The sequence below is a fragment of the Leuciscus leuciscus genome (assembly GCF_965113295.1).
Source record: "Leuciscus leuciscus genome assembly, chromosome: 20".
NCBI classification, from domain to species: domain Eukaryota; kingdom Metazoa; phylum Chordata; class Actinopteri; order Cypriniformes; family Leuciscidae; genus Leuciscus; species Leuciscus leuciscus.
The window spans coordinates 6,419,366-6,677,075 of NC_138744.1; the positions used below are offsets into that span (position 1 = coordinate 6,419,366).

At 37.7% G+C, this 257,710-nt stretch overlaps 15 protein-coding genes and 1 long non-coding RNA gene across 43 annotated transcripts; 11 read left to right on the forward strand and 5 right to left on the reverse strand.

Moving 5' to 3' along the window:
* Positions 1-3,010: 3,010 nt before the first annotated feature.
* On the forward strand, positions 3,011-29,100 carry kcnj21 (potassium inwardly rectifying channel subfamily J member 21). Its single transcript, XM_082148912.1, has 4 exons — positions 3,011-3,417; positions 17,660-17,793; positions 20,306-21,173; positions 27,736-29,100. The coding sequence occupies exons 2-4, from the start codon at positions 17,716-17,718 to the stop codon at positions 28,086-28,088; spliced, it is 1,299 nt and encodes a 432-aa protein (XP_082005038.1). The 5' UTR covers positions 3,011-3,417; positions 17,660-17,715; the 3' UTR covers positions 28,089-29,100.
* A 2,426-nt stretch (positions 29,101-31,526) lies between these two features.
* On the forward strand, positions 31,527-35,972 carry fbl (fibrillarin). Of its 3 annotated transcripts, none has more exons than XM_082148928.1 (10): positions 31,527-31,679; positions 32,570-32,635; positions 32,666-32,752; positions 33,509-33,643; positions 33,748-33,842; positions 33,928-34,098; positions 34,806-34,938; positions 35,023-35,135; positions 35,224-35,369; positions 35,565-35,972. In XM_082148928.1, the coding sequence occupies exons 1-10, from the start codon at positions 31,670-31,672 to the stop codon at positions 35,587-35,589; spliced, it is 981 nt and encodes a 326-aa protein (XP_082005054.1). In that variant the 5' UTR covers positions 31,527-31,669; the 3' UTR covers positions 35,590-35,972. The 3 variants fall into 3 exon arrangements, with proteins under 3 accessions (XP_082005054.1, XP_082005053.1, XP_082005055.1); XM_082148929.1 differs by having other exon boundaries at positions 31,528-31,679; positions 32,570-32,614; XM_082148927.1 differs by having other exon boundaries at positions 32,570-32,752.
* An 873-nt stretch (positions 35,973-36,845) lies between these two features.
* On the forward strand, positions 36,846-43,778 carry alkbh8 (alkB homolog 8, tRNA methyltransferase). Its single transcript, XM_082148890.1, has 11 exons — positions 36,846-37,005; positions 37,494-37,728; positions 37,811-37,942; positions 38,129-38,224; positions 38,807-38,911; positions 38,989-39,059; positions 39,384-39,490; positions 39,728-39,879; positions 40,884-41,140; positions 42,406-42,555; positions 42,669-43,778. The coding sequence occupies exons 1-11, from the start codon at positions 36,883-36,885 to the stop codon at positions 43,248-43,250; spliced, it is 2,010 nt and encodes a 669-aa protein (XP_082005016.1). The 5' UTR covers positions 36,846-36,882; the 3' UTR covers positions 43,251-43,778.
* A 1,975-nt stretch (positions 43,779-45,753) lies between these two features.
* On the forward strand, positions 45,754-88,232 carry dyrk1b (dual-specificity tyrosine-(Y)-phosphorylation regulated kinase 1B). Of its 3 annotated transcripts, none has more exons than XM_082148880.1 (11): positions 45,754-46,507; positions 76,526-76,671; positions 77,146-77,265; positions 77,387-77,575; positions 78,532-78,679; positions 79,012-79,298; positions 79,680-79,826; positions 80,796-80,957; positions 83,578-83,881; positions 84,802-84,905; positions 84,998-88,232. In XM_082148880.1, the coding sequence occupies exons 2-11, from the start codon at positions 76,609-76,611 to the stop codon at positions 85,748-85,750; spliced, it is 2,277 nt and encodes a 758-aa protein (XP_082005006.1). In that variant the 5' UTR covers positions 45,754-46,507; positions 76,526-76,608; the 3' UTR covers positions 85,751-88,232. The 3 variants fall into 3 exon arrangements, with proteins under 3 accessions (XP_082005006.1, XP_082005004.1, XP_082005005.1); XM_082148878.1 differs by lacking the exon at positions 45,754-46,507 and adding an exon at positions 65,794-67,946; XM_082148879.1 differs by lacking the exon at positions 45,754-46,507 and adding an exon at positions 65,797-67,946 and having other exon boundaries at positions 80,796-80,936.
* Positions 49,383-60,144, reverse strand: LOC309483251. Its single transcript, XR_014200525.1, has 2 exons — positions 56,263-60,144; positions 49,383-55,447 (listed from the first exon to the last, which is right to left on the reverse strand). It is a non-coding gene; the product is annotated as an uncharacterized lncRNA (long non-coding RNA).
* Positions 88,233-89,626: 1,394 nt separating the features above from the next.
* zp3d.1 (zona pellucida glycoprotein 3d tandem duplicate 1) lies at positions 89,627-94,456 on the forward strand. The gene is made up of 9 exons (XM_082150044.1): positions 89,627-90,284; positions 91,384-91,496; positions 91,573-91,676; positions 91,774-91,948; positions 92,044-92,155; positions 92,737-92,822; positions 92,900-92,970; positions 93,053-94,145; positions 94,245-94,456. The coding sequence occupies exons 1-8, from the start codon at positions 89,727-89,729 to the stop codon at positions 94,084-94,086; spliced, it is 2,253 nt and encodes a 750-aa protein (XP_082006170.1). The 5' UTR covers positions 89,627-89,726; the 3' UTR covers positions 94,087-94,145; positions 94,245-94,456.
* Positions 94,457-96,455: 1,999 nt separating this feature from the next.
* Positions 96,456-101,950, forward strand: zp3d.2 (zona pellucida glycoprotein 3d tandem duplicate 2). 2 transcript variants are annotated; one of them, XM_082150199.1, is made up of 8 exons: positions 96,456-96,505; positions 97,667-97,782; positions 97,938-98,041; positions 98,120-98,294; positions 99,108-99,219; positions 99,387-99,475; positions 99,550-99,623; positions 101,457-101,950. In XM_082150199.1, the coding sequence occupies exons 2-8, from the start codon at positions 97,745-97,747 to the stop codon at positions 101,705-101,707; spliced, it is 843 nt and encodes a 280-aa protein (XP_082006325.1). In that variant the 5' UTR covers positions 96,456-96,505; positions 97,667-97,744; the 3' UTR covers positions 101,708-101,950. The 2 variants fall into 2 exon arrangements, with proteins under 2 accessions (XP_082006325.1, XP_082006324.1); XM_082150198.1 differs by lacking the exon at positions 96,456-96,505 and adding an exon at positions 96,515-97,102.
* A 1,265-nt stretch (positions 101,951-103,215) lies between these two features.
* Positions 103,216-117,275, reverse strand: fli1rs (Fli-1 proto-oncogene, ETS transcription factor-related sequence). 3 transcript variants are annotated; one of them, XM_082149000.1, is made up of 10 exons: positions 117,096-117,275; positions 110,236-110,441; positions 109,573-109,742; positions 107,386-107,589; positions 107,151-107,228; positions 105,454-105,522; positions 105,287-105,349; positions 105,154-105,201; positions 104,302-104,385; positions 103,216-104,165 (listed from the first exon to the last, which is right to left on the reverse strand). In XM_082149000.1, exons 1-10 carry the CDS (start codon positions 117,111-117,113, stop codon positions 103,642-103,644), a joined length of 1,464 nt encoding a protein of 487 aa, XP_082005126.1. In that variant the 5' UTR covers positions 117,114-117,275; the 3' UTR covers positions 103,216-103,641. The 3 variants fall into 3 exon arrangements, with proteins under 3 accessions (XP_082005126.1, XP_082005128.1, XP_082005127.1); XM_082149002.1 differs by lacking the exon at positions 117,096-117,275 and adding an exon at positions 116,843-117,069; XM_082149001.1 differs by lacking the exon at positions 104,302-104,385 and having other exon boundaries at positions 117,096-117,274.
* A 2,586-nt stretch (positions 117,276-119,861) lies between these two features.
* etsrp (ETS1-related protein) lies at positions 119,862-123,176 on the forward strand. 2 transcript variants are annotated; one of them, XM_082148918.1, is made up of 8 exons: positions 119,862-120,015; positions 120,180-120,263; positions 120,936-121,046; positions 121,146-121,223; positions 121,310-121,507; positions 121,986-122,225; positions 122,337-122,455; positions 122,578-123,176. In XM_082148918.1, exons 2-8 carry the CDS (start codon positions 120,182-120,184, stop codon positions 122,848-122,850), a joined length of 1,101 nt encoding a protein of 366 aa, XP_082005044.1. In that variant the 5' UTR covers positions 119,862-120,015; positions 120,180-120,181; the 3' UTR covers positions 122,851-123,176. The 2 variants fall into 2 exon arrangements, with proteins under 2 accessions (XP_082005044.1, XP_082005045.1); XM_082148919.1 differs by having other exon boundaries at positions 120,969-121,046.
* A 1,528-nt stretch (positions 123,177-124,704) lies between these two features.
* On the forward strand, positions 124,705-200,672 carry caspa (caspase a). 3 transcript variants are annotated; one of them, XM_082148916.1, is made up of 8 exons: positions 124,705-125,058; positions 126,464-126,508; positions 127,478-127,629; positions 127,834-128,010; positions 128,181-128,421; positions 128,553-128,669; positions 128,957-129,066; positions 129,206-129,441. In XM_082148916.1, the coding sequence occupies exons 1-8, from the start codon at positions 124,788-124,790 to the stop codon at positions 129,311-129,313; spliced, it is 1,221 nt and encodes a 406-aa protein (XP_082005042.1). In that variant the 5' UTR covers positions 124,705-124,787; the 3' UTR covers positions 129,314-129,441. The 3 variants fall into 3 exon arrangements, with proteins under 3 accessions (XP_082005042.1, XP_082005041.1, XP_082005043.1); XM_082148915.1 differs by lacking the exons at positions 128,553-128,669; positions 128,957-129,066; positions 129,206-129,441 and adding exons at positions 199,647-199,763; positions 200,033-200,142; positions 200,281-200,672 and having other exon boundaries at positions 124,706-125,058; XM_082148917.1 differs by lacking the exons at positions 128,553-128,669; positions 128,957-129,066; positions 129,206-129,441 and adding exons at positions 199,647-199,763; positions 200,033-200,142; positions 200,281-200,672 and having other exon boundaries at positions 124,707-125,058; positions 126,467-126,508.
* On the forward strand, positions 134,998-136,670 carry pycard (PYD and CARD domain containing). 2 transcript variants are annotated; one of them, XM_082148954.1, is made up of 3 exons: positions 134,998-135,357; positions 135,924-135,965; positions 136,135-136,670. In XM_082148954.1, the coding sequence occupies exons 1-3, from the start codon at positions 135,090-135,092 to the stop codon at positions 136,401-136,403; spliced, it is 579 nt and encodes a 192-aa protein (XP_082005080.1). In that variant the 5' UTR covers positions 134,998-135,089; the 3' UTR covers positions 136,404-136,670. The 2 variants fall into 2 exon arrangements, with proteins under 2 accessions (XP_082005080.1, XP_082005079.1); XM_082148953.1 differs by having other exon boundaries at positions 134,999-135,357; positions 135,921-135,965.
* On the reverse strand, positions 150,149-183,896 carry LOC309483249 (uncharacterized protein). Its single transcript, XM_082148955.1, has 5 exons — positions 183,695-183,896; positions 183,187-183,290; positions 182,631-182,750; positions 181,691-181,784; positions 150,149-150,801 (listed from the first exon to the last, which is right to left on the reverse strand). The coding sequence occupies exons 1-4, from the start codon at positions 183,852-183,854 to the stop codon at positions 181,752-181,754; spliced, it is 417 nt and encodes a 138-aa protein (XP_082005081.1). The 5' UTR covers positions 183,855-183,896; the 3' UTR covers positions 150,149-150,801; positions 181,691-181,751.
* LOC309483242 (sodium channel regulatory subunit beta-1) lies at positions 197,178-206,485 on the reverse strand. 2 transcript variants are annotated; one of them, XM_082148940.1, is made up of 6 exons: positions 206,101-206,485; positions 205,491-205,657; positions 204,898-205,135; positions 204,653-204,812; positions 203,861-203,917; positions 197,178-197,196 (listed from the first exon to the last, which is right to left on the reverse strand). In XM_082148940.1, exons 1-5 carry the CDS (start codon positions 206,150-206,152, stop codon positions 203,872-203,874), a joined length of 663 nt encoding a protein of 220 aa, XP_082005066.1. In that variant the 5' UTR covers positions 206,153-206,485; the 3' UTR covers positions 197,178-197,196; positions 203,861-203,871. The 2 variants fall into 2 exon arrangements, with proteins under 2 accessions (XP_082005066.1, XP_082005065.1); XM_082148939.1 differs by lacking the exon at positions 197,178-197,196 and having other exon boundaries at positions 203,371-203,917.
* On the forward strand, positions 201,770-203,550 carry LOC309483244 (apoptosis-associated speck-like protein containing a CARD). 11 transcript variants are annotated; one of them, XR_014200520.1, is made up of 5 exons: positions 201,779-202,105; positions 202,510-202,554; positions 202,817-202,861; positions 203,019-203,344; positions 203,387-203,550. XR_014200520.1 is itself a non-coding variant. In XM_082148946.1 (4 exons), exons 1-4 carry the CDS (start codon positions 201,826-201,828, stop codon positions 203,285-203,287), a joined length of 633 nt encoding a protein of 210 aa, XP_082005072.1. In that variant the 5' UTR covers positions 201,776-201,825; the 3' UTR covers positions 203,288-203,550. The 11 variants fall into 11 exon arrangements, 7 of the variants coding, with proteins under 7 accessions (XP_082005072.1, XP_082005070.1, XP_082005074.1 ...); XR_014200517.1 differs by having other exon boundaries at positions 201,770-202,105; positions 202,510-202,577; positions 203,019-203,550; XR_014200518.1 differs by having other exon boundaries at positions 201,770-202,105; positions 202,510-202,577; positions 202,820-202,861; positions 203,019-203,550.
* A 2,859-nt stretch (positions 206,486-209,344) lies between the features above and the next one.
* Positions 209,345-241,351, forward strand: gramd1a (GRAM domain containing 1A). 5 transcript variants are annotated; one of them, XM_082148873.1, is made up of 21 exons: positions 209,345-209,593; positions 210,262-210,376; positions 214,010-215,031; positions 223,122-223,320; positions 223,896-223,916; positions 224,015-224,099; positions 224,235-224,338; positions 226,960-227,055; positions 227,191-227,271; positions 228,010-228,128; positions 228,697-228,958; positions 230,668-230,830; positions 230,965-231,108; positions 232,518-232,639; positions 234,314-234,456; positions 234,567-234,670; positions 234,748-234,978; positions 235,867-235,948; positions 237,919-238,026; positions 238,104-238,224; positions 239,409-241,351. In XM_082148873.1, the coding sequence occupies exons 3-21, from the start codon at positions 214,598-214,600 to the stop codon at positions 239,502-239,504; spliced, it is 2,715 nt and encodes a 904-aa protein (XP_082004999.1). In that variant the 5' UTR covers positions 209,345-209,593; positions 210,262-210,376; positions 214,010-214,597; the 3' UTR covers positions 239,505-241,351. The 5 variants fall into 5 exon arrangements, with proteins under 5 accessions (XP_082004999.1, XP_082005003.1, XP_082005000.1 ...); XM_082148877.1 differs by lacking the exon at positions 214,010-215,031 and having other exon boundaries at positions 209,350-209,593; XM_082148874.1 differs by lacking the exons at positions 209,345-209,593; positions 210,262-210,376 and adding an exon at positions 210,827-211,742.
* A 3,355-nt stretch (positions 241,352-244,706) lies between these two features.
* Positions 244,707-255,392, reverse strand: scn1ba (sodium channel, voltage-gated, type I, beta a). Of its 2 annotated transcripts, XM_082148937.1 has the most exons (6): positions 254,730-255,392; positions 250,287-250,453; positions 248,927-249,164; positions 246,263-246,404; positions 245,253-245,324; positions 244,707-245,165 (listed from the first exon to the last, which is right to left on the reverse strand). In XM_082148937.1, exons 1-5 carry the CDS (start codon positions 254,779-254,781, stop codon positions 245,258-245,260), a joined length of 666 nt encoding a protein of 221 aa, XP_082005063.1. In that variant the 5' UTR covers positions 254,782-255,392; the 3' UTR covers positions 244,707-245,165; positions 245,253-245,257. The 2 variants fall into 2 exon arrangements, with proteins under 2 accessions (XP_082005063.1, XP_082005064.1); XM_082148938.1 differs by lacking the exon at positions 245,253-245,324.
* Positions 255,393-257,710: the final 2,318 nt, after the last annotated feature.

Here is a 257,710-nt window from a genome sequence, read left to right on the forward strand (position 1 = left end):
GTAACCTTTTAAAACTTTTTTTGTAGTGGTTTTCACATAAGGAAAGGTTTAGCAGAATACAATGGGCTGGGTGTTAATTCACTGTCAAGCTCCAAAGAGGATTTTTAAAAAATACCCCGCTAAAATTTGTAAAACATGAAATATAGATCTTTATATTATAGTCCACATATTAGTACTTCAGACATTGTTCTCATGTTTAACACTTGCGGTAAGTAATAAAACTGGCCTGTGATGTCAGATATTGGAGGAATTACCTTACCCTTACCCACTTTTATAACGGTAATATGTGCACCATGGAGCAGGAAAAAAGTATATAGTGCAGTGTCAGCGATTGCTATTATTATCTGCAGATAATATGAAACAAAATGTATTTTGTGGACATAATAAATATACCTTAAGGCTTGAGCTGTAATGGAAAAGTGAAATACCCCATATAAAGCCCTGAGCTCAACACAATGGTGTGCATTCATCATAGTAAAAGTACCTGCAAGCGATGTCACGCGTTTTTTAGGCCAAAACATTTTTTGTCACATCCAGCAAACATCTCCTCACTATCCGCTAGCTGCCTGTCCCCTGAACACACTGTAAAAAAAACGCGATCTCTGTAGACAGCCCAGGCTCCACAAATGGCAAGAAAAACAAACTGGCCCAGCCTGGACCACGAAACATAACAAACAGTGTTTCAGCCAATCACCGACAAGAATGATTTGGGGGTGGGGGTTGGGAGGTTAGTGGGCGTGCACATGAAGGGGGGTGTGGGGAGTGGAGGAGAGAGAAGCATGAAGAGGGAAGATAGCTAGAGGAGAGATGTCCTAGACAACGACAACGACTAACGTTAAAATTGTATATTCTTGAGAATTTTGATATGGCCGACACAAGACCAAAGAGATGACGTTCCGATGAACAAATAACAAAGAATAGGGAAAAGGAGAAGGAACGCGCAAAGTCCCGAACTTACATCGGAAAAGCGTTCAAAAGGTGGCGAGAACTCCGCCGGCAGAAGGGCTCCCAATCCCAAAGACATTCAGGTGGCTCTGTCTTTGCTGGACAGGTGAGATGGTCCTCACTGCAGAACACGAAATCCAGGGGGCGGAGTTGGATCCAGATCCAACTCCTCCCACCTTACACATACCTAAACCTACCCATCTCCACCCCCTGATCCCTAAACCCACCCCTAAACCTACCAATCTCCACCCCTTAGATCTGGATCCAACTCCGCCCCCTGGATCTCGTGTTCTGCAGTGAGGTGCTACTGGGACAGGTGGGTAAATCCAGTTTGGTTTTTCTAAATGGTTCATGACATTTTCAGGAAGCACGGATGGGAGGGGGAGGGGACGGGATGGGGAGGAGGGAGGGTCGAGCTAGCCTCCGTTCTGATTGACAATACTTTGAACGTCAACAAGAAGTGATGCACCCAACATCGCTTAGAGCACCTTTAAGAAGGTTTGTTTTAGATTGAAGCTACACAATAACTGAAGGTCAATGAGTAAAAGAGAACATGAGAAATGACAGTGTATTTTTAATGATGTGTCATTTTTTGCCGTTTCTTGATATTTTTTCGTGACCATCATCCCCAGTCTCTCGGGTAACGAGAGATGAGTTAATAACAAAAGAAGCTATTTCCATAAACCGTCTCTTCTGCCATCCCTGCAGATGTGCTGGAAAGTCGAGATACTGCCACAGGTAATCATAGATCATTATAGCTTTGCACTTCAGTGACCTCTCTGTGCTTTAGAGCCTCATAGATGTCCCGCTCTGACCATCATCCCTATCTCATCAAAGTGCTGTCCTATCTGAGCCTCCTCTGCAGAGTTCGGCCCCATGGGTTCAATTGTGGTGTCTCCTCTCTTTACTTTTACAACAGTAATATGTGCACCATGGAGAAGGAAAAAGTATATAGTGCCAGTGTCAGCGATTGCTATTATCTGCAGATAATATGAAACAAAATGTATTGATACCTTTGATTGAACAGTTTGAGCTTTTTTGTTTACATAATAAATATAGTGAATTCAGGATAATTGGGGCATTTTTCCCCCCAGTGATCTTAATGGTAAAAAGTGTCCCAATTATCCTAAATTCATCTTGCAGAGTATGCAGTGACACACAATATTTAAAAAACAGTACCATTAGTGTTTGTTTGGACATATCTTTATTTTGGTTTTGAATGTATCATGGTAATACCATGGTATTCTTTGAATTACCTTGGAGTACCATATAAACATCTCACATTTCCAATAGAGAGTTATTTGTAGAAAGGAAGAGGTACTTTTTTATAGGGCTGTCAGTATATTAAAACAATTCAAGTTTTTGGCATTAACGTGATTTTAATGAAATTCGCCTCTAAATATTTATTTTTATTTTTATTTCCAAATGTATTGCATTCATTTTGCATCACAGGGCTTCTCATTATAGTGTTTCACTCACGGGTAACATGTCATACTTGTTGGACTTCGATGATGATTAATATTAATATTCTACCATATAACAACCTGCTGTTGGCTCATGAAAAATTATATTTTCGTATAAATAAATGTGTAAAGCAAGTACAGAACTTACTTGATGTGTTTTTCTCAAAGGGATAGTGCAGCTAAAATGAAAATTCATTTATTCACTCTAATCTTCAGCAGAACACATAAGGAAATATTCCAAAGAATGTTGGCATCCAAAAAAACATTGATTATCACTGTAAGAAAAGAACAATCAAAATATATTATTTTGTGCTCCACAATAATGAAGAGAATAATGAGAATTTGAATTAGCCTTTAACACTGATAAGAACTCAGTACATCATGATGCAAGTGCATTTTATTATTCTGTACTTTTTGCTTTTGTGCAGTTTGAATAATGTAAATATATAAATCACTAATGTTACACAGTTATGTGCCCCCTGCCATGAGACATAAGGTGTTGTCATTGATCCCACTGTGCAGTTGCATCACAGACGTCATTGTTGAATTATCCTGAAGTGAGAAATGCATCTGTGTGCTGCACGCGCTTGAAGAGAGACAGGACCTGTGGGAGGGGACATGTGTATCACGAGCTCGCTCATGCTCCTCTGTTTCGCCTACCAATTCCACATCATTATGCACAGTGTTCCTGCGAGTGAACGAGCTCACTGACACTACGATCCAACACACCTTCTTCATCTCATGTGGATCTGCCCGCGTTCTGAGAGAACCGGAGATCTGGCCAGAACCCTAGCTTTGCGCTTTGCGCGACTCATTCTTTTATTCGTCTGACTTCATGGGATGTGGTTTTAACCCGAAACGGGTTAAAGACCTTCAAGTCGTCGACATATTGTCTGTTATACGCTTGGAGACAATGTTTTAAAGCAAACATTGGCGCGCGCGCTTCTAAATGAGCTCAGGTTGGAGAGGCACTGGGAAGCAAAGCAAGGAACTAACTTGAACTACGAAAGTGAGTATTTCGATTCATTTTTATTGACTTTAATTGCTGCATGATTGTTTTGTTGATATTTCAAGATTTACATTTTATCGACGCGCTTTTGACAGCTCACCTGTTTTCAGTGTAATTCCGAGGAGTTTTAACATCTGTAGCCAGGTGTTGTTGTTTTTCTGCTATGTCTCATGCTTTTGTATAATATTCCCATATTCGTCTGCTTCAAATTAAAGTAGTTTAAAAACCAACTATTTGTCCCAAAACTGTTAATGTCAAGTACAAAGATGCTATACCTCACTACTGATAAAAACAGTCATTTGTTACTGTTTAGTTATTTTATTTATTGTAGTCATATGCCTACATTTCACTTGATTATTATGCCATTTCGCCACCCTCATTTTATTTTGAATTGAACTATTTCAATTCATATAATTAGAAGGAAACATTTTAATTCAGCCAGCATATACAGTTTGGAAACAAATATAGAACAAATTGATATAGTATGTTAGCAAGGTTAAATCATAACAGTGTGGAAAATGTATAGCCTACAATTTTTGTGTAACCTCTTTGGGTATTTGAGAAGTGTTTCAACCCTCCTCAGTCTGGTCAGCAGCTATACTTCTTTTTCTTTTTTTTTGGTTAGATGTTATTTAGCAAATTCAACACAATTCAGATGAGACGAGTTCTGTCATCTGATATTTAAATGTCTTGAAATTTTACTTAGACCCAAATCTAAGTGCTTGCTAAGTGCTGCTTTTGTTTGTCACTTTGACATTGTCACCTCAGGAGGGTGGTGTTCATGTACGATAGGGATTTCATCTCATTCAGCTCATTTCTGATTGGTTGAACTGGTGACTAACTGGCTTTAAGTGTTTCCATTTATTTCATTGGCACTTCCCTTCCTCAGCTGGTGAAGGACCCCCTTCTTTGCCCAAGGGTGCTCAGTTATACTTCCAGTTCTTTACATCATGACAACACTGGTTGTCTGATGACGATACAAGGAAATGCACAGTTAATCCTTTACTAATGACCCCTGAGCTATAACATAAGGCCTCAGTTGCATAAATAGCCATTATGTTAAGACTGTGTCTTAAGAACTAGTGCGAACAACTAGCAGTTAGTCAAGGGGAAATCAGACATACTTTTCGGTATCAAATTAGACCAATCTACGTTTTTATGTAACTGAAAAAAATTGATGACTAACTTGTAAGACTAGTCTAAGCATTAAGCCAGTATTTGGCCTTAGTTCAATTAGGACATTTATGTATCTTTAATAAACATGCCTTAGAAAAAAACATTACTGGTGTGCATTTTGAGACAAAACAATGGCACTGACATATTTTTAAGATATGTCAGTGCAAGTTGCTTTCAGTTCAAACAGCTCAAACATGCATGCAAGGTATAAGCCTTGTCTGTGAAACTGGGGGTAAATGCAGCAGACAGGGGGGAAAAAGTCAATTTTACAATTGTAAGAGCCTCCAAAAAGAATCAGGCACTTGTGAAATATATACTATAATATAATGAATTATTTGCAAATGTTTGAAAATTATGACATTTTAAATGTTTTACAATTCAAATGTCATTAGAATACTCAGATATTTTTGAATAACCATGACATGTTTATCGATTTTTCCACATGTGGTTCACAGCTGTCTTCTGAAAAATGGGACTTTCTCTATCAGAATTGCATGTATGCCTAAATAATTGACATGCATGAATGATTAATTCAAACATAAACCTGAGCATGGTTTTTATGGGAGTACAGGAGCCGACTGTTTGTCACTCACGCTTCTAGGATGCTATTGAATAAATCATCATTCTCGAACTGACAGGGAATGAGCCTTGGGAATGGTGAGCTCATCAAACCCGGTTTGTCATATTAATGTTTTTAAAAAGGCAAAGTCTCACCAGACCTACAGGCAAACTTAGTATTTTTTTTTTTCTTCCCTATAGCCAGTGGCATATGTTTGAATTGCTGGGTGAACATTGTTTCAAAGGCGAACAACATCCAGCCGCTGTGAGGTCTACCACTAAATCTTTTATGAGGTGTATTAGGATGCTGCTTAGATGGCATTTTGGGACATACAGGGGAATGCTTATATTTAAATTTCTTCAGTCTTGGATTTGATTTGGCATATTATCTTAGAACTTGACTGAAATTATGTCTACTAAAGACAAGTGCAGTTATTTACTGCTAATATAAGGGTAGTTTGAGAGAGATTTGAGCGTCTCAGATGCATCATCAAAAATTAAACGTTTGAGAAATGCATAAAGAGAGAGTGAGAGAGAGAGAGAGAGAGAGAGAGGGTATTGTTTTAAGGAATAGTTGAACCAAAACTCCTGTCTTAATTTATTGACCCTTGTGTTTTTCCAAACCTGTATGACTTCATTTCTTCTGTGGATCATGAAAGAATATATTTTGCATCTCTGTGTTTTTTGTCCATACTGTCAATGAGGTCCAATTGAATTGTTTTGGTTCCCACTGACTGTTATTGTATGGATATAAACAGTTAAAAAAAATCTTCTTTTGTGTTCTGATGAAGAAAAATAGTCAAGAAAGATGGTCTCAAATCAAATAGAAATTTTACTTTCTTAGACCCGAATTGGTTTAGAGCAACATAGTCAGTAAATGATGACAGAATTCTCATTTTGAACAATGTCTTTGAAGCAATCCCTTCATTTTGTGCCACTTATTACCAGAAATAAACTCCATACTTTCTGCATAAATAAACTCCATACTTTCTGCATAAATTAACTCATGTAAACCTCTCGACTTTGTTCACCCAGCGTTTTTTTCCTCGCAGGAACCAAATGTCTTTCCCACATGTTTTAATTTTTTAAGCACACTGATGCACAGCTCTATGATTACAGCACTTAAAGACAATCACATACTGTGACAAAGACTTGCATCGTACGTGAAACAGCAGAGACTAGGTCTGCAATACAATGAGGTCCATAAATGCATATTTGCTTTAAAGTAGGTTGTGTAACTAACCCAAAGTTGCATTAGTTTTCTCAAAAAAGGCAGTGTAATCGAAATGCTCAGGGAAAGCTGTGATACTTCGCCTGTTTCCCCACATATAGCCATCATGATATTTGACATCAGCAGTGGAGATAGACTCAAGCGGTGCAGCTTTTGTTTGGCTGGGCATCCCAGTTTTTTTGCTTGTGTCAAGGTCAATTCAGGGTGAGATGCGCTGCCCGAGTCTCACTTATGGAGATCACAGCTTACAGTCCATTACAATGTGGCACAAACCCCAAGGTGTCTGTGAACTTAAGTGAGACATGGTTACACTCTTAGTGTGAACTGTGGTCGAGAGAACAGACACCCAGAGACTGTTGGGTGATTTAAAAGGTGGAATATTTAAAATTCAAGTCTTTATGTTCTAGTGCTAGCTGTAGAATTCATGACAGAAATTTGCTTTATCTTTATTTAATGTGTTTAAAATTGCTCCCGTGCATGTGCAATAAATCGGTATATTGAAATTGTCAAAGACATAATGAGAAATATAAGTTTATCCCATCATAGTCTCAGTTAATTACTATTTGAATGGAGACAAGCGTCATTCTTTAAGGTAATCATTTTCGCCTCAGGCTAAAAGAGACCCATAGCACTTCATAAATGTAATGGATTACCTTCCGGCTCCATTGATTAATGAGGAAACGGTAAGGCCCTGTTCAGGTTCCTTTAAGCGCTCTTTTATTCATTTGAGACTAAATGGAGACATAGAATGTAACCCAAGGCTGTAATTAAACTCAAAATGAAACAGGACAAGCAGTTTTCCCAGAGGACACCCCTTACCCAAAGGAAATCCAAGGCTCAAACTTTTTCAGATGGGTCTCAGAAGAGTGCCAGATCTGTGAGGGGGGGAAAATACCCTAGTTAAAGAGATAGTTCACCTCAAACTTAAAATTTTGTAAAAATTTTCTTCACACATTAAAAATCAGTGGGGCCCAATGTTATTTGTGCCACAGAAGAAAGACTCTTGGCTGAACTATCCCTTTAAAGATTTTGATTTAGCTTTCTTCTCATTTATTGAAAGCTACATAAGATGATATGTATGCAATTATGTTGTCCGAACCCTTACCTACTCTACACGAGTGGAGTGGCATCAGTGAACCAAAAGCTTTGTAAATGCGGGTCTATTTTTGGGCCATGTCGGACGGCTCTCTCCTCTCCACTCGCTTGTGTGTATCTGTTGTTTTGCAGAGAATAGACAGCTGCCAGATACAAGCAAATTATTTTATCGCTTGAGATGAAGATGCCCTTCGTTGCTGATAAAAGGGCTTTGTAAATAGACAAGTGCATAATGAGAGACCATCTCCATTCTGACAGTGTATATGATGGAAAATTTTCCATTTTGAACTGATTGTATGTGGATGTTCTTTAGTTTTTCACTGTAGGCCTACTTAAATATTATATAGGATTTACACAGCCGTTCAAACGTCTGCGGTCAGTAAGTTTATTTGAAATAATTATTTTATTGTATTTCCATTCGGTGCTAAATAAGGTGTATACACCTATTAAATAAGGTGTATAAGATGCAGGTTGCGCTATTCTGAAATTCCGTGCACACTATTATCGCTTCATAAGTAAGTTAAACCATTTGAGTCTCCCTTCTGTGTGGTGCAGGGTTCAGTGGTTTGACATATCAAAGGTTATGAAATCCAATTTAATGTCCAGGCAAGCTTCCAGAGCATCAGACCTTTCCTTATGTCAGCATTAGCAAAGGTTGAAGAGTCATCTGTGGATGCATGTAGCATGTAGTGCAGTTTAATACTTGAATACGCACAGGACATCCATGATGCAATTCGACCACAGCTAAATGTTGAACTCAAGGTGAACTCTCCAGGCATCATTGGCAATGATGATCCAGTCTATCTCAGAAACAGAGGGATTATGTAAAAATTGTTGAAAAGGTAATTATGCAAATGGTGGGAGCAGTCAGTGAGTTAGTGTCACCGCTCTGCAGTTCCCCAGTGTTGGATGGGTCTGCAATAGAAAAGCCTGTTTTTGCCCTTGAGGTAGTCAGAGGCTTTTTCACCACTGATTGTAGATCATAAAGGAAGTGAAGTAAGACTTTTCACATTTAAACAACGGTGGATTGCGTGAAGGTCAGAGCCTGTGACGGAGATCAGTCTAAGCCATCTCAATGGATCTTTCCTCGTGCACTGTGCAACGGATTTCAGCATTATAGTCATTTTTATGTCTTCTCCGTCTGCCGTTTTTTAATGAAGGTCACGGTAAAACTGTCTTGGAAACTTTTTACCATGCCTATAATTTAATTATTATTTTTTTTTGCTATTTGAATGTTTTATGTATAGGTTTTATTGTTTTACTCTTGTCTCAGACCCAGACTTTGATATATATATATATATATATATATATATATATATATATATATATCAGTGGGGATTTCTTTAAGACTGCAAAGGAAGCTCGGCTTCCCCTATAATGTCAAAAAATTAATGGGCAAATATGTACAATTGTGTTAACATTTTATTGACTAAAAATGCGTTTGAACACGTTCATATCGAAGACGAGATCGTTCAGAATCTGCTACATATAGCAGGTCGGCTGACTCGACTTCCTTCTCATACATTCTCGTAGCGTCATTTCCCTGTTGAAGCCCAGTGTCCATTGACTTCAGTGGGGCTGCTTTGAACATGTTTTTTCAGTGCTTCGAAACTAGACGGTCATTGGATAAATGCTGCGATTATGTCCCGCCCGCGGACACTCAGCATCTCTGGGGGTGAATGAGGAGTGGGCTGGCCTGGACTCCGGGCTTCTGCGTGATGATTGGAGGGTCTGTCGAAAGACTGCATCTCCTTTTGATTGACAGAGATTTTGTACTATAAAAAGTCACTGACGCTGAAGCTGTTCGAGCTCAGTCCCATCGCGGATTTTTCAAATGTAGTTGAAAGACAAACTGCAGCAACCTATTTCTTGGTATTTGCTTGGCGAAATTGCTAGCCAATTTTCATCATACATTTCACACAATTATACACCACATTCCTTGTTTCAGTTTAACCTAATTCCCACATTTCCTCCGAGTTTAATCTTTTTTTTAGATCGTTTCTTCATTCATTCATTCATTCATTCATTCATTCATTCATACAGTAGGCTAGGCTGTCATCGTAGGGGTGAACACAACTTCAATTGTGAATTGAAAAAACAATTTTTATGATGTAGGCCGAAAATGAGCTACCCCTCTTTGAAAGACCAGCAGCCGCCACTGATATATATATACAGTGAGGAAAATAAGTATTTGAACACCCTGCTATTTTGCAAGTTCTCCCACTTAGAAATCATGGAGGGGTCTGAAATTGTCATCGTAGGTGCATGTCCACTATGAGAGACATGATCTAAAAAAAAAAATCCAGAAATCACAATGTATGATTTTTTAACTATTTATTTGTATGATACAGCTGCAAATATTTGAACACCTGAGAAAATCAATGTTAATATTTGGTACAGTAGCCTTTGTTTGCAATTACAGAGGTCAAACGTTTCCTGTAGTTTTTCACCAGGTTTGCACACACTGCAGGAGGGATTTTGGCCCACTCCTCCACACAGATCTTCTCTAGATCAGTCAGGTTTCTGGGCTGTCGCTGAGAAACACGGAGTTTGAGCTCCCTCCAAAGATTCTCTATTGGGTTTAGGTCTGGAGACTGGCTAGGCCACGCCAGAACCTTGATATGCTTCTTACAGAGCCACTCCTTGGTTATCCTGGCTGTGTGCTTCGGGTCATTGTCATGTTGGAAGACCCAGCCTCGACCCATCTTCAATGCTCTAACTGAGGGAAGGAGGTTGTTCCCCAAAATCTCGCAATACATGGCCCTGTATTAAGGTCATCCTCTCCTTAATACAGTGCAGTCGCCCTGTCCCATGTGCAGAAAAACACCCCCAAAGCATGATGCTACCACCCCCATGCTTCACAGTAGGGATGGTGTTCTTGGGATGGTACTCATCATTCTTCTTCCTCCAAACACGGTTAGTGGAATTATGACCAAAAAGTTCTATTTTGGTCTCATCTGACCACATGACTCTCTCCCATGACTCCTCTGGATCATCCAAATGGTCATTGGCAAACTTAAGACGGGCCTTGACATGTGCTGGTTTAAGCAGGGGAACCTTCTGTGCCATGCATGATTTCAAACCATGACGTCTTAGTGTATTACCAACAGTAACCTTGGAAACGGTGGGTCCCAGCTCTTTTCAGGTCATTGACCAGCTCCTCCCGTGTAGTTCTGGGCTGATTTCTCACCTTTCTTAGGATCATTGAGACCCCACAAGGTGAGATCTTGCATGGAGCCCCAGTCCGAGGGAGATTGACAGTCATGTTTTGCTTCTTCCATTTTCTAATGATTGCTCCAACAGTGGACCTTTTTTCACCAAGCTGCTTGGCAATTTCCCCGTAGCCCTTTCCAGCCTTGTGGAGGTGTACAATTTTGTCTCTAGTGTCTTTGGACAGCTCTTTGGTCTTGGCCATGTTAGTAGTTGGATTCTTACTGATTGTATGGGGTGGACAGGTGTCTTTATGCAGCTAACGATGCGGCTACTGTACCAAATATTAACATTGATTTTCTCAGGTGTTCAAATACTTATTTGCAGCTGTATCATACAAATAAATAGTTAAAAAAATCATACATTGTGATTTCTGGATATTTTTTTTTTAGATTATGTCTCTCACAGTGGACATGCACCTACGATGACAATTTCAGACCCCTCCATGATTTCCAAGTGGGAGAACTTGCAAAATAGCAGGGTGTTCAAATACTTATTTTCCTCACTGTATATATGTATGTATGTATATATATATGTGTGTGTGTGTGTCTGTATGTGTTCTTTAAAAAAAAAATCTGAATAAACATTTAAATAAAACATAAGTAAAACATTTAAATATTTATTGCGCTTAAATTATTTATATAATTTTTTAGACAACCAATGTATATACACAACCGTATTCTCGACAAACCTGCACTGAATGAATGGATCGCATTGGACCATTAGCTGTCTGCCACGTCATATAACGTGAGAGCCTCAGTGAACTGTATCATCATGACGGGTTTAGTTTACTCATGGAGACATTATTTGCGTTTAGCTCAAAAAGGCACTCAGCTCAAATGTACTCTCTGCACTCGGTTACTAAGCATTTACAGTCCTTGTTGGTTCTTTAACAATATCTGGTGGATGAACTCACGCCTCGATTTTACTTGATTATTTAACGCACTGCCAATTGTGATAACATTTCCAGTTGTTATAAACATTGCCATTTTTGATACTGTCGCTGAATGTGGTTGTGAGTCCTTAAAATGTGCAGGCTCATACTAAGAGGCGCTGCCATACTATCCACTAGCATCTGCTCTAGAGTTTTGCTTTGTGTGAATTGTGAAACACGATCGGGGATTAGGGATGAATATATACAGTGTGTAATTGACGTAATCGATAATGTCAACACATCGTTCCAGCCCAGTAGAGATTCAAGTCATAATGAAACCATGATCAAAAAGACGCAAAGTGCTTCAATCTCTCACGGCTTGTCATGGTTGTTCGCTCTGCTCCGTCTCAGTGAGAGGCACAGAGGAACAAGAGTGCTCTCCTGCTGCTCACTCCAGTTGGTGATATTTTACAATGACCCCTGGTGATATTCAGTGTTCCTGTTTGTGATGATGCACCAGTTTAGGCAGAGTGACAGTGGCACAGTTGTGGCCGAGCTGCAGGGTGGACTGCAAAATGTAGCTAGGGCAGAGAGGACAGTGAGTTGACGATGTTTGGCATTTTCTGCACTTTTAGTGGCATGAAAGCATAATGAAATTGGTCAAAATATTTAATCAGCGAACATGCAAGTGACAGGAGATGGATTGCTTTGTAAATGTCCGGTGTTCCAGTTCTGATGAAATCAGTTTGTGTTTGTGTTGACTTAAGGATAAGCTACAGACATGAAAAGCAGGAAGCATTGCTGCTGTCTCTGCAGTTTGGTCAACCCTAGCGTCTGTGTCTGCCCACAGCACTTATTCAATTATATGGCAAAGCCTCTTTAATGGTATTGGACTCATTGTTCCGGTATATGAAATTCCACACTAAAGTTCTGGTAAAGCCTGGGTTTGTGTGCTGTTTGGAATTAAATTAAGAATCCCAATTTCATTTCCTGGATTTCATTGGATTTTAAAATAAGGTATAAGACAGAGTTGCAAGTTTGCAACTCAAATTTGAAAGTAAGTGCAATTAAAATGAATAGAAATTCAACTGTAACTGTAATAGTTAGTCAATATACACTCACCTTAAGGATTATTAGGAACACCTGTTCAATTTCTCATTAATGCAATTATCTAATCAACCAATCACATGGCAGTTGCTTCAATGCATTTAGGGGTGTGGTCCTGGTCAAGACAATCTCCTGAACTCCAAACTGAATGTCAGAATGGGAAAGAAAGGTGATAAGCAATTTTGAGCGTAACATGGTTGTTGGTGCCAGACGGGCCGGTCTGAGTATTTCACAATCTGCTCAGTTACTGGGATTTTCACGCACAACCATTTCTAGGGTTTACAAAGAATGGTGTGAAAAGGGAAAAACATCCAGTATGCGGCAGTCCTGTGGGCGAAAATGCCTTGTTGATGCTAGAGGTCAGAGGAGAATGGGCCGACTGATTCAAGCTGATAGAAGAGCAACTTTGACTGAAAAAAACACTCGTTACAACCGAGGTATGCAGCAAAGCATTTGTGAAGCCACAACACGCACAACCTTGAGGCGGATGGGCTACAACAGCAGAAGACCCCACCGGGTACCACTCATCTCCACTACAAATAGGAAAAAGAGGCTACAATTTGCACGAGCTCAACAAAATTGCACAGTTGAAGACTGGAAAAATGTTGCCTGGTCTGATGAGTCTCGATTTCTGTTGAGACATTCAGATGGTAGAGTCGTAAACAGAATGAGAACATGGATCCATCATGCCTTGTTACCACTGTGCAGGCTGGTGGTGGTGGTGTAATGGTGTGGGGGATGTTTTCTTGGCACACTTTAGGCCCCTTAGTGCCAATTGGGCATCGTTTAAATGCCACGGCCTACCTGAGCATTGTTTCTGACCATGTCCATCCCTTTATGACCACCATGTACCCATCCTCTGATGGCTTCTTCCAGCAGGATAATGCACCATGTCACAAAGCTCGAATCATTTCAAATTGGTTTCTTGAACATGACAATGAGTTCACTGTACTAAAATGGCCCCCACAGTCACCAGATCTCAACCCAATAGAGCATCTTTGGGATGTGGTGGAACGGGAGCTTCATGCCCTGGATATGCATCCCACAAATCTCCATCAACTGCAAGATGCTATCCCATCAATATGGGCCACCATTTCTAAAGAATGCTTTCAGCACCTTGTTTAATCAATGCCACGTAGAATTAAGGCAGTTCTGAAGGCAAAAGGGGGTCAAACACAGTATTAGTATGGTGTTCCTAATAATCCTTTAGGTGAGTGTATAATAGGCTACACTACCACTGAAAAGTTTGGCATCAGTAAGAATTTTTTTTTTTTTTTTTTTGAAATTAATATTGTTATTAAGTGACACACAGTAAAGCCTTTTACATTGTTACAAAAAATGTATCACGGTTTTCAACACTGATAATAAGAAATGTTTCTTATTAACACCAAATCTGCATATTAGCTTTGCCATCACAGGATAAATAAATAACATTTATAAACATATTAAAATACAAAACATTTATTTTAAATTGTAATAATATTTTTAAATATTGCTGTTTTTTTTTTTTTTTATCAAATAAATGCAGCCTTGGTGAAAATTAGAGACTTCTTTACTGACCACAAACTTTAGAATGGCAAAATATTATTTGTATTTAGTTCATCATATTGAAACATAAATAGACTTTTAAACATTACAACATATTTAAAGGGTTTAACGCATATTTGTGTTCATTCAGGAACACAACAAATGTCTTTATCAGTGAGTCTTTGAATCATTCACTCAAATCATTCATTGAAAACCATTGCTTCAATCAGTAACACCTCTACTATTTGTTGCTTGGAGATGAAACGGGTAATTATTCTGTAGTTTGTTTATCATTAGAGGAGCAAAAATAGCAAGTAACCAGCAAAATAACTTTTTATCGCTTGAAGGACACATTGAAGAAAATATTCTGCAACATGTATTAAGTTTTTTTTAGCTTGTTTATGATCCTGCTATTGTAAATAGGGACTATTTGTCTTCTTGGCTCCTAAAGATATTTGTTATACACCTTTCTAATCTTGCACAGGAAATTTGTCATGCCACAATAATGGAAAAACAAACAAGTCAAGATATTAGCACTGTATAAATAATTCATTAGTTCACACAATAAATCATTTCACATTGCTTTAGTTTATCTGTGTTTAAGTTATGTCACTTTCTCTCCCTCTATCCTCTGTCTCTCTCTGGACCCGTGTATGCATGTCTGATACATATCTGATACGTGATACATACATATGTCGGATCTCCTAGTGTGTGCCGTCTGTCCCCATCTGTCACAGCCTGCCTTGCTCCATGTTCCCCATGGAGCCCACCATCATTAATATTGCTTTCACTTGTGTGCTATGAAGAAACCCACTGGTACTCGCCCGCACCTGCTGTCGGTGAGTCGCAGTGTCACTGGAGACCTGTGAGCTAATGGCTAACTTATGGTCACAGATGTGGAATTCTGCAGTCAGTGAACAAGATCAATAATGTGGAAATAAAGCATTATATGGATTTGTAAGAGAGATGAGGCTGATACAAAATCGTGTACAGGGTTTTGTAGCCTTTTCTTATAGGTCCCATTGCATGAAAATTTTACTTTATGAGGTTTTTTAACCTTATGAGTTCCCCTAGCCTGCCTATGGTCCCCCAGTGGCTAGACGTTTTGATGGGTGTAAACCAAGCCCTGGGTATTTTTGAGAAAATGAAAGCTCAGATGGGCGAATCTAGAAATATTCCCCTTATGTCGTCATAAGGGGAAAGGTTACCTCCCCTTTCTCTTCTTTGCCCGCAAAGAGAATTTGGCCCGCCCATGAGAATATGAGAATATACGCGAGCGCGATATTGGTTTTTCCTCGAGAGACATCGTGGCTTGCAAACTAGCGAAGCATGGCAGTTGCTCAGTGTTTGGATGTACAAATTAACACAAAAATTTTTTTTTAGTTCCTTCATCCGAGCCTCTGAAGAACCAGTGGGTTATGTGAATTTCTGATGTGTAATTGTTCAAGTTCAGACAGATAATCTTTCTCTCAAAATCGTTCAATACTGTTTATGCATCAGTAAATCAACTAAACGATCAACTTCACGTCCTTTTAGGATGAAAATAATCGTACTTAAACTGTGATTAATATATATACAGAAAGCGATCAAAGAACAATCCCTTTCCAATCGCCAAAGCTGTCAGTCACACAGCGCGAGTTTATCTGGACACTTGCCAAAACTCGTTATGAAATCAATGACGCTGTTACGCTGCACAACGAAGCTCTTACTGTACTTACCTCATGTTTGCATTGGTGAAATCATTTAGTGAGAGTGCAGAAACTGCGTTTCAAGGATAAGATCTTCATTCACGCGATCAACAGGCTGTCATCTGCTCAATGCTCATCACTGCAACCTTTTATGTGATGGGAATAGATCTAAATACTTAAAAAACTTCTCACGATTCGTTAATCCCGACAGCTCTAATAGTAAAAACGTATAATAGCTGTAATAGTAAAAGTTTTCGATAAAGTTCCACTTGTAATGCTAGTTATTTCATATGCAAACATGTCAGCCAATCACAGCAGTGGGCGTTTACACTGAAGTCTCACAGCAGACACGCCCCTTCAAACAGAGCGTTCAAATCAGAGGCTAAAATCCAGGGGGGCAGGGTTTCATATTATTTTGAAGTTTCCCCGGGCGCCGCCATTGGCTAGCGGACCATCACCTGCTGTTAGCATCCCATTGACTCCCATTCATTTTGGCGTCACTTTGACAGCGAATAACTTTACATCTGAGGCGTTTAAAGACTCCATTTGTCCATTATTTATTTCTAAAGAAACACGAAAATGTATAAACGGCTCCATTACCTTGTATCTTACGTTATGGCCCCGTAGAAGCAGTTTTTGTAAAAATAGGCTAACAATTGCGTCATAACACGCGACTCTCTGTCGCACAGTAGAGAGATTACCGTATGGACAGGAGGAGAAGCTCGCAGGCAATCGGGGGGACGTGGAGGCAAAATGACAAAATAATTAATCAGAATACCTAGCAAAAGTTTCTCCTGCTCCTAGCTCATGGACACCTCCTACTCACACTCTCCGTCTCTGCAAGTTTCGGAAGGGAATGATTCAGATTTCTCTTGGTACAGCTACTAGTAGATAGACGGGTTGCTCACGTCACATCTACGTCGTCAAGCTCAGTTTGAGTCTGCGCAGTACGCTCGACCATCAGGAAGTTAGTGCTTCTAATTGACTTCACTTGTCTCCGTTGAATCCAATGGGGTCGCTGTGTCCAGTTTATATACTGTCTATGCTAAAATCAGGCTAGGAAATATGCCTTTTATTTCTAAATTATAACAACTTTTTATCTAAAAAACATACTAACATTATAAGGGCACCCCAGGAAACATTCTAAAATAATAAAATAATCCATGCAATGGGACCTTTAAGATAAATGTTGACTGTCAAGTAATTGGACTTGGAATATGTGATGATTATTATTTTTGTATGCTAAATACTCATGGTAAAGCCCCTTCTGAATAGACTGTGCTGGTTTAGTCCTAGTCTGGGCTGGTGGACCAGCATAGCTGTTCTGTTCACCAACAAAATATTGACGTTAAGTTATAAAAAAAAGCTTATTTCTGAATGTTCAATGCATCCAGTTTTTTAAATGTTTTTCTATGTTTTTTTGTGTCTGGTTATGTGAACATCATGTGCTAACATTTTAAGAACATTATTAAAGACCAGATAACTGAACAAATGTTGTATTAACGTTACTGGAAGAATTTTTTTTCATAACTTTGAGAGAACCTTGGCTGAACATTAGCCAAAGTTCTGAGAACGTTCCGTGTTAGCTGGGATGGTCTTTGTGGTTAGCCGGTGTGGACACCAGTATCCCATGCTGTAAATAAAAATATTTACACTTAACACTGTAGAGAAACAAGCTTAAGGCACATTTGTCTCTCACCATTTGTGGTAAGTTTCTCCAATCTTTGCTCTCCATTACGTGTTTAACCGACTAGCTGTCATGTTTGCTTTTAATAGTTGGAGAGCTCCAGCTACTGCGTTGGATTGGTGACGACGTCTACGGCTTCCGGGCCATGAGTAGTTTTAAGGGCCAGGATGTGGAAAAACAGGGCATCAAGCTGCCAAAAAAATGGATTGATTCCAAAGACAAAGTAAGTTCAGTTATCACATTTACTGTTCTTTAATGTTGATTTACATGTGTGAATGTTGGGAAAGCTACTTTGGAACTGTTGCTTGCTAAGCTACAAGATACTCAATAGTTTAAAGTAGTTCAGTTACAGTCAATTTAATGAATTTAACTACATTGTAAAGATTGGGGTTGGTAATTTTTTTTATGCTTTTAAAAGAAGTATTTTATGCTGACCAAAGCTGCATTTATTTGATCAAATATCCAGACAGACAAACAGAAATATTGTGAAATATTATTACAATTTTAAAGAACTAATTTAAATATATTTTATTTTAAAATGTAATTTATTCCTGTAATGCAAAGCTGAATTTTCAGCATCATTACTCCAGTCTTCAGTGTCACATGATCCTTCAGAAATCATTCTAACCCTTTCACGCATAGTGGTCACTACAGTGGACAGCTATTAAAAATGCATTTTCTTGAATTTGCACGGGTTTTTATGGCAAAGTTGCACATCAGCCTCTTCATTGGACCCTGGTGCATCATCCTATAAATTGCAACCAAGTGGCAAGCCGTTGTGTTTCGATTTTTTTTTCCCCCTCCAAACCAAGATGGCCAAGGGTCAGTCAGACATGCCAAGTTGCTCTGGAATATCCACCCATTCCTTCTATCCTAGGAGACTCTTGTAGGTAAAAAAAATATTGCAGCATAAAGCAATATCTAATGAGTCATATCACAGTAACATTTTCCAAGTTTTGATTTTAGATTGAGAGAAAACTCTGATTAATCACATGTCCACTGTAGTGGACGTCATGCATCAACTGCTATATTTCAGCTACAATTCATAATTATAATGTGAATATTGTTTTTGAAACTTAAAACTTAAAAACTTAATCTGCAGTGACTTTTTTACTGTAAATAAATGTATTTGTATTATTAGAATGTAATTTTCATTGACATCGAAAAAAGTCATGTGATTACATAATGTATATCACTTGTAATGCATTACTTTATTTGTTAGATCAAAAAGTAATCTGATTTCGTAATGCACGTTATTGTAATGCGTTTTTTTACTCATAACATCAAAAAGTAATCTGATTACGTAATGCATGTTACTTGTAATGCGTTTCCTTACTCATAACATCAAAAAGTAATCTGATTATGTAATGTGTGTTATTGTAATGCGTTTCTTTACTCATAACATCACAAAGTAATCTGATTACGTAATGCATGTTACTTGTAATGCGTTTCTTTACTCGTTACATCAAAAAGTAATCTGATTAGGTAATGCACATTACTTGTAGTTAATTACTTGTTAGATCAAAAAGTAATCTGATTATGTAATGCATGTTACTTGTAACACATTACTTTACTTGTAACATCAAAAAAGTAATCTGAATGCGTTATGCATGTTACTTGTAATGCATTACCCCAACACTGATCATTTCAGATGAGATTGAAAAAACGTATCGCTAGGTTTTCTCAGAGGAGGGCTATGATAGAAATGTGCATGTCCATCATGAACATAATCAGAATTATCAGCTAATAAGGGTAAATCTCCATACTCTGGTGCACTGGAGGGAGCATCTGAGTGGTTTCCACAGTTGTACCTTGACAGGCTGTAGAAAATTCTGATGGAATCACGTCCTCATGTTCTGATATCAAAGATACGCGAAGTGCAACTTGTATGAAGTTGTATGAAGCCTTTGCAATATTTAGCATTTATATATTTTTTTATATATTTTATAGTTTTCACATGATTTGATATAATTGTATTGATTAGTTTGTTAAATTCACATACTTTATCTGTTTGATTATTGTCTTATTTAATACAGTATATCTTCAGTTTAAACCATAACCGCATGCTGTCCACTCAAGTGGACATCTGAAAATCTCTTTAAAAAATTTGTAAAAAAATTAAATAAAAATCAATTCTTGTTTTTCATGCCCTAAGAGCAATAAAAACACACAGGAAAAAAATCCTGACAGGTTATCATAATTCATGCATGAAAGGGCTAATATGCTGATTTGCTGCTCAAGAAACAGCTCTTTTTATTATGAATTTTGAAAACAGTTGTACCGATTGATATTTTTTTCAGGATTCTTTGATAAATAGAAAGTTCAAAAGAACAGTAATTATGTTAAATAATAATAATAATAAACGGAGCAATTCCAAGAGGATCCTCGCACTAATGGTGCTCAGGCCCTAATAAAAATCTTTTAACATTAGAAATGTCTTTTTTTGTCACTTTTGATCAATTTAATGCATCATTGCTGAAATACACTGCTACATGCTGTAAAAACTAGCTTGTTACTGAAAAAACGACTTGATTTTGAAAAAAAAAAAACATACTTAAACAGTAGCGTCACCAGTAACTCACCAACACTGATATTGACTGTCCTGCGTTTAAGTTTTGTTGGCCATATTTTGATGGATTCTGCTATAGTTTATTTTTTCTTTTAGCCTATCTTGAAATGTAATTTTTTTTTCTTCTTTTTCTATTCTTGCTGTATTCAATCGCACATGACTGTAGATCCCCACAGACCGTACAATGGTTGTCAGGGGAGGAGGAGATGCTTCCGGTCCTGCAAGAGGTCCGCTGAAGAAACGGCGCCAGCGCTACGTGGAAAAGGACGGCAAGTGCAATGTCCACCATGGAAACGTGCGCGAAACCTACCGTTACCTGACGGACATCTTCACCACGCTTGTGGACTTAAAGTGGCGCTTCAATCTGCTGGTCTTCACGCTGGTCTACACCACCACCTGGGTGTTTTTTGGCCTCATTTGGTGGCTCATCGCCTACATCCGTGGAGATCTGGACCATACTGATGACAACGAGTGGACGCCTTGTGTGAATAACATCAATGGCTTCGTCTCTGCGTTCCTTTTTTCCATCGAGACTGAGACCACCATCGGTTATGGGTACCGTGTCATAACGGACAAATGCCCCGAGGGCATCCTCCTGCTTCTGGTGCAGGCCATCTTGGGCTCCATCGTCAATGCCTTCATGGTGGGTTGCATGTTTGTAAAAATCTCACAGCCAAAGAAACGCGCCGAAACACTCATGTTTTCCAACACAGCTGTGGTATCCGTGCGGGACAGCAAGTTGTGTTTGATGTTCCGTGTCGGTGACTTGCGAAACTCGCACATAGTGGAGGCCTCCATTAGGGCCAAGCTCATCCGCTCTAAACAGACCAAGGAAGGAGAGTTCATCCCCCTAAACCAGACGGACATTAATGTGGGCTTTGACACGGGGGACGATCGACTGTTTCTGGTGTCACCGCTGATCATTTGCCATGAGATCAACAAGAACAGCCCCTTCTGGAACATCTCTCAGGGGCAACTGGCACGAGAAGAGTTTGAAATAGTGGTCATCCTGGAAGGAATGGTAGAGGCCACAGGTGAGTGTAGAAAACAGAGAATGAGAGAGCGAGGGTAACTAGAACGATGAGTTTTGTTCCCCTGCTGGCAAATATCATAACTACAACATTATGCAGGCAAAACAACATGTTTCTCCATTGACTGGCATTCAAAAGTAGTCATGTATTGAAGTTAAAAAGCAATATTTAAATTACAAATATTTGAATATTAAAGTAGATGTTTAACCAATTCTTAATTTAAAAATGTGAAAAAATATATTTATTTATTTATTTAAAATGTACATTTTTACATCATATAATACAATATTAAAATTCCAAAAATGAAAATTGTCATTTAAAACCTGTATGACCGTGTAAAGCAATTTTTTACGAATTTGTGTTTTCAAAATCAAAAATGACAACAAAGAACTACAAAATGATATCATAAAATTGTATATTGTGATTATATGAATCATGTACTATATTTCAAGTCTTCATAAGCTTAATTATACCTTTGTGTGATGAAAAGGCAGTTGAATCTTTTTTTTTGTTTAATCTTTTCAATGAATCTGTTGATTCAGTTCACAAAAAAACTAACGATTTATTAAATGAATAAGAATGATCTAGTTAAACTCCCTGATTTGATTGCAGTTGTTGAATGACATGAAAACATTCACAATGCTTTGGAATATAGCATGCAAGTCGTTTTTATGACAATCTTATGGTGCTTTTGGGTCCTTTAAGTAGCTTGACGCCTTCAGTCCTCATTTACTTTAATTGTATTAAAAGGAGTTCTGGATTTTCTTCAAAATAATTACCTTTTATTTTCTAGGGTAGAGAGATGGTCATAAGGTTTTTGATAAGCATGAGAGCATGATGCCAGAATTAAAATTTCAGATCAACTTTTCCTTTAACAATGTGAAAAAAAAGCTTTGTGAATGCCTCCCTCCAGGTATATCAGAGCTCCTGAGTCATGGGTATTTAAATGGGTGTTGCCTGAAAGTCAAATATGAAAAGTGAGCAGATTTACCACAGTTCCCCTGGTAACAGAATGCTGACAGCGGGGCGTGATGTGGTATTTTCATGGGATGCACCAATTATATTGACAGTGAATTCATGTGACAGCAGTTGCAATTACACTAGGGTAATTAGCTTTTTGCATTGTGCTTTATGTCAGTATAGACACATAATGCTGCCTTGCATGGAGCAGAAAGACGGAGGACTCTTGAGATGTTTCTCAGTAAGACAAGCTCATGGCCTGTCAATAGATCCGCCTCAGGGAAATTAGCGAGCAGAAGACAATTGAAAGAACTATAATGCAATTCACTCTCACGCATACATAAATACACACATGGCTCACTAACACACTCTCTCCTACATCTGAAATAATGAATCATTGCTCAGGAGTGGGATGCAGTGAGTAGCTTGATTCAGTCCACAATCATTGCACTTGTTCAGTGCAGTTATACTTTTTTTTTGTCTCACATCTGACATTCAAGAGCATCCCACTTTCAGTCGATGTAGGTTTAACCTATCTATTATTAGACAAAAAGCAGGATAACAGTAAAATAATCAGTTTCAGAAATGATACCAAACTATTCAGGTCAGGACTGTACCTCAAGGCTTAATGAAATTGGAAAATTATAAAGAATAATTATTGATTTCTTTTTCATGTCTCCCTTTTTATGTCTTACAGTGATTAGTAATGGAAGTAAGATTGGTAACTCATGGCCAATCAGGGTAATGACATCAGGGAGACACTGAACTTAGAGTCCAAGTCTAATAACAATTATAATTGTTCTCATAACAATTCTAGTTTAAGCCTCAACCTGAGCAACAACGCACTCTTAAAGAATAGTTCATCAAAAAAATGAAATTTTTATAATTTACTCACCCTCATGATGTTGACTTCCACTTCTGTGGAATGCAAAAGAAGATATTTTGAATAAGTTTTCAACTGTTCTTGTCCATATCATGAATGTCAATGGGGTCCAAAACAACAAGAATGGATTATATGATTCATTGTATGGTCAAAACATGGTTTTGAATTCCACAGAAGGAAGAATATCATACAGGTTTGGAACTGGACTTGGGTTCTTATTTTGATTTTCTGTTGTGTGTTGTTTAGTTCCTGTTTCTCTGCTCTGTACAGTTTTGGTTATTGATTATCTCCTTGTTTGTTTCTGTGGTTATGTAAGATTATCACTGGTAAGTTTTTTTTGTTTCGTCTTGTTTTAAAACTCCGTTTTGTTCACGTGATTTCCCCCCACCCACCCAGAATTTGTGTCTTCTGCTGAACACAAAAGAAGATATTTTGAAGAATATGGGTAACCAAGCAGTTGATTGGCCCCATTGACTTCCATAGGGGTCCATCAACTGTTTGGTTCATGGGTGTCGGAACCATTGTATATGGGTGGGACAAGACCCACCCACTTTTTAAGACCAATGATATTATAGGCTACCCACTCACTTTTACCGTCTCTAATTCAGCGCATTTGTCTGTTCGCTTTTCAGAGCGCCGTCAGTCAAATCCATTCCACTTGAGGAATTCCCTAATAAATTAAACTCCATTTCCGCTGAATCGCTACATTATATTTCTCATAACGAGCCGCAACTGACGAAAGTAACCGCCCGTTGAACCCTTCCAGTCAAATATTGCGTTGCAAACATCAATAACAGCTTTAAGTTGTCATTGCTGGCAAATGACCATGGAATTAGGGGGATAATCCACGGATAGCTGTGCATTTAATGCACGACGTGGAGGCAAAGAACCGCCCGACGTGAAGTGGAGTTTAGTTTAGTTTACTTGTTTAATTAAAAGGCACCAGAATAGGCTACATGGTATTTACTCCAGTAACATTTTTCTGGGGGAGGACCCACCCACTTTTTTTTTTCTTCCGACGCCCATGGTTTGGTTACTGACATTCTTCACAATTAAGGATTAGGCCTTATTCAGGACATTTAAGTTGCTTTTATAAACGCCTTAGAAAAGAAGCATTACTGGTGTGCATCTTGAGACAAAACAATGGCACTGACATATTTTAAGATATGTCAGTGCAAGTTGCTTTCAGTTCAAACAGCTCAAACATGCCTTTTAGTCTGGGACTATAGGCTTAAGCCTTGTCTGTGAAACCGGGGGCAGATGTACTAGACTGTGTGATAAAAGTGCTTACTAATCATATCTGTGCAAGTTATTTCCAATTTACTGTCATGAACAAATCGAAGGAACTACTTGCATAACCCGAGGTTCATCCACCTAGAACAATAGTGTCACCACTAAAAGGATGATTCAGACAAATTTACAGCTTCAATAGTCTTTCTGTATGAAAGAATTAATGCAAGTGCTTTAACAGAAAATTCAAGCTGCACATTTCAGCTTTTAAACCCTCTGCAATTAATTGCACCATAGATTTCAAACACATTTTTACAAACCGAGTGATGAAATTATTTTCTGTGGCAGTCGACGGCACAGATGCTGTCGAGAGAGCTTAACTTGTGTTGAACCTGGAACGTACCCTTAAATGAAGCCTTTTAAACTGCCCACGAGGTGCTGCTCTTAGCAGGATTTGAGATGTTTTTAAACCACTTTCCTTTTATAAATTGAGGCTTTATTACCAGCGAGGCTTTGGTTTTGGTTCTACTTCTACTTGGGTTCTAGTCTAATGTTTTGGAATTGCACTGTGGGTGGCTAACAAAGCATTTTATTCACAATGAAATGTTTTTAAATGAACAGACTTCATGTTTAAAATGTCCGAATGGAGGTGTTAAAGTCAATTGCGGAGCATTAGCACTGAAACTAAAGCTTCTCTTGTGGTTTTGCAGTAGTATGCATTGATTATAGACGCATACCCAGTGTGGTTATTGAACTGCTGTACACTGGGAATCTCATGAATTATGATGCGTTTGATGGATGTTATCTGCTGAGTTTTTCCAGGATATCATTTATATTCATTATGACAGCTGCTATATATCACTCTGTGTGTGTTTAAAAGTGGTTGTAAAAGTGATGCTTGTTGAAAGTGTTTTGTTGCTCTGTCATTGCGTGTCTCTGGAGTAATTGATGCGTACATTTAAGCTTCACTTAAGCAGATGATTAAAAAGCTTGTATTCTATTTTTAGGAGGTGTGCATATAAATATATAGTGAGCATATGTCTGTGCGTTTCACAGGAAATATGATATTTTCAATGAATTACGCTTACAGTACATTCCTGTTGACACATTGGCAGGATCATCACAAACCTTAAAAGGTCAAAAGCACAATTAGACGCACAGTGATCTTTAGGTATTTGAAGAAGATGAAATGGAACAGGTTCTTCAGCAAATGATACAGAAGTTGGCTTTATAGAGGGATTAATATGTTGCCAACACTGAACTGATCTCATCAGGATGAAAATTGGAATATTTTCTGCATTTCTGTTTTATCTCTACACTTTTCAAGCATTTTCAGCTCATACAACGGTCATATGTGTACTATAGTATATATTTACACTACACTAAAGTTGTATTTTGTGCATAAATAATAGTAAACATTTTTTTGCAAAAAAAAAGGTTTGTTAGGTTTTAAACTGAGTTTAAATGATTAAACAATTAGTATTGTTTTCAAAATGAAGAAATAATGATCAATTCTATTTTATATTTAACATATTACAAACATAATTGTATGAATGTCATAGCATTAGATATCAAAATATAAAAAAAAAATGCATCTAATAATGTATTTATTTTTTAACATTCCAAATGTTGCTCTTTGTCCTACTTTGGATTTAATTTAACAAGAGTCTTGATTCTTCAAGTCTCAAATTTTTCTCTAATGAACAAAGGCCATGCTCAATTCTGATTTATTGCTCAGATCTTATGTTTTTGTTTGATGTTAAAAAAAATTGTTTTAAATGTGGCCAATATTAGATTCAAGTGTGAACAGGTCACGATCCTGAACTTCCTCGCATGCACAAAAGAATGATAGCAAATACAGGACGCAGAAGTAAATATGGAGGTTACTTAAGTCAACATATACGCGTTCATTTATAAGGTGATGTGCTGCAGAAGCCAGCCAATTTGTGCGCAGACGAGGAATGTTTTTCCAATGTTTGTATAGCTGCCTGTCACCATAATTCTTATGAGTTTATAACGGTGCACCGTTCCTCCACTGACTAACTTCACTGCCGCCTTCCATATTCAAAGAACCAGCCCTGCGTCCCAATGTGCATAGTGCATACTATCCATCCTAAATAGTATGTAGATTAGAATAAGGCTGCGTCCGAAAGCTTAAAAATGCTGCCTTCGGAGGATGCGTTCAAAGGTATGAAGGCTTCAAGGCACGTCCTAATCCAATGTTAGCCTCACTTCCTGTCTCCTGAGATACCTTCATCTGATCAATTTTTGAAGGCAGCATAGATGTATCCTTCGCTGCCTTTGATATCCCACAATCCTGTGTGTTCCATTCTGTGACATTTGAGCTAGAAAATATGAAAGTTGTGGTTGCTGGTCAGTTTGTGAAAATGTATGTTTTTGACCAAAATTTCTAGTGAGAAATTACTAAATATTCGCTTAGTTATCACCAACGCTTGCACTGTTTTGTTGAAGATCATTAAATTGTTACGCTGCCTCTGAAGGTGAGGAACCTTCATGCACAAACGTTGCCTGCAAAGTCATGGCCTGATAAGGCAGCGAGGCAACAAGTCAGCTTCCTAAGCTTTCGGATGGAGCCTTAGTGTGTCCCAAAGCATATTATGTTAAAAAGAGTATGCCAAAAGGTAGATTTTCAGAGTGTGGATCCATGCACACACTAACAGCTAATATTGCCCACAAAATTGCGCTTTGGTGGAGGATTTGGTCCAGAACTACAAACATGAGTAAAAAGTGTTTAAAAACTACAAACATGGTGGATGTACACGACTGAGAGTTAAGTAGAGAGGTTTAGATAAAGGGCTTTGAGTGACTAATAATCAACATTTAACCTGATCAAAAAAAAATTTCATTTAATGTTATCCTTGTTATATTTCATCTGCTACTTCTTTTCTCTCCAATATGGTAGGAAATTAAACTAAATTAAATGTGGAGGATGTTAACTGTGACAAGATGATTGACAGGCCAGTGTATGGTTACATGATGCATGTAACTAGTGACAGAGCGTCCGTTGAAGACGCAATTTTATGACTTATGTCCCAAAGTATGCACTTTTTCTCCACAAAAAAGTATGTATACTTATACCATGCCCTAAAAGTAGGAGAATTGGGACGCAGCACAACGGTATGCAAAATATTTGGTGTGACTCCCATCAGCGCAGAATTGTGACGAATGACATAATAGTCCAACGAATTCCGATATGACTGTTTAGACTGAGGTCGCATTGCAAAACATCATATGACTTCACACATATGAAAGTGACCCAAATCAGAATTGATGTGATCAGATTCCATGTGGTGGCTTATGAGCAAAGAAAATCAGATTTGCGCCACTTTTACCTGAAGTCTGAACGTAGCCTAATATATGATTGTCCACACCATAGTAATTAGGAAACCGAGTCTCTTTCTGTTTTCATTGCTATTTTTGTTGTTGTTTTCTGTGCCGCTCACACCCGTTTCCTTCTGTCTTTTCCCACAGGAATGACATGTCAAGCCCGCAGCTCGTACCTGAACTCAGAGGTGCTTTGGGGAGAACGCTTCACCCCTGTGCTCTCGTTGGAGGAGGGATTCTACGAGGTGGATTATGACACCTTCCACCACACATATCCCTCTCCAACCCCTTCCTGCTCCGCACGGGAGCTAGCAGAACTGGCAAAGAAAGGGGAAGCTATCCCTTTGCCCCCTATTTCACCCCCAGCAACCCTGGGAGAGCCCCTAAGCCCAAAGGAGATGCCCGAGGAGGAGCACAAGGAAGAAGCAGCAGCAGCAGAAGCAGAAGACACTGTTAGCAATGGTGATGTGAACAGACTGGAATGCGAGCAAGAATTTTGATGCATTGCAATCTGCAATCTTTTGCTGCCCCTGTGTGGCAGATGGAAATAGACAGAGATAGAAAAACTCATTTCAGCCACATAAACGCAACAAAGTTACAAATATATAAGATAACATTTTGTCATTGACCCCACACTGGTACTGTTTATTAACTGTTTTCAAGGATAGAACAAAATTGCACATGGTTAAGTTTTTGCATTTTAGGCGCAAAAAATTAAAACCAATTTCAGCTTGGACTTACTATTTAAATAAGATGTAAATATTTGCAGCTTTGTGCTGTGCTTGTTTAACACACGCTACTGAGCTTGCATCATTGCTTTAGAGGTTTATAAGTAGGCTATTTCTAAATCCAGTTTATTTGTATAGATTGCGATTTATTGGCCCAGATGGTGCTTATAACTACACTACAGCATTTTCTGTGTAAAACTGCTGGTAAAAAACATTTCCTATTTTTTTTTCCCCCGTTTCATTAATGAAGGACATTCCATTCTCTATAAAGGGAATATTGAAGATGCTTATGCACATCATGTATGGAGTCATAAACATGCTCATGTATTGAAAATTAACAGATGTGTATCATAAACTCTACAAGTTGGATATTAACACTCAGCAAACAGAAAGCACAATGTTACTGTTGCTCATTCATTTTATTGAAAATCTATGAAACACATTGTAGCTACTGTTTTTAGTCATTTTCAAGATCTTATGTCTAACATTTATATTTCCGCTTCAGGAATACCCTCACTGTTATTTATGGCTCTTTTTTTTTTACACCAGATTTAATACATTTCTGTTTCTGTTTTATTTACAGGAAGTGAAAAAGGCGATTAAAAAATATTCTTCTTCTCAGACACTATGTGCTGTTTACACTATGTGCACTTCAACATACCTGTTAAAAGTTTAGACATTTTTTATGTTTTTGAAAGAAGTCTCTTATGCTCACCAAGGCTGCATTTATTTAATCAAAAATACAGTAAAAACAGTAATATTGTGAAATATTATTACAAATTAAAATTATTGTTTTAATCAATTAAAAAAAAATGTAATTTATTCCTGTGATGCAAAGCTTAACGGTTTGTTCACCCAAAAATGAAAATGACTCACCCTCGTGTTGTTCCAACCCCGTAAGACTTTCGTTCATCTTCAGAACACAAATTAAGAATTTTTTGATGAAATCTGAGAGTTCTCACTCCATCTGCTGCTAGGTTAATTGCATCTGCCGGCCCAGAAAAGTTAGTAAAGACATCGTTAAAATAGTCCAAGTGACTACAGTGGCTCAACCTTAAGTTTATCAAGCGACGAGAATACTTTTTGTGCGCAAAAACACACACACACACACACACACACACACACACACACAAAAATAACAACTTTATTCAACTATTAATTTTCTTCCGTGTGGGCCACGACGCATGCGCGAGAACTGAGACGATGATGGATGATGCTCACGATCATTTGATGGGAATGTGTGAAAGGTAAGCCATTCATATTGCGTCCATTGCGTCATTAGTAAGGCACTTCTCATATACTGTCTATGGCACTTCTACGTATTCTCGTTGGTTTCTCACATAGACAGTATATAAACGGTTTCTCACGATTCGCCATCTTCTCAGTTCTCGCACATGCGTCGTGGTGGACGCAAGGGAAACATTTTTATAAAATGTATTTAAATAGTTATTTTAATTTGTAATAATATTTAGCAATATTGTTGTTTTTTACTGTTCACCAGGTAACAATATTGTGTATTCTGCACTTACAGCTTAATTAATTTATTAAGTTCAAAGGAGCCTAGCATGTACAATGGTAGCCTCTAGTGTCTTGATGAGTAATCTAGGATCTAATCCTGTACAGTTACTGTTTTGGTGACATTGTGTGTGTATGTTTTCTTTAAGAAAATTAAAATAGAGATTAAAAAATATATTTGCAATATTACTATATTTGTGATTACATAAATGCAACCTTGGTGAGCATAAGAGACTTTTTTTCAAAAACATAAAAAAATTATTGCTTCCAAACTTTTGACAGGTACTGTATATCCAAGTTGAAGCAGCTTCTGGAACAGAAAAAATGAAGGGTGGGGCTTGATTTTGTCAATTGGGATTTGACGGTTGTGGTTTGCTATTGCCGTGATCTCATGTGAGTGACAGGTTGTCCCTCCATTGCACCAAAAAACACGTCATCAGAGCAAGAAAAAAGAAAACATTAATAATAATAAAAAAATCACATTTGGATTTCATGGTGACTTTAACACAAAGCTCTATAGAGCTATTGGTCTATTATAATGGACCAAAAGCTCTTTCTTGTTACTTTGCAAAGAGAATCTGCATCTGCATTAATACATAGACATTTTATACTAAATTAACCTGCAGAACTCAACATCCTTGTGTCATTGCTGGACAAAACTGTAAGCTTTCCTCATCACATGTCTGGTAAGTTATAGTTTGGAAAGTGCGTGCTAATGTTGAGTCAAATAAATCTTTAATCTACAATGTATTTCATCAACTGACAGACCCAGTAATATGATATGCAATGCCTATAAGAAACTAAAGCAATTCCTATTGAGTGCTATTGATGTCTGTAAACCAAGGTGCATGAAAGACTACAAACAATATTCTCTAATCATGCCTATTGTTGGTGGTAATTTCTCTATATAAAGAATGAGATTTACTGCTCTCTGTGGCTTCTACAGTAGAACTCAATACCACAGAATTATAGTGAATAATACAAAGCCTACATTAAATAGTTCCCTCCTCAAATAAAATTTCCCCAGTGACCTTGGAGCATAAAACAAGCGCTTTTATCCTGAATAATGATCCAATAACCAACTGCATGGGTTCAGCCAAAAATACTTTTTGCAACATTCAGTCAAGTTACAGTTTTCAGTTGTCAAACCATTGACGTTGTTGTTGTATTTTCCCCATCATCTCTTTTTATAAAGTTAATCCTTGTTAATTAAGTCCTTTTAAAGTCTATAGACATAGCTAACATGCTCCTTATTTTTTATAATTATGAAAACGTATTAGAGTGCCACTTGATTATACAATACAATATGATAAAACAAATGTATAGCTCTAGCTAGCACATTTAATTAGAAGCTGATCAAAGTGCTTTTCTAATGAAATACATAATGCCATAGTGCTGAATGATTACCATATTCATGAAACATGATATTTACATTGTATCCTACTGCAACTTACAAAAGGATACTGACATGGTATTATCTGCACTACCACATGTACCATAGTAATACTATGGTACATGTGGTAGTGCAGTGGCAATTTTCTTTAAGTGTGTAGTTTTTCATAAACGAATAACCATTTATAACTATTACACACTGTTGGCTCATTCCAATCACATGAATGACGCAGTGCATGATGGTACTTTGCCTCTAGATGGCGGAACAACGAGCAAGAGCGCAAGAGCCACGTTTTTAAGCAAGTGCATTATGGGTAAGACGTTCGACGCACATGTTGCCACCACCTGATCAGAACTGAACGAGTCTGGAGGAAGAGCTGCGGGATTGTATCATCGGCAGCTATTTGTAGAATTAAAACCGGATTAGCTACATATAGTAAGATAAAATGAGACCAGGTAAGCTGTTTCTAGTGTTTGATGCATTTATGTTTGTTTCCATGGTCGCGCTGTAAAACATAAGTGTTTATGTGTTGGTTTTGCTCGTGAACATGCCGGCCAAGTTAGCCACGCGCGTAAAGTGTTTGCGCACCAATCTCCCTTTTTTTTCTATTTACTTATGAAATGTAATGACATTGTTTGTTATTTTATTAGTATACCGCTAAATTTTGATTGTGGTCTTATAAAAAGTGGTTTCAATGTAAACAATTATATTTATTGCCGTATACAACTTTGCGCATGCGAGCAAACGAGCCATGCTGCGCACGCGGTGCTGAAGCCCCACATGGCTCTTACCTATATAAACTATTCCTTTGTTTTTAAGATTACTGGTCTAGTTTACTTAGTTGCGTTGTTTTAATTATTACATCAAAATCGTACTCTTTATCGATTTGATTTTGGCCGGACACCCTGGACATTGTGCACACGGCTGATTTAAATGGTGGAGTTTACACACTTTGTTGAGGAACTCTGTTAGACCATGTCGATAAACTAGTGAAAACGAGTAGTTTTGGTTTAGTGGACAACCTGTAGCAGAATCAAATAATATAAACAATCCAAAGTTACCATTAATGAAATGTAACTTTGTATGTAGTTACTAGTGGTTGATGTAAAAAAAAATATATAAAAAAACAAGGCCCATTTGCAACCCTTGTTTATAATGTAATTATCTTTAATATCTATCTTAACTTTATCATAAAGCAACTAAAGGTTTTCCTAATATAAAGGTTTTGTTGCAGCTGACTACAGTTTACTGAGTGACACATTGAATTACGCCGTCCCTTGTTTTGGCATCAACAAAGTTTTACCGTTATTGGTTCAATTAATTAACATTTGATTTCTCTTGACAGGATTCAGCCCGAGAGGAGGTGGAGGTCGAGGCTTCGGAGGTGGAGGTGGGGGCTTCGGAGGAGGAGGTGGAGGCTTTGGAGGAGGGAGTAGAGGAGGCTTCGGAGGTGGGAGTAGAGGAGGTTTTGGAGGCCGAGGAGGAGACAGGGGTGGAAGAGGAGGATTTCGAGGAGGTAGAGGTGGTGGTAAGCAAAATATTAAAATGATTTTTTTCATATTTAATTCTGGTATTGTTGGAAATGGAAATGTTAGTTGATGTTGACAAAAAATGCTTTTGGTTAAACATTTTTTTAAATTGAATTAAATATTTGGTATTTAACTATATATAGTACCAGTCAAAAGTTTGGAAACATACTATTTTTAATGTTTTTGCAAGATGTCTCTTATGCTCATCAAGCCTGCATTTATTTTAGTAAAAAATACAGGAAAACATTAATATTGTGAAATTACAATTTAAAATAATGGTTTTCTATTTTAATGTACTTTAAAATATAATTTATTTATGTGATGCAAAGCTGAATTTTCATCAGCCATTACTGGCTGTGGGACTACTTTCAGGATTATTTCAGAGTTTATTTAAAATAGAAATCTATTCTAATAATATACACTACAAATAATATACACAGCAAATATACACACTAGGATGATTGAAGACTGAAGTAATGGATGATGAAAATTCAGCTTTGCATCACATAAATAAATTATATTTTAAAGGTATATTCAAATAGAAAACCATTATTTTAAATTGTAATATTTCAAAATATTTAATTTTTTCAGAGACTTTCAAAAACTTTCCAAACTTATATACACACACTATATATATCACTGTTTCTGCACTTTTTATAAACCCTTTGTCTTCTAGTTTAGTATGTCAGAAAAATGTGCAGTGTATTTTTCATGTTTGTTTTTTGATACATTTCTGTGTCTCTTGTTTGATAAAGGATTCAGGTCCCCTGGAGATGATGGGGGCTTCCGTGGACGAGGGGGTTTCCGTGGCACTCCTAGAGGCCGTGGAGGTGGAAGAGGAGGGTTCAGAGGGGGCAAAAGGGTGACCGTAGAGCCCCATAGACATGAAGGTGAGTCATCAATGTCACAACTTTCTCAAATGCAGAAATCATCGGCTACATTTTGGAGTTGAAATTGCTGTTGCTGACATTGTTACATGCTAATGTTCTGACAGGGGTGTTTATCTGCCGTGGTAAGGAGGATGCCCTGGTCACAAAGAACATGGTGATTGGAGAGTCTGTGTACGGAGAGAAGAGAATAAATGTTGAGGTGAGCTTGTAGTAGCATGTCTCTGGTGTTCACTGGAGTAGTTCTAGATATTGTATTAATTGCATGTTATTTTTTCTGATTTAAGGAAGGGGAAACTAAAATTGAGTACAGAGCATGGAATCCTTTCCGGTCAAAGCTGGCTGCAGCCATTTTAGGAGGTGTTGACCAGATCCACATCAAGCCGGGAGCAAAGGTCATGTACTTAGGAGCCGCATCGGGGACTACTGTATCCCATGTTTCTGACATTGTTGGACCGGTATGTGGAATGAATTTTTTTATTTATATAATATATATTTATTAATTTCCACATCTTCATACATCATCAGCAAAAACGTTTAAAGTTCAAGTGTGTGTTTTCTGCATAATTCTGTGTATTATATTAGTTGCTATTATAAACCATTATAGTTGAATGTTTAGCTGGTATGTAATTAACAGAAAAAAATAACCTTTAAATATTTTAGCTTAAACAATAGTAACACTTTACAGTGATTTAGTTTTGATTTTGTGATTGTATTTATATACATTAAAGTGTTAGTTCATATTTTGAATTAGTTTGTTTATTTTAGTTTTAATTTTAGTTAAAGTTTGTCATTTTAGTTTTGGATATTTTTCTAATGCTTTATTTTTATTTATACTTTAATACTTCATTTCAGTCGTAGTTTCAGTAATTATATAAATATTTGAGCATTATTTCAATCACAGAACATTATTTTAAGTTTTACTTAACAATACCGATTAAAAGTTCAACTTAATGTTATATTTATTCATATGTAGTATGATTATGTTAATTTAAGTCATCTAAATGTTCGGATATTTCCAGCTCTGTAGTAGTTGTGTGTGTGTGTGTGAATGAGCAAAATTTTGCATTGTTGGTTTGGCTTGCAGACATCATGACACTGTTAGACAGTGTTTCTGGAAGTCCTGTTTGACATTGTCTAAATTGTATTAATTTGCTCTTCACAGGAGGGGTTGGTGTACGCCGTCGAATTCTCTCACAGATCAGGCAGAGACTTGCTGAATGTGGCCAAAAAGAGAACCAACATTATTCCCATCATTGAAGATGCACGACACCCGCACAAGTACCGCATGCTTGTTGGTAAGTTCCTGTAATGTGAACATTTGAAGAATAGGGAATGCTTATTGCAAGGTTGTTTATTAAAGCACTGCTGTTTTCTTTAAGGTATGGTAGACGTCATCTTTGCTGATGTTGCTCAGCCTGATCAAACAAGAATCGTCGCCCTCAATGCACACAATTTCCTGAAAAATGGAGGCCATTTTGTTATTTCCATCAAGGTAGTGTAATGCTGCTAATATGTTGACATTGATCATGTTTTTGCTGCTGTAAATCTTCAGTTGTTAACTTTTCCTTTCTTTTCCTCAGGCTAACTGCATTGATTCAACAGCCGCTCCAGAGGCAGTGTTTGCATCAGAGGTTAAGAAGATGAGCTCTGAGAACATGAAACCTCAAGAGCAGCTGACACTGGAGCCGTATGAGAGAGATCATGCAGTTGTTGTGGGAATTTACAGGTGAGTCTTGATGCATAAACCTAAAAGAAACATGTAGGAACTTTCAGACTTAAAAAAAAAAAAGTGTTTTGCACAATATTGTGCCTCCTGGTTTGAGCAGCTTCTTATTTAGGCCTGAATAGCAATTGTGTAACTTAAAGTTGTGGTCTGAAATGTTTTTTGTATAGCTAATTTTTATTGTTATTTTTTTTGCAGACCACCACCCAAGCAGAAGAAATGAGGTCTTGAAATATGTCATCACTATTCACATCCTGCTTTGCTCCTGAAATAACTGTTTCGGCCACTAGATGGACCTAAAGTTTGCAGATGACAAAAGACTGATATATCTGAACCATTTTCCTGTTTCCGCATGGATGGGAGTGTATCCCGCTGTACCCGAATGGCACAGGCAACATATTGTTTATGAAGAGTATCTCTGCTCCCGTTTTTCCTTTGTATGATCATCCTCTGTCATGTAATATACTGTACTGAGAGAGGAAGTTTGTGCTTTGCTTGTAAGAATTATTGGAAGCTAAATGTGTTAACTATATCAAGAGTTTTCCAAAGCATACATTTGTTTTTGTTTCTTTGAATATTTTTAGTAATAAAAATTTAACAATCGAATGTAATGGCTCTTATTTGTTGAACATTTACAGAAAACAACTTTTGTTTCTAGTTCAATTTCCTATTTTCTGTATTATGCTTGTAACCTCACAAATCTCTGAATCAATTCAAAACTTCTTTTTTTGCTGCCGTAGAAGGGCTAGATAAGGGTTTTTACCCATTTTGAGATCAGTTTGTGTAACTAATATTAAAGGTTATTATTGTTAAACCAGCCTTAGCTTAGTTAGTCGATCTGGTTTTCTCCCATCCTATCTGACAAGTGCCCTAGAAACTTCTCTGAAACCATCATATTAGTTTAGGTATAACTTATTTTCCTTCAACGTACTGTGTGAGCATGTCTAGTTAGTTGTGATTTAAAGAAATTGTTAGGAATCTGAATTAAAGGTCCAGATGTTTCCTTGTCCAGAAGTTTTGTGAACATAAACCGTGTAAATAAATTTTCAACGAAATCAAAGTTACCAGTTTGTTCAGTTCATTGCTCAAAAATTAAGTTTATAAATTATATAGGAGATTGACGATGTCAAGAGCATATACATTGACCGTTTATGACCAAATCCAAAATCGAGCTATTTCGGCACCTCACTTGGTCAAATGCCTTAAATAATTGTCCACGCCCTGATAAAGCTATACATTTATATACAAAACCTGTGAAGACGGCCTGATTTATATGGTTCGATGCGGCTTTCTATTCGCTCAGCAATTGGAAATGAAACGTTTCTATCTGAACTATCTAAAAGGAGATTAATTTTCACGTTTACTTTGTGTTCATAATGTCACTGCCAAAGAATGGAAACGATAAAACTAAAATCCAATAAATCATATAAAAGACCGGAACACACGCATCTAGGAACCAACTGTGTAGTTCGTGTGAACGGGGGAACAAATATGTGGTAGCACAACGGAGAGCAGCATGGACAGCTTAAAAAGTGTCAGAAGATCTAAAGAGGAGAAAAAACTGCTTCGAAGGCAAATTAAAACCAGTCACACATTACTGAAACACGAGGGTATAAACACAGTGTCACATCCCACAAAGGTACCTACGAAGTTTCTTTTGCCGAATTGTCAGAAAGATATGGATTCAGACAGTCAGGATCATAGTTTAAATGTACTTCCGCTAGATTCCTGTCATTATGTATGTAATATTTCTGAATTCTAATATTATAGTGTAGATGTTTGTTACTATTCTTTTAAACGAATGCAGTAAAATTATGATATGAATGAGATATAAATGAACTGTGGCTTCTACAGTCAAGTCACCAACAATGATAGTGAACCACATTGTATAAAGATCTAAGTTACGTGTCTTTGCATGTAACATGGATACAAATAACTTAAGCTTAACTTAAGAGGTCATAGCAAATTGAGTGGTCAATAATTTACAATTTTATGTTCACTCTTGATGAAGCTTCTCAGATGGTGAAATATGCAGTGCATTGCTTTGCATAAATTACCCACAAAATCAGTCAATAATATGTTCACGAATAAAGTTCTCAACAATGTTTACGAATGTCTGTTTTGTAGCATCTGGTGGTGTCTAATGGAGGTCTGGGGAATGGAGTGAGCAGAGAGTCGCTGCTGGACGTTCTTAAAGAGGGAGGAACTGTTGAGTCGCTCCTCACCCCTCCAGCGAAACCTTACGCATTTGTAACATATTCATCAACTGAAGCAAGCCAGAATGCATACACACATCTCAATGGACGAGCACTGCAGTGTCAGGAGCAAAGTGTGACACTTTATTTCAGCTATGTCGAGAAAGGTGCGTTACACAGTTCACGGGTCATGTCATCCTTTTCAGTGAACTGTGTTTCTAATGCTTCTCATCTTTGATTGTTTGTCAGTGGACGGTGACCGGAGTGTATCCCGTGCTTTACCTCCTGGTCTGTTGGTGTTGGAGGATTTTGTGTCTCCAGAGGAGGAGCTGCAACTGCTGCATGCTGTTGATTGGACACCGCATACTGATGATGTCACGGGTGAGAGATACTTGGGGTGCTTCTCAATACTCAAATTGATGCTTCCTCGTTCCTTCGCTCCTTAATCTTTGTCATATATTTATCTATAGCAGAGTTATTCCCTTAGGTAATATTTTGATGAAGGCAAACCTATTAGTATTAACATGATAGTAATAATAGCATTTTCACTTTATTTTCATATATCAGTGCAGAAAGCTTTGAAACACAGAAGAGTGAAGCATTATGGGTATGAATTTCGGTATGATAATAATAACGTGGACAAAGACAAGCCTTTACCAGGTGGTAAGTATAAAAATTCCACATTTTGATGATAATAAAGTAGTTGCAGATATTCAACAAATTTGGGATTGATACGATTTTGCAATTATATTTTAAAGAAGTCTCTTATGTTCACCAAGATTACGTTTATTTGATCAAAAATACAGTAAAAACAGTGATTTGTGAAATAGAATTACAATGTAAAACGACTGTTTTCTATTGTAATATATTTTAAAATGAAATTTAGTCTTGTGATGCAAAGCATCATTTTCACCATCATTACTCCAGTCCTCAGTGTCACATGATCCTTCAGAACTTATGCTAATATGCTGATTTGCTGGTCAAGAAATATTACTTATTATTATCAAGGTTTAAAGAAGTTGTGCTGCTTAATTTATTTGTGAAAACTGTGATGCATTTTTTGAGGATTCTTTAATAAAAAACTAAGTTCAAAAGAAAAACATTTAGAATCGTCTTTATTGTCTTTTGATATATTGAATACGTCCTCGCCGAATAAAAGTATTAATATTCAAAGTTTTGAGTGGTAGTATGTATATATTTACATATCTTTATAATCTAAAATTGATTAGACACCTGTCATTTCAGGCCTGCCGGCGGAATGTGATGCTTTACTACAAAGATGTTTGGCTGATGGCCACATAAGTGTCCTCCCAGACCAGCTCACTGTAAACCAATACCAAAGTGGACAAGGTAGTACATCATGTATTGACGCACCTGAGGCGAGATCTATGCCTGTTTATAGAAGTAAATGTTATTGTCTGTTACAGGAATTCCTCCTCATGTAGACACTCACTCTGCATTTGAAGACACCATTCTTTCCTTGAGTCTCGGTGCAAAGGTATGAATAAATTAAGCAATAAAATGTCAGTTATTATGGATTATGAGTATATGTTTACTTTTTAATTGTTTTCTTTTATTTGTTAACAAGACTTTTTTTCATGCATCAGTTTTATGGGTGTGATAAAGTGTGGGATTGTGTTCTGTTACACCAGACCTGTTTGTAGCCTTATTGATTGGTTATGGTACAGCAACTTTATTGATTATCTGATTTTCCTTTGTCAAAACAAAGATGGAGATGGAAAATGAACCTCATGATTTTACTTCCTGGATGGATATCTCTGTTTAACATCTATCCTCTGTCTTTCCTCCGATTTTCCTATAGACAGTAATGGACTTTAAACATCCTGACGGACGTTCTGTCGGCGTGGTGCTGCCGGAGCGAAGTCTGCTAGTGATGAAAGGAGAGAGCCGTTATCTGTGGACTCACGGGTGAGAAACTGGATTTTTTTTTTGCTTTTTTTTATCAACCCTCTGTATACACTAAATGCCCAAAAATATGCAAACGTCCAAACACTACAGCCATATGTTCTTTGATTTTTGTATGCTCTTTTATTTTATTATTATAATTAATTAATTATTATTATTTACAAAATATATAACATACTATAATTATAAATTCTTTGTTCTAAGTAGATATGAACATGTTTTGTGTGTGTTTCATGTCAGCATTACACCTCGGAAGTTTGATGTGGTACCAGTGTTGGAGGCTGGAGGGTCAGGGGTCATGACCTCTGACTTGAGTAATCTGACCCTGAGCCGCCGTGGTACCAGGATATCAATGACGTTCCGAAAAATCCGCCATACACCCTGCAACTGTGGTGAGCGTGTGAAGTATTTACTTGTGTGTGTATATATATATATATATTTTTTTTTTTTTTTTTTTAAATTACTTGATAGAATACTTGTATTCAGCAAGGTTGCAAAAAATAAGATTTTTACTTTTTTCTCTTTCTGAATGTTATGACTCTTGGGGACATTTATGGCACTTGCTATGTGAACACAAAAAAATGTGTGGAAATGATTCGAAAAGGTTAAATGGTCCTAAAAAATAGTCACACTTGTACTCCTTGTGGTCAAAAATGACTGCCTATTCAATTATTAAAAAATGAATAGGATATAATAATAATGAAAAAAGACAATACAGAGAATTTTTTGGATATAATCTACAAATCAGCCATGATGCAGAAAAAAAGCACACAGCAATCAATTATTAATTGAAAAATATTGTTTTAAAAAATCAAAAATGGTATGGATTTATTATTTGTATTGGATTGTTAAAATTGTGGAAACAAATGGGTCATAATTACTTAGTACAATAAAATACCCTCAAAATACAAAATATTAATCAAATAAAAAAACAGTTGTACAAAAATATGTTACATTGATGTTCCTGGAAAATAGTTGTATTTGAAGTGTTCGGCCAGTTTTGACTGGGAGCCGAGGAGTATGGTGTGACCCCTAAATGAGAAGCACCAGAGGGTTAAATTGATCGAAAGTGACAGTGAAGACATTTATGTGACAAGATTTTTTATTAAAATAAATGCTGTTCTTTTGAAGAACCCTGACAAAATAGCATATTAGACTGATTTCTGAAGGATCATGTGACATGTAATAATATTTCACAATATTCCTGTTTTCACTGTATTTTGATCAAATAAATGCAGCCTTGATGAGCATAAGAGACGTCTTTCAAAAATAATCATATACTGGCCCCAATTTTTTTCAATAGTGAATATACATCAAAATCATATGAATGTCTCTTTGCATTTGTATATTTTTGTAGACGTAAAAATGACAAGAATCTGTTTATTTCTTGTTGTAGCCTATCCATCTGCCTGCGATAGCCAGCGGCTGCCCTCTCCACCCACTGTGCCTGTTGCTGAAGGCGATGCGTGTCGTTTGGAGTCACAGTATGTCCATCAGGTCTATGAAGAGATTTCCTCCCACTTCAGCAGCACACGGCACTCACCGTGGCCTCAGGTGCGAGATTTCCTACTGTCCCTGCCACCTGGTAGTGTTCTGGCAGACATCGGATGTGGCAACGGAAAATACCTGGGGATCAACCCTGAAGTGATGTCGGTAAGTAATACAACACCGCAGACTTTACCGGGAAGTGACATAAACCTGGTCAGACATCTCATGGTCATCACTTACAATCAAAGGTGTAAAGTACAGGTTCAGAAAGTAAAAGTCCTCCTCAGTATTTTGTTCCGATCACCTGGATTTGCTAATTAGCACAGTTTTTCAGCCTTTTCATGGGTGGAATGAACATATGGCAGGACTTTTACTTTCTGACCCCTGGACTTTACACCTCTGCTTACAATTAAAGGTACAATATGTAAGAATTTTGTAATAAAATATCCAGAAATCACTTGCACAGTGTGATATATTTCCTGCAGTTGTGTACTTACAATATCCCAAAAGTTCCCAAAGATTTTTAATTTCAGAGAAATAATTGGCCATCCCGGAAAACCTGTTCACTTGTCGCCTGTCTCTGACGTAATATCCGCGTTATCCCTGGTTTCCGCTCAAGTACTGCCATAGTAACCATGACGACAGACGTGGACAACTGTGCATAATGAGTGTAGTGCGTAACCTCTGGCTGCACGCTGTTGTTGTTTCGTTCAAACATTATGGACCATGGCAAGCAGACATTGGGAAAAAAGGAGAACTAAAACGAGGATCAATATCAGCGACTAACTTGGACTTGACAGCGCTTCACGAGTCAGGACTTCACAGAGACGCAGCTCTTGTATGTACTTTATTAGACAGGTGAGCAAATGTACATAAAACTAATCAATGTTTTATAGCTCAACATGATGAAATGTTAGAATATGATCAGTGTGTTATTCTAATGTTGATCTAGCTCACTGCTAGTCTCATACAGACAAACTAACACATAGAATAACATTATAACTTTAACACACTCAAATGCAGTTTAGTGTGATAGTGTAGAGCAAGTGAAACAGCGCTGCGTTACCTCACAAGCTTCATTCGTCTAATACACTGACCTGTATGAGCACTAATACAGCACATGCGTTTGGTAGAATGAAATCTCCATTCCTTTATATCCGTGGGACTCGCGTGTGGCGCTGATATCATGATAAAAACATCAGTGTATTCACTCATCCATAAACATTATTAGATCCATCGGCTTGACGACAAGTTCCATAATTCCGCAGGAAATTTTGCGTCATCAACTTAGGCCTTTGTTATTGTAAGAGGTTAGCGACCCCTAGCGGTGAAAAAAATTACATATTGTACCTTTAAGATCATTTCTATTACTATAACCCCTTAAAAAATGGAGAACTGTGATGGAGCCTCTATCGTGTGTCCATCTGTAGGTGGGCTGCGACCGCAGTGCTAATCTGGTGCAGATATGCACTGAACGAGGTCATGAGGGATTCGTGTCAGATGCGCTGTCGGTCCCCCTGCGCAGTGGCAGCTGTGATGCCTGCATCTCCATTGCAGTCATTCATCATTTCTCCACACAGGTGAGCAACCTCGCTAATTCAGGGGGAAAACACTTTGAGGGATCGTGTTATATTTTGTGTATATTATATGTTTAAGTGAGACATGATGCTGAACAAACTGCTTGTGTTCTTAGGAGAGAAGACAGGCCGCTGTCAGAGAGCTGATCCGGTTATTAAAGGTGGGAGGAAGAGCTCTGATCTACGTTTGGGCTATGGAGCAGGAATACAACAACCAGAAATCAAAATATCTGAAAGAAAGAACAACTGGAACTAGCATGGAGAATGGCAAGGAGCTTAAAACTGAAGAAAATAAGTCCAACCAACCGGAGGAGCATGATAGGAAAATGAGTTCAGACATGAAACGCACAGGGGACGGTTTTGGGAACGTGACACAACCCAGAATCCATGTCCACACTAACCGCACAGCTTTCCTTTCCCAAGATCTCCTGGTGCCGTGGCACTTAAAAGGGAATGCGGACAAGAACAAGGGAGCAACGAGTAGTAGCACAGATGTCCCCGTGGACAACACAAGCCAGAGGCCCGTATTTCACCGCTATTATCATGTCTTCCAGCAGGGAGAGCTGGAGGAGATGTGCTTTGGTGTGGCAGGTGTTAAAGTGCTTAGGAGCTACCATGATCAGGGCAACTGGTGTGTGGAACTGGAGAAGACACATTATACCTCATCAAAGGATGATATTGCACAAGAAAAAGTTTAGTTCATTGAATAAATAACTAAAAATTATTTAAAAATGTACATTTTAATATCGAGTATATTTAATATTTGTTTGTTTCATGCATGCAGTGACGGTTAATAAGACAACTGAAGAATAGTGACTGACTGTTGAGTGTTTTTGTAAAGCAGCACAAAATGTTGCTTTATATACTTTCTTGTACAAAACCTGCCTAAAAGTGATGATACACGGGGCAAGTTTTTGAGCAATGTTGCCGTCAACAGGCAACCAGGTGAGACACGGCACACGATCGATCTAAAGTTTTCAGATAGAAATTTGTTGCCCATTCTCAATGTGAAAGTGCCCAAGCAACATCGATCTGCAACATTGCTCAAAAAAGTTCCCCCATGTATCATCACCTTCAGTTTATTACACTTTGGCAATGGATTAGACAACTCTGTTAACCATGTTAGTGTCAACCTGATCTGGACTGGTTTATGCATTAACAAATTCTACAGTAATACAATATAAGCATCATAACAAAGTATGAAAATACATTAATATGGCATCCTGTGCGTGTTATTATTGTCCAGTTTTAAAATGCTACATTACAGTTTTCTACAATATGTAGCCTATACAGGGCTTCTCATCTCTGTCACCACACTACTGTTCAAAAGTTTGGGTTGGGTAAGATTTTTTATGTTTTTAAAAGATGTCACTTATGCTCACCATGGCTTTTATCTGACCAAAAAACAGTGAAACTAATATTGTAAAATATTACTTTTTTTTTGTATTTTCAGCATCATTACTCCAGTCTTCAGTGTCACATGATTCCTCAGAAATCATTCTAATATGCTGATTTGGTCTGCAAAAAAAAAAAGAAAAAAAGTATCAATATTGAAAAGAGTTAGTTAAAATAAATTGTGATTGAAACCTTGATCATTTTTTCCAGGATTTTTTTGATGAAGAGAAAGTTAAAAAGAACAGCATTTATTTATATAATTCTTTATAACATTATAAATATGTTTACTATATCTTTTGAGCAATCCTTGCTTAATAAAATGATTAGTTTCTTTCACAAACGTTTACTGAGCACAAACTTTTGAACAGTAGTGTATACTTGGCCTGAAGAAGTTTGAATCTAGTCTTCAATGAACTGACTGCACTGTTTTTGTAGACCACTAGATGGCGTCGGATCGGAATGTAATGCAGAGGTAAAGGTAGCGCTATGAACTTTCACCTTGAATTTGATGACGAACTTCCTGCATGTTTAAATTTTCGTAACCTAGGTTGACCTGGCGGCCCATTTAATTTATATCCAATTTAAATCTATACCTTTGCGTTTTGTCATAAACTACGGCAGGTCTCACACATGAAGAAACAGCAGAGAGAGAGGGGGACATAAGGGTCATTTTCACTTTCCCACAAAAATCCTATGGACGTGTGAATATCATAGCTTACAGTGTGACTAAAAGGTTATGAACAATAAACACCTATAAATATGTTTGGGGTGAATGTCTTGCGTGGGGGGAGTTGGTCACATTTGTGACCTTGTCTTTTTGTCCCATTGGCACACGGCCGTTTTAAATGTTAACCCTCGGCCTGGAACAATGAGGAATTCATGTAATGGTGATAAAGGAGGATGTATATAAAGACCGGTTAACTTAATCAGTTTCACATCCACTCCACGACCTCCTCTATCATAATAATGCTTTCCTGAAGGAGCACCCCCCTATTCTGATGATGCGACTCTTTGAAACAGATATAGAACATAAATAACAAATATACACGTGTGTGAGAGAGATATGCTTTCTGTTTAGTGTCAATAATCGGTTAATGTGACTTGAATAATACAACGTATTATGTTTTTTGAAGCATGCTTAACATGACAAAAGTGGTGGTGTAATATGCTTGTGAAGCATATACGAACATACGAAGTCCATAACGAACTTTGCATCAAGTTGTTCGCCTGTAAGTCAAAAATATTGTGACAAAGGGATGCGCATTTTGCAGAAAATAACAGGTTCGTTGTTGTTAGCTGGTTTAAGCTGGTACTTTGAGGGAAACATGCGATCTGGACAGTGTTACCAGCAAACCATCTTAAGCTAGTTTAAACTGTTTTTAAAGTAACCTACGAAAATATATACGTGGAAACTTCCCAAATAACGTTAATTCATCACATCATTGTCTTGTCCCACAACGGTTGTGCTGAAATATAAATATTGAGCTAAATTAAGATAAAAAAAAAGTTTTCTTAGCCATAGCCATTTATGGTCGCAGATTAGCTCTTGTAAGTAAGCTGCTTCACATCTCCACTGCCTCGGCATTGTTCGTTTGCCTTGGCACCAATCAACCTATCAATTTCTAATAGCTTGAAACGGGCCAAAAAGGCACTCCAGTGTGCGTTTTCTAAATTATTGTTCCCGTAAAAGCATAGTCTTTCTCCCCTACATAGGCAAATGCCGAGGCAAATCACGCTAACAGCCGCTGGGTGCAGCCCGTTGTCGGGTTTGTTTAGGCGGCCATTTTGTGAACACTGCACACACACTGAAGCGAGCGCGCTTTGTAGCGGGGACGCGCTTTACCGTGCAGACCCTCTCTAAGCGACAAGCAGCCGCGGAGCCGATCCGAGATTAACGGGCAGTGAGGGGGGGTCCCTGGCGAATGCACATCGCTAATTGTAGCGGTGCGACGAAGAAACCCCGGTTTTTAGTTCATTCGTTTTTCTTTCTTTTTCCATTTTCATTTAATCACTCTTCTTCTCACCCCTCCACCCCCTCGCTGCTGCTGCAACACCACCGTGAGCGACCCGCTACTATACTGCCGCTGCTGGGCGATGTGATCGCGGTTAGCCTGAGCGCTAGCCGCCGAGACCCGCACACCACCACCGTTACTGCCGCGATTTTTTTCTTAACGAGCAGACGGGACACACCACGTCAAGGCGGAATATTGCGGCGGTTGTCACGGTTGCATGTTCTGCTGCTCATCGAACTGGCGGTTGGCCGCGCCGGGGGTTTGAAGACGCTCCTGTCGCGCTCATCTGTGCTTTTGGGGGACTGTGAAAAGAAAGACAAATGTGCTGAAGAGGGCTTGTAGAGCGACGACAAGACGATAGCCTGCGCGTTTCGTCTTTTTTTCGGGAGACGATCGCAGCAAGCCGTCCGAAGGGGTGGCGGTTCGGGGGGAGGGGGGTCGTTTTGCCGGTTTTTTCAGTCCGCCCCGGTACCTGTGTGGCGGAGGTTCGGACGGTAGAGGGGGAATACTGGTAATGGCTGCTTCAGGAAGCTGGACACGAAGCTGAGGTAAGACTACAGTTGGTTTCTTTACATGCATACACACTAGTATCGTCTTTTTAGGGCTCAGCCTGTTCCCTCCTTATTCCTCGCAAGACACCGTGTTCCCGAAGATGCCTGATGCACAGGCCGAGGCTTTGGGCAGGGGAATGGGGAGGGAGTGGGGACATATTCGGCTTGCTACTTCATGTAAACTGGGTCAGATGCAAAAGACCACGGGCAGGTATTTAAACGTTATCCTCCTGTGCCATCCAGAGAGCCGCGGCTCAACTCATGGCAGCTAGGTTGCTTGTCAGTGGATGTGATTTGCAATGATTAAAACCATGCAATATATCTTTTCTGATCTGGTTTGAACCATTTCGAGTATTAAACCGCTTATTCTGTGATATATGTATACAAAATAAGCATCAGTCAAATCCATTGCATGAACCGCGTTTGCAGCCATGCACCCATGAACATGTTCGATTATGAGACCTTCAATGCATCTCTTGGTTATCGTTTTTCATTACTCAGATTGATGAGTCAGGTTAGCCCATCACGTTTGTTTAGACACCCAGTCGTCAATTAATGGTTGTTTAAAAAAGAAAAAAATCCAAGAGCATCAGTTCGGCCACAATTACATTAATGCAAAACTGCGGTGTTGCATGGGATGCAAATCTTGTGCACAGAATGCTTGAATGCTATCGACATTTGACAGATAATCTAGTTGGTTTTCAACGCATTGGTTAATATATTTACCGTTTCACACAACATACGACCGTCCATAGGTCATATTTTGCGAATTAAACCGCGACTTTATTCCAAGGATCTCTGTATTGTAGGGTGACGTTACAATTTTCTTCATAATGTTCATACGTTCACAAGCATGTTGCTTTGGTGGGAGATTTATGGCCGATTCTTATTACCATCCACCTCTAGAATACATTTGGATGTGGCACATATATACCCAAGTGTGTAGCCCAGTGTGTGGGTAAATCTGGGTATGCCTACACCCTTCATCTCCATAGCGTTTTCTGCAAGGTTTCTGCTGTGGTGCTGAAGTAGCAATGCCGGTTCAAAATGGACACACTTCTGCTTCTGCTCTTCTTTTGCATGTTGCCATCTCGATCAGCCTTCTTACTGCATCATTATATACGTGTCAACTTTAGCAATGGTTTTAAACGTATACGTATTGTCACTGTGTTAGTTATAATTCATGCTTTGCTTATGGATCATGTAGATTTTTCCAAAAAAAAAAAAAAAAAGGGTGGAATCATTTGGATTTGAGGTGAATCTTGGGTTTAGGCTACTTGGAACTAATTTGTACTTTCACCTTTCTGTCTTGGAGGTTTTTGTAATAAAAAAAAGATACATAATGGGAGATTGTCTTTTGAGACATCCCTGGTGTATCTTTTATCTCTTTTCCCCAAATCATCTAAACTGTTTTCATGCATTTTTGTGCTCTTTTCCAAACATCTGGCTTGAGCATGCATTCATCTACCCTTACTTCATTGTACAAAATCTTGCAATGACTGTAAACGTACTGTGGAATTACTTTAAAGGGGTCTTTCTTTGCCAGGAAAAAAATGAAAACGAATCTATTCATTTAAATAGATGGGCAATGCTTTTATGTGTTTCATTAGGCATTTTGTAAAATGGCTTGTTCTCTATAGCTTTTTAACTTTAGAAGTTTTGCAATGACAAGACATCAAGCATGCAAGGCAAGTTTTACCATGTTGTCTCAAATGGACACAATATTGTGTAATGTGTATAACAGAAACAACTTCCAGGTATGAAGTTGCTTTGCGGGAAGTTCCTATTGGTTGTTTGACAGGCTTGTAGTTGCTGTTAATGTCACATTTCTCATTTCTTGTAGCTGACATAAACTAAACTGGGATGGACACAAGCTTGTTAGTCTTTTCAGAGACCACCTGAGGCAGTATTCCCTATTCATCTTGCAACATACTTGTAAATTTGATAGCGCTGGGAGGAGAGGACACACACACACACACACACACACACACACACACACACACACACACACACTTACAAGTGCAAAGTTTATATACCGTCTCACTGTTTATGTGTCTCTGACTTCTTTGATGATCAGCATAAGCTACATTTAGGCTCTTCCAAACATTGCAAAGTGCTCTTCTTGCTGTGTAAATTCATGATAAATGCTAGAGTAGGAAAGAGCTGTTTTAGCCCACCTCCCTTTCTGTGCGTCTGTCCCTGTGTGACTTTGCCCTTTCTCTATCAGGACAAATCCCTTCACTCATCAGATGGCATATAGCCTAACACATCGATTTGGATGTGGCTCTTAACAAGCTTTTCCTCTAAAGCATGGCTCTCATGCGGGGTCAACATGTGGACTGTGTGGAGGATTTACTGTGTGGAGGATAACAGTATGAAGTATGTTCTCCATTGAGATTGTCCAGGCTATTAAAGTGTATCGTAATTTATGTACATCTTGAAATTTTAAACTACAAACTTGTCCTATTGCTCATCTAAACTGCCAGATGAGAAGGCGACCACCTGAGTCAAGTTTTTATATTGCTTTGAATCCAAGACCAGAAGTAAGATCCACATCAACATAATCAATTTACATTTTAAATTGAGGAATTACAAGGAAATTGCATCGGGAAATGGAGCAGCGTTTACAGCCATCGTCCTAAACGTTAATTGCTTTGTCTTGTAAGGGATCGTAGTTAAAGCCATTAACCACCATTTCGGCAAACTCATTCAACCTCTGACTATCATCACTTTGGTGTCCTGCCCATTTGGTAGTAAATGACACTGAGGTGTGTTCATCATTGAACTTACAAATAAATGTAAACCAGTCCAACATAGGCTGCAAAACTAGAGTTTTTTTGGAGTTATATTGGCTAGTTTCTTTTTAATGTAATTCATGAGATGTCAATGAGTATAAGTTGAATGGGTCTCTCATGGTGTCATTTGCTAACCACATGAGTGATGGATTGATTTTTTTGTATTATTATTGATCACAGTCACATTGCAGGAAGTTAATTCAGGTCTTGTGACCCTGTATTACAGCTAAAGTAAACTTTGCCGCCAAAAAAAAAAGGGGCACAAAAGAGAAGACTTCTGGTCAAGAGCATCTTAACTGGCTTCATGGCTTGCTCCCAGCTTCCTTCCATAAGCTTGTTACTTCCTGTCCCTTTTTAATGGAGTTTTCTTCCTGCTTCCAGTGGCTCATAAATTGGTAATGAAAAGCACACAGTGGATAGATGTTGAACTGGCTTGGTGGATACCTAGGGTATGAGAGAGGCTATAGCTGTAATTTAGTCAGGTGTTGGTGACTTTTGATGGAGATAGGAAGAAATGGAAAGTTGGCTCTTAAAGAATTTTCTTACAGAAATCACATTGGGCAATCTCTTATATCCAGACCAACTTGTAATCTCTTTTGCAACAGTATGGATGACACTTTTTCTCGGTCTGTCTTCGGTATATGGTGCAGGTTTTGATGTGGACACTTTCCTGTTGGGGAAAAATTCAGTGTTTATGTCCTTTTACTGTGTTTCAACTCTTTCTTGACCACTGCATGCACACATCAGAGTAGCCTGCCTTGCTGAGGTGTACACCTTAGCAGCAGTAATGTATGTGAGTGAGTCATTCTGGTCTAGTCCCCACCTCTACATGATGCAGTCTTGGTCAGTGTTTGAAGTGGATAAGCCCAGAAACCCTGTAAGTTTCAGCAATGCTCTTCATTGACCGAATCTAGAAATTCAAGGTGCTGTAGAGTTAAGCCAGTCATTATAGAACATAATTACTCGAGCTTGCTAAAGCACAAACCCTTAACCCCCAGTATTAAAGTAACTCATCCTGTATCGTATGTGATATGGAAACATATTATACCTTAAATAATTTACTTTTCGAAGTGTTCTAACTTAAGGTTTTTATACTGACATTGATGTTCTTGAGCATTATCTAGCATGTCATGGGCCTTGTTCACAAAGGCAACACGTGTTTTATTTATATATTGAAGAAAATCTATCTGAAGAAAATCCTATTTTAAACAGATTTTCTGATTCTGTTTTGAAGGTACGACAACCATTGTGTGTGTGCTAGGAAAAGCAACAGCTGTATGAACAGAAAAAAATTAGATCTGGCCATATATATCATGGGAACTGTCGTAAAAATAATAATAATAAAAATATAGGCCTATATATTGCCTTTCCGACGCACTGAATGTAGAACTGAATAGAACAAAAATCACATACAAATCTGGCCAAATATAAAATGCAATTTGAGTTGTCGGTTTAAGAAAAATGAAATCAGATTTGACCGGCAGTGTGTGAACTTTTGGCTCAGGCCTGCAAGCCAGATGTACGCATAGATGGCACATTCGACCTCTCCGGACACGTCGGCGCGCCGGCCATCTTGCAACAGTCAGCGTGTCGCCACTCACAGTAAGAATCAATGATGTGTCACAACATTGCGCAGCTTCTGGTTGTTGTGGAACAGCCGAGATTTAAATTCCCGAAGAAATGTTATAACCTTTCATAGGTGAGAATGTGCTGGTTTGTGTTTTTATATGCATTAACTCAATATTACATGTTTTTACAATGATACTTTGAATGTTTTTACTTTTACTATGGTAACTTTTTAATGTCGTGTTAGCTGATGCCTTCATATTGTATTAAATCCTATGAAAATCATCTGTTGCTGAAGTCTATTGCAGATACAGATATTCATACGTATAACTTGCAGACGCACAGTCTACTTGTTCTCGAGTGTTCACGGACTGGCTTTAACCGTTCAAACATGGCGGACGGCTTACGTATAGCGGCCCATAGAAACAGCCAATAGTGAGGCATCTATGTCTATGCTGCTAGCATCCACCTAGCAATGCCATAACAACCACTAACAACTGCATAGCAACATGCTAAAAATGATTTTAATGCTTTAGCAACTCCCTAGCATCATGGCTGCAAGTATTGCACTCACATTTTGTGTTCACACACCTTCAGGTTATCTAGTTAGACATCCTCAACTTTTCTGACAACATAAGGGGATTTTGCACCGGAGGGACATTTTGATAGTTCCTATAAATTTAGCTAGGAGTACCTGCTTTTTGGCATGTTCACAGCGCAGGAACTGGGAACAATTTTAGTTATAGGAATGCCTTATTGGGGGGACTAAATGATCTCCTACTTCAGAGTAGGGTCTAACCCAGCACAATAGGAACTACAGAAGTGTAGATTGATTGACCAAACGCGTGCCATACGAAACAAAGGCACCCACCATTTTTAAAAGCCGTGAAAACACACAGTTTACATATACTTACTCCATGAACATGTAAAACAGTGATAGATGGACCAATGCAGAAGTCCAGGGAGATTTAGTCTCTTAGCCCTCTTTTTTGCTTCTTTCAAACACATAACTTATACGTCTACATCCGTTATCACGAAACCCACGGCACACAACAAAAACACAGCTCCGATCACGGCGTCCTCCATCCTCCAGTTGTTGACGTTGTTAAATGCTGCGCTTAAATGACGTTGCTGTCGCCCGGCTTACGTCACTTCAGAGTTCCTACCAGGAAAATGGCCCTAGGGGAAAATGTAGTTCTCGGGGGACCACCCTAGTGGCTAGTTCATATAACTGAGTTCCTATAACTATCCGTTGCGAAAGCCACTATATACCATTTTCCACAAGGAGTCGATGAATATCCTTGAGCAGTATTTGTGGAAGCAAACCTGAAGTAGCTGAACCTTTCTGCTGTAATTTAAGCATTCTGTTTGCATTGTGTGCAATTGAGTTATTGTGATGCATGTGTGTGTTTGATCAGTATGATGTCTCTCTGGATGCATGTCTGCTTTAGCATCCTCTGTGCATGTGTGTGATAAGAAGGAGCTGCTCATCTTCATGGTGATCTTTTTTCCCTCTCAGCATCCCTGCCTTGCTGACCTGCTTAACACAGCTCTGAGATGGAGAGAGAGTGAGGGTGAATGAGTTTAAACATATGGAGGAGTGAGTCTGGAAGATGGGAAAGGTAACAGGGAGGTAGAATAAACTGGGAGAGAAGAGATCCTGATAAATCAAGATAAATGGATCTCCTATTCAGTCGAAAGACAAAAAAGAAAGGTGTAAAGATGGATGTATGTGTATGTGTGTCAGAGAGAGAGAGAGAGCGAGAAAGTCATTGGTGGAGCTGGATGGGATAAAGATGTTATGAGCTGCTCCCAAAATAGACTTTTCTTCATCATTTTAGTAATCTTTATCCATCCCGTGCAAATCCCTGCACCATGAGAGAATAGTCATTTAAAGTCAAGTGCATGACATGACCACAACATGGAATTCATTTGGAAGTTCCCAAGGTGAAAAAGACATGATTTTATTGTGTTGTTTATTAAAACTGAATTTAGATTTGTGGCTTTTGCTATTTTATTTATAACAACTTAAAAGGTGATGGCGAGAAGAGGGAGAATTGGGACAGGGTGTGTGATTCAAACCTGCATCTCCTGCATGAGCACCATTACTTCACGTGTAACGTGTTATGATAGGCCTCAGCTCTGGCTTTTATACGTTTGCCTAATTGTAATACTTAATTTTTTACCTATGAAGTCAGGGATAGGTAAAAAATAAAGTTTGCATACATTTTCAATACAACATTTGCTGTCAACTTGTTTAGAAAAGAGACAACAGACTAGCTAAAAACTCATAATATGGGTAGACTGATGTATAATCCACTAGTTGGGTTATTTGACTAATATTTGAAATTATCGACTGATAACTGTGCCTCATTGGCCAATCAATATAGCCTAGTATCTGCTCTGAAATTGAACATCAATAGCCTTGTAAATAATGCACATTTTCTGAGTAAATATTGTCAAATAAATAACTGATTTTATTTTAAACTGATTCATTTGATGAATTTGAAATCATATCAGCCACTGGCGATTACATAACAATTGACCATTAATTCATAGGACAATTAACAGACACGTACACTACCATTCAGTCAAGAAATTAATATTTTATTCAGAAAGATGCATTAAATTGATTAAAAGTGATAGTAAAGAGATTTACACCTCTACAAAACATTTCAAATCAATGCTGTTCTTTTGAACTTTCTATTCATCAAAGAATTGATAATTGATAATAATACGAAATAGTTTTTTTGAGCAGCAAATCAGCATATTAGAATGATTTCTGGTAGATTTCTTGTATCTCTCAAGGCAGATACTAGTTGAATTGCAAAAAGCCTTAGATTAGGAGTTTGATGAACTGGGTAACTTGAGCTACGCTATTTGCAGCTATAGCTTAGTAATTGTATTTATTTTAGTGATGAGGTCTGTGTTTTATATTGCCACACCCTGTTGCTATGATTTAATTCACCATGGGATCGGGTTTAATAGTACTCCATTTACTGCAGACTTGTCCAGAAAGTTAGAAGTTAAGCCTTCTGGACCAAATCTATGGCGATCTAACATCTGTCACAATAGAGCATTGTCAAAATACCTGTTTTTAAATACAGACACTTTGTTTTAATTCATATTTGAGTATGATGAGGCTTTATCTCGCTATTAGTGCACTAATGAGAGAATATTGTGTTTGTTATGGCCAATTTTTGGAATGAATAAGTTGTAAATCTCACTTGCTCTTCCTCTCTCATACACAGACTTTAGGAATGGCATGGCAGCACTCAATAGGCGTGCATGTTGTTGAATATGGGATGTATTTACATGGCCCATGTCTCTATGGATACGGTGACGTGGGGGTAGTGCGGGGCAGAACAGTATAGGATCCTCATCAGGGACATTGCTGGGTCACTCTCTCTTCAAAGGGAGATGAAAGTGGGTCAGGGCTGGGGGAAGAGATGAGAGGAGAAGGAAGGAAATCAGGAGCAACTGAGAACATGCCACACAGCTTTATTTTAGTCTGTTGCACCAGTGTTGATTAGTCAAACTTATTTAGCGCTTATTCTGTAATTATGTCAGGACGTAGGTGTATCCCTTGATGGGGTGACCGTAGTCCTGGGTCCACGGTTAAAGGGTTAGTTCACCCCACTCCCACCCAAAAAATTTTATCAATTACTCGCCCTCATGTCGTTTCGAAACTGTAATTCTTTTGTTCTTCTTCGAAACACACATTTCTAGATAAAATCTGAGAGAAATCTTTCTGTCCCTCCATTGACAGTTCACGCAGCAACCACTCGACGCTTCAAAAAGTTCATAAAGAGATCATAAAACTAATCCATATGAATTGAGCGGTTTATTCCAGATTTTCTGAAGAGACCGTATCGCTTTATATGATTAACAGATTGAATTTAGGCTTTTATTAATGTATAAACATTGATCGGCCAACGTAAACAGAAGCTCGACCGAACCTGTTTGATGTTTAAGAACAGAGCTCTTGCTGAAGCTCAAACGTGCAGCGTAACACGAGAACGAACCGCGTAACACGAGAACGAACCTCATTGGTTCTCGCACATCAAGCAAACATGAATGAGCTTCCGTTTACCAACTTATTGTGTGAGTTGATGAATGTTTATATGTGAATGAAGGCCTAAATACAATCTGTCCATCATGTAAAGCGATCGTGTCTCTTCAGAAAGTTTGGACTAAACCGCTCAATTCACATGGATTAGTTTTACGATCTCTTCATGCACTTTTAAAAGCATCAAATTGTCAGTTGTGTGGACTGTGAATGGAGGGACAGAAATCTCTCAGATTTTATAAAAATATCTTCATTTGTGTTTCAAAGATGAGCGAAAGCCTCACGGGTTTGGAACGACAAGAGGGCGAGTAATTGATGACAGAATTTTATCACAATTTAAAGGGATAGTTCACCCAAAAAATGAAATGAAAATTCTGTCACACCCTCATGTTTATCCAAACCCATATTACTTTCTTCTGTGGAACACTTTGAAAGTCAATAGGGTCCAATGTTGTTCATCATGGTGAGTAAATCATAACAGGATTGTCTTTTTGTTGTGAACTAGGACTTTAAAGGGTTGGTTCGGGATTTTTGACATCGGACCTCATTTTTAAGTCAGCCTGGTTGTTATTCATCAGTGGAGACATTTTTTTTTCAAAATTATCCAGTCCTTATATTTGGATAGTTAGCCGATGCTAGGCTAGCGCGAGTCAATGGTATATGTTAGCCAGCCATTAAAAACCATTTTACCCACTCCACAGTGCACCAAACGCAAATCAATTATAACACTAGACTATCGATGCAAATGCAAACTTACCTTTCATCTCAATGATCCCAAAAGAACTAGTTTCTCAGCAGCTGCGGAATTTTACTTTGCTCCGGTTAGTAATGCGGCAAAAAGTAAACACAGAACAGAAGCGCACTACAGTCGTTACATCCAGCTAACGTTAGCTAGCATTCCTCAGCAATATCAAAGTCGCGGCAGGTAAATACACTTGCGTCATGTGTGTACCGGCTCACTCGGTTGCCTAGGTAATCAATATCACTCCGCTGCTGCTGTAGACAAGGCTTATGATTACAGGGAACAAATTATAACTAATGCAATGTGATGAAAAGGTAAGTTTGATTTCAAACATTATTCTCTCAACGGACATATACATCGATAGTCTAGTGTTATAATTGATTTGCGTTTGGTGCACTGTGGAGTGGGTAAAACGGTTTTTAATGGCTGGCTAACATATACCATTGACTCGCGCTAGCCTAGCATCGGCTAACTATCCAAATATAAGGACTGGATCATTTAAAAAAAAAAATGTCTCCACTGATGAATAACAACCAGGCTGACTTAAAAATTAGGTCCGATGTCAAAAATCCCGAACCACCCCTTTAATACTCTTTACAGCCCTACATACAGTCTACTACACAACTCTTGCATACAGTGACTGTGACGTTCGCCATCAGGTTGGCCACCATCTTATCCAGCTGTCTTTAGACCGCTTTGGCAAAGATAGAAATGTTAGATGTTGCAAACACATTGGTGATACAGCAATTCAGAAACTTTGCTTATTTTGTATTTCAGGAAAAGCTGTAGTTGGAAACCCTAAGGTGATGGACACAGGGTTGTGGTGATCCTAATCCCAAACGCTGGCCTACCTATAGACAACATCCACCCGAATTGGCCTATATTACCCATACTGCATTAAATGGGTTCCACAAATTGTCAAATTTGTCAGTCTGCTTCATCACTTGAATGCAAGATGCTGGCTGTTTGTGCACATGCATGCATTTCTAGATGTGCACATGTGCCCGTCCTTAAACATCTGTATGTGCGTCATGGTAGCCTATATATTTAAAACATGCCTGTTTTAAAGCCCATGGTTAGTGTAAACTGCATGTGTCCATGTAAAAGGCCCTGTTGTCACCGTGGGAGTGTGAGACTGCTTCATGCACTGACTGTGACAGCCAAAGTGCCTGTCTGTGTGCCTGCATGCCTGCACACACCCCTTGCCAGGCTCCATGACTGCTCTAAGCTGGCACAGCAAGAATTAAATAGCCAGAGCTTCTAGAGATTATGCCTGGCTTAACAGAAGCTTAATCACATCGTATGTGCAGTAAAGGAGGAATAGAACAGACAGTGGAAGAAGAAGAAGAAGAAGAAGAAGAAGAGGAGAGGTGGCAGAGGGGCGTTAGGTGTTCACCAAGGTCTAAGAATTGCGGTTTTGAAAGTTCCAATTTTAGGGGTATGTTTGATCCAAAAAGGAGCATTGTGGATGTTAGCTGTCAACCTTTATTATTCTTGCATGTTCAGAAGCACTGCTCTTGAAAACCACCTGTGCAAGAACTAAAGAAATCTTTGAACTTGATGCTTTAAGTCTGTTTCAGCTACCAATAACTATTGGATATTTTCTTAAAAAATACATGCATTAATGCATAGATGGATATTACCCAAAACAAGCTATCTAGACTGGAAACGTTTAACTTACCATCTGCAAACAATTTTACTTTTATAATGTTAGCTAATGCAGATGTTTCTATATCATATGTTACTATAACGATAAATGCTATTTGGCCGTTTATCAGCATAATTTCACCCATGCTGTCTAGCATGTGACGTTAGCAGAAAAGGAAAGTAATTTCAGAGGTGGAGAGTGTAATAACATTTTTATGAAAGATTACAGAAGACGAGCAAGATTAGTTTTGATTAAATGTTGAACATTAACATGTTTAACATACTTTCTTTTACATACAAATTACTTTAACATACTTTGTATAACATATTATGCACATGTTTGTTTTAATCAGTGTCACTTGTCTTAAGAGCATATTGAGATGCTGATCAGGACTGTTTGAAATTGGTTCAATGGTAGTTAGTTATTGACCTGTTGCTACAATTGCTAAATGCTAATTCATATTTGATTAAAATAGCAAAACATAAATAAAATATTGTTGTTTATACAAGAGGTTCAACTGCTTTGTCTTTCATCACATGTGAGCAGCCAAGCCTTTGTGGGGTTTGAACAATGTTCTCAATGTAATTTGCTTAAATTACATTTAATAATTTTTTCGAACCTCCCAAAGAAAGATCATTTTCTTATTCCAGGCCCGAATGTGGGCATTTTGTATTAACTAGTGTGACTGGGAAGAAGTATAACTCCAGATGGCAAGAGAACTTGGAAGGGTTTAAGTCTCAGAAATCACCCTAGACTTTTCAGTGATGTGAGGAATGATTGTTAAAGCCGTTTATAGGCCTATGTCACGAAAAAATTGAAGACCGGAAGTACGTCTTTTAGTAGGGATACGGCTCTTCCGGTTAGCTTTTTACAATGGCGGAGTCCGATAGATAGCGCTGGACCAAATCTCTCCGCAACCTGCCTGAAGTCACATATGACGATGTGGTTCGGATGGTAAATGAAAACTCTCAAGTGGAAAAGCGTGAAAGCTGAGTTATGGCTGTCTACGTCCTGACGCAGAGCAACCCGATACACTACAACAACAGCGGCGGGCCGTTCGCCAGTTAGATAAACGTTTCTATGGTAACAGCGAGTTGGACCAATCAGCAGACGTTGCTGCTACGCTTAGGATTGTGGGTAGTGTAGTTTTTTTTTTCCATAAGATTGCGGATAAAACATGTTTTTCTTAAAACAAGGTTGATTTCATACGAACTTATAGCTTCTACAGGAGCAAAAACCTTCGTTTCACAACCTCATAGCTCGTGGTCAGTCTACCTCGGATGCTTTAGACATTATGGCTGATAATCTAAATCCTTATGGAGAAATACTGTTGACCGGAAGTTCTGAATCCCTACTCCGCGTTCTGGAAGCAGGAAGTGTGACATAGGCCTATTGAGTGTAAACCTTTTGATCAATTACATAACCGGCCAATTGAACAGTGATGTCTCTATGTTAAGTAGGGTGATATGATACCCTGATATCTGTTTTTGGATGCTACCCTGAAACTTGTCAGAGACATATCAATTACTTATTTTGTTACGCTAACAGTTTGTTTTGCTTTGCAAATTACATTGAATAAATGTGTCAAAGATTTGGCTGCTTATGTGTGAACATGAGGTGAAAGACAAAGCAGTTGAACTTGTATAGGTTTTTTTTCTGAAATGTTCAAGTTGGGCATAATTTCCACTCAAATAGATTGTCTATAGCTGCACTCATGCCTTGCAATGGGGAGAGATATGTGATGTGTTTTAGATTGATTTCTTTTAATGGGTTTGTCCTTTGACAAATCTAATGGCCTTAGTTTATTCCAGTCCTGCCATTAGATCACGTTCATCAACTCCTGTGTAAAGTGCTGAGCTGCTATTTTTGGTTCTGTAAACCTTGATACTACATAGTCTAAATACTAAAACAGCCAAAAATACTACTAGTTTACATGTGTATTATTGCCATAACTTTTCATGAAGAGATTTGAAGTCTATTTGTAAATCGTAGTACAGAAAACTTTGAGAAATTTGGCCTGTGTTCATTTGTTCTTGGGTGATGCAAAGTTTAGCAATCTTGCATATTCCACCTTAAACTTTTGTTACAGACCTTATCAAAACTTTTTAGTGCTCATTTTTTTTCTGTTCTTCCTTTAAAGACTTTTGGAAATCCAAATACTGCATTGAAAACATGCTCTCTTAGGTAAACATCAATATTGTGTGTGTGTGTGTGTGTGTGTGTGTGTGTGTGTGTGTGTGGATGTGGAAGTTTTTTAGAAACAAGGTAGTGGGTGAAAACAATATCCAACCCGTCCTTCACGTATTTACCAGATTCACCAAGTGCTGATCTAAAAAGGCTTTTCTCTCCCACTGCCAATGCTTCCTCTCCCTTCATGCAGTGACTTGGCTTGGCCACTAGAGGCAGCAGAGGAGGGACCACCAGTAACTTCTCAATTATCACAACCCTATGTATGCTTTTCTCTTTTAATCTCTGGTAAAGCATTGATATCAGCAGTTATGTAGTTTTACAATATTTATAAATTTTTTTCTGTATGTAAAATTCTGTAATATTTATGTGTTGCTGCTTCTTGTTATGTCACCCCAAGGCTTCCAGTGGCACTGTAGGAATGACCCATGAGCAACCTGATCACTCTTATGAACTTTCCCTGAACTCTAGAAACACTAATGCATACATTAAAGCCGTCTACTCTTTGTAGAAAAAAACCCACCCACATAAAAAAAAAAAGTAGATTAATTGCACCAAAAAGGATGATACTGGTGTGGCCTGGGCTCCAGCGCCCTCGCTGTTTCTCTCATTGAGTGTCTGTGTGACTGTTATGTGTGGTTTTCAGGTGAAAGGTCGCACTGTGGAAGGGAGGGCAGGGTGGGGGGAAGGCTCATCAGGGATTAACAGTGGGGATTCTCCTGCGTCTCGCTCCACGAAAGGGTCAGGCGTAAGTGCACTGACACGTGCGGACAGATACTGTCAAGCTTTGTCTCTTCCTGATCATTGTGTCCCATGTATTATTACCAGAACATATTTAATAATTTAGCATGTTGTGACTGTAATAATCACTTCATCATTATGTTTTTAAGACTATAAAGCCATTGAAATAAACTATTTTTTCTCCCGTTATTCATTGAGTGTGTTCAAATATGATATTACTGAAGTTACAAAATGTATATGTATATTACATATATTATACACACACCTTTTTCAAGTAATATAATATCTAATGTAAAGGAAAAGTCAACCTGTCATTATCACAAAATAAACCTATATCACAATAGTATGATCAGGGCCTGACATGAAGTGGGTTTATTTTGAGATACTGACTGGCTAACTTTACGTTATCTGGCTTATTACGCACAACTACTTTTAGTTAATTAATCAATATTATTATTATTATTATTATTATTAATAAATAAATGCATGGAGATAAAATAGTTTATATAATAAAATAATCTTATTTGTATAGAGTGCAGAGGGCATTACATGACAACTTTGTAGGAAACTGTTTTCCCGGATTGATTGAACAGTTGTACAGTGATGCCCTGGATGACTGGATGATTTCTGCAACTGACCAATCAGAATCAAGTATTCCAGAAAGCTGTGTAATAAATATACTATCCAAAAACTGTCTATCATATGCTACTGTTCAAAAGTTTGGCGATCAGAGATTTGTTAATGTTTTTGAAAGAAGTATTTTGTGCTGCACCAAGACTACATTTATGTGATCAAAAATACAGGGGGGGAACAGTAATATTGTGAAATATTACAGTTGAATATAACTGCTTTCTATTGTAATACATTTGTAAAAGGTGTTTTTTCCTGTGATTGCAAAGCTGAATTTTCATCATCATTACTTCAGTCTTCAGTGTCACAGTGTCTTCATTCTAATATGCTGATTTGGTGCTTTCTTATTATTATTGAAAACAGTTGTACAGCTTCATATTTTTGTGGAAACCATGATACATTTGTTCAGGATTCTTTGATGAATAAAGTTAAAAAGAACAGCATTTTTGTAAATGTTTGAAATATATATATTTTTGTAATATTATAAATATACTATCACTTTTGATCAATTTAATGCACCCTTTCTGAATAAAAGTATTAATTTCATTTTCAAAAAGACGTATGACCACAAACTTTTCAACGGTAGTATACATGATGCTCTGTTTTTGTAAATATGTCCGTAAAAAAAAGTTGAAGATTAAGTCTAACATTGTTTTTTTTTGTAGTTATGCAAGTATTTTTATTCCTGAAGTTGTGACAGCTCAGCTATGACTTAAAAGTGATTTTGAAATGCTGGTGCCACGGCCTAAGTGTTGGACATCTTTATCGTTCGTGTCCACAACTGTTCAAGCATGGCACCTCATGCAACCTATTTATGGATGAAACTTCAAACTTCTGTAATGGTAAACTTGAACCTAACCCATCTTAGGTTTCTTGGCAGAACTTCCATGGCACTAGCAACATTGGGCCATTTTTGTCACAGGTAACACAAGTGTAATGAGGACAACTGTTCTGTTTGGAAACAAGTTTTTTACAGCTTCAAATTCTGTGCATGTGCTTTTATACCATGCTATTGAGTGACATACATAAACCACTTAATTACTGAGCGCAACAAAGAGGTCTATCTCACTTACAACTTGTAGATTCACTGAAAAACTAAATAAAAACTTTGTTTAATATTAACATAGTTTACATTTAAACGTTTATTGTCATTTTGTTTGCCATTTGAATGGCACAGGGCACTTTACAAGAAATATTGCTAAGACCCTATAGCTAGATGTCCTGTTCTCCACCTGTTTTAAGTGTTCATTCTATAATTGGCATGTTTTGTTTTACTGCTCTTGGATATATGGAATAGAGGTGGTCCAAAGAAAGCACACACTTTAGGTGGCTATTTTAAATATTTAGGGACTAAGAGGTCAGGTTTACTCTGTTGTAAATATCTCACTGTTGGTAGACGAGCTATTTGCCAATGGGAAGCGTTTGCTGGGAGTGCTGTGATGTATATCTGGCCATTCTGCCTGTCAATAAGGAGGTTGAAAATAAAGCACTGAAAAGTATATGATTTGTTTTGGTCAGCATGCCGTCCTCATCTTCTGCTCCTATAAAGCCCATTTTGTTGCCTTATTTAACTTGCATGTGTCCAAACAGACAGATGTAACTCTGTAATGCACACTTTAAAATCGAGAAGAAGAAAAAAAAACATCTCTGGCGTGAGCAGAGCTGAAACACAACCCCGGCAACCTCCCCGCAGTGTAATTGTAATTCGCTGCTGTGTTACCCCGCCGTTCCTTTTGCGCTTGCTAGCTTCTTCAGTGAAGTTCGACTACCGTATCTTCCCACTGCATCATGTTTACCTAGCAACACGCATCACCCGCTGCCGGCCCTCCCATTGGTCATTTCAAAACGCACCCGGGACCAATGGCAGGGCTGTTACCATGGTACAATGTGTAGTTGCCGGGTGGAATTTTGCTGCAAGGCACGTGAGTCCCGGAATCTTCGCCTTGCGTTTTTAATCTCGGGTGTCTGGGAGCTTTGCAAAGGTGATTTATTGGAACCGAGTCACATTTCCTCCCAAGAACCAGCTCACTTATACACGTAGACGTTTATTTGTACATTTATGCTTTACAAACCAAAATAATAATGTGACACATAAGGGGCTGCCGCAGCTGTCACAGGGGTGCGCACTGCTGTAGCGGTGGAGAGAAAGGAGGAAAGTTGAATTTCTTGAAGTTTAAACTGAAGTCTATTTAAAAAGCAAACTATATTAAGATACCCACATTTATTTCAGTATTTTTTTTGTATGCATTTAGCAGCTAATAATGTTATTAAATAATATTAAAACATTCACATAAATTCGATCATTCAGTGCTACTGGATATAATTTCGTCATTCAGCTATATATTTTTTTTATTAGTTTACTTGCCTGTTGTTTAGTGCATGTGTTCATATTAATATGGTCTTTTATAATTCGTTTGATCTTTCATTAGTGTGAATTTTCCTCTTTTTTAACGATAATTATATAGAATTTGTTTGCACATGATTCCAAATTGGGCGAATTATTTATTTTAATACGTGATATTTTAAATGGTTAGACGCTTGCATATAACTTAAAATAGTCATATCGATCTTTTTCTCTTAGCAAGAGAAAGATACGTGAACGATACATATAAACGAGCTTCTGTGGAGTCATGGAGGATGAATGACGGCATGGTTAACCTCGTTTTGCACCACCATCGACCCCCTCCCTTATACTCTTTTAGGGGAGAACAGAGGAATTACCAACCCGCTCGCAATGGGGTTTGAACATGTTTCCTAACCACAATATGGTGAAATTTAAATAAATAAATATAGACCTATTAAACATGTTTCTTTATGTACAGTATTTAGTACAAATGCGGGCAAATTAAAACTGTACAGTACAGTAACGTTAACTGTATGTGAGGCCATAATATATCATTTGAATAAAGTTTATTTATTTTTAATAACGGTCCCATTAAATGTCTTTGTTTCGTATAAAGTATACGCATTCTAAGACTATTCACAAGTTATTCAGGTTATCAGAGCTCTTTTATTTTATTTGTAATACACAATGACAATATACATGGATACAAGTTTAAAGTAGCTTATATAAGCTTAAAGAAATGCTCTTGATGTTTGATACTTCTTATTTGTTAAATCTCAAGCCTTATCACTATTTTATTTTAATAACTGTTTAAGTGCAGTGGTATGATAACTAAGTTAAAAATTAATATAAGTGATTAATGATGACTACAAGTTTGCCCTAATGCAACAATTCTCACATAGATTCTCAGCCTCTTTTTTCGTGTGTGATGAACGAATCAGGAGGCTCTCTCTCTCAACTTTTAGCTGTTGTCTCTCCCCCTCCATATCAATCTACCTGAAGTCTTGTGTTATTTCCGCGGGCACGTCATCCTGTTTCCGCGGCGTATTTTGGAGACAACAAGGAGCTAGGGGAAAGGGCAGTCTCTCGTCTCTTCTCCGCCCACATACCAAGCTGACCAATTCAAACAGTAACGGGGACCAGTTCTGACCAATCGCGCGTAAGCTGCCGTGGCGTTGGATAGCAACAGACCCTACGAACGCGCGCACAGGGGGTGGAGAATGTAGCACCCATGCACGCGCGTTATCAGGAAAGGAGGGGGGAGATTTCAGGAGCAGTTTCTGTGGAAGGGAACATCGGCGTGTGTGCGCGCTTTAGCACAGAAAAGTTTGATGAAACTTAAAGGGCACAGAAAAATAACTTCCTTATCATATACACACAGTTCCCAAAGCTATTGTTACAAATAAAGAATTCAATGTTTCAGATTATGTCAATGACATCAGGCTGTGAATTCTTAGGCGAATTATTAAAGATATTTTCATATGGGGGTATTTAGGGGCCGACCTTGATGTGTTTGTTGTTTGTATACGTTTTATGTGCAAAACGGTGCAGTGTGTGTGTACAAATGATTACATTTCTTAGTTGCTTATTTTGTCAGTATTTTAATGGGCGCAATGTTGAGGTTAGTCTTGAGCACCCAATTTGTCTTTTGGCGTCTTTTACTTTTAATAACGTTACATATATATATTGTGTTCCCATTTGCTCAAATAGCTAAATAAAAACTCCACAATAGTGTTTTCACCACTTTCAAAAAGATGAAAAATATAGAGAGATTGATAACAGCAGTCAGACTCTCAATTAGAACAGAAATATGTCAATTTGACCGTCACTCCATTAGAAAATATACATACATTTAAAGAAAAGAAAAGAAAAAAAGTACGATGCTGATGTCATCACAGTCTGTGAAAAGGGTTCCTGACGTTGTAAACAAACTAACGATTGTTACTATAGTTACCTGGCTGATTCATAACTAGCATATACATTTAGCGCAATCTGATTACCGTTTGTGCTTACTGAAACATATGTGAAAACACTTTTAAGACCCCATTTTTTAGCTCATTTGAGAGGGTTCAACCCTATTATTATATTCGCACCCTCGTTAAAGCGTTGTGCATTACAAAAGTTATGCCTGCATGATGTTTGTTTGTTTGGTGTACACTTGTTCGCTTAAATAAAAGCATTGTAATTGTGTTCAGGGGTTTGTTTCTATTGATTCCAGCAGTCTATATGCGCCGTGTGAATATCTATATCTGCAGAGTTACTATAAATGGAGAGAAGTGGCTTGGTGGCGCTACTAAACTGAAAATGGGGATGCAGGGTCTTATAAATGCTTGTGAATATGTTTTGTGGTGAAAGCCTTGTTTGATCTGATGAAATCGGAGTAAATAAGCACATAGTCATGCGTCACTCCTTTTGAAACGTGTTTCATGGTTCTCAGGCAGCCCTCCGCTTTTGGTGTTTAAACATTGAAGCGTGGGGAGCTGCGTCAACCGAGCTCCTCCAAAGAGCGGCTCTCCTAGATCCCCCCCTACACTTGAATGTGGATGGAACAATCCTCATTGCAGGGTGTGGATCCAGTGCCGGCCAGAGAGGCTCGACAACAAGGAATAATAACGGGCAAGCAGCGAGTATGACTTGAGACTGGGTGGAAAAGAACGACTTTATACAGGGAAAACAAATATCAAGGAGAAGCTTTAAAACGAAAGGAGCGTTACTAACGGTTGAGGGTTGATATCCAAAAGCGGGAGTTATACGAGGGCACATTAATCTGTGAACGCGCACGCGGAAGACCAACTACACTGCACGGAATTGCGATCGCGGTGACAGCTCAGGATGGAAGTAACGTCAATTTTTTTGCCAGCTGATGTTCTTCACGAAAACGCTTGACGACGCTTTGAATTCTATTTTATGGTCGACGGAAAGTTGAAAATTGTCAGTCGCGAACTTAACGGTGATCTGTTGTTCTTTGAGGCGACTTGACAGCGCACGGTTGGACAACAACGCGAGCACCCACCATTATAACCCTAACTTTTGAGTGAATTGTCACTGCTTGAACTGGACGTTTGGATTGTTTGGACTTATTTCTGGATATCTTTTCCATTTTATTTTTAAATGCCAAGCACATTCGCGCAACCGAAACGTTTCGCAGAACTGAAGAGGTTGTGCGATGGGAATCGCAGTCTCTGTGTTAACGTTACCTGTCTATTCGTTTGACGTTCGCGCTCTATAATTGAGACTAAATTCTATTCTCACCCACATTGTATTGTGAAAAAGTATCATAGTGAAATCGGCAAGTTTTTATTCCCTTCTCCTGTAGTTGTACATTTTTGTGCCTGTAACTTGCACTTCAGCACTTTTGACTCGTTGTAGTTATTTGTGCTTGCACGTGTTTGTTTTGATCCTGCAGCCCACGAAAACATTTATCACAAGCTATAGATTGTTGTCACCCATGTCTTGAGCTCCTGGCACCCTCCTCCCCTTTTTTTCTTTTTGACTTGCCAGCTAATAAGGTCGCTGGTACACCTGCAGACTTTGCCAGTTGCATTCAAGGGGGAAGGGTAACTATTTTTTCCCCATAAGAAAGTCACTGACACCTTACCTGGAGCTGCATTTTTTTTTGCTCATCAGGATTTCAGGATTAAGATTGTAACTGAGGAAAGTGGCAACACAACCATTGTTGCCAAACGCACCTGCCTTTTTTGACTAAAATAAGCTACTGTAGGATACCTAGACAGAATATAAGAAACGCCTGCTATTTTTAGCAAGAGTGATGGGGTAAATGGTGTTGAAAATTGAGACCCCCACCCACACCCTTAAGGCTACCAACACTTCCAGGTTTAGCTCTGGTTTCCTTGTCAGCTGCTGAATTTTCTGGATTGGAAAATTGAAGTGGGGGGTCCTGTCTCAACAAGGATCTCAATCTTATCCCACTCTTTTGAACCGTTTCTCCAAAAGTTATTGATATTTTATCAAATGGAATCCACTCCATATTGTGGGACAATGAATCTAGATACAGTACAAGTAAATCAAACTTTAGAAACCAAATAAGCTCATCCCCATATAAACAGAGAAATATATCTATATGTGTGTGTGTTGCAGATTATATATATATATATAGCTCTATAAAGTATACAAGACATACATAGTTTGAATATGTATATTTTTATGCCAAAAGTGAGCATTGTTGCCTGAAACCCAATCCATTGCCTTAGAATATTATAGTAATAAAGGGAATAGCAAGGACAGAAATGAAACGGTGTTTGAAATAACTAAATGGTGCCTTTTTCGTTCATCAGTTTCTTCTGTCTGTCACTTCAGGATTTCGCAAGTAATTAAAAGATATTTTTGTGCGTAAATTTAAATCCTAATCTCTATAACTTGCCTTTACGGTTCAAACTTGAGTTTAGTTACCATTGGATGTACCCTACTGGATTATTTTCTGAAGTTATAGGCATGTGCGAAGGATTATTCTATACTTGATGTCAGCGACTTTTTCAGTACTTTTTGGGATCCCCAACCAACTTGATTAGAGTCATTCTTTGGATATCACGGGCCAACGCATAAGCATTTCAGATGGTGATCACTTCGTCTGTGGAGGAGAAGCCGCAGCCTTCTAACAGAATGGTCGCAAACTTGCCGACCGAATCCTGGATTGGCAGCCCAGATCAGAATCGCTTCTTACCCCAATCACACCTACTACGGAAGCCGGCAAGAAGTTAGTAAAACCTCTCTTTGTACCTATAAAAATAAAGTTACGCGAGACAGTGGCCTTAAAATTTGACCATGCATGAATGTTGGGAAATCTGTGTCCGATACATTATTTCTTTCTATAGCAATCATTTTCTTTGGAAGTAATTAAAAAGAAAAAGGTGTTCAGTCAGGTCAGTTCTATTGGTTAAGGAATTCACATCCAATTCTTTGTCAAACATTGGTTTCTGTTGAAGTTCTTATTTACCTTTGGCCAATAGTAAACATTAGAAATCCTGATGGCTTTAACAGTCATCAACACCAAAAACTGCGTGGAATGTTGAGGGAAAAGCAAGGGAATTGGGATGATAACAGGGCTTTGGAATTTGAGGAAGTACAATAGCTTTTGGATGAGTATTGAGAATGCAAATACAGTTTGGTCAATGCATTGTCTCATACATTGGTAATCCGCAACCTTGCTTTTTGTCAGTGTTTTTTCTGTGAAAGCAGATCAACCATGGCACGATGTACATAATTGTGAATGTTTACCTATTAAAAATCAGTCAAATGCTTTGTTTATAAATGAATATTGGGTTATTCAAGATAGAAAAAGGGCCCACCCAGGGCCATTTCCCTTTTAGACAGAACAGACATTAATTACTCAAATATTTCACACACTTTCAGATACCCCTAAAGAACTTCACTCCTTTTCCCATCATTGTCTTAACATAACTTGTTCAAACAATCATGGGAATTGGCACATTCTCGAACGGTTTCAGTGGCTGCTTGATCTTTGCGTCACTTCTGCGCGGTAATTTGTGCTGTGTGCTATGGGAGCTCTACGTGCGGTGTGAGCTCACAGTGATCGCTCTGTTGCTGGGAATCTTAGAGCTGCAGCAGAATGCTGCTCTGTAGACCAGCATGTACTGTATTGTGCACAATGGACGTCACAAAACAGCTTTTCTTGGTTTGTTAGCCATATTTTAAGACTTTATGATGAAGACAAGTTGTGATGACACTAAAAAATGGTTGTTGTCATGGCAGATTATTTTAGATTTTTGCTTTTATTGCACTGGTGGTATAGGTTTGCTGTCCTGTGAATTTTTGTCTAGTTTTTTACATAGATTTACAGAACTATGTCAAAGGCCATTGTTGCTTTTGATGATTTTGTAGAATGAGGGCTTAAATATTGTCCAGTAGATTATTTTGGCCACAGGAAACGAGGAAAGCAACAACAAAAACCATAAAGAAAATAAAAGACCCTATTATATAAGTGACAATTGGTTGATAAAACTAGCTTGCAGGGGGTATAGTTCTTACGATTTTTGGGGCAGTAGAAAAGTTGATGAAGTGCAGTGATGGCCAGCTCATTGTTTGAGCTGTACATTATATACCAATGTACAGTGGCAATTGGTTTGTTAGACATAGGCTTGTTTAGTCCAACCTTCATTATTTGCAGTCTCTCTCACATTCTCTGTCAGTTCAGGATTGGAATTAAAGGACTCAATTATCCGTCAAGCATTTAGCTGCTTAAAGCAGTTACGATATAATTGCTTAATTGGCCCATTTCAAGAAAGTTTCCAAACAAGTAATCTACAGCCACTGCAAAGTACTAACCCCACACCACACAAATCTGGATTTAGCTTCAAACTCCAATGTCCATTTTAACTTCGGCCATGAAGAGAATGTCATGAAGCATCCTTGGTAATTTGACATCTTTTGGGTCTTGTTGTGACCTAATGACCTGGTTTGTGCTATTTAACAAAACAAGACCATGAAGTCCAAAAGTTTCCAATGAATATGCATATACACACTTGTTGCACTGCAATCTTGAAAGAGTCTTGTAGACTGTCAGGCATTTTGCTGTCTGTGCATCGCATCTGCTGCCTGTTGATATTTTGCTGACCTCAATTCATAACCTAAACCTCCCTCCAAATGGACGATTGCTCATGATTGTTAATAGACTGGTTAAAATATTTGGGATGAGAAGTTACAGAATCATTGTTTGAATATGTCTAGAATGTTTTTGCATTTTCTGCCTTAAATTTTTATTTTTATCTGTGTATCCAGCTGACTTTTCTCCTGTTGCTATTTCTGTCACCCCACCCCAGTCTGGCGTGTCAAGCACTATGTGTATAACTGCCTTTCAGAAGCCTGAGTAACTCTTTTAAAGATAGATATAACTGCAAGTAACCTATTGGGTGCAGGGAAAGCTGCAGGAATACTTTTGATCTGTGGATCCACCTGTACGAGACAAAGAAAAGAGCTGATAGGGCCCCTGAAGACATCATATCAGCCAAGAATCACAGCCCCGAATCAAGGTGCATGGAGTTTGGACTGTGAAAGACAGAAAGACAGTCACAGCGTTCATACAAACAACCCGTCCACTCCTTGCCCTTTGCCCCTTTCCCTCACGCTGCCTTTCATGTTTGTTTGCCTGCCGATTTTCAGTTTAAAGGTGAAATGTACCATTTTGCCATGTAAAATCCAGAATCGTGTGGTTAAATATAAAGTTTGCTTTCCCACACAGAATATAGGCTGTTTTGGTTGATATATCATACATTTAGGCCACATCCACACGAAGCCAGAGCTTTCCCTATCCGATATTTTTTTTTACCGTTCAAAAAAAAAATTCCGTAAACACGGCGTCGTCTCAAGAAATATCTGCGTACACACGAAACCACTGAAACCGACTCAAAACGATGTAGTATACATGCCAGACCAGTATGTGGCGCTGTAATTCTGCCTCAGACATACACTAAAAACGGAGAAGAAGACTTGGAGCTCGCGCATAAACCTTGCGCGCTGTATACAACAATAATATTAGGCACAGCAGCTTCTTTTTTTCTTTTTTCTTTTTTAATCAAGAACTTTGTTGAACAATATGAAAAACCATAAATGTAGTTGCTGTGACTTAACGGTGTCTGACTAGTTGACACTTGGTGTGATGACATCATCGTTTCGCAAAATATACGGATTGGCCGTACACACGAAAACGCAAGGGCGGCGTTTTCAGATTTATCCACCTTGGGACCCGGTTTCAAAAAATAGCGGTTTCAGTCTCCGAAAACGCCGGATCCGTGTGGACGAAACGCCAATACGATAAAAAATGTATACGTATACAGCGAAACGCGTCTCCGTGTGGACAGGGCCTTATATACAAAAAAGTTAAGGTTTTGACTTAACTTGAAGCATTGGCTATACAGATGCTTGAAATGTGTCCAGTTTTATGGATGTTTTATCATTCAGTGTTTAGGCATATGTAAAGGTTAAAAGCTAAATTGATCTCTTTTGGTTCTAACAGTATGTATCTGGTGATGATGACATCTAGATGTTTGGCTGTTGATTCAGATAAGTTAAGTTCTCGAAGCATTGAAAGCCGTTTAATTTGCTTTGCACCACAAACTTACTGGATTTTTTTTCACAATCACAAATAATTCTGTTTTCCTCAACGATCCAATTAGTCTCGTCTCTTAAACTCACCTATGATAGTGCACGAGCCATTGTGGAAAAATGTCTGCCTATAGTTGTCATCTTTGCATGCCGATAAAATCTGTTGTTTCACATATTCAGAGGAAAAAGTGACAAATGCCCTTCATGCTCATTGGCTCTCCAACTCCCCACCTCCTGCTGGATTAGTGGTGGGCCTGAATCAGAACAAAAACATGTTATTGTTCACCAGATGCATACACAGTGTACCTGCAAGAGCAGAGCAGCGATCCTACCCCATCCATCCAACATCTCACTGATACCCCCCCCAGCTCAACTCCGCCACGGAGAGCACAGCAAACAACACTGAAGTCATTTCTCCTCATCATTCTCCCAATATCCCCTTTTCTGTCACTCACAGACACTTTTAAGTATTCACATTTTTTCGTTTTGTCGTTCTGTCTGTATTGTTGTCTCCTGACTCACTCTCACATCATCCTTTCTGTGCTCTTTCCAAGAAAGAAAGTAAACAATGTGAATATGCCTGCACTCCTCGCTCCGTGTCAACATCCACCTCCACTGGAGCAAGTGGCTCTTTACTCAAGGGGCGCTTGATTAGTGGTGGTCACTTTAGATTAGCCAGTCTGGTGTTAACGTTAGCTCGCAGTCGCCTTGAGCTGTGAAGGTGCAGTCTCACCGAGAGATCAGCACGTAAGCTCCTTAGGGTCCCGCTGCTCGTGTTTAAAACTCAAGGATAAAGAGGGGTGGAGATTCAGCATTGTGCATAACAGCACTCAGCATGCATCTGTTTACAACAAGCGGGCTTAAACTCATTGGTGATGGCATAGAAATGGTAACAATTTTAAATGGTGATTTGACCAATATATTGGCTTTTTTTATTATTCATTTTAATATTTAGGCCATTTTCAAATCACATTCAATAACCGCATTTGCTTGGCCATAAACATTTGCAAAATCTTCTGTCAGCCAAATGTTTTTGGGCAACACTTCACAGTAAGATCTCATTTATTAACATTAGTTATCATGAACTAACAATAAACAATACTTACACAGCATTTAATAATGTTTGTTAATTTCAACATTTGATAATACAGTTTAAAATCAAAATATGTATTTGTTAACATTACTGTGAACTAATAGTATTTTTATTCAGAACATTAACAAAGATTAAATGCTGTAAACATTCAAACATGTTCATTGTTAGTTATTGTTAACTAATGTAGTGCTAATGCATCAACCAATGTTAACATCCATATCAGCATTTGATAACAATGTTCAGACCGCAATGTGCTTGTTTTAGTGTTGGCGGTTTCTGTGAACGTTTATTATGCATTTATAGCTAATGATGTATTTTGAGTTGGGGGATTCATTTTATTTCATTTTTAATGCACTTAGTGACCTCTCAATTTGCCAGTGTCACTGTATGAGGCGTCCACCCAGATGGCTTTTTTTATTAATAGTGTGGAGTCTGACTCAGCTATGGAGGCCTGACTGTTAAAAGTTCTCCGTGGTACTGTTTGGGCTTTGGTCGCCAAGGAAAGGTTGGACGGGGTTATATCGCATAACACAGGTGCTGAACTTAGTGGAAAGGTTGTAAGTTTTGCAGAAGCCTCTCTGAGGATGGTGTCCTCTTGCAAATGAGTGAGTTCTGAGAATCAAAAGTGGAGATGACCGGTGGGAGATTCTGGGAGGTGGTGGCACAAGCTCACTCAGTTCTTAAATAAATAATCTTTCTTAAAATTTTAATTTGGTAAGCCGCAAGTATAACTCCCCGATGCTAGTTTGGTGATCAATGCATGTGTGCTCCTTCCTATCTTTAAATGCACATATGAAGGAGATTACAAACTATCCTGTTGCATGTTGGGAGATTCAGTAATGTTCATGTCTTCATTCTCTAATTCTTTCTGGTTCTGTAGGAGATCTTTGTTCGTACCTGCTCACAACTACCCGTGCTATTGTTGGGCAGAGTTGAATCCTGAAGTCCTCCAGTGTTTGGCATGACATCCATGTGAGCTGCCATCTGCGGGCACGCACACGCACTTTGGATAGTGGGGATGATGTGACGCACACATCCTTGCCTAATTCACCTCTATGTACTGTATGTCTTCAATGTCTCTTTTTCCGACACATGGTCTGGTGTTCTGTGCTCAAGCAACACCAACTTGTCGCTTCATAATAAGGTCAAGTTTTAGTTTTTATGATGCATTGGAATTACGGAGCCCCTCAAGTCGCTCTTTAGGGACACATTGTTGCTGTTTAACTTGTTTTTCTCATGCTTTTTCCCATTTTTTTCAAAGTGGGGCAAAAAGCTAAAGAAGTTGTGGATAGTACCCAGACTTTCCTCACGGTCCTCTTTTCCCTTCATGCCTATCATGGTGTGTCCAACTTTGGCTCGGTAGCACCAGCGTTCCCATTACCCTAACAGGGAATAAGATAGGGGGTCAGTACGGACATGGGAAGGGTGAGGTGGGAGTGATGGGGAGGGCTGTTCAGCTGTTCGCATGCACACACAACCATCCTCTTCCTGTGCCTTAGAGACAGGGAGTAGGCTGGTCTGTTGCCATGGTGACACTGTGATTGGCAGCTGGCAGCTGTGTTTGGTCAGCTGTGGGGATGTGGAGTGAGTTGGTTAGTGGGGGAGTCTTTGCATGGTTAATTGCAGCGGATGATTACTTCATCCACCACCTGATATATTTAACTACTGCGATGTGACACTTGTGTATGTGACAATAAATTCTACCCAGGCACCTGTGTGTCTATAGAGGAGCATGTGCCTCTGTTATATTTTATTAATATTCGTTCCCATCGGGGGCAACATTTATGCAAGCGCTACAGCCAGATCAGCGTAGATTGAAAGCGAGAAGGGGGCGGGGGGGAAGAAGAGAGGTAACAGGCAGGGAAAGGGAGGGCGAGAGCGGCATTGTGGGAAGGGTTGCTGATACAGCACAAGCTACCAGGTTTATTTATAGAGACCTCGCCGCCCAGCCCTTGGATACCAGCAGCCAATCAGGAGGGAGAGAGGGAGGGGGCCTCTGCCAATCAGAGCGGAGGAAGGGGGGTGTCACACTCAGGAAGTTCTCAATGTGTTCATTTCAGCATTTAAAGGCACAGTGTGACATTTTTCCTGGTGCTCAGCAGATCACGCTCTTTTAGTCATTGTTTCACTCTGAAAAAATGAGGCCAAGGAAATAAATTGAAATTAGAACATGTTTCTTCAGGGCATTATGAAAGTGATTTTACTCATTAGAAATGAAATTGTGTGGGATTTTGTTGATTCTAAGTGCAGTGCACAAAGTCATGTTTTCTTAAAACATTATGCCTTTTTAACTGAGCTGTCTTGTCATTTGCAACAGGGTCCATATAGAAAGAAACCAGTTGGAGATACTCCTACATATGTATATCCAGACAGGCTTCCTGTCAGTGAGTCGGTACTGGGACTCCTCCTATGGGCATGTTACAGCAATGCTTGCCGTCACTCCCTGGGATTGATGGTGGTCAGATGTGTCGTTTTGCACTTTGTTTAAGCTACGGCCATTGATCGCCCAGCCATTTCAAGTTGTAATGTGTCATTGATAAATTTCACCCCCATTACTCCTCACCTGTCAGCCCCTGAAAGCAGCAATAAAAGCATTCACTGTGGAATATCTCATCCATTTCATATCCCCTCGTTAGACGTTTAATTCCCTGCTTCCGCACTCAGCAATCTTACTTAATTACTGTACTCTCGGCACATTCTCGCCTCTTTCCCGAGATGTCCAATACTTCCTTTGTACATTATGAATGTTCAATGTGCTAGTGGATTTTTGGGGGTAAAAAAAACTCGCATCCTGTAGTTAAAATTTCAGTCCATCAAATTTGGGACAGCATTAATTCTTTATAAGCCTGTAGTTTAGTGCTCTGTTAGTCCCTTGGTCTTTTGTACACATAACTAGCTCCAAAAACTTGAATGGCCTACATTGTAAAAGGTTTCATGTTTACATACAATTACAGTTTTTATGCTTGATGGTCTCAGATTTCTTGGTTAGGGGCTCTATACTAGTTTATAAGGGTTAATCTCACAAAACCGGTTAAGAATATGTCTAGGTCATAACCATTTAAAAACTGTTATTTGCATGTAAACAATTAAGCTTGTTTTTAAGATTAATACTTTTTTTTTTTTTTTTTTTTGGACAATGATATTATTTTCATGACAATTAAGCATATTTCCCCAAATGTTAATTTATTTAATGCAAACAACGCTCTGCTCTTGTTACTTTAATTGCTATATATATATATATATATATATATATATATAAGTGCAGTTTAGTTTTTGTGTAGAAAAATTACAGTTTTACACATTAGATTGGAAATTGTGCTTAATTATCATGAGAATAATGCTTAAAACAATGCTAAAAAGTAACTATGGACCTACGAAATATATATAAAAAAATGCATAATTTTTTTGGGGTGAAAAATGACATGCTTTTACAATGATTCACCTTTAATTTGAGGTCAGCACTACTCTAGCAAGGCAGCCTAATGTGCAGGCTGTATTTGAAAGTAATAGCTGCAGCATATTCTTGGCCAACGAGTGGCAGCACAGGACCATGGATAGCTCTGCTTGCCTCCCAGTCACTCCCATCATCCACTGAGATTTTGGTGTGCAATGTCATACGACCGTTTTTCTTTGTTCCACCGGTTTTGGCAGTGACACACTGTACAGTGATTTTCTGGCGTTTGCATATTGTCCGCCCGTAGCTGTTGGAAAAACACATGCTGCTTAGAAAGTTGAGAGAATTATTCTGATTTGGAAACCATTCTCAGGGCTTTGAAGGTGTATTGCAGAGTATTCCCACCTCCAATACACGCTTGTCATGCTGACCTGAGGAACGGTGCTGTAATCTCCCAGCCAAAATGAACTGGAGCTTCTTGAGAGGATAACCGATCATTCTTATCACTGTTCCATCCGATTGTTGGAGATTTCAAAGATCTCTGAAAATGCCTTCAGTTTGACTTCCAATATGGTGTGTGTGAGTCTGTGTTCATATTTCTACTTCCCCCTGCAGTGCAGTGTTTCTCCCCACACCCATGTCAGTATTTGCTTGGCTTGTGCGATGCACTTTAGCAATGTGTCTTCTGAAACCTCTCTCGTTTTTTCCCCCCTATTTCTCTATGAAGGTGGAAGCAGCTCAGGATGCAAGCCCCCCTCCTCTACCCTCTGCCAGCCTGCCGCCTTGGGCTTCTCCCCCGCTGAGCCAACCATGTCGAGCCAGCACAGCCACCCCTCCTTCAGTAACATCCACTCCATGGCCGACCAGCAGCAGGTACCAGAAACATGCTCCCTTGAAATTAAATGATATCATATGACCCGTATGTAAAGCATCACTCGCAAAGTTATTGTGTTGAGTAAAGATGTGTTTGTGACTTGTCCCTCATCATATTTTGTTTTAGAATTGCAATCGAATAAATAAAAAAAGAACAGTTACATGCTGATATATGCATATACTGTATTTAAATGATAAGAAAAGCCCTCAAATGAAGATAAAGACATTATTGTGTTTGACTTGTAAATCATAGCTATAGACATTACAAACAAAAGTGACTTTAGAAGTCATTATGTTGTTTTATTTCCTGTCACTGGCCTACGGTTCACATCTATATTATGCGGTTGAGGTTGAGTTTGTCTGTCTAAGGTAGACTAGTGGTTTGTTCATCATGTTTGTGTGTGTATATATATATAGAGAGAGAGAGTTTCCCTTCTTTTTTTCTGACTGTTGTCTTGGTGTCACTTTTTTTAGGTGCTGTCAGATATGACCATCCTGCAGAGGAGGATTCCACCGAGTTTTCGAGATCCTGCCAGCGCCCCGCTACGTAAACTCTCAGTCGATCTCATCAAGACATACAAGCACATCAATGAGGTGAATCCATCTCAGGCTTTTTCATATTTACACTTATGATTAGACCAACTGTACCAACCACCTAGTTATTAGTGAAGCAGCAATAGAGGTGCAAATATTAAATGTCTTTCTCGTTTTCCAGGTGTATTACACGAAGAAGAAACGGCGAGCCCAGCAGGTTCCGCCTGAGGACTCCAGCACCAAAAAAGAGCGCAAGGTGTACAACGACGGCTACGATGATGACAACTATGACTATATTGTGAAGAACGGGGAGAAGTGGCTGGACCGCTACGAGATCGACTCACTTATTGGCAAGGGCTCCTTCGGACAGGTAAGCACAACCCTGAAGATGGGAATAGATGTCAAAGCTAAAAGAATACAGGCATAAAATCAAACTAAAACAGCACTTGTGTTCAACAGGGTTTGTGACAAACTACAAACTAGCAAGTGATGTATTTTTTGTCTGCAAAATAACTTAATTTAATCCAAAAGGAAACTGAACACAGTCAGCATGAACATGATAATATTGTAAAACAATATCATTATTCTCATTATTTTATTTTGGTGGAAAACTGATGACAATTTGTACATAACCACAGTTTTTAATATCCTCCTGGTTCCAAATCTAGTGTATGTACACTTTTCTGTCTCAAAACAAAACAAAAAATGGTAATGTTTCGTTACATTAGATTTAAATAGAAAATAAAAAATGTTTAAAATAATGAAAATAAAGGAGTGCTTTGTGTTCTCAATTAAAGCATATTATAAGCAAACCGCACTACAGACTAGAATGGTCAAATAAATGACAAAATAAGGATTTGTTAAAGTAAATATGAAGAATTTGAACGTCTGTGTACAGAAACTCTGGTGCATTTTTTTAAATGTTAAATCGTATATGAAATATCGGTAACACTTTACAATAAGGTTCATTAGTTAACATTAGTTAATGTATTAACTAACATGAACTAACCATGAACAATCCATTTGTTACTGTATTTGTTCATCTTTGTTAAGGTTAGTTAATAAAAATAGAGCTGTTCATGTTAGTTCACGGTACATTAACTAATGTTAACAAGATTTTAATAAAGTATTAGTAAATGTTGAAATTAACATTAACAAAGATTAATAAATGCTGTATAAGTGCAGTTCATTATTAGTTCATGCTAACTAATGTAGTTAGCTTTATTTTAAAGTGTTACCGAAATATCTTATGTTGCTACTTAATTTTTCTGTTGTAAAACTAAAACTTTTTGCCAAGTGTGCGCTAATTTGCTCCTTTTTGTGTAGGTGGTTAAAGCCTATGACCACCATGAGCAGGAGTGGGTGGCCATCAAGATCATCAAGAACAAGAAAGCCTTCCTGAACCAGGCCCAGATTGAGCTGCGGCTTCTTGAGCTCATGAACAAACACGACACTGAGATGAAGTACTACATAGGTAAAAAAAAAAAACAGACGCTGTTCGCTCGTCTGTACACGTACAAGAATACGACAAGCAGCTGTTACTCTACATTTAGTCTTCCGTAGAAAAACCTTTGACCTAATGGCAAGAGAATTTCCTCCCACCCAAAAGCAATAAGTACTCAAGACTAAAAGTAGTTCATGAGACTATTTCATAGACGGAAAGCAAAGCATAATGGACAATCTGGATCTCATGGATATCTAGTTCCACTTGCTAAACCTTCTTTTAAACATACTTATTTCAGCTCTTTTTGTGATAACTTTGAGCCATTCTAATACATCTTTTCTTTCTCATATTTGTTTCCTCAGTTCACTTAAAGAGGCACTTCATGTTCCGTAACCACCTGTGCCTGGTGTTTGAGCTTCTCTCCTACAACCTGTACGACCTCCTGCGTAACACCAACTTCCGCGGCGTCTCGCTCAACCTGACACGCAAGTTTGCTCAGCAGCTGTGCACGGCGCTGCTCTTCCTGGCCACGCCCGAGCTCAGCATCATCCACTGCGACCTCAAGCCTGAGAACATCCTCCTTTGCAACCCCAAGCGCAGTGCCATCAAGATTGTGGACTTTGGCAGTTCCTGCCAGCTAGGACAGAGGGTGAGACAGCGTCTCAGGCCCATTTGCGTCACTGTTTGTTAACAACATGCTGATAAGGTCACACACAGTAGCAACTACAGTGAACTTGCATTTAAATAAACACAATGAATAGTGGAGACGTGCCGTGCGGAACTTTTAATGATAAGGGCATCTGTGAGAGATAAAAACGCGCAATGTTCTTAGTTGGTGGGATGTGCATTCAGAGCACATTCTAGAGGACTTTTCCACAGCTGAAATGGATTTGACTGCTTAAGATTCCTAGTGGCAGTGCTGCACCCTTCTTATCTTTCAGCTTCTGCTGCCCACTAGTGGAGAAAAGTGAAAATGTAATAGTTACTGTGTTTGTGCATGCCATTCATTTCTGTTTTCCTCCTCCCTTAGATTTACCAGTACATTCAGAGTCGGTTTTACCGCTCTCCTGAGGTGTTGCTGGGCATGCCGTATGACCTGGCTATAGACATGTGGTCCCTAGGCTGTATCCTGGTGGAGATGCACACGGGCGAACCGCTCTTCAGCGGCTCCAATGAGGTACGGCTCGGGGATTAGTCACACAATGACTGTGCAAAGCGTTTGTGACGTCTTTCTTTGACGCTCATCCTAAGACTTGACTTGTAAGAACCACTCTTGAGTAAACTTAAACAGGCATACAAACAGGATATAAGACAGATAAAAAAATAAATAAAAATAATTCCCAGGCTTGTCAACATTATGCATTATTAAAATATTATCATTATTTTAAAGACATTAAGACAGAGCAGATTACAGTTGCTACTGTAAATATTCAAAACAAGAGATGGCACTCGTCCCATCCCTGACTTATACAAATGAGTCCATCATTTTAAAACTGACACTGATGTGCTGCACTATGTAAAAAAATAATAATTTTCAGCTACTTAAAATGCACTGCAAGACACTGATAAATGCGATGTGACACCCAAAGACATTTGTCGGATGCATATGTACTGTATATAAACCAATGAAATAAAGTACAGTCGGAACCAATGTTGTTATAACCATTCAAAATAGTTTTCTGTAATTGAAATTAACCTGAAACAAAACATAAATAATTTGATTAAAAACTAAAGTTAGGAAATTAGAAATGTTGACTAGTTGACAAAGTGAAATTCATTTGTTGAAATACAAAAATTACCAAGACTAAAACTGATAACTGATTTAAAAATAAAAGCTAAATTGATTTTTTTTTAACTAATAAAAATTACAAAAGCACAAAATAAAATGACTGAAACTGAAATAAAAATGAATACTGAAAATATAAAAATAAAAGATAATTTAAAATATTGATAAATACTATGATATAAATAGTACTAATAATACTGGTCTGAACACAAGATCCTGTGTATACCCCCTGTAATCAACACCTCAAGTAATAAATGCATTTCAGAAGGTATTGATCTGTTATATATATGATATTTAATATATGTCAATTGCAACTAAGTCCATTTGGATTTCGCCCTGACACTGCTGTATCTTTCTCAGGTGGACCAGATGAATAAAATAGTGGAGGTGCTGGGGGTCCCGCCCAACCATATGCTGGATCAGGCCCCTAAAGCACGCAAGTACTTCGACAAGCTGTCCGACGGCCTGTGGACCGTCAAGAAAAACAAGGACATTAAGAAGGTACTTTATCCTTCGGCCTCTGTGAGTAAAACTCTGCTTCTACTTATCCTTCGCCCTCCTCCCAAAGACCACCCTTCCTTCCTCATCATCACCTGCTCCACACCGACGCACACCTTATCCTCAGGGAGAGGGGAAGAGAAAAAAGTTGGGCTAAAATGGAGGAGGGTGGAAAAAAAAAGGTTGGGGATGCAATTTAAGCAAGGCTAATGTGTGCTAGTGAACCTCCTCCTCTCTCCACTGACCCGCCTGTGCTTACAGAGTCACAAGGTCAATCTAAACCCCAACCTACAGCATCTGTTCTCCTTATCAGCATCATTGCCCTCATCATGATCATTTTCACAACCATCCTCATTCTGTCTCTGAATCGCCAGTTAGGAGCAGGCATGTCAGTAGCACTTGCAATACGATACACATCGACATATGTAAACTAAAAGGCCAAAAATATACAGCCACCCCTTTTTAAATATTATATACTACAGGATATAATGACAACTAAGAGGATTGGACCACCTGTTTATTAATGCAAATAGTTTTTAAGTTAAATGCTCATTAAGTACATGAGGTTGGGGTGTCCAGATACTTTTGGCCAAACAGTGTACACTACCATTTAAACATTTGGGGTCAGTACAATTTTCTTTTGGAAAGAATTTAATACTTTAATAATTCCACACTAAAGTGATAGTAAAGACTTTTACATTGTTACAAAAGATTTTAACTTCAAAAATGCTGTTTTTAACGTTCTATTCATCCTGAAAATATTACTATTATCACAAAAATATTAAGCAGCACAGCTGTTTTCTACATTGATAATAGTAAGAAACTGAGCACCAAATCAACATATTAGAATGATTTCAGAAAGATCACATGACACTGAAATCTGGAGTAATGATGCTGGAAATTCAGCTTTCCCAACACTTCAATAAATTACATTTTAAATTATATTAAAGTAGAAAATAGTTATTTTAAACTTTAATAACATTTTGCATTATTGTGGTATTTTATCCAATAAATGCAGCATTTGTGAGCATAGATTTCTTTCGAAAACATGAGAAAAATCATTCTGACCCCAAACATTTGAACAGTAGTGTAAATAAAATAGTAAGGCTTTACAATAAGATTCCATTTGTCCATTTTAATTTAATGCATCAGTTAATAAGATCTAAAAGGCCAAACATTTATTAGTCTTTGTCAATGCTAGTTAATAAAAATACAGTTCGCTATTCATTAATGTTAATTCTTAGTGCATTAACTCATTTTAACAAATGGAACCTGACTGTAAAGTGCTACTAAAATATCAGTTTAAAGATTTACAGTATAGATGCAATGCTGTAAGAAAATAATTTGTATAAATGACATTGGCAGAGCCCTACTTCTTAGCAGCTCTCAGTCTAGTCAACAACACACGTGGGTCACAGGTTAAGCGAGTGCAGCCAGTAGCTTGAATGACCCTGTTTCCAGTGAAGATAAGTGAAAGTAGCATCAGGTTAAGAATCTAGAAAGTGTGTGCGTGCGTACGTATGTGGCCGCAGATTAAGACGCAAAGCTGATAGCAGGTGGAGGGTAAAAGTCTGGATGAGGTCCTAATACAGTTTGTTTTACAGGATTAATGTCTGGCACTTACTGCCAACTCATCCAGAGACTCACCTCAAATGCTCCAGCATGCATTTTGTACGTCTGTGTGGACAATAACATTTGAAAGCTTTGCTTTGTTCTCTTTTACAATGTAGATGTTGGTTCATTTTAAATCTTTATTGTAGTATTTATGGACCAGGATACAGTGTATAATAGCACAGAATAGGTTCTGTGTCAAAGGTTCTCAAACTGTGTATATGACAGGGCTCAACAATAAGGGTTTTTTTAAGCAACATATTTGTCTCACAAATATTGTAATATTTCAGGAAATATAAGAAAGTAAGTTTACTACAAAAATACATTATTTAAAGTAAACTCATGCTTTTAATTTGCCGTAATAGCTGGAAATCATGTATCTTTATTGTAATTCCATGACCGGTATAAACACATTTAAATGACACACATTGATGGCATACGATGATTTATGGTTTTGTGTAGTTCTTTCAACTGAAATTCTTCCAAAAAGTCTCATTGTTGAACCCTGTATGACAGTTAGAGCTACTATGCAAATGTCATTATTCTCACAAAACCACAAACACATCTCATTTTCAGTCCCCTTCACCTGCATTGATTGATGATTTATTTGACTGATTAGTTTCCTATTAAAGTCAACATGAAATCAAAATGTTCTTTCCTATACATATTCCAAATATTAAAAATGTTTCCTAACCTATTTCAGCAATGTTTTAGGCTGCTGTTGTAGTCAGTCCTTTATAAAAAACTATTGTAATATAACCCAATAACTATTCACTCTATTCACTCAACTATTCTGAGTGTTTCACTCAGAAGTGGGTTACAAACGCCATTTCATGTTGACTTTATAGTATTTAATTAATATTATATAACAAGTTTATTCTTCTAACATTCTAACATAATATGTTCTTAGACTGATAGTTTATCAACCTTTGTTTTTAAATGATGACATTTCACCTGTTATCTGCACTTCACTAAATGCTACTTGTTTGTGCCTCGTTCTCTTCCCTTCCTCTGTGTTGATTCGTCACTCCAGGAATATAAACCACCTGCCACGCGACGACTGCACGAGATCCTGGGGGTGGAGACGGGAGGTCCAGGGGGGAGGCGAGCTGGAGAGCAGGGCCACGCGCCCTGCGACTACCTGAAGTTCAAGGACCTGATCCTGCGCATGCTGGACTACGATCCCAAGACGCGCATCACGCCCTTTTACGCGCTGCAGCACAACTTCTTTAAGAAGACGACGGATGAAGGCACCAACACCAGCAGCTCCACCTCCACCAGCCCTGCCATGGACCACAGCCACTCCACCTCCACCACTAGCTCCGTCTCTAGCTCCGGTAAGTGCGTGTAATGCCGCGGTCACACTAGACTTTGAGCATGCAAGATTTATACAGACTCTGGAACGGTTGCGGCGGCGGCTTTTTAAAAAAAAAACATAATATTATCATATAATACATCCAAAATGTAAGGGATCCAGATTGCGTTGGGGTCCAGATCACCCTTTTGGGGTTTATTTTGCGATAACAACCGGCTGGATATACATTATCCTACTTATAACATGGCTACTTGCCACATAAGTAAATAATTAGACATGAAATATTGATTTGAATTGAAATATTTAAGCTTATGCAAAGAAAAACAGGTCCCAGGTGAGGTAACCAGTTATAACAAGACATTTAAGGGATAATTTACAGTCGTATCAACAATATTAACATAGACCTACTATTAATACTGGCGGTGTAGTTTTACTGTAAATACAAATGATAACTGAGGCACGAGATGGCACCAACTGCGTTTGAATGAAACGAGAGAGAGAACGGGACCATGGTGTGACACAAGAGACATGAAAGAAGCGCCAGCTTCAGATTCCCAGATGAGCGGGTGCTATTGACGACAGTCGTAACCTCAGTGTGTTGTGACTGAGCAATCAGAATCAAGCATTTCAAAGAGCTGTGTAAACAGTGCTTTAGTGTAACAAGTACAAATATAACTCCAGTGTACTGGAATCCTGCATATTAAAAGTTTGTGTTCTTAAAATTCAGCTAAGAGGCAATAGCGTGATGTATTGATCTTTTACTATACGAATTCGTGGCAAACTTGAACTTTGCAACGCATTTGCATAAGACTGTGTTTCATCGTATGAATTCGATGGAATAAAAAGTGTAGTGTGACCGCCCTTAATACCTGTTACTTGGGGACAGTAAAACTAGAAAAGGACTCCTTTAACATGAGCTCTTTGTTGTTGCTCCCAACTCAGGTGGATCTAGCGGTTCTTCCAACGACAACCGAAACTACCGGTACAGTAACCGGTACTACAATAGTGCAGTCACTCACACAGACTACGAGATGCAGAGCCCACAAGTAAGTGATTGTTCTAGCGCACCACACAGCTCCTCTTTAAGATGCCGAAACGACTCGTCTTGATCCCCTCTGGTCGCTTCTTCTCCCTCCAGGCTCCGTCTCAGCAGCAGTTGCGCATCTGGCCAGGAGGAGACAGCAGCATGGGTCAGCTGTCCAACAGCGGCAGCGACTCCTCCTACCCGCAGCTGATGTTGCACAAGCCTGCAGCCACGCAGCACTCGCGCCACTTCCTGGGCAACATAGGGGGCATGATGGAGCCGCACCATCCCCACCCCATCTACGGCAGCCACCACAGCAACGGCAGACAGCTCCGGCAACAGCAGCAGCAGCAGAACCAGCCGCAGGGCCAGGCCTCGCAGGGCCAGCAGGGCCCAGCGCTGATGCCCGTCTCCTCCCCGCAGATGCAGGACAGCATCGAGCTCAGCCTCACCCACCACCACCACCTGGGTCAGTCTTCCATCATGCAGCCGCCCCCGTCGAGCTTGGACTCCAGTCAGTACGGCTCCTCCAACCTCCACCTGGGCCTCTCTGCCTTTCGGACTAGGACAGTCATGGCCCCCCAGCAGCCCCCTTCCGCTTCCCAGCAACAGTTGCCCCAGGCCCCAGCCTCCCAGGACAGCATGGTCGCTGCCTCCGGTTTGGGATACATCCCTCCGTGCTACGCCGGCAGCAACAACAATAACAACCCGCCGCAGGGAAGCGTCGGAGTGGGGGGGATGCTCACCGGGGGGCCTCCGCCCAGAGGAGTCGGGGGAGCTGGGGGGCGGCCGGACTCTGAGGAGTCCGCCATGATGGCAGTGTGCGGCAGCGGGAGTGGGAGCGGTCAGAGTGCAGCCAACTCTTGATAAATCTTGAACAAATTCCAAAAGCCATACGAAAATTTTAACGACAACATAACAGTGACAAAAAGCGCCACACGTACACACACGACACATTACACGTAGTAAGCGTACAACACACACACATACACGCGCGCGGCCACACGTAACAGAATCGCAGAGAAAAACTTGTGAAATATCAGACAGTTGATTTTGTTTTTTCGTTTCGTTGTTTTGGTTTTGCATGGGGAGAAGGTCAAGGGAGGGATTTGAAACTGTTTTTATCGTTATTTTTCTGTTTGTTTGTTTTTCTTTAATTGAAGGAGAAGAGCAGCGAGCGAAGCAGTCGCAACAGAAGGTTTCAGAATGTTTGTTATTTGATTTTATGTGATTTCAGGACAGGTTTGCAGCGAGAGATTTTTATTTGCCGTTTTTTTGGGGGGCGAGGAAAGGAGAGTTTTGTGTTGAAAAAAAATTGAATGTTTTTGTCAAGACGACAGCAGCGGGAGAGAGAGTACCTTATGGGTTTTTTTTGTATTATTTTTTGGTTTGTTTTTTTTCTGAGGTTTTGCCGTAATTGTACATTTTTAATTTATTAAGAATCACTACATAGGGAGCGGGAGAAGGGGTTAGAAAGAGGTCTAAATTGAGAGGTGGGTATTTTTGGGGTTTATTTATTCAATGTTTTATTTATACAGTTGTTTTATTTGGGCTCAGACAGATGATACTTATGCTTAGAAAACAAACTGGGTTTGAGTTTTTTTTTTTTTTTTTTGGCTTCATTTTGTTGTTTTTGGTTGCTTTTTTTCTAGTTGAGCATAACCCACACACAAACAAACACACACACACACACACACACAAGACATACACTCACATTTTTGTTACTTTTTTTTAATGTTTCCAGTCTTTATCTCGCTTGACACACTGGCTTATATATCTCAAACTATGAAACAAATCCTACGAATGAAATAAAGCAAATGACAGAAACTGTTTTTAGTCGCCACACAGTGAGAAACACCAACTAACAACTAGAGGAGGAGGCTGAATCATGAGCCGCTTTCACGAGGAGAGGGGGAACGTAACTCGACTTCACATAAAGGAGGAAGTGATACAGGAAAGTCTTGAAAAACATCAAAACATTTTGCCAGAAGGAAAACCAAAATGCTTCCCTGTTGTTCGTTTCAAAAAATAGTCTGCCTTCTTCTTCTTCTTCACCATCTCACTAGACTCTCTCTCTCTCTCTCACCCCTCTCTTACTTTGGTTTCTGTCTCTTTCTCTCTTTTTTTCTAACCCTCTTTGTTTTGGACAGAAAACTGAAAGCGTTAACACATTTGTATTAACTCTGGATATGCTAAGCCAAATCTTGCTGTAGCTCTCTCTCTCTCTCTTTTCTCTCTTTTTATTTTCTTGCTTACCCCATGTTTCTGTTGGAAGGAAGAGTCTGGGGCGAGATTTAGCAGGAGGGCGGAATACTTCGGTATGAAGGGACACTGTCACGCCCTCCTGACTGCAGCCCCTCCCACTCTGACTTCATTTCCTGCCTCTCATTTTGCTTTCTCTTGTCTTTATTCTCCCCCTCCTCCCCTTCCTCCTTCACAACACTCTGTGAGTGCTGTTTGCCATCAAGTCAAAAAAGTGAACTACTTCTCTCTCGGCTGCTATCTCCACTCTCAACCATGTTCGGATTGCTGCTAAAGAAAACAGACAGATAAATAAATAAATAAATGAATAAATAAATAAATAAATAAAAATGAGAACTTTTTAACCCTCCTGCTTCAGAAAAATGAAAAATAAACCACTGCATCTCATGTATTTATTACTATTTAACAAGGAAAAAAGAAAAAAAAGAAAAATCTGTTTTCTGCTGTTTTTTTTGTTTGCTTTCTTTCTTGGTACAGGTTAAAGCTTGACATTTATATTATGTAACGGAAACATGGTATTAAACAAGTGCCTCGATTTATTGGTCAGCCACTGGACGGAATTGAACAGAAGAGGATTATAGGAGTTTGATCAAGGTTTATTATATGTATAGCTAAAATTCAAGCCTCATGCAACTGTGTAGAAATCCATGACAATTCAAACATCATGTGAGAACTTCATATTGGATGCGAGCCTCATTCAGTATGACTGACCAATACCATATATTTAATTAACTGATGACATCTTCATCCATTGTAATCTGTGTACATAGCATCCATGCATCATCCAGTTAACGTTAAAGCAATGTTAGGGTGAAATGTCATTTTCAAGGTTAATTCTAGTGACTGGGATTCGAACCTGCAACCTTTGAGGCATCAGGACCTGCAAACTACCTTATTCTGCTCAGATCAGTGATGATGACTGCTGTCCTTTATGTTCTTAATAACCAGTTAAAACTTGTAATTGGCCTCACTGGCTTCTTTACTTTGTCATTTTTTTCCAACATCATCCTTCATGAGAACATAATGTCTGAAGTATTATGATATCATCAGTTTTGGTTTCTTTATTAAAGAGAGAGTTGCCTCTGTAGGTCCTCTAATCTTGTTATGTTTAGCAGACGTTGGTCACCATATAAATGTCACACTCACCATGCACTGTCAGAAACGTGTCTGAGCACTGATAAACTTTGAAAAATGCAGATGTTTCTGAGCTGCTTATAACACAACTACAGATTTGTGTGTGTACTCTGTCATTATTGAAGAGTATAGGAGATACAGCTTATCTATGGAGGGGTTAACGGGGGACGGTATCCAGAACAAATTGTTGCTCTGTCGCCTCTCAATAAAACCCTCACATAAACCAAAACTTCTGTTGAAGTGGAGGAGCATCTAAAGGAGGGGGACAAAATCAAACAATTTAATTGAGAACACATACGTTAAGATGTTTATACTGGTTTGGTTTAGGTATAATACCTTAAGCCTCAAGCTGGCTGATAACATTTTTAATGTGTATAGGCCTACTACAAATCAGAAGTAACTGGAAGTGCTACCTTTACTTTTATGAAGCACTGGAATGAATTAGTCTAGATTAAGTGCTCATGGTAAGACATTTCCTAAAAGTAGACAAGTCTATTGCACAGTAAGAGTCATGGTGTAAGGATTAAAACTAGCTTGTACTTGAGGCCAGTCAAAAAGTGCTACTTAGCATTGAATTCGTCTTTCTACAAAAACAATAGTTTCCACACCCGTATTTGCAGTAGTTTTGGATCTTAAGTATATGCTTCTAATTAAGCATAAGTTACAAACCACATTTTTGTGTTGAAATGTAAAAGCAAACTTGCATGCGATAGCCCTATAACTGAATATATATATATATATATATATATATATATATATATATATTATAAATGAAATTTGCGGATTTGTTGCACGCGGCAAATTAGACCAAAATACTAACTGCGCATTCTCGTCAATTCGACAAAAGTGCTATGAATGATTCTTTTGCGAATCGGACTGATTCGGTGCGAGTGATTCTCGAGTCACCAACTCAATGAACAATGAGCTGCATATTTCAAACGAGTCAAATTCGTAATGAGCAAAGAACCGAAGTGTGAGGTAAGTTTAATAAACGATTAGCAAGGATGTAACAAGTAAAAAAAATAACAAACCGCATAAGAAATAAACTTGGCTAACTAGAATATAACTGAATAGAAAAATAATAGGTACAACAGCTAAAAGATGTAACGTTAAATTGATTTCCGTACTGTTATATACAAAATTATTAGGCTATATGTAGGCTAATACTAAATCATGGTAGGTAGGCCTACCCATAATTACAATAAAGATTTTTTTTATAAATCTTAATAAACGTCATATGTGCTTAAATAAAGGATTCAATGGTACTTGCGTGAATTACGTGATGACTTTTTTTTTTTTTACGGGCTCATTGAAACTTCAAAAAACGATTCATGACTAAATGGTTAATTAGCCCTCACGTCATCAATCAACAGGTGGCTACGGGACGCGACTAGCGTTCTTCTCAGCGGCGTTTTGTTTATTTCCTTTGTGTCACATTTAGGAGTCAATGGCTATCATGGAGCGCATGAGTTTGTGTTTTTGTTGTTCTTTGTATTTTCTTGGCATAATGTGCATCGTCAAAGCTTACAATCATGGGACCAGGGGTCACCTATATAGCAACGTCGTATCCACGGAGCAGAAAGTCCTTGCCATGCAACCCATGTCAGGCGCTGTCAGGCCGTGGACAGAGAGCGAGTTTATGAAGAAGCCTCCGGTTATACGACCATATCACGTTTTCCCAATGTTCCAACATGTTCCAGTTCCTCTTGTTGACATGGATCTGTTCAGGCCTGTCTCCGGGAGACGACACTTACCAAACCTTTTGACTAGTCTTCTAATTCCTCAAGTGAACCCTCAGTTTGCCCAAGTGTCTCCCGTGCGTAATGCTCGTGGCGTAGAGGTTTGGTGTGGTTACAGTAAGATCTCGGTGCGCATGAATGAGAATCTACTGGGCTTCAGAAGTTCACCGTCTTTGTTTCACCTGGGAACATGTCCTGTCTCACGCTCCGACAAGGATTTCTTATATTTCCATTACGACCTCAATGACTGCGATAGCTCTTTAACGGTAAGTATAGTTGTACGATAAATAAACCTAATATTAAAGGTCCGCTTTTGTCAGAGGTTTCTATATAAACTGTAAAAAAAATTTGCTGCCTTAAATTAAGGACAATCAACTTGGATGTTTAAGTCATTTCAACTTAAATTGCATTTTAACTGACTAAAAGAAAATTAGTGGAATCATGTATAACGTGTAAAAAAAAATTGCTTCTTATTCTGAGTTAAAGTGTTGTCATAACTTATTGATCATATAATTTTTTCGTTTCTTAATATTTAACAGCACAAATATAGGGAGCAAAATATATAGCAATGTGCTATATATAGCAAATATATATATTTGTGCTGTTAAATATTCATAAATGTGTGCAAAATATTATCAGTAAAATATTTACTTAAAAGGCTTGTATCTTTTTTCAACACGCTATTAGACTACTGTGTAAATCTGAAAACATATAGCATACAATGGTCAATTGTTTAAAAGTGTCAAGATATTTGTGATTAATCACTAATCCAAACTAGAACACATTTAGATATGGTAATGTCAAATTCCCATAATAATCTTAAAAGTTTGCATATGTGTTTTTTGTTGTTGTTGTTGAGTAGGCCTATCTTATTTGTGACATCAGGCTCTAATGGCTCATATTATGATATAGGAGAATATTAAACCTTACTCGAGAATCTAAAGAATTTATTCAGAGGCCCAAACTGAGCAAAATTATGCAATTTTGTGCAGTTGCTGGTGTTTGTATGGCCCAAAAGTTAAATTAAATTCTGATGGGCTGTAATGTAATTGCAAAATAAAAATAAAAATAAACTATCAATTACACAACAGAAGGCATGTAGTAGAATGTGTACATTTTATATATTATAATATTTAATTCGTTTTATTTAAGATTATAGAGTTATTTTGATTAAAGATTATGAGGGCACATGAATTAAAAATAAAAAGTAATGATGTGCATGGATAATTTATAATAAATACTGCAATATTCCTTAAATAATAATTAATAATCTTGATTTTGGCTACCATATTACAATGTGTTTTTTTTTTACTTTTATTACAAACTCTCGTGGAGACCCATATTACAATGTTTGATCCTCCTCAGATGACGAACGGCCAGATCATGTATTCTAACTCGTTGCACTATACACCAGAGCCTCAAGGGACGGTCATCCGAGCGGTGCCCCTCACCCTAAACATCCAGTGCTTGTACAATAGGTAAACCATGAATCTGAACAGGTTTCCGGAGTTGGAAATGAAATTCACCTCATCTTTTGCTTTCTCCAATTTCTAGATTTCATTATTCCTACAAAATAGGCTTCCTGCCTGTGCCGAGGGAGCGCATGTTTCACAAGATTTTTGAACGAAGGGCCAAGTTTAGTATTTCTGTGTGTAATGGTAAGCTTTTCCTCTCCTTCTATATAATTCCATGTTTTGTTTGACCTCTTAATGTGATGTTGGTGCCCATCGGTCTATTAAACTGTGTGAACTCCAGAACGCTGGGAAAGACTTGAAGAACATGTGAGTTTTGTGCTTGGGGAGCCCATGTATTTTGAGGTCAGTGCTGCTCATTTGTCCAAAGACGAAAGGATTTTTGTTGACTCCTGCTATGCAACAGCATCCAAAGACCCAAACTCCACTCCACAACACAGTGTTATTCATAATTATGGGTAAGCTGTTTGATACATTCTGCTTTTATTTAACATAAAGACACTTTCAGCGTGGAGAAATAAATAAATAAATAAACACCAAACCTCAATTTCAGGTGTATGGAGGACAGCAGAAGACAAGGAAGTCGCTCTCGCTTTTTCCAAAGACAGTCAAAGATTATAAGGTTCTCAGTTGATGCCTTTTTACTCCCCCAAGTTACTGGCACGGTAATGTTTTCATTCTTAAATGGGTTATATATATGTATAATATATTGGAGACCGGGGCTAGTTGTCTCACTTTTAACTCCAGAGATTATTTGTAGGGTGGGGTTTTGATATTGGGTTTATTCATAGTTCCACACCTTGAAGTTTTAGCTGCAGATAACTTGTGGAATATTGATTGTGGGAATTAACCTATGACCTATGGGTCATTTTGTCACACTATGTGGACTGGAGCAAGCTGTCTTTAAAGGAAACCCGCTGTTAATTGACATTAATTTGATGATAATCAGGTCCAGAATATGTATCTAAAATAAAAAGCCATCTCCCATAACAAATCAGGATATTTGATGGCCTTTTCATCAAAATATAAACAGTTAAATATGATCAATCAAATTGCCATTTGTTATTGCTGAAATATGAAACAGCAAAAATTGAAAAGTTAATGATTAAAATGATCAAACCCATGAACTGGCTGAGAGAATTTTTTTTATTGTATTGAAATGACAGCATATAAAACGTATGTGACAACTTGCCCCTGCCTGATACGTCATGTATATGTCAATCTGTCTGTCATGTAATTTTTACAGCACTTTTACCTGCATTGCACAATATCGGTTCACGAAGCCACAAGCGCAACAGCAAAATCCTGTACCTATAACAATGCAGAGAGAAGGTGAATAATTGTATTTCACATGTGTGCAACATGCTGTGTAAATGCAGAGAAGCAAGATTCTTATCTTGTACCAACAGGTGGGACGAACTCACCACTGATGCATCCGTTTGTGCATGTTGTGATTCAACTTGTGAATTTGAAGCAACTTGTAAGTAGAAGGCTTCAGAGACGATCATAACTTGAAATAAAAAAACTATACATCAATGTTTTGTTCTTGCTTTCACCAACAGCTTCTTTGCCCCGTACAACACAATCTCTGATAACAAGTCTACCCTGGATTATGGACAAGAACAAACAATCGTTAATCGAAGGAAAAGGATTGTTCGGTGTTCAGAAGGACAAAGAGGAGGTGAAGTTCAAGAGCGCAAAAGGAATCGGTGAAGAGGAAGATGATCGTTACACTGTGGAGATTGTGACTGATAATGAAAAACAAATGAAAGGATTAAAGGATGAGGGTGATCATTCTGGAAAAGTGATGTCTGTTGGGGAACAGATGGATAGTGTTGTAGAGCTCGAGGAGGATGCTGGGAGACTCAAGAGCGCAGAAGGGATCAGTAAAGAGAAAGAAGATGGTTATACAGTGGAGACTGAAAAACAAATGAAAGCAAAAGAGAATAAAAAGATGCCCATGAAAGACTTGGATGAGGATGTAGAAGTAATTGTTGGGACAGAGGAAACAGCTGCTATAAAGGATGAGGAGAGCGATCGTTCTGGAAAAGTGATGTCTGTTGGGGAACAGATGGATAGTGTTGTAGAGCTCGAGGAGGATGCTGGGAGACTCAAGAGCGCAGAAGGAATCAGTAAAGAGAAAGAAGATGGTTCTACAGTGGATACTGAAAAACAAATGGAAGCAAAAGAAGAAAATAAAAAGATGCCCATGAAAAAGTTAGATGAGGATGTAGAAGTAATTGTTCAGACAGAGGAAACAACTGCTATAAAGGATGAGGAGAGCGATCGTTCTGGAAAAGTGATGTCTGTTGGGGAACAGATGGATAGTGTTGTAAAGCTCGGCGAGGATGCTGGGAGTCTCAAGAGCACCGAGCTTTTGGAAGATGTTAATGATGACAAAGGGTCCAGCAAGAGTGGACTAAATGAACTGACTGACATTACCAGAGAACAACTGTCCAAATATAAAATAAAGCCTGAAGTTTTTGAGAAGAGCTTGCCGGTACGAACCACAGTACCCTCATACATGGCGATGGATGAAGAGTTATTTTTAAATGCCAAACAAGAACCAATGGAGTGGAATAAAGATGAATATTAATCTACCCAGTGAGCGAGAAATGGGGGACTGACGTTTGAGATCGTTCCAGGGTCTCAAAGGTATGACGCTTTAATTAATTTAATCTGAATTTAGCTGCACTTTATAAGAGTTTTTTATTTTATTTTATTTATTTATTTATTTATTTATTTGTGTTTTAGGATCCTTGATGGACTTTTTTGGAGTTGCATCTGTGGGGCAAAAGATCTTGGCATCTTTTCGTAAAGTCAGTGTTTTGGTCATGGATTCAACTGAATTCAGGAATGTGCATAATATGATGACATCCGGGTGTTTTTCATGCATATGGATGCTTCATTGTACAGTACCGACATCCACTGTAATGTCATCGGAATATTAAAACACTTTTGATTGATCATTCGTTTTTCTTCTCTGAACGTATGTCCTGTGACCTTTTTGATGCCTCTCATTAAATGAACAATTTATTCTTAAGGGGAATATCTCACAGTTCATATTTTATCCCAAAATCAAAAGAAAAATGCTTTAAATGAATTTAAGCTTATTTTTAAGACCAATAAGATTTTTTTTTGTGCATTTGTCTTTATTTTACATAAAGTTTTAGTCAGCATAGTATTGTTTGTTGTACTGAATTTGAAGCTGATTTTGATATTAAAAAGGTATTAGTAAATGTTGAGATTAACTAAGATTAATAAATGCTGTAGAAGTATTTTTCATTGTTAGTTCATGTTAACTGTAGTTTACTAATGTTTTACAAATGAAAACTTTATTGTAAAGCGTGACCGAGAATTTTTTTGGTTTTCAAAAGTTTTCAATGGTCCTAAAATGGGCTTAATTTGCTTTATGCAAAATACAAAGTATATATTCAAATATAAATAATATAACCTAAATCATTCATAAGCAACTCTACCTTACATTTGGAATTAAACTAAATACTTCTTAGGAGGAATATGCAACGGCATCATAAAGTAAAAATCGGCTGGGAAAATTTAACAAGTTTCATGCAACTGACAACAAGACAGCATCTGAAAAGTTTTGGAGCTGTTTTATATGATTCATTTTATATTGTTCCTGGTGATATCAGTTGTAACTTGAGGAGGGCTGTCAGTGTCAGATCCTCCACCTATGGCCGTAAACCACATAAACTCTCTAGAAAATCAGAGATTAGACATGGTCTGAATGAATTTTCTGAACAATAGACATATTTAAGAATAAAGAACAGAGAAATCTGTAATGTAGGCCTACTGTCTGATTTTATGACCTGTCTGTAGTTAGTCACATCAGACCAAAATGCTTTCTGGATAATGAAACAAAGGAGATTAGGCAGTACCAGAGTGAATTTGGATAACATTAAAGCCATTCTGTGTGAAAAAGAGGGGGGTGTCATATTTCATTATAACTATTTATGTGACCTGCCTCCTGATGCATGTTGAGGAATTTTGAGTTTTGAGAAATTTGAGGTTAGGTTAGGTTACTTTATTGGTACCCGTAGGTAAACTAGTTTTACAGTCTAAGAGGCAGGACATCCTTAACTTTGTTGACCACAACATAACATGCAACACACAAAACATTAAAACATTTACAAAGTAGTAAAAGAAAAAAAGGAGGAACAGTAAATGACCAGAGTGCTTGTGCGTTTTGTGCAAATGATTTTACCGTTTGTTTAACAGAGTGATTGCCGCTAAACTGTTTTTAAACCTTGTGGTTCTGTAATCAGGAACTTTTAGCCTCCGTCCAGAGGGGAGATACTGGAATTCCCTATTCAGAGGATGTAGCCTATCTTTTTTGATAGCCATAGCTAGCCGCTGTATTGTTTAGCATACAGGGATGTGGGGTGCAGATGGGGCTCCCCAGTCAGCTTACTTGACCATTTTACAATTTGGTTTAGGCGATTCTTGTGCTTGACTGAGACACAACCAAACCATGCCACAAGGGAGAAAGATATGATGGTTTCAATAAAAGCATGATAGAATAATCTCATCATAGTCTTGTCTATAGTGAAATGGTACAATTTTCTAAAACAGTATAGACGCTGTTGTCCTTTTTTACAGACAGCCTCACAATTCTCCTGGAAATTTTTAATTTAGAGTCAATAATTGTCCCTAGGTATCTATAGGATTGTACTTGATCCACTAGTTGACCATTTATAGTTAAAGCCTCATATCCTGGAGTTTTTCCCAAATCAATGTACTTTAACATTACAGACAGTCTGTAGATAATAATAAGAACAAGAATGTAAATTAACAATGAAATCTATTATTAGTGCATTGGATGTATAAATAACAAGCAGAAAGGTCAAACAAAAAAACAATAATAACCAGGGAGGGATCACTTGATGACGTAAAAGAAACGCTGAATCTGTTCTGAGACCTGGTCGAATCGAAAGAACCGGTTCGTGGAAATGAATCGGAGTTCTATCATTATCAACAGTGCTTGAAGACGACAGGTGCTTTAATTACCCATCTCGGTTATGTGAAATATGTCAAGGTTGTTTGAGTGATTGTGACTTACTTTGATGCTGATTAGAGATATGAAGCTTTATTTTCCAGTATTATTGACTTTAGTGGTCTTTTTCTCCACATATGTTTACGCGTTGCGAGCTGCGCCTAAGCACGCGATCAGTTCGACCGCAGAGTCAGAACTGGACATAAGATTTGGAGAAGATTTTGAAGGATCTGCTGTCAAGCATCTTGGTTCGCCATATTTGCAACTTCCCATTTTCCAGCATTCTAGAATCCCCCTTTTGGACAAAAAGCAGTTCGCTCCAATGCATGGGTCAGGTTGTGAACAACTGCCCGAAGAGACGAGAAAAGTCCTCGTCCCACGCGCCTCGGTACGCGCGAGCTCCAGTCCCCGCGGTCGACCACAACAAGTAAACGTCGTTTGCCAAAGGAAGAAAATGATCGTTAAAGTCAACAAACAGATTTTAGGACTCGATGGCTTGGAGTCCGAGCTAAAACTGGGAACATGTGACATCAGCAAGACTACAAAACACTATTATGTGTTTATTTACGACATGGATCAGTGTGCCAGTAGAAGACAGGTGTGCTTAGCTGGTTTGTTTTTCTTTGTCGTTTCTTTTTTTCTTTTTCTTTTCTTTCCTCCATACTTAAGGGGCTTCGTATGTTGTATGTCCGTGTTGCTTGTTGTATTTTTGTCTATTACTTTTTAATTTGATAACTTCACAATAGGCGTTTGCAAACATTGTGGAAACTAATAGGCTACACGTTTCAGCAAATAGTAATAGGGTTAGTTTACCCAAAAATTAACACATAAGAAGATACTTTGAAGAATAAGGGTAACCAAACAGCCCCAGGGCCTTATTGACGTCCATAGTATGGAGGGGAAAAAAAAATACTATGGAAGTCAATGGGGCCGATCAACTGTTTGGTTACCGACATTCTTCAAAATATCTTCATTTGTGTTCAGCAACAGGAGAAATAAACTCATACAGGTTTAGAACAACTTGAGAGTGAATAAATGACTACAACATTTTAATTGTGTTAAAAAATCAACTTGGAAAAAAATCATAGTTGAACTCATTCAACTCAGGGCCTCCATATTCACTTGATAAACTTTGAAATTATCTTTATCTTTTTGAATGCAGTTAATAAACAAAAGAGTAACATATTCCAACATACTGCACTACTCTCCAGAGGTGGACCTGTCGCCAATCCGCCGTGCCATGCCTTTCTCGCTCCGTGTTGAGTGTCACTTTAACAGGTAAATCGATGTCTTTAGTTGTACCAGATTTGTATTGATTATATGTTCCACTTAAACTTGCAGTACATTTTTGTGTCCATTTTGTTCATCTGTTAATCAATCACTGATTTATCTATTTTTAACAATCAAACACCCATGATCTTTTTTTCCCCCAGATATCATTACTCATACAAAATTGGTTACATACCACTAGTCAGACTTCAGAACTACTTCAAGCCCCTGAGAACAGTGGACAGCGTTGTACTAAGTCCCCGAGATGGTAAATAAGGTTTGACTAATGTAAATTAGAACTCCATTCTGTTTCAGCCAATGAAGCATCACGTCTCTTGTCTTTTAGAGATGTGGAGAAGATTATCCCCCACAGAAGAGTACACCCTTGGTCGCCCCATGTACTTTCAGGCAGACGGACCCCCTCTTGCTGAGGACAAGAGGCTGTTTGTGGATTCCTGTTATGTGACTGTCAGCAGTTCTAGTTTGTCTATGCCACGATTTACAGTCATTGAAAACCACGGGTAACATTTTAATTAATTAATATACTGTATCGTATTTTAAACGAAATTTCGAAGGCCTCTAAATGATCAACATAATCCTTTGCTGAAAAACCTGCTGTACACAATCTGCTACATGCCTTCTGTTATCTGATTGATAGTTTATACTTTCTTAGCAGGCAAAACGTCTTTTAGTATAATTCTAAAACGTCCCCCTTCAGGTTGTGGTACATGCCTTTTTTCTGTGAAATAATTTTTATGAAGTTAACGTAAGTATACACACAAAAAATCATGTTAACATTTATCAAACACAGGCTTTTGAGGAGCGTTGATTTGTACATCTCTTAAACATTGTATTGCATTGCATTGTGTTTTGTCCCCCCACAATTAAAACTAAAGAGGTTTGATCACAAGCATTTAAATATCATCTGACAGACATATAATTTGGATCTATAGAATGACAATTGATATTTACTTTCTCACTTTACAAGCTATCAGAATTTCATTTTACGTTTTGACCATGTAAATCACAGCAACTGAATCAAATTGGAGATTTTTGCTCCGTTTTGGTCCTCTGGATAAAACTGAGGATTGTTTTATTTTTCCTCCTCGATTATGAGCTCCACATTCTTCTATATTGTACTATATGAGCCGTAAAAGCCTGATGTATCAAAGATTATACTCAGCAAACAACACGCATGCAAACCTTTTTTTAATATTTTTTTTATGTTTTAAAACTGTTCCATTTTGGGGGGCTATTATTACATTTGCCAGACTTTTACAGGGTTAGGGAGAAATTGAAGACAAAACTTGACACAAAATGTATTTTTATTTCAGGTGCATGATTGATAGCACGAGCAGCAGGTGGTCCAGATTCATTCAAAGTGGACAAAGGAATGTTGTGCGGTTCTCATTGGATGCTTTTCATTTCCATGGAATGTTAGGAAAGGTACAATAATAAGCCATAATGGCATGCTGCTGTCATATTATTTCAGAAAAATATTGCATGCTTTTACGAATAAGAGGGTCAGGCTCTTGATTTTTTTATTTTATTTTATTTGATCAGAATAACATTTGAGTCCGTTTATTGAGGTTGCCTGTTCTTTTTATTCTCAGCATCTTTACATGCATTGTGAAATATCTGTCGGAAGTTTAGATCCAACGGCAAGTGCAAAGTCCTGCAATTATAACCAGTCAACAAAACGGTATATTGAGTTTTGGTTTGCATTGTGATAATTCTAAACTGATTTGGTACTAATTCAGATCATTTCTTCTTCAGATGGGAAGAATTATACAGTTCAAATGCTGTGTGCCTCTGCTGCGACTCCACGTGTCTGTCTTCTGACCTGTCTGGTGAGATACCTCAAGTGATCCTACTTTTAATCATTTTAATAGTTTAAAAGTCGGTTTTCATGAAGTACGTTGTTGGTATATACAGTGGGTACAGAAAGTATTCAGACCCCCTTAAATTTTTTCACTCTTTGTTATATTGCAGCCATTTGCTAAAATCATTTAAGTTTATTTTTTTTCCTCATTATTGTACACACAGCACCCCATATTGACAGAAAAACACAGAATTGTTGACATTTCTGCACATTTATTAAAAAAGAAAAACTGAAATCACATGGTCCTAAGTATTCAGACCCTTTGCTGTGACACTCATATATTTAACTCAGGTGCTGTCCATTTCTTCTGATCATCCTTGAGATGGTTCTACACCTTCATTTGAGTCCAGCTGTGTTTGATTATACTGATTGGACTTGATTAGGAAAGCCACACACCTGTCTATATAAGACCTTACAGCTCACAGTGCATGTCAGAGCAAATGGGAATCATGAGGTCAAAGGAACTGCCTGAAGAGCTCAGAGACAGAATTGTGGCAAGGCACAGATCTGGCCAAGGTTACAAAAAAAAATTCTGCTGCACTTAAGGTTCCTAAGAGCACAGTGGCCTCCATAATCCTTAAATGGATGACGTTTGGGACGACCAGAACCCTTCCTAGAGCTGGCCGTCCTGCCAAACTGAGCTATCGGGGGAGAAGAGCCTTGGTGAGAGAGGTAAAGAAGAACCCAAAGATCACTGTGGCTGAGCTCCAGAGATGCAGTCGGGAGATGGGAGAAAGTTGTACTAAGTCAACCATCACTGCAGCCATCCACCAGTCGGGGCTTTATGGCAGAGTAGCCCGACGGAAGCCTCTCCTCAGTGCAAGACACATGAAAGCCCGCATGGAGTTTGCTAAAAAACACCTGAAGGACTCCAAGATGGTGATAAATAAGATTCTCTGGTCTGATGAGACCAAGATAGAACTTTTTGGCCTTAATTTTAAGCGGTATGTGTGGAGAAAACCAGGCACTGCTCATCACCTGTCCAATACAGTCTCAACAGTGAAGCATGGTGGTGGCAGCATCATGCTGTGGGAGTGTTTTTCAGCTGCAGGGACAGGACGACTGGTTGCAATCGAGGGAAAGATGAATGCGGCCAAGTACAGGGATATCCTGGACGAAAACCTTCTCCAGAGTGCTCTGGACCTCAGACTGGGCCGAAGGTTCACCTTCCAACAAGACAATGACCCTAAGCACACAGCTAAAATAACGGAGTGTCTTCACAACAACTCCGTGACTGTTCTCTTGAATGGCCCAGCCAGAGCCCTGACTTAAACCCAATTGAGCATCTCTGGAGAGACCTGAAAATGGCTGTCCACCAACGTTTACCATCCAACCTGACAGAACTGGAGAGGATCTGCAAGGAGGAATGGCAGAGGATACCCAAATCCAGGTGTGAAAAACTTGTTGCATCTTTCCCAAAAAGACTCATGGCTGTATTAGATCAAAAGGGTCCTTCTACTAAATACTGAGCAAAGGGTCTGAATACTTAGGACCATGTGATATTTCAGTTTTTCTTTTTTAATAAATGTGCAAAAATGTCAACAATTCTGTGTTTTTCTGTCAATATGGGGTGCTGTGTGTACAATAATGAGGGGGAAAAAAGAACTTAAATGATTTGAGCAAATGGCTGCAATAACAAAGAGTGAAAAATGTAAGGGGGTCTGAATACTTTCCGTACCCACTGTATATGTTTTTAGAGCACTGCATTGAGGGTAGATACAATAATGCCTGTAAATGTCTTGCCACATCATGGAAGTAATACGATTTTACACCAAGCCCTTTTTCATTATTCCATGTACAGTGTCCAGTAAGGTCATCACCAGTGAGCCCTGGATCATGGAGTCTGAGTTGAACATAGTTGAGGGAGAGCAAACAACTCCATTCCTGCTAGAGGAGGTGGGAACAGGCTTTGTTCAAATAATAACCACACCAGCAGCTGAGATTGGACCTCGTCATTTTGTGCCAGTCTCAGCTGTGGTGGAAGACGTGGAGGAAGATGTCAAATTTGAGGAGAGACGCAGAACCTTTGAGGAGGTATTTGGATTGGTTTAAACAAAGAGGACTTAATAAAGACATTTTGATTTAGTTTTCACAGCTTAATTGCAATTTAAGTGTTAATAAATACATGAGACACTTTTGAAATTTGCTTGTTTTTTCCCCTCCTTTTTAGCTTTTATATTGTCATTTTAGGTAACGTATCAATAGCTATGTTTCCATTCACTTATTTTATGCGAATTTTGGGATATTGCAAAAAAAAAAAATGCTGGATGGAAACACCAAGACATGCAAAATTCTAAAAACGCACATAAAAAAACTTGTGCGCTCAATTGAGTTGGGTAAAAAAAAATGTATCCGATAAGATGCAAAATCTCACGTGACTTGTGATTGGATAACTGGACTAACCAGGGGATAACTTATGTGTTTGATCATTCTGAAAGGCCTGAGACAAAGTCTGTCATCACAATAGTTTGGTTTAATTCCCTCCCAGAAGCGTCTCACATTGATTGCATTCCTCAAACACCAGGCATCCGAACACAAGATAACATGTCAGTGTTTATAACGTATCATCTGTGCATTGATTCTGATTCGCAAGTCATTAATAATGCATGAAAAAAAAGAGCCACATTGGCTCCTGATTATAGCATCTCGCATTTTTATGACAGATATTTTGCGCCAGTTTCTTAGGAAGTGATGATATTGTTTTCTTCAACACATTTAATGCATTTTGTTTAATGCCACATTTCAATTTTAAATTCCAAGTTAAATTTGCAACTTTGGATGGAAACATAGCTACTGAAATATGGTGCGAGATAGTAATTGTAACTTGGGAAGTTGCTAAATGGGTTTGATAAGGATAAGTACATGTTGAACACTCTACCAATGCACCCAAAAACTACACTCTATGTAAAATCTGTCAAATAAAATAAAAAATTCTAGACTACAAAAACCGTCCCTGCTGCGTTTAACATAAACAACAGGGCAGGGTGAGCCCATGAGTTCTTGCTGCTTGAAAGAAATTCTTAGTCCATTATCTTGATGATGTGCCAAAAATTGCCACTTCACCCTATTCAGTCACACAGTTTTGATCACATGTCCAGTATATGTTCAGCTTCCTGTTCTTCGCTGATAGGAGCAGAGCAGATTTTACTGAATGTCATGTTGTTCATAGAAATCTCAAATCGATTCCAATAGGACAAATTGATAACCAAGGGGACCGTACTAAAATGACATGCATGACATGCGGACAAAAATATGAATTAAGAATTCTTTCTCTTGTTTTACTAAATCATGACCATGTTGTACTAATTTGTTCCCTCCTTTTGATTTAACTAAAACAAGGGAACTAATAATCATGCATAAAAGCAAAAAAAAAAAACAAATTCTTAGGATGATTGTGTCTCTTAGTAGAGATGCTTTACAGCAAAAACCATTGTGAAAATCAGTATACAAAACTAACATTGAACGTATCGACTTCTGAGCACACAAATATTGAAAGGGCTATTTTTTTTCATGTAATGAATACATGGGTGATGTCTACAATAATAAAATTCACAGATGCATTAAGTGAGCTACATGTTTTATTGGTTTAAAATATAATGTTAAACATAGGGGCGTGACGTTATTTGATTAAAAAAAATGTCTGTACAAAAGGCACACTTGCATATAAAGGCATATTACATTTAAAACATAAGAGATGATTATGCTTTTTAGGGATGTCAGAGCAGTCTTTTCAAAGCCTTATATGAAGCATGCAAAACATATTTACAATTTAGCCCCGAAGATGTACAGTTGTGTATGATTATGCATAAACTGTACAAAAAAAATGCCATGAGATGGAGAACTTGCTACAGTGGTTTGTGGATTGGATAATGATCCCGAAGAGTTTCCAGTTTTTTATTCTGTTATTCTCGGTTGTCTTCAGCAAACTTAATGCGTCAGAAAGCAAACCAAGAGTTCGAAAGCCAGGGCTTTACAATTAGACCTTTTCAGTAATAAGAGTTTAAATGAGAGTGAGTGCTGGGATGTCGTGGCATGGGTGAGCTGGGATAGACAACCCCTGTTGCTGAGTTCCAGTAGGTGGTAGGAGGCCCAAAGAAATTCCCAGGGGAAACAGGCATAGGGGTTGAATGAGTGCCCATGAAGTTCATTTTTGGCTGGTGGCTGTGGTAGCTCTGCACATACGGCACTTCGGCCTGGTATTTGAGCACGCCTCCTTCTGGAGGATGGTTTTGGTGGGATTGGGAGATGCCCTGGAAATCGAATTTGTATGCATAACGCTTGCCGTGCACCTTGGTCATGATGTTCTTGTCATAGTAGTAGCGGAGGGCACGGCTGAGCTTGTCATAGTTCATGTTAGGCTTGCTTTTTCGCTCCCCCCAGCGCTTGGCCACCTCATCTGGATCGGTCATCTTGAATTCTCCATTCGTGCCCTCCCAGGTGATGATGGCAGAATTGTTGCTGTCAGACAGCAGCTCCAACAAGAACTGCCACAGCTGGATCTGACCAGAGCCTGCGTGAAAATAACGAGTGTCAGAGATCTTTAGCAGAGGATTGAAGGCCTTTTTAAGGCAGCTTTTTTCTCTCCAAATGTGACCTTTTTAGTATGTTGTACACAGAAACAGAATGTGGGTTGGTCAGACACCTACCCACAGTCCTGTCAGTGCTGGTGACGGGCAGGTTGTTAGAATTTTGTTTGGTCGTTCGGATCTTGGTGTGGAATGGTTTCGTTTCTGTGTGAAGAAGGTCGGGCAAACAGAGTCATACTGATCATGATGTGCTTGGTTTGTAAATTATTGTTTATTTATTTTTAGGCCTTCAGGTCTTAACATTAAAAAAAAATCTAAATATACACTATGTTCAAAGGTTTGGGTTGGGAATATGTTGTTTTAAACGTTTATGCATTTATTTGACCAAAAAATACAATAATATTTTTTTTTTTTACTGTTTTCTATTGTAATGTTTTTTTTATATATTTATTACTGTAATGGAAAAGCTGAATTTTCAGTGTCTTATGATCCTTCAGAAATCTGTCTTAAATGCTGAATTGGTGAAATATTTCTTATCAATGTTGAAAATAGTTGTGCTGCTTAATGTTTTTCAGGATTCTTTGATGTATAGAAAGTTCAAAAGATTTTTTTTTGTAACCATGCGAGTCTTAATTGTCACTTTTGATCAATTTAGTGTGTCCTTGCTGAATAAAAGTACTAATTTATATCCCAAAAACAATCCGTTTGAACAATCCTGTATATATATTTCTTAAATTATTAAATAAATATAATGTATATTTTATTTTATTGTCTTAGATATGTTAAATTTGTTCAGGTTATATTAACATTACGGATATTCAGTTATTTAATTGATATATTAACTGAACCCAAGTAGTCTCATCTCAGTTATTTAATTATGAAAGGGCATAACTGTGCATCAAAAGATTCCATACTGTAAAAAGGCCACATTTGTTGTTCATATGCATTTACAATTACATGATTATTTCTTACCTGGATTTGCAAGACGGCTGCTAATGGGACCTAATGCTTGGTAGGGGTCTGCAAAGATGGAAAATATACAATACTGATTAGATATTTCAAGTTGTAGTGTGTAACAAAAAGATGATTAAAAGAAGTTGTCGACCTTGTGCAAGTCTTGGTGGAGGCTCTGAAATTCTGGTGTTGTGCTGATGTTCGATTGGAGAACCTGTGATTTTAAAAAGGTGAGTTTATTTTTTAAATGTGGTTACGGTGAACGATTACATATTTGTAATTTTACATGATGTTTTTGTGATCGCAGCGCAACCGTACCTTTTGGGACAGCTGGCAAGGCGCTTGAGGACCAACTGTTCCTTCTGCCGATCTCCTCAAAGCTGTTTTCTGTGTGGAGGCAAAGTCAGATAGGAGCAGTTAACAAAAGGGAGATTTTACAGGAAAGGATGACTTTAAAGAGTAAGGAGAATGGCAGCCACAGAAGGAAGGAAGTCCTGCATTAAAGATCCCCCTAAGGAGAGACACAGGGCAGAACAAAGCGGTAAGAAGGCCTGAAGATGGCACACAATTCCTCAGGGGATTGTCCTTTTGTTCTAACTGATTCTCTTTGCCACAGAATAGTCAATTGTGTGCTAACCTGAGCTCTACACCCCTTACTTCCTGTCATGATGCAGCTGTTTCCTGTCTGAAAATGCAACGATTCAAAAACCTTGCAACACATGGGGCAAAATTCATTGAAGAAACACACCACAGTCCTTATAGCACCTCTCTATATTCAATCTTAGCCAATGGAATTATTTCAGAACAATAACTTCAATAAATCTTACCACCAGAGGCTATGCTTTACAGTATTTTTAGCTTTGTTTAGGACTGTTTTTTAGGAGTGTAAAACTAAAGTAACCATGTGACCAATGTTTCCTTGCTAAGTAAACTGGCCACCTGAGCAAAAAACATTCTTTATCCCAGACCTGTACACACAAAAAGACCTGTAAACACAGACCTGTGTGGTTTATCTATACCAGACCATACGGAGTATGCGCACACAAAAAGTGCTTACATCATGCTGTTGTAACTTTTAACTTTAATGCGCCATTTCTATTTGATTTGACCCTTGATGTAACTTGGTGATATTAAATAATATTTTTGGGAAAACAAGCAGTTAATTCAGAATTCACTAGATGAAGCACATTTACCAAGAGGAAAAATTATAATTTAAAAAATCTAATATTTTTTTTAATACTATAGTATAATATTAAATTATAAGGAAAACAAACTAAAGCATTTACACCGATCTAATAGCAAAAAACAAAAACATGAACATGATTTATTTTGGCTCACTCATACGCACTCATATTCTCTTTCTATGAAACCTGTTAACCACATTCACCGGTTCTAACTCTATAGCGCCACAAACTATAGCGGCTGACCAGAGCACTGCAATTCTTTCTCGTTTAGATGACAATCATGGATTTCCCCACACACTTCGCGTCTGTCCTCTGCGCAGCATTTTATTCTTTTTGCGTGCAGCTTAGAGGGAACATTGCATGTGACTTATCAGAGGGCAGAAACTGCAGTATGATATATATATGCAATAGCCTCTAAATGCCATCTGAAATTTTCTTATAGAATGATAATTTTTATCAAGCTTGTATATTTAAGTTCAGTAATTTCACTTAAATGACAATTAATAGGTAATCTTCATTGCCATTTAAGTGAAATTATTGAATTTAAATATACAAGCTTGATAAAAATGATAATTCTATAAGAAAATTTCAGATGGCATTTTGAGGCTTTTGGATCTGAACTCTTCATATATATATATATATATATATATATATATATATATATTCACTGGGAAGAGTCATCCTTACAGTTCCTGAAAATATCTAATTTTGTTGCATTAATATTAAATATTGTGTACGTTTATACAGAGGCTCCAAGTTCAGCCCATTCAATCAGCATTTGCAAACAGAAGTATATAAAACATATTTTATCCTCAAAAAAGTTTGACTTACCAGCTTTCACCTGTAGTCTTGGCTGTGGTTGTGTATTGGTTGGGGTTGGGGTTGTTGGGTAGGAAAAAGTGGGACTACCTGAGTGAACAGTATTAAAGAAAACAAGCTTTCAATCTACTGTGTATATATAAACAGTTATTTCCTGAATGATAAAAGTCGTTTCCTGATGTTTTGTTGACCGAATCAACAAATGGTAATGGATTATTCATATGGATTTATGGGAGAAGTTCCTTACTCTCCCGGAGGTAGTTTAGATGGGAAAGCAGGATGTCTGTATTGTATGCGGAAGTGATACGCATCATGTCCTCTTTGCTCATTTTGCAGAGTGCTTTTCCATCCAGGGTATGGAAGAGGGACACGTCCACATCGGAGAGGCCGTATTCCTTTATCGCCCAGTCTACCCACTGCCGCACGTGGTCTTGTGTCCATACTTCTGGGTCTAAAGCAGGACAGAAGCAAGAATAAAATGAGGAACAAGTGCTTCAGCTGTGGCTGGACTGATCAGACTCAAGAGTTCAAACATGAGGTAAAAGAAGAGTCAATGCACTCTTTGTTATTGTTCTCTCACTAAAATAGTGCTGATGTTTTTTGTACTTAATTTAAGGGGTTTGTAATGTTATAAAGCCAAGGGATCACGGTCTTGGCTCAGTTAGCCCCTGCTGGTAAATGTCATAACTACATCAAAAAGCATCTCCACTCTGATTCAATTATTTATTGCATATTATTATATACATTTTTTTTCTTTTTTTTTTTTCTTTATTTTACTTTTTTAATTTTGTTTTAGCCATTGTCTGGAGCAGCTGCCATTGAGATGAATGGGAATGCTAACGGATATCTCTCTCCAAGTATTACAGACCTCCTGTTATAAGCCACCATGCTCTCTTATTTGTCCTTGAAATATGACGTCATATCCGAGTATTATGAGCATTATAATTGTTTGGTCTGGGTGACTCATGAGGAGGTATCCCATAACACTCACTGTCGCACAATGCATGGAGCGACTCCACCGTTCTGCCCTTTTAATAATGTTACGGCGACCTTAAAAACCCCTCCCTGAAGATAGCTCCGCATCCTAATTGGTTTGTGAGTAAAGAGTGATTATCTCTGTTGGAATCTATGCAATCATTCGTAGTTTAGTCTGTTGGGTTACAGGGATCTAGTAGAAGGAAAGGCATCAGTGTGTTTTCTTTTTTCCTTTTACAGAAAAACACACTGATGCTCTTGTTACAAACCTGCTTTTTTCCCACAAAAGCACAAAGTGATGCAAGAGCCTGTGGTCACTGCATAATTACCACATATCTTTGTTTAGACATCTATACATCCTCTAGTTTTAGAAATTGGTCAACTCCAGACTAAATCTGTCTAGTGCATAAAAATTAGAGAATTATTTGTTATTCTATTAAAGTATTTATTGATATCTTGAATTAGCTTTTATTTGTATATTTTAATTTCAATTTAAGTTTACTTTAGTGAAGCTTTTCATCTAATATTGCTGTTTTATATTATTTTAGCTTAATTTCATTTACCAAATATGGTTTGTAATGTTTTAGCTGACAACAACAGTCGACATGAAGTCAAAACTGAAAAATGCTAAAACGATTTATCTAACACCCGTTCCTAAGTAGGTGCAAAGTATCTCAAAAGGAGAAAAGTTTTTCTTTGTAATCTTTCATAAAATTATAATCTGAACTTTTTTTAATCAAAATAACCAAATTACCAAGCTTACAGAGACATGATCCAATCAGTTCCTTATAGATAAAATCAAATTCTGACTCTTTTTCTATTTTAATTTATATCCTTTTTCACTCTTACATTCACTACCATTCAAAAGTTTGGGGTTCGTATGAATTTTAATGTTTTTGAAAGAATTCTTTCACCAAGGCTGCATTTATTTGATGGAAAACAAAGTAAAAACAGTAATATTGTGAAATGTTTTTGCAATTTAAAGTAACTATTCTAATCTGAGTATATTTTAAAATAAAATGTATTCCTGTAAAGCAAAGCTGAATTTTAAGCATCACTACGCCAGTCTTCAGTGTCATATGATCTTCAGAAATCATTCTAATATGCTGATTTGAAACATTTCTTATCATCAATGTTGAAAACAGTTGTGCTGCTTAATATGCTTGTGGAAAATGTGATTTATTTTCAGTTTATGGTTCTTTAATGAATACAAAGTTCAAAAGAACAGCATTTATTTTAAATGGAAATTTATTTTATTTTATTAGAAATGTCTTTACTGTCACTTTTGATCAAATTAATGCATCCTTGCTGAATATAAGTATAATAATAACTTAGTATATGTAGTGCATGTCTCATTACAGAAAGTAAAAAGGCTTGTGAATGCCTTTTCATGAATACAGTCAGACACAGCTTCCTGTCTAAACAACATTTACTCTTATATGGAAACTACAGATCTCACCTGCTGGTACAATCACCCTCTTCTCCTCTGTGACGCTGCTGGGTGGAGTGGCATTCTGTGGGCTACTCCGTGGCTCTGGATAAGAGGCCTGATAGGCCAATGGTCCCCCATCACTGTTACTCATGTGTCGGGTCCTTTTAGTCACACTGCAGTCCACTGGGGATTCACGGCTGTGGCGTGGAATGAAGAAAATATGAAATGGCTCAATCCAAATGTTTTTTGTTTTAAATGCGCACAGTTATGACGTTAAAGGAACAGTTTAAATAATTATGTCTCCTGCAAATGCTTTATGACTGGTTTTGACATTAGTGATGCTGAATGGCACTGGTTTCTCGCTTGTAACGCGTCAAGCAACATGGCGGGTTTAAATATAAAGATGTGTGAATATGCAATACGTCTTTATTCAAATGGCACCTATGACCCATATGGACTACTTTATGGTGCATGACAGCATGTGTGTCTGTTGTCATTGTGTGGAAAAGAGCAGCTTGGACATTTTGTTTATCTTCTTCTTTTGTTCCCATAAGAAAGCAAGCCATATAGATTTGGAATGACATGAAGGGGAGTAAATTATGGCAGAATACACTCTTTTTATTTTTTTTTAGGGAATGAGCCCTTTAAGTGGAGACTCTGGTATTCTGACATCCGTGTTTGGTTCCCCACCTGGTTCCGTTGATGTGTTCTGCTCTCTTGGCAGGGTTTTGTGTGGCTGATCCGGTCCAGTCTGGCTCAGTCGGTTCTAGGCTTTCTTCAGAACCCTGTCTGAACACTGTTGGCGAGGTGATCTCTCCCTTCATGTGCATGGCCTGGGGACCGCTGAACGGCGACTCGAATATGGACTGGTCTTCACTCACCACCGATAGAGCTTCCTGTGACGTATACAATACACAATGGTTATATAAACAAAAAACAAATTTGTCCAACCACTTGATTTAGGTGAATAACAAATCAGGATAGAAATAACTATATATCATTTAGTCAGTAATTCAAGAGCACGGATGTTACGGGTTTCCGCTACTATCGCTATGCCGTGACTTTAATCGGTGACTGATGTCGTAAGAATGAATTTGGGCCACGAACTCATTAAGTAAAAAAAAAACGAGTTAGTAGAAATTACCTTTACGTCTTTTGACTGAAAGAGATACCACCTTAAACATTTTTAATTTGGCGCTAAAATGCCTCTTAATGTTCAGCAACGGGATATTCATTTTGAAACTTAAAAATAGCAGTTTATCGGAATAGTTTAGGGCGTTTTTCGACTTCCAGGTAGATATGACTTGGCGCTAGAGTCAAATTAGTTGTGAGTCAAATTAGAAATTGCGACATCTGTGCCTTTATTTCCTGTGTTTAATGTTGGTAGTCTGCACTGAATAGCTCTGGTATAGAGAATGTGTGTCTGTTTGACACTTCAAAAAGACGTTTTAAACATTCAAATGTATGTAAGTGTTTGTGTGTGAATAAATGTTTGTGTTATAGATGAATTCAGGCAGCTTGTTTAGAAGGCTTTAGTATTGTCTTTAGAGTTGACATACGTCAGCACTGAGCTTTTTCGGTGGCTCACAGGAAATCTGGCCCCCATGTGCAGTGAAACCTTTTGGCATGGGGCATGAGATAGGAAACAGAGGAGTGGTAGAAATGTGGGTCATTTAAAGCTGAAAAACAAATTTGTTCTGAATGCTGAGAGGTTGAGGGTCACCAAACAGGGAGGAGACAGCATTGTAGAGTGCTTTCACCTGACCTAAGTATTGCAAACTTGCTGTGAGAAGCTGTTTCGGTGTTCAGTTTCATAAAGTGATTGTGATGGCATCATTTACCAATGAATTACCTATAAACACCTACATTATGCATATAATGTTATATTATGCATATTTTTAGGTTAAGTCTATCGGAGAAGAATGTCCTCTATGCGGTCCCGACCAACACCATCTTCGGTTTTTTGGTTATGTTGTCAAATCAGAATTGGATTGAGGATCCCGGAATTTGAATTGAAGCAGGAAGCAAACAGGATGAAGAATTGCACTTCAAATTTGAATGTTAGGAAGTAGAATTGAATTGACACAACTTTGAATGTTGGCTTGACCGTCCGTGCCTTGTTTGAAAGTTTTGAAAAAAGTTTAAAAACCCTTGAAGGTTTCTAGACTTTACAGACATAACAAAATGTGGATGGATGGATTGATTTGTGGCAGCAAGCCAAGAAGTCTCAGTCAGTATTACTGGTTTCTCTTAAAATGTCTTATATTTTTGCCTGTTATAACCCACTATGAAAATACTGCCACAAATCTTGCTCTTTTTCCAATTCTCTAATTGAGCTAGATGTGAATAGCACAAGCATTATGTGATCTCTGCTCTAGTAGAGAAGTGAAAGCAAGCTCAAAACAAAGCCAAGCCGAGAGCTGAAACTGTTTTCACAGCCTAGTCTGTGTGCATTTGCTAGCGTTAGTCTTGTGTACAAATGTACAACAACGAACAAAGTGCACAGATGATGCTAAACTCGCTGCTGATCGGAGTAGGAGAGGCGACATGCACTAAAAATGTATGCGCAGCCTCTCTTGCATTGTCCAACGCCCTTTGAATATTCACTTGAGGTACGTTTAAAACGGTTCATTTGGATCAGAATACAAATGCAAACAGCATGGAGCAAATGTGCTAGCTGGATAACTGATGTATTCAGTTCATTCTACATCCTAAAACACAATTGATACCAGGCCACTTTTACAGCCAGCTTTAATTAAGCTGATATTTAATTTTGCAAGTTAAAATTATTCTGCACCTTTTAAACCACAACCACATACATAGTATGTCTCTCTCTGTCCTCCAAAGTGATGAACATAAACATACTCTACCCTGGCCACCAATGCCACAACTGACTTCCTGTTCAATGAGTTTCATATCAGTCTCTGTTGCTGAGAAACCTAATGCAATATTTTAGCAAACATAAACTTGCATGCTGTGTGCAAAATGTCGAAGTCAAGGTCAGGGAGATTAATGTGCATCTCACATCAAAAACAAAGTGAGATGCACAGAAACAGTCATGCCATTGTTGTGCTGTCCTTGGAGCCGCTGGGTGCCTGTGACATGCATGCAGTGTTTTCAAGTCAATTGCAACAGACCTCCATTTGGTCTTGTGAAAGAAATTCTCATTTTGTCACAACAAAGCTTGTGGTAGAGCTACGCTGCACAGTGTTTTTAGGTTTTGGAGGTTTTGCACAGAAACTAATCGCTCAGTAAATCATCATCTAAAAGGGGGTGGAACACATTGCAAACAGATTTACTAGATTACTGCTAGTTAACTGAGAAATTAGACTCAATGCTGTCTCTATATATGTAATCTGATGCATGGAGCTAAGAGCACTGTGGTCAATCTTTAGTAATGAAAGCAGGTTATGAAATGTCTCTTTCCTAACAATGGGACATCTCTTAAGGTTGATGTGTATATTTCTTTCTCTATCACAAACAAGACTGTTGGCATAATCATATTCTAGCTGGTTTGTTGTGGTAATTTGTTAGAAATCGAAAATACAAGGTGTGCACATCCGAAATCCAATTTGGGCTCAGGTGCAGGACAAAAAGATAACGATAAATAAACTAAACAAAAAAGTGTGCACACTGCAATTGCAGCGCCAATTAATTTTTTTTGCCAAACAGCGCAACGATTTGACCAGACAGGTCTTTGTCAGACAAAAGGTTGGTAGTCTAAACGTGGTCAAAACGTATAATTTGTTGACTTGAAGTATCAGGGTGAAAATCACAGTAAATTGCAGAAGTCAGACATGCAAAAAAAATGTCCCAGGTTACACTATTTGACCCCATGTACTTATAAAAAGTGTACTGTATACCATAGTCATGCATGACAATTATCTCAATTATTATGATTCATTCTCATCATTTTAAATATAAATGAGTTTGCAATTCCTTAACTGCCTGTTGTAATTTAGTTTATGCATTAAAGATATTTAATCCTATCTGGTGCTGCTTGTGTGGTGGTCAAATTCAATGAAATGAATGTACTATATTTTAGTTTTATAATGTTTTTATTTTATTTAATATTTAGGATTTTATGGGATTTTATTGTGCTAAATTATAGTTAACAATTTTTGGAGCATAGACCTGAAAATAAAATGTCCAACTTAAACTGTAATAAATCTTAAATGCTTTGGAGCACATACTCAAGTTTGGTCTCTTTTTAAAGAAGACACTCTTGGCAGATTATCGCTGAAGTGAAAAACGTTATAGAAGTTAATGTCTATTGTTATGAAAACTGCACAAAAATGCTATTGGATATTTTCAAAACATATTTTACTCTAAAACTGTGAGGAAACTCAAAGCCATAAATGTAAACTAGTTGTTCCAAATTTGAACTTCAGAAAATGAGCTTTCAGTAAGATTTTGTTTGGGCGCAGTACCAAATGTGTCCACTAGATCAAATTCATCTCCCATTCATCTCCAGCAATTCAATTGTGAATTGTTTTTTAGGACCATTAAACATTTTCGAATCATGTCCATGATTTATTTATTTATTTGTCCACGAATCACCATGTTCACTTAGCAAGTGCCAAAACCTTTACCAAGTTTCGTACCATTCCGATGAATAAAAAAACTTAAAACATTTAGTAAAAAATAACAGAACAGCACCAGAGGGTTAATAATGTCTAGTTCGGCTATTTGCCATATGAACCCAATAAATAACTGTAAAAATAAATAAATAAATGTAAAATAAAATAAAATAAAATATAGGCTATTATTAGGGAAGATCCGAGTTGTTTGGAACAGGGTTACTAAAATTTTTATAAAAATAACTTACAGAAAGATATTTCAAATATATCAGTGTTAGTTGATATATCCACGTTGACTCAGAACAACTAGATATAGGAACTATTTATGTTTTAATTAATATTTGGAAGACTTGATAAATTTTGTTCAGCTGGTGGCATAATTTATCAGTGTTAGTAGGCTATACAAACTAAGAAAGATTCAACCTTCATTATATAAATACATGCATTTAAAACTAGAAGTATGTGATAGAAATGACAACTGGAAGATCAAATTATAGTACATTTTATCATAAAAATAATAATTATACCTTGGTTAAGTGATGTTAGTTTTGTTTAAAATACCCATTTTTATCATTTCTGTTTGACGTTTCTTCTATTGCCTTTAACATTGTACTAACCAGCCGCACAAGAATGGGGTTTTATTTAATCTGGGTGATCCTGCTGCCTGTTTCGCCAGAGATCTTTAACAAAGAATGAAGAATGTGCCAATCAACCCTGGTCTCACCCACCACATGTTCACTTTTCGTTTGCATCTTATTTGACTGACTGACTTACACTGCAGCCAGTACAATCTACGAAACCGAGAACAGCTTAGATACTTAACAGCGGGAACCGTCACGACAGAGGGAATAAATCGTTTTATTTGTTTCGTTTGGTCGTTTACTTACTGACATAATGTTAGTCTGCTACCCGTGTGAGGATTTCTCAATTTAGTAAAAAAATAATTTACAAATAATAATGATAAATTACTAAAATCATTATCATATTAAAATAAATAGTAATACCACTACTACTAATAATGCAAATTATTAGTTATAATAGCTACAATTTATAAAAGTTGGGATATAACAGATGTTTTATAGATATTTTAAGAGCTGTAACTGATGCACGCGAATTCAAATGTGCTCATAATCTATAGCGAGAACTTTTACAGTTATGTTAGTCATGTTCATTTTGCGAGAGTGAAAGAAAGCAGAAGTTGACGTTAGGCATGCTGATTTTGCTAAGAGACACGCAGCTGCGCTCTGAGCTGCAAAAACACTTGTGGTTTTCACAAGTTTTAATCAGCAGCATCTTGCAAGTAAAGATGTGGCCGATTTTCTGAGGAGAGCCTGCTTTACTAGACCGCCACAGCGCGTGGAGACGAAACACGGTCGATTTTGCTTCACTTTATTGTCCGGATAATTTAATTGAAATGTGGAACAATGCACTGGCATCGCACATCTATCGAATCAATTTTGTTTTTCTCAGTCTTTGTTGCCTTTTTTCGAATAGAGACTCCGGAAGTGTGTGCGGAAAGTCTGAGGTTTGAGACAGGAAGCCTGCTGAGTTCTGATAACGACACCTGACAAGCGCCCAGCACTTTGCTATAAATTATTCCTTAAAGAACTAAATCAGGCATGGAATAGCCTGCAAACACGTAACAGAGGAATTGTTGCAATACCTCTCTGCTCTGTTACAAAGGGGATGTATCATTGCGTAAAGTCGACAAGCTGAATCAACACTAATTTTCGCTAACAGAATTAACAATAAAAAAAACAACTTTCAAATGCGTTACATTCAAGTTATTCGGCAAATCGAACAAACTGAGACGTTAAATTAGAATGTTTGCGATGTTGTTTTTTTACTGACTATATTGCGTTTACAAGACATCAATTTAAAACGAAGAAAAAACTATTATTAAGCCTATACTAAATCATATAAAATAATCAGGAAACAATTATCAAACAATAACTTAAATTGTTTTAGGTTAGTAACTATTTCAGTATTTTAAAATGAATTTCAATACGGCTGATAATGCCTGCATGGGATTTTAGCGATGTTTGTGTCATTTTATGATTTTTTTTTTAATCTTTATGAATGTACAAGTGGATTTAAGATTTTCTAAAATAACAACTAGCCTTCACCAAGCGTGTGGAAGGTTAGTTCGTGTTCTAAACTTCACAACATTATAGCTATACTCGATGGTTTTCATAACGAATAAAACACTTTGCCACGTAATATATTAATAATAACATCCGCTGTTGCTTGCCACCATTTTCTGCATACTGTTATCATCCCAATAAAATCCAAATAAAGTCGGTTAGTTTATCACAGTTAATACGCATTGATATATTGTTCTTGTCGACGTGTCATTAATAATTTAACGAGCTGAAAGTATACATAATAACAATATCAGACGCTATTAGATTCAAGTTTGTTAGATTCTAGATTGGTGATTTTTAAAGTAGCCTATCCACAGAATACCTTGTTGTTGGCGCCATAAAGCCACCTGCCTCGAGAGCGCCCCGCCATAATTGTGCCTTATGTAAAATTCTGTATATTGTTTTCCAGTTGGCATTTTCTTGAGTTTTCGTTGTTCTTTGGTAATTGAAAAAGAAGTTAGCTACGTGTACCTAACCGTCTTGGAAAGATCATTAAATATGCCGTTGTGCATAGGCTACTAGTGCGTAACTGTTTAAAAATAAAACCAAATGGAATAACAAATTTGTGCATACCCTCTCTCGCGCGCGCTCTGGACACCATTTCGTGTTTTATCTGAGTCTAAATGTTGTAGCGGTTTCTTGTGTTATTAAAGAGCCGACATTCAACCACGAACGGGAAGGAAGAGGAAATTTTGTACAAGAAGGAAAGAGTGGGGACCTGCATCACCGCCTTGCCTCTCTCACCAGTAGTCGCGCTAACCGTGTGGGTGGTTGCGCACTCGCTACTCATTTTCAGAACAGACAATAAACCAGATCAAACGCCTACCTTAATAGTACAGTCCATTGCAGATTTCGGTGGAGTTCATGAAGAAAATACTTTGGTAAACTTAAGCTATATAAACCTAGGTACTTTGATAACCCAGCTGAAACGCATCGACTTGTGTGCACAGGCGCATTTAGTCATCGGCGCAAACCATACTATTTTCGCTTAGACCATAACCGGATGGCAACGGTTTTTTTTTCTTTTTGAGCTCTCCTTTCTAAAATTGGGAAGTGAAGTCACACAAAAGCATCTAGCTCTGTTCCTTATTGGTGAACTCTTATTGCACCAACTCCTCAGAATATTTGTTAAACCAAAACGCCCTATTTAAAGTTCACTGATTATAATGAGATTTTAAAATCAGTTACAAAGTTTGTTCATTTATTTATTTACTTTTTAATCTGACCTTTTTCTTAACATGATATCATTTTTTTGCCATCTTCATATTAAACGAAGAATGGCAGCCTTAAAGTTGATTTATAGGCAATGTGTAAATTGTTTTAGCATTTTTTACTAAATCTTTGTTTTTATATACCACTTATGGTTCCATGAAGAACCTTTAACATCTTTGGAAATGTTCCATTCCACAAAAGGTTCTTCATTGTGGAAAAAGGTTCTTTCCCTTTATTTCCCTTTATACAGTTATTTAAAATAACCTTTTATTTATAGGTGTGACAAACATTTTAATGATCTAAAGAACGTGTTTCCACTATAAGAACATTTTGTGCAATTAAAAGGTTCTATGGATGTTGAAGGTTCTTCATTGAACCAATTGATGCCAATAAAGATCCTTTATTTTTAAGGGTGTAGTCCAATTAAAGTATTTCCCTTTTTCGTTGCTATTTGATTGATCAACAATAAGAACATGTACATGAGCTTTATTTATGTTATTTAGGCCTACTTTATTAGCTAATGTGTTTTTACATTTTTTCCAAACATTGCTTTAGCCTACCAACTTTACTATAGCGACAGGAAATCGCGACTTAAGTTGAATTCTCAAACCGCAAACCAGTGATATGTAACGTCATATCAGTCTCATGAATCAACAGCTGCAAAAAAAGCTCTCCAAAACTCACACAACTGAAAATAATCGGTTGCGTTTTGAACATAGCCTATAGATTGTGTATAGATTTATAGCCTTCATATAAGGCTGAATAAAAATCAGATAGGCCTATTGTTTAGTTCTTAATCATTGCTTAATTGTTGAATATTTTAAACTGGATTATTCTGGGAAAGAATTTGAACAACATTAAGATAACGTTTAAAAAAACAATTGTTTCGATACATTCGACGTCTAGCAGGGGCGCGCGCATGTTGAGGTGCCATGGGAATTTGACACTGATTGTATCCTCTTCAGTGAGCGACTCCTTCAATCACGACTCAGCCCTTGCACGATTTGGCAACTTACTTTTCCAGATGTATTTTTTCTGCACGCCGGAGGAAAATGGCCTGAGGTGTTTGTTTATACAAGACCCTTGGGTTGGTCTTATCTGTCCAAAGCACTCACGCCGTGATTTCAGGCCTCCTCGACTCGGAATTTTACAGACCATTGTTCTCTTGAATGGCTTTTAAAGATACGAACCCCTCATTAAAGTCAAAGTTACTGGTTCTGATTGATCTTATTCCTAACTTCCAGTTAGAACATTTATCCTCTCGTAACTTTATAATGATGTATTTTGATGGGTTTGGTGATAGTAGACTGCCAAAAAATAACTTACATTTTTCTAGTTGGTCTTCTATGCCTATATTAGCCTATGTAATATATTTCCGTTAAAAATCTACTGAATGCAATTCAAATGTAGCGTATAATTTAGGCATTCTTACATATTTCGTATCCTAAATCCTGACTTAAAACAAGTCACGTGCAAAACCACGAAAACGTTGCTGTTGTAGTCTACATTAATAATTGGTTACACTTTATTTTAAGGTGTCCGTGTTACAGTGGCTACTTAGCCTAATAGGGTTAGGAATAGGGGTTGGTTTATGGTTAGTTGCATCTAATTATGCATAGCTAATTTATAGGTAGTTATTGCTACAGTAATATGCTACACGTAACGTGTTACAAGGACACTGTAAAAAAAAAAGTGTTACCTAATAATATGACAAAATATGCCCTGTCAAATCATAATTATAATTGTAATTGTCATAGACTAGCTACTTATTATTATATTATTATAATTATATATATTTTTTACTTAGGCCTATTATTATTTTTCTTGGAAGACGCCATTTAAAAATGTTCATGAATGAAAGGCTATGAGGGACAGACGTACAATGGTTTGTAGCGTCTGTTGAGTGTCACAGTTTGTATTCCACAGTTTCGTGTCACCAGGAACTTTGGGTGGGCATATGCTATATCTTCAATATCCTATAGTTTCCAGAGTTTCCTGTCACCAGGATTTTTTAAAATAGTTTTTCAATGTTTCGTCAAGCTGTTTGATTAACACTTATTCAGAAAAGTAGGCCCAATTAAGTGGACTGTAATTTAATTCGCGAAACCGTGTGGCGTCTACCCTAAATAGGGTTCATATGTCTATCGTCTTAACGTTTCAGCCTTTTAATCTTACAACGATTCTAAACGAAGTTTTTAGGTCGAACGGTCTTGTATTTGGAAAAATAAATGTGAAGGGACATGTCAGTCAAACCTGTCTAGTGATGTTTTTTCTGCTCCCCCATAGACACCTTTTCTATGAATGAAAGGGTAACAAATCTGTGGTCGTGACTCCTGTCTGACGTCACGATTAGTAAAAGGAGGGAACCGCAGTCACGACGCATTCCTTCACAAGTCGCGCGGACACGCCCCGTCGCGCGCGGCCTCTTTATAACGGTCCCGGTGAAGCACCAACAGTCAACAGGATTGTTCAGGCAGCGCTTGAGTCTGTAGTAAATCCTTTATATCTGGAATAAGGACTCTGAGAACGTGAAGGTAAGGTTTTCTCTTCAATTAGATTTCAATCTGTAAATTGTAATTTGAGATTCTTAATCTGTATTATCAGTGTTTGAATCACTGACTGGCATTAAAAATAATGGACTGTTTTACACCCACTGATGTGTTTAATAAATTAACCCATGATGCTGTTTTTTCTTCAGATATGGAAATGTATCAAGCTGGATTTTACACAGAAGACTTCAGAACTCAGGAGGTTCCTGGTGGTTTTGACTTCAGCTCATATGGTAAAATCTTATTTCAATACATTTTTATCTATACAGTGTTTAAATAGGCTGTCTTTATATACAATCTCCTGTTATCTCTCTCAGTGTATAGCCTAAATGACAACGTCAAAGCCCATATTTGCAAGTTATCACATTCAGTTTGCCCTCAGGGGGAAAATCTGTCAGATTTTGTGGGATTTAGTATTTCTCCAGCTTTGTTTCCTGAATGTCCGTGCAAAACATTTCCGCTGTCCTTGAGCTGCAATGCCAGAATCGCAACACCCCTGTCAAAACCCTAAAAATTAGACCTTGACATCTTGTTTGTGTGCACTAATTCAAAGCTCATCAGGAAAAGGGGATGTCAGGCTTTGCATGCTCTGAGATTTAGGAATGTCCAAACCAGGGATGTAGAAAAAAAAGGGGTGGTTGGGTTAAAGATACACCCGTTTTTTTTCTGCTCCCTCCCTTTCTTCCTAATCCTTTCCTCCAGACTTCCTCCTCAAACAGATTTAGCACCCCCTCTCCTACTCCCTTCTTCATCATTCTGTCACAGACGCTTTTATTCCTAGCACAGTTCAGACTAGGTGTAGAAAACTTTATGGGAGCTTGCATACATAAATCAATTGTTAATTCTAGAATAAACGATTTCTTCTGGCTCTCGTTCATTTCACATCTTTGATAATGTACCTCCAGACTGCAGTGGTGAAGACCTGTCCTTTTTATTAGACAGCAAAGGACCTGTCCATCAGCAGTATCCAGAAAGCTATTCAGAGCCCCAGAAGGAGCATTTGCACAGTGCTAAAGGTAAGCATCTCATGATGCACAGATTCCTGGCCATTATATTAATAATGCAAACAAGCATTTGAATGATTACAAACATTAATGTGTGTTTTTATTGTATAGGTCATGCTCTTGTAGACTCTGGACTATTTAATCTGGACTCCTTCCCTGAGTTTAGCTGCTGGTCATCATACACTAATAGTAAGTAAATATATATATATTACATTTACAGTGTACAAACTCGTCTTTTAAGTGGCCTGGCCTCATACTATGTAATCTTCCCATAGTTCCAGAAGGAATGGTAGCAGACAGACAGCAGGTTGCCTTTCAGGAATCTACTCAAACCTACCAGAACCTCGTCCCTTTATGCACTCCAGCACAAAGCAGCACATTCAGCCCAGGGATGGACACCAGCAGCCATTACCAACCTGGGAAAGGTCCGAGTCACAGAGGAGCAACCGGTACCGTCAATCTGGACCATCTGGGTAGGCATTTGAGAGATGCATATTGTTTCAAATATATCATGCATTTTCAGGCGAAGCTAAATAGAAGTTAGCATGTGTTATTGATGACATTTAAAAGTATTATATTACCTATTATATAGGAGTATAGTATCAACAAATGATTAATTATATATGCATTAAAGATATTAATGCATAAATACATAAATAAATACTATATATATATATATATATAAATTAACTTATAAAAAATATTTTTATTTTATTTATTACATTATATATATAAATATATTTATTTATTTATTACATTATATATAATGAAATAAATAAATAAATATTATATTTAATGTAATAAATATTATATAATAAATATATGTAATATCCTTATATATATATATATATATATATATATATATATATATATATATATATATATTCTTATATTCTTAAATTTTTTAAATAACCTAAAATATTGAAATATTAACTTGTTTTTCTTGTGTAGGTGATGCAGAGAGACCTTATGCTTTGTATGAAGCAGAGCAGCAAAGCAGGCCTTCATACTGGTCCGACTACCCCTCACCCACTTACTGCACTTCCATGCTTGGGCAGCCGGCATCCTCTTCATCGCCTCCAGTTACTCAATCCTCTGAGCAGTTCTGCCCCCGTGTGGTCAAAAGGCGTAGCGCACCATCTCAAAGATCAGACAGAGAGGGTGAAATGACACCAATGTCCGCCTACCCAGGTGAGCAATTGTTTCAGAAGCCTTTGAAGCGTACATATTTTTCATAACAGAAAATGAGAATCATTTAGTCTGGTCAGGATATATGACTTAGTACTGTTTGTTCTCCACCAGGATCTGGGCCTATACAGCTTTGGCAGTTTCTGCTGGAACTTCTGCTTGATTCTGCTTGCCACACTTTCATTAGCTGGACTGGGGATGGCTGGGAGTTTAAAATGTCAGATCCTGCAGAGGTAAGATTCATACCTCAACCAAAACAAAACACGTAGAGTCTCATCTGGAATCTGGAATTTTCACATTCGCTCAGTTGTTCTAAAGATAAAGATAGGCTTAACGTCTCCCTTGTATCCTCCAGGTGGCAAAGCGGTGGGGCCAGTGTAAGAACAAGCCCAAAATGAACTACGAGAAGCTAAGTCGTGGTCTGCGTTACTACTACCACAAAAACATCATTCACAAAACAGCGGGGAAGCGCTACGTCTACCGCTTTGTCTGTGACGTGCAAGGAATGCTTGGAAAAACGGCACACGAGGTCTTTGCAAGTCTAAACATCTCTCCACCAAATGCAGTATCTCCACAGTCTGTAAGCACAACCAGACCGGAGGAAAACACAGAGTCCTGGGCGCATTAGAGGAGGACATTTTCAAACGCCTGTAATGATCGAAAAGAACTGTAAAACCATGCCCTGGAAATAGTAACAACAAAGAAATGACTGACTGTTCCGTTCAAAGATATGTACTTTAAAATGATTTGGACTTTTGAATGAGCGACATATATTTAAAAACAGATCTGAAATCAGCCATCAAATGCAGTTAGGTGCCTTTAGAAAGCATTGTTAGCTACCTCTTTTGACGTTGGAACACTAATCTTGTACATTTTTTTCTTTTTTTTTCTTAAGTAAACTGATGTTTTGACATCAGATTGTGAATTCTTGTAAATAAATTGAATGTTACAGTATGTGTCTTTTCACAAAAATGTTGTTACTCGGTTTCATTTAGTCAAGTTAAGTCACCTTTATTTTTATGGCGCTTTATACAATACATATTGTTTCAAAGCAGCTTTATAGTGATCAACAGGAAAATAATTCAATGATGCAAACATAGTTCAATAGTTCAGTAAAGCACGTGTCACCTACTAATGTCCTACAGGTGGAGTGTGAGTGAGTATTTAGTAATATTGTGTAGTATTTAGTGAGTGAGAATTTGGTAATTGGCACATTGCTCAGTATATTCAACCCTCTGGTGCTCTCCGGTCATTTTTGAGCAAAAAATTATTATTATTATATATATTTTTTTACTTCATCGGAATGGTACAAAACTTGGTAATTTGCTTACTTGCTCACGCAAATGTAAAATAACTAGTTTATCAAACATTAAACTGCATATACATCAAGTTCAAAACTGCCTAAAGTTACCAAATGAAATGTGGACCCAGGAAGGGTTAACAAATGTGAAGGTGATGTTGATGGACTCGATCTACTCCATCTTTGATCATCATTCTGAATCCGATCCGGACGTAGTCTGACAAAAATATTCAAAATGTTGCTTTTTTATGAAAGTAAGCCACATTCAAGTGTTGATATAAAATAATGCATGAAACTAGAATAAAATGTTTTTAAAATGGAAAGAGTTAAAGTACAGTTAAAGGCATATTTCAAGTAGGCTATAAAAAATGTATACCTAATATAGGAACATAGTAGTGATGATTTGTTCGCTTTAAGAAAACTTACAAGTATAGGCCTACTTTCAGTATAAAACTACTAAACTAGTAGTAGCCTTGAGTGTAGGCCTAACTTTATAAACTAAAACAATTATTTGACTAGTAAACTATCAGTATACCGATAAGTTCACTTGTAGTAGTTGCAGTACAAACGAAAACTTAGTTGTAAACTAGTTGTGTAGTCAAAGTTTAGTAGTCTGTTACACTTAAAGTATACTTAAAGGTATATTTTATACTCTAAAAAGTGGGCCGATTTAGTCCCAAGTAGTATTGAAACACTTACAAGTATAGTTATTCTAGTACATTGATATTAGTATATAGCCATACTTAAAGTATACTTAAAATATACTTGAACTTTACTTAAGTATACTTAATAAAATAAACTTGAAGTGGACTATGGCTACTTATTTTCGTATGGGGACTTCTGTGTGCATGCATGTAATATAAGTAATTTTCATTGTTTCATTGAATCATCTTTATATTTTTTGGATCATGAAAAATCTGAATGGGAAAGGAGATGTGCCTCCAGCAAATTATGACTTTCTCTGAGGAACAGAGGTCTATTGCTGCTTCAGTTTAACAGCAAGCTTTTTTCCGTTCTCTGCTAGTTATGTCATAATTAAATAGGCTACAGCATGCATTACAAACTTCTACAAAACATTCTCTTGTAGCTACCACAGTATTTACAAGAAAGTGGTTATGAAATGAGGAAGGAAATGCTCAATAAATGTCAGGCTGAAAGTCTAAACACGCCTTCATCTCTCGGCGTAAAACAGGAGGTCTCTCTTCCAGAGGTTCATCCTCCGCCTGTCAAACGCCTGTAGAAGAGCCACGAAACTCTGAGGAACCATGGCGAAAAACATTAAGCAAGAACTGGAGAATATTTTTGAGGATCTGGATAAGGACCAGCTAAAAAAGTTTAAAATCAAATTACGCGATCGGACGGAAGAACCGCGTGTACGACAAGCTACAATCGACAAAATTAAAGACGCTTTAGATCTCTCCGATGTAATGGTGAACACTTTCACATCGACAGGCGCTGTTCCTGTGACACTCGAAGTTTTAAAGGCTATTAAAGCTAATAGACTGGCAGAGGAGCTCAGACAGAACACGGGAGACGGTAGGTAAACTGTTATGAAAGAAAACAAATAGTAGTAGGCTATAGTCTAAGTATAGTAGCCTAGTTTTCTTTCATGTTAGTGAAGAAACTGCCTGAATCTCCACAAACCACAAATTAGGAGAAGAGTGCACGTTTAGCGAAGTTATGCATTATTAATTTTTAATAATTAGCCTATAAATAGTTGCTAAAACCATTTCTTAAAAACCGGCTCTTAAAAGTGAAACCGAAAGGATTTTAATGCGAATGGCATCTCTCTCTCTCTCTCTCTCTCTCTCTCTCTCTCTCTCTCTCTCTCTCTCTCTCTCTCTCTCTCTCTCTCTCTCTCTCTCGCTCTCTATCTCTTTTTTAAAATAATTTTTTTAATAATTTTATTTTATTTTTATAATTGTTCCCCAAAAGTAGCCTACTAAAAGATTCGTTAAGAATTCAGAATCGAAAGCAGGATCCTTACATTATTTACGAGTCCTATTTCTAATTCTAGACTAACTCAATTTTAATTTCAGTTTCCTCAGTGTAACGCCCATTGAACACTTGATTACAATATTTTGAAGAGGAGAATAGTAAGGACGGGGAAAGGCCAGTTAAATAATCGGTAATAATATTAATAATAATTACAGCTGAATTCTTCATTAATAGGCCTAGTTGTGCACATTGAGGTTTGAAGGTGGAACGTGGAGATTTGCAGTAGAATCATTAAGGGATAGTTCACCCAAAAATTAAAATTCTGTCAGTAATTACCCTCATGTCGTTACAAACCCGTAAGACATTTGTTCATCTTCAGAACACAAATTAAGATATTTTGATGACATTTGAGAGCTTTCTGACCCCCCAGACTGCAACATTATTACCACTTTCAAGGCCCAGAAAGGTAGTAAAGACATTGGAAAATAGTCCATGTGACTACAGTGGTTAAACCTTAATGTTATAAAGCGAAGAAAATAGTTTTTGTGCGCAAAAACAAAACAAAAATAACGACTTTATTTAACAATTTCTTCATTTCTTTGTCAGTCTGTGTTGGTGTTCACTTTGTAAACAGTATTGGCCTGTGTCAGCACCTTGCATGCTTCGTGGTGCTCACGTGAACAACGTCAGACACGAAAGAGAAGAAAATGCGCACAAAAAGTATTCTCGTCGCTTCACAACATTACCGTTGAACCACTGTAGTTACATGGACTATTTTAATGATGTCTTTACTACCTTTCTGGGCCTTGAAAGTGGAAATAACCTATATATGGGGTCAGAAAACTCTCGGATTTTATAAAAAATATCTTAATTTGTGTTCCGAATATGTACGAAGATCTTATGGGTTTGGAACGTCATCTAAGTAAGTAAGTAGGCTAAGTTATTAAAGACAACATTTTCATTTTTGGGTGAACTAACCCTATATCCTCCTCTTGTTTTTCAGTAGCTCCAGTTGTTCCTCAACCAGGCCCGAGGGCTCCATCTGATGGTGAGTAAGTCTAGGTTGGTAAGGTGGGTTTTAAATCTCTTCACTCTTTGGTAGGGGTGTAACAATATATCGTTTCACAATATATCACAATACAAAAATGCAACAATATGTATTGTGGATAGTTCATCAAAAATAAAAATTACTGTGTGAGAAAAAATTCAAGTTTATGGCGTTTTAGTGTCAGTACTACATTAAACTATACTGTACATAATATCAAATATAATGTTTAATAATGCAATGGGGGAATATTTGTGGTTCCTGATAATGCCAAATGTCTTATGTTACCAGTAAAAAGTGGCCTATACATTATTTTAAATGTATCTAGTCAGTGACAGAGTGCATGTTCGCTAAAATAATTCTGTATTTTCAGCTTCAGAATCATCAATATTTTTATTCTGGTTTCAACATTGTCCTGTGCATTGAGTTACCAAGTCCAAGCCTATTCACTTCCACCCCCAATGTAATCTAATCTAGCAATCTAACAGTTATTTTTTTGTTAACCTTTTACCATATGTCTTAGAGTATCTCAATAATACCGTGAGCTCAGTTTCGTGATATGTATCGAATCGTGACATGAGGGTATTGTTACACCCCTGCTCTTTGGTGAAGAAAATGAGTGTGTTCATTTAACTTAAAGGTATAGCGGAGGATCTTTCCAAATTTTAGATAAGACCCGCCCTCTCCACTTTTTGAAAAGTTTGATTGATTCACCAGAATGATTGACAATTAGGAGGACCAATAGTTTAGACTACCCACCAGGAAGTAAAACATCCTCCGCTATACCTTTAAGAAAAATTTCACAATACACAATTCACTCGAGTTTTCTACAAACGTTTCACAAAGCTCCAGGCTATTATCCTTGACTTGTAATCTCAGGTTTCAGGTTGGAATGTCAAAACATTGGGGTGAAAATTATATGTTAGAATAAGAGGAATGATGTGTGCTCATGAGCTGTGTTGTGTTTTCTAGGCTTAAGAGTGTCTCAGCCACGTGTAGACGCAAGATCAGGTCAGGGTCTGAAGGTTGAGCTTCCTCAGTCAGATGATTGGCAGAGAGAATTGCAGGTTATTCCGTGCAGCCAACCATTGAAAAACAAAATACTTGAAGAAAATGGACAAGAGGCAAATATTTAACATCTATTCATAAAACATTACCAGGAAAAAGTAAAATAGTTCAATTTAGTCAAGTTAATAAAACGCCTACACATCAGTAGTCTTTCTAATGATACAACGCTAATGTTACTATAGCATGACAGTTGCTCTAGATTGCCATTGTATTAGCTGTGGTTAAATTCTGCATTAACATCTCTTGGTTGTTTTTCTTAGATTTATGAAGCAAAAGACAAGCTTGGAAGAACACGTCTTGCCCTGCTTATCAACAACAGAGATTTTGATAATAAGGATATGACCAGGAGAGGGGCAGAGAGAGATGAAGAGAACATGGAATGGCTGTTAAAGGAGCTGGATTATCAAGTTGTCAAGTACACCAATGTCTCTGCAGAGGTGAATAAGAAAAACTATTATTTTTATAAAATATGACTTCAAATGACAGTTTTTTACTGCATGTAGAGATCCATATGGAACATATAGCTTTTTATTGAACTAAAGCAAATATGTTTTTCTAATTGTAATTGTACTCTTGATTTATTTAATGGAGTTTATGTGTTTGGCAGGAAATGAAGCAAGCGGTCAAGAACTTTGCAGAACGTGTCGAACATAAACGTTCAGACAGCACATTTGTGGTTATAATGTCCCACGGAAAGAGGGATGCCATTTTGGGTGTCCATTATCATAAAACAGACAACCCCTCTGATACTTTCCCTGTTGATGATATCTTCCATCATCTGAACTCTGAGAATTGTCCAGCTCTGCGTAATAAACCGAAGGTTATTCTTATCCAAGCCTGCAGGGGAGGTATGAAAATGACTAAAAATACAATTGTTCATTGTTGAATTCTCAGGACATCATTGTATATTATTAACTCGCCATTGATTGTTGTCCTATTTGAAGAAGGCTGACACACTCTTAACCAAATCTCTGTTCAGGGGAGCATGGGCGCGTATGGGCCAGTGACGAGGGGCCTGATGAGCCAATGGAAATAGAGGGCGATGACTTTGTGCACAAGGAGAAAGACTTCATTTCTCTGATGTCCTGTACCCCGGGTAAAGTGCTTTTTGGCTAAAGTTTTCTTTAAAACTGAGTCATGAACCTTAAGGTTCTATATAAAACCACATGGACCCCTATAAAACACTTTTTTCTAAGAGAGTAGAATTAGAGTGTATAAGAGTGAAAAGTTATTTTATATAAAATAGCTCATTTGTATTCAACTGAACTTTATTTATTATTATTTGAAAATGTTTCTCAGTGTAAAACCAGTCATTATACACAATATCCATTTCATTATTAAGTCTGAAAGATCCTAACTCCACTAATGAATTTTTTTCTTCAGAAACCAAATCTTACAGGCATGTGGAGAATGGAACTTTTTATGTCCAATACATAGTGGATGAGTTTACGAAATATGCACACAAGGATCACATTGAGGAATTATTCAGGAAGGTAAATCACATGCTTCTGCAAGAGCAACTTTTGTGAATTATGTTCCTTTGAAAAGGTCAAAATATTTTTTTCTGTGTGTACATTGCCATTCATATGTTCGTTTCGTGCCACAGATGTCTATCATGTTCTCCTCTTACAGGTTATTAGACGTTTTGACAGTTCAGATATGGCCGGGAGCTATAGACAAATGGCGTGTAAAGACAGAGCATCGATGGCAAAGTTGTTCTACCTGTTCCCTGGACTCTGATTGTACATGCATTTATCTCCTCATCTGTGAATTCTGTAGACCCTCATGTGCCTTTGCATCTCCAGCAAATCCTAAAAAGTCTTTCCAGATGTCTGAAAAAAATAGTTCTTTCAAAAAAAGAAAAACCTTTATGAAAGGAGAACTCCGAACTTTACATTTTTTTGTAAATTTGGAGTGCTGTCAATACAGAGAACAACGACAAAAATCGGTGTTGCCTACACCCAGTGGCGGATTTAGCAAATTGGGGGCCCAAGGCGAAGGTATGTATGGGCCCCCCATCCGATCTTTAAAGGTGCAATGTGTCATATTTCTGAGGATCTATTGACATAAATGCAATATATAACTATGTTTTCAGTGCATAAAAACCTTACTTAATGAACCGTTATGTTCTTATTACCTTAGAATGAGTCATTTATATCTAGGCCTACATAACTGGGGAACCCCCTTCTATGAAGATCGACATATTGTGACGTCTAAAAATCACACACTGCACCTTTAAAAATCTTTTTTTTTACAGACTGAATGGCAGGTAAAGGTTGGAGAGGAGAAATAAAGCTTCCCCTTTAAACCTTGCATACACTTATTCTTATTCACACCTAAACAGAAACGTCACAATGTTTACATGGTACAATTTCTGGTAAGCTCTGTTTTTATTTTATTTTTGCTTGACAAATTTCGATTCAATTCTTGTGATTTGATTCAATGCTGGCTCATTTAGATACATATTAGGTACACAAGATAGACGTTATTTTTTCTCAAGAAAAAAAAAACTATGAACATAATGCGTTTTAGTAAACAATATACTAAATAAGTAATATAGTAGGCTACACATATTTAGCTAAATACTCTTTATATCTTATTTTTCTAGTCAACTAACATGCTATAGCCTATATTATGGTAATTAAATGGCTTTCCTGAGGTAACGTTATGTGACGATTGTTCTCCAGCTGTTTTACCTCTTTCCACGGTTGAAAAACACTGATTGGTCGATATTATTTATGAATAAGGAATATACTACATTTTGGTAAGTTATTACCGAAGATGATCAGTTCACGTGCCTCTAGGGATCGGTCACGTCACATTACAATCTCCAAAGGGTATTTATTGTTTGAATTTCGTAATAGAATTGACAGAAACCGAGAGCTGAGATTTTTCATATCATAAGTAATTTAAACTGCTCTGTTTTGCTTCACGATTTTTCTGTGCGTTGGACGTTTGTTGTTCCTAGCCATAAAAAAGTTTGTCATCGTTAGCAGCTTTCCTAAATACTTACAGTATCCGAGTCTTTTTTTTCTTTTATTTGAGACTCTTGGGTAACTTCGAAACTTTTCATTTTCACGTTTAGACTCATCTTGCTCTGTTTGTGTAGTTCCTGTATCGTTAGCGTTGTTGTCATTGTCAGCGGGCATCACAAAACAAGTTTGTTACCTTATTCGGCAATTTGTCCTCCTTTTTTCAGCACCGCTTGGGTAGCTTCGCTTCATTTTTACTCTACTACTCCTTACACTCTGTCACACTTCTTTTTCTCTGTCAGTTTTTTGTCACAATACAGGCTTGTCACTTTCGCAGATGCGTAAGATAATGGAATAGTCCAATGTAGTGAGGTGGGGGGCCCCCTCCTTTCTGCGACTAATGATTTGATGCCATTTTTGCAAATGGAGTTTTAGAAATATATAATTTGCGAAAAGTAAAAAAAAAAAAAAAAAAAAAAAAAACTTAAGCATGAGTTAATGGGGCATTTTGGGGGCCCCTAGGTAGCTCGGGGCCCAAGGCAATTGCCGACCTTTGCCTAATGGTAAAGTCCGCCCCTGCCTACACCGTGTTATCCTCTTTTAAAAATTTGCACTCTGTTGACTTCAATGGGGCATATTTTAAACCTGCTTTTACCCTCTTAAAGGAACACTCCACCGTTTTTTGAAATAGGGCTTATTCACCTTCTTTCCTACATTTAGATAGGTGGGCAAATGCATTTTTGTCTCAGTGCATGCATTGTTTTAGTTTGACAGGGTCGGCGCTAGCTTAGCTTAGCATAATGAATGGAATCCTTTGTTGCCAGCTAGCATGTCCTGAGTAAAAGTGATATAAAATTTTTTAAAAACCCACCTAATTACTTCTTGTGGCCTGCGTATTCACAACAAGTACAAATAGCGATGCAGATTAACACTAGACGATTTCCTATGCAGATATTGACTTGGGACTATATTAGGGGGAAGCACAGGTGAAGCACTGCTACTTGGGCGCAGAGATATCATGCCCAAGTAGCAGTGCTTCGCCTATGCTTCCCCCTAATATAGTCCTTAATATATAAGTCAATATCTGCCTAGGAAATCGCCTAGTGTTAATCTGCATCACTATTTGTACTTGTTGTGAATACGCAGGCCACAAGAAGTAATTAGGTGGGTTTTTTTATTTTTTTATATCACTTTTACTCAGGACATGCTAGCTGGCAACAAAGGATTCCATTCATTGTGCTAAGCTAAGCTAGCGCCGACCCTGTCAAACTAAAACAATGCATGCACTGAGACAAAAATGCATTTACCCACCTATCTAAATGTAGGAAAGAAGGTGAATAAGCCCTATTTCAAAAAACGGTGGAGTGTTCCTTTAACATCCTTGATGTGTCATTACAAGTGCCCAGCCAATGTGAGTGATTCCTTTAGAGTTAACACGGGTGAATCTGACTGCAGTAGATGTGAAAGATATGAAGAAAAATTAAGTTAATTCGGCCAGCGCTCATACCCGTATTTACACCCTGTTTTCGGTTGAAGTCCAAAGTAGTCGATTGTCGAGTTCACATGCATATGTTTAGTTACCTATGATCACGCGCGTGAACTCGACAATCGACTACTTTGGACTGCAAAAGTCAACAGGGTGCAAATTTTAAAAAGAGGATAACACGGTGTAGGCAACACCGATTTTTGTTGTTGTTCTCTGTACTGACAGCACTCCAAATTTACAAAAAAATTATGTTAAAATTGACCGGAGTTCTCCTTTAAACAACTTTTTCAATTTACAAAGGAATTGACTTAAATGGTTTAGCTGCATTTCCTCTGAAGAGAAAACCTGTTCTGATACATAATAATTCGCAAATGTATTTTCACACAAACAATACTTTATTTTGTTAATAAAGGTTTGTTAAAAACCTACTGTGTCATATTTGAAAAGAACATTTCTAAGACTCTTGAATTATCAACGTGATCAAAACCTTGCTGAAAAACCTGTTTTACATAATCACGTCTTCTGTCCTCTGATTGATAGTTTATACTTTTTTAGCAGGTAAAATACCCTTTAGTCTAATTCTAAAATCATCCCCATCCAGTTTGTGGCACATGTGTCCTTTTGCGAAATCTTTACTGATTTTTAAAGGAACTGTATGTAAGAAATGTATTTCAATTAATCATAAAATGGCCCTGATATGTCACTAGACATTAAGAAATCATGTTCATTTCAAATACTTATATCACTGACAACAGTAGTCCGGCCAGGATATTGTCATTTAAAAGTGAAGTTGCAGCCCTCAACTGATGTTGATGTTGTCATGTTGTGTTTTGGCCTGAAGCTCCACCCTCCGGCTATCTACCAATCACGAAGTCAGTAGTGTTTCGGCATCCGGGTTGCCAGCTCTGCTCTAGTTACCACAGCTGCAGCTACAAATGTGTCGGATAAAAAATGCCAGCCTATCTGGCAACCTCGAGTCAGGGGGGAGGGGGAGGGGATACACCGCTCTACAGTAATTTGAAAGTGATTGCAGTACCAGTTTTGGCCACAATCTTACATACGGTTCCTTTAAACATAAGAATAACTTTTATATTGTTAGTAATACTTCAAAATAAACACTTTTCGGTTAGGTTACATATACATCACTTTTTAGAAAAAAAAAATCATGTTAGTGAGTATCAAATATGATACATCAGGAATATTTACACAGTTGAGACAAATGAGATACACTGTAAAATAAATGGTTTTGTTAATGTTATATAACAGCAAAACAAAAAAAGGTTTTTAGACATAGCAGTAGCCTACCTTGGTCAGTTACAAAGTACTTTCTGACAAAATAAATGTTACCTGTGAAGTTTCTGACTGACCTGGCATTGAGGAAGTAAAGCGGCTGCAGTCGTTTCCAGCAATAGTGTTAAACAGTTTTAGGAGGGTGGATCACATGAGAGAACATTCTCTCACAGAAAAAACCTAAAATCAGCCACTGAAAATGAATTACTTTTGGTCACGTGACATGAGTAATTAATTACTACAGCAAACTGAAACTGATAAAGGAGGAACCAGAGATGTATGTGTGCATGTAATATTCACGGTTTCATTGAATCATCTTTATATTTTTTGGATTATGAAATATGCAGAATGGGAAAGGAGATGCATGTGCCTCCTATTCATACAGATTATGACTTTCTCTGATGTACAGTTTATTGCCTTAAATATCATACCAACGTAGATAAAACATACCAAAGTACACTCTCTTGTAGTGGAGACCGGGGATGGTTGTAACACGGGTCAGTTGTAACAATTCCAATCTGTCCAATCAGGAACTAGTTACAAATCACCTGATTCACTTCGCACATCCTAAGTTTAGTTCTTATTCCACATGTGATAAAGTAGAGCCCTGTGGCAGACACATCACATGTTAGAGTGGAAAAAACAATTTTGAGATAAGAAAGTTACTTTTTTTACTTTTTTTGTTTTTGTTATGGGAATTTCTGCTTTGTAGTTAAACTCCTCAAACTTTTATTATGGTTATTGTGTGTCTGTGTAGATATTTTCCATGCAAGTTGTTAGTGCTAATGTTTTGCCTGTTAGCTGTAAGGTGAGCTAGTTCATGGCTACATGACTCTGGGTTAGTTACAACAAGACTCTGGGTTAGTTGTAACAACAATGAAACAAAATTTTATTATGGCCAATACTATAGACTTACAGTAACAACCATGCTTACACAAATAGAATGTTCAAGTGTTCAAGTTCATTTTATTATGGTCAATTACTATGACAGAGAAACAACAGAGAAACAACAGAGTCACACACGCACGCACACACACACACACACACACACACACACACACACACACACACACACACACACACACACACACACAATGTTCAAGTGTTAAATTGTATTATGGCCATTACTAACACTGGCAGTAACAAACATGCTTACAAACAAGCAATGTTTGTGTTCAAGTTCAATTTATAATGGTCAATTACTATGATTGAGAGTGACAAACACACTGAGACTAAGAGTGATACACACATCAGTTATATTGAAAAGTCAGTGTTGAATAAAAACCTTTCAAAATATTTTTTTGTCAAAATCCTGATTTCATTATGTTACATATCACCCCGGTGGATATCATAATGTTACATCTCACCCCAGGGTATGTTACAACTAACCCTGACTATGGGGTGAATTGTAACATTTCACTCCTCGTGTTTGAAACTAAACCATGCATTTTCTGTTTGTGTTGCAAAGATAATAGCTATGTCATTTAATAGCAGACACTTGTAACTAGTTTGGATCACATTTTGAACACACTGACTTCAAAGTACTTCAAGCTATAGACAGAAAGGTCAAAATTGTTACAACCATCCCCGGTCTCCCCTACTCCAGTATTTACAAGAAATTGGTTATGAAATGAGGCAGGAAATGTTCAGTGTCAGACTTAAAGTCCAAAGACACGCCTTCATTTCGGCGCGAAAAAGGAGGTCTCTTTTCCACCGGTTCATCCGCCTGTCAAAAGCCTGCAGAAGAGCCACAAAATATTGAGGAACCATGGCGAAGACCATTAAGGAACACCTGGAGGAAACTTTTGAGGATCTGGGGGAGGACAATCTAAGAAAGTTTAAAATCAAATTGCGCGATCGGACGGAAGAACCGCGTGTACGACAAGCTACAATCGACAAAATTAAAGACGCTTTCGATCTCTCCGATGTAATGGTGAACACTTTCGCATCCACCGCTGTTCCTGTAACACTCGAAGTTTTAAAGGCTATTAAAGCTAATAAACTGGCAGAGGAGCTCAGACAGAACACAGGATACAGTAAGTAAACTATTTTGAATAGAAAACTAAATTCAGAAAGAGTAGACAAAGTAGCCTAAAGGCCGAATTATTCTTTCCTTGGTGTAGAATTAAAAAATATAAGTTGGAAACCTAAAACCAGTTCTTCAGAATTTAGAACCTGTTCCATTTAAAAGTAAAACGTAAAAAGTATTTTAATGCAAATTCAAATTGCATTTATTTATTTTTCTTCTTTTTTGTGTGCAAATAGACATAATTGTTCCCTCAAAGTACTAATTCGTTAAGAAGAATCAGAATCGAAAGGAGAATTCGTTAAATTATTTACGATTCCTATATGTAATTTTACTTTCAGTTTCCTTCGTGTAACCCCCATTAAACACTTGATTGCAATGTTTTGAAGAGGAGAATAGCCTAATCTTAAGGACTAGGAAAGGCCAGTTAGGCTGTTTAATCGGTCATAATAATTACAGCTTAATTCTTCATTAATATCCCAATCCATAGTTTATTGTGCAAACTGAGGTTTGAATGTGGAACCTGGGGGTTTGCATAGGTAGGAGAATCATTAACTTCCTCCTGTTTTTCAGCAGATCCAGCTGTTCCTCAACCAGGCCCGAGGGCTCCATCTAGTGGTGAGTAAGTCTAGGTTGGTAAGGTAGGTTCTTTGGTGAAGACAATGAGGGTGTTTATTTATCACCCAATAAACCTTGTTCATAACTTCATATATACAAAATATTAATATGAACTCATCATCAGTATCCTCACAATCTGACCACATGCATGTTTACATCTCTTTCATAGAGGAACACTTCATCGATAGGAATTCGACAGAGCTGATAAAACGAGTTCATAATGTGGACGCCATCCTAGATGAACTTCATCAGAAGAAAGTCATCTCAGACGAGGACTACAGTGCCATTCGTGCTGAGAAAACCCCACAAACGAAGATGAGAGATTTATTAATGGGCCCAATTAAATCTGCTGGCACTAAAGGGAAAGATATTTTATATGATGTTCTTAAGAAGTCAAATGTCTTCCTAATTGAAGAGCTTGAGGCTCCGGGAAGATGAAATCTATTACATTTTTACTTTACTCAAATTTAAATTGCCATTGTTTTAAAACTAGGTGTTTTATCACTTACTGCAAAACCAGCTAAGTTTGAATGTTTTTTTTTTTTTTTTTTTTAAGCAGACAACCTCTCACAAAATCAGGTCCAAAATCTTACTTGGTAGAACAAAAACAATGACATCTTTATTGATGATTAAAACACTTGTCTGTACGTCTTCGCATACTTATCTTTTTATCACCAGTCAATAAACAACCAAGTTAAGAAACCAGATTTTTGTTCTTTTCTATAAACCCTTTTAATTTCTTCTGTTTATCCTTTTAATTTCTCTGTTTATTCAGACTCTTTATATTCCTGATTCAATTTTGCATAGGTATAATGTCTTGTTGATACAATGTCGTATCTGATTTATTACCAAGTGTATTATTAATCATTCTGTGTTCTGTATTAGCATAGTCATTGCAATGCTAGAAATGTCCCTAGAAATACACACTCAAAAAAATAATCTGTTGAACGAACTTAATTAAATTAAGGAAAGGTTTTCCACGAAATTGAATTACATTTTTCCAACAAAATCGAATTAGTTTGAAATAATTTGTTGTATGAATTTAAATTAATTTAGTCATTCCTGCTAGATAAAGTTTTGTCAGGTTAACTACATTTAGTTTTTGTCCTGCCTTAAATCACCAACATTATAATTTTAGTTAATTTGACTCTATACGTTCACTTCTAATGATAGACACTACTAGTGTTCAATTGAATTAAAAACATCTTTTACATAGTAATATAATATTACTTGTGCAGGACTGCGAGAGAGGTTTACACATGGGGGCGGTTTCCCGGACAGGGTTTAAATTAAGCCAGGAGTAGGCCTTAATCAAGAATAGTTAATCGTGTCTTAAAAAATGGCTTTCTGTAACACAGATTAAGTACGGATTAGTTACACCTGGACTATGGAGTCCTGAACTAAAATAAACCAGATTAATTTAAAACCAACTGTGCTAATCTGAATTAGCATGATAGAGGTTGCCTGTAAAACATGGAATGAACCAAGAAAAGCTTAAAATTGCATGGAACTGAGATGCAAATCCAAGGAAACAATGGAATCAGAAAAAGACTGCAATCAAAAAAAATTTACTAAACAAGAGAAAATTATTTTAAGTAAGCTAAATAAACTGCACACACCAGCTATGGAATAAAAGAAAATAAATGCTGGAAGTCTGTTTGTAATATATACCGTTCAAAAGTTTGGGGTCAGTAAGATTGTTAATGTTTTTAAAAGAAGTATCTTCTGCTCACCAAGCAGATCTTGTAATTCTGATAAAAAACAATAAAAAAAACAGTAATATTGTGAAATATTATGACAATTTAAAATGACTGTTTTCTATTTTAATATATATTTAAACTGTAATTTATTCCTGTGATCAAAGCTGAATTTTCAGCATCATTACTCCAGTCTTCAGTGTCACATGATCCTTCAGAAATCATTCTAATATGATGATTTGATGCTCAAGAAACATTCATTATTATTATCATTCACTAGCAAGGACCACGCCACAACTGCACGGAATTAGCTATTAGCTTTGTGAATGAATGAGGGTCGAAGGAAAAGGGGAAAGATGTTGACGACGGATCTCCGTCTGGCTGATCAGGGAGTCTGACCCGGGAGACTCAGAGTGGGGGCTTCGTCTCGGTAGTCAGTAAGCTGAGTTACTTGAAGACCCCCCTGGATGCAGCCTGGAAGTAAAATTGAGATGTTAGAGATTGAAGGAGAGAGGATTGGGGTCGGGGGGAAGTGGGATGGATGGATGAGTTGAAAGGGGAGGGGTGGGTGGGGTCGAGTTAGAGGTTGAGGATGGATGGATGGATGGATGAGTTGGAAGGGGAAGGGTGGGTGGGGTCGAGAGCTAGAGGTGGAAGGGTAAGGGTGGGTGGGGTTCGAACAAACTGAGAAGAACGGTGTGGTGAAGGTGGGTTCGGTGTATATATATATATACAGACGGGGAGAGAGAGCTGATTAGTTGAGGCGTGGTCCTGCTCCCGAACTTCAATTAACTTATTAACTACATTTCACTAGCAAGGACCACGCCACAACTGCACGGAATTAGCTATTAGCTTTGTGAATGAATGAGGGTCGAAGGAAAAGGGGAAAGATGTTGACGACGGATCTCCGTCTGGCTGATCAGGGAGTCTGACCCGGGAGACTCAGAGTGGGGGCTTCGTCTCGGTAGTCAGTAAGCTGAGTTACTTGAAGACCCCCAAAGGTTTGGATGAGACGATGCGGGCTTGAGCTTGACGGAGATCATTTAGATTATTGCGGATGTACAAGCGGTACGCTTCGGATGACCATCGCCCCAGGACTCTGATTGTCTCGTCCGAGATGCCCATGCTGGCGGCCGTGGTGGCTGCTCCGATCCGGAATGAATGTATAGAGTAATGTTCAGGAGATATGCCGGAGGTCCTGAGAATACTTTGGAAGTGTTTGCTAAACCAAGATCTCGTGGCCATTTTCCTGTTTTCCGTGAGGAAGAGTGGTTCTTGAGGAGATGACTGGTTAGCGTATCTGGAAGAAACGTATTCCGAAAGTGGCTCGTAAGGACTGAGGAAGGAGTGGAGGCGAAAAATGTAAATTGGAAACGACTCTCCGAATTGGTCGGTTTTACTTCTCTTTAGGTTATAAATCAGAGAATCGGGCGTATGAGTGGTGATGTCTGAGAGGCTGGGATGGATAGCTGGATTGAAGGCTGAAGTCGACGGGGCAAATTCGGAGCATCTCAAGAAGCCGAAGAATGCGAGAAAGAACATGCATTCTAACGTTTGGTCGATCGATGGGCTCAAGTAGCCGGAACGTAATGTGTGGATGCATTGGCTCAGGAGGTCAGAAGTTAAGGGTAAGCGTTTGATGTTGAGGACTGGTTCTTGTTTTCGTAGACCTCTGATAAGCATGGATACGTGGGAGTGAGAAATGGTTTGGCATTGGTCGCCGGTGGCGAGTTTGTAGATAAAGTTTATTCCGGATAGGTAAGTCTGAATGGAGGATGCCCTAATTTTTTGGTAGGAATGGGCGTGAGTAACGAAGTTGCAGATGGACCAAACGTTCATTAGAGGAAATGAGAGTTGGTAAAAGGAGTGGTAAGCCTTAAAACAGTTCCAACCGGTCAAGTAAGCAGAGAGGGTACTCTGGGCGAGGCCATTGAGAATAGCTTCTCGCGAAGCATGTGAAAGTTCTTCCAGCTGAGGATTTAGTTGAAGATGGTGGCTGAAAACGGTGGAACTGGCGTGGGATAGATGTCTGATTCTGGAGCTAAGATTCTGAACTTCTGAAAAGAGAAACGAGACAATGAGTCGGCTATGCTATTGTGGTATCCTGGAACGTGTGCTGCTCGGATGATGAACTGACGTTGCGCCGATATAAGTGTCAGTCTGCGGACTAATTGCATGATCGCCAGGGAACTGGATCTGCCTTTATTTATGATTTCAACTACCGCTGAGTTGTCTGAGTGGATGAGTATGGAATGTCGGGACCATTCGTGCCCCCAAAGGAGGGCTGCTATAATGACGGGATACATCTCGTAAAGTGCGGATGAGGGAAAGTCTGGCTGCTGAATTAGATGGCTGAACTCTGGTGGCCACTCAGAAGCGAACCAGCGGCCACTGTAGTAGCCCCCGAATCCTATGGAAGGCGCTGCATCTGTGTACAGCTGAATGTCTTCTGGCTGTGTGACGTAGTCATTATAAAAGAAGGATATGCCGTTCCATGAAGAAAGGAATTTCTGCCAGAGCCGCATTTCCATTTTGCATGCTTCATCCAAGGTGACTTTGTCGTGTAGAGAGGGTATTGATGCTGCTTTTGATAGTAGGTTGGAAAGGAAAGATTTCCCCTGGGGAATTATTCTGATGGCGTAGTTAAGGTGGCCGAGGAGGGCTAGCAGCTGTTGCTTTGTGCACCTGTCTGCTAGAAGATAGTTCGATAGGAGCAATGAAATGCGTTGTGTTTTCTCAGGAGGTAGAGATGCTTGGAAGGAGATGGAGTCTAGGGTGATGCCTAGAAACTCGATGGAGGTGCAGGGCCCTAAGGTCTTTTCTTTTGAAAGGGGTACGCCTAGTTCGGAAAACACTTTAACGAGGGTGGAAAGTCCTGAGTGTGGAGGTGCGGATGTAGGTGTGATGATGAGGAAGTCGTCGAGGAGGTGCAGGACGTAGGGAAGCCTGTGGTTGTTGATGAGAATCCAACATAAAGCCTCCGAGAGGGAGTCAAATATCTTGGGGCTGCTCCTGCAGCCGAAAGTGAGGCGTACTGAAAAATAATAAGCTCCTTTCCAGAATATTCCGAAAAAACGCCAGAATTCTGGGTGAATGGGCAAGACTTTGAAAGCACTGGTGATGTCTGCTTTTGAAAGCCATGCTCCGTGGCCTGCCTTGCGGATGAGAGTGATGGCTTGATCGATGGAAGCGTATTTCATGGAGAAGTCTGGGGCTGGAATGATGCTATTAATGCTGGGAATGTGTGAGCCGTGTGGGGAGGACAGGTCGATGATTAATCTCTTCTTCCCGGAATATTTCCTGGTCGCGATTCCAATGGGGCTGATGCGAAAAAGAGTGAAAGGAGGTTCTTTAAACGGGCCTATCATAAATCCCTCTTGAACTTCTTTAGCTATTAAAGTGTCAACAGTGTCTGGTTCCGAGAGGGCAGACTGGAGGTTATGGGAAAGATGAGAAGTGTCTGGGATTATTTCTATGCCGGGAAGAAAGCCGTTTTTGAATCCATTGATAAGGAAATCTACGAACTCTCTGTCGGGGTGGTCTAGTAAGGCAGTAGCTAATGCTTCTACCTTGACTGGTGTGCCGAGATACTGTAATAGTCAGTCGGGTAGAGCAGTTGGGTTGTGGGGGCAAGAGGCTCTTGAGTGGGCACCTCCGCAGAAGGAGCAGGTGTGTAGGAATCTACAGTTGGAAAGAGAGCAGCCAAGATGGTTGAAGTTGTTGCATACCATTCTGCCTCCTTGGTAGAGGATCGGTCGTCCTCTTTTGTCAATGCCTTTGGGAAGTGGAACGTTGGCTGTGGGCTGTATGTTTAGAGGTTTCGGAATTAGAGGAGGAGGTGGGGCTGCTGTGGATAATCTATTGAATACGGATGTTTTGCGTGAGGAGGGTTGAGATTGAGAGGGTGTGATGGTGCAAGCTGAGGCTGGATGTGATGGTGCTCCGCATAGTTCACAGGACATAGAAGTGCGTGCTGCGAAGATCCGACAGTAGAGTTCTGCATCAAGAGTGCCCCAGTATGTCCCCTGATTGAACTGCTGTAACCGACCTGCTACTTGTGTGGCGAAAAGAACGTGGTAGTTGTAGAAGCCTGTTCCTCCAAAACGCACAGCCATGTCTAAAATGATTGATAGGTAATCGTCTAGCTCGGTTCTTCGATCGGGATAAACAGAGCAAACTATATCTCTGTAGATCGAGAAAGCTAAAGCAAATTCAGTGGGAGTGAGGTCCTTTGAACGAGAGTTTAAAGGATGGCTGAACTGCATTAGGCCTTGACTGGTTTGCAGCTCTCTGGGCTGGCTGATATTTATGAGGGATGGATGGAGGAGCTGGGCTAAATCTGTGTAGTTACCTGATAAGATCTGAAGACGTAAGGCTGAAGAGACTGGGGAGGGTCGGTGGATTGATGAAGCTGGACGAGGAGGCGGTGCAGCTGTGGCCAGGGTATATGGGCTAGTATTTATTGGCAGGATGTGAGGGTGTTGGGAAAGGGGGGGGTAGGGGTGGGGGAGGGAGGGGAAAAGGGGTAGATTAGTTGCGTAAAAGGAAGAAAGAGGAGGCGGTTGAAAAGGTCCACTGAGAGGTAGAAGTCCTGGGTTTGCTGCATGAGGGACTTGAATTGGGTTAATTTGTAGGGAAGAATCAGAAATAACAGGGGCCGTGTGGCTGTTAATGCCAGAAGGAAGGGTAGAAGAATGGATGCTGGGATGGAGGGATGAATGTCCGTGAGGATTTGTAGCTGTTTGTGAGCTTAAGTAAGCAAAGAAAGATGTCATGAATTGGGATAAGTCTGAGGTAGAAGGTGCAGATGTTGGAGGTAGTATTACTTGGACTCCACTAGGTGGCGCGGACGCTGCTGGCTGAGGCCGTTGTGGAGGCAGTGTGGTGACGTCATGAGTGACGATGGGAGGATCGCGTGTCAATCCCGGAAGCGTTGGAGGCTCGGAATTTAAATTTGAAGTGTGTGTAGATGCTGTGTAAAGCTGAAATAGTCTTGATTTATTGTCAGATCGGCTGAAGTGGATACCCTTGTCCTTAAGAGCACGCTGAAGGCGAGCCACAGTCCAATTCTTGATGGTGTTCTCTGGTCTGGGAGACGTGGCGTGGGTGCGCTGAGAACTGCTACGGTTTGTTGAATGACGCGGTTGACGAGGAGAGCGATCGCGCCGGCTTCCGTGCCTGTGTCGATCGTTGATGGTAGTTCTCGTTTGCGGAGGAGAGTGATCCTGTCGAGTCGGGGTTGGAGAAATCTTCGATGATGAACTGTGACGTGAGTGCCCGCGGGACTGAGGGATTTCTACGACAGAACGCAGCCGGTGTGAATTTTGGCTGCCTAGGGATTGTTGTGAAGACCTGACGCTCTGTGACGGAGGAGAGTTTCTGAATAAATCGTCTTCGGAGTCAGAGGGGTTGATCTGCAGCTCGGGATCCATGTTCGAACAAACTGAGAAGAACGGTGTGGTGAAGGTGGGTTCGGTGTATATATATATATACAGACGGGGAGAGAGAGCTGATTAGTTGAGGCGTGGTCCTGCTCCCGAACTTCAATTAACTTATTAACTACATATGTTGAAAACAGTTGTGTACAAATTTTCAAAATTATAAAAAAAAATTAATAGAAAGTTCAAAAGAACAGCATTTATTTAAAATAGAATATTTTCTAACATTATACATGTCTTTACTGTAACTTTTGATCAGTTTAACTCATCCTTGATGAATAAAAGTATTGATTTATTTTTATTTCTTTCCCCCAAAAATAAAATTAAAATTCTTACTGACCCCAAACTTTTGAACGGTAGTGTTTATACAAAAGCTTTAGATTTTAGATAAATACTGTTCTTTTGAACTTTCTATTCATCAAAGAATTTTGAAAAAAAATTGTACACAACTGTTTTCAACATTGATAATAATAATGAATGTTTCTTGAGCATCAAATCATCATATTGGAGTGATTTCTGAAGGATCATGTGACAATACTGGAGTAATGATGCTGAAAATTCAGCTTTGATCACAGGAATAAATTACATTTTACTGTATATTCACATAGAAAACAGCTGTTTTAAATTGGAATAATATTTCACAATATTACTTTATTACTTTTTTTTTTTATCAAATAAATGCAGCCTTGGTGAGCAGAAGAGACTTCTTTTAAAAACATTAAAATTCTTACTGACCCCAAACTTTTGAACGGTAGTAATATATATATATATATATATATATATATATATATATATATATATATATATATGTATATGAAGAGTTCAAATGCAAAAGCCTCTAAGTGCAATCTGAAATTTTCTTCTAGAATGATCATTTTTATCAAGCTTGTATATTTAATTTAAGTAATTTCACTTAAATTACAGGTAATTTTCACTGCCATTTAGGTGAAATTACTGAACTTAAATATACGAGCTTGATAAAAATGATCATTCTAAAAGAAAATTTCAGATGGCACTTAGAGGCTTTTGCATCTAAACTCTTCATATATATATATATATATATATATATATATATATATATATATATATATATATCACATCCTTTATTAAAATGGTTAATTATAAAAGACATTGTTGTTTCAATGCAAAGAGATTGACACAAGCAAACATAAAATAACAAGTTTTATTTATATAGCGCCTTTCCAGGGTTCAAGGACACTTTACAATGAAGTACAGTAAAGGAGAATTATGTATACGGGGAATACAGCAGAATACAATCAGACACAACGAAATGTAATACAACTTAAGAATGGTAATATTCAGAAAAGTAGGGGTGGGGCAGGTTACAAAGATCGGGTAGGCCTATATAAATAGATATAAACGCGACATCGGCCTCCCGTAAAGAGGGGCGACCCAAAGCAGCAGTAACAAATAGAGCACTGACTGAAAGGACATCTGCCTATTATACCTGGCATAGGCTACGTGTGCATCTGGGTACATTAGAGATAATCCATATTCAAAATCAAACAAATTCAAACAAGGTTTAGAATTATTTATTTTACTTTTATGGATTTTAAATTTAAACAAAACAAGATTCAAAGTTAACAGGTATTTTTTTTTATTTAAAATAGCCTATGTAAAAACATATTTTGGTGTTAATTCACAATTATAACCAGCGTCCTGTTGAACGTACAATGATACATCTCCTTCATGATAACATTCATAAAAAAAGATGTAATAATTGTTCTGGATGATCTGAAATTATAACTTTCGATCATCCATCAATTTTGACAGGCTATACTAACATAAATGATGAAGCGTTGAAATTTCGAAAAAGTTATTATGACTTAATTCAGCCTCATCTGTAGAAATGAAAATAATAGTAGGCTAACCAACGTTACCACTTTTGCCACGGACTACACCGCACTAACTTTACGTGTACAGATTAAAATGTAATGCACCACTACCAATGCTTATGCCAAGAAAATCGGGAGTAACGTTAGCCTGATCCTAATTAAAAACATATGAATCATCATCTTTCCTGCAATTCAGACAGCACTGTGGGAACCATGACGGTTTTTTGTTAGTGTTGTTGCATTGAATTTTACCTTCACTTCGGGATCGGCGAAACAACTATCTTGTAGATGACAAAATATTAGTGTCCATGTGATGGGATGAATATAGTATCAAAATGATTAACACGTGCAAGCACACTTATCAATGAATTTAATACGTTGCAGACATTTTTTATCCATGCCTTTCAACTTGCATGTGCAAAATTTAAAATTGAATGTGTAGCAATTTGTACAAATGGAGACATTTTTGTGAATACAAATGTTTTCCTTTGTATAAGTGTATCATAATTTGCGCATGCAACAAAGAAGATGTGCATGTGTGGATCAGGTGACACGCGTGCATTCATTGACGTCTTTTCTGAGTCGATCTCATTTGATTCATTTGGATTTTGAGACTTTCTTTTCGCTTTTTTTAAGCATTTCACAACCCACACACAAACAACTACAAATGAATAGGCCAGGGCCCGTTTCAATAAGGAGGTTCAACCAGGGCTGGACTGGGACAGAAAATCGGCCCTGGCATTTTGGCCCAGATCTGGCCCACTATATATGATCATAAACACCACCCATCTTTGCATGCCCTTGAATATGTTTTTGTTCAACTCCTATTCATTAAAACCACTAATGCCATGTAATGAGTGAGTATAAACGAGTGAGAGTTAACAGATGAAAAAAGTACAAAATTGGAAAATTTTGTGCATTTTAATGTTAAATTCATCAATCTGGTGCAGTTTGAGGGTTCAAAATTAAAAGCTCCAACCCATATTCAGTGTGCAAATATAACAAAGAAAAAAATCAAACCTCTTTTAGTAACAGTGTCTGTCTATATTACACTACTACATAATAATAGTTATAATATTAATCTCATGACAGTAGCCTAATAGCCATATATTGTAAAACAAATGCACTGAAAAATAAAGAAAACTTTCATAATTAGTTTTGTACTAATTTCTAAACTTGAAAGAGATAAGCACATGATCTTTTATTTTGACGGAAACTGCATCAAGCTTTTATTTTGGCGGAAAACATGGATAAAAACGCGTCTCATTAAACTTCTAGTAAATTTAAGTAATCGTCAACTATGCAGATGTGGAAATAATGCGTAACTGGGTAATGGGTTCCTACACTCATAGCCAAAGTGTTTTGAAAGTAGTTCTGCTTACCACGCGCGGACTCTAACGTACACTTTCTCATCTCTCTCCTGATCCTCCTCACTATCCTCCTCATCAGCCACGGGAGCTGATGAAGGTCCTGCTGCTGCAGAAAACGTATATATTTTGACACATTTTACAGCGTCTGCTATTTCTATTACACGCTATTTATCTGCACATTCCTTGCGTTTCTTCTCCATCTCTCAGACTATTTTGACAGATACACACTTGACACTGCACGTTCACTCAAAGCCCAAAGGGGGAGGTTTTTAAAGCTGTGATTGGGCCAGCCCAGTGTCAATCAAGAAAACAACCAATGGGGCGCTGATCTACGCGTTTCATGGGCCGGTCTGTCAGTGGAAAAAAAACTAACGCTTACTTTTTTTTTTACCAATGCATTACACCGGCACTAACCCAGCGCCGTCAATTAAACAAAACAAAACGAATGGGCCGCCGATGTACGAGTTTTATGGGCCGTAAAAAAATAAAAAATAAAAAAGTATGAGATGTATCGGCCCAAAAAGCACGTCGGCCCACCGGGCATTTGCCCAGTATGCCAGATTACCAGTCCAGCCCTGGGTTCAACCAACTCTGAGTTAAAACTTGAACTCTGAGTTGACTTACCCTGAGATGGGAAACTCTGAGTTTTCGGTTACAGAACAGCTGAAATGAGTTAGTTCAATCAACTCTGAGTTGACTGACTCTGAGTTAAGCGCGTGCACCACAACTATAAAAAGCCATTATCAATGGAGCGCAGATATTATGAGTCACCATGGCAACAGCGCCAGACAAAAAGAAGTCTTTGATGGCAAAGTGAGGCCTCCTGGACCACTGAAACCTCGCAGCCCATTGCTTCAGCCAAAGGTTCATTACTCGAAGCTTCATTCAGCATTGCTCACTAGTGACACCTAGCTACTGTGCAAAGAAATAGCAGACAAATTAATTCATTCTGAACCAGTGCCCCAGCCTTGGAAAAGATCCTTTCACAAGGAACAGAGGATGCAGGGGAACATGCCAGTGCCAGCTGGTATAAATGAGGATACTGATGCTTCTGTTGAGCCCAGACAGGGGAGGATTTCCTCTTCCTTGCTGACTCCATTACCAGGAAAAAGGAAGAGGTCACAAAAGCAAACAAATCCAAAAGGGCAATCCAAATCAAAAAGCAGTCCAGTCCAGATCCAAAAATCCAGAGCAATCTAAATAATCTTATCTAATTAATATAACAAGACTATAATATAGCTACTATAATTAATAATAACAATATATAACTATTCTAACCTGATAATGTAATAATATACAGCCCTAACACATATATGACACAATAACGACAATGACAATGATAGTTATCTAACTCTCTGACACTACTACAACTGCTTCTACTACTGCTGACAACACCCACAAGGTGGCGCGAGTTTCGAACCGCCTTTTATCCGGAAGCGACACTCGGACCGAACCGATGACGTATCCACACAAACCGAGGCCTCGTTTGTCATTAGTCACGTGATTTTCACGTTAACAACACAAGCCTCGAATCGCGGCTTCATCTGGTACGCCCATTTTTTCTCGACACAAGCTCCGATGCCTCGGTTCAAATGTCACATCACTAGTCTGCATATTTCTCACCAGCAGAACTGGATGATAGCAGAGAATGTCTAATAGGAAGAGAATTGGCACTCTCTGGTTACTTCCGGTTTCTGGACTGGCTGCAGTAACACGTCTCTGTCCATGCGGGGGCGCTCGCAGGCGAGTGCAGAATGAATGGAGGTCTATGGCGCTATTCATGGGTTTCATCCAAGCGGCAACATTCTAATCTGAAAAATGAAGCCTACCCGGAAGTGCGAAAAACTGCAATACATCGAAAATCCGCTAGGGGCAGGTCCCAAAAGGGAGCAAATGTCCATACACCCCCATGTTAAAATGTCCGTTTTCACAGCATAAATTCATGTTTTTACAGGTTGGTCCCATGGACTTTTATTGTATTTTTCGATAGGTTCCGAGTGCCTGACAACTGTGAGGGGGGTGAATTTTTTTTCTAACTCGTTAGTTTAGATCGTATTTAGATATAAAATGTATGACAAATAAGGGCGCGATTGACAGCTTGATTGACAGCTGACAACGAGCATAGGCTGCGCCGAGTGGAATTCCTGAAATTTGACGTCTCGGCCATGATCTGACACAACGCATCATACCTGTAAGTTATCCTTTCTGAACATTTGTATTGAAATATGGCGCCGCCCATACCCCCCATAAACGGCCTCAAAACCGTTCTTCAGAAGTCTATGGGTGACGTCACAGACGCTTTGTCCATATTTTTTACAGTCTATGGTTTCATCAGGTCCCTTTCCACAGGTGTATTAATCAAGCACAATGCAGTCTGCATTCATAATCTAGGTGCTTGATTTTATACACCTGTGGAAAGGGACCTGATGAAATCCATGAATACCCATCAAAATCCACTTTTCTCAGGATATAATTTTTTGTCTAGTAATTTGAATGTTGTATTCGAAAGGAGATGCAAAGAAATTACACACTGCTGGGTGTTAGATTTTTTAGAGTCACTTATTTGCTTTAAAAAGTCTTTTAAAAATGTCAATGACGTCATACATATCGTACGACCAGAGATACTGCTTTACGGCAATCCTTCAGTCGCTTTGGTGCTTTCGCGCTCTGCACTTTCTTTTCTCTCGAGGCATCGACAACACAGCTGACACAGGTAAATACATGTGCTAGAAGAGTTTTTGTTTTGTTTGTTTCTGGTCCCGCTTCGGATGCCACGATGCCATCAAGCGGTATCTCTGGTCGTAATCAGTCCTTCACTGACCAATCAGCGTTCATTAGCAGAATGCTAGTGTGTTATGGGCAACAACAACTCAACCTGTAAGAAATCGAAAGGACATAAGTACTCGTTCATTCAATTTTCGACCTATAACCCATGTTGAACTTGCAAAACCTACAATAAAATCTGAGATTTCTCAACGGCAATCGGGTGAAAGAGACAAATTTAGCCTTCTAGCCCCATAGACTCCCATTCAGTCTGCACTCGCCCGCGATCACCTCCAGTGGAATTCTAATGGAACTGCAACCAAGATCGATACAATGGGGCTAATAGGAAGTGCAAAGGCTCTCCGTAGACCGTAGCTCTCATGAATCACTGAGGCTTTCCCATAGACAGAATAAGAAGTGGACGGAGCTAACTCATTGGAACTCAATTGAGACAAGTGAAGCCCATTTTTAGCGATTTTTTTTAGGACTTCCGTTCCTGACGCGCAGACTCAAACCGAGCTTGACGACGTAGATGTGACGTGAGCAACCCGTCTGTCTTCTAGTGGCTGTGGCATGAGAAATCTGAATCATTCCCTTCCGAATCTTGCAGAGACGGAGAGTGTGAGTAGGAGGTATCCACGAGCTAGGAGCAAGAGAAACTTTTGCTAGGTATTCTGATTAATTATTTTGTCATTTTGCCTCCACGCCTCCCCGATTGCCCGCGAGCTTCTTCTCCTGTCCATACGGTAATCTCTCTACTGTGCGACAGAGAGTCGCGTGGTTTTGACGCAATCGTTAGCCTACTTTTACAAAAACTGTTTCTACGGGGCCATAACATAAGCTACAAGGTAATGGAGCATTTTATACATTGTCGTGTTTCTTTAGAAATAAATAATGGACAAATGGAGTCTTTAAACGCCTCAGATGTGAAGTTATTCGCTGTCAAAGTGACGCCAAAATGAATGGGAGTCAATGGGATGCTAACAGCAGGTGAAGTTCTGCTACAAGATGGTTGCACGCGGCCGGCTTCAACTTCCAGTCGACTTCCTTCCCGCTTGGGCTTTCCCCTGACTGTTCCGGGAAAAGATTCAAAGCTTCGAGAGTGTCGAGAACAGCGCCATCTGGTGCTTAATTAAAATAAAGCAGCCAGAAGCCTGTGTTAGAAGCTCTGGCAGATGAAGCAACCACAACACACTCCATAGTTTCAATGTTATGTGTACAAATAAAAGCCTTAAATGTTTTTGTTTGATTTGTTCATTAAATAAATTAATTTTCCCATTAAAGTGTGACAATAAAATATAATATAAGCTTATATGATTCAATAAGATTTAATGTAGGCTTTCTCTCTCTCTCTCTACACACATGCACACACACATAATGAATATGGACATTGTCTGATAGGATCATCTGTTATTAAATGTGCTTATGACACTTGTTACTGATAGTGCTTATGTAACTGTAGGAATGACAGAAAGGTGATAAAGTTTTTAATTATTTTTATTAAGAAATAAAAGTTGTTTCACAGTGTTGGGGCTGAGTCTATTTCCACTCTTAGACAGTACTTCCACCAGCCTTAGAGAACACTCTTTCACATGGTACAGAGGAGGCTGGGGTACAAAGAAACTGTAATGCCAATGTATAAAGGTGGGGGTAGACTTGTTTCTGCATTCTCCAGTATTCAAGTGGATCTTCAGCTCTCTGTAAGTTTGTCTCTGTAAGTCACCAAAAGTGCAAAGATTTTACAAAAACAAAAAGACACAACAACAACAAAACATAATAGCCTAAGTAGTGAAAAATAGATTTTGGTTATTTAAATGTAATATATTGATTAACTTTCAAAGTACAGCACTCTCCTCACAAACCCATCAACCAGACTGAGGCAACAATGACTCCTTAAATACGATCTGGAGTTCGAGCCTTCTGACACCCAAAGCGAAACGCGCACGTGATTGGACAGAAAGTGAGGCTTCGTTTGTCGTCGATCACGTGACTCTAGTAAACCAATACACACCCCTATACGAGGCTTCACTAGTGCTTGTGTGATACGCGCATCGAAGCTTCAGTGTAATACGTAACATTTGATACGACAAGATACGTAACATCACTACTGGATGAGCTTCTGCAAGCATATGGAGAGTATGAACACATATTATTATTATTTTTCAAATATCGGCTGCAGCAGTGAAGGACAGAGAGTTAGCTAGGGAGAAAATAGCTGCTCAATGCGTAAGTTTACATTTTAATTACTGTTATACAGTGATGGGTGTAATTAATTACCAAGTAATCTAAATACTGTCATTTAATTAAAGGGATTACTCTTAATTCTTCTGTAATTTAAAGTAAAATCTGATGTAATTGCATTAGACTATAGAACAATTCTGTATATTTAACACATTTTTCAAAGGTATATTTTTAATGTAACCTTCTCCCTCTACACACTTTGGTCAATTCAAGAAAAGTTAATGCAATTGTATATTAATTTGAAAGCATTAAAAGTGCAGATTCTTGTCTCCTTGTATTGTTCAAGTGGTTGAGGTTGATATGGGATTTAGTAATTAGTATTAAGTATACCAATACTTTCTAAAGATAGTCATTATTACATTAATCTGATAACACTGTTGAAGATGTAATTTGTAGTTAGTAATTAATAACTATTTTAGAGTAACTTACCCAACTGTTATAATATCAGAGGTGAAACTGGAAGAACAGAATGTTATTCAACCTAATTTTAATTTTCATGTAGGTGCAATCCTGCAGGTGTTAAAAGAACATGGCAGCAGCTGAAAATTCAATATAAAAACATAATTCAATCAGGTAAGGCTTGAGCATATCATGGGTGTAGGCTACCTGACTTTACAAACATTTGACATATTAAATAACTAAATATCATCCAGTGTCTAGCAGTGCGGCAGCATTTTTGGCTGAGGGAATTCCTGGAGGGACTTCATCAGAGCCAATCACTCCCGAAGATCCAAGGGCCTTCATAACATGTAAGAGGTTTACATGTGTGTTATTTCTTATATAGGCTATTTTTGATATTTCCATTTATTTTACTTTGGGTTGGGTTTTTTGTTGGTCCCGATGGTAATATCTGTCTTTTGGAGCCTCCTGTCCCAACAGAACCTGCAGGCAGTTGTATTAGCCTACTCAATACACCAGAAATTATGACAAATAGTGTTATAAAGTGTACTCAACCAAATGCTCATCTTCACAGGACGATGGGGATAAAGAGTTTCTGCTGCCACAGAAAGGCCTACAGAGGTAATGTTAATATTATGTGTCTACACATCAAACAATCTACACATTCACATTTCTTCACATTTTTATGTGGAGTAGCCTATAGAATCTAAGTTTAAATCTAAGTATAAACGGGTATTCTCATCTCTCCCCCGGAGTGTGGAAGAACAGCAGGAGGACGGTCCAGCAACTTCTGGTGCACAGATGAACACAGTTCAGTGATTTTCTGTAAATGCCACAGTTTAATTCTGTAGAATTTGTTTAGAACTATATTATGTAACTCTAATCTACTACTGTATTTTCAGTTGGCAGTAGGGGTGGGCGATATGGCAAAAATATCATATCACGATTTTTTTCAGGAAAATCACGATTCATGATTTTATCACGATTCTTTTTTATGTTGGTTTTACTATTTTGTGACTGAGCATTACAGCCAAACTAATGTCCATATTTTAAAAACAAAGCCTTAGGTAAAAAAATATAAAATAAAAAAGAATGGCAGACGGGGCAAAGATAAAAATATTTGTCATTATTTTCTTTGTTATTAAATATTAAGATTAAGACACACATTACACATACACAACTTAATATACAAATTAAACAAACAGGTTCCGGTTCCGGTCTCGACCTCGATGGCAGCTTAGGAAGCGTGCTCCTCCGATAAGATTTTAAAAACGTTACCTGCCGGGTATTAAGACCAACTACGAACAACTAGAACTGATTGAAAAGGCAGGGCATGATGGAAACGTGAGAGAGAAGCAGAAAAAAATGCTCCAGAAAAGCCAGACACCGAAGATGACATACAAAGCCACGACAGCTATGCTAATGCTAAAGATGGCGCCGGGAGACCAAAAGTTAATGAAAAAGCCAAAGTCAATTTGGAAATGATTCTGCAAGAAATACAAGATTTCAGGCACGAAAACAAACAACACCTGGACGTCATCAGAGAAGATATCAACAACGCAAATCAGAGAATTGAAGAAGCCAAAGACCGCATTAGTGCAACGGAAGCAAAGCTAGAGACGATGGAGCTAATCATGAGAAAAGGGCTCAAAACCCAGTCCCAAAATGACCAAAAGCTTATTGACCAAGAAGCCAGGGCGCGGAGGAGAAATCTAAGGATATTCAACGTACCGGAAAACGAAGAACAAGGCAGCACAGTGACAGTTTTTCTGGAAAAGTTCCTCAGAGAGAAGTTAAACCTCCCCGACTCCCTTGAACTCAACATTGAGAGGGCGCATCGAGCCCTAGCGCCAAAACCAGCAGACGGTGAAAAACCCAGGTCAATTGTAGCACAATTTTTGCAATACCGAACAAAGGAAGAAATACTGAGAAAGGCATGGGAAAAGAAGGGAATCTACGTTAACACACAAAGAATCTACTTCGACCACGATTACCCGACTGCCATTCTCAACCGCCGCAAGGAATACAACGAAGCGAAAAGGATTCTGCGGGAGAAGAAAATTCGGTTTCAGACCCCGTACCCATTCAAGCTCCGTGTCTTCTACGAGGATGAGACGCGTGAAAAGTTTATCGTGTTTCCCTTACCTATAGTAATTATTTGGAGGGTCCGGACAATGGACATTTATTCTAAGCTGTCGGGGAGGGCCCTATTCTTACTACCATCTGAAAAGGACTTCCCTCCAAACTTCGGCCAAAACATTGGTCAGGTAAAGGACTGGTCACACACCTTTGCAATGGAACTCAAAGAGTTGCAATTTAACCAGTTTTCCACCTTATACTATTATTGTTCTAATGTGTTATGTTTAACCAGAGAGTACGGTAGCATAAATAATGTGTTTATTATTTTTAATAACAAGTAAATGGCATCTGAAAAGTTAAAAATAGCATCCTTCAATGTTAACGGAATACTAAACCCAATTAACCGTACAAAGATACTAACAAAGATGAGAAGGGAAAAAGTAGACATTATTTACTTACAAGAAACACATCTAAACGATTTAGAACACCAAAAGCTGACTAAATACGGTTATACTAGAATATACTTTTCTTCATACAGAGGTAAACATAAAAGAGGCGTGGCCATATTAATATCAAGCAAAGTGGTCTTTGAACAGAGTTATGAGCACAAAGATAAAGAGGGATGTGTTATACTGGTCAAGGGTACTATCAATGGAAATGTATATACGTTACTCAATGTTTATGCTCCACCCGGAAGTGATGGTTTGTTTTATACTAGTATTGTGGACTTGATTGTAAACCACTCTGAGGGAACCCTCGTCTGTGGAGGAGATTTCAATCTCCATCTCCAGCCTAACTTGGATGTTTCAAACCAGAAAAGTAATAATAATAAGGCAATAACTATAAAATTCCGCAAACTAATAAAGAATATAGGGCTAATAGATATCTGGAGGGAAATGTACCCAAATGCTAGGCAATATACCCACTTCTCTAATCCTCACTTGATATATACAAGGATAGATTATTTTTTCACTTTCAATAAAGATAGAACAAAAGTTGCTGAAGTCGACATCGGTACAATAGATTTAAGTGACCACGCACCGGTATACATGACAATAGATCTAGGTGAAAAACAAAGAAATACACTCTGGAGATTCATTACTAGCCTTCTTAATGATACTCAATTTAAAAAGAAAATGTCAGAAGATATTTTGAGATACATCAAAGAAAATGATAACGGGGAAACTTCTCCGCCAATCCTCTGGGACGCAGCCAAAGCGGTTCTGAGGGGTAGAATAATTGCAGTAGCCTCTGCAAAGAAGAGGCAAAAGCAGAAAAAATTACAGGAGTTACAAGACAATCTAAAATTGTTAGAGGATAGACATGCTCGAAATAATGATATGCAAATTTTACAAGAAATTAAAAGAATTAGAAATGAAATAAATGACCTGACTACACAAGATATAACAAAGAGAATGCTCTTTACTAAACAAAGATACTATGAAAGTGGCTCTAAATTTTCTAAATTATTAGCCTGGAAACTTAGGAAGCAACAAGCGGAGAGAGCAGTTTTCAAAATTCGAGACAATCAAACTAATACAATAGAAATTAAACAAGATAAAATACAATCAACTTTCGAATCTTTTTACAAAAAATTGTTTTCTAAAGTGACTCAGGATGAAGAGAGTGAAATCGACTCTTTCCTCGATACACTGAATCTTCCCGTGCTGACTGAAGAGCAAAACAACAAATTAGGAGCAGAAATAACCACAGTAGAAATACAAAATGCAATTAAGAGGCTAAAAAATAACAAGTCACCGGGTAGTGATGGGTTCAACTCAGAGTGGTACAAAGCTTTTAGACAGGAGCTCACCCCCCTACTTTTAACCACATTTAACTGGGCACTTAAAAAAACTCGGATTCCTCCAAGCTGGAAAGAAGCTATCATATCATTAATACCTAAAGAAGGAAAGGATAAACTTGAATGTGGGTCATATAGGCCTATTTCAATCCTCAATGTAGATTACCGTATTTACACCTCATTAATGTCTAAAAGAATGGAAAATATTCTGCCAAATCTCATAAATAATGACCAAACGGGCTTTATAAACAACCGACAAACTCAGGACAACATAAAACGAACCCTACATATAATGAATCATATACAAAAATACAAAGAGAAAGCAATGCTAATTAGTTTAGACGCCAAAAAGGCATTCAATTCAGTTAGTTGGTTTTATTTATTTAAAGTGTTGAAAAAATTTCAAATAAGTGATTTGGTAATAAATAACATCAAGGCTCTTTATGACTACCCAACGTCAAGAATAAGGATAAATGGATATCTAACAGACCCATTGACATTGGAAAGAGGAGTAAGGCAGGGCTGTGCCTGGTCCCCTCTGCTCTTTGCTCTTGGAGCCGCTGGCTCAACATATTAGACAATCAAAAAAGATCAGTGGTATCACGATTAACAAAGTAGAGCATAAAATTGCGTGCTATGCCGATGATATCATTTTATTTTTGACCAAACCTGAAATATCAGTACCGGAACTGATGCACTTCCTTGATATTATGGGCCCAATGTCTGGTTACAAATTAAATATTGGAAAAACTGAAACCCTCTCTTATTGGCAACCCCCTAATCACTTTAAGAAGAAATATCCATTTAAATGGCATGCAGACTCTCTGAAATATTTAGGCGTAACCCTCCATAAAGATTTATCAAAAACTCTGAAGAAGAATTATAACCATCTTTACTCAAATGTGAAAAAAGATCTTGAAAAGTGGAATCTTATCCCATATCTTTGTCTAACAGCAAGGATTGAAACCATAAAGATGAACGTTCTGCCCAGGTTTCTCTACTTATTCCAAACCCTTCCAGTTTACATCCCAAATCACTCATTTGCTGAGTGGGACAAAGCAATTTCCAGATTCATTTGGCAATTAAGGACAGAAACCTCGTATTCGTTATAAAACAATGCAGTTGTCAAAAAAGAAAGGACGATGGGGTCTCCCTTGTCTTCAAAATTACTTCATTTCAGCTCAAGTTCGTACATTACTCTATTGGTGTGATCCAGAATACGATGCTAAATGGAAGGATATAGAATGCAATATGCTCTCGGATGTCCCCCTACAGGCCATACTGGCGGACATGAAACGACTTGAATCAATTGACAACTTGGGGAATAGATGGGTAGAATCTGTATTTACAGTTTGGAAAGAACTGTTGAAAACATATAATTTTAAAAATGATATTAAAATTCTGAGTTGGCCGGCATATGATCAAAACTTCATACCAAACAGCACTGACTCCAGATATAAGACTTGGATAAATAAAGGTATAAAAGTATTTTTCCAAATTGTAAATGATAATCAATTTGATAGCTTTGACACACTGCAACACAAATTTAACTTGGGGAAAGAGGACTTTTATCGATATTTACAAATACGGAATTATTATATCCAGGATATTAAACAAAATGTTCCCCATCACAATTCATTAGTTGAACTTTTTACCAAAGCATACAAATCACAACTTACAAGAGGAATAATAGCAAAACTATACAAGAGTATTACTAACCTTAATAGTCACTCAACAAAATATATAATGGATAAATGGGAAAAGGAAGCAGGTATTACGATAACAGAAGAGGAGTGGGAATGCATATGCACATCTCAGTGGAGAAGTACAAAATCCCATACGTGGAAAGAATTCTGAACACCCCAACAAAGTGCACATTTTTCTCAAGGAAACAGTTGCTGCTGGAGAAACTGTGGGTGCCAGATAGCACATCATTTCCATGTATTCTGGGATTGTCATGTTCTACAAAAATATTGGTATGATGTTAACAATGCCATAAAGCATATTTTTCACACTAACATTCCCCTTGACTTAAAAACTATGTTTTTGGGTTATAAAACCCAAGCAATGCAAACATTAGACGGGTATCTCTGGAATATTCTTTTGGCTGCAGCTAAAAAAGCTATTACAAAAAAGTGGGGAGTACAGAAAGAACCAAATGTCCAAGATTGGGCTCATATAGTAATGGGCATTTACAAAATGGAAAAGATAACTTTCATAGTGAACCTAAAGATAGATCTATTTGTTAATCACTGGGAAAAATGGGAAAAATATGCTAAACAGTACATGCCTGAGATTACATAAATCATTATCTGCTCTTAGTTGACGAGAATGCTACAGGTCGATATGGATGCCTTTGCTCCTATTTCATTTTATTTTCTAATATATAATTACTTGAATTAATCCAAATTCTGATAACGATATGCTACTTTTGTTAACTCTCTGGGTGTTCAGTGGTTATATTTTGTTTCTGTTCATCTTATTTCTTTTCCTTAAAAAAAAAAAAGGGATGGAGACAAAACGAGCAATGTCCTTGAAAATATTTGCCATATTTGTCCTTTTTTTTCTCTCTTTCTTTTTCTAACAAACATGATTGTACTCACAATCTGACAAATGTGCTCTACTGTCTCATATCCTTTCAATAAAAACATAAATAAAAAATAAATAAAAAAATTAAACAAACAGTGCTTTATGTTTTTAGCTACAGTATTTAACAGTAGCATTGAAGAAAGTAATTAAATGAACAAATATGAAAATAAAACAAAACATAATAAACTTTTACATAAACACTGAAATGAGGTAATTGGTGGTCTTTATCTTTAGGCTGTATTTAATTCACATTTGTGTGCCATTGTTTTGTGAATCTCGTGTCAATTTAGAAACCTTTCAAAAATCTGTTTCAGATGATAAGAGCCCTGTTGCGCACACAGGGTGTGCTTGTTACTCGGTCCAGGGTGCGTGAGATGTTGACACGGGTGAATCCTACTGCTGCTGCAAGGAGCCGGACAGTTGCTTCTCGTTACGCGTTCCTGGAACAGATTCGGACAGTTCTTGCTCTTTAGTCGCTCTCTCTGCCATGCAAGACTTTACTAAGATGTTCTTTAAATTATAGAGCTGTAATTACCAATCATAAAAGCTACAGAAACACCTCACACAGAACAGAACAGACACATTTTGATTACATAATCTTTTCCACATCTAAGATTTTTCTGGATTGTTCTATCTGAACAAACAAACAGAAGAATGTCTCGGAGAACATAAATAGTTTGACTCTTAGGTTCAGGATCATATGAACTATTTTATAGGGTTCTTTTGAAATGACATATTCTTGGTGTGACTTTTAGGTCTTAAGGGTTCTTGTGCATTAAAGTAAACGTGATGATCTATAGGTTCTTTATGCACCAGTACATCCATGGAACATCAGGCTCTAAAAAGTCTGGAAGTACTCATTTTAAGAGAGGAAATACTCGCTGTTGTTGAAGAAATAAAATGCAGCTTACCTTGTGTGTGCTCGTACCAACAGATCTTCGGAAAACTTTCGTCTGAAGTCCAGTGTTGTTTCTTAGCTGGTCTCCTCCCCTTCTCTCATCTCCTCCACTCACTCACTCACTCTCTCCATAGACTCCCACATTTAGGAAAAACGGTCCAAGAAGGAATGTCAGCTCGGTTAGAGGAGGAGTTTCCTTCACAGCTCCACAGCTTTGGGTTAGTTAAAAATGGGCTTGAGTTTGTGTCCGCCCAAACCCAGAGAGAGTCTGTTACATAATTACACAACACTCAATGCAATGATGTTCTGATATGATATTTCCTGTTGGATGAAACACAGACCACCCAGACAAACATCAGTTCTCACCCAAATCCCCTGTGAAGGGTTTCAATCTTTCCGCTCAACCAAACTGAACTATTTTTATCTTGTTCTGTACATTTGTGGTTTTATTTATTTCTTTTATTTAGTATAAACAGGCTAAATACTCTAATAAGAGGAAAGGAACATTTAGTAATTTAATACAATATTTTATGCATCTTCACGTGCTCTTAATATCTGGGTCATTCCATAAAAAATGATGTTGTCTTTTTCCAATTTTGTGTCCTTCATGAACATAAAAAAAACAATGAAAAACTAACGCCAGCTTTTATGTGTTGTTAGCATAGCCTATAAATGTCTTTTGTCAATGAGGAAGCATTATTTTAAAATAATAGTGTATATAATTATATATATATATACATGTAAGGCCCGCTATATTGGTCCAATTGCCGGTTCGCCAATACACGGGGAAGGTTTCACGCGTTCTGTCCTCACTCATGCAAAGTATTGGTTGGTTAAATTTGTAATACATTAATCATATGTATTTACTCGTTACTTCATCTGACTCCATAAATGAAAGGTTTTAATAACATCTGTGCCTCACTAAAGGTGAGCAAATGTATGACTATTCCTTTTAACCATTAAATGAACAATGTCAAAATCAGTTAGAATAATCACATGTAACAATTTAATATTTCAGATATCAGAGATCAATTCCACAATCAATTCAAATATCTAGAACATGGTTATACATTGGTTACACCAAATAATCTTACCCAGCTTGTAGCCTACCTGAGATAGAGAGAGAGAGAGAAAGGGAAAGAGAGAGAGACCACCTATTCCATTCGTACCCAGCAAAGAAGACCCAGAGAGCCCGAGCACACCTTCCTTTATCCTCCTGACCAGGTGACATGGAGGATGGGGGAGACCACCCTCAAATGGCTTAACCAGTTTCCTCCTGACCAGGTGACATGAGGGGTGGGGGAGACCACCCTCAAATGGCCTAACCAGTTTTCTCTAAACTTCTATAAACCTTATTACCTTTTATTTTATCTATCTGGATATGAGATATCTGTACCACTCACTTTGAGACATTTCAAATGACACCAAAAACATAACAGTCAATGTTAAATATTCACATTAAACCATGTTCTTGTGTGAGTTCCTAGTTTCTGAGAGGAAGTCAGGTTGTATGGGGGAGGTCAAATGTTAATTAGCCAGCAGCAGAGCCATAGAGAGAAAGAGTTGCGACACTCCCATAGACCTCCGTTGTAAAAAATGGCGGCGCTTTTAACCGCCTACTTCCGGGATTTGAAGATCGGATTAGTTCCAAACACTGTCATTTGGGCGTTGGACACCATTCACTTACATTGCTGCGTGTCGAGTTGTTCCAGAGGTAAGTTTCTGAAATATCGACCTCTTTTGAATTGTCAACTGTCTATATTGTATCAGAGGCCCTTTGCGATGTTTATACTGGTCTTCATTTGTACATGCACAGCGTAATTATTTATATTTTATGTTGGTTGTTTCAACCAATTTTCAAGCTCTGCCTGCTAGCTAGCGCGACTTCGTCAGCTGTGACAGTAAGAGTTCGGTAATGAATCGCTACCACCTTTATAGCAACTTTTATTTAATTAAATTTTTTGGGATATACTAACTTTTCATTATGTTTTGTTGTCTTGAGGGAAGCGGCTTGTGAGAACAATGCTGGACCTCTAGGATTGTTATGGCCATCACCTGGTCTGTTTCATGGATCACCTGCCCCTGGTTTTTGTTTTTCTTGTTCACACACAAGCACACATTTTTGTTGTCTGTCATTGTTTAATAAAAAATATTTTATTTGAAAACCTTCATTTGTATAAGCCATGCTTAACTGATGTCTCAATAGCTGTAACAGAAGTTACAAGTGTTTTGTTAGTTAATTGGATTGAGTTACAGCTACCCTTACTCTTAGCCTACTCTGTACAGTAACCCAGAGCCATAGAGAAAAATCTTCACTCTGCACTTACCTATATACCCAAACATAAAAGCGTTCGTTTTTAATCTGTTATAGTTTTGATAATATGTGTATGGCTTAATCTTAAAATTATATTCTTAGTCTTAACATGATCATGTTTCACGTTATGGTCCTGGGGGTGGCCACTTTCATCAGAAGAAGTGAGCTAACTTCTAAGCGAATTCTGAACGGACCGCCACGGCAGACCTAAGCAAAATCACGGGAATCAATAGCCTAATACGCCCAGTTGTGCTAAAATAAATATCATGAGACGTCCATCATCAGATGAATGATATGGAAAAGTTAAGTTAGAGCCGCTAAAGCCAGTGCTACTACCCATGCGAACATGAACACTAAGCTTTTCCCTCCAAAAATATAGCCTAAAACTTATCTCCAAATGCAAAACTGACATTAACAAAATGCAATAATGCAATAACAGCTGAAAAAGTACTTGGGTGTGTGTTTTATTTTATATTTACCGTTCAATAATGCAATCGCTGCTTTCTGTCCCATAGAAGAACATGACAGCCAGCGTATGTTTTGGAACTATTGGGGCTTACATGAACCACGTGACAGCCATAGCGGCGACATCAAAGAGTGTCGCAACTCTTTCTCTCTATGGCTCTGGCCAGCAGGGCCCTTTTGTCCCATAAATCAGGCCTCAACCAGTATTTTCAGTCTTACATACATATACATTATTATACATATATTATACATATATTATATATACATATAATGTATGTTATATGTATATATAATATACATTATATATATACACATTACATTAATATATACAAAATATATATACAGTGGGGCACATAATCCTGCTCGTTTGTCAAGTCAAGTCACTTTTATTTATATAGCGCTTTTTACTATACAGATAGTATCAAAGCAGCTTCACATTGATAACATGAAAATAATACAACAAAGTTTGTTTCTAGAAGAAAATTGCATTGTCGTCCACCCTTAATAAGCAGTGTTGTGTGTAACGCGTTACAAAGTAACGCGTTACAGTAACGTAACTACTTTTTTGGGTTAAAAGTAGTGTAACGCGTTACTACTAAAAATTTGGTAACGAAACGTAGTTCCTTTTTCAATTCGGCGCAACGTTACTTTTCCCATGGATATATTTGACAGCGACACTGCCTCAGCTGCGCGCTTGAGAGAAGAGAACTGTTGAGAACTGAAGAAAACGATTTAGTTTCATATTTATGTTTAAATTAAATAAATAAAAAAAAATTGCGCAATATATCGGGAGACAAATGGAGTGTGGAGACATGATTTTGACCACTTTATTAAGTTTGTTTTTGTAGAAAACCTGTATTTAAAGTGAATTTCGTTTTGTATTAATTGTATCTTAATTTTAATCAATGTTTTATCAACCAGTTGGCTGAATTAAATAAGAAGTAAATTAAAGAAAACTATTAAGTTTCATATTTATGTTTAAATAAAATAAATAAATAAATAATTTAATCTATGTTGATTATATGAAAAGTGAAAAGCGTGAGTAAGATCATAATTTTGTGCAATATATCGGGAGATAAATGGAGTGGGCAGACATGATTTAGACCACTTTATTAAGTTTGTTTTTGTAGAAAGACTTTCTTTAAAACGAATTTCGTTTTGTATTAATTGTATCTTAATTTTAATCAATGTTTTACCAACCAATTAATTGCCTGATTTTAATAAATAAGTAAATATGGCATGCAAAATAATCATGACGGCACCAGCGCGTGAACTGGAGCTCCTCTCCATACTGTAAATGAACCGAAACTCATAAGCTACTTGTCTCACAGACCTGAGAAATATATAGAAAGCTTGAATATGTGTACTTTTAAACAAACAAAAAATAATTTTCTCTCAAAATCTCTTTTTTTTCTCCTACTCCCTTGATAGAGTGAGTCGTATGTCTGAAAACTAAGCTTATGTCTTCTATATCATTTTGTCCTATGTTATCAAGACGCGATTCGCACCGGTGTTAGAGAGCAGGGAAGCTTTATTGGCTGTTGCCGAAATTTAAAGTTCGGTGGATAGGGGAAGCGGAGCGGAGAGAAGTGGCGCGAGCACACGGCTCATCGCGGAGTGTCGCACTGTACCCCATGATGCAGAGCCGGCTGAGAATAAAAGTTGCCGCACACAGCAGCGCCAATGAGAAGGACTTTTTTTCTTTTGAAATTGATACTATTTTTTATAATAAAGAGCACAAAATAATTACCTGTTAGCCTATGTCCTCCATTGTATAACTTTATGTCTACATATTTAGGAACAGATATTGGGTTCTGCCCAAAGTCAAGCAACATAAAAGTAACGTAAAAGTAACGAGGAACGTAAAAAGTTACTTTCCTAACGGGGTAACTAAGTAAAGTAACGGATTACTTTTTTAAAAAGTAACGAGTAACGAGCAAACACTACTTTTTAAAAGTAACTTCCCCAACACTGTTAATAAGGCAGATCAATAATATTGTTGAATATTAAATGTCCCCAACTAAGCAAGCCGAAAGCCAAGGCAACAGTGGCAAGGAACCAAAACTCCATCAGGTCATTGAATGGAGAAAAAAACCATGGGAGAACCCAGGCTCAGTCGGGGGCCAGTTCTCCTCTGGCCAACGAGCGAACAGTGTATGATTATGATCCAGGCAGCATTACAGGTCAGAAGTCAGATTGGTTGTGTCGATGAGGCCTTCACAGGGCTGATGAGGCTGGCACTTCAGGGATGTGTCATGGTTAGGGTCCAGGTGCAGATCCACCATCTGATCTGGATACAACCGGGATCCACCTCACTTCAGGAAACGGAGAGACTGGTTGACACTTCAGGACTGCATTGTCGTCGTGTCCAGGCGCTGGTCCTTCATCAGATCTGGATACGGCCTGGATCCGGTGAACTGCGGTAAACCTCGGTATAAACAGAGAGACTAATATTAGCGTAGACGCCATTCTTCTTATGATGTAACGAGTACATCAGGATTTATGGGAAGTGTTCCCGGTTCCGGCTGGCCTAATCTATGCAGCCTAATATAGAATTATAAAAGTCTATAATGTGTATGCTAGGTCAAAGAGATGTGTTTTTAATCTAGCTTTGAACTGACAGAGTGTGTCTGCTTCCCGGACAATGTTAGGAAGACTGTTCCAAAGTTTTGTTGCTAAATAGGAGAAGGATCTACCGCCAGCAGTCCATTTTGATATTCTAGGTATTATCAACTGGACGGAATTTTGAGATCGCAATAGACGTGAAGGACTATAATGCGTTAAGAGCTCGCTCAAGTACTGCAGAGCTAAACCATTTAGTGCTTTGTAAGTAATCAGCAATATTTTAAAATGTATACAATGTTTAATAGGGAGCCAGTGCAGAGTTGACAGAACCGGGCTAATAATAATACAGTTATTATTATCACAATAATTATCACAATACAATTATTCAAATTCTTAGTGTTAAGCATGATAATATGGTAGCATATCACACTGAAGTAGGCTGATTTAAAATGAACATTTATTTAAAATAAAAGTTCTTCTTTTGGCAGAATTACATTTCCTTAATAGGCTAATCAGAGGCTTTACTCCCTTCAAACATAAATGGTCAATGTTTCATTACATCACTGTTTGAAAACACTCAGAATAATTTTTTGTTCAGTTCATTGTTCATTTCAAATTCTTAAATTGAATCAATCTATTAAATTAAAATTATAAGACACTAGGCTGTTACCAATCAAATTAAATAATTTACACTGAAAAATTAAAACTGTATTAAATGAGACTTTGAGAGTGTAAATATTTAGCAAAGAGTATAGAAGTACCAAGAGGCGAAACTCCGTTGCAGTTTTGACAACAATCGCTAGATGGCGCTGCTGTCGCCATTTTGGACTGAACCAACGGCTTTACCGTTAGCACAACTACCGTATACAGCATTAACATTATGTCTGGAAATAATTGGAAACAAAGAAAACAGTGTTCTGCCATCGACTGCAACAACTACCAGTGTACAACCAATCAACTAGCATTTCATAGATTCCCCAAAGATCCAGAGAGGTAAAGTAGAAAAGGTTTTTATTAACGTTAAAGTGAGCTAACGTCAACGATAACGTGCTGTAAGGTTAATGTAAGCTATCCCATAACCGCAGTAACAGTTTGCTAACGTTATGTATTTGGTCGAAATTGAGTCAAGACTCGAAATGGGCTTTTTAAATCGCATTTTTTCAGAGATAGGCTATATGAACACCTAACCTGGCAAATGACCGCTTTATTAATTAATTGTTATCACTAAATTAACCCTTTAACTGTCGAGCCCTGATATGTTTTCCTTGATTGGTTTTCCCTGAAGAAAATTACGTTGTTGAAAACGAAAGTAAAAGAGTGACGCTCGTTCATTGCGTTTTACCGTGATGAGAGTTCCATGTCTTTATTAAGAAACTTCTTAAAAGGAAAGGAAAGGAAAGGAGAGGAACTTCCTGCACAGCTACTGTTCGGACCCTCTCGCTAACTGCTCCGCGCTTTGCTCTATCGCTTTTACATTTTATCTCTCCCATATTTTCATATTTTATTTCCTTTTATCACCTAATTTTAACTTCAGCAAATCAGCACAGTGCTCAAACGACAAAGTTTGGATTATTACAAAAACGCAGAATTCTTTTACCCGACCAGCTTACATTCCGGGGAAAGGAAAACACAACTGCCTACACTCATAAGGATAAGAGAGAAAATGCCTCTTCTGGTTCAAGAATCTACTTGCTGCACTAACTTCTTGAAACAAAGTTACGTACGGGACCACCAAACCAGACGGAACACACAACAGAGCTTCGTCATGGACACCCTCAGCATATAGCCGGTGAGTCCCATGAAACTAGTGCTCCTCGACAGGTAGAGAAACAAGCCGATCGACTTACAAATCGATGGCACAAACAGGGAGCGAGACCCAAAGGCACTCGAGACATCAGATTGTCACGAGCCTCATATATTGCTGCAGTAGCATCCTCTACCCCAGATACAACTCTGACAAGGATTGCAAACACTGGTCTCCTACCACCGCCTATACATCTTGAGAAACAGATTTCAAGTACTAATGAATGTAAATGAGGAATCCCCAAACGTGATGAATGTGATCGAACACAGACTGAATCAGCCAGTAGCTAACACTGATGCTAACTGGCGCTCAAGGTCGAGCAGACAGCGACACTCAGCTCAGAGCGCAGCCGAGCCCAGGACTCTGATAGTGGGGGACTCCATAATCAGAAACATTAGCGGCAGGGATACAACTACGTGCGGCCTTCCACAAGCAACAACTTCTGATATAAACAGGGAACTTCAGAACATTCTGATGAAACATAAGACTGCAAATCGACTCATCATTCATGTGGGGAAGAATGATATTCATAAAGAGCAGTCAGAACTCCTTAAGAAGGATTTCAATGAACTTTTTGAAACACTTAAAAGACTGAAAGTTCAAACATTCATCAGTGGACCACTCCCAGCAAGAGGAACAAACAGGTTTTCACGGTTGCTTGGGCTTAATACTAGGGATGTCCCGATACCACTTTTTCACTTCCGATACGATACCGATGCCGCAGCTTTGGCTATTTGCCGATACCGATATCAATCCGATATTTTTATTTTATTCTTGAACTAATACTACTAATAATAAAATATATGGAAGCACTTTGCTCAATTAGCCACATAAAAACATCTCACTCAAATGGAGAACAAATACTTCTCCAGTATATAGTCCACAACAACAGTTGATAATGAAAGACTGCCACACTTTATTCAAAAGACCTTGAGATATGTTTGGTAACCTGAATGAATTTAAAATTAATTTGCTATATTTTAGATCAATATATTTGTTTCCTTAAAATTTTTATTAACTTTAACTTTATTCTAATCTGAATTATAAATCATTTATTTCTGTATAAAATAATACTACTTTTAAAAACACATTTGATTTTCTTTTTTAATCAATGTAGAATGTGTAAATTAAAAACAAACAGATTAGTGCTCTGTTTTAGGACAAGAAATGAAAACCAATGCAATATGATGAATGTCCAAAAGATGAGATCATTTTTGCTTTTAAACAGCGTGTGTGTGTGTCTGTGTGTGTGTGTGTGTGATTTTGGTTGGGTGACAGTTACAGTTTGACAAGAGTTTACAGTTTGACAAAAGCACAATGTTGTGTTTTACACAAATATAAGTAGGCTAAACACTTTTTGCAGTTTTAATGATGTCCTGTATGAAAATGACGGAGTATGTTTTTATGTTTCCACTGTTCGATGGCGCTCGTGCCTCTCTCTCTCTGACACACACACACACACACACACACACACACACACACACACATTCCAGCATTGCAATCTTGACATCGCAGCCTGTTCATTTTGCTGCATTCACACCAAACGCGAATAGAGCGTCAAATTCGCGTCTAGTTCGATGATTGATCAGTTTGAATCCATTCGCGCGTCCAAAGTGAATAGGACAGGAGTTCAGAGCTAAGGCGGGGCTACAGATTAGGTGTCCGTCCCTAAAGAACCCGCATATGTCTATGCGCGTATCTAACAGTATCGTTAGTTCCGTATTACATTAAATAATGTGCACGCGAATTTTATTTATTTTTATACCGTGTATTCTCTGTGTAAATCCATGCACCGAACGTACGTTCAGTACGAATACATGTACCGTTCCACCCCTAATAGGTATCGTATCGTATCATTTTTTTCCTCCCCTCCGATATCCGATCTAGCGTTTTGGGCCAGTATCGGCACGATACCGATGCCGTGGATCGGATCGGGACATCCCTAGTAACTACTTCCTCAGGCGGTCTGATCTGTCTGACCCCAGCGCAACTCAAGGATGTGCTGATCACATTTCTGATATTATTGATTTTCTCAGAGAAGAAAGAAGCAAACTCACTGCACTTGTTGTCTGAGAGCATTTCACTGGGAATCTGGCTTGGGGGGTTTGTCAGTCTCTCTACAGTAGCAAAAAGAGTGCTTGTGTTGTTTAAATTGCTGTTTATAATATTTGAGAAGAAAGTCTGTCTAGCTTTGCCTAGTTCCATATTGAAAGCATGCAGGCCGTCTTTGTAGATGTTATAATGGACTACAAGTTTTGTCTTCCGCCACATGCGCTCTGCTTTTCTGCATTGTCTTTTCATAATTTGCACTGCTGTTGAGTTTCTCCAAGGTGCTTTTTGTCTGCCACTCTTCTTCCTGACTTTAACAGGAGCAATATCATCAATTACATTTTTAACTTTTGTGTTAAAAGAATCAAGGAGAAAATCAACAGAGTCTGCAGATATGCTTGGTGTTAAGGATATAGCCTTCATAAATAGTGCACTAGTGTTCTCATTTAAGCATCTCTTCTTGACAGACACAGATCTAGCTTCAGTGGCAGGAGAGATCAATATATCAAAGAAAATACAGAAATGATCTGTTTTCAGGGAGTTTGGAAAACTCCCAGAGAGAAGTGAGGCATTTACCACTTCTAGAAGCATCACAAAAAGAAGTGCTTTTTGTCTGCCACTCTTCTTCCTGACTTTAACAGGAGCAATATCATCAATTACACTTTTAACTTTTGAGTTAAAAGAATCAAGGAGAAAATCAACAGAGTCTGCAGATATGCTTGGTGTTAAGCTTGGTATGTTTAACACACTTTTGCCTTCATAAATAGTACACTAGTGTTCTCATTTAAGCATCTCTTCTTGACAGACACAGATCTAGCTTCAGTGGCAGGTAGGGGTATAACGATATTCAAACCGAACCGAAAAACGAAGTCGTCCTTGGGTGCTGAATCTTGGAGCAGTTCTAATGTGTCTGTCTGTGGTGAGCTCTGTGGGCAGGGCTCAGCTGAGATTGTGTCCGTGAGCAGAGGTTGTTGTGGCGGAGTGTCCTTGTGTGATATGTCAACCGCATGTCCATTTTGCTGCTGAAGTGAAGTCCCGTGGTCATTCATACTGTGTCCAGGTGTGTGTGTGCCGTTCAGATTGGCACACACTGCAGAAGGATGATTGAGGGAGAAGTAGATATTGTCCTTTAACACTCTTGAACCAAGTTTGTTTGGGTGATGGCCATCCCGGTGAAACAGTTGTCTCTGACTTCAGAAAAGATTGAAGTTGTCAATGAAGTTCACTCCTTTTATATTGCAGGTTTTTTGCTGCCATGTATTAAGTAGGGATGTCCCGATCCGATCCACGGCATCGGTATCGTGCCGATACTGGCCCAAAACGCTAGATCGGATATCGGAGGGGAGAAAAAAAATTATCCGATACCTATTAGGGCTGCATGGATTTACACATAGAATACACGGTATAAAAATAAATAAAACTCGCGTATAGACATATGCGGGTTCTTTAGGGACACCTAATCTGTAGCCCTGCCTTAGCTCTGAACGCGCGAATGGATTCAAACTGTTCAATCATCAAACTAGACGCGAATTTGACGCTCTATTCGCGTTTGGTGTGAATGCAGCAAAATGAACAGGCTGCGATGTCAAGATTGCAATGCTGGAATGTGTGTGTATGTGTGTGTGTGTCAGAGAGAGAGAGGCACGGGCGCCATCGAACAGTGGAAACATAAAAACATACTCCGTCATTTTCATACAGGACATCATTAAAACTGCAAAAAGTGTTTAGCCTACTTATATTTGTGTAAAACACAACATTGTGCTTTTGTCAAACTGTATGAAAATGACGGAGTATGTTTTTATGTTTCCACTGTTCGATGGCGCCCGTGCCTCTCTCTCTCTGACACACACACACACATTCCAGCATTGCAATCTTGACATCGCAGCCTGTTCATTTTGCTGCATTCACACCAAACGCGAATAGAGCGTCAAATTCACGTCTAGTTTGATGATTGAACAGTTTGAATCCATTCGCGCGTCCAAAGCGAATAGGACGCGCCATGCGCGTATAATGATAAAGCGAGCATTTGAAGCGATATAGATGCGCGTTCAGAGCTAAGGCAGGGCTACAGATTAGGTGTCCCTAAAGAACCCGCATATGTCTATACGCGAGTTTTATTTATTTTTATACCGTGTATTCTATGTGTAAATCCATGCACCACTAATAGGTATCGGATAATTTTTTTTCTCCCCTCCGATATCCGATCTAGCGTTTTGGGCCAGTATCGGCACGATACCGATGCCGTGGATCGGATCGGGACATCCCTACTTAATACATGGCTGCAAAAAACCTGCAATATAAAAGGAGTGAACTTCATTGACAACTTCAATCTTTTCTGGAGTCAGAGACAACTGTTTCACCGGGATGGCCATCACCCAAACAAACTTGGTTCAAGAGTGTTAAAGGACAATATCTACTTCTCCCTCAATCATCCTTCTGCAGTGTGTGCCAATCTGAACGGCACACACACACCTGGACACAGTATGAATGACCACGGGACTTCACTTCAGCAGCAAAATGGACATGCGGTTGACATATCACACAAGGACACTCCGCCACAACAACCTCTGCTCACGGACACAATCTCAGCTGAGCCCTGCCCACAGAGCTCACCACAGACAGACACATTAGAACTGCTCCAAGATTCAGCACCCAAGGACGACTTCGTTTTTCGGTTCGGTTTGAATATCGTTATACCCCTACATGCCACTGAAGCTAGATCTGTGTCTGTCAAGAAGAGATGCTTAAATGAGAACACTAGTGTACTATTTATGAAGGCAAAAGTGTGTTAAACATACCAAGCTTAACACCAAGCATATCTGCAGACTCTGTTGATTTTCTCCTTGATTCTTTTAACTCAAAAGTTAAAAGTGTAATTGATGATATTGCTCCTGTTAAAGTCAGGAAGAAGAGTGGCAGACAAAAAGCACTTCTTTTTGTGATGCTTCTAGAAGTGGTAAATGCCTCACTTCTCTCTGGGAGTTTTCCAAACTCCCTGAAAACAGATCATTTCTGTATTTTCTTTGATATATTGATCTCTCCTGCCACTGAAGCTAGATCTGTGTCTGTCAAGAAGAGATGCTTAAATGAGAACACTAGTGCACTATTTATGAAGGCTATATCCTTAACACCAAGCATATCTGCAGACTTGATTTTGTTGATTTTCTCCTTGATTCTTTTAACACAAAAGTTAAAAATGTAATTGATGATATTGCTCCTGTTAAAGTCAGGAAGAAGAGTGGCAGACAAAAAGCACCTTGGAGAAACTCAACAGCAGTGCAAATTATGAAAAGACAATGCAGAAAAGCAGAGCGCATGTGGCGGAAGACAAAACTTGTAGTCCATTATAACATCTACAAAGACAGCCTGCATGCTTTCAATATGGAACTAGGCAAAGCTAGACAGACTTTCTTCTCAAATATTATAAACAGCAATTTAAACAACACAAGCACTCTTTTTGCTACTGTAGAGAGACTGACAAACCCCCCAAGCCAGATTCCCAGTGAAATGCTCTCAGACAACAAGTGCAGTGAGTTTGCTTCTTTCTTCTCTGAGAAAATCAATAATATCAGAAAGGTGATCAGCACATCCTTGAGTTGCGCTGGGGTCAGACAGATCAGACCGCCTGAGGAAGTAGTTACTAGGGATGTCCCGATCCGATCCACGGCATCGGTATCGTGCCGATACTGGCCCAAAACGCTAGATCGGATATCGGAGGGGAGAAAAAAAATGATACGATACGATACCTATTAGGGGTGGAACGGTACATGTATTCGTACTGAACGTACGTTCGGTGCATGGATTTACACAGAGAATACACGGTATAAAAATAAATAAAACTCGCGTGCACATTATTTAATGTAATACGGAACTAACGATACTGTTAGATACGCGCATAGACATATGCGGGTTCTTTAGGGACGGACACCTAATCTGTAGCCCCGCCTTAGCTCTGAACGCGCGTCTATATCGCTTCAAATGCTCGCTTTATCATTATACGCGCACGGCGCGTCCTATTCACTTTGGACGCGCGAATGGATTCAAACTGTTCAATCATCGAACTAGACGCGGATTTGACGCTCTTTTCGCGTTTGGTGTGAATGCAGCAAAATGAACAGGCTGCGATGTCAAGATTGCAATGCTGGAATGTGTGTGTGTGTGTGTGTGTGTGTGTGTGTGTGTCAGAGAGAGAGAGGCACGGGCGCCATCGAACAGTGGAAACATAAAAACATACTCCGTCATTTTCATACAGGACATCATTAAAACTGCAAAAAGGGTTTAGCCTACTTATATTTGTGTAAAACACAACATTGTGCTTTTGTCAAACTATAAACTCTTGTCAAACTGTAACTGTCACCCAACCAAAATCACACACACACACACACACACACACACACACACACACACACACAGACACACACACGCTGTTTAAAAGCAAAAATGATCTCATCTTTTGGACATTCATCATATTGCATTGGTTTTCATTTCTTGTCCTAAAACAGAGCACTAATCTGTTTATTTTTAATTTACACATTCTACATTGATTAAAAAAGAAAATCAAATGTGTTTTTAAAAGTAGTATTATTTTATACAGAAATAAATGATTTATAATTCAGATTAGAATAAAGTTAAAGTTAATTAAAATTTTAAGGAAACAAATATATTGATCTAAAATATAGCAAATTAATTTTAAATTCATTCAGGTTATCAAACATATCTCAAGGTCTTTTGAATAAAGTGTGGCAGTCTTTCATTATCAACTGTTGTTGTGGACTATATACTGGAGAAGTATTTGTTCTCCATTTGAGTGAGATGTTTTTATGTGGCTAATTGAGCAAAGTGCTTCCATATATTTTATTATTAGGAGTATTAGGCAAGGCAAGTTTATTTATATAGCACATTTCATACACAATGGCAATTCAAAGTGCTTTACATAGAAGAAATTAAAATAATAAAAAGAAATAAGAATAATTAAAACAGTTTAGAAAAATAAAATGAAATACAGTACAGTACAGTCGGACGAACAGCGGCACAGTGCTCATTCAGTAAATGCATAGCTAAACAAAAGTGTTTTGAGTCTGGATTTGAATGTGACCACTGTAGGAGCACATCTGATCTCTTCTGAAAGCTGGTTCCAGCTGCGGCTGGCATAATAGCTAAAAGCAGACTCACCATGTTTAGAGTGAACCCTTGGTATTTCTAGCTGATATGATCCTAATGATCTGAGTGATCTGTTGGGTTTATATTCAGTGAGCATATCTGCAATGTATTGAGGTCCTAGGCCATTGAATGATTTATATACCAGTAATAATACTTTGAAATCAATTCTAAATCTAACTGGGAGCCAGTGTAAAGACCTGAGGACTGGTGTGATATGTTCATATTTTCTGGTTCTGCTCAGAATCCTGGCAGCAGCGTTCTGTATGAGCTGCAACTGTCTTATGGTCTTTTTGGGAAGGCCAGTGAGGAGTCCATTACAATAATCCACCCTGCTGGTGATGAAAGCATGCACAAGTTTCTCTAAGTCTTGTCTGGAAACAAAGCATCTAATTCTTGCAATATTTTTTAGATGATAGTATGCTGATTTAGTTATTGCTTTGACATGACTACTGAAACTAAGGTCTGACTCTAGTGTCACACCAAGATTCCTGACTTGATTTTTAGTTGTTTGACCCCTAGAGTGAAGGTATGCGTTCACCTTGAGAACTTCATCTTTGTTTCCAAACGCAATGACTTCAGTTTTATCTTTGTTTAACTGAAGAAAGTTTTGGCACATCCAACTGTTGACTTCATCAATGCATTGGCACAGGGAGTCAATTGGGCTGTAATCGTTAGGCGATAGGGCTAAGTAGATCTGTGTGTCGTCTGCATAGCTGTGGTAAGAGATTTGGTTCTTTCTCATTATTTGGCTCATTGGGAGCATATACAGGTTGAACAGGAGTGGCGCAAGAATTGAGCCTTGAGGGACTCCGCATGTCATGGATGTCCACTCAGACTTATGGTCTCCTATACTCACATAATAACCTCTTCCATCTAAGTATGACCTGAACCATTTTAGGACTATCCCAGAAAGCCCCACCCAGTTTTCCAGCCTGTCAAGAAGTATGTTATGATCGACAGTGTCAAATGCAGCACTGAGGTCGAGTAGTACCAGCACTGATAATTTGCCTGAATCAGTATTTAAGCGAATATCGTTTATTATCTTTATGAGCACAGCGCTGTCTCTGTGCTGTGATGCGGTCGGAAACCAGATTGAAAATTGTCAAAGTATCCATTCGAGCTTAAGAATTTGTTCAGCTGATTGAAGATAACTTTTTCTATGATCTTGCCTATGAAAGGAAGATTTGAGATCGGTCTATAGTTGCTTAATATGGTCTTATCCAGATTGTGGGGCTTGAAAACTGCAGTTTTCAGGGAGTTTGGAAAACTCCCAGAGAGAAGTGAGGCATTTACCACTTCTAGAAGACCTGCTTCTAAACTGTTTAACACACTTTTGAAAAAAGATGTGGGAAGTGTGTCAAGAGCGCATGTTGATGTTTTAAGGTGCTGTACGGTTTCTACCAAAATTTTGCCATCAATTTTATTGAAATCAGACAAAGTTACTACTTTTTCAGGTGGTCTAATCTGTCTGACCCCAGCGCAACTCAATGATGTGCTGATCACCTGTCTGATATTATTGATTTTGTCAGAGAAGAAAGAAGCAAACTCACTGCACTTGCTGTTTGAGAGCATTTCACTGGGAATCTGGCTTGGGGGGTTTGTCAGTCTCTCTACAGTAGCAAAAAGAGTGCGTGTGTTGTTTAAATTGCAGTTTATAATATTTGAGAAGAAAGTCTGTCTAGCTTTGCCTAGTTCCATATTGAAAGCATGCAGGCTGTCTTTGTAGATGTTATAATATAATGGACTACAAGTTTTGTCTTCCGCCACATGCGCTCTGCTTTTCTGCATTGTCTTTTCATATTTTGCACTGCTGTTGAGTTTCTCCAAGGTGCTTTTTGTCTGCCACTCTTATTCCTGACTTTCACAGGAGCAATATCATCAATTGCACTTTTAACTTTTGAGTTAAAAGAATCAAGGAGAAAATCAACAGGGTCGGAAACCAGATTGAAAACCAGTTCAAGAATAAATAAAACCAGTTCAAGAATAAAATAAAATATCGGATTGATATCGGTATCGGCAAATAGCCAAAGCTGATATCGTATCGGAAGTGAAAAAGTGGTATTGGGACATCCCTAGTAGTTACTATGTCTGATTTCAAAGAAATTGATGGCAAAATTTTGGAAGAAACCGTACAGCACCTTAAAACATCAACATGCGCCCTTGACACACTTCCCACATCTTTTTTCAAAAGTGTGTTTACAGTTTAGAAGCAGATCTTTTAGAAGTGGTAAGTGCCTCACTTCTCTCTGGGAGTTGTTCCAAACTCCCTGAAAACTACAGTTGTCAAGCCCCTCCTGAAAAAGAGCAATCTGGATAAGACCATATTAAGCAACTATAGACCGATCTCAAATCCTTCCTTTAATAGGCAAGATCATAGAAAAAGTTATCTTCAATCAGCTGAACAAATTCTTAAGCTCGAATGGATACTTTGACAATTTTCAATCTATATATCGCTTAATCGATATTCGCTTAAATACTGATTCAGGAAAATTATCAGTGCTGGTACTACTCGACCTCAGTGCTGCATTTGACACTGTCGATCATAAAATACTCTTGACAGGCTGGAAACTGGGTGGGCCTTTCTGGGGATAGTCCTAAAATGGTTCAGGTCATACTTAGATGGGAGAGGTTATTATGTGAGTATAGGGAGACCATAAGTCTGAGTGGACATCCATGACATGCGGAGTCCCTCAAGGCTCAATTCTTGCGCCACTCTTGTTCAACCTGTATATGCTCCCAATGAGCCAAATAATGAGAAATAACCAAATTGCTTACCACAGCTATGCCGACGACACACAGATCTACTTAGCCCTTTCGCCCTAACGATTACAGCCCAATTGACTCCCTGTGCCAATGCATTGACGAAGTCAACAGTTGGATGTGTCAAAACTTTCTTCAATTAAACAAAGACAAAACTGAAGTCATTGCGTTTGGAAACAAAGATGAAGTTCTCAAGGTGAACGCATACCTTCACTCTAGGGTCAAACAACTAAAAATCAAGTCAGGAATCTTGGTGTGACACTAGAGTCAGACCTTAGTTTCAGTAGTCATGTCAAAGCAATAACTAAATCAGCATACTATCATCTAAAAAATATTGCAAGAATTAGATGCTTTGTTTCCAGACAAGACTTAGAGAAACTTACATGCTTTCATCACCAGCAGGGTGGATTATTGTAATGGACTCCTCACTGGCCTTCCCAAAAAGACCATAAGACAGTTGCAGCTCATACAGAACGCTGCCGCCAGGATTCTGAGCAGAACCAGAAAATATGAACATATCACACCAGTTCTCAGGTCTTTACACTGGCTCCCAGTTAGATTTAGGATTGATTTTAAAGTATTATTACTGGTATATAAGTCATTCAATGGCCTAGGACCTCAATACATTGCAGATATGCTCACTGAATATAAACCCAACAGATCACTCAGATCATTAGGATCATATCAGCTAGAAATACCAAGGGTTCACTCTAAACATGGCGAGTCTGCTTTTAGCTATTATGCCAGCCGCAGCTGGAACCAGCTTCCAGAAGAGATCAGATGTGCTCCTACAGTGGTCACATTCAAATCCAGACTCAAAACACATCTGTTTAGCTATGCATTTACTGAATGAGCACTGTGCCGCTGTTCGTCCGACTGTTTGTACTGTACTGTATTTTATTTTATTTTTCTAAACTGTTTTAATTATTCTTATTCTTTTAATTATTTTAATTTCTCCTATGTAAAGCACTTTGAATTGCCATTGTGTATGAAATGTGCTATATAAATAAACTTGCCTTGCCTTGCCTTGCCTAATGTAATCGTTTGGTTTTAGCCACGTTTCTGTCAAACACAGCACATCTAGATTATAGTCTGTAATCATATCATTAACAATAAGTGCTTTTGAAGTAAGGGATCGAATATTCAGCAACCCGAGCTTTATCATTTGTTCATCAGTATTATATCTGTTTTTTATTTGATGAACATCAATTAAATTTTTACCCTTGAATGGGTTTAGGAGTTTTTTGTATGTCCTAATTTGGGGAACAGACACAGTCTCTATATGATGATATCTAGGTGAAAGAGGCTCTTTGTGATGGGATTTATCTGACCTTGGTGACGTGAGACAGCTAGCAGACGGTCGGTTTAGCCAGTCTGTCTGCTTCCTGACCTGAGGCCCAGATTGTCAAGTTTGAGCTCTAAGACTATGTGCCATATTACTAGAGAGAAGAGCAGCACCATCCCAGGAGGGATGAATACCATCTCTTTTCAACAGGTCAGGTCTTATGGAAGTAAAATAATGTCAAATGTTTTTGAAATAAAAAGCCTGTTGAATTGCACTAATTGAAAAAAAATAGGCATTGCATTAACCATGCTTGCATTTTAATGCATTGTATTTTTAGTGCTTACATTTTTATGGGCTGAAATTCAACATGGTTGAATATTTAAGCTGTGAATATTTCAATTAAAAACATTTCAAACACCTTTTCATTATAAAAAATTCAATAATCCATATTCACCTTTCATATTTCACTTCCAAAATATTCAAACTGTTTAAAAATACAACCAATAATATTCAACAGGCAATTTTCGGTCCATTTTATTTCGCTTTGCAAATTCGCTTCCACAAATTCAGTGGTTCAAATTCGACAGTAAATTCAACATTGACGTCCAGGAACTGCAGGAAAAGCAGTAGATTGCCGAGCATACTCTCCATCTGCTGTTAGTCTACCTCACCAGCAGATGGTGCAAAAGCGCGTGTTGAAGACCAGCAACAGTTAGAACAAGTCATTCATTCATAAAACTCATTTACAGCAATGTAAGTGTATTTGTGATTATTATGACGGCTGTTTTATGTTAAATTCAGTGCCTTCACGGTTACTTTTCCTGTGTAGCCTACATGCCTCTTTCTCTACCGTGAATGAGATTATAATGTTATTCCCCGATGCGGATATACAGATCCAATGTTACATTTTTGAGGTTGACATATATTTCTCTTGGTTGTTTAGTTGCCTTAACTTTATACTGTGGCGATGTGCTGCATGCAGGCTATTAGGGTTTCCCTCAATACTTAAGGATTCCCCTGCAGGACATATACAACCATGTACGCTTAACGTAGCTTAATGGACTACAGTGATATAAAAGACCAAACTCGCAGGCAAGCAGATGGACTCAGAATAACGCGCAAAGCTTAAAGCCTTGTTAATACTCGACGCGTCCACACGAGCGCGAAGGTGCGCGCGGCAAAAATGACGTCATTGCGGTGTGGGCGGTCGTGCGCTTTGGGTTCGCAAGACCCAATTTCGCCTGGCGGTGTGCGCGACATTTTTTGTAACAACGCGCGCGGCGCCGCATCCGAAGATGAACGACTTAAGCCTTGTTTATACTTTCGCCTGGCTCCGCAGCGCAAGTCTCCGCAGACTGCGCGCGCACCTCCCCAAACGGACGAGGCGTTTATACTTGACGCGCTCGCCGTTGTACTATTCTTTGAAACGATAGGGGGCGACTCAAGTGATTATCCTCTAAACCATCAGGAATCAGCGGTTAGAAGAAGAAGCTATACACACGTGACAATGTTTATTTTAGTACACGGCCACCAATACCACAATACAAAAAGAATCGTGTAAAACCCAGTAAACCCTGAGATTATTACTAGTGACAATAAAACAAAATATATATATATTATTTACAATATAAATAAATTAACAATCTCTTATATTTTCTAATTTCACTAAACATTTCATTAAGTTTCGTGAACATTTTTATTAAACATGGACCTTTATGTTCATTAAAAACACTTTTTATGCTATTGTATGCTCATTTGTTAAATGTAAGCAACTCATTTAGACGTGCAAACTGGGTGCCGTGTGGTGAGAAGTTCGAGCTCGGCCAGATTCGGCTCGAAGTCGTTCATCTTCGGATGCGGCGCCGCGCGCGTTGTTACAAAAAATGTCGCGCACACCGCCAGGCGAAATTGGGTCTTGCGAACCCAACGCGCACGACCGCCCACACCGCAATGACGTCATTTTTGCCGCGCGCAACTTCGCGCTCGTGTGGACGCGTCGAGTATAAACAAGGCTTTAGAGCCGAATCTGGCCGAGCTCGAACTTCTGACCACACCGGCACCCAGTTTGCACGTCTAAATGAGTTGCTTACATTTAACAAATGAGCATACAATAGCATAAAAAGTGTTTTTAATTAACATAAAGGTCCATGTTTAATAAAAATGTTCACGAAACTTAATGAAATGTTTAGTGAAATTAGAAAATATAAGAGATTGTTAATTTATTTATATTGTATACACATTCTCATATCCATATATTTTGTTTTATTGTCACTAGTAATAATCTCAGGGTTTACTGGGTTTTAACGATTCTTTTTGTAGTGTGGTATTGGTGGCCGTGTACTAAAATAAACATTGTCACGTGTGTATAGCTTCTTCTTCTACCCGCTGATTCCTGATGGTTTAGAGGAAAATTACTTGAGTCGCCCCCTATCGTTTCAAAGAATAGTACAACGGCGAGCGCGTCAAGTATAAACGCCTCGTCCGTTTGGGGAGGTGCGCGCGCAGTCTGCGGAGACTCGCGCTGCGGAGCCAGGCGAAAGTATAAACAAGGCTTAATGCTGAGCGTTTCCCAGTGATAGATTGGCATACAGATGGCTTGATGTTGGACATTCGCACATTTAGGGACCGTCTCTAAAGTGTATACGACTTTGGTATACACGTTTCTAACTCCGATAGCATTTGAATAGAACGACTTACAGTCATAAAACCAACTGTAAAGTGTTCATTTAGTGTCAGGCATAATGCGCACCCTTTGGATTTTTGATAATTATTCAAATAAATTTAAGTTTGCTATTGAAGTTAGAAACGTGTATCCCAATGTTGTATGCAACTTTAGAGACGGTCCCTAAATGTGCTAATGTCCAATATCAAGCCAATTTTACATTTAGTTATTTAGCAGACGCTTTTATCCAAAGCGATTTACAGTTAAACTAACAATAGGAGGACAATATGCAAGTGCTGTGACTAATGCAATACACGTATGCATACTATATATATGTATGTGTTGATTTTATGCCAGTATATCACGAAACGCTCAGCATGAAACTTTGCGCGTTAAGTTCATATTCTGAGTCCATCTTCTTGCCTGTAGCCTATATAATAGCCTACAGCCTACTTCCCTAATAAGGTGCAAGATTGGTCTTTCATATCACTATCAACGGAAGGGAAATCCTTGAGTATGAGGTATTGAGGGAAACCGATTATAATCCTGTTCATGGTAGAGAAAGCTGATGACATGTAGAATACACAGGGAAAGTAACAATGAAGTTATTGAATGAAACATAAACACAGCTTTTGTGTGTTTATCATCTTTTCCGCATATACTGACACAGATAATCATTTTCATTTTATGAATGAATGTCTTCGTCAGCAACAAGCGCTTTTGCACCATCTGATGGTGAGGTCGACTAACAGCAGATGGAGAGTATGCTCAGCAATCTACTGCTTTTCCTGCAGTTCCTGGACGTCAATGTTGAATTTACTGTCGAATTTGAACCACTGAATTTGTGGAAGCGAATTTGCAAAGCGAAATAAAATGGACCGAAAATTGCCTGTTGAATATTATTGGTTGTATTTTTAAACAGTTTGAATATTTTGGAAGTGAAATATGAAAGGTGAATATGGATTATTGAATTTTTAATAATGAAAAGGTGTTTAAAATGTTTTTAATTGAAATATTCACAGCTTAAATATTCAACCATGTTGAATTTCAGCCCATAAAAATGTAAGCACTAAAAATACAATGCATTAAAATGCAAGCATGGTTAATGCAATGCCTATTTTTTTTAAGTAGTGCAATTCAACAGGCTTTTTATTTCAAAAACATTTGACATTATTCTACTTCCATAAGGTCTGCCCCAAAAACGTTCTATATTATTTCATCACACCCTCTGGGCACTACGAATACCGGGTTATGCCTTTTTGCCTGTCCAACGCTCCAGCGGTATTCCAGGGCTACATGAATGAGGTATTTTGGGAGTTCCTCAATCGATTTGTGGTGGTATACATCGATGACATCCTCATTTCCTCCCGAGACCTCTCTGAACATCGACACCACATCACGCAGGTCCTTGAGAAACTGCAAGCTCACCAACTTTATCTCAAAACTGGAGAAGTGCGAGTTCCACACCACCTCTGTTCAGTTCCTGGGATATATCATCGTCCAACACGGTACAATCTCTGTTCTACTCACCTGCGATACTCATCTTCAGTCTGTGTTCCTGTTTACCATCTGCCATCACCGCTGATCTCCTTCATCTTCCGTTCTCCAGCCTGGTCACCTCCATCTGCAAAAGACATTCTGTTATTTCTCCAGCTGAGTTCATTATTCAATTCCACATTGCCTATATCAACTCAATTATACATCTGATGGATCCGTGCTTCTGTTCCAAATAAATTACTGTTTTATTCTAATCACCTGTCTGATTCATCTCTAAACCTGACACCCTGCTTCAACACAATTCTAACTTCTAGCTTGAAGAGAATGACTTACAGTCATAAAACCAACTGTAAAATGTTCAAGTAGGTGTCAGGCATGATGCAAACTTTTCAGATAGGCCTAGTTGATATTAAAATAAATATGAGAACATACAGTAGACCTACTGAAAAATAGCAATATTTACACATGATTTGACAGTTTATTTGATTAAATATCAAAAATCTAAAAGGTGTGCGTCATGCCCAAAATAAAATGGACCGAAAATTGCATGTCAAATATTATAGGTTGTATTTTTAAACGGAATTAATATTTTGGAAGTGAAATCTGAAAGGTGAATATGGATTGTTGGATTTTTGTTAATGAAAACGTGTGTGAAATGTTTTAAATTGAAATATTCACAGCTTAAATATACAACCATGTTGAATTTCAGCCCATAAAAATGCAAGCAGGGTTAATGCAATGCATTTTTTTTTTTTTCAAGTAGTGCAATTCAACAAGCTTTTTTGTTTAAAAAACATTTGTCATTTATTTTACTTCCATACACAAATGTTATATTACCATGTGAACAATTAATATGGATGAGGTGTAGATGGATACACTGTGCAGAAACATCTACACCAGTAGTGAAGAATCAGTGTTCCAACAGTGTGCACTTACAAACTTTAAACACACAACTTGCATCTGACAAACTTACCTGTGTCCTTGGTCGGTGCCATGATTGAAGCACACCGGTGCACGACAGTGGGGTTGGCACAGTTTTCAGCCCCATGGTGCAGTAATGAGCCGTTTGAAACAGAAGTGCTACCACATGGTTGCATAAAGCCATTCCAGCAGCACACGAGCAGGAGCATCCATTTAATTCCACAGGTTTAACGGCATGCAGCACAATCTAGAAATGGAGAACACAAGTTTGGATGTTTAGGCAATACAGTAAGAAGCATTTACTTGACACTAGGAACATTACTGTGAAACTAGTTTGAACAAAATTAAGGCAACAGCAGAAGAACTGAACAAATGCACCTGAACCTGTGTAACGTTAGGTCTGATTCTGAAACCATACTCTATTCACTACACATTACAAGTGTGGTGTATTTTGGTACTGTAGCACTGTCTGGATCCAAACTGAAAATCTGATGAAATCCATCAGGGATCAGAAAGATTAGGCTACTATCTACATGATGTCCTGTTGATAAAAGACTACAGGAAACCAGTAAAGCAAATTGATGAGTAGGGACTAGAGCATGATTTCGGACTCCTGACAATGTAACCTGCAGTGTATGTGGCTCTTCATTCTTTCGCATAGAACGGTAGCAGCTTGCCTGCACTACCACTTCCTCACTCACTAAATCTGACACTGCAGTAAAAAGGGGAAATATTATCACATCATACTGAAAAAGGATTCAATATTTAATGTTAACCACATACAACTTAACCTTAACCTGTGATTCTTAAACAGCCACAATGGCATTTCGGAACATTAATGTAGCCAAAGTGACCATCCAAACTTCGCGCCATTAACGTTAGCTAGAGCCATTTGGGCTCCTCAGGCAAAAGTTTAATAATCACTGACACTGACATACCCAAGTGAAAGCCAAAATATCTTAATAGCATTAATAATCAGTTACATTGTTCTAACTATTCAATAGGATACCTTTTTTTGGCTGTATTTGAACCTATCTAACAAGCTGACGATTAGCTTATTAAACATAACAAGCTAGCAATCAGCGAGAACTCGCCAACAGAATTCGAGCCACTTACCTCTATAATTAAAGATAAAATTCTCGTAGAAGAACTTGTATCCTTTCTCCAGCATGGAAGATTTTACCTTGGAGTGTTCATTCACGAGTCGCACCACATCGTCTTGACCAACTTTTGGGAGATGCGAGAGCGAAGTAGTCCAGCGATAACAGGCAGCCATGGTGAACGCAATAACCGGAAGACGCAGTACACTGCTTCACGGCTACTTCCGGCGTTCTATTGTTTTATGATAGAGGCAAAATCAAGAGATACAAATGTTCCAAACCATGGATGTTGCAACATCTGCTCTAAACTGGGGCGTTTAGATGGATCCCGGTGTAGACACTGTCTAATCAGATCCCTGCAGTCTGTACACATTTTAATAAGGAGAGAACTGGTTAGTCATGACCATGTGACCTGGCATTTTTGAAAACAGCTCTCGCTATACGTTGAGCTATATATAAAAATTCTGACACACTACAACCTTTTACTTTCTGTACAAATCGTTTGCATTATGTGTGTGTATCAATGTTATCATCATTATTCACTCACATTTGGATAAGTTGGGGTTTTTAAATGTAACTTTGGCTTGTGTGATTTCCGTTGCACTATAAAAAGGAAGACATTTGTTCGACAACTCGTACAGCAACACTCCTAGAGACCAGACATTTGCTGGGACGGCGTGGAATCGAGGTTCTGTCAAGACTTCAGGTGGGCAGTATCCCGGAGCTCCTGTAAGAAAGACATTTTCACATTGTTGAGCTTTTTTTTTAAAGCATCATCAAATAATTAGTAAGTCCTTCAGGTTTCCACACTCCCAAAATGCTCACCCCTGTATGTGTCGCTCTCGTAGCCTTCACTACTAAATAGCTGACCGCAGCCAAAGTCTATCAGCTTGAGATCGAATACCATCAACAGGAAATTCTTAGCATGAATGTCACTATGGAAAACACCATGTTCGTAGCAGACTGTCACTGCTATCACAGCCTGTGCCATGATGATATATGAAAACAACTCAGACCAAGGTCTTCGAGAAATTGCGTCCTTCAAGGTCTCGCAGGGTCCCGGATACTCTATAACCAGAGTGAATTTTCTAGGATGTTCAAACCAGTCGTATAGTTGTATGATGTAGGGGCTTATGGGTTCTCGCCTCATCATCAGCATCAGCGCCACTTCTGTAACAAGAGGTTCGGGATACCCAGGCTAGAGAGAACAAGCAGACAGAAGGTTAGCTGGGTAAAAATCTGAAGAAAACATTATTTTGAAATGTTCTATTCTTTGATCTTTTTAGATGCGTTCAAAAGAGCCTTTTCAGCTCAAAGTTATTTGGTGCCTCTTGGCTTATTTGTTAATCACATTTATACCTAATGCTTCCTACGGGTGTATTAACTACAGTAATCTGCACTTAAACAACTCAACACACATTCAGGTTTTGGCCAACTTACAATATTAAGATAGCAATCGTTGTCAATCTTGCGTATCCGCTTGATGGCAACCTGCACAAAAAAAAGACCCAGTTTCAATAACAGTAACAGTATTCAAGCATCTGGCCTTGTACTAAGTATTAAACCATCTGTAAATTGTTTTAAATGTGTTTTGATGCATGCAAGAGCAAAATGTTTGTACAATTCAGTAAGATTTACCTTTTTGCCATCAAATTTGCGTGTTCCGTGGAACACCTTGCCAAATCCTCCGGATCCAATTTTCTTTTCCACATTATAGAGAGACTCAAAGGACTCTGAAAAACAAACAGAAAAATATGAGACAATTATTAGCTTGCTAGATTCATTGTTTTATTTTAAAAATATCAGTGCTGGTCGAGCAACAGTAAATGTGAGCGGACATGTTAAAAACTTGACTCAGTTATGCATGAAATAGCAAAATCTCTTTCTGTAGACTTTGCACTGCCCAGCCTTATTTCAATCTCACCTGTTGAGCTCTTGTTCACTGGAGAAGCCTCCACGGCACCCTGAGCAGTTCGGCCAGTTGATGTCTCTGTTGCCTCGACAGGAACTTGACCCGGCAGCGGAGAACACAGAAACTCTTCGAGGCTGTCAGACCTGGACAAAACCTGTTCTTCATCCGAAGAAGAATCTGTGGAAACAGTTGTCCAGGATTCGTCGCGGCCTGAGGATGGAACATTTCAGACATCAAAAACTGTTTTTTTTTTATTTATTTTTTTATAATATTAATTATCCATTGTTTTACATTAAAATTACATTTTACTATTCAAATCTTATCTGTAATGTTACAAATCTAAAGTAATGGGAATTGTTCACGCTATCCACCCGACTTCTGCTTAATGCCTGCATAAATGTCCCAACATATTATTTCACAATATTAATAGTCATTTTATTTCACTATTATCACGATTACGAGGGTGGAGCCTGGTGATTCCAATTCAACGGTAAAGTTATTTTTCTTATTTTATCTGATCTTTTATTAAAAACAAAACATACATTTCCAGGCTTCATTTGGCTTTCATTTCATTTGGCTCACTTTACTGAACATGAAGAGAAAATTAGCGTGGACTCATGGTGCATGAACATACACAATGTCTGATTCCTGGACCAATTATGCCTACTGTAAATATACAAATATGTAAATATAACCAAATTTAAAAAATAAAATATAGCACAGAAATATATCAAATAGAAATAAAATTATCCATTTAAAGAATCTTAAAAGACTTCAATCTTTTGATTTCTGATCTGCTGCAAATCAGCTACAAGAAGTTACTTTATGTGATGTCAGAGGATCAGAATTATAGCCTAGTAGAAAAGTAGAAAATAACAGATGGCAGAAATCTATCTATAAATTACAGAAACGTCTGTCTGTCTGTTGTGTGTGTGTGTGTGTGTGTGTGTGTGTGTGTGTGTGTGTGTGTGTGTGTGTGTGTGTGTGTGTGTGTGTGTGTGTGTGTGTGAAAATGTAAAATTTTCTGGTTGGTAGACTCCAGTTGCTACTGTTAAAAGCAAATATCTTGTGGTTCATTTTCGTGTGTTTGTTTCTGGTTCAATAGATGGGAACAAGAAAAGAACAATTACTAAAAATGCACACAAAAACTGATTTTGCACCTGCGCCGTTTACTTCTGTATATTATATCTATTTATAAATTATGGGAACGTCTTTCTGTGTGTGTGTGTGTGTGTGTGTGTGTGTGTGTGTGTGTGTGTGTGTGTGTGTGTGTGTGTGTGTGTGTGTGTGTGTGTTTTATTCGCATATCTCTCGAACCGTTATTCCTATGGATTTCAAACTTGACAGGTGTCTCGCTACGGGCATGAGTAAAGTGCAGTGCCAAGTTTGACATTGTTTGGATTAGAAATGCAAAAAATATGGGTAAATATATATATCGGTAAAAGAAGCACACACTGGCTTTTGCCGCTCTAGCCACTCTGGCTTTTGACCCTCACAGAGAGCTTAAGTAGCTTGGAGTTCCCTGTGTAGCCTGCAGTGCTCCCTGAATCGTGTAGTTCAATGTTCCACATTTATTGTATGTCATTATGTCAGTATCAGTATTTGCTTTCAACCATGCACAAATAAAAATGTCACTGAACTTTTGCTGTGCAATTGTAACAATGAGCACTCAAACACACCAAACCAACAATTACTAAAAACACACACAAAAACTGATTTTGTGCACAAAAACTTTTGCACGGGCATTTTGCACTAGTCTACCTATAAATTACAGAAACGTCTGTCTGTCTGTGTGTCTGTCTGTGTCTGTTATTCGCATATCTCTCGAACCGTTAGTCCGATGGATTTCAAACTTGACAGGTGTCTCGCTACGGGCACGAGTAAGTGCAGTGCCAAGTTTGACGTTGTTGATTAGAAATGCTAAAGATATCGGTAAATATATCGGTCAAAGAAGCCCCAAGAAGGTTGTGGTTTAAAAATAAACATTCTGATAATATAAACCCTCTGTCAGCTACACTGTTTACTTCTGAATATTATATTTTATTCACGGCCATCATTTGTAGTAACCTAGCCTGCTCCCTGAATTCAATGCGTTCACAGTCTCTTTCACGGGCACCAAACCAACAATTACTAAACACACACACAAAAACTGATTTTGCATGGGCATTTTGCACTAGTATCATGAAACAAAGGTAATAATGACTCACTGTCATCCAGATCACAACTGGAGGGCTCTGGCACAGGCGGCAGTTTAGGAGCGACAGGATCTGCATGCTGTGTTTTCTTAATCTTGGATGGACCTGGCACACACAGATCTTCACAGACCTGTCCTGGCAGGCACATCATCATGTCATGATCCATAGGATTTGTGTCCGGCGTTTGCTCCATCTTGGAGGGACCTGGCATAAAAGAAGATGTGTATTTAGCTCAAAATATCTTAAAGAACAGTTGAGTATTGCAATAAGGGACATATAATCTTCACTCATCTTAAAATGGTGTGATTTTCAGCAGTTTTGAAAGGATGACCACAAAGCTTGTCTCGTATTTATTGAAAATGTTCTTAGTTTTTTGTTATGTCACACCATAAGAAACATTTACAGTACAGTTTAGTAAAAATGTTTTTAAAAAAACTGACCAAGTTAGTGATGTTTCTCAAATATCAGACTTTACTACATAAATATGTTTTTTTGTGTGTTTAATTTTTTTTTTACTGCATATTTGAGGAGTCAACAGGAGTAGAGAAGGAAAAATGAAGACTAACACCAGAAACATCAGGCTGAAATGGCCATGAATCAGGGTGGTTATAACTGGAGACTCACCATCTGTGTCTGGATGAACCTGTGATTCCTGCTCAGCCACAAAAGGATGCACTTTGGTTTTGGTTTGGAAGGACTGTTTCAGAGCCTTCCATCCTCTCTTGAACATGTTCTTCCCTTTTGCCTGTTTTTCTGCAAACAACAAATATTGATTAGAAACGTCTGTTTTATTAGCACAGATTACAGCTCAATGATTCACTAGTTCATGTTCCAAGAACACTAGAGAAATGGGCTAGTTGCATATGGCCGCCATTTAGATTTCCGATCTAGCGAGTTTGTGCAGACACCAGTGCAGAGAGACTACTATAAATATACAAATATGTAAATATCGCAAATTTTAAAAATAAAATATAGCACAGAAATAATAGAAATATAAATATCCATTTAAATAATCTTAAAAGACTTCAATCTTTTGATTTCAATCTTCACTCATCTTAAAATGGTGTGATTTTCAGCAGTTTTGAAAGGATGACAACAAAGCCTGTCTCGTATTTATTGAAAATGTTCTTAGTTTTTTGTTATGTCACACCATAAGAAACATTTACAGTACAGTTTAGTAAAAATGTTTTTTTTTAAAACTGACCAAGTTAGTGATGTTTCTCAAATATCAGACTTTACTACATAAATATGTTTTTTTGTGTGTTTAATTTTTTTTTTACTGCATATTTGAGGAGTCAACAGGAGTAGAGAAGGAAAAATGAAGACTAACACCAGAAACATCAGGCTGAAATGGCCATGAATCAGGGTGGTTATAACTGGAGACTCACCATCTGTGTCTGGATAAACCTGTGATTCCTGCTCAGCCACAAAAGGATGCACTTTGGTTTTGGTTTGGAAGGACTGTTTCAGAGCCTTCCATCCTCTCTTGAACATGTTCTTCCCTTTTGCCTGTTTTTCTGCAAACAACAAATATTGATTAGAAACGTCTGTTTTATTAGCACAGATTACAGCTCAATGATTCACTAGTTCATGTTCCAAGAACACTAGAGAAATGGGCTAGTTGCATATGGCCGCCATGTTGGGATTTCCGATCTAACAAATTTGTGCAGATACAAAAAATCTTTAAAAAATGTTGAAGGACAGCATCATTTTGTCTATTTAACTGAACATGACTTTAAAGTCCTGACTTGTATTATCTTAGAGCTATTTCCATATGGACATTTCTTTGTTGTGTCACAGTTTGAGTCACAGTTTTTCCTGGCAGATTAAAGGATATTTTGCGATTGTAACTGTAGGCTCGCGCTCGGTCGGCCCAAAGTCCGGCATCCGACCAGCGCGGAAGGTCTCTTCGTGTTACTGTCTTTTCTCGAGGCAAAGTATTTTTTGATTAAATGCAATACATTTTCTCATTTGTATTTTCTCGTTATTTCATCTGACTCAATAAATGAAAAGGTTTTAATGATATCTGTGCATCATTAAATGTGAGCGAATGTTTGACTATTCCTTTTAACTCTTTAATGAAAATAATGTCAAAGTCAGTCAGAATAATCAAATGTAACAATTTATTATGTCAGGTAAATGTATCATGCCAATTTCATAATCAATTCAAAGATAATCGATACAAAACATCAAATGCTCTGGATTAAAGAGAAAAGATGCAAACCCAACGTTATACATGAAGCTGAGAGTCTTACTCTTCAGGCTAATCTGAAGTACAGAAAGGCCCCGAACCCTTTGCTACATTCCATTATATAGACAGAACCTCTTTCACATGGAAACATGTGCTAACAATGGAAATTTGCATTCAGAGGTTACACTTTTTGGCCCATTTGCCAGGAGACCACCTTTCTTATGTGCCAGTAATCCCTAAATTCTTAAAAACCTTATTACCTTTTGTTTTACTTATTTGGAAATTAGGCATTTGTACCAGTCGCACTTATGACATTTCAAATGATACTAAATATGCATAATACTCGATGATAATCATTCACATTAAACTACATATTTTCTTAGGTGAATTTAGGTGATCTGACTCTGAGTATGAGAGAGAGGGGGTGGAGGATGAGGGAATGAAATGTAGATTAGGATGCCTCGGAGGTGAGACTTTTAATGGTGAGTTCAAATGGTAATTTCCAGCAAAATCCTATAAATACAATTATAGTGTATAGTGAGGCGGTTGTTTTAGCAAAATAACAGCCCCTTCAGGCTGATTCAGGCGCTATAACAACCGCCTCGCCAGTCGCCATACATTACCCCGGCCTTACTTAAGTATGTGTTAGTTCTGAATGATGTATATTAACTCAGTACCTGTTGGGTGATCCTCCAAAGAGACTCTCAGGTCCAGTGGGCAGTTTGGAGACATGATATGATATCAGATTGACACTGTCTCTGCCTGTTGTTTACAGTTGTAGACTGCGTTTGTACTCTTCGTCCGCTAGTGATTCTACTGAACTACTGTTATGATCACCTGAACTGAAGATTCCGTCAAAGTAACTCAATTTATATTGTATATATATTAAATGACACCGTATTCTGTCAGATTCTGAATCTCAACGAGCTGTGTAGACTGTATTTGACTGATACTGATAATCGCTGCTGACCTGAACAACTCAGTGACGTCATAGGGATCTCGCGCTGCCTGTGACGCCACAGCTGCTGCTTTTTTGGAAAAAAATAAATGTAATAATTTACTCGCCCTCATATAGTTCCAAACGTGTAAGACTTTCAGTCATCTTAAGAAAAGAAATTCAGATATTTTAAACTAAATCAGAGAGATGTATGGGAAGCCCTTTTAACATTTAAACGCTTAGTTTGACTATCCGGAATTAACATTGTAGATATCAACAACGTCTTTCTGACTAGTCGGAATTACATTTTGGATAGTTGGAATTGTCATTCAAGATATCTGTAACGTAATTGTGACTAGTCGAAACGACAGATAGAGATATCTGTAATTCAGTTTTGACTAGGCAGAATGAAAGTTAAAGATATTTCAAACGTCATTATGACTAGTGCAAATTATTGTGCATGACCTTGCTCTATTTTAGATATCCATAAAAACGTAATTTCCACTCCCCGCCATAATCAAAGAAGAAGTGGGTTAATTTCCTATGACTGGCTCTCTCAACATACATTTACATCGATGGTCTGGCGTTATAATTTATTTTTATGTTTGCATATATAAAGTATACATTCATTATTATACATAATTAATGTATACATATATACATTATTATTATTTATTTATTTATTCATTTACTTACATTTTTCATGTTAATGTAAATGACAAATATGACACAACAGGATTTTGGTGGCTTTTAATATGTCAATTATCATTAAATTGCATATATGAGCTATAAAAACCTGATCAATGAAATATACATTCATTCCTGATTTATGAAATATGATACTCAAAACACTCAGTTTTTCAAGAGCTCATTACAAGAGCTCCAGAACGTCCGTTGGGTCCTTACGATACTCAAATAGTGTAGGAAAACAGTAAAACCATTTTGCAGGCAGTCAGATAGCTTTGTTTACTTCCGGAACCATCCATCCAGGACATATACCCATCCCGCTGCCACAAGAGCCACCAACATCATCAAAGACCCCACCCACCCCACACACAAACTGTTCACCCTCCTACCATCTGGCAAGCGCTACAGCAGTATGCGTTGCAGGACTACCAGATTCAGCTATAGCTTTTTTCCACAAGCCATCAGACTGCTCAACTCACTCATGAAAACTGGATTATTATTGCACCTTATATTGCACTATAGTAAAATACCTTAACCTGACTATATTCTGAAACTCTGTGATAGTCTGGTAACTGTAAGCTCACTGTAGGCCATATGTTATGTTGATCTGTCTATTCTGTTGAATATCTATTTGCACTTGTTTAGTGGTGTCCTATGTTTAGCCGTATGTTTAGTTTATGCTTAGTATGTGTCAAATCTTGTTTTAATATTGCACATTGGAGTATGGGAGAAACGCAATTTCAGTCTGCTGCGTAATGTACTGTTGCATGGTTTGATTGACAATAAAGTTGACTTGAACTTGAACTTGGAATGACAAGGTAAACAGCTAGCAGACTCCCGGCAAAAACACAAACCATGAAACGATCTTTTACCTAACTGGAAGGCTAGTAACTAAGAAATAAAAAGCCTGTTCCAGTTGCATCATGTTAAAACAAAATATATATCCTCACACAAATGAATTATGTTTAGCAACAATTCTTTATATTTATTGATTTACTGTAGGCTATGTATCCATGTGCTTATTTATGCAGTCATTAATGTATTGGTCTTACACCACTGTTATGTCCACTGGTCACGGCAATAAATACTATATTTTTGCAATTCCACAAGTCTCTCCATTTCCAGTGTAGCCTACTGGCCTATTCATATAGGGCCAGAGCACCGATGGGGTGAGGACCGTCTAGGAATTGCTCTGTTTATTATTATTAACTATATGCAATTTCAGTGCATGTATAAGAATTGGTATGCTGATATAAATTACAAAAAAATTACTTTTTCTTTTTGTAGGGAGAAAAGGCAGACCAGCCGATTGATGTTACCAGAGAACACATTGAATTTCTGCTGAAGCAAGGCCATACAATTGCAAAAACTGCTGAAATACTGGGATGCTCCTCATCATTTCTGTACAAGAAGTCAAAGTTGATGGGTATACCTGTTAGAAGTATGCTGTCTGCAATAGATGATGGTGAACTAGAACAACATGTGAGGCAACTTCAGAGCCAATATCCTAATTGGTGGTCTTTATCTTTAGGCTGTATTTAATTCACATTTGTGTGCCATTGTTTTGTGAATCTCGTGTCAATTTAGAAACCTTTCAAAAATCTGTTTCAGATGATAAGAGCCCTGTTGCGCACACAGGGTGTGCTTGTTACTCGGTCCAGGGTGCGTGAGATGTTGACACGGGTGAATCCTACTGCTGCTGCAAGGAGATGGAGCCGGACAGTTGCTTCTCGTTACGCGTTCCTGGAACAGATTCGGACAGTTCTTGCTCTTTAGTCGCTCTCTCTGCCATGCAAGACTTTACTAAGATGTTCTTTAAATTATAGAGCTGTAATTACCAATCATAAAAGCTACAGAAACACCTCACACAGAACAGAACAGACACATTTTGATTACATAATCTTTTCCACATCTAAGATTTTTCTGGATTGTTCTATATGAACAAACAAACAGAAGAATGTCTCGGAGAACATGAATGAATGAATGAATAATTTTATTCTTCTTTTTCCTTTTCTTCTTCAGAACATGATCATTAGTAACAAAACATATTTTAACAGAAAATAATAAAATTAAAAGTCTCAGCATGTTCAAAAGAAAAAACAAAAAAAAACAAAGGAGAAGGAAGAAGCTAACTTATATTTGCCTTCCCCTTTTACACATCTAGCTTTGAAACGGCTACTATTTACTCTTGCAAGATATCATAATTTATCCTTATTGAGAAAAAACTTAATCATTTGCAGTACATTTATCTGAAAATAAATCACACAATATAATATAAAAAAATAATAATAATAACAATAATTTAAATATATGCAAAATGGCAAAAAACAGACTGTATGGTAATTAAAATCAACCTCTTGAAGAGGAAATGAGACATTTGTCCCATGTCCACCTTAATTTATATACTTTTCTAATATAGACATTTTAAACCTTCTTTTGAATTGCACAATATGTTTACTTTCCTTAATTGTTACAGGTAAATTATTCCACAGCCTCACCCCGTTGACAGATATGCACATGCTTTTAAGTGTAGTACGTGCCATTGATTGAGAGAGATTTCCTCTCCTTCTTAAATTATATCTACTATCTCTTTCCTTAAACCATTTTTGAATATTATTAGGGAGTACTTTGTTCTTAGCTTTGTACATAATTCGAGTGGTCTTAAGATCCACTATATCTTTAAATTTTAATGTTTGTAATTTTAAAAATAAATCATTTGTATGTACATGATAGCCAACATTGCAAACTATTCTCATTGCCTTTTTCTGCATAGTGCATATCGTCTTTAGGGTGGTTTTATAGGTATTGCCCCACACCTCTGTACAATAGGACAAATAAGGAAGAAAAAGTGCGCAGTACAAAATATACATTGTTTCCTGGTTCAATATGTGTCTCACTTTACAAAGTATACCAGTGATCTTTGCCAATTTAGAACTAATGCAATTGACTTGTGGTTTCCAGCTGAGCTTATGATCAATTATTACTCCCAGAAAGGAGTTTTCATAAACTCTTTCTAATCTGGTGTTATCACACAGTACTTCAATAGTTAAATCTTCAGGAATTCTACGTTTCCCAAAAATCATAAATTTAGTTTTCTTTATATTAAGAGATAATTTGTTTAAATCAAACCATAATTTAAGCTTAACCAACTCTTCAGAGACAATCTTCAACAGATGTTGGAGATTCTCTCCTTCACAAAATATATTTGTGTCATCTGCATAGATTACAAATTTCAACAAGTCAGAAGTTTTAACAATATCATTTATGTATAATATAAAGAATTTTGGTCCTAGTATTGAACCTTGTGGTACACCATATATTATATTTTGGAGCTTTGACTTTTCCTCTCCCATCTGCACAAATTGTTGTCTATGTTCTAAATAGCTTTTTATCCAATTTAGCCCTATTCCCCTAATTCCATACATTTCCAATTTTCGAAACAAAATGTGATGATCTATTGTATCAAAGGCCTTTTTAAGGTCAATAAATACACCTATAGCAAACTTCTTGTCATCAATACTAGTTGTTAATTCTTCCACCAGGGCTGAGTTTCCCGATAACGTTGTCTCTTAGCGTGTTACGAAGACTCTTAAGGTATAACTTAACTGAAGGTATACCATTTCTAGGTGTGTTCCCCGAACTATACCTTAGGAAGCCGCTTAAGATCCCTTCTTACGTGCGACGTTACCGGGCGCTGTCCGTGGCGATGGTGCTGAATCTGCTGATATCGATGGCTCGAGAATCAATTATTCTCTCGTGCAAGGGGCTGTTTATGTGAGAAAGCGGTGTTCTTTATAAAAAAAAGCACTTTAGAAATAGTTGAAATTGCATTTACTAGGACTCATGGGATATTATAAAAAATAATCCAAACTATAATAGCCTTGCCTACATATTTTAAAATTGTATCATATATTGCTGCCATAATAACCATTTAATTTTTTTACATGCTTTCTTCTCTTTCCCATTTTTGTTCGCTGAGGTGGAGCTGCGATGAAATATTGTTCTTGTAAATACTTTCAAGCATTTCAGTAATAAAAGTGTACGTCACGTACGGTGCTCGGCAGTGATCAAAAAGGATTTAAACAGTGGATTTTGAATCTCTTCTTGAAAACGCAGAGATGTGGATTCAGACGGCAATTAAATTACCACACGACCTGTTTGTCAAAAAACAGTAGGTACTAATTTGGCCAGGGATTTTTACGTGGGTTGGGTAAGAAAAAACTCTGACATTATGGATTCGGACGGCACTAAAATAACCGACCCTGTGAATGTTTAAAATACCGTACGAGCCCATGATAAACAATATTAGCGTCCAAATAGGACTTAACTAGCCTATGCTTTCACTGGCCTTTAAAAGCGCTCTTTAATTAAAATAAATTTATAAAATTGCATTATATATAATAATATAATTAAAATTCTAACAACAATCAGTGTAATGACAAATTTATTCTTTGCATGAAAACACTTGAATTAGCCTAACTGAACACTGTCTGGGTGTATTAAAACTTCAGAATTATATTCATATAGCCCTGCAACAGTGATAAGGTGAAGCTAAGAGTGGTCCAGACCAACCTTCCGAAAGTATGACTTACAGAAGGTATACTTAAATAAGAACGTTTCGGGAAACACGTATTAATGATAAGGTAGCTTAAGGTGTAACTTAAGAACGACGTAGCGTTAAGAAGGTTTCGGGAAACGCAGCCCAGACTGACTTACTACAGGTGGAATTTTGACAGTACCTCCCTTACTGTACAATTATCAAATATATTTATGTAATAAACATTATTACATGTGTTTATTACATATGTTTATGTAATAAACTGTAATTCACCTATAGTGTTTTTATATATATATTCCAATGGTTGTAGTAATTTCCTAGTGATCAGACTGACTTGCTACATGTTGAATACTGCCAATACCTACCTTACTGTAAATATACTACAATCATATTCTGAAGAAATTATTCTAATTTCACCTTTTTTCATGTTCCAGAGGTTATAGCATGTTCCTAGTGATCACTCTACTCAATTAACTTTGATCAATGTATTAGGTAAAAGTATGTATTATAACTGCTGTTCCTTGTACAACACATTTCTTTCATTGATTAAAGAAATTCAGATACTTTAGATTAATCATATTTTCAACGTTATAAATAAGCAACACCCTTATTGTAATGATTCAAGTTAAATTTTGTTATGAAGTCCTGAAGAAGTGGATTCTGGAATACAGGATAATGTATGAAATTCAGAACCGTGGACAGCGTCGTTTCCAGCGTGCGAAAAACATGTGTTGCGCCAAATTATTACCCTCTATTGGTACGTTTAGGATTAGTTATGGGGGTGTGGTTAGCATCAGAACACATAATGTGAGAGATATTTGCCAGTACATCTGCAGTTGGCTAAAATGTAGTTGTCTGTTTGCACACGATGAAAAACAATGTGAACTTTTTAGACGGCCCCTATCTTGGTTACCACACTACATTGAATATTCAACTAAAGTATATATGCATTAAAAATATACTTGCCCATTTTGATCGATTGTAGAAAATGTTGTAGTTCACAATCTTTGTTGTCAATATCATGTAGATGCTTCGAATCTGAAAAAAAAATAGCTTTATTGACTATTTAATTGAAAAAGTTATTTAACGCGAATGTGCGAATATCGAATATAAAACCAACTTTACCTAAGTCATACACCGGACCTGGTACTCTCACATGGTGTTTACTGATGTTCAGGTTTTTGACACTCTGATCTCTGATCATATACCTGTACTGTTTTCTATGTCCTTTCCTCCTTCAAGATCGCACATTATTCCTACTGCACAATGGACTCGTTCCTTTTCTCCCTGTTTCCGTGATGAATTCACTAACACCTTTAATGAGGTGTTTCTGTCTCTGTCCCTGGAGTCACCCTTACCCGACTTGGATGCTGAAGAACATCTTAGTCTGTTTAATACTGTATGCTCCGAGATTTTAAATACCACTGCTCCTTTAAAAACAAAGAAGCCAAAACCTAAGACTGAACCATGGCTCAATGATACCATCCGCTCTCTGAGGCGAGCATGTAGAAGAGCAGAACGTAAATGGAAAAGTGATAAGCTACAAGTTTCTTATGAAATGCTGAAAAACTCCCTCAGTGCTTTTCAGAAAGCCATGATATCTGCTAAGTCTAAGTATTTTTCTAATTTAATAAAAAAAAACCATCATAGTTCAAAAGCCTTATTTTCTGTGTTAAATTCTGCTCTAAATCCTCCTGTAAATGTGATTTCAAATCCCTCAGTATCGTTATGTGAAGGTTACTCAAGGTTTTTCCTTTGAGAAGATCAACTCTCTCTCTACGATCTCAGTTACAACCTTCTGCTATTGTCTCACCTGAACTGGGTTGTTCTTCAGCCATATGGAGCGTCTTTGACCCAGTTTCTCTTCTGTCTCTCAGAGAAATTGTTGATCACTTGAAACCTTCCTTCTGCTCTCTTGATGTTCTTTCTCCCCGTATTTTGAAACAAATTTTTGATTCAGTTGGAACAAGTTTGGTGTCTTTTCTGAATAAATGCTTGAGCACAGGGACTATCCCTGATAGCCTAAAACAAGCTACTGTTACTCTTCTCAAGAAACCTTCACTTGATGATAGGGATTTTAATAATTTTCTACCTATCTCGACACCACCTTTTATTACAAAAGCTTTGGAGAAAACGGTTCTTAATCAACTCAAATCAAATTCTTGAAACTTTCCAGTCTGGTTTTAAGCCTCTGCACAGCACAGAGTCTGCTTTATTAAGGGTATCTAATGATATATTATTACCGACTGACGCTGGTGATCCTAATACTGTTAGACTTAACCTCGGCTTTTGATACAGTTGATCATAAAACTCTTTTATCCCGACTAGAATATTTTGTGGGCATCCAGGGAACTGTCCTCAGTTGGTTTAAATCATATCTAACAAAAGATTCTCTGTTAAACTTGGTAATTTCTCTTCCTCGCCTGCTCAACTCTCCTGTGGAGTGCCGCAGGGGTCTATTCTCGCACCCATTCTTTTTTCCCTGTATTTACTTCCTCTGGGCTCCATTTTCAGAAAGCATGGTGTATCATTTCACTGCTATGCAGATGATATACAAATTTATTTGCCTCTGAAACGCAACAAAGATACTGCTTTGAAATCTCTTTTTGCATGAAGAAGTAAAAATGTGGTTTTTCAACTTTAATAGCAGTAACATTGATCGGGATCACCTCTTTCCAACTTCATCTTGCATTAAAAACTTAGGTGTTTTCTGGGATCAGAACTTCAAATTTGAAAAACAAATTAATGCAGCGATTAGTTCTTGTTTTTTCCAGCTACGTCTTCTCTCTAAGATCAGATCCTCTCTTTCTGAGAAAACCTTAGAGATTGCTGTCCATGCGCTCATTACATCGCGGTTGGATTATTGCAACTCCCTCTACTATGGCATGCCCAAACACTCTGTTGCTCGTCTCCAATTAGTACAGAATGCTGCTGCAAAGTTCCTCAAAAGAAAACGCAAATTTGATCATGTTTCACCTATTTTAAAATCGCTGCATTGGCAACCAGTGCATTTTAGAATTGAATTTAAAATTGTTTTTAAATCCGTAAATAATCTGGCACCGAGCTATTTGTCCGAGCTTCTCTGTCCACATAATCCCACACGAAACCTGAGGTCTGGTGATCAGAAACTTTTGTCTGTCCCCAGATCACGATTAAAGAATAGAGGAGACAGAGCCTTTGCGATTGCTGGCCCTAGGCTGTGGAACAGCCTTCCATTTTACATCAGAGCGGCTCAATCTCTAACTGTTTTTAAATCCTCTCTTAAAACCTACTTTTTTTCTTTAGCTTTTAATACATTGTGAGCTTTTGTCATGAATATGTGGTTATGTCCTTGTTTTGTATCTTGTGTATTGTTCAGCACTTTGGTCAGCCCTGTTTGCTGTTTTTAAATGTGCTATATAAATAAATACAAACTTGAAACTTGATTAACTCGCCATTGATTGTTGTCCTATTTGTTGTCCTATTCTCTTAACCAAATCTCTGTTCAGGGGAGCATGGGCGCGTGTGGGCCAGTGACGAGGGGCCTGATGAGCCAATGGAAATAGAGGGCGATGACTTTGTGCACAAGGAGAAAGACTTCATTTCTCTGATGTCCTGTACCCCGGGTAAAGTGCTTTTTGGAGTCATGAACCCTACGGTTCTATATAAAACCACATGGACCCCTATAAAACACTTTTTTCTAAGAGTGTAGAATTAGAGTGTATAAGAGTGAAAAATTATTTTATATAAAATAGCTCATTTGTATTCAACTGAACTTTATTTTATTATTATTTGAAGATGTTTCTCAGTGTAAAACCAGTCATTAATCCATATTATACACAAAATCCATTCATTATTGAGGAAAGTCTGAAAGATCCTAACTTTTTTTCTACAGAAATCAAATCTTACAGGCATGTGCAGAATGGAACTTTTTATGTCCAATACATAGTGGATGTGTTTACGAAATATGCACACAAGGATCACATTGAGGAATTATTCAGGAAGGTAAATCACATGCTTCTGCAAGAGCAACTTGTGTGAATTATGTTCCTTTGAAAAGGTCAAAATATTTTTTCTGTGTGTACATTGCCATTCATATGTTCGTTTCGTGCCACAGATGTCTATCATGTTCTCCTCTTACAGGTTATTAGACGTTTTGACAGCCCAGATATGGCCGGGAGCTATAGACAAATGGCGTGTAAAGACAGAGCATCGCTGGCAAAGTTGTTCTACCTGTTCCCTGGACTCTGATTGTACATGCATTTCTCTCCTCATCTGTGAATTCTGTAGACCCTCATGTGCCTTTGCATCTCCAGCAAATCCTAAAAAGTCTTTCCAGATGTCTGAAAAAAATAGTTCTTTCAAAAAAAAGAAAAACCTTTATTAAACAACTTTTTCAATTTACAAAGGAATTGACTTAAATGGTTTAGCTGCATTTCCTCTGAAGAGAAAACCTGTTCTGATACATAATAATTCGCAAATGTATTTTCACACAAACAATACTTTATTTTGTTAATAAAGGTTTTTGTTAAAAACCTACTGTGTCATATTTGAAAAGAACATTTCTAAGGCTCTTGAATTATCAACGTGATCAAAACCTTGCTGAAAAACCTGTTTTACAGAATCACATGCCTTCTGTCCTCTGATTGATAGTTTATACTTTTTTAGCAGGTAAAATACCCTTTAGTCTAATTCTAAAATCATCCCCATCCAGTTTGTGGCACATGTGTCCTTTTGCGAAATCTTTACTGATTTTTAAACATAAGAATAACTTTTATATTGTTAGTAATATTTCAAAAGAAACACTTTTCGGATAGGTTACATATACATCACTTTTTAGAAAAAAATCATGTTAGTGAGTATCAAATATGATACATCAGGAATATTTACACAGTTGAGACAAATGAGATACACTGTAAAATAAATGGTTTTGTTAATGTTATATAACAGCTAGCTATAATAAATATCACATTAAATAATAAAATAAGGATATCAGTTTTACACTTTTCAAAAAAAAAAAAAGAAGTTTTTAGACATAGCAGTAGCCTACTTTGGAAAACAGTTTAGTTACAAAGTACTTTCTGACAAAATAAATGTTACCTGTGAAGTTTCTGACTGACCTGGCATTGAGGAAGTAAAGCGGCTGCATTCGTTTCCAGCAATAGTGTTAAACAGTTTTAGGAGGGTGGATCACATGAGAGAACATTCTCTCACAGAGAAAACCTAAAATCAGCCACTTAAAATGAATTACTTTTGGTCACATATAAGTAATTAATTACTACAGCAAATTGAAACTGATAAAGGAGGAACCAGAGATGTATGTGTGCATGTAATATAAGCAATTTTCACTGTTTCATTGAATCATCTTTATATTTTTTGGATTATGAAATATGCAGAATGGGAAAGGAGATGCATGTGCCTCCTATTCATACAGATTATGACTTTCTCTGATGTAGCCTACAATTTATTGCATTAAATATCATACCAACGTAGATAAAACATACCAAAGTAGCCTACACTCTCTTGTTCCCCATGTATTTACAAGAAAGTGGTTATGAAATGAGGCAGGAAATGCTCAATGTAAATGTCAGGCTAAAAGTCTAAAGACACGCCTTCATCTCGGCGCGAAACAGGAGGTCTCTTTTCCACCGGTTCATCCTCCTGTGAGCCACGAAACTCTGAGGAACCATGGAGCAACAAATCAAGCAAGAACTGGAGAATACGTTTGAGGATCTGGGGGAGGGAAATCTAAGAAAGTTCAAAATCAAATTGCGCGATCGGAAGTCTGACAATGAAAACCAACGTGTACGACAAGCTACAATCGACAAAATTAAAGACGCTTTAGATCTCTCCGATGTAATGGTGAACACTTTCACATCGACAGGCGCTGTTCCTGTGACACTCGAAGTTTTAGAGGCTATTAAAGCTAATAAACAGGCAGAGGAGCTCAGAGAGACCATAAGACGCAGTAAGTAAACTATTTTGAAAAGAAAACTAAATTCAGAAAGAGTAGCCTAGACAAAGTAGCCTACAGGGCCGAATTATTCTTTCCTTGGTGTAGAATTAAAAATTGTAAATTGTAAACCTAAAACCAGTTCTTAAGAATTTAGAACCTGTTCCATTTCAAAGTAAAACGTAAAAAGTATTTTAATGCAAATTCAAATTGCATTTATTTTTCTTATTTTTTTGTGCAAATAGACATAATTGTTCCCTCAAAGTAGCCTACTAATTCGTTAAGAAGAATCAGAATCGAAAGGAGAATTCGTTAAATTATTTACGATTCCTAGCCTATATATAATTGTACTCTAGACTTGAATTTAATTTTACTTTCAGTTTCCTTCAGAGAATCATTAACATCCTCTTGTTTTTCAGTAGATCCAGCTGTTCCTCAACCGGGCCCGAGGGCTCCATCTAATGGTGAGTAAGTCTAGGTTGGTAAGGTAGGTTTTAAATCTCTTCACTCTTTGGTGAAGACAATGAGGCGTTCATAACTTCATATATGACCAAATAAAAAATATTCATATGAACTCCATCATCACAATCTGACCAAATGCACATTTACATCTCTTTCATAGATGAACACTTAATCAATAGGAATTCGACAGAGCTGATAAAACGTAATGTTCATAATGTGGACCCCATCCTAGATGAACTAACCCTATCTCCTCTTGTTTTTCAGTAGCTCCAGTTGTTCCTCAACCAGGCCCGAGGGCTCTATCTAATGGTGAGTAAGTCTAGGTTGGTATAGGTTTTAAATCGTGTTTATTTCTCACCTAATAATTAAACCTTGTTCATAACTTCATATATACAAAATATTAATATGAACTCATCATCAGTATCCTCACAATCTGACCACATGCATGTTTACATCTCCTTCATAGAGGAACACTTCATCGATAGGAATTCGACAGAGCTGATAAAACGAGTTCATAATGTGGACGCCATCCTAGATGAACTTCATCAGAAGAAAGTCATCTCAGACGAGGACTACAGTGCCATTCGTGCTGAGAAAACCCCACAGAAGAAGATGAGAGAATTATTAATGGGCCCAATTAAATCTGCTGGCACTAAAGGGAAAGATATTTTATATGATGTTCTCAAGAAGTCAAATGTCTTCCTAATTGAAGAGCTTGAGGCTCCGGGAAGATGAAATCTATTACATTTTTACTTTACTCAAATTTAAATTGCCATTGTTTTAAAACTAGGCGTTTTATCACTTAGTTTGAATGTTTGTTTGTTTTTTTTTCAGTTTTTTTTTCCCAAGCAGACAACCTCTCACAAAATCAGGTCCAAAATCTTACTTGGTAGAACAAAAACAATTACATCTTTATTGATGATCAAAACACTTGTCTGTACGTCTTCGCATACTTATCTTTTTATCACCAGTCAATAAACAACCAAGTTAAGAAACCAGATGTTTGTTTCTTTTCTACAAACCCTTTTAATTTCTTCTGTTTATCCGTTTAATTTCTCTGTTTATTCAGACTCTTTATATTCCTGATTCAATTTTGCATAGGTATAATGTCTTGTTGATACAATGTCGTATTTGATTTATTACCAAGTGTATTATTAATCATTCTGTGTTCTGTATTAGCATAGTCAATGCAATGCTAGAAATGTCCCTAGAAATACACAGAGGTTTGTAACAACAAATAGAACTATGTTAGCATTAATTTAGTAAACCTATAGTGTCTATTCACTGAAAATGAATAAGCCTACTAACCAAAACTGTAGTTATTCCAAATACACACCATCACAAGGGTCCTTCGAGTCAATAAATCTGTGAAAACAAAAGATGAAAAAAGTACATTTTGAATCGGTTAAAAGTTTGGAATAATTTTTAATGTTTTGAAAGAAGTCTCTTCTGCTTACCAATTCTGAGTGTTTGATAAAAATACAATAATGGTAAAAATTATTACATTTTAATATATTTTAAAATATAATTTATTCCTGTGATGACAAAGCTGAATTTTCAGAATCATTTACTCCAGTCTTCAGCATCACATGATCATTTCAATATGCTGATTTAGTGCTCAATTAATATCATTTATTGTCATTTAAAAAAAAAGATAGAAATCTTTAATAAGATGATTTACTGTCACTTGAATAAAATTACAGTCCTTGTTTAATAAAAGTATTAATTTCTTTCTTTTAAAATAAAATAAATTAATTATTATACCCCAAGCTTTTAATCACAGTTTCCACAAAAATATTAAGCAGCTCAACTGTTTTCAACATTGATAACAAGAAATATTTCTTGAGCAGCAAATCAACATATTCGAAAGATTTCTGAAGGATCATGTGAAGAGTAATGATGCTGAAAATAGCTTTGACATCACAGGAATAAATTACATTTTAAAATACATTAACATAGAAAACAATTACCTTAAATTTTAATAATATTTCACAATATTACTGTTTTACTGTATTTTTTATCAAACAAATGCAGCTTTATTCCAAACTTTTGACTGGCAGTGTATGCGAATAAAACTGGTGCAAAAAAAGGAAGCCTTACTTGTTTTGAGATCGTGCAGCTTTTCTGGCCTCTCGAGCTTCGTTCTCAGCGTAGATCTTCTTATAGCAGTAAATCAGCACAAAAATCATCCACAACTGCAGGACTACGATCAACACGTACATCATGATCTCAGAGATTACAGTGGCCAGCTCGGGGTTGGCTGGGGGAGACACAAATTCACATATTCAAATTACTAGTTGGAATGCAAATTTGTCACCTGTGAGTGGAATTTGAATGAGTCTCACCTTTTTCCACAACTGTGAGTTCCACCTCTTTGTTTATTATCACTTGCTCCTCAGTCATAGAAAGGTACAGCGTTCGGTGGAAGGTACAGCGGTAAGTCCCAGTGTCATTATATGTGACATTGTTAATGGAGATGGCACCAATTTGCACATCCTTTGTCCACATAGTCCCTTGCCAGTCTAATCTTCCCTCAAAGTTTTCATGAAGAATAGTGGGGAAAGGATATTCATACTGGAAAATCTGATAGGGACAGAGATATTACTAATAAAACCATGTAAAGATTGAAATTGATTAGTGTTCTACTGTATGCTCTGCTGTACACTCTTAAAAATAAAGGTGCTTAGTTGGCATTGATGGAACTTTTCCATTCCATTTTTCCATTCAGATTAATAAAATGTTCTTCACACTCTTTCCAAAAATGGTTCTTTTAAGAACTGTTCACTGAAAGGTTCTTTGAGGAACCCAAAATGGTTCTTCTATGGCATTGCTGTGAAACTTCCCTTTCGGAAGCTTTATTTTTAAGAGTGTAAAACACGTCAAGCTGGCCGAACAATCTGACAACAGGCTTTCTGATCCATATAATCTCCGTACTAACATGGATAAACTCCTCAGTTCCAGCTGGTTTGAAGTGCCAGTCCACAATAGCAGAACCTGGCACTTCTGCTCTTTTTTTGCAGGAAATGCAACCCAACAGAAAACTTTCTCCAGCCACAGCCTCTGTCATGGAATCCACTTCAGCACATCCAGTTTGGCCTTGTGGCACTAAAATTAGACATTTTGAACAAGCAAGAAAAAGAGATGCAAGGTTATTATAGTTCAGAAGATGTTATGGCAGTGGGACATTTTGCAGGCTAGATCCTCAAGACTGAAAATTATATATAGGCTATATATATACAATTTTCTTTCTTTGCTTATCATGCATCTTCAATTTTAATATTTTGAAAACGTTACGTTTCTGAGCAATAAATCTAAAGATAAATGTAGCCTACAGGATCTTACATGGAGAGACTAACACTATAGCAGCATAAGACTTAACGAGGGATGTTATTAATGCAGCCTACAATAAATAGGCTAATGAAAAATATAGGCTACTAACATCTGATGACTGTACTTATATGTTATTATGTTAATAATGATTTGTATAATGACCTCTAAATAATTGTATCATTTAAAATAATTTCACAATTGCATGTTTTATAACTTACCTTGGCTAAAAAAGACGCTGAGAGCCAAAAATGAAATAATTCCCATTGACATTTTCACAGTTCACGCACAGCTGTAACCGATGCACTCAACTATAAATCACCTCCTTGAAATCGCTTCCTTGCCCCACGTTTCTCTTTTCTTCTTTATAATCACAGTTTCTTAAACATTACTGGGCTCAACATCCTCAGTTCCTCGCATTTTAAATCTAACTCTTAAGTTGATTATCCTAAAAAATACATTTAAACATAATCTTTCAGCCTTCAAATGATTTCAAGAAAGCGTTTAAAGCTTTAAAATTATATCACGTCACACTAAAAAACAGATCGTGTTTTGCAGCAGACTTTGACGTTTAGGAGAGCTAAGTATAGACCGTGTGAATCCTTGTGCTTGCAACTCAACACGGAATTTGAGACGTGAGATTCGGACGAGCGCGAGCGCGAGCGGCGTCCAGTTGCTATACGATCACCCAATCATCACGTGGCATGCCGTATTAACATTTAGTCCCTTGAACTATTTTCTATTTAATGTTTCCACTTAACTTTTAATACTAGTAGCAAATAATCCAATATAACTTATTCAGTTTAATTGGTTTTATTGTTATTGGTAATACATTGCATTGAATTATGAATCACTGAGGTTCAGATATAAAAAAAAATCACTTAGAATGTATTCCAATAAATAGGCCTACTGGTATTAGTTTGTATTTATTAGATATTAGGCCTACATATAAGACGCTAATACAGCATCTATCTTGGTTTTTTACTCAAAGGTATAAGCTATGTTTTTCAGAAACACTTTTTGTTATCCTGGTTAAAACTTTTTTCACATCCTGATAACAATCAATAAGAGAATTGGTCTAAATAATAAAAAAAGTTCATATATTTTCCATGGAAGTCTCTGAACCAAAAAATGTTCAACCAATCATTCCATTTGGTCCGAATGCAATGATACAATGCCCTACGTCCGCTTATCAACATGTATTTCCATACCTCCGTCACGCTCGTGCAAACATCACACGTCATCAGCGCCTTTCAAGAGATGTAGACAGACAGTCACCGAGTGCCGCAAACAAACAGCAGCCACCTTTAACAGTTCCTCCTGAACCAAAACAACCAGCTTATGTTCATGCCATGTTCATGCCATGTCGTAACCGTGATTACGAGATGACAACCCGTGACGTAGGATCATGTCCTGAACTCGGAATTAGTTCCGGCCCGAAGAGTGTATTTTACGAAGATATTTTTTTATATAATATATAATATATTTTTATATTTTATATATGTTTGGCTGTAATAAGAAACTCTTATACACCTGATGGTTTGAGGGTGAGTAAATATGGGATTTTTGGGTGAACTATCCCTTTAAGGAATAAGTGTTGAAATGGCTTGCCACATTAAATCAGCACACAGGCCTTTAACTTTTTTTTTTTTATATCAACATTTTCAGAAATCACCTTTAAATTTTCAGTTAGACCTAAGGAATGAACATGAATATATACAAAATAAACTAGTTGTAGTTATGTTGTAGCTTAATGAGAGATAATTTCAGGGACCATAAACCAGTAGTCAAGGACATTAATGACACACCTGATCCTTTTGGGTTGTTGTGGTTAGTAGTGCTCGTGAAAATGAATAAACACATAGGCTATGTAGTGTGGAAACTGATTATAATAAACTATATCTCCTCTCATATAAAATCTCCATTCTAAATTGTGCTTGGAAAAAATTTTGCATATACTCCTCCTTTATTAGACAGCTGCAGATATAATGTACACACCACTATCACAACGTTCCACAAACTTGTTTATTATAACAGGTTTCCTGTGACCATTCGATGTCACAGCCAGGGGACACATAAGAGAGTCGACATGCAAAAGAGTTCTGCTTGTATTTCCACAGAATTTTACTGACTAAATAAGTGTAAGTAAACAACAATGGAGGCCTTTTCAAAGATGCTAAAGTCTATTCTATAAAAGGAGAGCTGTAAATATTTTCAAGCTGCATTAGTTCTCCATGAGGAAATGTTGATATAGATTTTTTATTTCCTAATACAGTATCTGTCAAAAGTTTGGAAACATTACAATATTTTAATGTTTTTGAAAGAAGTCCCTTATGCTCGCCAAGACTGCATTTATTTCATCTAAATATTATTACAGATTAAGAAGTTTTCTATTTGAATAAATATTTAAAATAATTTTATAATTTATTCATGTGATGACAAAGCTGAATTTTCAGCATCATTACTCCAGTCTTCTGTGTCACATGATCCTTCAGATCCTTCATTTTTTACATTTATTAAAAAAAGAAAACAATTATTTTAAATTGTAATGGGTTTTTTTTCTGTATTTTTTATTAAATGAATGCAGCCTTGGTGAGTGTAAGATACTTATTTCAATAAAAATTAAAAAAGAAGTAATGTTTCCAAACTTTTGACAGGTAGCCTACTGTATTATTTACAATTTTACACTTATTTTGTACACTTTATTTACACTTCACAGTGTGTGACATCACTGGAAATAAAGTCTCACGGATTGTAATATTCATAAAAAAGACCAGAGTAGGATTTTACATTGCAATTGTGAAAGTTTTAAAATGTGTGCTGCTGCTGTAAAGTTTAGTTGATATGCTGTGTTTATGTAGTGAAGCAGCTTTATGGTTTATTACACAACTCCCCTATTTACTTATTTACCCTATTTACTTTTCCTCTATATACTTGTCATGGCACTGATGCTCAGTGTCAATTTACTAAGTCTGGAGCACATGGCCATTTCCCTGGAGAGCAAGGTTAACAAAATCCTCCCTAATGGAAAATAATACCAAATAATAATGTTTTATCACACAACGCCCCTGTTTTCTTGTCATGGCACTGATGCTCAATGTCAATTTACTTAGTCTGGAGCACAGGGCCATTTCATTGGAGAGCAAGGTTAACAAAATCCTCCCTAATGAAAAATAATTCCACTATCTATCTCGGTTATCTAATGATTATTATTAGAAAGTTCTTTTTTTAACACAAAATGTTTAATAAATAGGCTAAATCACAAACAAAAAATATATAATTTTTTTTCTCTCTTTTTTCTTTTTTGGTCAAACCATTGTCCTTCAGATCTGGTAAGTGTGTTGAGGTAAAATATTTATACTGACATGTCATGTCATGTCAGATTGCGTCAGAGGTTTACTGAGAAACTACGGAGTGAAGGTTGTTTTGGTCCCGCGCGCGTCAAGCGCACCCTCCCCAAACACAACCACAGGCACTACGCAAAGCGTGCCGCTTGATTTCCTTACCGACTCCCACGAGCAGGTGAACACATATATTTAGCACCGCTCGAGTTTCCAAATGCCCATTCAATGCCAGCAGTCGTACAGCAACAACATAACCCTATGGAATCTCTCCACTACGCCAACACAACTCATAAAACCAGACGACTCAAAGGCACGAGTCACGAGCAGGTCACGAGCAAGTGTTGAAACCCTGTCAAAATCGAATTAAGAGGTGAGTCAAGGTTATTTCATATTTGATAAACGAAACGTTCCCGCGGAAACCTGATAAACAGGAAAAGCTGATAGCACAGTATCCTATAGGCTACATCAAATAATCTATAGCATAACGCTTTCAGCATAGCCTAATGACACGTAAATATAAACGGTTAGGCCATTTAACTTGCAGCTTTAGCCCACTGTAAATCTAATAAGACAGTTCAGGAGATGGTTTTGTTTTTATAGCATAGCCTACTATTTTATTTGAACAATATAGCCTATCTTCAGGTAATGTTTTACTATAGGATGGGCCGTTACCAAGTCGCCTTAATAATAGGCTATAGTCATAATAAAGTGTCTGTGTTTTTCTTCAGCCTTTTAGAACGTAGCCTACACTATAAAAAAATCAATAAGTTATGATGACATGTTTTATTTTATTTTTATTTTTTTTAACTCAATTTTCAACCTTTTTGTAAGTTAGCATATACAAGATTCAAGTCAGTTTATCACGTAGGCTAAGTCAGTTTAATGTAATATTTACATTTATGCTTTGGACGCTTTTATCCAAAGCGACTTGCATTGCAAGTCGAAATATAAGTTGAAATGACATCCAAGTTGATTGTAGCCTATTAGGCTACTTAAAAATTTAAGTCAGCAACTTTTTTGTTTTGTTTTTGTTTACAGTATATTCTTTGCGAGAAACGGGCTGAAAGCGCAAGAGAATATCAATTCCACACTCATCTCTCATTAATCGAGTCCAGAATAATGATTGTTAAAAGCCTTGCAACAAGCATTCAAGGTAAGCGAATTGATCAAACTTCACTCTTTTAAAATTCCTACTATACTGTTACCAATCTAAATGTTCAAACTATCATTGTTGGACTCCCATATTATTATGGTATTTCATTCCTCTTTTTTTAAATATAGTTCAGGTTAAACGCGCTACACTTAAAGTCCTGAAGAGGGCGCAATAAGCAAATAAATCATGTCAGCCTTGAAAAGATTAGTGGAGTAGAAATCAAATTTAACATCAATGACAAATACTCATTTGATTAAATTAACTATAGTATAGAAATATCTAATATTTATCTTAATTAGCCTATATGTTTATTCAAGCCTATACATTTCATTGGATTTTTGATGAATTGTCATGATTGGTTACTTTTATTTCTCTTAATAAGGCGCTGGTAAAAGGAACCGTATATATTCCGAAATATACTATTAATTAATGTCAGTTTTTTTTTAGACAATTAAAGCTATTTAAAATGAATTATTTATGTACTGGCCTGTTAGTGAACAAAGCCAAAACACCCGTTACTTTTTGTCTGCGCACGCTGAAGAGCCTTTTGATGGATTCTCTCTCGACTATACCATTGAGTAAACCGGGAGGGGGTGTATGTAATTAAGAATAATTTTCAGTAATTATTGTCTTCCGCTTTATGCCGTGTTTTAATATCGACGATGTTCATATTGATTATTCTCATCATGTGAGTTCAAACTTTAATTTACTTAAGTCACAGAGCGTCATTGTACATATTTTGGCGTTTGAATTTACCCCTGTCAAATTTTTGCCCCTTCGCATTCGAAACTGTTCTCTATCTTACTATCTCTTCGCGTAGCATTTAAACTTAGAGAAAGTTCGTATACTTAAAATGTATTAGATACGTAGGCATATTTTAATAGATCAAACTATGAGATCATCACCTAGTCCTGTGACTATGATTTTGGAATGGCGGAAAGGCGATTTAACGGATAAGAAAAAGTAAACAGAGGACCGTTTTCTCTCCCACCGGTATCATTAGCATGCTAGCCAACTAGCAACTAGTATTCTCCCCAACTGTCTGTCTGAATAGTACGGCTGACCGGTTCGTTAGCACTGCTAACGCCTATCATGGTTTGTTTACTGCAGTATGATTTGACATTTACGCATTTCAGCGTATGTAATGTTGATCCGAAATAGTTCAACAGAAATACATAATTAGAAAACAGCTTAATCTGAAAACTGGCAGCGAAAGCTACTTTTTTGTTAGCTTGCCGGCTAAATTAGGGGTGCTGATGTGTTCTTGCGAAAAAGTGGATTTTAACATCACCCCTCGCACTGTCGCCCGTCTGGTGTATGAGGCCGAACAGGAAAAAAACAATGGGGGTAATTCGTCCAATGGAAGGTAGGAATTATTATTATTTTTAAGACTTAAGTTACAATAACTTTATAATAAGGTTTCATTTGTTAACATTATTTAATGTATTAACTAACATGAATTAACCATGAGCCACGAACATTAACCATGTTAATCTGTGTCAATGTTAGTTAATAAATATCCAGCTGTTCGTTGTTTGTTCATGTTAGTTCACAGTGCATTAACTAATGTTAACAAATACAACATTAGATTTCCATAATGTATTTGTAAATGTTGAAATTACCATCAACAAAGATTAATAAAAGCTGTAGAAGTGCAGTTCATTATTAGTTCATGTTAACTAATGTAGTTAACCAATGAAAACTTATTGTAAAGTGTTACCGACATATTTGCCTTTTATTAGGTTAAAAAAGTATCTGTCATTGATGTTCTTCATTTGACTAATATAACTTTTATCCATTGCACGGTGGTGGTTTTTACACTTACTCAATGTGTAAGTGAAAGTGTTAATAGCTTGAGTTTGATTTGTTCAAACAAAACCTGGACATGATTTGGCTTGTTCAAACAGGAAAGTAAATAAAGTGGCAGATCTCGTCCCTGCCCTTGATAAATGGCTGTCAGTCTTGTTCTGAAGCCTATGATGAAACTCTTCTGTCTAGGAGGTTTTCAGAGGAATTTCTGTTAATCTCCCAATAACTTGGAATTTCTACACAATTATTATAAAGGTCAGGTTTCTGATTTCGTTATTTTGTCAATCCCTTGGTGATGGGAATATGCTGCTTCTATTTTGGTTCACTTTTATTTTTAAATTTGTATTTAAAGTTTTTTTTTCTTTTGCGAATTGTTTGTTTCTTTGAGTTCAGGAAGGCATCTTTACTCTGAAAGAAAGTGAACAATAAAGAGGACACACTGTGCTGCTCTTGTATTGTTGTGGTTGATTTGTCTCAGCATGGCTCACCAGCTTGTGGTACCAAGTGACAGGAAAAAAGACCTAGCTCTGTTTAAAAAGGTGCTTAGTTGTGGGAAACTTTTCTTCTCTACCCACAGCAAACACTATGTATGTGCATTGTGCACAAATGTTACAAGGTAAAACATGCAAAGCTGATAGTCAGGTGAGAAAAGAAAACAGGGTTTCTGTTTACATGTGCCTTCCCATAGCATGAACAAAGCAAGTTCACCAACATGATCAAATCCAACAATACAGTAGAAGAGGTTTTGGTTCACCTCTTCTTTGAATAGAGTCTGCAACCTTCATGTTAGCAGCCTAGTTAAATAGAGGTGTTTTTCAAAGTGTTCAGGTGGCAAATGATAAACACTCAGAGGGATGATGGCTACATTGTACTGTAATCAACCAACGGTTACTCCACCCATACATTAATAACATCTTGCGTGTATAAACACCACCTGCCAGGTGTGCAGGTTGTTGTTGTATGATTTTATGTTCGTGTTGTTTTAGATCTCATTTAGAGGAGCTATACTATAAGAATATGGGAGAATATAGTCCAACAAGACCATTGACTTAAACTTTGTCTGCTAAATCATGTGAAATGTGCAAATTTCTTTAAAAAAGGGTTTTATAATTTTGTGGAAATATATTAGGAATGCAATACCATGACCATTTAAGAAACTACTGTTAAAAGTTTGGGGTCAGTAAGATTAAAAAGAAAGATATTAAAATACATTTATAGTAAAAAAAATAATTTAAAAAAAATGCAAAAGTATTAAGCAGCACATTTGTTTTCAATTGTTTTTGAGCACCAAATCAGCATATTAAAAGCACACAAAATATTTTTGAAGGGTCATGTGACACTGAAGATATATTAAATGGAAAACAGTCATTTTAAATTGTAATAAAATTTCACAATATTACTGTTTTTATTGTATTACTTATTAAATAAATGCAGCATAAGCATAAATTGATGTGCATAAGAGACTGCATCAAAAACATTTAAAAAATCTTACCGACTCCAAACTTTTGAATGGTGTACAATATCATTTTTTCTTTATATTTATTATGCATGTAGTTTTGAGTCTCTGAATGTCTTCAATATTTGGCCAAACTGTTGAAATAAAACTGTAGTATGCAAATAGAAATGCATCAGAATCAGCCCTAAGTGTTTAATGATGTTAATACTGTATGTGCATCCCTGATATATTGTGAAATACCACAACATTATACAATTGATCTGCAAAGATATACGTTTTGTGTAAAATATAAAGTAGCTCAAATAAAAAAAAAAATCAGTCTGTAGCTTGAAATAGTTAAAGACAAATATAGTTTTTCCCCTTTTCAGCAACATGATCTTATCACACCTGATGTGCAAATCGCAATGACGAGGCAGATTGCAAAACTGCATTTTTTTGTGAACTCGGCTCGTGGAAGAAAAAGGGGCAGAGACCTTTTTTGAAAGAATGCTTAAACGGCAGCAGAGAAACGGAAGAAGATGGATCTGACATCAAGCAGTCTTCGATGCAAGCAAGTTCAACTTCTCAAATGACATGCACAAGACATGGCTGCACTTTTTTTATGCATATTAGAGATATTCAGTGATGGCTCCACCCCATTTTTTCAGTTCCTGCTGCAGGAATTTATGTCGTATATTCGCTGTACATCTGTGAAGGAAGCTCAACTGCTGACTTCTTTCTTCAGGACAGCGAGTTGAAATGGATGCAGACCTGTCCAAATTTCATCAGATTGTATTTCTGTAATAGAATATTTATTTTGGGCTCTAGTGGAATTTCCAGACCAGATGTAGAAGACGAAGAGACTAAGAGAGAGAGGAAATATATGGCGCTTCTCAACGAATGATTGTGCGTGATGAAACTTGTACTCAATGAAACTGTCAGCCGTAGACTATCCTGATGCAGAAAAGTTCTAAGTGATGTATGAAAGTCTGTTGATGATGGCTGTGACACCACCACCTGTAATCACCATGGCTGAGCCCATTCCCATTCCAACCCTGAACATTCTTCCACCTTCGTCCGACACGGAGTCGTGGTCCTGCTCCCCGAGCCCACGGCCACACCGGTCCCACTCACGCAGGCGAAACCGAGAGAACAGGAGAGCTAAGGAGGTACAGCAAAGAGACGCATCAGAGAACCATTGGGATAAGGGGAAAGGGGAACGAGATAGAAATCAAAGCCCATCACATGCATCTCCGATGGTTTCTAATGTAGAAGCGGAAGAACAGGGAAGCCCCTCTGTGCTTCTCCTACCCCCATCTCGCTCATGTTCACGGAGCTCTTCCCTAAGCAGGCGCTCTCGCTGGTCTATCCGTAGCCTTCTCAGCAAGGATTCAGATTGTGACAGCAGCAGGTCAGTGTGTTTCCCCCTCCCACTTGCACAGTCAGCACCATTCCCTTACGCTGGCTTAAAAAAGAAAGAAAAAAAAGTGCATCCACTCAGGATGCTCAGAGAGATATTCCTGCAGGTGCAGATGCAATGAGAAGAGTAGTAGAAACTCTTTAAGAAACAGATCTGGTTAGGGAGGAGATACTTTTAGTTTTAAGATCATTTCATCATTTAAGATCACGATTATTAGCATGATCTTTTCCAGAGTTTTTGTCTTTTTCTTTCAGTGGTGTGTGATTTATTTTATTTTATTTTATTTCTTGATTTAAAGGAGTAATTGTTTCATTTCTCTTCTGGCATATTTACCACAGAAAATATATTTGACTTGTTCCTCATTTGTATTTATAAAGCAAGCAAGCAAGAAACATGGTTACTGTAAGGCACACATCCTGCAAGTAACGGGCCATGCACTTTAGACATTTAAAAAGGTCAAGTATTTTTTTCACCCGCAAAAAAATTGTTTCAAGCCAGTTATTTATATATTTTGCTGTAATGTGTCAATAGGAAATATCAGTTTACATTTCCAAGCATTCATTTTGCCACTGTAGTAATCCAGTGAGAGTTGTGTATGCACAAGGAGTCTGACAACACCCAACACACTCCATGGAGATCTGATCTCACCTTCATCGAGTCCATCTGGGATTACATGAAGAAACAGAAACAACTGAGACAGACTAAATCCAGAAGAACTGCAGTGACAACGTCCCCAAGACGCTTGAAGAAACCTTCCTGCAACCGTGAAATGTTTTAGACACTTCACTTGTGTAAAAATACTGTTAAGTGAGGAAGCTTTCAAAAATAATTATATATATTTTTATTTACATAATTTTATTTATTAGTTAATTTCTATTAACTAATACTTATTAATATTTGGTGTGACCACCTTTTGTATTTAAAACAGCTTTTGTCTTCTGTACACTTTTCAGGTATTTTTGCGGCTCCTTTAAGCGTCTTGGAGACGTTGCCACAGTTATTCTGGGTTTAGTCATGTCTCCGTTTTTTCTGTTCATGTAATCACAGACAGACTCTCTGGTGAGATGTGGAGCGCACCGGCTGTTGTCAGACTCCTTGTGCATGCAAAAAATCTCACTGGATTATTACAATTAATGGCTAAATGAATGTTTGGAAATGTAAACGGATATTTCCTACTGACACACCACAGCAAAAGATATAAATAACTGGCGTAAAACCATTTTTCTGGGTGAAAATACGTGCCTAAGACTTTTACACAGTACTGTATATTAAAATAGAAAACTGTCCATTTAAATTGTGATAATTTCACAATATTACTGTTTTTACTGGTATAGAGATATACATTTCTATTTACTATATATCAAATATTATAAGATATTTATAGATTTATAAATGCTGTCAATAGAGTTGATCCCAAAACATTCTTTCAATGCAAATGTAATGATTAGTTCCCTAGTAAATTGGCATCTTTCAATCTACTCTAGAATTACAGCCTAGTAACTGTTTCGTTCATGCATATGTATAAACACCATGCTTGCTAGTTATAATTATGGTGAATTTGTCCAGTTAAAACACAGAAGTATTTCCAGGGACCAAATTAAACAGACAGTTCTAAAACACTGTCATTATGTGAGGTTCGAGTCCTTTTCATGAATAACAGGAAGATGATAGAGTGACAGAAAAAAGAGGAGCGCTCTTGGCAGTGGAGAGATGGAGGTGGGGCTCTCTCTGAGCCGTCTGGCTCTTGTACGCATGACATCACTATTACCCAGTAGGAGTGTTCCGCCTTTTCTGGTGATGTCACTGCTGCCCAATCAGAAGCCGCTGTTTTGATGCTGCAGTGAAGACTGTCAGCCAGTGAAAAGACGAGCTTAGAGAGCGAAAGGTGTTTTATGCATGCCACATGAACAGCTGTGCCCTTGTCCTTCTCATCTACCAACCAGTTTCACTGACCTAGTTCTTTTTGTTGTGTTGCTCAGCCATTTCAAAGACTATAGCTCTGAATTCGAGCCTATTGTGGTGTTTTAAGAGATTCTGGATATTGTTAAGCAAGCGTTTATTTATTTATTACCTTACTAGAACTTTAAACCATACATTTATTCAAAACACAATCCTTGTTAGTCTGAAAACAATACATTTTTATGGGTATCAGTTCAGTTATAACCCTTGTAATGATTCAGACAGACATGAATGAGTATTACAGTATGAATCATTTACATGTGATGATCATGAAACAACCGTGTTTTTGGAGAAGCCACACTTCCTTTATTTGTAGACAGAACTGCTAATCTGAAGTTCAAGAGGTAAAGCCTGTTTATTGCTCACTTGCATGAATCGTTTCCGCTGACTGTAAAATTGGCCTTGTTTGTTTAGCAACGTCTGTAGGTTGTTTCTCTGTCCAAAATCAATGCAGATTCCTGACATGCAAGTTTGCACAACAACATGAACGTTCTAGGTTTGCCACCAACATTATAGCTCCAATTAATTGTAAATAGCATTGTTTGTTAAAAAGATTATTTTATCTATTGCCTCCTAATGTGGCAAACATAACCAGGTTTATAATTTAAGCCTGTAACACCCTCTGTGCAACCAATGCTTTTTGAGTTCTCCTTCATTGCCTGAGGTTCACTCTGTTTACATCGGCTGCTTCTTAAGTCTGAAGATTTCATTTGTCTAAGCCTCTTTGGAGTGCTTTGGCCCGCTTTGGCCCTTTCTGACCATGATGTGCTTGGGGTGACATATGTTCCTATAAACTTGTTGAGATCCTTTTAGGATCACAACACATTTAAAGCTCTGTTTCCAGAGACATGTGATTGCAGAAATAGATTGACTTGCTTTGAGCTTCAAACCCTCAATCCAGGTGATAATTGCACAGGCTGAGCATTGTCTGAGTTTGATCAATGCTACTAAAGCCTCAGAAGTGAAAGATTGAGTGACACTGATCACCCATGAGAACACTTGTACATTGTTGACTTGCATCTGTACTGCAATCTACCGTATATTAAAAAAAAAGTTGTGCATTGCTAAATTTGCACTGTTGAGAGAAAACAAAACGCAGATAAGTCACATCAGTGTATAAAGATAAAATCGTTCTAAATATAAAAGAATAGCAGAGTAAACGCCACAACTATAAAGATAACGGCAATCACTTTCAGAACTGTTTCCAGCTGATGAAAGATTAAAACATTGACAGCAAAAAGCATGAGCATTTAAAGCGACGGAAGACAAAACTGGCAGTGCGCTTAGAATAAAGTTAAACAGAACAATATTGGAACAATAATGGATGCTAATATAGTTATCGTTATAGTTATATTTCTTGGTGTGAACCAAGTCACATTTTATTATTATATTCAGAAAAAAATTTCAAATACTGGAAAAGCGAAATGTTAACAAACATTATAAGCATATTTGAGTTCCCTCACTCCACAACAAAAAAGTATTAAACTAATTTATTTAAAGCTAAAATGAAACTACACCGCATGTAGAAAATGCACTATACAAATAAACTCGGGATCATGGATCCCTGTCTCTTTTGGCAAAAAAAAGGAAGTTTTGCTTCCTTGAGGTTAACTGCATAATACAAATCATTTGGGAATGTAAACCACAGCATATTTCAGAGTATATATAAAAAAAGGGATTTATATTTCGTAAAATATGGTCTAATGTTTTTAGTGTGACCCCACGGTCGAGGTAAGATGCTTAGAGTAAAATTGTAGCTTTAACATTTAGCAGACACTTTAATCCATAGCAAATAGTAATACAAGTAAAAGTCTACTTAATGCTATATTTGATTTAGAATCATAAGTTTTTGGACACAGAAATCTGTATCTATATGTCTTGGCTTCCCTTAACCCTTCTTACTGAGATTATGGCAGCCTCTCCCTGGAAAACAGATTATGGAGACAGCCAGACCGCTGAGGATTATTATGCAATTTTATGATCATTATTAGTGCATTTAGGGTTAACCAACTTCCCAGTTTCTGATAATCAGAATAATTCCTTTAATTTGAATGACTTTGTATCCTTGCCAACTCCAGGTGTCCAGGCCACCAGCAAAGCATTTCAATCCAGTTTTATTGACTCAAGTGCTTCCACATAAACTCTAAGCATAATCCCCAATGTGTTGGCTCTGCTGTGTGGTGGTAAAGAGAGGGCCACTGCCTCAAACGGTGTTGATTCCCTCCTCCACACAGAACAGCCTCTTTTCTCCTCCCCCCTCCCCCTCTTACCCAGTGTGTAGGTTGCTTTAGGATAACCGGAGCGCTCATGGTGGAGACCGCGGTGGTCGTTGCGTTTTAGAGGGGGTCTGGTACCTCGTTTGGGATGGGGATGTTGAACGATCGCGTTCTGTTGGACTAGAACGGGCAGCGGATGAACAGAAGACGCGGTGTCTCCAATGTATTCGGCTTGTTAATCTGAATGTATCGTCTGTTATGTCGGCGCAGTGCCATATTGAGAGGCTACTGTAAAATAAACGTGGGCATCACGCATTGATTTGAGAAAACACCCAATGACATGTTCGAGTAAGTAGCAAATGGGTTAGTTATTTTATGCAATGCATGCGAATGTTGTATTTGAACAAAACCGTATGCTAATGTTGTTTGACGATTCACTTTTATCAGTTGTTCTTGCATCACAGTGTAATAGTAGGTTAAGGCGTTAACACGCATGCAACTGCGATTGCATCCCCAAACCGCACTGATGACATCGACATTCGTTCTGTTTGATCAGTCCAGTGTGCCCAAATGCACGTTCAGCACTGAGGATTAGATTGGCGCGTGCCGTAGTTTTACTCTGTTGCAGATTTAGCATGCAAATCGCGTTTTCGTCTTACGTTTACTTTATGTAAATTGCATTGGTTTACGCAGTATATATGTCAATAACTGAAGCTCGCGGCATTCGTGTTTTAGCTTCAGCATTACAGCACCCATTCATTCTCTTCTTGACGTTTCCTCAAGCGATTCGTGAACAAGTCTTTCAATTGAATCGGTTCTTTTGAACAAATTGTTCGAACCGGCTCATCAACTGGATAGAATCGATTCAAGCGGTTCTTGAATCAACAAATTGATTCATTCAACTGAGAACCTGTTGTTTCGAACATGCCCGACTCGTAATGACAATCGATGATTGAGCTGAAAGCATTGAGTGGAACAAGATTTAACTAATGGACTAAAACAACACTTTAATAGCCATATATCAGAAATAAGAACACATTTAATGTACTGATAATTAACTTTTTATTACTTGATTGTGACAGTTTTGTCAACACACATGGTTTGCATGTCAATGACATTAGACTCTGATTAAAGTTTTTTTTTTTAACCTTCTTTCTTTTTTTCGCCTAATTTGTTTGTGAAACTTTACATGAAGATTTGATGTAATTTGCTGTCAAAAATATGTTACTGTTAAATAGTTTTCAAAAGGGTTTTACTTTTGGGGGTTTATTCTGGCTTTTGTTAGGATCTTATTAAATTTGCATTGCATGTTGTGTTACTGCTCTGTTGTTTTGTCAGTTTGTCACTGTGCTGACAAGTAAAACAGGAAATTTTAGATTTGAAGCCTACTAGATCAAATAGTTAAATGAATAGTTCACCCATAAATTAAAATTATCCCATGATTTACTCAGCCTCAAGGCATCCTTGGTGTATATGACCATCAGACTAACACAATCGGAGTGACATCTGACGTGGGATGTAGTAGCAGCGTAACCTATGAGAGTAGACACTTCTCGCGGTCCAAACAAATAGGGCTTGGCAACAAACTGAAGCTCCTCTTCTCTTATATCAAAATCCTCCAACATTTCTCTTAAAAATTCTCGTTTTAGACTTCTAAGTCATGACCGGTGTTTTGTTTTGTTTTGCTCTATCCTCTGCACTTCAGTGTTCATCAATACATCATGCTGCTTCGGGTCAGAGTTCACTCTACCTAGAACTAGACTCGCGTACGGCCGTTACCAGAAGTCAGTGATTATAGTTTATATAGTTTATAACGTTTTTCTTACAAAAACCCATTGCTTCGCTCCAGAAGCCCTTTATTAACCCCCTGGAGCCGTATGGATTACTTTTATGATGGATGGATGCGCTTTTTTGCACCATTCACTCCCATTATAAAGCTTGGAAGAGCCAGGATATTTTTTTATATAACTCAGATTGTGCTCGTCTGAGAGATGATAGTCATATTATACACCTAGGATGGCTTGAGGGTGAATAAATCATGGGATAATTTTTATTTCTGGGTGAACTATCCCTTTAAGTGAGAAGTGTGTTCTCTCTCCTGTTCTCTGAAAACTGAAGTTGAATCAAACAGTTATCATTTATTTTGCCTATCAACAAGTATATTGTTATACTTTTCTGTGACACAATGTTCAGATTAGTGGTTGATCAACATGGGTTTTTCAATTAGTGATTCTTAAATTATTACTTTAGGTACTTTCCAAACTTGGATATTTGGTTACATCCCTGCACAATGCCACAGTGCTTTTTTTGTAAGAGTCTGTAGTTACGCTGTGACTCGCCATCTTCTCATCTTGCATCAGGCGTGTCTAATCAATGTCCTGAAGTGTGACTACTGTCTGTTATGGATTTCTATGGTGTTTTTTAAGGTGGTTTCAAAACATTTCTTGCACTGAACATTCAGTTCGAACTAACTGGACTCGCCACTCAAATGCATTATGTACAGGAAAACTTGTGGTCAAGGTTGGCAAAATATATATTTTTAGATGTTTCAAATGTCTTTAAATTAGTTGATTTTCATTAGTGCTATCAAGTATGTATAAAATACATATATAACACAATATATATCCATGAATATATAAAATACAAGTCTTAAATGTTTTGCATGCTTTTTGAAGTTGCAAGTAGGACTGGGTGATTTATTAAATATTCACAATATATTCCTAATGATTTTTTTGGTGACATAAAATTAAGCAACATTGTGAATATATAAATATATATATAGTCAACATTTAAAGTGGATCGTGGATCAAAACCTTTCATCATATACATGTACAAGTTATACATGAATTTTGAACAATACCCGTTCTTGTCTTAGGACAACTTTGATTAACTTTTTTGATCCACTGCAAATGTTGACTAATTATTAGTGCTGGGCAAAGATTAATCGCGATTAATCGCATCCAAAATAAAAGTTTGTGTTTGCATAATATATGTGTGTGTACAGTGTATAATTATTTAATATATATATAAATACACACGTATGCATGTATATATTTAAGATTTTTATTTATTTATATATAAATTATTTATATTTATATATAATATAAATTATTTATAAATGTATATACAGTATATACATGCAAATATTTCTTAAATAAATACATGCATGTGTGTATTTATATATACAATATAATTATACACTGTACACACACATATATTATGCAAACACAAAACTTTTATTTTGGATGCGATTAATCGCGATTAATCTTTGCCCAGCACTACTAATTATATATATATAAATCATTCTTTTTGCTGCATCACCCAACCCTAGTAAGAACAGATGATATTAAGGATTGATTTTGCATGCCTTAAAGCCACTATGACAAAACAGGTCTCATATGTCTGCCATTTAAATGTCTCATCAGACTGATCAAATGCTGGTGAACAGATAAGGCTTTGTGTTTGTGTACAGAAGCCTCTATCTGTGTTGGTACCTTTATTTTACTGGAACAGGAATGGAATGCTTCTATGGAAACGATTGTTATTATAAATACACTCTTCATTCCTGGGCTTCGACCTGAACTTGTAATATAGGACCCATCCTGGACACTCCTTCAGTTTGTTCAGAGTGTGATGGCTCAAATTCTTCTGAATGACAGCTTGATTGTATTTTGAAAGATATTAGAGACTTTAAAGTCGTACTTTAACTTACAACGGATGTTGTAGGCCAGAATCAGTTAGTTGTAATCAATACGTGCTGTTTGGTAAATAGTGGATCAACCTTGTATTATTTGTTGTTTCCTTGTGCACAACCCTGATGCCCTTAAGGGCGGTTGAAGTAGAGTGCTGAAATGCCAGATGACTGTCTGTATCTCCTTTTTGACCTTACTTTTCCTCCGCCTCCAGTACAGCCAGTAACTCTCCGCGCAGCACTCCCGGCAGCTCGCCCTCCTTGCGCCGTCGTGTTCTGGGAGGCAGAGCCAGCGAAGGGGAGACAGGTGTGGACAGAAGTGTTGGATGTTCAGACAGTCCCCTGCCTCCTACTCCCTCCTCATCAACCTCTTCATACCCGCTCACGGCCCGCCACTTCACTCGCAATGCCAAGGTAAGCCACATTCTCGGCCGGTGAGATTGTTGGTCATCTCTCATGTCTGATACGACTAGCGCTCGCTCTTCCAGCCTCATGCTGAGCGCAGGAAGAATGGTAGTGTTGCAAACAGTTATTTAGAAATTGTTCTTAAAAAATGTATTAAACAGATTATAGTTAACGTGCACGTAAAACAACATTCAAAACCCACTTTGCTTCTGTAATATGGCTTATTTCTGAGGGAAGCATTAGGCGGGACTTGTTATTATCCACTACCAGTCAAAAGTTTGCATAAATGTTATTTTTGAATGTTTTTGAAAGAAGTCTCTTATGCCCACCAATGCTGCATTTATTTAATAAAAAATGCAGTAAAAACTAATACTGTGAAATATTATTAATACTATTTAAAATGACTGTTTCAGAAGTAATTCTGATATGCGGATTTAGTGCTCAGTAAATATTTCTTATTATTGCCAAATTGGCACAATAAGACCAAAACATTTTTAAAGAAAGTGAATAGTGTCCATTTTGATTGTTTTGTTGAGAAAGAGTGTAAATTAAGACCTTCATTCATCTTTTCCTCTCTGTTTCAGAAAATGCAGAGCTGGTATAATGTAAGTATCCTGGGGTCTTCAGAAGTTCATGCCTCAGTGTTTTGTGCTTTAGCTGACCGTGCTGGTTCCCTCCACTCACATCTCACTCTGGTATATAGGTGCTCAGCCCCACGTACAAACAGAGGAATGAAGACTTTCGTAAACTCTTTAAAAAGCTGCCTGATACAGAGCGTCTCATAGTGGGTGAGTTTTACTACTTCATGAGTAAAGCAAGCAGAATGTAATGAGTGATATTATGTTAACTCTAGCACAGTCCTTGGAGTGATTATCTGATGATCACATGGCCTTTGGTTGTGTTTATTTTATTTTTATGTCTAGATTACTCATGCGCACTGCAGAAGGACATACTGCTCCAGGGCCGTCTTTACCTGTCTGAGAACTGGCTCTGCTTTTATAGTAATATCTTCCGATGGGAGACAACGGTAATCCTCACATTAACTAGTGCTCCAACAACGACTCAATAATGAAAATAATCAAAAATAAATTTCCTTGTGGATAAACTTCAAGAATTTCATTGAGAATGCACATGAATGTACGGAAGCTTGTTTCCGCCACAGAATAAAACATTTTAAAAGATAATTGTGACTTTTTATCTCACAATTGCGAGTTTACATCTCGCAATTCTGACTTTATTTCACGCAATTCTGACTTTATATCTCGCAATTCTGAGAAATAAAGTCAGAATTGCGTGAAATAAAGTCGCAATTGCGTGTTATAAAGTCAGAATTGCGAGATATAAAGTCAGAATTGCTTGAAATAAAGTCGCAATTGTGTGTTATAAAGTCAGAATTTTGAGTTATAAAGTCAGAATTGCTTGAAATAAAGTCGCAATTGTGTTATAAAGTCAGAATTGCGAGATATAAAGTCAGAATTGCTTGAAATAAAGTCGCAATTGTGTTATAAAGTCAGAATTTTGAGTTATAAAGTCAGAATTGCTTGAAATAAAGTCGCAATTGTGTGTTATAAACTCAGAATTGCGAGATATAAAGTCAGAATTGCTTGAAATAAAGTCGCAATTGTGTGTTATAAAGTCAGAATTGTGAGTTATAAAGTCAGAATTCTGACTTTATAACACATAATTGCGAGTTTATATCTCGCAATTCTGACATCTTTCCTCAGAATTGTGAGATATAAACTCAGAATTGTGAGATATAAAGTCCAATTCTAAGGGAAAAAAAAGATGGACTTTTGTAACAATTTTTTTTTACCTCAGAGTTTATATCTCACAATTCTGACTTTATAACACGCAATTGCGACTTTATATCATGCAATTCTGACTTTATATCTCCCAATTGCGTATTATAAAGTCAGAATAGCGTGATATAAAGTCGCAATTGCGAGAAAAAAAGTCAGAATTCTGACTTTATAAGACGCAATTGCGACTTTATTTCATGCAATTCTGACTTTATATGTAAACTCGCAATTTTGAGATAAAAAGTCGCAATTATCTTTTAAAATGTTTTATTCTGTGGAGAAACAAGCTTCCATATGAATGTCAGTCAAATGGGGTAAAAAAAAAAAGAAAGATGCATATTTGTTTGGATCAAAACAATATTGGTTGTTTAAAAGTATTGTTTTAAGGGAATTAAAGATAAAATAAAAAAAATTAAATAAAGAGTACTCTTACATAAAAAATAATTTGTAAGTAATCATACCTGGGGGCCCGTTCTTCGTACATGGATTACCAAGTTATGTGGATTTTACTGTTGATGATTTGACATGAACCGCACATTAATTTGAATTGTGACAGCTATTATGCGGGTGGCTTGATGCTGTGCAGGAGATGCAGATAACCTTCTTTTTTTTTTAATAACTCAAAGTGAAAAATTCTTTTAGATTAGAAATATGTTCTTGACATTTAAGAAACTTTATACCTTTAAGAGACTTTATGCTTTATAGCAAATCCGCTTCACGTGTAAAATTAAATGAATTGTTAATTACAATATGCTACTCTTGACACTGAAAAAAGTGTAAATCCTGTACAAATACTAGAAACCGTGAAAAATGGAAATAATTGGGAATCGTGTAACAAACATTTACACATTTAATTTATGTATTAGAACTTTTATGTAATTTTGCCTGTTTGGCTGTTTCCTCTTTTAATTATATGATGTCATTCCGTTGCCGTTTTGATGCCAGCCAATCGCTGCATTGTTGATCATGGTTTCGAGTATCGATATATATCTGCCCTTTCCAATGAATGCAAGAAAGCACAGTAATCTTAGACAACTTATTCCAGATTTTGTTTTTATCAAATCAGCCAGAAATCAATTATCACGATTATAATATCTGGCATCTGTCAAATCAACTCAGAAGTATTAAGCGAGGTACGAAGAATGGACCCCAGGTAAAAGTCAATGTAAATTATGATTAAAATGCGTATCTTATATATGTATATAAATAATTTTTTGCACACAATATATTGTATATATTAAACACTACTGTTAAAAAGTTTGGGGTCTGTAAGATGTGTAAGAGAATGTTTTTGAAAGAAGTTTCTTATGCTCACCAAGGCTGCTTTGACTTGATAAAAAATATAGTAAAAATGGTAATATTGTGAAATATTTTTACTGTTCAAAATAACTCTATTTTTATTTTTATATATTTTATAACGTAATTTATTCCTGTGAAGCAAAGCAACATTTTCAGCATCCTTACTCCAGCCTTTTCTTTTTAATGTTAAAAACACTTGTGCTGTTTAATATTTTGGTATAAACCCTAATAAATAAAAGTTCAAAAGAATTGCATTTATTTGAAATGGAAATGTTATGTAACATTATAAATGTCTTTACTGTCACTTTTGATCAATTTAATGCATCCTTGCTGAATAAAAGTATTAATTGAAATTTGAGCTGTAGAGTATATACTGAAATTTGCATATTTGGAATATCTGATTAATTCAAAAATAATCAACATATTAATTGATTTTAAAAATAATTATTTGTTGAACAAACCATTTGTGCGACCTCTGCTTTGGACAGTTGACTCAGGCAAACCGTATTTGTAAATCCTTAATATTCTTTCTCCCTCTTTGTATCTCCAGATAACCATACTGCTGAAAGATGTGACCAGTCTGACCAAGGAGAAGACAGCCAAGCTCATCCCTAACGCCATCCAGATTAGCACTGAACACGAGAAGGTACCGTGCTGCAGACATCGGATATGCATGCTAAAATTACCATTAAAGGATTTCTTTTGTTAGCTCCATTTTGAAACTCCCAAGCCAATAAATAATCTGCCTTTGATTAAAATTCCGATCTTACATATTTGTCAGCACTTCTTCACATCATTCGGGGCAAGGGATCGCAGCTACATGATGATCTTCAGACTATGGCAGAATGCACTGATGGATAAGGTAAGAATTGCACTAGTGCACATTTTATTTGTGTATTATAAGACCTAGCCATAAGACATAAACCTCCTGTCAGAATGTGCGCTGTGTATTTGTCAGTGTAGAAAGTTTCATATGGCAGGCGACCAACATCGCTTGGCCATCGGCCATAATAATTAGCATTTGGCAAGATGCAGGTGCTGACTGTACTGATGCATTGCAATATTCAGCAAGCTTGTCGGTTAGAATTGAACAATAATAAAAAGCTACTGTAAGCTTATATTGTTTCAACTAACAGTTCAACAACTGCTACATTTGCTGAAATCTTTTCCTCTGCTGTAAGTTTTAGTTAAAAATATAGTAAAAAAAAAATCTGCCAAACATAAAAATAACTCAAAACTTTATTATTTTTTAGATCATATGCATTGTTCCAAATTGTATTTATTTTACGTGATTTTTTTATTTTTATAAATAAAGTAGTTAAATAATATCTGTAATTAAAATAATGTTATTAAAATATAATCAAGATGAAAATAGTTAATGAAATATACTATTTCACACAGTTTTTGTAATGCATTCTTTGTTCTTATTACACTGTTTGCTAAAAGCATTAGCTGGCTAATTCATGTAATTAAATGGCGCTTTAAAGTCTTAAATCAGTCATCACCTCTGCTGCCTCACAGAAATGCTTTTTAAGCAATTTTTAGCCTGTAAGACTCGATCTTCTACTTGAAGTACTGATATTATATTTCTCATCCACAGACTCTGTCTCCTAAGGAGTTATGGCACATCGTTCACCAGTGTTACGGCACTGAGCTGGGGCTCACTAGTGAAGATGATGATTATGTCTCCCCTACTGCTGAACATATGAACGGCCTGCTGTGAGTCCACACTGAGAGGAATCTGTTTATGAAATTTTATTTATGAAATGTACCTGGTAAACACAAGGACAGACAGAAGGTCACTGTGTACCTGTATCTTTATTTTATTTTTAGGTTTTGGTTCAAAAAGGCCACAATTATATACATGACTAGAATTTAAATTGTTTAATACATTTTATTTATTAAAATGTACTTATCTAGATAGATGGGTAGTATATTAGACTTATCTATCTTCACCACATACATATACTCCATATTTTATTTTGTTATTTTTTGTTCAAATAGGCCGTATACTATACATTACTTGAATTATATACAGTTGCAATCGATATTATTATTCACCCCCCATTGCAAATCAGGTTTATTGGCAAAATTGACAGACTTTCAGCTGATTGCAATGAACAGATCAAACAAAAGTCATTGAAATAGCGCAACACAACAAATTACATTTTTGCAGCTTGGCTTCAATAAATAATCAGGGTGTTCTGTACATTAGACTATGTCTAGTTGCAAAAAATGTCTCCTTTAACAAGCCTGACTCTTGCGTCTCACTGTCTCTGTGCTGTAGGCCAGGTGAGGAGCCGGTCTCCGTCACTGACCTGCTGGATCTGGGATCAGTGCCGATGGCTCTGGTGGGCTCCTCTCCACCCTCGTCTGCCTCAATTCTTCCCTGTGCTTCAGGATCTTCACCTCCATCCTCCTCTTCCTCTTCCTGCCAGCCTGTGGAGGTGCCATCTACTCGGGCCACCTTCGAACCTGAGCCCAGTCCAACCGGCTCCCAGAGCTCACTAACCCCATCCATAAACACTGGAACTGCCCTGTCCTCAACCGTAAGTGTCAAGCTACTGTGAAATACCAGTCAGCTTGGTTATGCTCAATTAACATTACAATGGAAGATTTATACACAAAAGGTTGCAAAAATCTATTGATGCATAAATATTTTAGAAATATGCTTCCTGTGTGCATAGTATGCTACTTAGTTTCTGGGTGAATCATTGAGTGTAATTTATTTTCTATTAATCTGTCAACAAATCAGTCTTAATGAGTGCGTTTACATGCTCGTTCTTAAACCGATTATTCTTAATAAGCCGACAACGCGTGTGGTCATGTAAACCCGTTTAACCTTTTTCCTTTATCGGCATATGGTCATAAACGGCTTAATAATAAACCAATCGACAGAGCTAGATTTTTTTTCCCCTTACTCTGATTTCGCCCCGGCATTTAAACAGCTTAACCAGTTCGTTCTGTCGGCTTACTTAAGTGTGCATGTGTGATATGTCACAGGAAAGCGTCCTTACACAGCCTTAAGGGCATCCTGCCACAGCAAGTGTTTCGCAGTAGGGGAAAAGAAATATATCAACTTTTTCTTGACTCAAGAAATGTAAAAAATGCGTTCTCATCTAGTGCAGCCAAAGGACAAGTGGTACAATTCGAGAAACTTCCAATATGAGAGGCGAGCGAGTATCTGCAAGTTTCCTGCTGATATTTTGAAATACGCTGGCGTTTTAATGCTTTATTTAACATAACAACTCACATAAATATAGAATACTCTGAGTTAAATACATGAATGCTTATGTTTTGACATCACCACCAGGAAATAACCTGTTTTTTTAATGCAGTCTTGTAAATGCGGTTTAATTGACCCGCCCCCTATAGTTACTTTTGCTATGTCTGACAAGCCACGTCGCTCTCATGCCCCACCATGTTCTCACGGAGTGAAAAATACATTGCGAAGTGAAAAATACATTGCGGAGCAGAGAGGACACTGACAACACGCTGACAGACAGGACAGACCAGGTTACTTTTTTGAAATGAAGCAAAGTCTCAACTTTCAAATTGTGTCTTTTTAAAAAAAAGAAATTGTAACAATAAAAACCATTTTGCGGCTCTTTAATGTGTCGTGCCAGGTTGTTGATTTGACATGTAAACCGGTAAATCCGGTTATTTCAATAAACTGATTTTTGGTAGTTATCAGCATATTCGTGTGCATGTAAACGTGCTTAAGGATTCATTAGTAAATCTGTTTGTTCACAAATTCACAAAAATCACAAATTAATGAAAAGTCATAGAAATGTATAATCATAATAGAACTGAATCATTATCAGAAAAAAATATTTACACCCATGATAATTTAATTCAGGTTTTTACAGTTTTTGAACAACGTCATGTAGATGTTTTATTGTGAAGTATTGCCTATACTTCTATGACTTGTTATTTTAGTATTATTTATACACTATTATAGTATTTATTAATATTTCATATTTTTAATGTACATTTTTGTTTAAGTTTTCGTTTTTAAAAAAAAATTCTATTTAGTAGGGGTTTAACAATACATTGATATGGATAGATCAAATGACTAATGATACAATGTATCAAAGTGTAAATAAATTATATATATGTATACACACACACACATATATATATATATATATATATATATATATATATATATATGTATATCTATATATCTATATATATATATACATGTGTGTAGATAGATAGTGTTTGTTTATTCTCTTCCTCTCTCCTCTTTTTATAGATCTTGGAAGAAGGTGGGGACAGCCAATCAGAATCAGCCAATCAGTCACTTCAGTCCCCTCTCACTGTCCCACACAGCCTGGGAAACCTCTCCTCATTGGATATGACCAATGATGAGGATCTCCCAACTGACCCCAGCAATTCCTCTGATACTCAAGAAGAGAGTGAGTGAGAGAATTGACCTCAGATTAACAAAAAGATTTTAAACCATTCTCTGTACAGAGCAGATGCATATGTGTTAAGTAGATATGTCCTTGAAAGTTAGACTGGTTCATTTGATCACTTTGACTCTCCACAGGTGAGGTGGAGTCTTTCTGTCCAGACCTCAACGGCCGACTGCATATCAACACGGTTGTTCGCATGAGCGTGGACAAGCTCTACGACCTTCTGTTCTCGGACACTCACTTCATACAGCACCTCTTCTCACAGCGTCACTTCACTGGTCAGTTTATTCTTTTTTTGTAGCCGAGTTTTCCATTCTTGCGACTTCTATATACTTTCATTTTCCAAATTGAATCACTACAGTACTATATTTAATTTAAAATACAAAAATGTGGTAAAAAGACTAGGGAAAAAATTAACTATTAATCTAAATTATAAGGTATTTTAAATAAATATTAAAAATGTATATATGAATGATATTAATTATATTAAAATATTTTGAATTATATAATACAGTTAGTTTGATTTGTGTCTTTTTAATATGTTTCATGAACAGAAAACATTTCTGCTATCTTTTATGTTTTTACATCCCATATTATTCCAACATTAAAGGGTATCTAGCTGGATTAGCTATTCTATATTTACCGACGTTCCTATTATTATGGTTACATCACCTTCTCTGATTGGTGGGTCTCTCATCGGAAGTTCAGCAATTAAAGGTAGGGTAGGTAGTTTTTCGGAGAGGCTACCAATAGAGAGGCTCTTCCAAAATACAGTAGTTATGGCGTGAAAGCAGCATAAGTTCATTGTTTTGGTTCAGGAGGAACTGTAAAAGGAGGTGACTGACATCTGTCTAACTCTTCATAGCATTCAGACCAAATGCAATGATTGGGCGAACATTTTATGGTCCTATGCCTTCCACAGTCATTATATATTATATATGATTGCTATCAAAAACCCCATTATTAAACCCCATAGGAAAATCTCAAAGGAATCATCGGGTGAATTAGACTTCCGGGTTCTGACTTCATACCTGCAGGATTCTATTGATTTCGAATTGTGAAGATTGTGAATGCCATTTTTTTCTTTTCTTCCAGAACCCTACTGTAGTACTCAGTTGCCCTTTAGCATACTTTACTTATTGAAATTCTGCCTCTAGTGGATTGGAGCTCCTGCTAGCATTTTATCTTTGACTGTGTTGATAACTATTCTATGCATGGCCGATTTGTAATTGCCTTTTCCTGCAGTTTTCAGATCCCACGCATCCTCATTTCCCCCCTCCCTTTTTCTCTTTTCATGCTGTTTGTCCTATAGGGGCCTTTGGAGCGGATAATGAGAACTCACTATTTGGTTTCACTATATTCTATAGCATAAAGTACCATGGTCTCATTATTTTTTTCTCTCTTGGTAACTTAATCTACATTGTACAGCAAATAATGTCAAAAATATTCATGATAGATTAAGAGATGATAGCCTCCGCACTACAGTGTGAGAATTGTTTTTCTCTCATGCTGAGCTCTTTGTCTATGTTGTCTGCATGGATAATTGCCCCCTTCTTTGTGCCCCTGCAAGTGCTCTGACTGTAATCACACATCAGTCTTCCTTCCTCTTCTCTAACTGTTCTTTTTCTTCTCTCTCTCTCTCTCTCTCTCTCTCTCTCTCTCTCTCTCTCTCGTGTGATTGGTTCAGATCTCTCTGTGCACGAGTGGCAGCAGGACAGCAGCAGTGGGAACAGCAGTAGAGTTCTGAGTTACACCATCGCCATCAACAACCCGTTGGGCCCAAAAACCGCTCCTGTGGTGGAAACACAGGTGGGTCCACACAGCTCTCTTTCTTTGTTTTTATCTCAGCTGTTCTTCAGTCTCCCTTGTTTTTATTAAAGGGGCAGTTCCCCCCAAAAATTTTAAGCCTGTCATCATTTACTCACCCACATGTTGCTTCAAACCTTGTATGTATTTGTTTTTGCCAAACAAAAAAGAAGCTATTTAGACTTTTTGTACAATGGGTCCAATATGGTTTTGGACTCCATTGTATGAACAATGTTATTTTGTGTTCCACTATTGAAAGAAAGTCATGCAGGTTTGAAACTATGTGAGGGTGAGTAAATGATGACGTAATTTTCATTTTTAGGTGAACACTTTCTTTACATTCCTTTACATTTGAAAGAACAAAGCGACAAAAATGCATACAATTAAAGTAAAGTTTTGACCCTGAAATTTGATGTAACAGACTATTATTATTTTATATCCTAGACTATAATTAACAACATTTTTGCAGGTTAAATACAAGCTCTACTGACATCACAAAAATATTTCTGACTTTTGACAAAAACAATTTCTTTATAGAGATACAGTTACAATGGAAGTCTACGCACTAAGGCATTGCACTAAAATAAGTATTAAAATACACACTTATCTCTGCAATATTTAAACATTATTATGGTCTGGTTTTACAGAAAGGGCTTAAATTAAGCCAGGATTAGGCCTTAGTTCAATTAGGGCATTTAGGTTAAACTTTTATTAATATGCCTTAAAAAAAAGTCCTCTTGAGACAAAACAATGACACTGACATGTTTTAAGATATGACAGGGCAAGTTACTTTCAGTTCAAACAGCTCAAACATGCATTTTATTCTGGGACTATAGGCTTAAGCCTTGTCTGTGAAACCGGGGGTTAGTATGTTAACATCAGTCTAAAATTGCTTACTAAACTTGTGCAGTTATATTTCATATTCAAATCTTGTCATGACCATGTAAACCTGATAAATCTGGTAACTCTCATGATATGCGCAAAGATACCAGAAAAAGAAACACAGGTTTGCTGTGCATGTTTGTGGTTCTGCAGAATTAGTTAAAAAAAATGTATTACATATCAAAATTACTATAAATAATGATGATAAAAATAATAATAACAATTTACTATTGTAATAACACTATTTCACTGTAAAAAACTATGTATTTGTATTTAAAAATACTAATATTTGTGCCTGTCTTAATTTCTTCATTTTCAAACATTAAACCATCACGTTTTTTATTTTGGTGGAAAATCCCAGAAAAAGCCCCCTTTTTTTTTTGTTATTTACATCACAGCATTTGTGATTTGATAATCCCTCTAAGCCATATCTCGGTTGTGGTTTTATTTCAATGAATTGTTCAGCCCTAGTTAATATTAGTTAATGTTGTGCCCTATTCACATGGTTTACTTATTACTAGAAGTTCATCCACCTAGAACCGTAAACCCACCACTAAAACGATTTATCCACTTTTTCAGCTCATGCACACATAAACATAAATGCTTAAGAGAAACAAAACAAGCTTCATATTGCTGCTTTTTAATATTCCCAAATGTTAAAGACTTCCTTTGAAAGTGCATTCATGTAAACACAGTTTTTGTTTTTACAAATTGAGGGACAACAGAACCTTTCCTTTAATGATGGGTTTAAGCAGATGGTGATGTCAGTTTGGTGTATTTTGTCATGTTGCGCAGACTCTCCACAAGAGCAGCTCCCGGGGGGAGTGTCATGTGGTGGACTCAGAGGTCATAACCTCAGGCATCCCCTACCAGGACTACTTCTACACTGTACACAGATACTGCCTCACCTCTGTCAGCAAGCAAAAGAGCCGCCTCAGGTAGAACTTCCTGGCCATTGTAATGCACGTATTGTTATGCTTCAAATGCAAACACCGCTGAGGGGACCCATTGTGTGTGTGTGTGTGTGTGTGTGTGTGTGTGTTTGCAGGGTCTCGTCTAATATCTGCTACAGGAAGCAACCGTGGAGTCTTGTGAAAGCTCTGATAGAGAAGAACACTTGGAGCGGCATTGAAGAGTATTACAGACACATGGGTAAGCAGGTTCTCATCTCAGTGTAAACCTTTAATGCGGCATTGGTGCTAAACATTATCCCCTGCATTCATTGTCAGAGACAGAGGTGTGTAAGTTGGAGACGCTGTTGCAGTCGGAGGTTTCCGTGGTGAGCTCCGGGGAAGTGCCTTCCGCGGACTCCGCCAAGACGCCCCCCGGCCTGCGCAGACGCAAACGCAACTGTCCGAGACGAGCGGGAGAACGGGAGAGAGAAAGGGAGGGAGCGGGAGGAGGAGGCGGGGAGCGGGGCGACCGAGGAATTGGAGATGATCGCGAAAGGAGAGAAGCTGGTGAGTCAGTCGACGGAGGAGCATGAGCTGAATTTCCATGTGAAACACATTGACATCTAGTGGTGGAATGTGGAATTGCTTTTACTGGATTTACTGTAATTTTTCTATATTTTATGCTGATTTCCATAGTTTCCAACCTCAGAAGTATGACTGAGAAAAAATATAATCCATCAAAATAACAGCTCTCTGGTTTAATGATTGAAAGTACGAAAAAATTAAGACAGCCATAATGTTATGTAAAATAAATTATTATAATATTATTATTATTAAATACTACTTTTTATAGTGCAATACTATCTTTGTTGATTTTTTTTTAAATGTAATGAAATAAAACTAATATTTTAATAATTCATAATTAAAGTTATTTTTTAATGAAGACAGCATATTAATGTTCATTTTACTGTTGCTCTTTAAAACAATTTATTCATTGTTGTTATTATTATTATTATTAAATAAAGTTAATCACTATTGATATTGCTAGCAATATGTCTGTATTGATTTGTTTATTAATGATGTAATTGTAATTTAATGGAATAAAACTAATATTTTGAATAATAATATTGAAATATTTTAGAACAGTATAAGATTAACATATCTATTTATGTTTTTTTTTACTGGAATAAACCGGTGAGTTTTCCGTATTTTCCAACCTGAATGAACCACATGAATTGTGTAAATCTGAAATAAAATAATCGAATAAAAAAAGAAATAGAAACTTAATATTATAAATAAATATGTTCCTCTAAAATAACAGCTCTGATTATATAATTGTATCATTTAATAAAATATAAATAATAATTTGAATAATATTAATTAAGAATTCAGGTTTTCCTTCTTTGTTGTAGCTGATCACATGCCTGCTTAATGAGTTCTTCTGCTGTTCTCCAGGTGCTCAATATGTGAAATTAGGCGAGAGGTGGCGAGGCAACAACAGCAGCATCTCCACCATTCTGCTCATTGTGAGCTTCATGTGAGTGTTTTTAGCTTTGGCATTCTGTAAAGATCATTGCCTCTGTGTGCATTTGTGTAATGTCAGCGTTAATGTGAGCTGCTGATGAAATCAAACTCCCTTTAGATGAACAAAATTCAATCTGAGCTCATTGAGGCTGACAGGTTGTCATCACTGCAGTGGCGGCGTCTTTTCTGGTCATGAGGACTTTAAGCTCGGCTCTGATTTCTGAAGATTTGAATGTACCATATTAACTAACACGGTGGACAGCACGTTTTGGTGATGTTTATTTTTAGGACAATGAAAGATCTCTCATCTTTTACTCATTCTCATGTCATTTGAAACACTTTTTCATCTGTGTAACACCAAAAGACATATTTAGCAGAATTTTTTCGCTGCATTTTTCCATACATTTCAATCGGACTGGGGCTTTAAAGCTCATTATTCAGTAAATATTAACTTAAATTAGTATATTTTTCACAGAAAGCTATCATATGGCTTTGGGAAAACTTTGAACCAGTGTTGTTTTTGGCAGCCCTTTTAGTTTTAGTCACATTTTAGTCACTTATAAACTTGATAGTTTTAGTCAAGTTTTAGTCGACGAAAACACAAAAAGGTTTTAGTCAAGTTTTAGTCAATTTTAGTAAAAAAAAAAAAAAAAGTAGTCTTTAACAAATTAATTTAGGTTAAAAAATATTGGAAATGGGCTTAGGTTTGACAGGTTGTAGCAAGTGATGCAATTCGAGTGTTGTAACTCGATTCAATTTGAGCTACTACAACATTACACACAGATAAAGTGGTAACAGTGGAATCACTGTTTTACTCCAAAAAAGCCAGGAATAAAACCATTCTTACTTTGGCAATTGTGGCTTTATTATATAATTAGTTAAATAATAATTTATGTTATAATTTGTTATAATCTAAGTTATATAATAATTATATATTACTTTGTACCAATTAGCCTACTAAACTAATGCTCGGACACACTCGGTCTCTCTCGTGCGCAGACACACTCGGTTTCTCTCGCGCACTGTCGCTCGCTCGCGCAGTTCGTTTCGCTTTTGTCCAGTCCGGCGCCTCATATCGAAGATGTGTGGCGAGTGACTAGCCGCAGCCGCAGGTGTGTTGTTGTTGTGTTGAATCTGGTGCGCGGCATGGCGGCAGCCGGGTGGTGGGCGTACCCAAAACAAGGATAGGAAGCGGCAGCATTGCTGATACTTTTTTTTTTAGCTCAAAACAGACAGATTTCACGCAAAATAGGCAGAAATGACATGCATTATGAACGTCAGACTTATTATCATTTTCGTTCCGTCTCGTCTCGTCAACGAAAACTCGAAAACGTCTCGTCATGTTTTAGTCACCTTAGAGCCATTTTTAGCTAGTCATCGTCGCGTTATCATCATAAAAAAAAGGTGCGTCAACAAAATCATTTCGTCATCGTTGACGAAAACAACATTGCTTTGAACATGGCATACAAGTCATGTAGACAACTTTTAATGGTCATTTTTAGTGCTTAACTGCTCCAGTCCCCATCCACTTTCATTGTATAAAAAGAGCAGCCTGGACATGCTGCTAAACTTTTCCTTTTGCGTTCCACTAAAGAAAAAAAATCAATGTGACATGAAGGATGAGTATATGGTATTAGAAATAATGTTTGAGTAAACTATCCCTATTAACACACTTTTCCATGCATAGTAATATTACACCCCGTTTATAATAACACCAACATCACCTAAGGAGTGTCTCTCTCTCTCTCTCTCTCTCTCTCTCTCTCTCTCTCTCTCTCTCTGTCTCTTTCCATTTCTGTTCCTCCCTTCTTTTGCATACTAATATCTCTCTTTGCTGTTCTTGTCTTTCTCGTCTCGCTTCCTCCTGCGCATAGGATCTGTGTCAGGTAGAGCCTGTCTTTGTGCTTCAAGGAAAACACATATTTTGTAGACACACAATGAGTGCAGACGACTATATTTAAATCTTCTTCTGTCTTCCTCCAGTCTGGTGGTTCTGGTGGCTCTGAACATGATGCTGTTCTACAAACTCTGGGCGCTCGAGCGGGCTGCACATACGCTCGAGACCTGGCACTCATACTCTTTAACTGACAGGTATATTAAAACTATCCGAGTGGCTTACACACATAGTGCTTCTTGGCATGCTGATTCGGGAATGTCTCTGTCCGCAGCCCTCTGCCCCAGACAGCAGGAGAGTGGGCGCAGGTACTGCAGCTCCAGAGGCAGTTCCACCAGAACCAGTTGAACAAATGGCAGCAGATTTTACAGTCTTCTGTCACACTTCTGGATCAGGTGTGTTCCTGAGCTAAACTTTAAACTGAAAAAAAGAAATTAGTATTAATAACATCAGAGTGTGAACATTTATATTACTTTTTTCCGAGATTTTGTCTTGCATCTATACCAGTGATTCTCAACCACGGGTCCGGGGCCCACTTTCTATTTGTGATTTCCAGACCTGGGAAAAAACATGGAAATGAATAAATATATATATATATATATATAAAAAAAAATTAAATTCTAATAATGTCAAACTCAAAAATATTTTATTAGGTCCAAATTATGAGGAGGAAAAAAAAGAAAAAAAATCTAACTTCATTAGTAATTGAAAGTGTAAACTCAGAACATTCAGGTATTGAAACTTATGGAATTTAATTTAATTAAATATGATATATATATATATATATATATATATATTAAAATTTCCACTCGTAGTTTCTGTAAAGGAAAACTGTAATGACAAAGCTGCTATTTTTCCAGAAATTCCAGAAATGGTTCCCTTCGAAAACTGTAATGACAATAGCTTCCATCCATTTATTTTTATGCGCATTTTGGGATATCACGTAAAAAACTGGATGGAAATGCCAAAATGCACTCAAAAAACATGCTCTCAAATGAGGCAGATAAAAAAAAAATGTATCCGATAAGAAGACGTGCGCAAACACTACAATGGAAACACATTTCAGAATCTCATGTATAATCCTCTTAGAATATTTAGCTTATTGTCTTTATACTTGTGAATGTTCTGTTCTTTAGTGTGAAAAAAGCTGGAGAAAGATACATTTTAATGAAAGGTTATAAAAACAAACTTTAGTTCCTGCTGAATTTTTTTATTAAACCAGTCTAAGCTGCCATGTCTCTCTGAAGTGCCCAAAACCACTTAAAAAAAAAAAAGCAGACCTGCATGACCAGGTGTAACCGGTCCTGTTCGACCCGCTCCGAGTGGGATTTGAACCGGGGTCTCTGGCGTGATAACAAGGAGACTCAAGACTGCAGTCTCTAGCATCGGCTGCTAGCGGGCCTCTTGAGGCCAAGGCAGTGAGGTTTACACGCACAGCCTAGGTTACACAGGCTGGGACAACAAACCAGTTTAGGCTTATGATATTAGGTTTTCTTTATGATAAATAATGTAGGGGCCTTTATTATGAAAGTAAAAAGGGTTGATTTTGATTTCAAATGGTTCTCCCTCTCTAATGCAGATGAAACAGTCTCTGGAGAAGCTCCACGGAGGAATGATCACACCAGAGGTGCAGCAGGAGTCCGATCCAGCACCAGACACACTGACGGATCAGTGAAGAGCATACGGTATAACCCCTTCACACAACCGTTTACTGACTCTGGGCCCTGTGACATAAATCATGGACAGGAGACGGTGCTCTACTCAGTGACATCAACGTTGGGATTTATATGGGTAGCTTTTAGGTTACCCAAGTGCCCCAGCAAGCAGCTACAAGACTATAAACTAACTCAAATCCTCTATCAATCTGATTCTGAACACCATGAACTCTGGGACCGAAGCAATAACACGCACGTACGGGAGCATCTGTGACTTTCAGCTGTGCTGCATCTTGAGCCGTTTTGGTCCGTACTGAGTGTCTGAGGAAGCTCAATGTGAGCTTGTAGAAAACAAGCTCATCTTGGACCTTTTTTTTTTTTTTTTTTTTTTTTTTTTTTTAAGAGATGCATTTGAGATTTCAAAGAGGGAAGTGTCTTTCTCTTTTTTAGGAGGTTTGAAATCAACCTCCAGTCTGCTCCGAGGGACCTCTCAACTTGTCTTTTCACGACAAACGTATTTTTGTGTTTTCATGGAAAAGAAATTTCATCTTCTCTTCTGTTTTGTCATTGTTTGGATGATTTCAGAGCTGTTGCTGCAACTTGTTGAAAGTGTGTCAGACCATTACAGTATTTATTTAATAGACTTGAATTACAGTCTAACATCATTGTGTTTCTGCTCAAACGAGGACCAGTGTAGAAATGGGTGGAACGAGTGGTATGAATATGAATTTCCATTTTAGCAATAATCACGTGGAAAAATCGTAATGACAATTAGAAGTTAATGTACAAGTAAAATGTGCAGCTGTTAAGATAAGAGTATCAAAGTGACGATTGTTTTTACACACTGTTACAATTTTAACCATTGCTTCTTTCTCCCTAATGTTTCAGTTATTATTTTTGTTTTAAATCCCTGTGTATTTATAACTTAGGGGTGAGAGGAGCTGTTTCATGTAGTCGAGGTGTCGGGAAACTTGTAGAGTTTCACTGGAATCAAACTTGAAGTGTTCAGAGTTACTGTTAGCTCGAGCAGCTGAACACACACACACACACACAGATTGGAGGACTTCAGTCGTTCCTGGGACTGGACGTTTAGGACCAAGCAGAACTCAAGGTCAGGAGGGAGTATGTGATGTACATTTCACTCAACACTGTGGGCGAATCTCACATAGAACATGTCCATGTGTTTCACCTCAAAATCAAAAGAAAAAAAGAAGTATATATATATTAGACGTATATTTGCTTTGTTACAATTTCCTGACAATTAAGCACCCCTCAATTACTGTGAAATGAAAATACATTTTGTTAATTTTTTTTTTATGAATTATTTTTCTAAATTAAAATAAGCATTATTTAAAAGCAAGCAGTAAAACAAATACTGCCAAGTGGTATAAATAACAATAATATATAAATATATTAATAATCTTAGGTAATTTGACATTATGAAAATATTGTCACAATGCAAAATATTTATTTTTTCTATTGATTTTAATTTGAAATTCTTGACAGGCTTGGTGAGATTCACCTATGAGTTGATTTTTTTTTTTTTTTTTTTTTTTTCTCTCTCTCTCTCTCTCTCTCTCTCTCTCTGTTTTATGTTTGATTATTTCATTTGGACGGTCTGTTACTGATGATTTTTTTGTCCTGCCCTTCAGCCTCAGTGATCTCTCCCTCCTCTGAGTGTGTTATCAGAGTGTCTGTATGTCTGCGGGCGCTGCTGTGCAAAGCCCTTTCTGAGTGATGAAAGCATGTGCTATTTATTCGGGTCAGGGAGGGAGAGAGCGAAGGTGGGATGTATTGTATAGACACGATTGTAAAGATGGCTTGTGACAGTCAGAAATGCATAATAAAATGCCAAAAAAAGTGACAATTTGTGTGTATTACTATTTGGAATATAATTTCCTTTAACCTCTGTGTGTATATACTTATGTTTGTGGACGGTAAATGTTTTTTTTTTTTCATTTGTATGAAAGATCTTATGCTCACAAGACTGGATTTATTTAGATAAAATACAGTAAAAACAGTCAATTTAATAATAGTAAAACAAAAGTTACAAAATAGCTGATTTCTATTTTAATATATTTAAAAAAATATATATTATTCAGAGATTTTTCACACAAGATCCTTTTGAAATGTTAAAAACATTCTTGACCCCAAACGGTAAAAACAGCAGACATTCAGAAAAAGAGATGTGTATATATTTTTTAAAAGACCAGCTGTATTTTTTTTATTAATTTTATTTCATACTATCATGTCTTGTCATCATTTATTTGGCAAGTAACATTTTCACTTCAACATGAAATGCATCCTGGAAGTGTCGAGGCTGTGAAGTTGTGTGCATATACTGTACAGACTCCCACAGAGGTGCAGACATTGTCAGATAGTGACATCGAAGTGTTAGTATGATACCATCTATGTTTTAGTAATCACAGGACTAAAAGCATATGTGGTCAAGTTAAAGTTTTGCGCGTTTATGACGGTGTTCATAAAAGTGCATTTAAAATCATGCAGTAGAAATCTACCAACCTACGAATGAAAGATATAAAAGTAAGAAAGCCAGAGCTAAGAAGTCTCAAGAATGTTCATTCATACATAAAAGGCAGTGAGACTGTCGCAGTGTAATGCTGCCCTCTGTAGTCACTACCCGAAATTGGCTACCAAGAGGGAGAGGAAAGACTGGAAGTTTTTTTTTTCGCACTTGTGAATGAATACAATTGATTCCTGCTTTCCCAATCCGTTTTCTTTCGAAATCATCATGCATTAAGAGCCAGAGGCTTGCGCATCCGTCCTTTCTGAGTCATTCTCAATCGAGTTCATGCAGCCCTTGATTATCTTGTCAGCAAAGACAAAACGAAAAGCGGAGGGATGATCAGGTCAACATTAGAAACAATTAATAGCACAGATCCTATACGGCACATTCTTGATATATTTAATTATCACGTTAGTTTCGGTAGCTGATCTAGACTATGAAATTTTAGACAACAATGTACTTCACGTCTATGATTATAAATTATATGTGACATTCATTTGCCTTGCATTTATTTCTTTTAAGAGAACGATTTGAATAGCTTTATATGCTACTGGCAATGTCTGCTTTTCACAATGAACGGATATTTTGTGCTTTATGGTGCTAAATATATTTACTGTTTCACACCAAGACAGTAAAGACTAAATACAGAGAGCTGGTGTACTGTTTTGTAAATGAAAAGAACAATTTAAATGTACACTATGTAACTTTTTTGTTCAAAATTAACATTTAAATAAGTCACATCATCAATACTTCTTCCAAAACACCTTACCCTAATTCATTATACTTAATCTCTTCGTCCCGTGAAGAGGACAGGGTTTTTGACCTATACTGGGACCAGCCACCCGGGGGCGATCAAAACGTTTTGGCTTCACTTTTCAGGACTTGTGTGGCACTCTTGGTGTAAACAGAGCCTAAACTCAACCTTAACAAATACCCAACCCCACCCCACCTCCACCCCAACCCAACCCCAACCCCAGTCTGATGCCGCGTCCCAATTCAGAGGCTGCATCCTTCCAAGGGTGCATTCGAAGCCCGATTGCGTCACTGCTGCGTAACGAAGGGCTCCCTCAAATGCCTCTTTCGTTTCCCGTGAAATGAAGGATACAACAGATGGATCCTTCACGGCCTTGCCTACCCCAGAATTCATTGCGCGCCAGTAAGGACTGGAGTTTTATTTTATTTTTAGAGAAGTTGCCGGATTACACTTTTAAACGTAAGCATTGGGTTTCAACTTGCTCAAATACAACGCTCAGTCCGACCTTCGAAGGATGCAGCCTTAGAAATGGGACACAGCTTGAGACCGCTGGTCTGGCGCATAGGTTAGTAGTTACAACGAGCAAGAAAGGAGACCCGGAGAACGCTAAATCTCGAACATCCAGTCTGCTGGCAAGAAGAGAACGTGACGAACTGAGGGATTTGAAATGTTGTAAAAGTGTGGCGGAGATAGGGTTTTATTACTCAAAGGGTAAGGTATTTTATTGAACAGATAAATTGCCATGTAGCTCTCTAACAGAGTTAACTGTAAAGCAATATCTATTGTGAAGGGTCATATTCATACCCGAATTCAAGCATACCCCAAGCACAACCAAAACAATATTCTTTCTCAAAATGCATGCAGTTTTTATTATTTTATTTAATTTTTTTACTACAAGAGGGCCAAAAGTTACATAGTGTACCTTTAAGTGAACTGTTATGATTCAGTAAGAAAGTTTTAAAAGTAATGGTTAGCTTACATGTGGTTTGTTAAATTAGTTCTGGTTCAAATCCCCTGTATGTGAGAGGGACTGTACTCAGATAGGAAGCTCATGTTGTAAATTATTATTTGTTGGCATTAGTTATTGAATGCTAATCACAGATCCCAGCTGCCAAATTTGAGATTTTCTGTCTGATTTCTCCTTTATATATTAGGGGTTAAACGGTGTACAAAAAAATAATGGTTCGATACGTACCTTTAGTCACGGTTTGGTGTGTTTTATGTACAGCAGGAGGGGAAACAGTGCTTTAGAGAACAAACTACGTTTCTGTCTCTGTCAATACTGCTGCAAAACACTCTTCCTGCTGCCATTTAATGTTTGTTTGTTTTTTTCAGGAAAATATTTGAAGTGCTTCCAATTTTGGATGCAAAATATTTTTGCATAATGTAGCCTATATTTTTGTCAGAATTCTTGCGGTCCCATTCTAATGCGCACAGGTGTTGTGCCTAATTTCAACTCCCTGCAAAATTATTAGCCCTTGTTGAAGCCTCTATTTAATTGCCTAATCCTAACCCCACCCCCATACCTAATCCTAAACCTACCTATACTGGGGCAGGAGTCAGAAGTCAGGACTACCCCCGCCAGATTATTACCTCAACGAGGGGTCTAACAATTTGGAAGAGTGTTAAATTTGGCAGAACACCAGCGCTCATTCCTCACAGTCTGTGGAGATTAATGGAGACTTGTTTTGCATTTTGCAAAATTGAAATACTGGCGTGAATTTCATACATTTACAGACATGGATGTAACTCTCACCCAAAGTGCGAAACTCAAATTACTACACCCCTAATATATATATTTTTTTATACGGGTTTTTTTCTTCTATTTTTCTATTACTTATACATACAGTAAGTAATACTTTACTTTTTATATATATATATATATATATATATATATATATATAATTATTATTATTATTATTGTTTTATTATTTAAAAATGTTTTGCTCTTGCTCAGTAAATATACTAGTGACGGATTTTATCCACTATAATATTTCTGATGTCCTCTGGCTCAGTAGATATACTAGTGAGTCATTTTGTATCACATTTAAAGCTGATTTGTCGTGTGGAAAAAAGTAAAAGGTGTTAAAAGCTAAAACACGTACGTACAAGTCATGTTCAGTACAATTTGTTGTTCAGTGTTACAGACTCATGCATCATTAATGCATCATTCATTCGTTAACCTTAAAGTTGTTGTCTAGGACCTTAAAACAACACTTTTTCCGTAATGTGTGACTGCATTTCCCTGATGGTTTAGAATGGCGGTTCTGTCACAGTTGTTGTGAAAACAGCAGCCCTGTGGTTATGGCAGAGCGCCGGTGTGGGTGATGGAGGAGGAGACCGTTGGTGATGTCATAATGGATGGAGCTTCAAGCTGTTGGCTTGAGACTTTTTTTGGACCTGAAATGGAACAAAAGACAGATGGTTAAACAGACACGAAATAGAGGAAGTCTGGATGTGACAATAAGTTACATTTAACAATCCCACCTGTGTTATTCTGCCACCGCTACCCCTGTACAGTTATCTTTGCTCTCCGAGGTTATAGCTAAATATTCCGCCCTGAGAGAATAGGAAGGATGGAAAGAAGGCAGAAGGGACAGAAAAGGTAATGAAGAAAAGAACAGCAACAAGAACTTCAAAAGTTATGAGAAAAGCAACTTGCAGAAAGATATAGATCTTTTTGGGACTGTGGGAAATATAGATTTGAAGGAAGAAAAGCAGTGGAAACTAATAAAAGACAGGCGGAAATGTAACTGTCTTCTATTTTACGCTGGCTGTCAAAAGTTTATATTTTCTGAACTGTTTATTTGATCAAAATACAGTAAAAACAGTAATACTGTGAAATATTATTACATTTTAAAATAACACATTCTTCTGTAATGCAAAGCTGAATTTTCAGCATCATTAATCCAGTCTTCGGTGTCTCATTATCCTTCAGAAATCATTGCATAATTTCTCTAGACAGACTCTAGAAAGTTCAAAAGGCCCGCATTTATTTGAAATAGAAATATTTTCGAACATTTTAAAAGTATTTACTGTTACTTGAATAAATGTAATGCGTCCAGCTCAAACATTTAAATGGTAGTGTATCAATAGTAACACTGTTTTCAACATTGATTATAATGTTATTGATAATATTTCATAATATTACTGTTTTCACTGTATTTTTGATCAAATAAGCCTTGGTGAGCATAAGAGACTCAACATTACAAAACCTTAATTATTCCAGTCTTTTGACACAAATGTATTAAAGATCCCATAAAATTGAATTTGAAGATTTTTAGTGCATGTTTGTTTGCTTTGAATCCACCTAAATGCTAATGCACTCCAGATAGAGTTCAGCTCATCTTCCACTTCCTCGCCCTTCAGTATATTTTGCCCCAAATTTCCTGTTTTAATAGGACATCCTTAATGGTCCCTAATGTGGTAGACAGGTGTTTGTCATCAAGTAAGAGCAAACCGTGAGGAAGTGTTTAGAAAATGGAAACGTGACTCACTCGCTCTCTCTCAGCGCTTCCTCTCCCGCTGCTGCGATCTTCCTGTAACAATAGACCATCTCCACCAACAGCCATAACTGCAGCCCGATGATAGACACGTACATCATGACCTCAGATAAGATGGACGCCAAGCCTCGTGTAGCTAGGGGTAAGAGAGATCAAATTCAGTTCACAAATCTATATTTGGTTCTTTCATAACTGTCACATTTTTCATCAGACTTATTCTGAATTACTACTCTTAAAATGATGGTCAAACACTGATAGAAGGAAGTTCTGAATATATTTGTGCAGGTTTCGGCACTCAGAGTCAGTATTATGTAAGACATGCACAACTGTAGTGACATCAGTGCTGATGTAGGCCCGTCTGATTGAATTATCACCGTCAGCATATGTGACAAGACGGCTTCTGTCCCAGTGGAAAGACATGTTCTCAGCAGAAGCGTCAAACCGAACACGTGGCCCTTCAGATTCCTCAGAAGTTAATTTTGAGTGTAGCTTCCAACAAAAAATTACAATTTGATAATTTGGCCATTAATTTGACATTGTATTGAAGGGGGAAAGTGTTTGTCAAAAATACCCTCATACACTACAAAAGGAGATTTTGCCTTGTGATCACTGGCTGTCAAAATGTTTAGAATTGTACATTAGTTTGGGGTTTGAAACCTGTAGAAACCTGTTTTTACTTGGGAAATGAAGATTACAGTAAGTCCTAATTGTGAGAAATAACATTATTACAAGAGAAATAAAAGACACAATAGAAGTTTTAGTTTTATTTGTGGAAATAGGCTTCCATAGATCCTGGTCCACTTACACTACTTCACTACCACTGTTATTTTGGTATTTTTCATTTTCATCTCAGTTTTCATTTTCATTTGAGTAATTTTGCTATGTGGATTTGTAATTTGTATAAGTTTTATATATATATTATATTATAGTTTTATATTTTTTTTGTGTGTCTTTTTCAGTTTTGGTAGCTTTAGTTTTTCAACTTAAACATTTTATTTTCGTTAAAGGTACAATATGTAAGAATTTTGCATTAAAATATCCCAAAATCTCAAGGCCAGTGTTATATATTTTGTTAAGTTGATTACTTACAATATCCCAAATGTTTCCAACTATTTTTAAATCGTGAGAAAATTGCGATTTTAACCAAGGAAACGGGGCGTTAGAGCAGGGGTGAGCTGGGAGTCGCCAGTCAATTGCGTCATATCCGCGTCACCCTCGGTTTCCGCTCGTACTGCGTGGAGTCCTGGACAAATGCGTTATGTTTATGTAAGGAAAGTATTATTGCTTTAGATTTGTGTTTAGTTTATTGACATTGTTTATCACGTCTGGTGTTTATGGCCATGTAAATAAACATAGCATGTGTTATACATAAAGATTAATCAGTATTTTGGCAAATGATGTGGGCATGTTCGAATGTACTTTTACAACAATTGTTTAGAACATGTAAAACTGCGCAGCGTTATCACAACAATGAATTCAACAAATACAGTAACATCTATGAAGTATTAAACCTTACTTTTCTTGCGGTTAATTCATTTTAATGAAATAAAAGTGTGATGAGGTTTAAGAGTCAGGAAGGAAGAAGACGCGTCGTCGTGACTGGGACTCGTACTTTATTAAAATAAAGCAAAACAAACAAAAGCCGCGCACAACGCGCATTCGCTGTGGCGACGGCACAAAACAGTTCAAAAATGAGAGCTCGGATCCACCGGTTTTCTTCCTCTGCGTCCAATTTTCTCCCCAGTCTCTCTCTCGTTCCAGCGCGGCTTATAAGCGGTCTCTCCACGCCGATCACTGCAATAAGACACAGGTGCATTTGCACTTGACCTACTTGCTCGTCTCTTTTCTCTCCCATCACAGACCGCGCTGAACCACGCCCCCCTCGCCACAAAAAGCATGTCATTAAACGCAACATTTATAAAAATAGAACTTAGCCTCATCCATGAACATGATTTTTCAATTCCCGTATGACTGATTTACATCCACGGTGGAGTTTAAAACGACAGTTCCCATCATTCCACGCTCCTTCACATCGTCATCAAGCTACGCCGTTGTTGTTGTTTGGAATGTAGCGCCCTCTAGCGGCAAAAATTCTTGCATATTGTACCTTTAAGTTTTTCAAATAATATTTGTATTTTATTTGATCTCAGCTTTATTTTAATTGACAAAAATGATATATAACACATAACACACTAGGATTATTGGAGCAGTTAAAGTACTGATTTGAGAAAAAGCTGAAAGAAAAATGTATAATGCTGCTAAGTCAATCCACAATATATATCATGCAAATATTGAAAAAAGAAAAATGCAAATAACTCAAATAAAACACCTTGCTTTCAAAACACAAAGCATTTGGTGAGTCAAGGACACAGGAAATGAAAGCCCTGGTGTTGCTGCGATAAAAACACTTTGCTTTCAGGGCCATGAAAAGGCAATGACAGTGTCCTTGCTTTTGGCATTTCAAAGGCATTTCTATTCAGTGTTGACTCATCTGTCTTCATGAACACACTTGCAGAGGATTGTGTGTGTGTGTGTGTTCTGTCAGGCCAATGTTGTAATAACCCTCTAACTCTGATTTGTGCCTGCATAATACATTTCAAAACCTGTTTACATTTGTTTCCTCTTATGTAAATGTAATTCTCTTTTTAACTGACATACCATGGCCCACTACGGTGAGGATGATAATCTTGGTGGCGTTGGAGCGGGACTGATAATAGGGGAAGTAGAGCATGCGGTCGAAAAAGCATCGGTAGATGCCGGTGTCGTTGAAGGTGACGTTGAGGATGTAAATTGAGCCGTCTTGCACATCATCAGTTTTTTTACTGCCGTTCCAGGCCAGGCGCTGATCGAAGCGGTCATCCAGTATGTAGCTTGACATATCTGTATAACTGTAGATCTAATTGTAAGAAATAAGAGTGAGACCTCTATGGCAAATAACCAGTGTGAAGTACACAATATTTGATTCAATACCCAAAACAAGCTTTTTGTTATTCTCCAATATGTTGTCTATAAATAGCAGTTAAAAGAGACACGGTCGGTGAGTGACTGTTGTTATTGTCTGTATTTTGCTCAACACTGCTCCTGTCTACAGAAGAGAACTATGATAACTGTCATAAAGCTGTAAATGCCATGTCATTTTCAATTTTGGTTTTCCAAAGTCAATGCAATGATTCAAATCTATAGGAAATAAAAAAAGGTTTTGAGTTTTAGTCTGGTTTAAATCAGTTCATAGGCTGGATTTTGGTCTTAGTAGAGTCAAATCTGCCACAAGCCACAGTGATAAGATAATTGCTGTTAGACTCTAATAAGTATGATTGAAGACATTTACTGTACACCTTATTACATTTAAATATTGATTTTACAAATCCTTATCCTGTATGAATATCTGGAGAGGTCATTGAAATGAATTCCCACAAAAGCGTAGGAAATTGCAGGACATAGTAATGCTGTGCGTTACTTTAAACACGCCAATAATTTCACATTTTAATAGAATTATTAAAATATGAATAAAAATGTTTAAAAAACTAGTAAATATTAAACAGTCAAAAAGTGTATCCCATGCTCTTTCATTCTTACACAACTATAATTCTAGTAATATTCTATGTTAAACTATCTCACACACTATTTGGTAGTATAACTAATAGTTCTAATGGCAGAGGACTTCTTTACCCTCCTCGTAAACATACTCAAAGTAAAGTGCTGTAATGTGCAGTAATTCACTTCTGGCTACTAAGATGGTCATAAATAATGCATGATATTGTCCTTGCATGAAAAATGCAGCAGTCTCAAATCTGCTTTGGGGTTTGGATGTTTTATTTTACAATGGAAATAATGAAGTGTCATTGATTCCTGTGTGTATGTCAGTACGCACCCCCACAGCTGTGCTAGAGCTTTTGCACGTGTAAAAAGGCATCTGCACATTAATTTAGGTAATGCGTTTGTGCGGGGGGAACAGCATCTGTGTCTCTCAAACACGTGAAGTCAAGCTGTAAAGTCTGGTGTTTGGCCTCATACTCACGTGTGTAAATTCACTCTCGTCTGTGGCCTTGAACCACCAGTCCACTGTGGCAGAGGCCGGCACTTCCCCTCTCATCTTGCAAGAGATACAGCCCAATTTGAAGCCTTCACCCGCCACCGCCTCCGTGTCGGAGTCCACCTCCACACACGCCCCATGGCAGAGCCAAGCTACAGGAAGAGGAAGACATTCAGTGACAGAAACAGACACATCTGCTTCAAATGCGTAAAATGCTCTATTAAGTCTTGCTGATGCCCTCTTTTTGTTTTGAACTGACAGGCATTAGTATGTTTAAATCTTGTTTTAATTTTTTTTGCATGCATTCCCTTTTTGGGGGGGATGGGGGGGATGGGGGGATGGGGGGGGGGGGGGATTATGCATGATGGCATTTTTAGTTCAAGGCAGAGCATTTTCTTGCAAGCTTTATTTCCACTCATAAAAACTGATTGTGCAGTTAAAATAGTCCTAATTAACTGTGCATCTCAGACCACAGTATTTGCTTAAATGTTTGGGGTTTTTTGTCTTAAAAATTCTTTGAGGGGAAATAAATTGTTGTGAACTGTGATCCTTTTTGAGTCATTAATCTACTTTCATATGTAGATGCAATATATAGATGTCTCTATATATGCCTAGAAGTCGCAAACACTTGCAGAAAGGAACACACCTGATATTCCAAGTATCTTTCTCTCACACTTCACCCTGCTGTTCCCACAGAGACCTCTGCATCGCTCTCAACCAATGATCTTTTTGCAATTCTGACCTCTGGAGAAGTATTTATATGTGCGCAATGAGATGAGGGACAAGAAACATTGCACACACATCAATCACAGCAACAGCTTTACATTATTAACTACAGTCGTCCTGCTGTTTCGATTTTTTTTTTTTTACAGGCATCTCTTTACTGTAATATTCAGGAAAACAACATTTATAATGTGCTTTTGATTGCTAAGAGAAAAGGAGGAAGGATGAAAAAGTAAAGAATTGGTGCCACCCCAACTGGAAGACAAGAGAGGGAAGAAAACAAGGGAAAAAGAGGGAAACAGAGAGTTAAACGTTTTCAGTGTTACATCCATCACATCACTGATTATCATTGACAGATTATTGATTTATTGGCTGCGGAGAGGAAGAACAAGGGTAGATTGGAGAGGAAAAACAATTATCAATTCAGTTTCAGAGGAAAGGGGAGGAAGGGTCTGATCACATCATGCGGACACATTCCTAAAACAAGCAAATTATTAAGCAAGCCAATAAATGGCTGATATTTCAATTCTATACTATGACTAATTCAAAACATTAAACTAATCATTTTAATGAGGCATCACAACTTTGGAATGTACAGTATGGATTTCAATTTGGACGATGTTATTATTGTTTTTAACTATGATCTTTAAAGTCGTGATGAAATGTAAGTAGCGTCAGATCTGTTCTTTTCATTTGATTTGTGCATCCGAGTGTAACGGATTATTAAAAAAGAAAAAATGTAGGGCAGGGACTGGGTTCTATGCATCGGTTGATTGGCATACTTCACGATAAGATTAATAACATGCATTTACAATCTGAATTTTGATTTCATGCCGACTTTTAGTGACAGCAAAGAAGATCTGGAGACATCGAAGGACACTATAAAGGGTGAGAGGAAAGGAGACATCTCCCTTTCCCTTTAAAAGCCAAGGAGGGACAGTAAACACGCAATAAGCTGACCTCAGACATGTCAAAATCTGCCGACTAAACTTCTGTCAATGTCACTGCGGGGGCAGGGTCATTACATAACCCCTTTTTGCAGAGATTACATTATGCAACTTATTCCAGATTAGTCTGCACAATGCCCGCTTAATCCCAGGATTTAATTAATGCACTAAAGAGTAGAATTAAACAATTTTTACAATTGCTTTTTTGGACAGAAATGTGAGAGACATACAATTTTGCAAACGCTTTTATCCGAAGCAATTTGCATTGCTTTCAAGGTAAACATTTAATCAGTTATACATTTCTTGGGAATTGAACCCATTTCTTTGCACCATGTTCTACTGTTTGAGCTACAGGAACACTGTGGTGCAATAAGAGATTCAAGGAAAGAGAAGAAAAGGCCTTTTGAGAGCTGATTCAGGCTTTCTACATGTAAACAAAAAGCCGAGAACAGGGTTTCCATGCCAGCCAGCAGTCTCAAACTGTACAGCAGTGACATATACACTCTGGCCTCTCGGGAAACGGCAAAGATCTGTGAAGAACACTGAGCTCCAGGGTGGAGACTTTCCATAGAAACAAAAGCTCTTTGATACATCGCCCAATATATGACATGATGTTGGCCAGTATTTTATCTAACAATCGTCCTGTTGAACCCACATATTCTCATCTCCGTCCATTCCCGTCTTTAATCTAATCTCTAAAATGAATCTACAATGAACAATACTGTTGGTGACCCACTGGTCGAGGTTAAATGGCAAACGGCAGTGAAATGTCCCCAGGCGACCAGATCTAAAGCCTCTTCTTTTTTAGCTTTAAGACACTGGGATTCCCACAATCGGTTCTTGATGCTGGGATAACGAGTGTGCTGCAATTGCCATAAAGAATAACCAGCAAGAGACAGTCCTTCATATAATATGTCCTCGTTCACCCTTGCCCAGATTTAGCATTCACGCTCCCTCATCCTCTTTCCGACACGCACACACACACACGCACTCAGACACACCTTTCCTCACATGCACATCAGCTTTCCACAGTGCCAGACCTGTGCGTGCATGAAACATGCAACACTGCTTTCTGAAGGAGCATGACAGTGCTGGATTCTGCTGAAAATCTGCTTAGAATACAAAAACCTCGCTCCTCATTGGTTTGCCTGTTTCTAGGCCATCGTTTTCAACCTCTGTTAAACTATTAATCGCCATCTTCCTTCTCCCCCGAGCCTTTCTAGGCTGTACGAATAGGTCTAATCAGCAAAATAGCCTTCCTGTCTGCTAATGCTCAGCGTTGCCGTCTCGACTGTTGGCCAGCAGATCCATCATAGATTTCTTGATCAGCAAGACATGCGTGTTAAATCATATTAAAATATATTTGGCTTTTTTTCGTCATATGGTTTTGTCACAGTAGTGTTTTATATATTCAGTTTCGACACTGTAATCTTTAATTGCCTTAGAATCACTATTTATCATAATTGCTCATACGTAGGGTGAGGTCAACCCTTGAAAAAGGCATTTAACCTCAGGTTGCTCAAGGGGGAATGTCGTTTGTAGGTCCATTATATGGTGACGTTGCCATTAAATGCTAGGAATAATTTACACCGGCCTTGACCATGTCATAATTGTATCAAATCAGAGACTGTAGTTTGGACATTCTGAGAGTGTGTAATACAAAGAGATAGGCGAACACAGGGAACTCTCTTTCTGTCTCACGCTTTCATTCTCACACATCTTTCTGTCCATCTGCCTTTGCTCACTCCTACGTTTCATCTCCAATAAAATGTTTCATCTGAATAAAAACATTTCCTTAAACCTCCTTTTTCTTGGTGATCCTGTGAGATTAATTACTGTACCAAAAAGTTGTTACTCAAGTACAGTTGTGTAACAGCTTGTGATAGAAGCAACCGGGCTTGGGCAAGAGCTATAATTCTGTCTGGACCACCTTGATCACTCATGACTCCATTTTAACATCAACACATGCTCTACTAAAAGTGACAGCTGGTTTGGGTTTTTACTCAACAATCCAGGAGCCCCAAAACCCATAAACACAACCACGTTCAGCTAAGACTTAATAAACAAAAAGCAAAGACATACTATTACTGGACCGGTGCTAAATTGCCCTGATTGGGTCAGCAAAAAATAAAAATAAAAATCAGTGTCATTAAAGCAATTTATCACTTCAGTTGCATTGTATTTTTAATATAACATCTAATAATTCATTACAAAAATCTCAAGAATACATGAGCTATTTCTTGTGATAACGATAAAGTGATTTATATATATATATATTATATTTTTATATTATATAATATACATAATTATTTTAATATATAGTGTAGCCTATATATATTTACTATATATATTAAATTATACTATATATATACTATTTACTGTGTGTGTATATATAGTAAACAGTATATTAAATGTTTATATACAAACACATGCAATATATAAAATAGAAATATAAAATAAAAAATCTATAAATAATAATAAATTCGTATCTATATAATGTATATTGTGTAAATTGGAATAATCTTTAGTATAGTGTATAGTGTTATAGTATCCATCTATCTATCTATTCAAGACACTTTAAAATACTATAAAAATACTAATAAAAAACGCATGATACAATTTAGCTTGAAAGCAGATTCCTGCTATACATGTACCTGCAGCTTTATCATGGCCTGACTGACACAGACAGACACAGATAAAGGGTGTGAGGCTTAAAATGTGTGTCTCAAATGTTTCATAGTGCGCTTAAGACACTCACCGTGTGTTAAACACAACAGGACAGGGACCCACAGAAGTCGCACTGCAGACATCCTCACAGGTGATAGCCGCTGCTTTCAGAGTCGTGCTTCTGTCTTTCACACACACACACACACACACACACACACACACACACACACACACACACACACACACACACACACACACACACAGACACAAAACAGGCTCAAACTGAAGAGCAGGAGGTCTCGGCAAGTAGTCCACAGTGAGACAGGAGCTCTGCGAAGGAAATGCGTCCCCTGGATCTGTGAACAGATGAGCTTGACAGTGTGGAAAACAGATGATGCTTTCCTCCTGTCCTTCCTGTCGGGTGGGAGATGAGTGTTTTGATGAGGAGCAAGGGAGTCCAGTGAGGGAGTATCAGAGATGTGACGCCCGCCCTCTGTGCAGGAAATCGATCCAACAAGTCCAGAGTATTCAGTTACTCCATGAAAGAAAAAAGAGCTGAGATGCCACACTCGAGTTTCAGTCAGTAACGGTTCTTCTTGACCTATTTATTTGTTATCCAGTACTTACTTAATAATGATATTAATACACTTTTTTAAGTGATTAAATATTCTGATGAATATCTGATCTGATTTCTAAAATATAGAGAGATATTCACTAAATGACAAAGTTTTCTTGTTTTCTTGACAGTGGAAGACTTGGAGCTGAGGTTGTGATTAGTTTTGAATGAGAATGTTATGCAGATAATGGAAGACAAGGGTTTTGTGTTATACATTTACATTAAACATCAGTTGACTGATTTAACCTGAGAAGAAAAAACAAAAACATTTGAAGTGATCCAATCTTTGCCACAGTGAGTTTAAATTGGAAAATGGATCTCCTTAATGATTATGTGTCTTTGGCTTCATGCAAACATACATTAAGACATTCGCTTCTACGCTAAATTATATTTATTGCTTATGTATTTTGTGAATTATTGCTTATGTTAATGAGTGAATGAGAGGATATATCTCTTAGGATCTTGATCTTAACTTGAAGTTATAGCCAGTTATGAATAGGAATGATCAGCTAAATGTATGAAATGAGGTAATTTAGCCTACATTGCACTGTACATAAAAAATCGACAGTAGATTTAGCAGGCTGCCTATTCAATACTTGGTTTAATGTTTGTGTCTTTCTCTCATTTAAATAAATGCATGTGAAGTCGCTAACACATGCAGTAAATGTTTACTATGACCGGATGTAGTTATGATCATGCCATCTGTTATTTTTGCCAAAGCGTCTGTATTTCCAAATGTCAAACATCAAGGCATATGTCTAACAGCGCGTAATGATCACCAAAAATATGCTAATAATACATCATTCATGGGTCTACATTACATATAAATGAATTAAAGATAATTTCAAATACACTCCCTTTAGTCTTTTGAACAATATTCAGTGGGTACAACGTTGCCCTTTTTCTTATTTCAGTTCTTACGTGACCTCAGGGTGCTTGTTTTGAGGTTTGAATATCTCTCAGCCTACCGTTTCCGATTACCATTTAGTCAAAACAACATTTCTTCCCCACGTTTGGTTTTCATTCAGTTGGTTACGATCCCCAAAAAACGGCTTCTCTGTGGATGAAGTAGCTTCGCTCGCGCGGTTAAATCAATCCGTTGGTCACGTCACGCGGGGTGTTTATTTCGGGTTCACGGAAATTAATCAGATTGTGCTGCCGTTCCTGCATAAATGTTCGGTCTTCAAATTATGATATGCACAACACAAAAGAATCCGTTAGGACCGGAGCACCACACGTTAAGCCAAAACGTGGTGCGTTCATTAACGATATCTGCTCTGTACAGGGAAGATGCTGCGTTTGGGATAGGCGAGGAGGGACTGGGAGGTGAGCAGGGATGGGGGAGGGATATGCCGACTGATGCATTGCAGTAAAGTGGGATGGATGGAAAGCATGATTTCTGGGAGTTACAATTTCAAGTCGGCGTAAATAGATGGTTTATCGTCCTTACGTTCGCTCATTCAGCCGGAGGCGCAGTAGCCTACTGAAACGTGACGCGCGATGCAAGACGCGTCTTATCTTAAATCAGAGGCTGTCCGATCATTCGAGAACAGAATATTCTAGAGTCTAGAAATTTGGGAGCAATCTCATCACGTTAATATGAAGCAGCATCTCTGCCCAAAATCAATAAGATAGGCTACACATTTTACATTGTTATAAAAAAATATCCAAAATTATTTTGAATAGCCAGGAGGGGATACAGTATGTAGATATGAAAGCAGTCCCATCAAGCTTTTAAAAGGGGGCATTGTCTTATAAGTGGTCCATAGAACATGTGCACTCTACTTCAAGTCGTCTGAAGATGTTCTAAAACGCATAACGTTAACTTTGTGTGAGAAAGAGATCGATTCAGCAAAAATCCAGTCTATGAAATCGAGAACCAGATTCGTGAACGAATCATTCGAACCGGTTTTGTTTGTTTGTGAATTGGATCCGAGTTATGAAAAGGTTCAACATAAACGAATGATTCATTCACGAATCGAACATCACGACTTTTTTTAATGAACACTTTATAAACTCGGAAAGAAGAGCATGTTTCGGGAGTTTCAGTGACTGAAATTTTCATCTGTTCCTCACAAAGATATCGTATCCTTTTCGTTTTGCCAGAAGAAATTACAGGTTTGGAACGAGTTTGAGTAAATCCACAGACAGTAATTTCATTTGGACTGAATTAAAGCCAGTTGTAATATCGGTGTTTCACCTCTAGAGGGAGGTACACTTTCAATTATGAGGTGTGAGCCACAATTTGCAGAGAAATTAAAGCCTACTTTAAACTGATGCAAGTTAAGCTCCATCCACACACAAAAATAAAATCAGCATTTTTTAAGCTTTATATCAACACCTCTCATAATGGAAGTGGGGGAACATTCCGACAACTGTTTTTTTTTGCCGTCGGATTCTGTTCCCCCTATGTTTCTTACACAATGAGGTTCTAATATTTATCACATTGCAACTAA

Coding starts and splice junctions, on each gene's coding strand:
- kcnj21 (XM_082148912.1), top strand. CDS start 17,716: ATGAGTAGTTTTAAGGGCCAGGATGTGGAAAAACAGGGCATCAAGCTG. Junction 17,794..20,305: donor GGATTGATTCCAAAGACAAA/GTAAGTTCAGTT, acceptor ACATGACTGTAG/ATCCCCACAGACCGTACAAT. Junction 21,174..27,735: donor AGGAATGGTAGAGGCCACAG/GTGAGTGTAGAA, acceptor CTTTTCCCACAG/GAATGACATGTCAAGCCCGC.
- fbl (XM_082148927.1), top strand. Junction 35,136..35,223: donor ATTTTGTTATTTCCATCAAG/GTAGTGTAATGC, acceptor TCTTTTCCTCAG/GCTAACTGCATTGATTCAAC. Junction 35,370..35,564: donor GTTGTTGTGGGAATTTACAG/GTGAGTCTTGAT, acceptor TTTTTTTTGCAG/ACCACCACCCAAGCAGAAGA.
- alkbh8 (XM_082148890.1), top strand. CDS start 36,883: ATGGACAGCTTAAAAAGTGTCAGAAGATCTAAAGAGGAGAAAAAACTG. Junction 39,880..40,883: donor CCATACACCCTGCAACTGTG/GTGAGCGTGTGA, acceptor TTCTTGTTGTAG/CCTATCCATCTGCCTGCGAT. Junction 41,141..42,405: donor TCAACCCTGAAGTGATGTCG/GTAAGTAATACA, acceptor GTCCATCTGTAG/GTGGGCTGCGACCGCAGTGC.
- dyrk1b (XM_082148878.1), top strand. CDS start 67,805: ATGGTGATCACTTCGTCTGTGGAGGAGAAGCCGCAGCCTTCTAACAGA. Junction 83,882..84,801: donor TAGCTCCGTCTCTAGCTCCG/GTAAGTGCGTGT, acceptor CTCCCAACTCAG/GTGGATCTAGCGGTTCTTCC. Junction 84,906..84,997: donor ACGAGATGCAGAGCCCACAA/GTAAGTGATTGT, acceptor TTCTCCCTCCAG/GCTCCGTCTCAGCAGCAGTT.
- zp3d.1 (XM_082150044.1), top strand. CDS start 89,727: ATGGCTATCATGGAGCGCATGAGTTTGTGTTTTTGTTGTTCTTTGTAT. Junction 91,497..91,572: donor ATCCAGTGCTTGTACAATAG/GTAAACCATGAA, acceptor TCCAATTTCTAG/ATTTCATTATTCCTACAAAA. Junction 92,823..92,899: donor TATAACAATGCAGAGAGAAG/GTGAATAATTGT, acceptor TTGTACCAACAG/GTGGGACGAACTCACCACTG.
- zp3d.2 (XM_082150198.1), top strand. CDS start 96,575: ATGCTGATTAGAGATATGAAGCTTTATTTTCCAGTATTATTGACTTTA. Junction 98,295..99,107: donor ACAGTCATTGAAAACCACGG/GTAACATTTTAA, acceptor TTTTTATTTCAG/GTGCATGATTGATAGCACGA. Junction 99,476..99,549: donor TATAACCAGTCAACAAAACG/GTATATTGAGTT, acceptor TTTCTTCTTCAG/ATGGGAAGAATTATACAGTT.
- fli1rs (XM_082149000.1), bottom strand. Junction 107,590..109,572: donor GAGGGTGATTGTACCAGCAG/GTGAGATCTGTA, acceptor GTCCTGCTTTAG/ACCCAGAAGTATGGACACAA. Junction 105,202..105,286: donor TCCACCAAGACTTGCACAAG/GTCGACAACTTC, acceptor CCATCTTTGCAG/ACCCCTACCAAGCATTAGGT.
- etsrp (XM_082148918.1), top strand. CDS start 120,182: ATGGAAATGTATCAAGCTGGATTTTACACAGAAGACTTCAGAACTCAG. Junction 121,047..121,145: donor GCATTTGCACAGTGCTAAAG/GTAAGCATCTCA, acceptor TTTATTGTATAG/GTCATGCTCTTGTAGACTCT. Junction 122,456..122,577: donor AAATGTCAGATCCTGCAGAG/GTAAGATTCATA, acceptor TGTATCCTCCAG/GTGGCAAAGCGGTGGGGCCA.
- caspa (XM_082148916.1), top strand. CDS start 124,788: ATGGCGAAAAACATTAAGCAAGAACTGGAGAATATTTTTGAGGATCTG. Junction 126,509..127,477: donor CCCGAGGGCTCCATCTGATG/GTGAGTAAGTCT, acceptor TGTGTTTTCTAG/GCTTAAGAGTGTCTCAGCCA. Junction 128,422..128,552: donor TATCCAAGCCTGCAGGGGAG/GTATGAAAATGA, acceptor ATCTCTGTTCAG/GGGAGCATGGGCGCGTATGG.
- pycard (XM_082148953.1), top strand. CDS start 135,090: ATGGCGAAGACCATTAAGGAACACCTGGAGGAAACTTTTGAGGATCTG. Junction 135,358..135,920: donor CAGACAGAACACAGGATACA/GTAAGTAAACTA, acceptor CCTGTTTTTCAG/CAGATCCAGCTGTTCCTCAA. Junction 135,966..136,134: donor CCCGAGGGCTCCATCTAGTG/GTGAGTAAGTCT, acceptor TCTCTTTCATAG/AGGAACACTTCATCGATAGG.
- LOC309483249 (XM_082148955.1), bottom strand. CDS start 183,854: ATGGCTGCCTGTTATCGCTGGACTACTTCGCTCTCGCATCTCCCAAAA. Junction 183,291..183,694: donor TTTTATCTTTAATTATAGAG/GTAAGTGGCTCG, acceptor TTTTTACTGCAG/TGTCAGATTTAGTGAGTGAG. Junction 181,785..182,630: donor GGCACCGACCAAGGACACAG/GTAAGTTTGTCA, acceptor TGTCTTTTGCAG/ATGGAGGTGACCAGGCTGGA.
- LOC309483244 (XM_082148943.1), top strand. CDS start 201,826: ATGGAGCAACAAATCAAGCAAGAACTGGAGAATACGTTTGAGGATCTG. Junction 202,106..202,509: donor CAGAGAGACCATAAGACGCA/GTAAGTAAACTA, acceptor CTTGTTTTTCAG/TAGATCCAGCTGTTCCTCAA. Junction 202,862..203,018: donor CCCGAGGGCTCTATCTAATG/GTGAGTAAGTCT, acceptor TCTCCTTCATAG/AGGAACACTTCATCGATAGG.
- LOC309483242 (XM_082148940.1), bottom strand. CDS start 206,152: ATGTCAATGGGAATTATTTCATTTTTGGCTCTCAGCGTCTTTTTTAGC. Junction 205,658..206,100: donor CAGCGTCTTTTTTAGCCAAG/GTAAGTTATAAA, acceptor GTCTAATTTTAG/TGCCACAAGGCCAAACTGGA. Junction 204,813..204,897: donor ACTCACAGTTGTGGAAAAAG/GTGAGACTCATT, acceptor TGTCTCCCCCAG/CCAACCCCGAGCTGGCCACT.
- gramd1a (XM_082148873.1), top strand. CDS start 214,598: ATGTATGAAAGTCTGTTGATGATGGCTGTGACACCACCACCTGTAATC. Junction 231,109..232,517: donor CTCACAGCGTCACTTCACTG/GTCAGTTTATTC, acceptor TGATTGGTTCAG/ATCTCTCTGTGCACGAGTGG. Junction 238,027..238,103: donor TCATACTCTTTAACTGACAG/GTATATTAAAAC, acceptor CTCTGTCCGCAG/CCCTCTGCCCCAGACAGCAG.
- scn1ba (XM_082148937.1), bottom strand. CDS start 254,781: ATGTCTGCAGTGCGACTTCTGTGGGTCCCTGTCCTGTTGTGTTTAACA. Junction 249,165..250,286: donor ACGAGAGTGAATTTACACAC/GTGAGTATGAGG, acceptor TCTTACAATTAG/ATCTACAGTTATACAGATAT. Junction 246,405..248,926: donor CCTCACCGTAGTGGGCCATG/GTATGTCAGTTA, acceptor TCTTACCCCTAG/CTACACGAGGCTTGGCGTCC.